Source organism: Amblyomma mixtum, chromosome 1 (genome assembly GCF_055824585.1).
Source record: "Amblyomma mixtum isolate Tamu chromosome 1, ASM5582458v1, whole genome shotgun sequence".
In the NCBI taxonomy this organism is placed as follows: Eukaryota; Metazoa; Arthropoda; class Arachnida; order Ixodida; family Ixodidae; genus Amblyomma; species Amblyomma mixtum.
The window spans coordinates 91989997-92278354 of NC_143012.1; the positions used below are offsets into that span (position 1 = coordinate 91989997).

The window sequence follows — 288358 nt, forward strand, 5'->3', positions numbered from 1 at the left end:
ACGGCACAGCAGTACCCTACGTAAAGAGCCATGGGTTTCTGAGAGTAATCATCGACCGAAATCTATCATGGACTCCACATATCTCATACATGAAAAAGAGGCTGAAAGCGATTTCTCACGTTCTCGCCTTTCTTGGGGGAGAGTCGTGGGGAGCGTCGGTGCGGTCGATGATGCAGCTCTATAACGCCTTATTCATGGGATTTCTTCGCTACTCCTGCCTGCACTTGGAAGCATTCGAAAAACATACATGCCAAGTCTGCAAAGCATTCAAGCTCAAGCACTCCGGACCTGCCTAGGATTGCCGAAATGTGCCTCTACGGCCGCATCTGTACTCATCGCCCAGGAGCATCCAATCCCTACCTACCTAACAGTTGACGCACTGAGGGCACATTTCTGACACATATCCCGGGTTCCCTCTTATCATCTTGCTAGGCCGCGCACATCGTTTACAGACATCACTGATGCGCATCGCGCCATTTTGCCGTACCAGTTTACACCCGCCTCTAGACCATCCTCGCCACTTTGGAGCCCGCACAATACCCGTGTGCTTCTTTCGATACCTGGCATCAGGAAGAAGATCGACTTATCGCCGATAGAACTAAAACAAGTCACTCTTGAATATTTCCAAGAGCACCATGCCAACCGGGTGCACGTCTACATCGACGGCTCAGTGAACCCTATCAGTTATTCGGGCTCCGTGGTCATCCCCGCTAGTACTACAGAAATTAGAGTTAAGATAGCTCAGCAGACTTCTTCGACGGGTGCAGAACTCGCCGCCCTTCGTGTCGCCATTGAGCACATTAATCAGCAGCGCCCTCAGCAGTTGTCTATTTTCACCGATTCCAAAGCTGCCCTCCAAAGCTTACAAGCTGCTCTTCGCCGTGGAGCCCATGAATGACTGGTCGCGGAAATTCGACAACTGCATCACTCTGCCATCAACAAAAGGACATTACATTATCTACCAATGGCTACCGGGGCTCAGTGGCATAGCAGGCAATCACCGCGCGGATGAGGTCGCACGAATTACTCACCACGAGGGTGATTTTGTGTCGATCCCCCTTTCGAGATCAGACGCAGCGGGCAGGCTTCGCGCACTTGCGCGGGACATTAGGCTTGCCGCGTGAAATTCCGGCCAATTTTCCAATTCTCGTTTAAAATCTTTGGGCCCAGATCTGAAGCTCCAGCTTCCATCCGGCCTATCTCGACGCGAAGAAACTTTGCTGTGTCGGCTATGACTTCGTGTAGCTTTCACCAACCATTACTCTTGAACACAGCGCATAAGTCTTTGTTATTTGTAACCGGTATGCATTTTGAAACGCGCAGTGGCTTGCCCGGTCAAGGCGCGTAAGATAAACCAGCCCACCATCGGCACCGCACTGATGTCACGGCCCTCGAATAAAATATATATTTATTTTTTAACATCAATTTTTTTCTAGTACATTCTTTCGCTTCACACGGCGCCTAATTTTCTACAGCTCTCTTTTCTGACATGCAGCTTTTTTTTATTTGAGTAACCTCGCGTTTACTGGACTTGTTCGAAATTCCTATGCACAGGCAGGAATACGTTCCCACGAGGGGGGGGGGGGGGGGGGATGAGAAGAAAAAGTAGGAGGCAGGCCTTATTTTTTATCAAGAATGTAACCATACTGCACGCACAGCACAGCGCACATGTGCTGTTGGCATGCATGCCCGTTCAAAAGTGCCGACTTAATGATACAAGCACTTTTCCACTTCGCCTCCATTTGAGCATGCCTCCTTCCTTCGCGATGTCAGAGCTTTGCGAAAGCTGCAACCGAATACTGCCAGGCAAACAACGCTCGCTAGCATCGCGGCGCGATCATCTTCGCTGAGGGCGCGCGAGGAGTTTTCTGGTCTGCCAGAGCAGATAAAACATGTTTGGAACTTTTTCTGGGGCGGTCCATCCCATTTGGGATGCGTGTCATGTGATTTTTTGTATGTTTTTTTCATATATAAGCAGTGTTTTTTGCGCAAAGTGCTGCATGCGCTGCCGGTACCAGCGCTTTGCAAGAGTCGCATCGAGCAGACGCTCCGAACCTGTCCGGTCTCCCGTCTCAAACAAGCGTCACTTCCGGCAGGCGCTATAGGCGCCCGTTTTTCCAGTATCGGTATTGAAACTCTGATTTTTGCGTTCCGTTGGCACCTTAACCGCCTGAAACTGGAACGTAATGTTTTGTGGGTAACATAATCCAGGGGTGTACTATGAAAAAACAACCTTTTTACGGTTTGAAAAATTGCAGACAAGTAGGCATTTAACGCACGCTCGCGTTGCGTGCGCTACTTCCCGAGTTTTGCGTGCGTGATTCTTGCATGCTCTAAAACACGGCTTCCAAAATGATGGCGCCCTTAGAACCCACGTATTGAATCCGTCGTTGTTTCTGCCGTTTTCAGTACGTTCACTGGCCATAAATCGGGCACTGGGCTTTTGTTTCCTCTCATCTCACGTATAATAGAGCCTACGAGCGATAAATTTTCGTTATTTTTATTTAGAGTGATGATACTGCCGCTTTTAAACCTAAAGCAACGTGTCGATTTGGAGATAAAAACGCTTCCTTTTTTCTAACCACCAGATGGCGCCACTACGCTCACCGGATCGCTTTGTCTTCGCTTGAATGCGCTGAACTAAAAGCCCGAATGTGACAAATGGCGTAATGCAATGCAGATTGTTTGCATTTAGCGTACGTAAGCGTGCACAGAGAGATGGCACGTAGACGGCGTTTATTTACACTCTTTGCTAACCATATCAGTCCATTATTCCGCGAGCAGACGACGCGCAGACGGCTAGGCGCAGAGGAACACGTGTAACACGCGCTCCTGACTGGCAGAGCAGGTCTCTGCCTTTGGTAGTGTTGCAAGTTAGCTATGGGAGGGAGATGAGAGGCCTTAATCCAGTTTCAAAGAGAAGGGCACTGCCTCTTGTGTTATCATAGAACGATTGCTTCCTGATCTGCCTTTTATAATTTCATTATAGTTTTACACTATTCTTGTTTTGCATTGAACTAGTCCAGTTTTTACCTTCTGCGTTTTTTAACTGTGTTTTAAAGCTCTTTACTTCTCTGTCCTTGTATCCTGCATACTTACTGGAGACAAGGTAAGGGAAAAGAGGTGCTCGTTAGGACATACATGATGGAAGCCAACACTCACCGAAACGGAGGAGCATAGGGGATGTTTCTTCTTCAATCTGCGATGTTAATTAATTGGAGATTAATGCAGCAAATAATGAACCCGTCAAAGATTATTCATAAGAAACAGAACAAAAACAACTACATGCCGCCGGTGGGATGCAAACTCATGACCTCTGAATGGTTAGTTACCTGCTCCTTTTCCGCTATGATGAGACAACACTGTGTCTCTGTAAGTATTTAACTACCTTAGCTGCCCACCTGTTGTCGTCCTATTTCCCCAGGCGTTCCTCTTATAATATTTCACTCTTAGGTTTTCGTGCTTATGAAGAGACAATGCCTCGTTTGTGGTTTTGTCGTGGGCACCTGGTGCTAAACTTCCAACAGCGCTCTGTTTTATTTCTAATCTCGACTGATTGGTTTATTCGTTTAGTGGGGTTTAACGCCCCAAAGCGACTCAGGCTATGAGGGGACGCCGTAGAGGAGGGCTCCGGAAATTTCGACCATCTGGGGTTATTCAACGTGCACTGACATCGCCTCTAGAATTTCGCCTTCATCGAAATTCGGCCGCCGCGGCCAGGATGGAACCCGCATCTTTCGGGTCAGCAGCCAAGCGCCGTAACCACTGAGCCACCGCGGCGGGTCTAATCTCGACTGAGCTTCTGCCCTTAGACACAAAACCGCATTAACGAAAGTAAGCCCTGGCACCGTTATTAATGCGTAAGCACTACATGGTTCATGCGGGGTGTCCATGCAAAGTATGTACAGAAAATGTAGGCACTTACCAGGGTTACTTGGTAGTAACTCGGGTAAGCTCGGGCAAGTTCGGAGGAGCGCCGCGCAAGCTGCAGCCAATAGGAGGAAGCTCGGGTAAGTTCGGAGCAGCGTCGCGCCAGCTGCGCGAGAGGTTGCTCAGGAGAAGCAACATGGGTGGCACCATCTCAGCGGGTGGCTGTGACAGGAACATGCCAGTGCAATGGCAAATTGCTTAACCGATGCGCCCCGCCATCTATGAATGTTATGTAGTGAATGAGCAATTTATTTATTTTTCAAATATTCAGGCTCCTCTCGGGGCCATGTACGAGTGGATACAAGGTAGAAAACTAACAAGAGCGGATCGAAAAAGGATAACAAGTATAGGCACAAAGAAATACAAAACAACAATTTATCAGCACAGGGTTATCACGGGGGAAGTGGTTATTTCAAGGCGATTAACATGTTCTGAGAAGGAGTCGACTGAGTTGCAGTTCAAACAGCAGACGGCAGTTTGTTACAGTGTGAGATAGCTGAAGGGAGCAAAGAATATTTGTGAACAATAATGTGGCTTATAGGTTGGCGAAGTGCTTTTATATTGCTAGTTCTCGAGGAGTGCAGGAATGGTTCCTCGTGCTTTCTAAAATGGTTCCTAAAGGTATGCTTCTTTTGTTACGTTGAAGTCTCAGGGATAAAGTAGGTACAAAAATTTAAGTGTTTTATTCTACGCTGAGCTGTACTCAGTTTTATACATAGCAGGAAACGCTGCGAAACCTAGCGCGTCTGTTTGCGCAGGGCAAGTTCGCACCCAAAAAGTAGTTCGCTCTGCAGCCAAATAGAACCGAAGCATATTTCGTTGCGACAGATCTTAAGGGGACAGGGTAAGCAAAAAATCTGAAAAATATCAATTTTTAGTTTTTTGCTAAATATGAAATTACATTCTTTTCTGCATCGTTTGATGTATCACACTTTATCCTGGGCAATTTATATCAACCTGAAAAAGCTATCTGAAAGCAAAGCGGTCAGCAACACACCCCTTTACCAGCGATGTGTTTTTTCCGTTTTTACTAAAAACTAAAAAAAAAACTCGAAATGTTACGGAATTTAGCTGCAAGAGAAAGCTCTCTGGCAACCATCCAAGCTCTCTGGCTACCATTCAAGCTCTCTGGCAACCATCCAGAACCCAAACGAGTCCTTCAACAACGTCGTATGGGAGTGTGCTCAAAAAAATGTCTTTGCGGGCCTACAGACAATGAAGATTGCTATATTAGATGCTGTTCTGACCTTCATTGATGGCGCCATCGCAAGAACTAAAGTTCTTGAGGCATGTGGACTACGTCCGGGCAGCAACACTGTCCGCTGGCTGAAGCAAGTCGATCGGCGTCGAGTTTACTTTGCTGACCAAGCTACGCAGCAAGTGACAAAACAGGCACGAGAAGCTAAACGGCAGGAAAAGAAGCACCAAGCTGACCTAGATGATAACTATGCAGCTGGTGCCTACTGAATAAATGGGTCAAAATGAGTTGGCTAATTCGAAATCTTGGGATTTAAGGTGTTGTTTACTTTAAACTCAGTTTTCTCAAAACAAGATTTTTTCTTACGTCGGTACCAATATTTTCAAAATGACAATAGATATCAAGCTGATTTTTTCTTTGTATACAGAACATAAATGTGGCAATGTACTGTACCAAAATGATCAGCGTGGAAATAATATTGTTTGTATTAAAATAAAAATATATACAAAATTTCGTCAAAATTAGGGTGTAGAAAGTAAAAAAAATCACTAATAATTTCATTTCTCGTATACTAAAATAATTTTGGTACACTGGCTAGAAGATGAAATTCTGAACAAAATGACATAAATATCTTGCTGCTATCTTTATTAGTTGCTGAGAAAAGTGTACCACAATATGCCCCAAAATACATGGGAAAGATGGGGCTTACCCTGTCCCCTTAAGTGCCGTGAATGGCGATCTCCTGGACTTCGTTTTACCTCTTGCCACATTTTCGTCCTCCAACTGATCGAGACTTCGAGAAGTAAGGATGACTTTGGCGGTCTTATACATGGCTGGCAGACCGAATCGTCCTTGCTCTATACGCGCCTAAAAAGTAGTTCAAATTGAGAGAAATTTTTAGCCTGACGGTTCGAGTAGTGAGCGGCTCACAGCTACGACCGTGATTTTCAATGCTATCACTTCGTTTTATAACGTTTTATATCGATCTTTGTTTTCGCACACGCACATCACTGAGTGTTTTCGTACACAGTAACATCGCACAGTGTACTGTGCGACGTCACTGCACGTTAAAGAACCCCGTTGTGCATTCTTGCAAGTCAATTTAGTTCAAGTTTCGCCGAATCTGATGGTGTCTTCTAACGTTTCTCAACGTCCGTGTTTGTGGGGCTTAATTCATGAGGTGTATTTGATTGTTCGTTCCTATACTCGTTCGTTTCGCCTCCGAGTTCCTGTTTTCAGTGTCGAGGAAACGGCTGAACAAGGATTTAATCTTCCCCGCTTACTCCCTGTGTATTTCCTTTTACCAAGACATGACGTACTCAGAACTGTACGTAAAATGTCCCTCTCGCTGTCTAAAAAGACTTTTCTATAAGCTCCTTCACGAGGCATTGCCCATTAAAACATGGTCAGAGAAAGAGGGCATTTTTGTGTCTACGGTAAACTGTCGCCTTTGTGATGCTCCGGAAGCAATCAAGCGTTGTTTCATCACTTGCGAAGACGCAATACTCCTCTAGGATACAATGCAACGCACATTGAAATCAGGCCTAGTTAGACACCGTCTTCTGTACGATATCCTACTTAACTGCCGATTGTTGATGAACCCCCAGATATGCTCTTTCCAATCGAACTACACAGCGTCTGGAAAACACGCATGATTTACCGACATTGTGGATTTTGTGTTTCTGCTAAAACCATATCTGTAGAGTTATTGTGCACCTGGAAGGATTGTATGCCCTGACAGGATTTCAACCGGAGTGGCACTCACTCTTAGTGCTGTGCTCTTCATTGCCTTTTAAGGCGGAAGCCTTTAATGCCTCATCGTTGTAAGCAGGAGTTGTCGACAGAAATGTCACGCATTTCAATTGGTCGAAATGGTCGTGACGTCACAGTGCGCGAATTTCAAATGGGGCCACAATTGTAATTTGGCTAGTAACCATGCAATCAATTAAGGGGATGGTATAGTGATGCTCCGAGGTGTACTATTTCAAGTTACTTCTATGGATTCATAAATACAAACTCTATCCAACTTCCTCAGGTAATTCATCTCGCTATTCAATCCGAAACCCTACACTTAGACTACCAGCTATAAGAACAAACTATGGACGACAAACATTAAACTTTCAAACAATTAAGATGTTGAACAGAACCAATTTCAATGTAGATTTCTACAAAAGATTTCCTGTATTCAAAAAAGAGTGTAAAAATGTTTTGGTTTCAAGCGGTTTTTCCTTTGCTTTGTAAATACATTGTGTGTTTTTGCATGCGTATTATCAACTAGAAAGAAGTCAGATAGAAAAAAAAATATTTTGTGCTTTCTCTGTTCCAAAGTTCATTATTTTAGCCTTGCTACTACCCTGTTTTTACGCATTTATTTACATTTCATTATCAGATGTGCAAATGTTTTGTTTGATTCACAAGTGCAGTGCCGCTTGCCGAAATGTATTAATATTTTTTTTTTGTGCTGAATTTGTATTGGGGGGCCGAGGCCCCGTCAGGCGTTGTTACGCCTTTAGCTTCGGCCCCCCCTTAGACACGTTCTAAGAAACAAATAAAGAAAGAAAGAAAGAAAAGTGGGAGTGAGTTTAGTTAATTAACCTATTAGCCTAATTAACCTTTCAAGTCAGACCAGATAAATAAATAAAACAGAGTAGGAAATTGGTCGAGTTGGGGAATCGAACCAGGGTCTCCGGAGTGCGAGACGAGCATGCTAACCACTCTGCCATGCCAGCTTTTTTTTTTCTTTATTGCCTGTCTTTGGCTCATGACATTGCACAACAAAAATACACATAACGCTATATACATACGACACTGTCGTGGTCAGCCAGCACGAGACTGGCTTCGTCAGCTTAAAATTCCCGCAACATACACAACGGCTCTAGTCTTGAGAGCCACTCGGGAGGCTCCGCAGCTGCTTTTTGGATTGCAAGAAACCAGTCCATGCTTTCCCGAAAATAAATTCGGGCCGGTCGTGCGTCTTTGTCACAATGGTAGCCTGCCATTCTGGAGCGCCATATACAGTGGAGGCCCAAGAGCATTATGAGATCAAAAGGTACCCCATCCTCATTATCAGTGCTTAAATAGCGAATTCCGTGCGCGTCAAGTGGTAGCTCTTTCTTTATGGTCCTTTGTAACACGTCCCAAAAATAAACCCCTTCCCAGCAGTGCAAAAAAACATGGTCTATTGTTTCAGGCTGTTTACAAATTAAGCAGTTCGATCCCCACGGTAAAAAGAAATCCTTTCCCTCTAGAAACTTTTTAACTGGTAACGTCCCGGTATGTAACTTAAAAAAGAAAGTCTTTACTCCTGGTGGCACCTGCATTTTCTTCACCCTTTTTAAAACATCCCCTCCCGGGCCTCCACTGTACAAGGCCCTGTACATGGGCTCTGGGAAAACAATATCACAAAGATCATTGTACAACTTCTTCCTTTTGCTTTTCCACAAATAATCGGTGGAAAAACGTGCCGAAAGAAACCGAACGCTTGCTGCAATCTCTTTGTAGTAACCAAAAGTTCCACCAGAGAGCTCTTCTGTGGATACCACAAACTCCGGCAGCAATCGCCGCAGCTTCACTTGGCACACGGTGCGCAAAAACGGGTCTGTGACGTCGCGAAAAAACAAAAAACGGTTCACCAGCTGCCTTAAAAAGAGGTGCCCTAGCCCTAGCCCCCCATCTTTTACCCTCCGGAACAGGTTCGTTCTGCTACAACGTTCCCATTCGGACGCCCATATGAAAACTGCAAAAATCCTGTGTAGCTTCTGAACGTTCACACGCGAGCAATGCAAAACCTGCATCACATACCAGAGTTTGCTAATAAATAAAAGATTGCAGACTGTAGCTCTGGCGAAAATTGAAAGGCTGGTGCCTTTCCATTTCCCAGCTCGGTCACGTGCGTCTTTAATTTGCTCTTTCCAATAGTCCTCGCTATCGCGATAAGCATCGAGCGGAACGCCCAAATACTTGCCCGGGTCGTCGCCCACGGTACGTTGGCGAAATGGTCCGGGTGGGATGGCCACCATCCATGCCAGAGGCCAAGGCACTTGGACCAGTTAACCCCGCTACCTGTGACTTCGCTGAACGCGCGTACACACCCGACAGCTTCACTTATGCTCCCCTGATCAACCGTAAATACTGCAACGTCATCTGCATAGGCCAGCAGCTTAACTTCAGCTGCTTGTAACCTAAAGCCATTAATACTATTGTTTTCTATGATTTTCATGCACAGCGTTTCGATGTAAATACAAAACAAGAGAGGGCTGAGGGGGCAGCCCTGACGCACCAAACGCTGCACGCTAATGGGGGCCCCCAAACTCTTGTTAACAATCAGTCTCGTCGTGCAGTTTCGATACGCCAGGGCTACACCCTTACGGATAACTGAACCGACGTTCACATGGTCTAAAACGGTAAACAAAATTTCATGAGAAACACAATCAAATGCCTTATCAAGGTCAATCTGAAGCATCGCTACTCGCCCATTGATGTCGTCACAGCTTTCAAGCACACTGCGTGCTTTGTGAATGTTGGAAAAAATTGAGCGCCCTTTGATTCCACATGTCTGCCATGCCAGCTAGATGGTTTGGAATGAACAAAGGCGCGTCTAGTGAAATTGGTGTCTTCGTTCACTCCCATCTTCCTCCCTTCCCTTACGGCGAGGTTGAGGTGTCCACCGAGATATGCGAGACAGATACATTTCCTTTCCTCAAAAGCCAATTTACCGTCGAGAAAAGCGTAAAACCGAACGGGCGATGGCGTTCTGTTAACTCCCTGGCAGCGTTGCAAGACGCTGTCGCGTTCTACTCTTAGAGGTGAAGCTTAACATCTTAACCACACATCAGTGGCACAAGCAGCAACACCGCGATTAAGGCTTCCGCCTCACCGCACTTTAGGTAAACAAAGTGCCCCCTGAATTTTTTTCTAGCGCTGGCTTGCTTATATGTGTCGCATTAGGCATCATGTTGGCTTGACAGTTTTTTCCTCGTGGTCTGTCCATAGTTCATGTACACAGATCATTGCATCACTAACAAATACCATGTTGCAACAAAAAAAAAAGCGGTGATGGCACAGTGATCTAATGAGTGGTGGATCTGTTCTCGCCGATCTGAGTTCGATACCCACTTTGAGAGAAATCTAGTTTAAAGAGCAACTGCCTCACTTTCTGAGAATTTCACGATATTCAAGGATTCAAATCTATATAGGCTGTAGGTGAAGCATGCCAAGTGTTATTGGAGTAGCATTGAAAATAGTGACGTAATCGACGAATGAATTTTGCGCTTCTCCTGAAAACACCGGAGGAGTGCTGGGAAGTTCAATGTGACGGCACGGAAGGTATGATTTCAAATTACCGCTGCTGTCAGCCACGCCCTACCGTGTACCGTTGGATGCTGACAAACAAAACTCGGCGGACTTTGCCGTCTATTACGTTGGTTTTTTTCTTTCAAAGCAGGTGTTTATGCGTTCGAAATGTACCGATACCTTCGATGACGTCATCAGGCGCCCCCTACTTGGCGTTGTGCACTGCGGAGAACCTTGAAGGCCGTCGCGATTTTGATCGGCGATTACATCACCATTTCAAAAGCTAGCCCAGAAGGACTTCGCATCCTTTATCTGCAAGTTTCACACATTCGACCATTTTAGGCTCGTCGATTTCTAAAACCTATGCAGTTGCCCTTTAAGCAATCATCTTTTTCTTTCTTTCTGATGACGTCACGTGGGTTTTCGGACAGTCTGGCATCGAAACCGACAACGCCGGATTTGCCTCCTCATAAGCCGTAGAGTGCTTTCGTTTTAAAACACTGACACTACAGTAGGTCCGATCGCGGCGGGTACCGGAATGAAAATGGGTCCCAGAGTGAAAAATGGGAGACGGCCATCATGAGCTTTTCCGGAAAACCATCGCAGGAAAAATTTTGCAAAAGAAAGAACCGACCGCGCTTGAAGTGACTTCGCATAATTGCGATGTGATGCGCACTTCGAAGCAACGATTAAAGTTAATGACAGAAGAAATACCGCGACCCTACGCTGTGCTCTGTGAACGCTTGTGTTGGCTTGGTTTCTTTCTTGAAAGGAGTAGATTAGTTACTACAAGCACCCTTTAAAAACTTAAGCCTCAACCGTTTTAGACCCATGAGCGTTCATTGTGTCCTACTCAGTTCAGCAAACCATATATGCCGCAGGAAGAAAACATCTATTCATAGAATCAGTACGCGACTGCACATAAAGCAGGCGTCGTAACCACACTGGGTCACACGATGACTTCAAGTTTTGTTCACCTGAGCTTCACTTCTCATAAATCTGTCATGATGATCAGCTGCTGTGAGGTTGGTCGTCTGAGAAGCAGATCTTGGCATCTGGCTATGACGTGGGCGGCTGAGAAAGTGCCGTCGCCTGCATGACGATAGAGACAAACGAAACCCTACCTATGAATTGTGTCAGCAAACTCTTGGTGATAGAAAGTACCTCTGAGCTCTCCACTACCGGATTCCACTAATATTCTGAACTTTGCCTCTGACGCGTAATGCTTAATTAGCCGATCGTTTGTTTTTGTTTGTCATCATCATCAGCCTGACTACGCCCACTGCAGGGCAAAGGCCTCTGTCATGTCTCTACAATTAGCCCTGTCCTTCGCCAGTTGCGGCCACCGTATCCGCCCACCTAACTTTCTGCCGCCCCCTGCTACGCTTGCCTTCTCTTGGAATCCACTCCGTTACCCTTAAGGACCAACGGTTATCTTGCCTTCGCATTACATGCCCTGCCCAAGCCCACTTCTTCCTCTTGATTTCGACTGGGATGCCATTAACCCGCGTTTGTTCCCTCACCGACTCTGCCCGCTTCCGGTGTCTTTACGTTACACCTATAATTTATCTTTTTATAGCTCGCTGCGTTGTCTTTAACTTAAGCTTAACCTTCTTTGTTAGCCCCCATGTTTCTGCTCCATAGGTGAGTACCGGTAATATACAGCTGTTGTATACTTTTCTCTTTGAGGGATATTGGTAAACAGATGATGTGAGAGAACCTGCCACATGCGCTCCACCCCATTCTTATTCTTCTAGTTATTTCCCTCTCATGATCCGGATCAGCTGTCACTACCTGCCCTAAATAGAGATATTCTCTTACTACTTCCAGCAGCTCGCCACCAACTGCGAGCTGCTGTTCCCCTGCTGGACTGTTGAATATTATTTTGGTTTTCTGCATGTTAATTTTTAGCCCCATCGTTCTGGTCTGCCTGTCTAACTCATTGATCATACTTTGCAGTTCATGTCCTGAGTGCCTTAGCAAGTGTGATATGACATCCTACCAACTCGTCAAACTCACTCATCTTGTAGTAGCGCTTGTGATACCTTATCAGCAAATGAGATGCTTGCCGTTCATGGCATGGTGAATAATTTGGTGAATAGTGAATAATGAATAGTTTAGGACGTGGCGTATACGCGAGCTCTTCGCAACTAGTTGCTGCTCTTTGACTGGCCGTCGCACCAAGTCGGCGACGCGCAGCTGTCGTCGGGAGAGGAGCCACCGAGCAGAGGAAGATCAGTGACCCGCGACACAGTGTAACTCTACTGTTCTCCGCACAGTGGCCACAGCGTATCTGCGGGTGCTTGAGCTGCACAGAAGTAGCGTTTTCCTCGAGAGGTTTGCTCGCCTCCGTGGGTGAAAGACCTCGCCGCCGAGAAGGCAGGCTGGCCGACGGGCGGCCATCTGCGATAGTGCGGATGCCGCCACCGCGCAAAGGCTTGCGTGCCCGCGCACTTGTCCTCCGCTGTGTCGTCCTTCTTGTTCTCTTCTTGTCTCTCGAGACGGCAGACTGATCTAGACGCACAGGGAAGACGCCGAGCGGCTCTTTCATCTTAAGCCTTGGATCAGTTCTGCGGCGAATGAAGGTGCGACCTCCGCAGCCTCGACTACCGAACTGCAGGCAGGGGCCGAGAAGCCATAGATGTTTCTTGTTACAGGGCAGCTGTGAAAATACCTTCTACAGGTTGTTATGACGTCTTTCGTAGTCAGCGTATACCTTGTCTCGTTGTTCGGCTGGCTAAAAAGAATATATTCATTGGAAAGCCGCCCGAATGTCCATTGATCTAAGAGTGACCCGTTTATGATCATGTGATCGAAGTGAGAGTACGGACCATCGCGGAGCTATCGGCGTTATTCCTTCGCGCCAAAAAAAAGAAGACTTTGAGGAGGTTTTCGACTACTGAATTCGGTTTAAGGCGAAAGCCTTTAATGACTCATACTGTCGTCCGTTAGCAGAGGGTGTCACACGCGTTGAACTCGAGAACTAGAAAAGGTAGAAGGAAACCGATGGTTGCTTCAGATAGAGGAGGATAAAATAAACCTAGAAGCCAAGTTTGATGACTGTAGGTTAATTAGTTAATTAATTATAGGCACAAGTGTCGAAATTGTGTCGAAATAGCGCGGCCGTCGATATGGCCACGGGAACGGTGTGACGTCACATCCATCGGAAGTCGTCATGGCGTAGAGAAAATTGCCGCAGAATGGTCGGAAAAACATCGGATTTGGGTCAAATTAGATGAAGAAATGCATAATTATGCGCAATTAACACTTAAGATCCCCGAAAGATATACAATTTTGGTATCGATATAGCTGCGGGAACGTTGTGACGTCACATCCACCGGAAGTCGTCTCGGCGTAGAGTTCTCGGATTTCGCCTTTCAACACTTTAGTTGCCAAAGTGTCTATGCAATTTTTTTTTGTTACAGGGACAGCTGTGAAAATACCCTCTACAGGTTTTACGACGTCTTCGTAGTCAGCGCATACCTTGTCTCGTTATTCGGCAGGCAAAAAGAATATATCCATGGCAAAACCGCCCGACTGTCCATTCATCTAAGAGTGACCCGCTTATGATCATGTGATCGAAGTCGCATTGGTTCGTGTGAGAGGACGGACCATCGCGGAACTATGGGTGTTATACCTTCGCTCCAAAAAAGAAAGATTTTGTAGATGTTTTTGACTTTTGAATGCGTGATACGTAACTGCCAGGGGCAGCTTTCGTTACTGAAGCAGGTGGCTGAGATAAGTCAAGCAGGTGAACTACCGCTGGGTTGGAGATACTAGAAAATTATGTGATGGTTAACTCTCCGGCAGGTTTCGATCGATGATCTTAAGCCTTGTGATTTCGCTAAGCAGTTCTCACGGCACGTTAATACATAGGTTTAAGTCAAGTAATGTTATATTGTAAGTTATTGGGCCAGAAGGACACAAAGGGGGACTGCAATTGTTTGCCCGCGTGATATGCAATGATTATACAAACTGTCCCCTCTTAGAAAGTCGGAACACACCTTAGCGGTCCGTACAGGTACGGTACATTGATGTATTTATTTATTTATAAACTTGAACGTCTAATTACTCGTGCACCTGCAAATTTTGTACATGAAATGAGTTCTTTGTTGCGCATATGACTAACACCTTCGTGGTCTAGCAAACAAGGATAAGAATTTGAGGCGTTCGTTAAAACACACGTACGAAGGATGCCAATAGTTCCCGAAACCGGCAAAAGCATAGGGTAATGTTTCTATTTTTTTTTTAGTTTTGTGGTGGCGATCAAGGAGAAGTTAAAATAATCTTCTTTACTTGACTGATAATTTATTCTAAAACTGAAGGACAACCACACACTAGTGCACTGCACGGGCTCGGGCCGGGCCGGGCCGAACCGGGCCAGGACATGATTTGTTTTGCCGGGCCTGGGCCGGCCCGGACCTGAAGTTGCGAGCCCGAGTCGGGCTCGGGCTTAAAGCTGTGGACCCGAGCCGGCCAGAGACGGCTGTTGTCCGACTATTCATTCACTATTGCAGAGTGAAGGACACTACTGCGGCACTGGAGCAGCGAGACGGATGAGCTATGGGTTATAGTACGCGCTGAGAAAAACACTAAGCTTTATTCATTGACTTATTTCCCTATTTCCACGCCGCGGTGGCTTAGTTGTCAAGTTTATTGACAACTGAGATGGGGAGCCAGGGATTGCTCCTATAGCCTCGGCGGCCGCATTTCTCTTTCGACGGCACGCATGGCAGCCATGTAGTTTGTAGTATCATTGCTCGTTGAAGAAACCGAGGCGGTCGGAATGATCCGGAGCCCTATGCTTCGATGTCTCTCACAGCCTGACTCCCCTTGGGCCCTCAAGCCCCCAAAACATAGCTTATATTTTATAGCCATATTTTTCTCATGAGAAAATTCAGAAACTAAAGCGCGTTTGGTTTTCTTTTTGATCAGCTGACCGGAACATCTCGTAAATGAAATAGCCACAAAAGTTCCCGAGAGTTTGTAAATCTCATCTCATAACTACATCTATCTCCCCTCGCTTCTTTAGCTTGGTTGCCATGACAAGTGTTCGTGGTTCGCGCGTTATCTTCTGCTCCAACAGTAAGAGTAAAATTCAACCAGCCTTAATTGGCCATTGATCGTTCGTCATCCCAAAACATACCTATACACTATTAGAAATGCATTCGGGAAGAACATATAAGTTTAGGACGCTTATAGCCTTCAAACACACATCGTGAAATGCACAAGCCTTTTAGCTTTTCGTTTCTGCTGAAAGGCGACCAGTTCGGCTATCAGTTCACCCTGAGAGGTCGCGTTCACTAAAAAAAATGTCATCCGACTGCTTGCTAGGCATCTTTAATGTTTATAATTCGCGGGTGGCAAAATATAATTATTAAAATCATGGGGGATTGAAGAGTAGTCTATTACGCTCGTATGCAGCGCTTTTTATTAGGCTCTCGGAACTTCCGAATTTATCTTTGCGCACCTACACGAGATCGCTGTCCAAAAGACGGGCCTGGCGAGCACTACTCTTAATCACTTCCTTCTGGGTTAAAAAGAACCAACTTTCTGCAAGCCAAACTGTGGTTTCAGAACCTTTGTCGGCCAGTTCCTTATCGGTCTAGCAGCAGTCTACTTGCTCAGAGTGAGCAGTATACCACAAGCGTTACTGTGAAACGGGCCGGGCCGGGCCTGGGCCGGGCTTCACTACGGGATTCACAGGCCGGGCCGGGCTGGCTAAAGCGATAATTTAGCGGGCCTGGGACGGGCCCGGGCTTGCAGCCGCGGGCCTGAGCCGGGTTCGGGCTTCAGGTATCGGGCCCGGGCCGGGCTTGGGCCTCAGATTTAGGCCCGTGCAGTGCTCTACCACACACCACCAATGAGAGTCGAACCAACAAACTTGGCGTGTGACGTGCGGTGCCTAAAGCGCCACCGTCGGAAAATTGGACAGCCACCGTTGCAGCTCAGTAGGTGGAGCACCGCACGCGACCTGTGAAGGTCCTGGGCACGGCTCCCTTGGTCGGCGTGCGGTTGTTTTTTTCTCTTTGTAATCAGCTACCATTCATGTAAAAAGTGGCTGCGCTACTCTTTTCACATTGATCAACACTAATAATAAAAAAAAATATCCGCCAACACTGCCTCAGTGTTCAACCTAAGAGGGTTAGCTACAGCAGCTTCAAGTGTTTGCATCGGTGTGCGCAATAAAAATCGAGAGACCCGATTCAAACAACCGCAAATGTTTCCTTTCCGGAAAGATCCCTTTCTAAGACAAAGCAGCGCCATCTACCTCGTGGATTTTACACTGATATTGCTATTCACTGCCACCTTCGGGATAACCAGTATATTCCTGCGTTATATCAGTTAATTATATTTATAAACGTGTGCATCACAACACGCCGAATCGTTTGACACCACTCGGAACCCCCTGCAGCAAGCGGTTCTACCGCAATGGCCGTTTGAAGGTCCTCGGAATGCACGGTTTGGGGGCGGAAAGGTCATCGGTGCGAACCTCACACATATCTTGAATTTATATCAATTAGTAATTTCATCCCCAGGAACATGCCAAGCCATTTGACGCCACTTCGACCATTTTGCTTCAAACGGGTTATATAGGGCCAACGGGCACATATATAACGGATCGAAAGTATACATACCAATTAAGGCGCTACGTGCCCACTGTTGCTATGTGGTATAGTGTGGTCACGTGGTAACTGTTTTGGTTATTTTGACCTTCATTGCAGACAGACGCGTCCTCGCTAACGCTCTTAAAATAGAAACAATCCGCTATGCGTTTCTCGCTTTCGGTGAATGTAGGCTTGTTTATATGGCTGGTTTTTATGCCGTAGAAAATATACGCCGTGAAAAGAAAAAATATAGGCGTAAAAATACTATGCAGTAATATAGAAGAAAAGGTCCACATGACTGCCATATTCGCCTGAAATTTATACATTTTAACACACTAGAAATCTTGTGCCGACAAACGAGAATGTATTTTTCTTTTGTTTTTTGCTCTCTCAGTGCCCTTACGTGGATGCCCCCGGAAATGTTGCAGCAAGACTGAACAAGTACGTACTTGAAACATGAGTCAACAAGACAAGATCAAGGTAGAGGCGACACTCCGGCTACAGCAAGAGACAGCGAAAGAACGAGAAGTAGGAAGTGCAAGGAAGCGAACGAACAACGTGTCAACAACAGCAGCTTTTTCTTGCAAGGCCCCGTTCGTCGCAGCAACTACGTTCGCGGTGATTTCTTAAGCAAACTTTGAGCCCTGGAACCGTTTTAAAGAGCGCAGCTTCCTGTCTGCTCTCAAGCCACCACGCCTCCTAATCAGACCCGGCAGTGATAGCTGCAATACCGGACAAGGCGACGTTCACAAATCTGGACGCTGAGAAGCGATAAACACGTGACACCGCCAAGGCGAGTCGCGCTGCCGCCTCGCCGACAACAGAGTGCAGATGCACAGCCACTCTTCTGGCGCTGTCCAGGGGGAAGATTATTCTCTTAGCGTTAAAGAAAGGCGCTTCTCTCATGTCACCTAAGCATGCTTTCCCTTATTTAAGCATGCTTTCCCTTGTGCTTAAAAACAATGCAGAACAATGCAGAACATTATTATGTCCTATCCTTGTGTTAACGAACAGATCTGGCACTCCTACAACAAAAACCGCCGGAGACGAACTAAGAATATGCCAATCGCCATTAAAGGTTAATCACACCACGTCAAATACAAACACAAAGTAAGCTGCTTAAAGGCATATAACGTCATGAGAGTTACCAGAACCTAATCTTAGTTTGTAAGGCTCCACTGGGACGAATTATTGATGGAAAATTCATCCCCTTGTTGGCTTCGACAGCGGCCTTCATTTTTCCACTGTTTCTTTATTTGATTTAAGCTTTTCACCACTTCCGTGAGAACGTGGTTCTGTTCAGACTAAAGCAGCTTAACATTCTTTTTGCTGTTCTTTCACGCATAACCAAAAGAACATTATTCTTCACATTCGCTTCTTCCCTTGGTTGACGCCACGTTTATTTTTAGCCCGTTGCTCTTCCTTATTTATGTCGTAAAAATGAACAAAATACTATATTTCCCGATTCTGCGTAGTACATGTTTACGCTATTACCCCCCAGATCTCCAAACCCTAAATTAAATTTGATAAAGAAGGTAAACGACACTCAGTCTAGATAACACAAAACTGATCGGACGGCAGGAAAAAAGCCTCAGAATCCTAAGTTAACGTTTCAGGGAGAGAACTTCTCTTTGCCTGAAAAGTGCTACACAATCATTTTCAAATAACTCGCATACCATTTACGTGCTCTGCTCATAAAATTTTGTCATTTGACCTAAATTTTAACACCTGAGGTGACTTATAGCCGTATACATTTACCTTGGATTTGAGTTCACTTGTTTACGTGGTATCATCACAACGATCTCTCAGCTCTCTTAGTTAACAGATCCTTTAGTAATGTGCCCCTAAAGCAAGCCCCGTCAGATTTAAAACTGCAAGCTTACTGAGCTGCTTTCAGGCCTCATATTGAGTGCCTGCTGAATGCATGGCATCGTGTACCCTCATTGCCATCGTATAATGTCTGCTCAGCAAGCACCAGTTAATGGCAGTTCAGTTGGAGCGGCAGTGCTTGCAGTACAAAGTTCAAACGGGCAGCCCGCACTGAGAGGGCAGCATTATTTGAGATGTTTTCCTTATCTAGCGCCTTACTGTTTCAGAGCGACACAAACATGTTGTAAATGTCATGCTGATCAGCTGGCTAAAGGTATAGTTTTCACTGTGCTCTTAGAATGTCGAGGTGTGTCTGAAGAATAGTCATAGGGATTTGAAATATATACAGAATGATGGTTAAGGTTGTCTGCGAGCGGTGTCTTGCTCCATTCACGGCATTTGTGTTTAAAAAATTGAGGGGGGGGGGGGGGGGGGCACTTTGTTGACCTAAAGTGCGGTGAGTCGGAAGCCTTAAGCGTGCTGCTTGTGTCACTGATGTGTGGTTAAGATGCTAAGCTTCGCCTATAAGAGTGGAACGCCACATCGTCTTGCAACGCTGCCAGGGAGTCCACAGAACGCCATCGCCCGTTCGTCTCTACGCCTTGTTCGTCGGTATATTGGTTTTTGAGGAAAGGATATATATATATATGTCTCGCATATCTCGGTGGACAGCTGAACCTCGCCGTAAGAGAAGGGAGGAAGATGGGAGTGAGCGAAGACACCGTATTCACAGACGCGCCTATGTCCATTCCAAACCATCGAATTGGCATGGCGGAGTGGTTAGCGTGCTCGTCACGCACTCCAGATACCCTGGTTCGAATCCCCGACTCAACCAATTTCCTACTCGCTTTTATTTGTTTCTGGTCTGACTATAGAGGTTAATTAAACTAGATGTTTAATTAACTAATGAACTAAACTCAATCCCACTTACCTGGAGCATCACTATACCATCCATTTAATTGGTTGCATGGATACTAGCCAAAAAACAATTGGCCCCTTTGAAATTCGCGCAATGTGGCGTCACGACCATTTCGACCAATTTAAAAGCGTGGCATTTCTGTCGACAACTACTGCTTACAACAATGAGGCATTAAAGGCTTCCGCCTTAATAATATCTGAAAGGGAGCTCTTATTTTTACGACTGAAAATAGTGTTACTTGCTTTCCATGCAGCATATGGGTGCTGTCGAGCGCAGACTGAAAATACCTGCTATAGTGGTTTCTTTGTCCTTTTCGTTTGCGTGATTGTTGGCAACGGGAAATGTTTAGCCCAGATGCACGCAAAACGGCTGATGAATTCGTCATTCCCATTCTTATTGTTTAGCATGGGAGACCAGTTTTAACTGTATATTTCATGTTTGAATAAGTTTAACCTTTCTTGCGTAATACGCTGCGCAATAAAATGTGTTTTTTTTCCTGTTCTTACCCGCTAATCAATGCGATATGTTAAAAAAAGTAGGACAAGGAACACTGATGTCGGAAGAAACTGTACCGACATTGTAGATGTCAATATCAAGATTGGTAACGACAAGATATAGCGTGGATGATGTAGAACATGCAATTCAGGTCGGTGTTGTGATTACATTTATAAAACCGGATGCGACCAGCATGGTGTTAAATTCGAGAACGCGGTTTGTGGCCTGCAACAAGTTTATGTTAAAATCTCTACCACTAATAAGACTAAAATCGTTTCATAAACAAATTCCAGAAAGTTTTCATAACATTCTAAAACCTCCTGAACAGTGGATTTATTAGTGGGTCACGGCGACCAACGCACGCAGCGGTCAGGTCTTAGCAAGATGGCAGAACCAGCCGAAGGAAGCAGCTCCAGCACGAGCCTCGCGCCGGGACCACCAGCGATGTCGACGAAGTGCGGAACCGCGGAGACGTCCTCTTCTTCTTCTTACAATGGCCCCGGCGAGAAGGAATAGCCATCCTGGCGACTTACGGCGAAGAGACGACAGGCGGGTTGTAATACGGTTTGAGGCGACTAACGTGGACGACCTCGCGACCACGACGGCGGTGGTCCGAGGAAGGTGTAACTGGCTCAACGAGGTAGTTGACAGGAGACGTGCGTTGAATGACGCGATAAGGGCCATGGTACTTGATGGAGAACTTGCTGTCGGCAGGAACCCAAAGCCAAACGAGAGAGTCAGTGGAGAACGTCGGAGCAGGCCTGGAATTGTCGTGCACATCTTTGCGGTATCCTTGTGTGTCGGAAGTAAAGGTGCGGGCCAGTTGACGGCACTCTTCAGCCTTGTGAGCAAGATCGGAGATAGTTGTGTATTCAGCCGGATCTGGTCGGTAGGGTAAAATGGTGTCGATGGTACGGGATGGTTCACGGCCGTATAAGAGGAAGAGAGGGGAGAAACCTGTCGTCGCTTGATGGGCGGTATTATAGGCAAAAGTCACAAACGGAAGTACCTGATCCCAGTTGGAATTGTCAGACGAAACGTACATTGCGAGCATGTTGCCCAGAGTGCTATTGAAACGCTCTATGAGGCAGTTTGTTTGCGGATGGTATGCAGTAGTCGCACGGTGTATGATTTGACATGCTGAGAGGAGCTCTTGAACTACCTCTGACAAAAATACGCGGCCCCTGTCACTGAGGAGCTCCCGAGGTGCGCCGTGACGGAGGACGAAGCGGTGTAGAATAAAATAAGCGACGTCACGAGCCGTGGCCGCGGGGAGGGCGGATGTCTCGGCATAACGGGTCAGGTGATCGACGGCTACGATCACTCATGGGTGATCGTAGCCGTCGCCGTCGCCGTCGCCGTGATCGTAGCCGTCGCACCGGCCGGAGTGCAGGGAAGTGGGCCATAAAGGTCGATGTCGATGCGGTTAAAGGGGCATGGTAAAGGCTGCAGGGGACCGGCCGAGCGACAAGGTGAATCCTTTCGTTGCTGACAGGCATCGCACGATCGGATGTAGCGGCGGACAAAATTGTACATTCCACGCCAGTAGTAGCGCTGACGAAGCAGGTGATATGTTTTGAGGACACCACCGTGAGCACTTTGCCGGTTAGTGTGATGATGGGCACAAACGTCGGAGCGGAGATGGCGTGGGATAACCAGTAACCATTTTCTGCCGTCAGGGTTGTAGTTTCGGCGAGAAAGGAGACCATCCCGGACGGAGAAATGAGAAGCTTGGCGGCGGAGAGCTCGCGGATATGCAGCCATGGTAGGGGCATTGATGACATTGAACAGGGCAGAAATCCATGGATCTCGGCGCTGCTCGGAAGGCATATCTGAGACTGTGACAGCGGTCTGGGGAGGGTCTGGTGTGGGAACGGCAGGCAGGGACACCGGCGACCGAGAGAGAGCGTCGGCGTCAGAATGCTTGCGGCTCGAGCGGTGCACAACACGGATATCATATTCCTGAAGGCGCAAAGCCCAGCGTCCGAGACGGCCCGACGGATCTTTGAGCGTAGCGAGCCAACAGAGGGCGTGGTGGTCTGTTATAACGTCGAACGTGCGTCCGTACAGGTAAGGACGGAACTTGGTGATCGCCCAGATGATCGCCAAACACTCTTTTTCGGTAACGGAGTAGTTTGACTCTGCTGTCGTGAGGGCGCGGCTGGCATAAGCGACGACGTATTCAGAAAAACCATGCTTGCGCTGGGCGAGTACCGCACCGAGGCCGACACCACTGGCATCAGTGTGGAGTTCCGTTGGAGCATCGGGATCGTAATGACGAAGTATGGGCGGTGATGTCAAAACTTTGCGGAGCTTCGCGAAGGCCTCGTCGCAGGTCGGTGTCCAAGAGGACAAGTTAGCGGGTCCATTCATGAGCTTTGTTAGTGGGGCGATGATTGTAGCAAAATTACGTACAAAACGACGAAAGTAGGAACATAGGCCCACGAAGCTGCGCAGCTCTTTGAGAGAGGCCGGTTTCGGGAAATCAGCAACGGCGCGCAGCTTCTCAGGATCGGGACGCCAATCGGGATGTCAGTGCACATTAAAGAACCCCCGGTGGTCGAAATCTCCGGAGCCCTTCACCACGGCGTGCCTCATAGCCTGAGTCGCTTTGGGATGTTAAGCCCCCCCCCCCCCCCCCCCCCCAACCGTAAACTATAAAACATCCCCAACACACCTTACCGTCGTACACACCACAACGCGTTCACTTCATGCCCCTCTAACAGGGGTGAATCAACGGTCCTTCGTGGCGTATAGCTCGTGGCATGTGTGTATAGGTCTCTCCTGCGTATAAACGCGTGTCATAGATACCACGCTGAAAAGATAAAAAAACCCTTCGTGCCACGTCTTAGACTACCAAGACATACCTCATCTTTGCTCGTCATTCCGGTGGTGGTACAGCAAGCCCTGCATACTGAAAACATTCTGACGTAAAAAAAGAAACTAGTAGGGATTTAACGCAGGTAAGCAGAGTACACGTGGCAAAGTTAGTGTTCATTCTTCAATTGGAGGAATTACTTGAGCTCCGGCTTAAGGGTATGCCGCGATATCTTAGTGAGCCAATGACAATATATGCGGAATTGGTCATGTTCAACTTAACAATCATAGATGACCGCTTGTTCTTATACCGGTGCCAGCGCAGTGACGCAGCGGTTAAGCAATGCGCCACCTGATCCGAACTTACCAAAGCTTACCCGACCCCAGCTTACCCGAGTAACTCGGGTAAGTGCGGGTAGTAAGTAGGGTTGCTAGGCAACGGCGCGGTGTCATACGTACGTAAGGTGACAAGATTCTTGGTCGATGTCGGTAAGCGTACGCGTACTTTCGCACTAATAATTGATGGTCGATTTGCGTAGTTGTGTCAACTGCGACTTAGGTGCGCTAGCAGTTCGGTTTACACTTTGGTACCAGTGTTCAGATCCAGTGCTGACGGATGACATCCATTTATAGATCCGCGGCAGTCTTCTATACCACTCCTGCCGCAGTGGTCCTGCGCTCAAGCAATGCGCCACTGTCCTTCTGTGGCAGCTGCTGCCACCGGTGGGACTTACGTTGCTTGGGTTGGGTTGCGATCCATGTTGCTCTTCCCCAGCAGCTTTTCACGATAAATTCAGGAGGCAGCCAGGCAGCCTGGCTGCCTGCAGCGGCTGAATGTGGGGAATGACCGCGTTAAGTACTACAAAAAAAAAGCATGTCAGTCGATTTGGGTTATTAGGCCAAATGTGGGCATATGCGCTAGCACGACGTGAATTGTCGGTTGGAGCTATGGCCTACTAGGGGGTCAAGGCTACCACCTAATTACTACCCTAACTTAGTCTTCCGTACAGCTACAGTGCAAGAATCATTCAAATCACGTTGTTCTCCTAACCGCTGCTGTTCATTCCGCTTAGCTCGGAGCGCCTAATTAGCGCCCAGGTTCTCGCCTGATTACCACCGGCTACACCTTGACAAGTGAGCCACCCGGTGGGCAGGTGAGAAGCGACAAAAAAAAAAGGTGCTATGGCAGGTGTTGTTATCGGTGGGACTTGGGTTGCTTGGGCTGGGTTCCGAGCAAGGTTGCTCTTCCCGAACAGCCTGACACGGTGGGCAGGTTGTCCTTGACCCAGTGGGCATGTGAGCAGCCTGCCAGAAAACCGGCATGAGACAGACAGACAGACAGACAGACAGACAGACAGACAGACAGACAGAGAGACAGACAGACAGACAGACAGACAGACAGACAGACAGACGGACGGACAGACGGACGGACGGACGGACGGACGGACGGACGGACGGACAGACGGACGGACAGACGGACGGACGGACGGACGGACGGACGGACGGACAGACAGATGGACAGACGGACAGACGGACAGACGGACAGACAGACAGACAGACAGACGGACGGACGGACGGACGGACGGACAGACAGACAGACGGACGGACGGACGGACGGACGGACAGAGAGAGAGAGAGACAGACAGACAGACCCACACAGAGAGAGGCAGACAGGCAGAGAGAGAGGTACAGAGAGAGAGAGGCAGAACGGCAGAGAGAGAGAGGTACAGAGAGAGAGAGGCAGACAGAGAGAGAGAGAGACAGACAAAGAGACAGACAGAGAGACAGAAAGAGAGTGAGGGAGAGACAGAGAGAGAGAGAGGCAGACAGACAGACAGACAACGCCGAAATGCAGAGAATGGCCACTGCAAGTGCTAGCGCAATACCATTGAAAGAGACACTTAAGCTCCGCCTTAAGGGTATGACGCCATAGTTAGGTCCCACATATGCTGAAGGTCATTGTCTACTTTACATTCATAGGCCCTTAATACACCTCCTGGCGCAGTGATGCAGCGGTCAAGCGCTGAGCGATTGCCCTGCGATGGCAGGCGGCCCAGGTTGCTCTTCCCGAGTGACCAATCATTCATTCTATAGACGCTTTACAGCGCGGGGGCATGGGCGCCGCCATGTTTGGTCACGTGACCATTCCGCCAACGCTGGCCTTCCGGCCTTCTCGTTTCGACGGCTGCCGGCGCGCTGGTGCCCGGCTGCAAGACTTTTCTTCGGCTCTCGCTGTGGATAATGAGCTGCCGGACGGCACAAAAACTTCGTGTGAGTGCGCATAGAACGAGTTGGTGCTGAAAAATGTTTGCTTGAATCAGCTCATTTACTCGTCTCTTTCAGACTGCCCGCATCGGCTCGAATGTGTCAACAGGCTGCGGTCGGCTATCTGCGCGTTCATATTTATTGAGGCAATTCACCTTCTAACGCTATTGGTGGACTGCACAGCTTGTTGAACTGCGAGCCAATGCCTGAAAGCTTGCTTTTTAGAGCTCGATATTTTTGCCGCATGGAGGAATATGTATTCACAGCTATCAAGAACGTTCGCTGCTCAGTACTGTGCACGCGACTTACAACCGAACGTACGCGTGCGTGTGATCGCCGGCCGATTGTCCAGATATTTATTTTATCCTCCGTTAACATTCCGGCTTCCAAAGAGAGAGTATGGATGTCCTTCGAGGGCTCCTTCAGAAGCTCGGCGACCTTCGACTGTGCTATCTTCCTAAGTAAAACTGAAAACTGTTCCGGAGTTCAGCCCCTGCAGATGTAGCCAGCCGGAATAATATCGGGAATATGCAAAGTCCTGTCATGATAAATTTCACCGCTATCCCATGCATCAGCGCACTTCTGTAGAGCTTTGCACTGGACGACAGAATTGCATACCGAAGTGATTCCTTTGAGGACTTTTGCAAAAGCTCAGTTGCCGCTTCCACCGTGCTAGCTTTAAGTACGCACGACAGTTTAGTGAACATTGTGCCGACGCCGAGGAAGCAGTTATTGCAAGGGTCTAAAAAAGCTCCGATCATTGGATGTATTGGATCAGTGTTTGTCGAAGGTGAGAAAGGCGACAGGCATGTACGCTCGCTCTGCCATTCCCGCAGCTACTGCTTGCGCTGAAATAAACTGGCGCGTGGCGTTTGTGATTTGCTTATTTTCTCGTGGAACAACACTTTAACGTTCTTTTCTGTTTGGGAGCAGCCTGAACTCGCCAGACAGCTCCTCCAAAAACGGCGACAATTGTGTAGCGGTTTGAAACAAGCGCGTCTATTTTTCCGACGCTACATCACAGGAATATTAGATCTAGATATTAATTCAACAAACAGCTACATTCATTCACAGCTAAATTAATTCAACAATTTGCATGACATCCGTATCACAGATGGGTTGTTTAAGAGTCACGTTCGTACACAAGCTGCGCATCAGCGTTTCGCACTGCGCGCCGATGCTGCTAACCCCGGCTTCGAAGGCCAGAAGTGGCGGACCTCCTAGTGGCGCCATCTGTCGTGGACAGAGCAAAGTGCTCCCTGTAAACGGTCTTTATGGACTATCCGGTGGGCAGGTTGTGATGACGCCGCAAGGTCACGTGACCTAGGTGGGCCACCTACCTCTTAAGTTACTTTCTGGGCACCACCTGCCAGAGCGACGCTCGTGATTTTTCGTTCACAACGACGACGCCGACAGCGGATTTTCTGGTGAACAGGCCTCTAACGTTACCGCGTTAAAAATCTCATAATCTCCCGAAACACTGACCAAACTTCTGCCATCACGTACTGCTTCCTGCCACTTCTCGCACTGCCCATCATAGATTCCTTCGATATACCTTTATTAGGCAACACAGAGAGAGGTCGTAGATCACACATAGCCCCTGAGCGGGCAATCGTTCCCTGCGTACATCTGCTAGGTATTTCTCGGAAGAACATTGAGGGTGGGAAGTGTAAGCAAAGAACCATTCCCAGCTTCGCTCTGCTTCGAAATCTCAGTGCGCGGTCCTCTTCTTGGACAAGATTTTATCGCGCCTTCGTCGAACTGTCGAGAAGGATGACGCTGCTTTCCTGAGCCTTGCAAAATAACAGAGCGATGCGCCCTTGCATTTTGGTCCGCATCTAGCCGTTCCTTGGAACATGCATAAACGACTCACTCTGCCCGAGGATAATCAGTTTACCTTCCTGGTCCGCTACCAAGAAGAGGCCACCGCATCTGTCTGCTCTTCTGTTCCTGCCGCACTTTTGCACGAAGCAATCTGTCTGTGCCTCTCACTTTGTACTTGAGGCGTATTGGCATTGCCAAACCATCACTGATAAGCCGAATGATCGAAGTGGCTCCGAACGGATTTCCATGCTCGTGTTTCTCGAGCAGCAAGGAGCTTGTTTTTACGCGGCGCGGTAAGGAGCTTTTTCTGCGGAAACCAGGCATCGTCGTCCGTCGTCCTGTGTCAATCGAAAAAAAACCCAGAAGTTTCAAATCAAGCTAACGAAATGGGTGAGGGTTCGAATGGGGAAGTGCGCGCGCGGCTTTTCCGCAGCTCGTCCGCTGTGACACTGTCACGAAGGAAACTTCCGCGTTTGCGCCTTTATTTGTCACCAATTTTGAGTGCTCTGATTATACCTTTCGCTACGAGTTGTTTTCCGAATACAAAAGTAACCGCTTACTAGTATTCCATCACTGAACAGAATAATTGTATTACTGATAATGTTACCCATTATACAGAGTAACCAGTCCATTTCGCCCGTCGCGGTGGCTCAGTGGTTACTGCGTTTGGCTGCTGGCCCGAAAGACGTGGGTTCGATCCCGGCCGCGGCGGCTGAATTTCGATGGAGGCGAAATTCTAGAGGCCCGTGTACCGTGCGATGTGAGTGCAAGTTAAAGAAAGCCAGGTGGTCTAAATTTCCGGAGCCCTTCACTACGGCGTTCCTCATAGCCTGAGTCGCTTTGGGACGTTAAACCCCATTAAACCATCCTAAGCATTACATTTCAAAATTCGAAGAAAATATATTTTATTGTATAGATAAATCATTGAGACGCAATACGTAGAACTCTGTCTTATACGCGTCCACCTAGACCAGCCATGCAGAAGTGTTCAGGCAGGTTTAAGACTGTGTCTTGACATCTGGTCTCGGAAGTCATGGCTCATCTGTAGCTGTTGCCCCTCTCATCAAGTGGTCGTCTTCAATAGTACTTGATAACTGCCCGATAATTATGACATTACGGCCATTAAAAATGTAGTGAGTTCGTGTTGTGTACTCCTAAAAAGGATCAGTCTACAGGGAATCGCGCTAAACTGGTTACAGGACGAAAGACGAAAAACACACTAACAACCAACTATGCTTCATCTTTGCCTTTTTGGAGATTACTGTTACATCTTACGACATCTGTTGTAGTAAATCTGTACGGTATATAGCGCCGTACAGCAGCGCCGGAGATAGTACTTAGCTGTCCCGGACTATTATTCGTTTTGTGCCAATATACGTGCAGGCAGCGAGTATTTGTTTGCATATTCGATTCGTTTGCGATTCGGTTCATCCTTATTCGTGCTCGATTCAGTAGCAAATCTACTGCAGTCGTAGATGGAAAATTCGAGCTATAGTTTGTGCTGGCCTACACGCTCTGCGGTCGTCGTCTTTCTGTGCTCAGAACATGTGCACTCTTTGTATTCGACTCGGTTTTGAAGAATGGCTGTTCGCATACCCCCGGCGCCGAAGTCCACCAAATGGTCACGAAAACTTCCTTGGACGTCCCAAGGACGTCCACAACATCCACAAGACATCCAAAGTTGTTTTATTGTCCACTGGGATGCATTTCCAGCGCGCTTACGTTGGCAGAGTCTCTTAATTTCTTCGCAAATCACAAAACCAAAAATGATACCCTGATCAACCGCATTAAGGAGAAAGCGTAATGGTAGAGGTAATTATTAGCGCACGCTTCCTTCCATCTGAACGCACGGTGGGCTGACGAATTGACGACTTCAGTTGACTGCCGCATCCTACGAGTACCGTTATGGTGGCAGCGACATAATGCCTGTGGCTCCTTACGCGGAAGATATTGTGACGAAGACGACGAAGCTGGCAGTGGCGCGGGACGGAGCGCTCGCGCTAGGCCAGCGGCCATTAAATCATCTCTCATCCATCGTTCACCACGCCTCATTCTTCGGCTGGCCGCCACGTTACATTTGGTGTGAGGTGCTAGGGTCCCTTCATCGCATCCTGGTCCCGGAGTTTCGGTGTCCTGCGCCTGTCGTGGACGACGGCCGTGAGTACCTGGTCAGCGCCGCACGGCCGTGCCCCAGCCCGCACGACCTGAACCGACCTCGCCGCTCACCCCAGCCCCGTCCCCCGCCCGCACCACAAGACACGACGACCCAAGACCCGACCGACCTGAGACCCGACCGACCTGAGACCCGACCGACCCGAGACCCGACCGACCCAAGACTCACACGTGAAGACACCGCCCCCCTGCCCCTGCCGTCCAGTGCGTCCAAGGCTTCGTGGACCGGGACTCATTCTCTCATCTTTCTCATCGTGGCGGCCAGCACTGCGCACCATCTTCTTCATGCTGTTCAACCCTCCACTCAAGACCATCGCCATTTCGCCGTCTGTTCGTCACCGATCGGGACGATCGCTCGGAGGCCCCGGGAAGTGTGACGAAGACGACGAAGCTGGCAGTGGCGCGGGACGGAGCGCTCGCGCTAGGCCAGCGGCCATTAAATCATGTCTCGTTCATGGTTCACCACGTCTCATTCTTCGGCTGGCCGCCACGTTACAATATATTCGTCCAAGGAGAGGTTACGTGCTGCAAAGCATAACGCTATGCACACGATGCCTTCACTGCCTCGAATAATTTACGGGATTGCGGACTGAATGCCCGAATGATGCTACTGTAAGCCATTTTTCGCTTGACCTCTTCTCCTGGCTAACTTTTGTCTGAGTAGCATTGCCAAGATGTTCTCATCTGCGCTGTTGAATGCGCTGAGCGTTTACTACGAACGGTGAACGGTCTAAAATTTGTGGAGAAGATATTTTATCGCATTACGCAGCAAAGCAGTTCAAAGGAGATAGGCCGTTCTGGGAAAAATTTCGTAGCTATGCTCGATGGCATTTCTAGCACAGTGTTAGCCGCCATTGAAACTGAATTGTACTGGCTAAGGCAGTGGGAAATCAACTTGGTGCATCATGTGCTACAGGCCTGGCTTCCCTGAACGGTACACTTAAATCTTTTATATAGGCGTGAAATAAAAAGAAAAGACTGGCTTCTGGTACGTAGTGGATTCCGCGTACCCAGAAATCGCCCGCGTCACTATCCGAAACGGCAAACCAACCTAGGTTGAAGAGGTATCTGTGGCTGTAGCAGTGGCTGTAGCGGTAGCCATCGGCAACGCACGGGCAGAGTCTCTGACTGTCATCATCGACTCGCAGCAAGCTTGCAGGAATTATCACAGCGGATGACTAGGGAAGACAGCCATGCGACTCATTCGTCAACGTGGGGGCCAAAAAAAAACGGAATAAAACATGAGATAACATGGGCACCAGGATACGCAGGGCTCTCTCGGAACCACGTGGCTGACGTCATCGCTCGAAGCCATAGTTACCGACCGGGGGCTGAAGCGTGGCTCCTGGAGCTTGTACCCCAACGGTACTGCGTAACACTGGAGCACACAAGGGGCAGTAGGAGACTCTCCGCCTCATCCGAAGCTCAGCGAAGAAGAGTCAGCACTCTGGTCCCAGCTTCAGACAGGCAACTTTCGGTGCTGTTGTGACCGTACTTCTAGCCACGTGGGCCAGACCAGCAGCAATCGTGAACAATCGACGAGGCCGACAACCTCGCGACGGCGGTGCTGAAATGGGGTGCTTGGAATGTCAGCAGCAGGAATGTCAAGGGCCATTGTCAGCAGTAACCCCAGCGAAATTCCTTGAGCGGAGGCGACCACGGCAGTAGCGGCGAAGGCCGGAGACGCGCCGGAGGTATTGTCCGAGCAACCACAGCGGAGGCGACGTGCTGGCGCCAGTCACGCTGGCAGTTAATTGAAGACTTCTGTGTCCCCGACTCGCGTTCTGGACAATCGGCGGGGAAGCAAGTTCATTCACCTGCTGGAAGACTTCGGGAGATTCCTTTCCAGCCGGGCTGGATGAGTCAGCATCTCCCCCTCTCATCGACCCAGCTGCGAGAGAGTGGAAAAGCCCGCACCTGCCCTGCCGTGGGTGGTAACAAGAACGTCCCCTTCGGTCCATCCGATTGGACAGTGCTCTCCGAACATTATTCCCCAGCCAGGGATCTGGGGAAACCGAACGATATTTAACTCGGCTGTGAGTGTGGCCGAGAGAAGCCTGCTAGCTCCAGTCGACTACGGTTGACGAAGACGTTCCCCTTCCACTGAGAGTCATTCTCAGTCCTGCTTTGTAAATAATGTAAATAAGTGTATAAAGTTTTTTCGTTACCTTTCCTCGTTGAACCCAGTCTCCCATACTCCTCGTCCAATCACCGGTCCCCGGCCATGATACCCGGGTCGCAACAACTGGTGGCAGCGGTGGGATCCTCTGCGTGGTGTCCGTGCTCCGGTTTTGGTGAGTGTACTGCCTTCTCTCCTTGAGTATTGCCAGGCTTAGCATTTGTGCTGCTCTTCCTGGTAGTGTAAGTTGGTTGCAGTAGCCTGTTCGGATTTGAGCCTTGCGCTGCACCAACACCATCCTTGAGAGACTTGCGATCACATTGTTGCCGAGCATTTAAGGGCGGTCATGGATTGGCGAAAGCTGCGTAAGATGGACCTGATCTCCTTATCTGGGGAATTAGGGATTCATTGTGGGATAACTATGAAAAAATTGCAGGTTGTCAAAGCGATAGAGGCCCTCGGTTTTGAGGATGAGGAGATAGTGGAGCACTGTGAGGAAATCAAAACAAGAGAGGAATTGGAGGAACAAAAGCGAAAAGAAGAGTTGGAGGAACAGAAAAGAAAAGAGCAACTCGCGGAACGAAAAAGAAAAGAGGAACTGGAATTGCAGGAACCAAAAGGAAAAGAGCAACTAGAGGAACAAAGAAGAAAAGAGGAATTAGAATTAGCGGAACGAAAGAGGAAAGATGAGGTGGCGCGAGAAATGAAGCAACTAGAGGCGAAGCTAGCTGAAGTTCAGGCAGAAGCAGCAAAGGCGGAGCGAGAAACGCGAAGGCTTCTCATATGGCGAAGGGCCCGAGATAGGTTGAGGACTTTTCGAAGAGGCGAGAGCTTCAGAACTTTCCTCGGGAATTTTGAACAGGTATGTACGGAAGAGGAGCTAGATCAGGGCGAATGGTCATTTATGTTGCTGGCTGTCCTCCCTTGTGATGTCGCCGCCGTATTAGCGCGGCTGTCTGATGAGGATGCCGACAACTACGACAAAGCAAAAAGTGCCCTCTTCCGATACTTCAGAATTCGTGTAGAGACCGAGTCAAAAGGCCGAAGTGATGGCAGCGAGCAGCGCTCCCATCAGTGCGTCAGCGACCAGTCAACGAGCCCCGCTTGGTTAGCTACGCACAAAAAGGTTGCTCAGAAGAGCAGTGACAGGGCAGGTTCAAGCCCAGGAAGAACTGCCAGTTCAGCACAAACTGCGACAGATGATTTAAAGGCAGAGGTTCCGCGCCAGATAGGCTGCAGGGAGGTTTTATGTCAGCGAAATGACAAAACCAGAGAAGGTCCTCCGCCGGTGCAGTTAGCAAACAGTGGAAGTCAGGAAGTGGAGGCGATAATCTGCGGCACAGTGCGTGGCTGCCTTGGGTCACCTGACAGCGGCGCTGAAGCGCCAGGCCACAGCACAGCGTTAGCGGAAAAGTGCGTTGCCAAACAGATCGCCATTGCAACCCAGATAGGTGTAGGCGCGGCGCCGAAATGTATCCCCCCAGAAAGCAGTCGCGCACTAAAAGCGACAGGTGAAAGATCGATCGTAAGCGAGGAATGCGCATCGGCGCTGCACCATAACAAAGGCACTAGTGATGATTTGCTTGAACACGCTGGAAACAAAGAGATGTGTCACAAGGCAATATCAAACCCTCAGAGCCATGCCGATTTGAAAGGGAAGGACGAGGCAAAGGCAGCTTAGGGTCAGATAGACTGCGAAAGATCTCATCCGAATACAGCTGGTGAGACACCCGAGAAAGGTCCTTTGAAGGATGACGACAGAGTGGCAGCGGCCAGCGACAGAGTGCCAGACAGTAAAGCACCTAGCTCAGACAAGATCACTGAGGCGTGCGAGTTTTCAGAGAGGTCGTTACCTAGCACTGATTGTAGGGCTCAGGTAGTTCTGCTATGCGAGGAAAATTCCGCACGCGACGCGCCTCCGGGAATTACTGTGTTGGCTTCTGACGCTGCGGCGAGGGCCGGCCCCTTAGCACGTGACGGCACCGCAATGCCAGAAAACAGTCATGCGGTGAAAGCGACAGCTGAAAGATCGATTGTAAGCCAGGAATGCGCATCAGCGCTGCATCAAAGCAAAGGTCATCTCAAAGATGAGGGAACGACAGCCGCAAGCAACCGAATACCCGACAAAGAGCAGCTCAGCGTAAGCAATATCGCAGCGGCTAGGTGCATACCGCAGGAGAGCGAACCATCGTGTTCACCGGATATCACGGCAGCGAGCGGTTGTTCAGATGAGCCGTTGCCTGACACTCTGAGCAAGGCTCAAGTGGCTTTGCTGCGCGAGAAAAATGGCGGAAACTATGAGCCTTTGGGAATTGATGGCTCGACTAAGGCGAGAGCCGGCAGCTTAGCATTTGTTTGCAACACGGGAAATTTTGACAGAAAAAGAAAGTCGACCGGCGAAATTTCCGGAAAACGGCTACGCGTGAAGGCATGTAACGCGGGTGGCGTGCTGGGGAGAAGGGTGCAAGGTCGCCCCACGAAAGAGCGCCACAGAAGACCCGCGAGTCGGAGGGGGCCGCAACATGCAGGGCGTGTGGCCCGGGGAAAGACGGGTGCGCCACGGACTTTCGTCGAGCGACGCGTGCGCTGACTGCGGCGCAGTAGAGACATTGGAGCACATGCTCCTTCGCTGTACCGCTTCTGCAGTGCCGCGTCGCGAGATGCTCGCGGCCTACAGGGCGCTGGGAATCATCCCGGACAGTCTCGAAGCGCTCCTGTGGCCGCGCGGCAGTGCGCGCACCCGTGACAGAACAATGGTGAGCCTCTGTGCGTTCATCGATCAGGCGGATTTGACTTCCCGCTTGCTCTACGCCTGGTAGTTCACGCGTGACACAAACGCTCCGTGGGTGCTACCTCGGACGGTATACGCGGTCGGGCGCCCCACCCCGGCCGCTAGTGCAGTGTGCCGCGCGCGCGATTAGTCCGAGACAGGACGCTACGTGCGCGCGGCTATGTACATACAGTTTACTTCTTGTGTAAGTGATTGTGCGCAGTGGCCGCTCGCGCGCACTTATTTTCGGACAATGCTTGGACATTAGCGCGCGAGCGGCGCGAATTGTATTTTGTAAATAGTGTACAAAGCTCTCCCCTGTCCTTTCTTGCTGTCGCTCCCCTCTATACTTCTCCTCACTATCCTCTCTCTTTCCCTTTCGTTTCCGCCGGCTGCAGCTCGGGTGCTTAAGATATTAGATAGCAATTGCCGCGGCCGGAAACACTCTTTTGCTTCACTTTTTTATTTATTTATTTTTTAAATAAACCACTACCACCACCAGACAAAAGGAGGCCGTAGAGCGCGCGTGGGTCAGACAGAGAGGAGACATGCAGGGAACCGGGAGAGGGGAAAGCGCTTCTCTCGTGTAAAGCTTTTTCAGCGCTGCCCGGGCTTTGCATGCCAGTCGCACAGAGACGGAACTAATCAGCCCCGCAGCTTTTTGGAAAGCGTAGCTGGTAGAACGGCAGCCCGACCATGCCGGGCGCGACTGAAGTAGGTGTATTCCAAGAATACATGCGTCTTGTATTTGATGTTTGTTTTTTTATTCATGTACGGCAGAAAAACGGAAACGAAGTGTTGAGCTTTTATGCCTGTGCGGGATTTTGTACTTCGTGTTTTCTAGCCGTAATGATGTAAAAGAAGCTTGCTAATTCTCTGCGTAAAAGAGTTTTTTGTATGACAGCCTTGGAGGTTTTGTAAGGGAGAGTTGCAGTGTGTAGGTTATGTATCTTGTTTGTTAGGCATAGATTAGCGCTTGAGAATACGTGAATAGTAGTGGAGCTCTACTGTCTCCTCGTCTAATCTATCGAGGGCCATTGGTCTGTGAATCGCAACGGCAGCTGTAATTTCTCCAGAACAAAACCTGTTTCAAAATTGAAAAAAATGCGGTGGCATTAAATCGCCCGCATAGGTCACGTTCATCGCCCGCAGCTCACCCAAACAGACCGCCTTAGGGGGGGGAGCCAAAAAGGGGAGTTAATTGAGCAGCACAGCTTGAGGCCTTGTTCTTTGTTTTGCCTGGCACGACTCGGGAGAAGGGTGGTGCTCTTGCCTTGCCGGGGTGGGGGCATTGTTCGGATTTGACCACTAATGCTCTACCTGACCCTTGGCCTGTAGACATCTACCCTTGAATCGCCCAGGAAACAGAGGACCTGCCTGGCTGATGCGGCCTCTTCAGAGGACAGCGAGGAGCTGTAGCCCCTTTCGAGGCCTCTACCTGGCGGCGGACGAGCTGTTGTGACCGTACTTCTAGCCACGTGGGCCAGACCAGCAGCAATCGTGAACAATCGACGAGGCCGACAACCTCGCGACAGCGGTGCTGAAATGGGGTGCTTGGAATGTCAGCAGCAGGAATGTCAAGGGCCATTGTCAGCAGTAACCCCAGCGAAATTCCTTGAGCGGAGGTGACCACGGCAGTAGCAACCACAGCGGAGGCGACGTGCCTGCTAGCTCCAGTCGACTACGGTTGACGAAGACGTTCCCCTTCCACTGAGAGTCATTCTCAGTCCTGCTTTGTAAATAATGTAAATAAGTGTATAAAGTTTTTTCGTTACCTTTCCTCGTTGAACCCAGTCTCCCATACTCCTCGTCCAATCGCCGGTCCCCGGCCATGCTACCCGGGTCGCGGCGAAGGCCGGAGACGCGCCGGAGGTATTGTCCGAGCAACCACAGCGGAGGCGACGTGCCGGCGCCAGTCACGCTGGCAGTTAATTGAAGAATTCTGTGTCCCCGACTCGCGTTCTGGACAATCGGCGGGGAAGCAAGTTCATTCACCTGCTGGAAGACTTCGGGAGATTCCTTTCCAGCCGGGCTGGATGAGTCAGCATCTCCCCCTCTCATCGACCCAGCTGCGAGAGAGTGGAAAAGCCCGCACCTGCCCTGCCGTGGGTGGTAACAAGAATGTCCCCTTCGGTCCATCCGATTGGACAGTGCTCTCCGAACATTATTCCCCAGCCAGGGATCTGGGGAAACCGAACGATATTTAACTCGGCTGTGAGTGTGGCCGAGAGAAGCCTGCTAGCTCCAGTCGACTACGGTTGACGAAGATGTTCCCCTTCCACTGAGAGTCATTCTCAGTCCTGCTTTGTAAATAATGTAAATAAGTGTATAAAGTTTTTTCGTTACCTTTCCTCGTTGAACCCAGTCTCCCATAATCCTCGTCCAATCGCCGGTCCCCGGCCATGCTACCCGGGTCGCAACAGTGCCTGTCCATACTCAGCAGATTTCAACCCCCGCTCATGAGGATAGATGTCTACATTGCGGAGATAAGGCTACATTATCCACGCCACCTGGGCCTGCTAATGTAACTCGGAAGTGCCTTCTCACCAAAGTCGCATATTGGAGAAGTAGGAGGCAGCCTTGACCCGCACGGTCCTGGGTCACCAGCTCGCCTTTATAGAACGACCTGTGCGGCGGCTTTCTCGTGGTGCCCTAGAAAACATGAAAGAAGCCCTAAGCGGCCCACACTGCTCCTACCGAGGAGGGAGGTAAATAGGGGCGTAGCGAGGGGGTGTTTCGGTGTCAGAACACCCCCGAAATTTTCTGAGCGCTGCAGCCCCCTCCTCCTGTTCTCCATTGTTTATTATTTAAAAAAATTGATGTCAGTTGTTGAGGCCCTATAATAGGAAGCGGAAGCTATGGCAGAAAAGAGTCACTCTTCTGCGCCATCGCACGACGTATGGCGCTACTTTTAATTGTAGGCACATCTTGAACCACATATTTTTCACGTCTCATCTTTTCACGTCAGTCAACTATTCCATCGTTTGCATTGCCCTCAAATGATCATTAACTATCGCGAAAATAAAAAGTGCTCTTGGTCAAATGTATAGGGGAATCCCCCAAGGTGGAGTAGATTTGTAATAAGGGAGTAAATACTCTTTGACATCGACCCGAGCGTGGCCATACGGCTACAAAGGAAAGTTATACAGCTTACATACCTACCCTTACTAAAGCTATACTCTCATTAAAAAGGGCTTTTTGTTTTTTAAAGCGCTTCTGTGGCCGGGCACATGTTCTCATTAGTTAGGTAGAAGTTTTAACAAATTTCATTCGCTCGCAGTTGCTGTTTTATGCATGTTATATGAAAACATTTGCAAGGAGTGTTTTTTTATGTGGAAATAAATGTACTTTACGAATCAAGCCCTAGTACTGCTGTGTTCACTGGTATTTTTATGTACATATTGCAGTAGACGAAACAATCAACCCTTCGGCTTTAATAAAGCAGTACAATGGCTAACACATTGTTTAGGCGCTGGCTGTCTCTCTCCCTCTTTCTTTTTTTTACCGGCGGCGTGTAAACGCCCTGGAAAAGATTTCTGGCTACGACACTGTGGGTCAGCGCCGCTGTCGTGACATAAACGAGGTTGCAAACGTGTGGAAATATATATGTTTATGTGAGCCAGCGGCTTCTCGAAACAAGTTTCATCAAACGTTCTGCCTTAGGTGCTAGAGGTGAACCATGATCACCAGGAATTCAGGACAGCGTTCAGCCTGTGTCGCTGAGCCTTATGCCATATGGAGCGTTGATGGGAGGTTACTCGGTCATTCTCCTTTCGTCTAACGGCACGGATGATTTCGAGACGCTCTTTTTGGATGTTCAAAGCAATGCACCACGTGTTAGCAGCCAAAGAAACAGGGAGGGCTTGTCCTGAATTCTGGTAATGAGCGTGTTGAGAGTTGTGGATAAACAAGACATCTGACTCATGGTTTGTGCTCCTTGCAAGTTATCGCAACGCCATCAGCGCATGATGGATGGTGAATCAGCGGACATATATATGCACAACCAAATACTAGAAGCAGTACGTCTCCTGCGCCACGGAAGTCTTTTAAAAGCCCTCTAACTTATGGCTGAGTTTGCGTAGGACAGAGCAGACAGCTCTCCCAAAAGAAGGGCTCCAATGAAAGCACCCAATTGCGAGCAATGCAAGTGCTGCTACAAACTCAAGAATGCCGTTATAATCTCCAGCAGGAAGACAAGACTTGATTCTGACATCTTGGAAACTGCAGCAATTCAAAACATTTGGTGCGGCTCATGCATAGATCTGCCCTTGGTGACTATTCAAAGTTCTTCTCATGACACTTCTAGAGACTGTCACCACCACATGATAGCCAAGTGACACATTTTTCTACGTTTATTAATGCGTAAGAACTACTTGGCTAATGCGTGGCACCCACGGAATGTGTGTGCAGAAAGTGCGCACATTACCCGTGCTTAGCCGAATTACTCGGTAACGCGGTTACCCGGAGAAAGCTCGAGTAAGTTCGGAGGAGCGTTGCGCCAGGAGCGCTGCGCCTTCTGCGCGACAAGTTGCTCGAGAACAACCTGGGTCGCACTATCCCTACGCGTGGCTGTGACAGGAACTAATCACTGTGGGGCGCCTGACGGTATGGAAGTTAACTTAAAATCGGCTCCATTTTTAGTTGAAAACTGAGATCTTGAATATTCCGTTCTCTACCTGTCTCCGCCTGTCCGGGCTTTGCGCCTGTCGAGCTTGATGCGCCATCTCTCGGAGACCAGGAGAACTAACCAACTTGGTTTAAAAATGATAGAGCATCACTGGCACACACATACAGGGGATGAGAAGCACAGGAAAATGGCAACTTTCGTCTGGCCTTATTTGTTTCACAGGCCAGCACTTATCTAAAATAAATTACGGTTGCTTGCCGTATCCTGCAAAGAGCAGGACAGTCGATGCGCTGCATGATCTAGAGTAAAGAGACTCTGCGTAGACACCGCCATAACGGATCGTCCAGCAAAATTCCAAATTTATTACCTCTGCTCAAATAAATGATATTTCTTCAAGACGAGTTGCGCACACATAAAAGACAGACACAGGAAGAACACAGGAAGACGGAAAGCGCGCAACTGTCTTCCTGTGTCTTTTATGTGTGTGCAACTCGTTTTAAGAACGACCATGCACTAACTAACCCAGCAAGAAGTTCTTAACTATCAAATAAATGAATTCCTGTCCCTTCCTGTCCCAACTGCCCCTGTATCTATGCGGACCTTGCCCATTGCCTCTTCTATTGCCCGGCTGCTCAGTAGTCGGGTTCCTACCCCCCACCTTTTTTATCCATCACCACCTGGCTCGACTGGCTTGGCGGTGAAGGGGAGGAAGTACAGCGACTTCTGGTCGCCCAGGCGGTCGACATGCTCGGCCTGCAAATTTTGGCCGAATAAAGATCTTCTACTACTACTACTATGATAACCGCAGTGTGTCGCTCAATTTTTACAGTAAAGAAGGTTCTTTTATTGACTCAAGAAGAGGGCTTAGTCGGGCTGGTTAGAGCATGTTGAAGCAGACGACAGAACAGCGCTAGCAGACAGTACGGAAGAGAACACAGACTCACGCGCTGACTAGAACTCGAATGATTTATTGCTACAGGGAAGGCAGTAGTACAAAGGAAATATGGCAAGCTAAGCACAAAGCAACAAACATATCGGGGAAAGTCCGCAATCGGGTGCTATCAAAAGGTGTCACTGACTAAAGTAGGCATGGTCTTGCGAAATCACAGCCACCGACGGCTGGCTAATTCGCACGCGTCAGCGTAGTTATGTATGTCGTGTGCCTCGCAGATGACCCGTGAGGTCTGATCTTTATATTTCCAGATGAAGATGGTCTTGCAAAGAGATGCTCCACAGTCTTTGCAGTCCGTACAATGTATGACCACGTTATTTTTGCGTGATTGCTTTTCTGTATCTTTCGTATGCTCTTGTAGATGGTCACTGATACAGCGGCCTGTCTCACCGATATAGAATCGCCCACATGAAAAAGGCATCATGTCAAAAACACCACAGCAACTGTTAACAAACTTTTCATGAATATTATGGAAGGAAGGCCGACCAAAAGGTTGTCGTTAATTAACAACAACCTTTTGGTCGGCGTTCCTTCCATTATATTGATGAACCTTCTACCCGACCAGACGAGGTTTCGTCGAACGTTAGATTTCGTAACAAACTTTTTTCCAGTGCTGTTTTTCGCATGCTTTCTTCCTTTTTTCTGGGTGGACTCGCTTTCACACCCCTCTTAGTTCGTTCCTGGCGGAGAAAAGCCAGCTTTGCTCACAATCTTATTCAGGTTGTGCGACACGTTGTGTATGTACATATGAAACACACGCGATCATTTTCTTTGCCGATTGACCTGCGTTGATGCACACATTATTCTGAATTTTCCCTTGCGCGATCAATGACTCTGCTACGTTCGATATACTTCAAAGGGCATCCGGCAATGGTTAGCCTTTATACTTGTGCTTCAAAGCTTGCCTGGGTTTGATGCACGCAAATCCTGTACAATGCGGCTCTCATGCACGCTTCGGCAGGTCCGCGCTTAACTACCTTGGAGTATACTGATCAATTCGCGCTAAAAGGCACAGACACACGAAAACACAAACGGAACGCGCTTCGTCCGTTTGTGTTTTCGTGTGTCTGTGCCTTTTAGCGCGAATTGATCAGCATGAGGCACCAACTAGCCCCCGCTCTTGCATTGTTACCTTGGAGTGAGCCGTCCGCACGATCTCGCCAATGAAATTCAATGCCTGTTCGCAGGAGGTATTCCGAGGTTTGAATTGGGGACAGTTGGGGATAAAGTTAGCGGAGAATCCCTAAGTAATTTGTGATTCGCTGAAGAGATTGCCTTGCCACTCAGGAGATGAGCTGCAAAGCATGATCAATGAGCTAGACATGCAGAGCTGAATGGTGGGGCTAAAAATTAACATATAGAAAACCAAAGTACTGTTCAACTGTCTCGCAAGAGAACAACAGCTCGCAATTAGTCGTGAGGTGCTGGAAGTGATAAGGGAATACGTCTACTTAGGGCAGGTAGTGACCGCAGATCCGGATCATGAGGGGGAAATAACTAGAAGAATAAGAATGGGGTGTAGCGTATATGGCAGGTTCTCTCGGATCATTCAATTCCATTTAGTTTGTTTATTTTCCGAGCGGCTACCGACGACTCTGAAGGTCCCCTGGGTTAAAAGTTGCACTGAGCAACTTTACGATGCCCCGGGGCCATAGTTAAAAACAGCAGTCAACGCGAGTTATTGAACGATAAAAACTACACGCTCATCAAAGTTGAAAGAACATGCGCAAATATATTATTATAAAACACGCACACCATGAAAAGGAAGCTATTATAATACGGAAGAACATAATACAGGACAACTGAATTCATTTCACAAATTATAATAAAAAATTATAAACCAATGTTTTTTTGTAAGTTATTTTTTAACCCTGTATTTCCGTCACTTTTTATATCGTAACACGTACAGTTGTCGACAAAAGTAAATGAAGCACACTTTTGACATCTAACGTTTTCGTGCCTTGCGTGTTTGATACTGACCACTGTGACATGTGCTTGTTGGTAGAAGGCGCCGGTGCGTTTTCTCATGGACAAGCAATGCTTATTAATTTTCTGGTAGGGAAGGCGTGATCGACGTTGGAACGGATTCTTGAAGTGTCTTGGATGAAGTGTCTTGATTTGTTTATCGTTTGTTCATTATCTGGTGCTGTCTAGACGCTGCCTTATGTATGGGGCTGCGGACTAGTCAAGCCGCCAAATGGCAGCTTTTTTTCCGTTGCCCTCCATCCGTAGTGTACAGGATGGAAATAAAGATTTGATTTCATTTGATTTGCTCCGTTTACATATAGCCGCGCCTGTACGTTTAAACATCGCCCCCTTTGATGTTCTTAAACGTGAATCCCTTTCTCTCCGGATCCTCAAGCATAATGGCAACCCGCCTTTAAGTAATCAACTCAATGGCGTGATTGTGTATTCGAAAGACATATCACCGAGCATGCCGGTTTCAAAGAGTGATGATGAATGGCGGCTGCAGTCTGAGCGGCGCCCCTTCATAAATATTGTGAGTGCACGAAATTTGCTCCGTCAGCGGCAGGTCAAAAGTTCACAGCGCTGTTCAGCCACCGGATGTTTTCCCGCAGCTGATACAGAACTTTTGTTATCGTTAACTAGCCCACATAGCACCTCGAGAAGGCTTCAAGACAAACTTACTCGGGCTTTCCGAGAAAACAAAACGACATCCCGTAATCAATGCCTGGAAGATAAACATGTGTGACATCGCCTTCCTCGTCCTAGACCCAGAGATTAGGGGATTAGTGGAGTGATCACGCCTTCTAACCTCATTTATCTGTCACCCTTATCTCCGGGCGTATCAGTAGTGTTCTACTGACGCCTCCATTGGGATAGCTGACGTTGTGTATTGTAGGGGCCCTGAACAAAAGTGGCTAACCGGAGTGTTTATTTGTGTAGCTGCTTTCGAACACACTCATTCTTGCAAAACAAAGGAAGGTAACGGAATGCTGATATAACTCTTATCTAAAGACAGCATTATATATATGTTCTCTTCACTGGAGTACCACTGGCATGAATTTTAACCAGGGGCATCATGGCGATTGTCCCATCTTTCTGAACGTTGGTGATTGTACTAAGGTTGGGAATGGTGTTCAACATTTTTGAGATTAAAGTGACAAGAAAAATGGTTTTTCAGCGATGTTTTGAATCGAACAGCGAGAGTCTTTGGCAGAAATTATTCGTTCGTTCCGCAAGGCTACCCTATTCAGACTCCTTCAATAAAGCTACCTTATCAGAATTTTTACCTCACCCATATCTAACATCCTATTCAAGCCATGTGATGACTCGTAAACCTGATTTCACAGTTCTTTACAGGGTTAAATTGTATAGAAGCTGAGAGTCCTTTACAGGCTCACAAAACGGACAGTTGTTCTAGTTGGATTGAACTATACATCATAGCGCTAAATAACGAAGACAAAGGAGAATAGGACAAGAAAGGCGCGATCTTTTAACTGAAGGTTTATTCTTTCAAAAAAAGAAATATATACAAAAAGGAATACAGGAGAAAGGAACAAAGGCAAGCTCACAGAGAGCGAAATTGCAATATTAGATTGTCTCATGTGAGCTTGCCTTTTGTTTCTTTTTCCTGTATTTCTTGCTGTTTATGTTCCCTTTTTCGCGTGGATAAACCTGCAGTTGCAAAATAGCGCATTTCTTGTCGTATTCTCCTTGTCTTCTTTGTTTAGCGCTACGATGCATAGTATGCTCACATGTCGACTATCGTAGACTACAACGAGCGATCGTAGCACATTTTAATATAGCCCTATAGAAGTAGTATACGCAGAGAAGTTTAATTATACTGCTTTTAACCGCATTTAAGACTGTTTTGTTATCATCTCATGAGCCACGCAGTTCGTCACAAGATCGGTCGCTACACTTCAGCCAGCAGTTGCAAAATATTTCCTAACACCCGAAAGCAAATTGCGTCATAATTTGAAAAATTATTGCCAGTTAGGAGCTATCGTGGAGAAAGAGGGCCTTTGGAAGTGATGCCGCTAGTACCGAGAGGACAGTGCTATAAAAGGTACAGTAAAAAGGCTTTCGTCGCAATACAAAGCAGAAACCTAGATGCTACGATCCCTTTCTTAGAGACACTAAAGGGGAATACTAAGCCAGTTTACCTAATAGGTTAGCTTCACGTGATAGATTACATGTCATATTTAGCGGAAACGATGCTTAAAAGCGAAGTACCCGTGGCACCGCCACACATGAACCCATACCACTGCGGCTGTGACGTGTCTACGGCGCTTTCTCACAGCAAGGTGTTTTGTCGTCGTGAGCAATCACCGTCGAAATACTAGGAAAACAGCGCGGCGAGCGTAGCCCGCGTGAAAAAATAAAATTCAGCCATGCTCACCCGGCTCATCCAGAAAGTCCCTCGCTGACTTTATCGTTCGTTTCGCAACCCATTTGATCGAACTTGGCACGCGTATGGGGCAACGGACAGCTTCGCGCGATACCATATACCCTCTGTCGCGCTCACAGTGTTATTTTTCATCCAAACGCGGAAAGCAAGTTAATATTATGTGAAGCATATTACTAGAGCTACACTACAGCCCGTTGAGCGCGGCGGTGGAGCAACCATTGACCTTTAGCGTGACCACGTGACACCACGTGACAACATGACGTCACAGCAGAGGAGAGATGGGCTGCCGGCTCGCGCGGTCGGCCGCGGCGGTGGAGGCTCCACATCAGAGGCGCTGCAGCTGCAAGCTGTGTCAAGCTTGCAGCTGCAAGCTGCACGCTGCAAGCTGCAAGCAGCGTCCGCTCCGGCGGACGCAGTTGTTGCTGCGACGCGCGTCTTTCCTTTCCTTTCCTCTCTCTCCTTCCTCTGATCTTTTAACTCTCCTCTATCTGCACGTGGCAGCGGTGGTGGCTTGGCTCGAGCCAGTAGCAGGCCCGTGCAATTTCCTTTTCATCCTTCTCTCAGTCACAACAACAACACAACAACTCCGGGCAGAGAGTCCGGTTGGTGTATCTGTTCTCGCTTCGGCGAGCGCGGCTTCGGAGGCTTATCTGTTTTTTGAGCAGCGTCCGCTCCGGCGGACGCAGTTGTTGCTGCGACGCGCGTCTTTTCTATCCTTTTTCTCTTTCCACTGATCTCTTAACTCTCCTCTATCTGCACGTGGCAGCGGTGGTGGCTTGGCTCGAGCCAGTAGCAGGCCCGTGCAATTTCCTTTTCATCCTCCTCTCAGTCACAACAACAACAACACTCCGGGCAGGTCAGAGTAGGGAGCGCGGCTTCGGCCTCGAGGAGCATCTGTTCTCGCTTCGGCGAGCGCGGCTTCGGCCGCTTCTTTTTGAGCAGCGTCCGCCGGAGTTGTTGCTGCGACGCGCGTCTTTTCTTTCCTTTTTCTCTTTCCTCTGATCTCTTAACTCTCCTCTATCTGCACGTGGCAGCGGTGGTGGCTTGGCTAGAGCCAGTAGCAGGCCCGTGCAATTTCCTCTTCATCCTTCTCTCAGTCACAACAACAACAACACACTCCGGGCACTTACGAGGCGGCCAGGTGTTGGGATGCCGCCTAGAAGCAGGGCTGATTTGAACGAGAAGCGAAAGCTTCAGCGTGCCACAGAGACCGATGAAGAGCGGGATGAACGTCTGGCTAAGCGGCGTGCTCAATATGCGGCTCGGCGACAACGTTCTACTACAACTGAAGAAAAAAGCGAGGAACTTTACCAAGCCTAGCCATCAATATGCTTCGCATCTGACTAGGCTTAACCTTAGCTAAGCCTCAGCCATTTTTTTTTATTGAGTACGAATGCTTATCTCTTAAGATTTCGCGAAAAAATACCTTCGTATGGGCTCACCTTACAATACAATACAATTTATTCACCCCTTTTTCATACACATAAGTCTGCTGGTAAGCGTAGAGCGCTTGTTGGCTGACCTGGCAGTTGATGGATACATCTTCAGTAAATTTTCTATCCAAAGAAGTGATTAGATAGCACGATTCTGTCCTACTCGTCACAAAAAAAAAGAGAAAAATGAGAAACAAAAAGGGAAAAGGCCAACAATACATGATAAGCACATCTAAGAAGGCAAGACACATGAGGTATGCAAATAAGAACTGTTCGCACGTGCAAAGCCATAAAAAATGTAATTCTTGCATTGTTGCTAAGGGCCAGTTCCTAATGTTTTTCACCATTGTTTTCCTTGTTTCAATATTGCCCAGGTCGTCATTTAGTTCGTTAAATAGCGCGGGGACATAATAATTTCTAGTTTTTTTTTCCGTAGTTTGTGAAAACTCTTGGCTTAATGTATCTTTCTATTTTCCTGAGAGTGACTTCTTTGTGTACAAGCACTTTGAAATAACTTGCGAAATAATGCCTCGTAACTACCTAAAACCTAAACATTTCGCGTTCTTTGAGTATGCCTAGTTTGGAGTACTTCTCTTTTGTGTAGGCCGTGTGTAAGTTTGTGCCGTAGCTGATACTATTTACTTTTCTATTTGTTAGCGTATCAATCTTTTGCATTTTGTATTCTGAGCATGTGCCATATAAAGAGACTCCATAGCATAAAACAGACTCCACTAATGCTTTATATATTGTAATTCTTAAATTAAGAGGACATGTGCTGTACCGATCGTGAATAAGATGGAGATTTCACTGGAGTGGTCAATAGTTGATTTAACAGCGAAAACCTTTTACAGGTACTGGCGGAACCTGCCATATGCGCTCCGCCCTATTCTCATTCTTCTAGTTATTTCCCTCTGGTGATCCGGATCTGCGGTCACTACCTGCCCTAAGTAGACATATTCTCTCTTACTAATTCCAGCACCTGGCTACCAATTGGGAACTGCTGTTCCCTTGCAGGGCTGTTTAACATTACTTTGGTTTTCTGCATGTTAATTCTTAGACTCACCGTTCTGCTCTGCCTGTCTAACTGATTGATCATGCTTTGCTTTGATTGATCATGCTAACGACAGTATGAGGCATTAAAGGCTTTCGCCTTAATATGTTCTCTCGTCCGCTTCCTCACCTTCCATCCTTTCAGCGCCAGCAGCGCTCCACCTGTCGCCGTGCAACTCAGCTGGTTGAGTACAGAAATAGAAAGATACTACTATGTCGCGAATGGCAGCTTTAGGTAGCCGCGCTTGAGTGAGAGAGGGTGGCTAAAGCCCTTTTCACATACATGCGATTTGCGCCTGCAACGCTGCGAATTCTGGCGGTCGGTCTAGCGGCAGACGGCTCGCGACCGAGTTCCGCCCGGTTGGAATTCAGTCGCAGCGTCGGTGTGTTCGCTCTGCGACTGACCAATGGGGAGCACTGAGACGGCGAGCGACGTGGTGTAACGTGGATGCTGTTGGCGACGGAAGCAAAACTGTTTATTCTAATGAAAACATACGAAATATTGCCTTATATCTAAAAGTACGCTGGGGCATAACCTTATATCTAAAAGTACGCTGGGGCATAACATCATCAATACATTCTGTGTAGCTTTTCTGCCGCATTTCATCATGAATTGCATATGCGAATATAAAGCAACCTTGCGTGTCCCTCCGACCGAATTTGGTGGGCACGCGTTGCATGTGAAAGGACGGACCGAGATTCTCACTGCGGCGTCGCCAACTACGCAGAAACCAAAGCGCCTCAGCCAAAAAGCCCTTGCATATGCCAAAGCGGGTGGCTACCGCCATCTATGAGCCGTCGTACGCTTTTCTTACAACACATTTCACGCTTACTCCTGCTCTCCACAACGATACCGACTACATTTGTTTGTTGTTTTAATTTAGAGAGGGTGGGTCTATTTAACCACTAACTTGCTGCTTCGTTCAGTTCGTCTCGGTCGAAGCTGCCGGAACTTGAACATAGGTGAAAAATAAATCGCTCCAAGGGTTAAAGGCAACATTTGCAACAAACTCTTGATTTCTGAAGTACCGCTGTCCTTTGAACTTCGCGGTCGGTGCGCCGACCCCGGCACCATAGCCCGGCACTTTCTCCTCGTCCGCCTCCGTAGTCCGTGATTTTGTGAGCGATCATTGGCTCCGCCGGTCGGCGCCCGCTTTGGTTGTTTTTTTAAAGCGAGAGCACTACTCCTCGGGATACAACTTCAGTTTTCGATGTGGTTAAGGCAAAGAACTTCAACGCCTCACAGTGTCAAATTAAACTAAACTGTGTGGTAGTATTGCCCAATCTATGTTTGGGTTATTGGTTTATTGGGGTTTAACGTCCCGAAGCAACTTAGGATATGAGGGACACCGTAGTGGAGGGCTCCGGAAATTTCGACCACCTGGGGTTCTTTAACGTGCACTGACATCGCACAGTACACGGGCCTCTAGAATTTCTCCTCCAAAGAAATTCAGCCGCCGCGGCCGGGCTCGAACCCGCGTCTTTCGGGTCAGCAGCCGAGCACCATAGCCACTGAGCCACCGCGGCGGGGCCAATCTATGTTGGTACGGCCGCGTGATCATAGACGATGTCCAGTAGGTACTTTGACATTCACCTTGACATTCGATTTGAGGCATTGAGCACATCGGCAATGACCTTCAGTGCCTCACAGGGTCAAACGAAAAGCGTGGTGGTATGGGCCAAACTGTCGTAGTATGACGATGCGATCATATGACTATGACCATTGGGTACCTGACCTGTACATTTGATTTGAGACAGTGGAGACGATGCTTAAAGTGCACTGAAGAGGAATCTGAACTCGTCTTTTCCGCGGGAACTCGATCTACACGTACCGAGCATTCTTAGAAACCTCAACTTACTGCCCTGTGTGGCCAATTTTCCTAATTAAATCGAATTAACGTCCGGCTCCCGCCTTTATTTATTTAATTCTCCCCGTACGGTGGGCGGAGTCGACCATCGCGTGGAGTGCTTTCAGCCAGCTCCGTCGAGGCATTGCTTTCGCTTTATTTTCTTTTTAGGTTTCCGTGAATAAATACTTTCATTCGCAGATGATATAGCCGCAAAATAAGCCCGCAGAAATAAAAATACGCGCCGACTATTTGCTACTACGGATTACTACGTATTACTCCGCCGATGGCAGTGCGGCAAGCCGCCAAGGGAATGGGTGAAAGGCGCTCCACGCGTTGGTCGACTCCGCCCACTGTACGGGGAGAATTAAAAAAAAAAAGCGGAAGCCGGACGTTAATTCGATTTAATTTTGGGAAATTGGCCACACAGGGCAATAAATCGAGGTTTCTAAGAATGCTCGGAACGTGTAGATTGAGTACCGGAGGCAAAAAGACGAGTTCAGATTCCTCTTCACTGCACCTTTAACAGAGCTTTCGCTCGTATAACTATGTTCAAGCCCCCTTGAACACCCGCTTTTTTTTTCTTTTTTTGCACGGCGCCATATGCAGGCCGGCTGGCAGTCTGCCGCTGCTATCACTGCTGCGAGTCGAGCTTCTGTGCGCTTTGGATATTCGCTTTCACCACGCGGACCGAGCTTTTATGTCAAACGTCACGTCTCTCCCTCGAGTCTGGTTGCAGCCGGTACTGTCAGCACTGATTATTATTTCCACTACTCGCTCAGATAGAGTGAATCGGTTCAACTCAGTCTGTTGCGTCACCACCAGACGGAGATTTAACAAAATCTGTACCTAACCGTGCACGTGCTGTCAGAGGTTTGGTTTGAAGGTTTGAAGGTTTATTAAAACGAAATACAAATGAGTTGTAAGTTTCATAAAAAAGTTAGTACAGTAGGAGGTCCCAAAGTGAAAACTGTCTGGGGGACCTCCCATCAGGAATACATAAGGAAAGTGCATAAGTTTGGCAGAGGAGCTATAAAAGTATACAATCAAGTTAAAACCTATTAGTGTAATTTGCTGCAATGAATAAGTTATACAATAGTTAGCGGGCATAATTTAACAAAAAAGGCATAAAATAGCAAAACATAAGAGCAATAGAAAGAACACAAAAAGACATCAGATCACAATGGGCATTGAATAAATGCAGATATAATACACAGGCGGAGAAAGAAAAAAAAAAGAGGTTCCAGAAGATTAACAATATGACCGTTTGCTGTCAGAGTGGGGAACATAAAATAAGATGAAGGCAACCTTAAGCATGGCATGAAGCTGAATGGGTTGATAGGAGATGTTTTTTAGTAAAGTGTAGAAAGCGGGCTGCGAACGTGCGGATTTGATTGCTAGTGGTAATGAATTCCAGGTTTTGATGGCGGAGAAAAAGGCAGTTTGTTTTCCATAATTTGTGTTCACTTTTGGTAGAAGCATATTATTTTGTTCAGAGAATCTAGTGTTATTGCTATTAGAAAGGAAAGATACGGAAAAACAGAGAAGTTGATTGTTATTATTGCGAGCGCGGTAGATTAGAAGACCTAACCTAAGATTAAGGAGGCATTTCAATGGCAGAATGTTTAGGTCAGAGTAAAGAGGTGAAGCAGTGGCTGTGTATGGGCTGAAAGATAAAATTCGAAGCGCTTGATTTTGAAGATGAGAAATACATGACATATGGCATGAAAAGGTTGACAAATAAAATGTCAGTCGATTTGGGTAATTAGGCCAAATGCGGGTATGTGCGCTAGCATTATGTGTTCCGGGGCTGCGCTGCTCTGCTAGGTTAAGGTGGTTGTTGGTGTGTGTGTTATGACATGTAAAAGTGAAAGGGGGACATGAAAACAAGGCAGGTGCTATGACAAGTGTTGCCACTGGGAGGAAAGGGGTTGCTTCGTTTGGGTTGCGTCACAGGTTGCTCTTCCCGAGGAGCCCCTCACGATTTAATGGGCTGCCGCCTGAGACGGTAGGCAAGTTGCCCACCAAACGGCGGGCAGGTGAGCAGCCTACCACAAAACTGGCTTCAGACAGACAGACAGACAGACAGACAGACAGACAGACAGACAGACAGACAGACAGACAGACAGACAGACAGACAGACAGACAGACAGACGGACAGACGGACGGACAGACAGACAGACAGACGGACGGACGGACGGACGGACGGACGGACGGACGGACGGACGGATGGACGGACGGACGGACGGACGGACGGACGGACAGGGACGGACGGACGGACAGGGACGGACAGACGGACAGGGACGGACGGACGGACAGGGACGAACAGACAGGGACGGACAGACAGGGACGGACAGACAGGGACGGACAGACGGACAGGGACGGACAGACGGAAAGGGACAGACAGACAGACAGACAGACAGGGACGGACAGGGACAGACAGGGACGGACGGACAGACAGAGACAGACGGACAGACAGAGACAGACAGGGACAGACAGAGACGGACAGGGGCAGACAGAGACAGACAAACGGACAGACAGGGACAGACAGACGGACAGACAGACGGACAGACAGGGACAGACAGACGGACAGACAGGGACAGAGGGACAGACGGACAGACAGGGACAGACAGACAGAGGGACAGATGGACAGACAGGGACAGACAGACAGAGACAGACAGACAGAGGGACAGACGGACAGAGGGACAGACGGACAGACAGGGACAGACAGACGGACAGACGGACAGAGGGACAGACGGACAGACGGACAGACAGGGACAGACAGACAGAGGGACAGATGGACAGACAGGGACAGACAGACAGAGACAGACAGACAGGGACAGACAGACGGACAGACAGACAGACAGGGACAGACAGACGGACAGACGGACAGAGGGACAGAGGGACAGACGGACAGACAGGGACAGACGGACAGAGGGACACACGGACAGACAGGGACAGACAGACGGCCAGACAGACAGGGACAGACAGACGGACAGACAGACAGACAGACAGACAGGCAGGGACAGACAGACAGACGGAGATAGACAGACAGACGGACAGGCAGGGACAGACAGACAGACAGGGACAGGCAGACAGACGGACAGACAGACCGAGAGAGACAGACAGACAGACCGAGAGAGGCAGACAGACAAGCAGACAGACAGACAGATGGACGGATGGACGGACGGACGAACTCAGAGTGCTCAAATGGCACACATGCCTTTGTTACCTGAACGACGTTGTCATCTTTTCTCTGGATTTTCCATCTCATCTCTTTGGACGGATGGACGGTCAACACCCAGTTGCGGGGAATGGCCGCTATAACTGCTAGCGCACTAAATAAGTAAACGGATCACGGTACTGCGTTCAACATTTTGTGGGGCGTTATTTACCGAAAATAACTGTTGTTCGATACTTATGCTAGATGATTTACGCTTGCGTACTACCACATAAATGCAGCAAATGTCCATATGTCTGTTGCGCAGTGCTAGGGATGTTAGAATGCCAAAGCGCGGTTATTATTACTCTCTCTGTGACTGTGAAATACGTGCATCTGTACCAGTGTTGTAGACGTTACCGGAAAAAAAGTAACTAAATACGTTACTCGTTACGCTAAGAAAAAAGAACGCGTTACCGCCCTACGTTACCTACAAAAAAAAGGTAACGTGTTACCGTTACCGTTACCGAAAAATATTATCGCACGTTACTTTGCCGTTACTACGTGGCCATAAATTTTAATCAGTGCGTCTTCGCTGTTACTGTAACCTATAACTCGTCTTCTCTGCAAGGCTTGTTTTCCAACCAAAAGATCTCAAACTCAGACGACACACTCATATTCTTCAAGTGAATGGAAACTCCGGATGGTCGCACTCTGCTTGCAACAGAGTCTAGGCAGGAAACGGAGGGAGGCCGTCCTTAGTCACAGTGCTGTGGGCAGTGCGTTGTTCCTTGTTCTGGCTAGGGGAGAAAAGGGGGGGGGGGGGGGGGGTATGACTAGGGCGGGAGAAAGTTGGAGCGACAGTGTTGTTCAGCAGAAAATTTTTAGAAAGTTTAGTGTGAGGTAGCTCACTACCGCCGGAATTAACAAAGGCCCATTTCCTTTTTTCCTCTACTTCGGTGCTACACCAGTTGTCTGCGATCCCCTTTTCCGTGCTGTACCATTGTACTCTTTCGACGGCTCTCTTGGGGCCATCTTGAAGTAAAGTTGCGACATTCCTGAGTTTACTCAGAATAGGGAACTGCTTCCACAAAGAATGCGAGAGTGTCGCCTCGGAACGAGACCTTTTGGCTGGAAAACAAGCTTACGGAGAAACTGACTTACAGATTTCTGCAAATGGTCCATTGGTGGCTCGGCAAGCGTCCACTCTTTAGAGAGTTGTGTGTGTGAGGGGTTTGGAGGTGAAGACAAGTGTGTGAATGCGTGTTCGTGCTTTTTATTTTTTTTTAGTTGAGTGCGTCGTCAAGGACAGGTGTTTTCTGGCATGCATGCGAGCCGCAACAAGGGTCGTGGAGAGCACCCCTAGGTTTTGTTTATTTGCAACATCAGTTTCGGCGTTTTTTTTTCTCAAAAAGAGGCCGAGGGGGACAACTGCAATAAAAAGTAACTAGTAACGTGACACCTCACGTTACCGGAAAATGTTAACGCAAATACGTTACCCGTTACCGTTCTGAAATGGTAACGAGTTACCAGTTACTAAGTTACCGAAAAAAGTAACGCATTACCGGTAACCCCGTTACTTGTAACGCGTTACCGACAACACTGATCTGTACACAACGATGAAAAGCGTCGTTAGGCCCTTGGTGAAGGAAAACGCTGCGCAGCGTGGACTCAATTTGTATCGCAGGCGTCAGAATTGATGCGCACGGACGGAATCTAAGTACAGTAATCGTTTGAGTCCCTGTCATTGATCTTTGATTCGCTAGAGCTAAAACAAGTAATAAGGTAGGTCGGAATGCGTCTGGTGAATAACTAGCACGTTCATGAAGTCGTTAGTTTAGCAGATAGCAGCGATTGGTTCCCTGCGGTTTACCTTGTCGGAAAGTTACCCTTTTGCATGCCCTGATCTCCGGACTAAGGACCGCACCCAGTTTACTCTTTTACAGGGCGTGATGAGACGTTCTTAGTATTTTGTTATTCATTAGTCGCACGAACGATATTATCCGATATCAAGGTACCAGTAAGTGCCTGTAAACAGTTGTAAAACAAGTCCACTGTGCAACGGCGACGGAAGCACTGTGCATGTAGGACTGCAGAAGCATCGTAAGAGTTGAAAGTTTGCGCTTGTCGTCCTGTACTGTCCTTTCTGTAATATCGTTTGCGCACCCATAGGTCTTTCTTGTATCGATAATTTCCTTGACTGCCTGCAGGGAGTTGAGTGACTGGACCTCCGCTTCCCTTACCCGCAGGTGCCGATGGCAGAAGCCGATCACCCGAAAACCACTTTCATCACAACCGTTGGGCTCTCTGAATCTACTGTCTTGCCTTTCTGCATCTGCAACGCACCCGCCACCTTTGAGCGCATAATGGGCAACCTACTCAGAGTGCTCAAATGGCACACATGCCTTTGTCACCTGGACGAGGTTTTCATCTTTTCTCCGGATTTTCCATCTCACTTCGCGTGCCTTGAGACTGTTCTTCGATGCAGGGCCGACGCTGGCCTCCAACTCAATTTAAAGAAGTGCCGCTTCGGAGCTCGCCAACTCACCATTCTCTGCCATGTCACCTTAAAGAATGGTATTCTCCAGGACCCGTGAAAATTGCGAGCTGTGGCGGAACTTCCAAACCCCAGTTTTATGAAAGAACTCCGCAGCTTCATAGGCCTTTGCTCATAATTTCGCCGCTTCCTCCGCAGTTTCGCCACTATCACCGCCCCCATGATCAAGCCGAAAGGTCGAAATGACATGGCTGAAGAGAACTCCACCCACGACCTTTAGGCCTGGTCGCTAGTTTGTGATGAAGCCTTTACGACACTCCGCCAACTTTTGACAACTACGCCCATCCTACGCTATATATACCCTCGTTCTCCAACGGAAATCCACACCGATGCCAGCGGCATTGGCCTTGGCGCATTTCTCGCTCAGCGCAAGCCTGGCTTTCACGAGTACGTTGTCACTTTTGTCAGCCGGACGCTAACAAAGGCTTAAACCAACATTCTCTTTCACCGAGATGGGGTGTTTAACTTTCGTTTGGGCAAATAAACTTTCGCCCCTACTTGTACGGGCACCCTTTTGACGGTGTAACCGAACCCCACGCCCTCTGCTGGCTGTCTTCTTTGAAAGATCCCTCTGGCCGACTGGCAGGTTGGGCTGTGCGACTCTAAGAGTACGATATTAACGCTGTCTATCAGTCTGGCCGTGACCGTGCAGATGCTGATGCCTCTCACGTCGTCCCTCTCCGCCGTCTAACGCAGCTTCTTCTCTATCCTCCCCGCATAATTTTTCGTTCGAGCCCACCGATATGGCTCCTGAGCGACGCAGAGGTCCTAGATCGCTTCCCTCTTGGATATATTATCTGTACGATTGTCACGACTAGAGTTACTGTATATGCTACCAAAGGTAGCAGAGTTGCGCGTCTGTTTTCCCTCGCCGCTCCGAACGCCATTCGCCGAGAGGCGGTCACATGATTTTCGTGACGTCGTGTGTTCTACACTCCGCGGAGAAGCTGACTTCACAGGTGCAGCGCCGAGCGAACCCTTTGTCCGCGCTGTCGGCTACATTCATTTGTTTTCCGTGCACACCTGTGGCGTGAGGTTTGGTGTTCTGAAGTGGCAGTGACGGACGCAGTCGTCAGCTATGACTGGGTGCAGTGCGCCGAACTGCAGCAACCGCACGGGAAACGGCAAAACATTTTACGCAGTGCCATGTGGAAGGTCGGCGGCCGAAGTGCGTCGGCGCCTCAAGTGGCTTTTGAGAATTAACCTCTCCTGCTTGCGGCTGTGAAAAGCTTACAGTATTGATAAATAAATAAAAATTTCTTACATGTTCCAAGATCTACCAGTGCCATCACAACCAACATTTGCTTGTTTCGACAGCGAAATCAGAATTGCATTGGTAAAAACATTTTTCATGTGTCGACATTTGTTTACCTTGAACAAATCACTAGTTTTTTTTCTAACTTACACACATTGTCAAATAAGGAACAGGCAACGAAAACCTTGTTTGTCTATATCTTTCACTTAGTGTCCTTTTATGGATACTAGTTTGAGTCTATACCTGTCCCTCGAAGCAGTATTTGTAGCATATCACTGCATTAAAATTGTACAGATTTTACAGTCTGCATCTGCAACTTTTTGGCCCTTCACTAGGGCAGGCTCTGCTTACTCTACTGCTGCTTCGAGCCTTCTGTAGTGATGGTTCGAGGTGAAATATAAGGGACAATGAATGTTCAAGAAGCAAATTCCATGCAAAGTTTTGCTACATTTCGATGCAAGTCTCACCTGCATAAACATTTAATTTGCCTATGCAGCCGCTGCGGTGGCTTAGTGGTTATAGCTCTCGGCTGCTGACCCGAATGACGCGGGTTCGATCCCGGCCGCGGCGGTCGAACTTCGATGGAGCCGAAATTCTAGAGGCCCGTGTACTGTTCCCTGTCATAGCTTGAGTCGCTTTGGTCAGTTAAACCCCCCTAAACCATTTGTCTGCCTATGCTATAAAGTATTGTTCTTAGTAAAAATGACCTTAAGAAACATCTGACAAGGATTAAGTGAGAGATGTGAGGATAGGATAGGCAAAAATCGCATGTAAACAAGTGTCGCAAATCTTGATGCCGCGAATAATTTCAGCTAGAAGACAGCAAATCAGCCTATAACCTCGGCTTTAAAAAAATCCAGGAGTCGCGAAATGTTTTGATACTGCGATCTAACCCGAATCTACGAAGAAGGGGAACGAAAATGCAAAGCGGAACATTAAATTAGTTTTTCGGAACCATGAGGATGAAGCAGGCAGGAAAACCTACCACAGTAATCAACAACTATTGCAATTTAATAACTAAGGTGAAACGATAGTGCTTTTCGATAAAAAATGAGGAAAGTTAAATAATATCTACGTGTAGGAGTACTTTCAAGGTCCTTTAAAGATCCGCCCTATCACTGCATTTAGCAACGGGGTACGTACATTTTGTGAAATGTGTTGGGCAAGCAATTGAGTGTTAATTTTTTTCGTTATGTGAGGCTCGCCTCGTTCAATTCATTGGCGTTGTTTTAGTCTGCTTGCCTACAACAAGTTTCACAATTATTTTAATGTGGTTCTAGAGAGATGCGTTTTCGTATTTTCCGCGCATAACTCGCACAGAACACGCGGCGGTGCTAGTTGTGAAAAAAAGTAATTCATCGCTATACACTTTTTGTTCCTAAGACGGGCACGCAGAAAGACAGGATGGGACAGACGCTGCCTCATCTGGAACGGAACTTCTTGTTCTTCTGAAATTACTGGTTCCAGAAAGAAAAAAAAAAACTCGCAGGCCGTTTCCAGTCTTTTTTCGTCAGTTTGTCCTGATTACGATTTGCTGTTTACCTTTGGCGATTTTTTTTTTTCGTGCTGTATGCACACCCTCGGCAAATCACAGATTAGTTTTCAGCGTTACGTTTAGAAACTTGCAATCAGGTCAATCTATTTAAAGGAGAAAAAAAAAAGCCCAAGCGCCCTACACAGCGTGCTACGCAGCCCCTTTACGTACGAGAAGTGGCTTTCCCGCACAGCTTGGAACATGATGGCGGACCTTCGCGCAACTCTGCTCCCTGCGGGAGCATATACAGGAACTCTAGTCACGACCTCCTTCCTGCGCTCTCTGTCGCCAATCTCACGAGTCTGCCGTAATATACGAGTTTGTTTACCGTCGGAAACACGTCCCGAATGGTTGCAAGTGGCTATTTGTTATTCCAACCTAATTTCCCCCCACTACCTTGATGATCCCCAGTGTGCCAACACCGGCTTATCGGAGACCTTAAGCCGCCTACGACTTATGTACTACTGGCGTGCAGTGTTCCGTTCTGTTCGCCAGTTCGTCCAGTCCTATTCCGAAAGTCAGTGCGGAAAAAATCCACCTCGCCAGTATCGAAGATACATGTACTTTTTTCATTGCCTATGACTACCAATTAAAAAAGGAGAGGAATAGGAAGAGTTATAAGTTCACTAGTCAATACTAATTAACCTGCCTTCTTGTTAACACGTCTTGGCTATATGCTGGTCCGCTACACCGTTCACAATGCTACGCTGGAAAAATCCCTCTTTCTTTAATATTTGGCGCGATAAAGTATTATTATTATTATTATTATTATTATTATTATTATTATTATATTATTATTATTATTATTATTATTATTATTATTATTATTATTATTATTATTATTATTATTATTATTATTATTTATTAAATCAAAAGCCTTTTAAAAACTGCAGAACACCTTAGGTGAAACACCCGGTATGCAAAATAAATAAGATGCATACTCAGGTTGGTCGTTTATTTGGTGTTCTTACAATGTGCATTCGGAGGGTGTTGCAGGGTTTTGTCCACTCCCTGTCGACGTCCAGCGTCTTCACTCGGAGTGTCTTCTCCCTCGGTGGAGGATCAGCTGAAGAGGCTGAGCAACCGGAGCTTCTTCTTGCCAGACTTCTGCTGCTGGGACCTGCCGACAAAAGCGGGGCACATTAGGATTGATTGATTGATTGATTGATTGATTGATTGATTGATTGATTGATTGATTGATTGATTGATTCAATTTTATTTCTCAACATTCATACAAGGCATGCTTGTGAAAACATCTGGATCCCTAGCTAAAAGCTAGTTGGGATCCATGCAATTCAGTTTAAAAGAAAAATTGGAGGCATAACAAAAATTAATTACCTACATATAAAAGCTCATGAAATTAGAAAGACATAAATGGGTACATAGAGAAACAATATTCAGAGCACCACGCCTCTTTTACAAACACATAAAAACACACAAAAATACATGAAAAGAAATAAAAACGCTGGCTTCACTCGCTGTTGATACCTCTGATGTTCGTATTATTCTACTGCAGCTGAGGAAAGATCGCTTTTATCAAAACCAGCGCTTGAAGACACGGACAGAAAGGTGAGGCACACATGCTAGATTCTGTCCGTGTCTTGAAGCGCTGATTTTGATAAATGCATAAATGCCTCACTTTTGCAACAAGCCACTTTGAAAGATCGCTGCTTTTCTCTCTTCTAGTGGTTGCCGAGTATGAAAACTAGAGTGGAGTATACGGCGCCGCCATAGTGGTTAAGAGCACCTGAAAACTGGCCGCTTTAATCAGCTAGCCAATGAAAGGGGGGGGGGGGGGTTAAATATTTAAACATCCGTTTTCATGTCATCCTGATTACACAAGATAATGCGTGCCGAACAGAGGCCGCTCTGATTCAATGAAGGGGAGGTGTGAAGGCAGCTTGAGGACGAAGTTCTAGCAGGTAAAATCTCACAGCACTGTTGATATTTTCTGTTGCTGCGTGCCACCGTGAGGAGCGATGGATCATATTCAGTGCAAGCCCTCCAGCTCTCAATGCACGAGGCCACCACATACATGTAGATCTGAAATGCACTGGGGTTTAGGACAAGTAATGGAATGCTCAACTCTGAAAACAGTAGAAGCTAATAAAAGGGGATTATAAGACTGGTGGATGAAAGGCAAGAGAGTATAGCTTAGAGAGGGTAGGAAAGAAATTATTATTTAACCTCAAGAAATCTAGGTCGCTAGGGAATTAATCCGTAGTTGACAGTTATCAACAATGCTATACAAAGATGATGTTACTAATGATCCGCCATCCGCCCGTCCGCCCGTCCGTCCGTCTGTCCGTTCATTCGTTCGTTCGTTTGTTCGTTCCTTTGTTCGTTTTCATTCATTCATGAAAATACGAAAATGGGAAGATTGTTTGTCTTAAGAAAACACGAGGGTTGTTGACTCATTCAATTAACAGAAAAAAAGTACATTGCTAAGCTTGTCTAATTATCGATAGCAGTTCTTTCAAGGTTTGTGTAAAATTTTCAAAATTTTCTTGATTTTTTCTATGCCCTGCTAACGGCTCTTTTCATGTTACTCATGTGAACATCCGAAGTATTCGTAAGCACTGGGACCATTTAATAACCATCCTTTCCTCAGTTTCATTTTACGTCATCGTACTCATCAAGATAAACATTTCTTAATATCTATTTTCTCGTTTTACACTACTAGGCTATCAGACCAACAGGAAAAGATGACTGTTGGTCCATTTCTTAAAAAAAAAAAAAACATACGGCCAGTTTTCGAACTAAGCTTGCGTTTTAACCATGCTGAAGCTATCCCTCCGTGCTTATCGAATCCCAGACTTTCACAGGTCTTGCTTTGGTGTATAGCCACATTCATATACATAGTGTATTATCAGCAAATAAGTATGAATTTGTAAGGGATTCCCCTAAACATCTGTAAGGGATTTTAAGGGATCTATGGGATTGCAGGGGATTCCCCTAAATATATAACCATAATGAATTTGTGCAGGGCACAGCTACAAAGACAATAATATAATACTTCCCTGATTAATTAAATTCGTCACTAGATCACAGCCTGGCTACATGTTCTGTCATTCTGAATGCTCCTAAGGTGTTTGACAATGTTTTTCATAGGATTCTGTTGCAGAAACTCTCGCTGCTAGGCATTCGCGGCTCATTTTCGAATCTATTAACCAATTTTCTACACGAAGGACGACAATGTATAAAGGTGGGAAATAGTTTGTGTTTTTTCCTCTACTAAATCCGGAGTCCGTCAGGGCCGGACATTGATTTCTTTGCTGTTTAACACCTACGTGAATGATTTGACCAATGTAATAATTGATTATGTATACCAATACACCGATGATACTGTCGTAACCTATGGTACTAATTATTGTGGTGCGGTTATTTCATTACAGAATAAGGTGATTAAAGCGATGGCCTGGTTCGCGGCCGATTAAATCACCATGGAATCTTCAAGACACAATTTGTATGTTTCCACTGCCTCAAGAAAAAAAATTCTGCCTACGAAACCATCTTTCCTACATATATCTGACTGTTTAGCATGCAAGCATAATCTATTAAATACTCCCCAAGGTAATTATCTTGGGTTACATTTTCACAGTGGCCTTTTGAGTGACTCTCATTTGTCCACCCCTGTAATAGGTTGCGTGAGGTTCCCTAAATATTATACATTACGCGATGTATTATGTCGATCTCTGTGCGATTTTATTGCCCATGGATTAGTCTGCAGTGTGCTGTGCTATGCGTTGACTGTATATGTTCATTTTACTTTCAGATGGAGCGCAAGAATTAACTCAACTGTGCGTTCACTATTGTCCACAACGGGATACGATTTGTGTCCAAAGAAGGATGGTGGTGACTTTAAGGTGTTTAATTTGCCGACCTTTAATTCTCTGATTGTCGAAACTGTTGCAAACAAAGAGTTCTGGTTAGTGATTGAAAAACGGGGTATACCCCGGCCCGCTTGCTAAGACTCAAAGAACCTTACGTGATCTCAAAACTGAAAAAAAAAATACGAAAAAGAACAACGCTTTTGTATTGTATTCCAGCCATACTTAATAAATTATCAGCTACTGCGTTAGACACTAACTCAAGTAATGCGACTGAAAGCTGCTTAGATGTACGGAAGTTTCATTAAGATTTTGTGCATCTTTTTAATTCAACTTTCCAGTAATAGTTCTTTGCATTTTCCTGTGACCAGACTGTTAGGCGGTGCCAGTCAATCCTTCTAAGGCTTTGGCAGGCCGGCTTTCTATATTTTTATCCTTTTTGTACTATAAACAGTGTATTTCATTCATTCATTCATTCATTCATTCATTCATTCATTCATTCATTCATTCATTCATTCATTCATTCATTCATTCATTCATTCTGCCTGTCTGTCCGCAAGTCTGACGGTTTGGCTGTTTTACTCTCTGTTTGGCTGCTTCTAAGTGAAAGAGGAAATTGCGGTTGTCTCGTTGTTGCTACCCCGGTCCCGTGAGACGAAATTTGCCAAAAAAAAAAAACCTTGTAGCTTTCCGCGAACATAAAAAGACAGTGAAGGCTAAGGTTGTTTGCAAAAATTTGAGTAAGGATGATTGTTTGAAAAGCGCACCTGAAGTAATGGTGGTCTCCTCGCTGATTTTAAAGGTTGAGCTGAGAAAGTCTTTAACACGTGCAAGAGAGCGGAACAAAAAAATTCTTGCAGAACACGAGTCCTGTTTTTTTTTTCGCCAGCAAATCGTAACGAAGGCAAAACGGTGGGAATGCAGGCCAATTTGGAGGCGGATATAGCTGGAACGCATTAAGCCGACGGAACCTCCATGTCTATGTCCGAGGAAGGGCGCCGGCAACGAGCATTTTGAACAGCACTGACCTGCTAGTTTTGCTTGAGAGCCAATGAATATTGATTTAAACGCCGCCGCGGTGGCTCAGTGGTTACGGCGCTCGGCTGCTGACCCTAAAGACGCGGGTTCGATCCCGGCCGCAGCGGTCGAATTTCGATGGAGGCGAAATTCTAGAGGCCCGTGTACTGTGCGATGTCAGTGCACGTCTAAGAGCCCCAGGTGGTCTAAATTTCCGGAGCCCTTCACTACGGCGTCCCTCATAGCCTGAGTCGCTTTGGGACGAACCCCATAAACCAAACCAACCAACATTGATTTGAACCTGTTCCCTCTCCACCTTGACGGTTTGTGGCCGAAGTTTGCCTGTTTCGGGGGCTCCCAGTAAAGACAGCAAAACGTGCGTTCCATAGACGGCGCAGGCACAGCGAGAGGCAAAACCAGTACGCACTTGTGATGCAGAGCGAGGACTATGGGCAAGAAAGGTGGGACGGAGTCTCGCTGCTGCGACTTGACGTGCTGGATGGCCTTGATTCGCTCGATGGCCTCGATCTGCTGGATGAGCGGCAGGTACTTGGCGATCTGCGCCGCCTCGACAGGCTGCACATCGGGAACCACGCCGCCGGCGGCGGCAGGGCTCGGGGCGACCAGCACCATCAGAAGGAATGCGGCCGCCACCCAAGGAAGGAGGAGAAGGGGACGAGCAAGGCTGCACAGCTGCGAAGGCGAGATACACGGTTATTCGACCCAACGGATGCATGCAGAAAGTGAACAGATGAATGAGCTCATCTCTTGAACGCTTTTTTTATTGCGAAGGCAATACTACTCGCACTTTCAAGCCTTCGCGTGACCCGGCCGCAGTTACGTTTGACCTTTAGCGGAGTGAATATGGGCGACCAACTCGCTCCTTCAGATAGCCCGGCTGCAGTTACGCCGCGCCGCGCACCTGTCGTGCTACTGCCGCTGTGACGTCATACCAGCTGTACATTGTGGGCGACCAACTCGCTCCTTCAGAGAGCCCGGCTGCAGTTACGCCGCGCCGCGCACCTGTCGTGCTACTGCCGCTGTGACGTCATACCAGCTGTACATTGTGGGCGACCAACTCGCTCCTTCAGAGAGCCCGGCTGCAGTTACGCCGCGCCGCGCACCTGTCGTGCTACTGCCGCTGTGACGTCATACCAGCTGTACACTGTGGGCGACCAACTCGCTCCTTCAGATAGCCCGGCTGCAGTTACGCCGCGCCGCGCACCTGTCGTGCTACTGCCGCTGTGACGTCATACCAGCTGTACATTGTGGGCGACCAACTCGCTCCTTCAGATAGCCCGGCTGCAGTTACGCCGCGCCGCGCACCGGTCGTGCTACTGCCGCTGTGACGTCATACCAGCTGTACATTGTGGGCGACCAACTCGCTCCTTCAGAGAGCCCGGCTGCAGTTACGCCGCGCCGCGCACCTGTCGTGCTACTGCCGCTGTGACGTCATACCAGCTGTACATTGTGGGCGACCAACTCGCTCCTTCAGAGAGCCCGGCTGCAGTTACGGTGTGTGTTTGCCGCGCAGCGCACCTGTGGCGCTACTTCCGCTGTGACGTCATACCAGCTGTAGGTTATTTTGTTTTCTTTCTCTCAGTCGCAAGAACATGAAAAACAAAATACAAAAAAATTACCGAAGACACTTTCAGTCGTCGCGCAGCAGTGGAGCAGGAGCAGTGGAGCAACGGTGGACCCACCATGAATGCACGAATGGCTTCTTTCTAGGACAGGTATTTTTTGAAAATCCACCTTCGAAGTCCAGACTTCTCCAACATCCCTTTTATTCATGAGGTAACTTTGCAATAGCGTAAGGCACTGTTATAAAAAAATGGTTGGTTTATGGTAAATCCCATAAACCAACCATAAACCAACCATTTTTTTTGTTAACAGTGCCTTACGCTATTGCAAAGTTACGTCATGAATAAAAGTGATGTTGGAGAAGTCAGGACTTCTAAGCTAGATTTTCAAAAAATACTTGTCCTACACAAGAGGCCATTCGTCATTCGTGGTGGGTGATCAGCTCAACAAAGGCACGAAAAAGACAAGAAGTACTTTGATTTGGGCTAGTTGGTTCATATCTTGAAAGTAGTTCGGACGGCGCGAAAACAACAAAGACAAAGTAGACACGAACACAACAGGACGGGCGCCAACTTGCAACTGAAGTTTATTGCACCACTGTTTATTGCAGTTTATTGCACTTGCTGACTACTGCAAGACTTGCAAAGGGTGTGGTCCGGAATTGAGCAAAACAGTTTTTTTGAAGAGCGGTAAAGACAGATTTGAGCGGGAAGTAGTGGAGGCATTTTTTATTAAGAAAGCGGGAAGCGCATGCGTGAGTAGGCCTTCAATTTGAATTAGTGACGCTGAGGTGGCTTTTCTCGAAGGCTGTCTTTAGATTTTAACGTTTTATCTTTGACGCTGGGAGGTTTTCTCAATGATTTTGACGCTAGTAATAGTTCATTGACGCTGGGAGGTTTCCCCGAAGGTTTAAGTTTTCATGTCCACCAAAAATTTTCCGCGTTTGTTCTTGGTCTTTCTTTCATTATCACAATTTGTGTTAAATCAGGATTGTTGAGTTTGCGCTCTGGTTGCCTTGTTCAAGCGTGTGTATTTCTTTTGAGAATGAATTGCTTTCATGTGGGTTGCGCGCTCTTCTAATCTTGAGACTTATAAAATAAGGAAAATGTTATCATGTGTATAGTGCAAAACGCATATCTGTCTGTAATAGTAGCGCCTACTTCCGGTGTTAGGACTTTTGATGACAATTTCGTTTTGTTGTGTGATAGGCTTGCGAGATATGGCTGGGGTGATGCATAAAATGTAGGGGTCTGGTGCAATAAACTTCAGTTGCAAGTTGGCGCCCGTCCTGTTGTGTTCGTGTCTCCTTTGTCTTTGTTGTTTTCGCGCCGTCCGAACTACTTTCGAGAAAAAGACAAGACAAGCACTTTACTCATTCACACATTCCTACACTCGACCCAAAAGCTATTTCTCTGATACAAAATCGTCAGAGCTACACGATGAACATACACGATTTCCGTATTTTGCTTTCTTTCTTCTTCTCGACTACTGGGCAGAAAAATTTTCAGTTCAGATCTCAAGTCTTACAAACATTTATGCCTACTACATTGCTAACTAGCCCGGAACCTTGATCTTCTGTAGTACTCACGTTTGACATACTCCGAAATTCCGCACAAACTGCGAATTTCAGTCATTAACACAGAACCTCCCACATGTACTCAATCAACATCAATAAATCGTGCTAATTTCATTTAAACAGCTTCAGGTATCCTTTTCCTATCTATAAATAGTAGTCTTGATATATGCGTGCTACACTAATCTATTATTTCTCTCACCTTTACTTTATCTTGGGTTCTGTGATGATTGTACAAATCTGCAGTTTTATTCAAATATGCATGTATATTGTATTCTTGTATTAATTCTAATAATATTGAAAACTAAGCTTGTTTATGTTTTGAAAAAAAAAATACGAAAAGTTATTACGGTACAGTGTCTGCTATTCTCCATCTTTCCATTGTTCCTGTTAACTATTCTTGTCAGTAACTATGTCGGCACTGCCTCGTAGAAGATTTCTGGGTCATGTCAAGCTTTGATTTACAGTAATACACTCTGAGGGGTTATTTGGTGCATGGTTTTGAAAGAAAAAAGATGCACAAAATAGAGTTGAGTTGAGTTGGTGCATGCTACAGGTGGGGTTAGCCTTGCTTATTCTGCCGGCACTTGCTCCACTGTAGCGTCACTTATATGTTAATAATGTTCAAAAACCGGTCAGATCTGCCCCGCTATGCGCACAGTCACTTATAATAGCACATATTCCACTCCCGCAGTCACCATCTGTGCACACATTCACTCTGAACTGAAACTATTCTTGAAAGAGACTTGAGTTCCAGTATTGACCCTGTCGGAAGCTGGCCTGTCAAGCAGGAGATGTTTGACTGGATATGTCGCCCATAAAAACTGCAGCATAAAGTCATTTCCTGGCATTGTCATTGACATTGTCTACCCGAGTGGAAAGCAGACATGCAGAAGGGAGGCTTCACGCTTTTTGTTAACATTCCTGCCGGACACTAATCCTGACTCTAAATGGTGACAGCAGGGACGGTCTATGGTCTTCTGTGATCTCATGTGTACGTAGATGCTGTCTTCTGGAGGGGACTATGTTATTCTGTGAGTGAATGTGTGCATGCATGATGGCACTGCAATGGACTGTGTTCTACTGTGACTGAATGTGTGTATAGATGGTGACTTCCGGAGTGGATTATGTTCTGCACGAAAAAGACAACACAGGAGAAAGACAGACGACAGCTTTTAACTCGGATATCATTCCAAACTTGCGGTAAAACAAACTGAATTGAATTGGCAAGTGCGAAAGCCGTGTGTGAAGCGAGAAGATAGCACAAAGCGAAAACAAAAGAAGGGGACCAACTCACAGACTTCATTTGGCCTCGTAATCCCTCGCGGCTTTCACACACTTGTGACACAAGCCCCGCTGTCCGCGCTCCTTTGCTTAGTGGCTGCCTGCAGCGACGAGCTGGGAAGGCTTCGGCGCCCCGACAGACCTCTTCGGACAAGATCTCCTCTTTGCCGATTCTACGCCGCGTCTGGACCATGGACCACGAGGAAGCGTCGTCTTTATACGCCACCCCTCCTCGCCATTAGCGTGAGTTATCACTGTTGCCGAAAGAGCCGTTTCCGGTGTTCAGTTTCGCACCGTTTACCCCCATTGGCAGAAAAGAGCAAAGAAAGTTTCTCCAGCAAGAAAATGAATGAATCGGCACAGGTGAGGAGCACGAATGGTCTTTCAGCGAATACAGGCCCCGAGAAACGCCGCTGGCCGTGAACTTTAAATGGGGTCAGTGCAGTCTCCTTTAAACGATGTTCGTTTCTTCCCCCCCCCCCCCCCCCCTTGGCTTTGTTGTTTCTCGTTCTTTTTTCGGATCTGCAGTGGTTGGGTCCAGAAAAAGCAGAAAGAAGTATTATTAGAAAAGTTGTTGGCTACGAGTGCGCAAATGCCCAACTGCCCCAACGAGTAACACATCTGCGCGAGGAAACATGGGGCGAATAACGTCCCTCTCCCCGTCTGACCGTTGGATGGTGCCCAAAGCGAGCGAATCCTGTTGCGCGTAAATCGCTGAGATCACGCACACTTTTTATAGTTTCCTTTGTTTTCATTCATCGGTCTTGCGCGCAAAATACTCCCTACCTTGTTTTTGTTCCTTCTGCGCGGGGTACCGCGGCATCGAGAGCAAGATTCGTTCCATTATTCTGTTGTGGTGCGCTACGCTTTCTTTTTTCCAGGCCAGGCTAATGGAGAAAACGAGCTGCGTGCTCGAAGCGAGTGGAGAGAGAAAGCACGTGCGAAATGTAAGCTATTCTTCGACTCCCTTGCTCTGTTTTGGAGGTATTACTCCAGGCATAATACAGACAGGCCGTAGTTCCAGTTCTGAACGCTCGTAGTCTAGGTCACGCACACTCTCGGATCTCTATGCGGTCCGCGCAAGGAAGCAGGAAAATGAAGCCACAAAAAAGAGTGCGTTCACCCAGATAATACGACTACCAGTAATGTTTAAAAAATGCAATTAATTACATAATCCTTTGTATTACCTCTAGCAATCTAACATGAGGCAAGGCAATGGCATCATCGTCGTCATTAGACTGACCACTCTGATGATGGTGCTGATGATTTGGTTTATGGGCTTATTGGGGTTTAACGTCCCAAAGCAGCTCATGCTATGCGGGACACCATAGTGGAGGGCTCCGGAAATTTCGACCACCTGGGGTTCTTTAACGTGCCCTGACTATGCACGGAGTCGAGAACTTCGCCTCCATCGAAATTCTACCGCCGCGGCCGGGATCGAACCCGCGTCTTTCGGGTAAGCAGCCGAGCGCCATGACCCCTGAGCCACCGCGGTGGCATGATGCTGATGAGGCCAGGTATATGGCAGGAACACGTAATAGGTGCGCAACCAAGTAACAAAACGCGGCATGTAACATGACATGCCAGCTGGTGTGCCAACGTAGTGCCCATGTACTCGTCCTGGCTATACGGGACTTTGCTCTATGATTGCTAATGCTTTGCAGTGATGTGAAACCTAACGCTGGACCGACCACTGAAGAATTACTAGCAGAATTACTTGAGGGCCAGAAGATCATTTTTAAACGTTTTGACGAAATTGAATCCAAACTTAAAGTGTTCGAAAAGGCTACAGTCACTGTTCAGGAATTGACGCCAGGGTATGCAAAGTAAAAACAAGTATCCGACGCCTGGATGGAAACCTCACTGAGCTAGAGGACCGTTCTAGAAGAAATAACATTACTATTTCTGGCGTAACTGAGGAAAACGGGGAGATATATTATGATTTGACGGAAGGTGTGGTTGAAGCCGTATTTGGAAACACGCTTCGTGTCCACGCTTCCTCAGCTGAAAGGATACACAGAATTGGTTTAAAAAAAACAGCCCAATAAAAGACGACCAGTGATTGTGAAATTGATCGATGGCCACGAAGAGACGAATATATTAAAAAATTGTCACAAGTTAAAAGGCAGAAAAATTTCTATGCCCGAAGATTTTTCGGCTGCAACCAGACAGAGACGAAACAAGCTGTGGAATAGCATATTAAACAGCCAGGAGCTAAAGTTCATCGTGGTTACGACAAAATTAATGTGGGCGGCAAACTTTTTGAATAGGATGGCAAACAAAATCAAGGAATCCCGATAAAGAAACAGCCCGAGAGTATCACGGCAGTTCAAAGTCGCACAGAATGAACCGACGCAGACGCTGAAAACCGTTTAGATGTCTTAGTCTAAATGTTCGCAGTGATGTAAATAAATCTGACGACATATACGGCCTCTTGTGTGTGTGTCCATTCCTTTTGAACCAAAGACCGCCTTGATCCTCGCCCTTTCACAGAGACCAAGATCCTCGGTCCGTGGCCACAACGGTCGACTGCCATCAAGGCTTACAAGGCACTGTTTTGTTTTTTGAGAGAGACTGCCTTGATTGACAGATTGTGACTGTGTTTCCCCTTCGTTCTCTCTTCGCTCTTAATCACCTCATTCCCTTCCCCTGTGCAGGGTAGCCAACCCGAAACCTTTCAATTTAACATCCCTGCCTTTCCCCCTATCTGCATCTCTCAAACCGCACGTTTTGATAGTCATTGAAACTTGGCTTCACTCAGACATTAGCGATGACGAAATAATGCCACCAGGCTACAAAATTTTCCGTAAAGATAGAAACTCCCAAGGTGGCGGGGTCGCGATAATGGGTCGAGAATCGCTGCAAGTCATAAGGCTGCCTGATATACCGCATGTTGAGTGCGTCATTGTAAAGGTGCGTCTAAACGAGCTTAGCCTGATCATAGGAGGGTTTTACCGCCTGCCGAACACCGATAATGCGTTTTTTTATACGACTAATGAATTATTATTCTACATTAAAAGAACTGACATTTTGCTCGGTGGCGATTTTAATGTTCCGATAATTGAGTGGGACAAGGAACTCCCCAACACGCTGTGTAGTAAGATGAAAGCTTTTGTCGACCTTCTGGTTTTTCACGATTTGACATAATTAGTTACAGAGCCCACTCGAATTCAAAATGGCACTTCGTATATTCTAGACCTTTTCCTGGTTAGTAACACCATTCTTCCTCGCAATTCAAAGATAAATGTTCTTAAATGTGTATCCGACCACAGTATGCTTTATCTGACCGTGCCATTGAAATCTGTTTCAAAAAACAACCCAGAGGAACGCATGGTACCAATGTTTACCCGTGCTGATGATGTTGCAATTTTGGACGCTCTTGACATAACTTTTTCTGATTTACTTGTCCTTTGCCATTCAAGCAAAGACTCTGTTCGTGATTTATGGTGCTTTTTTAAAATCTCGTCTTGAAGTGTGTTACTTAGTGCCCATGAAGCGCGAAATAGTGCGGACCACAAACCCACGGGTGACGACAGAAATTGGGCAGTTGGGACAAAAGATGAAAAACATAAGAAAACACCACCGGAAACTCTCATCCGTGTACAATGCTAGCAAACTTGCTGCGATGCGCCTAGAGCTAAACCAGTCCATGAAGAAAGCCAAGGAGTACTACCATAACGTATGGATGAAAAATTTTCTTCTCTCGTCCCCAGCAAAGTTTTAGCGGCACTTCAGACCAAAAAAGAACCCATTAAGTAATCTTTGGGTCAATAGAATAACTATAACCTACCATTTATTAATCGCAGATTCGTTCAACATGTTTTTTTCTGCACTGTGTTCACGGATGATAACGGTAGGAGGCCAAATTTTGAATTCTATAATGACGTCCCTCCGATCGATTATGTAACTATCAAAAGCCCGAATGATCACACCCAACTGCAGGTAGCCTTATCAACAATATAATCTTGGTGCTCAACGTGGCAGATGAAAATAAATGCGAAAAAGACAGTAGCCATGAGGATAACACGCAAAAAGCAGCCTTCAATTTTTTCATAGAGCCCTGATAGTCAGCATTTATCTTTCGTAGAAACTTATAAATATATAAGCGTCGTATCGCATCCGGAATTAATTGGCATGATCATATTATATATATTCATAAGAAAGCGATATGTAAGCTAGGTTGTTAAGAGGGTTCCTGCCACAATCTACACATGAAATTAAGCTAACAGCCTATAAGACGTTCATTAGGCCAATCCTGGAATACGCAGCAGTCGTTTGAGATCTGTACACCCTAGACATCATAGCCAAACTTGAAAGGGTTCAAAGAAAATCAGATTCATATATAATTTATATCGCTGGAAAACATCACCGAGCCTTCTTTTATCGAGAGCAAACCTAGAAATACTGCAGGAAAGAAAACGACTTAAAAGAATAAAATACATGCACTTAATCTACCATCATGAATTGAAACAAAATTGAGAGCAGTACATCCAAGACGTCTGTCGACGCCCAACGCGATCATATCATTCTAAAAACTAAGGACTTTACTTGCAGGACTGATGGTTTCAAAAATTACTTATTCCCACGAACCGTTCTGAAATGGAATAGTTCGAGCCGCCCTCTCATGGGATGTCCAACACTCGAGTCTTTTTTGAAGATGCTTTGATATGATTTTTAGTAACAAACTTGGTCCTTTCTTGTCATTGCTTGTCAACGTGCATTTTATGTGGCACCCACTCTTGCCAAGGGCCTTTGGTCAAAGGCTGACAGTACTACTAATTAATTTCTTGCAAAACAAAAATTGCTTATGATGCGCAAACCGGTTGGTAGATGTATGTAAGTGGTTTCCCTGGCCTACCTCAAATATTTTATTTTTTAACCCTTCGCTAAAGTTAGCATAGACACCCTGTATATGACGATTGCACGTTCGGTGTAATGCGAATGGTGAACGTCAGCGAGTTTTGCATTGCAGCTTTGCGGTTCGTGCTTTTGAGATTTATGGTTTTCCTAGTCCATCTGGAGCAGTTGTGATATATGCACCGATACCGCAGGCAGATGACGAACTTCAGTATCCTGTCGTCTTCCATCAGTGAATTCTACTAGGTAAGCCCGTACTTAAAGATCTGGCCCCCAACGTGGGTTGTTTATGAAAGCGCTGTTTGCGCCGACACCCTATTGGCCGTAACGCCGGTCGGAATTACAGTGCATGCCTCCGATGAAGCGAAAAGTTCCAAAGAAACCGGACGGTGACGTCAGACACACAACGTACGCTGCTGTAGCGGGTTCTCAAGAAACTGAAGGGGGTAAACGGCCAACATGGCGGCGAGTTCTCAAGTGTAACGTCGTGCTCCGTAATGAAGTCATCGGTGTTACTACGTTCTTCGCCACATCAACGGACTATAAGCTGCGCACAGGGCTTTTTCTTCGTCTTATATTGCCCATTGCAAAGTGGCTAGGTGATAAATTTGTCCGGTTTTCCATTTCGTTCGCGATTCGGAAAAGGAAAACATGTAGGCCTAGCAGGGCGGCACAGTGGAACGCTAATTGGTACCTCTGCAGCCTGATGTAGCCTGGATGCAGAAAGCGAGACAGCGTGCTCGCGACCTGTGCGCTTGTGCCTCGGCGAGCCAAGGCGGTGATACATCCCTGTAGTTCTGACGACCAGCATCCGTTTTTTAGGTAAAAATAGTACGCTATTTGCAAACCAGATTATGGTAATGTACTGCCGACAGCAAAAGTATTCGGGACAAGATTTCTTGGAAAAACGTTTATTGTAGCTTCACCTCGCCACCCAGTCGTCTGATATTGTTTATTATTTATTTGATACCCACAGCGCCTTTCGGCATTACAGTGGGGGCAAAACGAGTCACATACAAGGGATGAGAATAACACAAAAAGTATGCAGCATAATAACAAAAAAAAAACAGATGCGTGGTCATACACACGAAAATGGGAACGCACGCATGTGCTTACATAACAAGAGGGACAAGGCTGTCGTCACATGTAATCGTGACGTATGCCAGGGGAGACACACAAACCACGAAATGAGAACACACACGTAGAGAAGCACAGGAAAATAGTTTTCACATCCAGGTGCAGCCAGCAAACCTTATCTGCAGTGAAATGGATTTAAAAAAAAAGCAGAAATGAGTCATTTCAGGGCCGCTAAACCATTTAGTGCAGATGAAAATGCGCCACTGGCAGTGTACCAGATATTGTTACCAGAGGAAGGATCATGCGGGCCCCGAGTACCTTCACACATTTCAGAAAATCGGCTTGCGTGACAGCGCCGGAATAAATTTTTTTCCGTACACCCACGTCGCGTAAACTTTTGCTGGCGATCGTACCTTAATTGAGTTGAAAGATGTATCTACCTAGTGTCCACAAAATGCTGTAGTTGGAAGTGTTCAAAACGGTACACAGTAAGCAGGGTATGTTAGGAATGACGTGGGCAACAGGCACAGAGCCAAAACAAGAGGGGGACACGCAGAAATGGTTCTGGGGTTGAAATCGCGTTTTCTCTGGGTAAACGAATTGTCTATCATGAGAGGAGAGGTTGTTTTACGAGAGGAAGAAGCGAGATGAACCATAACTATTGCTGCGTGTGCCGCTCGTTTGAGCTCTTCGTACATCTGTAGGATGTGGATTTATAATAATTTTGATCCAATCAGCTAATTAGTCTACTTAAACATATTATGAAAATAAATGGGCCAGCAAATTACACGACAAGCGTCAAATTACAGCATGAATATGCCAGTGGTTTAAACGAGAGAAGAAGTTCTTTGGAGGAGAAATTCTAGAGGCCCGTGTACTGTGCGATGTCAGTGCACGTTCAAGAACCCCGGGTGGTCGAAATTTCCGGAGCCACGCCACTACGGCGTCTCTCATAGCCTTAGTCGCTTTGGGACGTTAAACCCCATAAACCATAAACCAAACCTTTTACAAGCTGCAATTAGGGATGCAAAAACAAGCCAGTTAAATGTTTGGCCCGGCGTACTTCATTCAGAACCATATTTTAGTGAAACATTTAGCGCACATTTTTTCTTCAGTGCTTATGGTGAAATAAACGAAATTCAATTGAACTGAAGGACAACGTTTGTGATAGATTCTGGTGCGGTCGTCGGTATTTCTACGTTCGAGGAATTCCTTCCTGTGTGTCGTCTATAGACGGCTTACAGCGCCATATCATGAGGGCCGCCACTTATGATCACATAATCACGCCGCCACTGCACGCATCCTGACTGCGCATCGCCTGCCTCGTAGCGAAGGCTGCTGCGTCCTAGAGTCCGACTGCCACTGTTTCGGCTGATACGGTTGTGAATAAGTGAGGGCTCGAGACTAGAGTTTGGCCAAATCTTCAAAGGACATGCGAGTACACTATATTTATCACTTATGTCGTGAAAACCTGATCGCGCTTTATGTCGCGGACAGCAGCTCAGCTCTCGACATCCTCAAACCAACGAAGCGATTGCCTTAATGCTTTTATTTGGTCTTTTTATTGTTATGATCTAAAACAGCAAGGTCTATTACTCTTGCTGCGCAGGTTGTTGTAATATTGGGTATATGGATTCAGATATCACTCCAAAGTGTTTACTTCCATACCGAGCACGTTTGCTTACAACCGATTGTGACAGGGTGTTTTTTGCTGCAAGCTGTGCTCCGGAAATCTAAAATATTTTCTCTTGGCCTGTGAAACATTGAAACCGGATGGTTAAATATGCACGTGAATATTAACTACCAGTGTAGTGATAAGTGCATCAAGAAGTATTCTCTAGCTGGAGTGCAAACGTTCGGAAGGACTACCTTTGGATGTCAACGCGCTTATGCTAAACGTACAGTTCACAATTCCGTTAGCATCATGCATAAAATTGCTGCACGCTCCACGCCTGCTGTGCGCACAAGAAATTTCACGCAGTCTCAAGGTGAGTTGGTCGTACGTAATCAACTTACCGTCAGCGCTTACCTGCGAAGTGACTCTGCGAGGTCACTTTTCCACTCAGCTTCCACTGAGAGGAAGGAGGAACCACCCAGCATGGCAACCGTAACGCAAATGCTTTATTTATAATACGGTCTATGAAGACCCCGCTTCTCGGATCGTTAAACAGCAGCACTACGACGGCATGTAACACACAGACCGACGGCGAGCGCTGGCCGCTCGCATGGCTCTACAGCGCATAACCTACAATAAAGATGCGTTGGAGAGGAAGCTGTCTATCTGGAAAGTGCTCATGACAGCCTTCTCAGCTAACTAGCTGGTGAACCTCTGTCGCTTACTGTTCAGTACATAGCAGGCTGCAACAGCAATTACGGCTGGGCGCGAATGGTACAACTGCTCTACAGCAAATAGGACAAAAAACAGGACATCAGGTGCAGGAGGCACACAGAGAATAGTGCTTCTACCAGCGCACTGGTACATGCGTCCAAACTTGCATTTATAGGAGCAGCAGTTCACAACTGCTGCGTGGAGTAAGTCTACTTCGTGCAGGTAGTGGCCGCTGATCCGAAACATGAGACGGAAATAATTAGAAAAATAAGAGTGGGGTGGAGCACATACGGCAGGTTCTCTCAGATGTCTGGCAGTTAACCAACATCTTTCAAGAGGAAAGCACACAACAGCTTTATCTTACCGGTGCTCACCTATGGGGCAGAAACGGGGAGGCTAACAAAGAGGGTTCAGCTTAAGCTAAGGACAGCGCAGCGATCTATGGAAAGAAAAAATGATAGGTGTAACGTTAACAGACCGGAAGCGGGCAGAGTGGTTCAGGGAACAAACGCGGGTTAATGATATTCGAGTCGAAATCAAGAGGAAGAAATTGGATTCGACAGGGCATCTAACGCGAAAGCAAAATAACGGCTTGTTCTTAAGGGTAACGCAGTGTATTCCAAGAGAAGGCAAGCGTAGCAGGGGACGGAAGAAAGTTAGGCGGGCGGATGAGATTTACAAGTTCGCGGGGATAGGGTGGCCGCAGTTGGCAAATAATAGGGTTAGCTGAGGAGACATGGGAGAGGCCTTTACCCTGCAGTGGGCGTACTCAGGATGGTGATGATGATGATTATTGATATAGATTATCGGTTCTACCAGAACCGCGCAATTCCGCATGAAAGGCGGCGGAAGACTACTCGGAACTCATCCCTAGAGTGAGACAGCTGTTGCATCGGGCGTTTGTACCATTTGGGCAGCCGAAACTGCAAGGGAAACAGTTAACACCAGCCTCACCAGTCTCTTCACGACGTCGGCAGAAGTAACGCCGCGTCACGCCCGTAGGAATTTCGCGTCGATCCTCACCGCTTTGCATGCTCGATTGCGCGGATCCAGCTTAAATTTTGGAAGGGAATATCACGGAACCTACGCGTACTACGAGAAATTTACCATATGAAATTGTGCAGGTATGGCACTGTTTTCAGTATAGACTAGCGTACTAACTGCGTCCACTTTAAAGTTCATAATTGATTTTTGTAATTACGCGCCTGAAGATGAGAATTACTTGCAGTCTTCGTATGCCAATGGCCACATAACTTAAGTTCACAGGCGGATTTCACCTACTTCTTAGCGCCTAATTTTAAGGAATATGTAAATTGTGATTCCGGTTTGGTTCATGGTTTATAGGGGTTTAACGTCCCAAAGAGACTCAGTCCATGAGGGACGCCATAGTGACGCTATAAGGGACGCCATCTAGGGTTCTTTAATGTGCACTGACATCGTACAGCACACGGACCTCTAGAATTTCGCCTGCGTCGAAATTCGACATCCTCGGGCGGAATCGGACCACCATCTTTCGGGTTAGCAGCCGAGCGCCATAACCACTGAGCCAAAGCAGCGACCTGTAAACTGCGATTCTGATCACTCTGTTTGCTGGTGTGGTATCATCATCTATTTCCTGTAGCCCACCACTCTGAAACGGCTCTTATTAGCTGTTTAATATTAAATTGAAAACTACTTGGCGGTTCTACTGATATACGAAAAAGGTGGATGAGCCGAGATTTGTTCAGTGCTCAGGCAGAACTAGCCGAAGTCGTTAAAACCGAAAAAGAAAAAAATAAGTGAGAAACTACTTACTATGAAGAGTTTTATGGCCTCAAATGCCGTACATGAACACCTGTATGGCGTTGATCCACTGGGAGAAAAAGTGATTTCAGGAAGCGCAATTTTGCTTACAACTCGTTTTCGACTTTCATGTCCGTAACATGTGCCAGCAGCATCCGGGATCGTGGAGAGCTGAGACTTCTTGCGGTCGAGCAAAATGGCCTGCACCATGCAATGTGCATTGGCTCGAGACTGAATGTCGTATGTACATCCTTTCTCAAAAGTTTATGACACAGATTATTTGCTTCTGGGTCTCATCATTCGTGTCATTTTGTATATACAGTGTCTTGAAGGTGAGAGGAGCTCTCTTCCTCGGCCCTATAAAAGATATCTTTTCCGGATGCTGCGGAAACCGGACTAGACTACATTTCTCGCACCTTTAAGCTGTGAAAACGTTGTTCAAGAGTTACTAAGAGCGCGAGCACCCTTTAGGGCGGTCATAAACACCCTTGTGATGTCCACGAACACCTTTAGGATATCCATGCACCCTAACACCACAAGGGTGTCCTGAACCAACGGTGTTTGCTAGGGGAAATCAGATCCAACGAAGGACATTCCTGTGCACGTTGGGAATAAAACCAAGATTCCCCTGGTCCCAAAGAACATGCACCCCGTGCATCACAAGGAGAGTAGGAAGGGAAGGGTTAAAGCACTTCGGTCAAGACTCGAAGGAAGAAAAGACGTACAGCCTTTGTCAAAAGTTTAGAGCCCAGAGGGTTTGCTTCTAAGCACTATTGTGGCGTTCCTGTAGCACTAATGGAAGTCCTACGCATCGGAGGGAGCAGGACCAAAAATATTCTTACCTTTAGGAGATTTGGGACGCCGAGGACGCATTGCGAGCAAAGCAATGTGGCCCAGAAGCAGACCCCCTGGGCCGTAAAGTTTTGACAAAGGCTGTACCTTATGTTGACGCGGCAGAATACGGAGGAGGAAGGGACAAGGTATCGGTGGCATTCGACGAGAACAAGAAAACACACGCGTGCTGCATGGTCAGGAATAGTTCCATAATGACGGGCAGAGGTGGCCGTAGCACTAGCAACCACCTCGAATCATGCCAAAGTCATGCTAAGCGACTCCAAAGAGCACGCTAATCAACTATAACTGCGGTCGCGTCTCTGCGGGGGCAGCCAAAATCCTCAACAACCAAGTCGAGAGCCAAATTGTCCTTATATAGACCCCCGCGCACCAGGCTTTGGCAAGAAATGAAGGGACAAACGAACTGGTTCGAGGTCACACTTTCCGAGCTGGCTCCCATCCCACTCACATACACACAACTCGGACAAAGACAGGTTGATAGGATGCAAGGATAAAGTTCAACACTGCGGACTAAACTAGAATCTATATCCGGAAGCTGATAACAAGTTTAGCAAAAAGGAGGAAGCAATTTGGATGCGGTTACAGGCGGGCACATACCCGAATCCGCACTTATTAAGCAAATGGTACTCGGGGCGATACGACGGAAAATGCAAACTTTGCAAGGGAAAGGCAAACATGACCCGCAAGATAGGGTCATGTACACAGTTGGAAAACAACTCAGGGACCCTTAAAAATTAAGAAACATGAGAGGCTCTGATGCTGAGCTCGGACCCAGATACGTAGAAAGAAGTTTTCAATCAAACCCACCCAGCCGCCAGGTCTCATGAAATCCTGGCCGACTCTTAGACTTGGAGGTTAAAACCTCCTAGAAATTGATTGAAGACTTAAAGCTTTCTCGATTCATTATATGAATCAGATTGAACAGCGCTGACAGACATGACGCAAGAGAATAACACAGACACAGGCGCTGACTAGCAACCAAATTATTTATTGCGACAGGGAAGGCAGCAATATAAAGGAAACACGGCGATGAAAACACAAAGCATCAAACATAATGGGGAAAGTTCGCAATCGTGTGCTATCAAATGGTGTCGCTAAGATAGGCAAGCTCTTGTGGAATCAGAGCCACGGCTGGCGGACGCACGTGTCATCGTAGTTGGGTATGCTGTGTGCCTCGCTGATGAGCTGTAAGGCCTGGTCTTTATATTTGGCGATGATGATGGCTTTAGGCCTTATTAAGAAATGCTTCACAGTCTTCGCAGTCTGTAAATATACGACCATGTCATTTTTGCGTGCTTGGTTTTCTACATCTTTCGCAGGCTCACGTAGACGGTCACTGATACAGAGGCCAGTCTCGCCGATATAGAACTGGCCATATGACAAAGGTATCTTGAAACAACACCACAGGAGCAGTAAACAAACTTTTTCCAGTGCTTTTTTTACGGCGAAAGCCTTTAATGCCTCATTGTTGTCGATAGGTTATCAGCAGAAGGTTGTCAGCGGAGGTGTCACGCTTTTCTAGTCAGACCAGAAAAAAAATATTTGTGCACGATGGGATTCGAACCACCATCCTTCCGTTCCGCAGCCGAGCGTGCTAATGGCTACGCTACTTCCTGCCAAAGCGTATGTAGTTCTCCTTGTCTAGGACGCTGGAGAGTGTTTTCAGAAAGGCGTCGAATCAGACGGATGCCTCCCAAACGCCCTCCAGTGTCTCCAGCATTTAAGATTTACAAACAATTGTGTACTTAATTAGCATCTTAACCACACATCAGTGACACAAGCAGCAACACTGCGCTAAAGGCTTTCGCATCACTGCACTTTAGGTCAACAAAGTGCCCCCCTGAATTTTTTGCACAGGTGTTCTTCCTTGTTTCTTGGTTGACTCGCCTGCACATCCCTCCTAATTTGTTACCGGGTGGAGAAAAGCAATCTAACGCCAGCTTTGCCCACAATCTTCAGATTGTGCAACACTTTGTGTACATACGGAATACACGTGGTCTTTTTCTTTGCCGATGGGTAAGCGTTGGTGTGCGCACATTATTCTGAATTTTCGTTTCCGCAATCAATGACTCTGCTACGTTCGACAGCAAAAGATATCCTTTCTACCCATTCGTCAAAGCTTCTCTGGCTTTGATGCACGCAAGACCTGTGCAATGCGGCTTTGATGCGCGTTTTGGCGATTCCGCGCTTTGCTATTTGTGAGTGAGTCAACTGAAATGGCAGAAAGCTCTACCGTGAGCGCGGTGAATTAACCCAGCATACATGTTCATCAGATAGCACAAGTTCCAGATCTAAAAACCTTATTCTGTTGTTCGTAGATAACTCATTGGTCCGTTGTAAGTCGTTAAGTCCCGTCCAGAACACGTCAAAATGAGCAGCAGGTTTCTGTGCGTGACCTGTGCGATAAAAAACATGCACCAAGCAGCCCGACTAAGCCCTCTTCGTAAAGTTTTCTCTCTGTCTGTCAGTACTCGAAGATATTCGTGAATCGACGTCCTTTAACATCCCAGGCATCCCGCGACTTTATTAGAGACCCTTTAAGAGCCCCTTTAAGGCCGGCATGAAGCACTCTGTCAACCAGACAATGCCGGAAAACCATGTCGGAAAATAATGTCTGAGGCCATGTCCCGATTCCCATGCAGCGTTACACCGGCGCTATTTACCCTGCCCTCGACTCCCTACTCTGTTAAAATTCTTCGTACCTTTTCAGGTGGCCTGAACGCGTCTTGACAGCGCTGCTTGCTTCTTTTGGTCTGTTCTTTTTTTTTCTTATAGACAGTCGAGCTTCCTCATGCTCTAGCCGCGTGTTACGGCAATTCTCCCTTGCTCCCCAAGCCTGCCCTGCAGATCGACCGGTGCGTGACAGTCTCCGGACATGCCCGCCCATTGAGGACCTAGGATTCCAAGAGAAGGCAAGCGTAATATGGGGTGGCCTAAAAATAAGGTGGGCGGATGAGGTTAAGAAGCTTGCGGGGAATAGGCTGCCGCGACTGGCACAGAACAGGTTTAATGGCAGAGATATGGGAGAGGCCTTTGCCCTACAGTGGTTCTAGTCGGGATGTAATGATGATCACGATCTATGAAAAAGACGCGCGCTACGCAGTTTTACTAGGAACAAGGGGATCTAGCGTTAAACTTCTGTGTTATCGTGTGTGCCTTTGTTGTTTAGCTTTTACCCTTGCCTCCATGTTCGGTGCTGAAAGGTTCGCTGATAAAATGTTGAGACGATTCCCCCAAGGTGGACTAGATTTATAATAAGGGAGTAATTACTCATTGGCATCCACCCCGGTGTAGCCAATGGGCTACAAAGAAAAGCTATAAAGCACGAACAGAAACTTCTTATATAAAAAATGTGCTGAAACGGTGGTTCCACCGCATTTTTATCTACGAAGAAACTACGAAGTTCCTGTGGAAGCCATATAGCTTTCCTCTATAGCCGTATGAATGCTCTTGGGTAGACGCGAATGAGTAATTGCCTTCTTATTACAAAAACATAGCTGCGTACGCTTCACATGCATCTGCTACGTTACACCAAGAGCTTCTTGGGCTGCTCGTGACGCTAAACAGACTGGCACATGCATCGTCGTTCAGGTTACACGGCGTCGCCAACACCATTGTTCGTTCCCCTTAATTTTTTTTTTGCTCCCCCTTTTTCATCCAACCATCCCCTGGCCTCAACGACGTCGTTGAGCTGTCCTCACTGTGAGAGGAAGCTGCTGCGCAGCTTCTTATCTTCCATCAAGAACCGCTAATCATTGCAGCTGGGATGACTTTAGTTGCGACATGAATAAGTCATTATCATATCAAGCGCTGAGCACAGTAAACTCACGGTATCATGCGCACGTACCGGGGTATCTCAGCCGCTGTTGAATTCCTCTTTAAGTGATGCACTTCTGATGACGCCACAGGATAATAGTAAGCATGGCAGAAGACGAATCAGTGATTCAAATGCAAGAAACAAGGCTACCAAAAGCGGAGCTTTAGGCAATTTATTCGTAACATTTCAAGAAATACAAATGCAGGTTCCCACCGCAGCAAACTTATCAGTGTTGGCAAAAGATATAGCACCAGGAATGCGCTCCTTTTTTTGTTTCTTAAAGAAATGCTCAACTGGGGAAAACTGAAGAAAAGGCGTCGCCTAAATGAACAAGGAATGGCACAAACAGCGGCAAAGAGTACCATATTGCCTGGAGCGATGCTTTCGCCAGGAACAGTATATAACCTCATCTAATAGAGAGAATTTACAAGAATAATGAGGGTAACCAAACGAGATATAAGAACTTCAGAGCTTAGGGGATTTCGCGACAGCTTCCGAGCTTTGCCGCTTCACTTTCCGAATGGAGAGGAAGTCGCTTGCCGCCGCGATGTTGCTCTTCGTGGGCTTCAGAAGCTGACGAATAGAGCTCTCATCCAGTTGCTTGCGCTGAGGTGGCGGGGCAACCAACTTTCCCGCGAGGTTCTTCACGTTCAGCGGCTCTATCCATCGAAGCGAAGTGCCCCTTGCACCCGCGCAGCCGGGTTCGGCACTTCTGTCTTTTCCTTGTTCGACACTGGCTTGAGGCGCAGTGGCAATGCCTCCTGGCTGTTGCCTCCGAAGAGCTGTGTGTAAAGCGCTGCCCTGAGCCGTGTTCCACTTGGAGTTGGCTCCTGAGTCTCTCCTGGGGGTGCTTCCTGCGGCAATGGCCGGCTGCCTAGCAGTGTTCCCAGCGCTGATTCCTGAGCGCGTCGGCCTGACTACGCGAGCGGGTCGGTGGAGCGTCTCCTGTATGAGCCGTCGGACGGACTCCTGCTCTTCTTCGCTCGCTTGTACGGCCGCCCCTTCGTCCCAGCGGACTTCATTGCGTGGTACTGCTCCTTCACCCTCGAGCTCCGGCTCCCCGTAAGTGCCGGACTCAGCTCCAGCCGTTTCATCTAGAGGCCACTGTTCGCAGGGATAAGTGTCCGTGATGGAATCCTCGAACATCGCTATTGCCTCCGCTTGCTGTGGACTATACAAATCCCCGTTAAGAGAGTCTTCAATGAGACCGTCTTGTCCGTGAAACGAGGTCACCTCATGTCCACCTGTGCCTGGCAAAGAGCTTTGGTTCTCGTAAAAGCCGCAGATATTGCTTTCCACGCACCCGTTTTCATGCCCTTGGACTTCGTATCGGTCATCTGGTGTTTCAAACCTGGTTGTTTGGCCATTGATGCTGTCGGCGCCGCAGGATCTCTTAAGTGCTACATCCTGTACCTTGTTACCATTCCCGTGAAAAAATTCCTGCTGACGAACTCCTCGTTCAATGCTCTGCCCAAAATCATCCTGCACAGCATTGAATGAGAACTCTTCTTGTTCGTCGGCAGAACGTCCATTCCAAGCATTACACTCCAAATCCCTGTCAAAAGTGATTCTGGAGCCATTTTCTCGAAGACACTTGGCTGCTGTGGAGCTTCCATCGTTCATCGTTTGGTATCTGACAGACTGAGCTTGTGGAAGATCTAATCTAAACCTAGAACTTGCTCCAAGGGGCAGCCTTTTATCCATCCCACCACTGCAAAGCCGCTTACTGCTTGCTCCTTCCGCCTGTATGCTTCTTGCTTGTCTGTCGTCGAGACGTACGCTTTTGCCGCTCACGTTTGTAATAACTGTGCTACGAGATGTGTCGGCCAGTGCCCTTTGGCCGACTTGAAAATGATGAGATGCCTGTTGGAGATTACTCGTTGTCCTGGCCCCGTGGTTACTGACACCAAAGGAGATCGATCTGCCTTGCGCGTTTCCGGGGAACGTGTCTTTACCTTTGAAGGATGCCGCCACGCTTCCACGTGGCAGACCATACCTCCCGGGGTCTGCGGACTGCGGCCAGTCAGCACGTTCAAAAATGCCGGCTTCTGAATGATGTATATTGTTCGTTGATGACGTAAATGGATCGCCTTGAGCATTGCTGCTGTAGCAATCATTCTCTCCTTCCACCTTCGGGGAAGCATCATATGAAGCGCCGCCCATGTTGGCGGTGCGCCTGGAACAGGCCTCCATGCGACTGTAACGAAAACTGTTCAGATCGGGCAGATTACAAGCACCACGTGAAACGTTGTAGCCAGAGCGCACTGGCGACACTTTGTAGGCACATTTCTTGGCGGGAAAGTAACGGGTGATTCGGTTCGTCTGATCGGAAATAGGTCCTAGCTTGCGCTTATTTCGAAACAGTTTGGAAGAATTTAGCACGCAACTGTTCCTCCGTACCTTCTCGCCATTGCCGGCGCTGTTACCCTGGCAAAGGCTGGACCCAGATTGCGCTGGACACTCGAGGTTGCCGCTGCCACCATTGAGGGGCCGGTACCAGTCACTTATTTTCTCTCGTGCCAGCGAGTTTGCGGCACAACTTCGTTCCTTCAGCTTTTCTAGGTTTACCCTCCTACCTGGAGAAGCCTCTTTCGAAAAGTCGTCCGGGACACCGGTGAAGAGACGGAAAGCGTTTTCTTTAGCGGCTGCTTCAGGTGTTGGTGAATACCACCCTGGCATCTGTTGCTCGCCTGTCGTGAACTCGTGTCCCCTGCTTTCGACCTCGGGCTCATCGAATGTTTCCTCGTCTGAGCTCATCCGTAACGTGATGCGGCTCTCATCTATTATCAGTGCATCATTCTCGGGCGTACCAAGACTTATTCTGTTGTGCCCGGTTTGATTCCGTTTCGGCGGGCTCATCTCTGGGCCGCTGTTGTCACTCAACGGAGCCTCGAAAATTTTTGCACTCCAGCCTTGCGAAAGCGGGTCTTGGTTCGGCTTGCAATAAAGTTCAACCTCAGTCGTGACATCGTCTTGCGCACTCTGCAGGTCGAAGGACGGAGGCGACACTGAAGTCAAAATTTGTGCTGTATCCAAAGCTTGCCTTCTGGGAGAATTCTGGCAGGTTTCGAGTGCGCCCCTGTGCACACTACCGGTGTAATGCTTTGAGCTGTGGCCAAGTTCTACGTCACTGCACGCTGTCCCATTAATGCGGCCGGATGGTGTCGGTTGACGGGCACAGTGTTGAGGCGGCAACCTCGCTCGCTTGGAGGGAGGACACCTCGCTGAGTCTTCTGTTTTGCATTTTTGTTTCTCCGCGCCCTCTGCATCCCTGCAGCTTTTCATCGACTCATGCTCACTTGATGATCCATCAAAGATAGAGTGAACAGGCGAATCAAGCTCGGCACTGACGCAGGTGCCAATTACAACATCAGTCCCTGCAGCTTCCGGAAACGCAACCTCCCAGTCTTCGTCGAAGATGGCACCGAAATTCACTGGTTCCGATTCCATCGCCAGCACGGGCTCGGCGTCGGCGGTACGGGGTGTCTCGGCATCTTTCTGACCCACAGTTCTCGGAGCGACCACAGCCACGTTCTCTCTCTTCTTTTCTGTCGGTACGTTTGCCTTCACGACGTTAAGACGGTCTGAACGAGAGTCCTCTCGAGTACGATGATCTTCGGTCTGTATCCCATGTGAGGCTGGTGCATGGCTAAGTTTCACAGTCTCTGTGTCCTTCCTCGTCAAGTCTTCAGCGCTAAAATAGCGTTCTTCGAGTTCCTTTACTACAAGGTCTTTATGCGCGCCGCGGCTGGATTCGCAGCCTGTGGTCTTTTCACATTCAGCAGCTACAGTGGGTTTATTAAAGTCGTGGGGCATCCTGTCGGCTTCCAATGGGGCGAAAACGATACCAGTACCAGCATTAACTGAGTTAACATCTTCCCTCAACGAACAAGCCTCGAGACTAGCAGAACCAGTCAGTGCCGAATTAGATTCACCACGGGCAACAGCCGCGCTAGCGTCTGCCGGCAGACTGCCCTCCCACGTCGCGCCGAAAGTTGATGGCATGGACAATGTATCGTCTTGGCTGTGAGTGACACTCGAGCTACGAGTCTTTGAGGCCGTTCGTTGCTCATGGCCGCTTTGTTCACTTGATGGCGCCGCATTCTTCTCTGGGTCAGCGAGCTTGGGTGGCTTGGTGTCGTCCTCGCTGTCCCGACGTTGCTTCTCGCCCTGAGTGAGAGGCATTCTCGGTGGAGACGCGGATGATTCGACGTCAACTGGTGGCTGATCAGATCCTGACTCTTGAGCAGCGTCGGTGCGTTGTGATGAAGACGGCTGAGTAGTCAAGGGTGCCGCAGCCTCCTCTATGACGGCGCTCGCTACCTGCAAGACCTGCGCGCGGTGTAAAGTGATGAGACAATGAGTGCAGTAAGCAGACACTGAAACTTTTGCTCCAACAAGCAGCTGCCGCGAAGGTGCAGCAACAAGAACTGAATTATGAGCGCTCTTATAGAACACTGAACACTGGTGAACATTCTATACGGTACTTACGTGATTATTTAGCGGTTCTCTAAAGAGTCAAAACTATTTTGGTAAGATTTACATTGAGTACACCCCGTTTAATCGACCGGATTTACTTGGGGATAAGGCAATAGTGCCGTACAAACATTATCTTCATATGGACGTTGCAGTCCTTCCCAACAAACACAAAACCTCCTCAGAAACTCCAAAAAAGGATGGAATGTCCCAGTCCCAGTACAACGTTTATCAAACGTTTCCAGACCATAGAGGCACGACATAGAAACACAAGCAAAAAGGCAGTGCTCCCACTAAAGGTCTAGAAACGTTTTTTCTGGAGTGTTAAGCAGCAACAAAAGCGAGTTAATGCATTTTCGTCCCAGAAATGTAACTGGGCATAACGTTTTGGGACCAATGATTTTCAACAAGAAATAAAAATCGACTGCTCGCGCTCTCTTTTCTCTCTCCTTCGCGCCACAAGCTGCGGGGAAAGAAGGTTTTGTTCTTGCACTCGTCGTTTTGAGAGATGAAACGGCAGTTTCATTCGAACAGCCGAAGGAAGCGGTTAACCCCGCATCTCTCTCGGTGCATGCGTTTCTCGCACGTGGGCCGTCGGCTCCATTGCAGGCAGGCGGCGGCGGTCTGCATTTTCATCGCGCCGCCGGCAGCGGCGGCGGTCTAGCGTTTTCCCAGCTTACGCCCAACTTCAAAATTGTGTGGTGGTCCCTTCAGGCGTCTCCGACTATCGGCACTCCACGCTGCGCCGCTGTCTAGCAGAAGTGCGGTAATGGCCTCCCGTCGCTCGCCCGGCTTCCTCGCTGGACGGACGCCATTTTGCGCACGCTTATTCGCGCTGCCCCAGACGTTCGAGCACAAGCCCCAGCGCGCGGCAGTTCTTGCTCTCGTCACTGCGCCAACTGGGCTGTCGTGGACTTCGTAGCTACGGATTCACGGAAGTTTTCCCGCGCACCTCGGCGTGCCCACACCATTCCTTTTGGAACTGATGCCGCGGCTGCGCATCGCAAGTCCTTTGCGCAGCTCCACGGCCCTACTGATGCCGCTGTTCGAGGCGGCGTTCGTGGCAGCGGAGTTCGTGGCAATAGGTGACTCCTCGCACGCACCCTGCATTCCTCAGCGCCTCCGACGACTGCAGCACGTTGGTGGCGGCAGCGTGGCCGTCTACTACGGTCTGAGGCGGGAAGGACCTTCCGAGACCCACCACTCTCTTTCTGCGAGTGCCCATGGATTAGCCTGCTCTACCAACTTCGCCACCGCGCAGCCATCCTGACGCAGCGGTATAGTTTGTGCAGTGTTCGCGTGATTATATTGACTCTCTCCCACTGGATTAATCGTGCCTTGATCTCGACTCCCACGCTGGACTGTGCCGCATGCGCGGTCTGCCGCACCATGGATGCAGCGCGCCACCGCACGTACCTGAGCACGTTCACCTTACCGCCTGGCTCCAAGCAGTCTTATCCCCACACTTAGTCACAAGAAAATAAAACTCCCAGGATCGTTACGAGGGTGTAACGCGTAGTTTGAGCGCTCGCTGTGCTGTGAGAAGGCGCAGGACAGAAGCCTGCGTTTAATTTATGGTTTCAGCTGTTGCAGCCTTGTATTTCATCCCTGGGTTTCCGTAGGCAACGTCGTCAAGGTATGTTGGTTTATTTTAATTATTAATTTAATTTATTTATTTAAGCATACTGCAGGCCCTTTTCGCATTTTTTTTATTTTCGCCTAGTAGAACTAATATTTTTTTTCTGTTTTGATAACACGTCGCTGAAGCTTGCTCCGAGTCTCTAAGCGTAACGGGGGTTTCAACTTGAAGAAAATCCGTGACCTGAAACTGCGTGTCTGCAGCGTACGCCCATCTCGTCTTTTCTTTTGTCACCGAAGTTGCTCTTTACATACGTTTGCTTTTGCATGTGCATATCTGCTTTTGAAGCCCTTAGAATGCTCGTTTAAGGTGCATCAACTTTCAGCCTGTATTCTGTTTTACTTGCTTCATATTGCAGATTTCTCAGGGCTGGAGAAAAAAGTGGCCATCATATGCATGGCGCCGTAGTGTTATGTACACTGTGTATTAAATGGTGCATACGTTTGCGTCTGCTGTTTGTATTCATTCAGATTTGCGCCGTTGAACGTAAGTTTTTCGGCACGGGCTTTCAATTCGGTCTGTATTGTTTTTCTTTGACTGAAACATGAATGCATTTTGATTGTGGTGGTGTATGGTGCGGTCGCCGGCATGGACGACAGGATGCAATTCGTGCTAAGAGCACACCTAGTAAACTGAAATTACTTCTGTATGGCGCTGCTATTTGCTCTTATATGAGCCAAATCGGGTAACTTTTTGAGTTCATATTTCCTTTGTGTGCAAAATGCTAGGACATTTCATGTAAACGGATAAGTGCAGAACGGCCGAGCCAGGACGCATTCAGACGAGTGGAAAGGTGGATTACACCACCTGTAACGTAAGTATGCACCTGAAATTTGGCACATATGTGCGCTTGGATGCCTGCAGGCTGCACGAAAAATGAGGAGTAATTTTATTGAACCAGAGCCGAGAAATCGAGCATTAACATTTTGGGGCTTTCCATGGGACGCACAACTTTTTGGACATTGCTAGTTGTGGGGACGTTTTTTAGATGTGTTCGGGAAAAATGAGCACCTCCTGGGGAGATTCCAGATGTCCCGATGGGTCATTTTTGGGAGATTTTGAGGAGGTTTTGTGTTTGTTGGGTTCGGCTACTCTAAATACCACCTGGACAAAAGACGGTTATGTGGCCATTATTTTTTAAAATGTTCCGATTAACCACAACTAACCCATATGGCCTTCTGGCTGGCGAACTATGACCAGAGCTGCGGCTACAACAGCGACTGAAAGCTTCTAACTGTAATTATTTTAATCTTGAGTTTTACACGTCCAGCTCCTCGCTTCCACTTGGCATGCACCAGTTAGTTGCATTCTCAAGCATTCATTTTCAAAGAATTAAACCTGGGCTTTTACAGACGAATACTTTGAATTATATTTCTGAATTCAGCAGGTTCATTTCAAATCATCTGTTCTGATGCAGCTGCACTAAATATTTTCACGAAAGGTTAACTTTTTTGTACCTGCAAATCTTGTACTTGTCGCTTTTTGCAACAATTACAACATCGTCAGATATTATTCTTGTTCGCTCCCGCACACATTGCACAAATCCAGGTCGCGGAGTGACTTCAACGCAGGATCACGCTTGAAAACATACACACAAAAAGAGGAAGCTGTTGTCTGATCGGAGGTACCCATACATTGTCCTCTAGTCGCTAAGCCATATTCTATGCGCGAAAAATCGCCTTCGCAGTGTAATTCCAAGTTGTTGCCTTCCCCCACGACTGTATTCAAATCCTTAAATCTTAAAACATGTATGCGTCACATAATATATGCGTTACGGACTAACTAAGAAGGATGCCTCAGTAACCAGATTCGTTTTTCCAAGAACGTTCAAACGAAGTGGCACTTTCTCAATACTAATATTTGCTAATGACAATAACCAAACCAATTCGATTGTTCCGCTAGATTGTTCTATTAGATTGTTTCACTATATTGTTTAATTTGGTACAGTTCCCACGATAATTTTACAGAATGGAGCAATCTACGAACACGGCCGCCTCTAAGTTTTAAATTTAGACATACTCGCTAGTTATAGTCACTAAAGAGTTTGTTATAGGCCCCGATGCCTACGAATCAGCTAAACTGTGACGTGGGAGATTCTGTCTCATATTAGAGGCTATTTGTGCAAAGGGTACCGAGGTAAGGTTGTCAGTTAAGAGTTCTATGTCTGTTACGACACGGCCTGGGAATGAAACCTTGCATCTTGCGGTCCGAGATGAGGAGCCTTTAGACAACAACACCAACAGGACGTGGTGGAAGGGTTCAACGCAATCCGGTGCCGCAGAAAACTACAGGGGCATGCCGACCACATACTGGGGGCGCCACATGTGTAGGGGAAGTATACGTCACTTCCGCTGCTCCGTGGTTCCGCCACTCGAACCCGTGCTTCCTCGTGCAGTGCGCGTTCAGCGGCAAGACGGAGTGTGCAACAGGTTTTTCTAGTGTCCCTTATTGTCAGTGCCTCAATGTCCTGATATGTGTGGTTTCTGGGGGTCTATTTAAAAATCCTCTGAGCCCTTTCATTAATGGCGTAGTGCTCTTTTAGCGCTGTACACTTCCAGGGTGGGATGGTTCATTATCCCAGCCGTTCCCAGATAACATTCGGCGATTGCATATTTCTTATATAAACGCGTTCACGAGGAATTTATGGTGTTTATCATAATGTACACCCTCCCACTTTTTTAACCTGAACGCGCGAGCGTCGACTGCCCGGTGCAGCGGTGAATAGGCGAAGCAGAGCTGAAATGGGGAGAGGGGACGAGCATACGCGCCGATCATGTCGCTGCAGCTATCGTCGTCTGCTTGGCTGTTGTGTTTCGCGCGAAACAACCCCTGCGAAGCAATTTTTATGGCCGAGTTCTGAGAGCGTTTGTTTCGTGTTCTGTCTGATGCGTGTATATGTCTCTGGGATGATGCAAACGCGAAGCGTTCCAGGCACGACTCTAGGCTCCGGTTGCATTTGCGGGTAGCGTCTCGAGAGCATTTGCTTTAAATAGCGAAATTAAAGCGTCAATAGCGAGGGTCCTCTTCAGTCAGTTTTTTGTAAGCAACGAATGCAACTGCTTTCTTGGGCATGCTAGGCTGTTCCCAAATGTATGCTCTTTTCAGAATCGCCCCGCCGCGGTGGCTCAGTGGTTACGGCGCTCGGCTGCTGTCCCGAAAGACGCGGGTTCGATCCCGGCCGCGGCGGCTGAATTTCGATGAAGGCGAAATTGTACAGGCCCGTGCACTGTGCGACGTCAGTGCACGTGAAAGAACGCCAGGAGGTCGACATTTCCGGAGCCCTCCACTACGGCGTCCCTCATAGCCCGAGTCGCTTTGGGACGTTAAACCCCAATAAAGCAAGCAATATTTTCAGAATCACCCACGCTACATGCAGCGGATAAAATCAATTGCTCGCAGTTCGTTGGGGCTCCGATGCATAACAGCCGATGATGGGCAGGGGTTGCTTCGCACTAATCAGAACAGCCTAACAGACGAACCTTACTCCAGCAGCATGATGATGATGATGATGTCCTCAGGCTGAATGGAACATACCCACGGCGGGGGATTGGCCAGGGTGCATAGCGGATACAAACGCACTCATGTACAGGGAATGGAGTAAATTTCAAATTTTGGGACGCAGAGCTAGAATTTGTACAAAACAAAAAATACGGAGAAAGAAAAGTTGTGAATTCACATTCTAGCAGAGGAATCTACCAGATGAAATTATATAATCGTGAATAGAATCGAACACTGGTTTCAGGGCGTATCCCTTGGCGCTTGCCCCGAAGGATAAGGGAATCGGAATAGATAGAGGAAGCCCAAGCCGAGCGAGAGGGATCTCCAAGTAAATTCTACGGAGAGCAGCGAGCCGCCGGAAGGAGAGGAAAAATTGTTCTATAGACCAGCATGCACGAATTGTGGGCGTGCCGTTGCCCTCGCAAGCGTTCTCCTCTCCTTCTTCTTCCGGCGCCGCAGCGCCGGGCAGTCGACGCTCGCGCATTCAGGTTAAAAAATCGAAAGGGTGTACATCACCTGGCTTATACGCAATCTAGAACATTAGAAAGCCACACGCTGTATCAACCATGGCTAGTCAAAAGACACTCGGAAGGCCTGTAAACGCTAAGTATTTTGATCACTTTTCGGTCTTACCACACAGACCGCCTATTTTTACTCTGTGGGAGAAGGGGTGCAGTGAAAATTATGATTAGGTTCTCACAGCATATTTTCTACACGCCTCAATTCCTCTAGGAAAATTTCTGTTCACCAACGTTACGCTGGGATAACATACCTGCAAAAATATATATCCACAACGGGGGCAGAACATCGCTGTTTCAGAATAACGGGTCATATGAGGTTCGTTGATCACCGAGCATGAACTTTCACTACTGTCTTACTACAAGCGTACCGGGTGCTCCAGTGAACCCTTCAAAATTTTCAAAAATAGGCTTTTTGGGGTAAAAACATGCCTTTGCGACATAGTATTACCAGTGCTGGCGGACACCAGAAAACCAGTGAAACGTTTTAAGTAGCAAGCTGGTTCGCTATTTTTTAATAATTAACCTTTTACTAATATGTTTAGACGTCTGGTTTCAATTAGAGATTTGTAGCCAGTCGTTAGTAGTAGCCATATCAGTTTTTAGAATTTCTAGAACGCGATTGCCCTTGGCGCTGTGGTTCGAGAAAACTCGGTTTTTTCGCCTTTGTTACGTCACTGGAGGGGTGGCTTAGCCTGCATGCTTTCGGAAACGCACGTGTTTTCGTACTATGCAGCCAGATTTTGCCGAGCCACAGCGGCGAGGATAATCGCGTTCTCGAAATTCTAAACACTGATGTGGCTATTACTAACGACCGGCTACAAATTTATTTATTTATTCACATACCCTAAAGGCCCTTTTCGGGCATTACATAAGGAGGGTGTACTGTTACAAATAAACAATACTCCACACATAGTTGTATAAGAAACACAAATATAAAACCACTGGCAAAATCTAAAGAAAGTACAGAAAATTCGTAGTTGAGCGTACGCAGGAATGGAGCCTTCCTAATCAGAATTTATTTGCAAAAAAAAATTAGTTTTTGCAAAAAGGCGTGATGATTTAAGGTGAAGACAATATCACCTGGTAACTTGTTCCAATGATCAACGGCAAGTAACAATGGTGAATCACTAATTGAATCTGTAGTTACAATTGGCCAGTTGCCTGAGATAGTAATCAGTAGATAGATAGTAAGAGTTAGTAATCAGAAATTAGTTAACCAACTTACTACTAAAGACAATTCACTGACTTTGCGTTGTCCGTCAGCACTGGTAATGCAATGCTGCAAAAGCCATATTTTTTTTTCCAAATACCTATTTTTGAAGATTTTTGAAAGTCTTCCCTGAAACACCTGGTACATAATTCGGAAGGTCAAAGCCTTCATCCCCGAATACTGGCCAGGTGACCAAGACAGCGGAGCCTGACGCTGAGTGAAAGCCTCTGAACACAGGATAGACATGCCTCGTTCTCCAGGCCAGAGGCATACAAGCTGAATTCGTCGTCACCGACAGCCAGCGATGACCCGTCTCCAGGAAGACTTCCAATGGCAGAGTCTTCCTCCCTGGCGTTGGGAATATACTTCCTGCAAAAAGATATTACCGAACGCGATTAGGCCCGTCACACCGGTTAACCAGAGATATTGGATCACACAAGCTGCTAGACCATATCGGCTCCATGTATCAAAATTCAGCGCTCTGATTGGCGCAAAGGTCGGAGGGTGTAGCTGACCTGAACCGCGTGTGGCCATAAAGTTACACACTGAAGACAAAGTTGGCGTGTATCTAAAGGGTACCGCGTTCGAACGACAAAGACACCACGCTCACAAAAAAAAAAAAAATTGGCAGTGACTTATCTCTGCTATGCCAGGATATACGTAGCGTGAGGTATTGGTACATCTTGGTTAGGCGGGTTGTTGTTATAGCTTGGTTTCCCCCTTGTTAAACCTTGAAGTTCCGGTACGTGTAACTATGACTAAATTAAAGACGAGACACTGTGCAGCATCAGTTGTGAAGCATTTATTTATTTCTTATGCTTTCCCTTCTTGTTCTCCTCGTTCGTGAAGCCATAGGCCATCGGCGTTGTGTTCATTGCCGTTGGCGTTTTTTCTCTATCGAACACGGCGCAGTACCTGTGTATCCCACCTCCTCCTCGCGCATGCGCAGTAGTCCTCAGCGGCGAGCGCGCACGGCAAGGCACGCAGTGACGTCACTTGCTCCTCGCGCATGCGCAGTATGGTCGAGCAAGACAGCACGCGAAACGGAGAGACTGTGGCCAATGTAGCTCACGCTACAAAACGGAGCTTTTATCGGTCAAATCATTAGAGAAATCCCTCAAGGTGGAGTATCTTTGTAATAAGGGAGTAATTACACATTAACATCCACCCAAGCGCCGCCATAAGACCGCAAAGGAAAGCTAGACATAGGCAACTGGTTGCAATTCGAGATTTGTAGCCGGTCGTTAGCAGTTGCCATATCAGTCTTTAGGTTTTCGAAAACGCGATTACCCTTGCCGCTGTTGCCCGACATCATTTGGATGCATCGTGCGAAAATACGTGCGGTTTCGAAAAGCATGCAGGCAAAGCAACCACTCCAGTGCACGTAACTAGTCGGAAAAGCCAAATTTTCTTGAGCCACAGCGCCAAGGGTAATCGCGTTCTCAAAATTATAAACACTCATATAGCTATTACTAATCACTGGCTATATGTCTCTAATTGCAACTAGGCGCCTAACTCTATTAGCTTTAATGTTCATTATTAAAAACTAGCTAACCAGCTAAATACTTAAAACGATTCACCGCTTTGCTGGTGTCCGCCAACACTGGTAGTACCGTGTACAGCAAAAGGAATATTTTTAACCCAAAAAGTTTATTTTTGTTAATTTCTGAAAGCCTTCCCTGAAACACGTGGTATACGCCTTGTTGAAGTTGTCCTTGATACAATTTACACATTGTTGATTTCGATTGTATTGTTGGGTTGTATATTAGCTATTGTTCTCATTGTTTCTAAATGACTTTAACTTTGCAGTACTGTTTTGTATATATTTGTTGCTCATCATCTTGAACGCATATTGCACATTTTTATAATATTGTGTAATCTGTGTTTCGTTTATCCCGTAATCCAGTGCAATATTCTATTCTACACGCGTTAATTATTACTGATAAACCCCGCTCTGCATTGTTCTTATGTAGCATTTTCTAACCGCCCACTCCCCTCTAATGCCCTCAGCATGGGCCATGAGCGAACTTCAAATAGATAAAAAAAAAATTAAAAAGTCGGAAAGCTCGGCTGGTTGGTAAGTTTTTTACAAACAACGAGCGCGAACGAGACGAGCACTGAAAGCGCACGAAAAAGCGCGCATTTGGCAAATGAAAACAAGCCAGTAAATGCGCGGAACTTCATCGATGTGGGCAAGAGTGAACGCATGATGGAGCGAGTGAGAGTGAGTGGTGTGGGTGAGTAAAAGAACGACAGCGAGGAAATGAGTGATGTAGGTGAGTGAGTGTATGAGAGAATGACGTGAGCGAATGAGTGAGTGATGTAAGCAGATGAGTGAGTGATGTGGCTGAGTGATGTGAATCAGTTAGTGATCTAGGTGGGGGAATGAGCGAGCAAAGGAGTAAGTGCTTGATGTGGGTGGTTGGGTGGGTTTGTGAAGGAATGAGTGATATGGATTGTTGGGTGTGTGAGTGAGGTGGGTGAGTGAGTAATGTGGAAGGATGAGTGAGTGTGAGCAGGAGTCAGTGAGCGATTGATGTGAGGTGGGTGGGTGAATGAGCGAATGTGTGAGTGATGTGGGTGGGGGATTGAGTGTGAAGGAATGAGAGAGTGATGTGGATGGTGAGGTGGGTGAGTAAGTATACGAAGGAGTGAGTGATTGATGTGAGGTGGGTGGGTGAATGAGCGAATGTGTTAGTGAGGGATGTGGGTGACTGAGTGATGTCGGTGGATGAGTGGGTGCGTGAAGAAGTGAGTGAGTGACGTGGGTTGATGAATGATGTAGATGGTTGGGGGTGAGTGTGTGAGTGAGTGACATGGCTGGATCAGTGAGTGTGCTTAGGTGTAGGTGAGTGATGTGGGTGGTTTGGTGGGTGGGTGAGTAAGGTGAGTGAGCCATGTGGGTGGTTTGGTGGGTCAGTGAGTGTGTGATCAGTAGTGTGAGCGAGTGAGGGAACGAGTAAGCGATTGATGTGGGTGGTTGGGTGGGTGGTTGAGTGAGTAATGTGGGAGTGATCTAGGGGGATGAATGAGTGACGGGAGTGAGTGAGTGAGTGAGTGAGTGAGTGAGTGAGTGAGTGAGTGATGGCGTTGGTTTGGGTTGACGTTGTTTGAGTGAATGTTGTGGATGGCTGAGTTATACAGGTGCTTGGGTGAGTGTGTGTGTGAGTGAATGATGTGGGTAGGTGAATAAGTTTATGAAGGAATGAGTGAGTGAAGTGGATGGTTAGATGGGTGAGTGTGACTGTGTCATGGAGTGAATGAGTTATGGCGGGTGCGTGAGGTTGGGTGGGTGCGTAATTGTGTGAATGAGTGATGTGGGTGGGTGAATAAGTGAGGGAAGAGGTGAGTGATTGTGTGGGTGGGTGAGTGAGTGAGTGTGTCAGTGAGTAATGTGAGTGAGTGGTCTAGGTGGGTGAATGAGTGCGGAAAGCAGTGAGTCATTGATGTGGCTGGTTTGGTGGGTGAATGACTGACTGTGTGAGTGAGTGATGTAGGTGGGTGAGTGAGTGGGCGAAGGAGGGAGTAATATGGGTGGTTGGCTGGGTAAGTGCGTGAGTAGTATGGGTGGGTGAGTGAGTGTGTGAAGGATTGAGTGAGTGATGTGGGTGGTAGGGTGAATGAAAGAGTAAGCCTGTGAATGAGTAATGTAATGTGTGAATGATGTGGATGGCTGAGTGAATGTGTGAAGGAATGAGTGCGTGATGTGGATGGTCGGGTGGGTAAGCGAGTGTGTGAGTGAGTGAGGTGGGTGGGTGAGTGATGTGGGTGGATGAGTGAGTGTGTGGCGGAGTGAGTGAGTGATATGTGTGGTTCGGTGGGTGAATGAGTGAGTAAGCACGTGAGTGAGTAATGTGAGTGGTCTGGGTGGGTGAGCGAGTGTGTAAGGGAATGAGTGAGTGATGTGGTTGGTTGGGTGCGTGGGTGAGTGAGTGATGTGGATGGTTTAGTAAGTGAGTAATTGAATAATGTGAGCAAGTGATTTGGGTGGGTGAATGAGTGAGGGAAGGAGTGTGATTGATTTGGGTGGTTGGGTGGATGAGTAAGTAGTGTGAGTGAGTGATCTAGGTGAGTGAATGAGTGAGGGAAGGAGTGAGTGAGTGATTTATGTGGGTGGTTAATGGGTGAATGAGTGTGTGAAGGAATGAGTGAGTGATATCGGTGGTTGGGTGAGTGTGTGAGTAATGTCAGTGAGTGATGTGGGTGGGACAGTGTATGCAGGAATGAGTGAGTGATGTGGATGGGTGGGTGTGTGAAGCAGTGAATGATGTGGGTGGGTAAATGAATGAGGGAAGGAGTGAGTGATTGATGTGGTTGGTTGGGTTGGTGGGTGAGTGAGTAATGTGAGGAGTCACCTTGATGAGTGAATGAATGAGTGATTGATGTGGGTTGGGTGGGGGAATGAGTGTGTGTGTGTGATGATGTAGGGGGGTGAGTGTGTGAAGGAGTGTGTGATATGGGTGGTTGGGTAAGTGTGTGAGTGAGTAATGTGAGTGAGTGATCAAGGTGGGAGAATGAGCGAGGGAAGGATTGAATGATTGATATTGATGGTTGGGGGTGAGTGAACTTGTGAGTAAGTGATATCGATGGGTGAGTAATGTAAGTGAATGATCTAGATAAGTGAATGAGTGAGGGAAGGAGTGAGTCATTGATGTGGGTGGTCGGATAGGTGAATGAGTGAGCGTGTGAGTGGATGAATGAGTGAGTGATGGTTGGGTGGGTGGGTGAGTGAGTGAGTAATGTGAGTGAGTGATGTGGGTGGGTGAGTGAGTGTGTGAAGGAATGAGTGAGTGAAATGGACGGTTGGGTGAGTGAGTGTGTGAATGAGTGAGTGAGTGGTGTTAGTGGTTGAGTGGGTGAGTGGGTGTGTGTGTGTGAGTAGGTGATGCGGGTGAGCGAGTGATATGGGTGGCTGAGTGAGTTTGTGAAGAAGAGCGATGTGGGTGGTTGTGTGGGCTTGTGAGTGAGTGGGTGAGTGAGTGAGTGAGTGAGTGAGTGAGTGAGTGAGTGAGTGAGTGAGTGTGTGAGGGAGGGAGTAATGTGACTGAAGGCATAGCGGGTGCTCAGTGTCGCCACACCTGAGGAGCCTGGTGTCGTCCAGGGGCCGGTCGTTGGCCGTGATGTACTCGACCAGGCACTCGACGTCGCACTTCTCCATCAACTGCGCCAACGTACTCTCCACCTCCAGCCTGTCCGGCAGGTGGGCCGGCCAGTGAAGCGGGGGCTCACGAAGCAGCAGCTCGCCCTTCACGAGGCCTGCGGTCGTTGTACATCATTCCCCTGAGCCTACATTCTCCTCCTCCGCCGTTAGTAACCACCTATTAAGGCGGAAGACTTTAATGCCTCATCGTTGTAAGCAGGAGTTGTCGACAGAAATATCACGCTTTTCAATTGGTCGAAATGGTCGTGACGTCACAGCGCGCGAATTTCAAACGGTACCAATTGTACTTTGGCTAGTAACCATGCAACCAATTAAAGGAATGCTATAGTGATGCTCCAAGCAAAATAAATAAATGAATAAAACCGAGCAGGAAATTGGTCGAGTTGGGGAATCAAAACAGGGTCTCCGGAGTGCGAGACGAGCACGCTAACCACTCCGCCATGCCAGCTGGATGGTTTAGAATGAACAAAGGCGCGTCTAGTGAATACGGTGTCTTCGTTCCCTCCCATCTTCCTCTTTCCCCGTTACGGCGAGGTTCAGGTGTCCGCCGAGATATGCGAGACAGATACATTTCCTTTCCTCGAAAACCAATTTACCGACGAGCAAGGCGTTGAGCCTAATGGGCGATGGCGTTCTGTGGACTCTCTGGCAGCGTTGCAAGACGCTGTCGCGTTCCACACTCGGAGGCGAAGCTAAACGTCTTAACCACACATCAGTGACACAAGCGGCAACACCGCGCTAAGGCTTTCGCCTCACTGCACTTTAGGTCATCAAAATGCCCCCTTGATTTTTTATTCTCTCTGAACAAACACTCTGCTATATCAGTTTGCTCGAATAACATGCTGTTAGTGATTCACCGCACATAGAGCGCTTGATTGATCGGCGCCGCGCCCAAGCTGGCGACTATGGCGACTGTTGCAAGCCGTGACTCTTAATTACTCTCAGATTGTTCGTTAGAAATTCATTTCTCGCAGTGCGGCCGCCTCAAAAACGTCTCTCGGAGAAGGAAATCGCTGAGGGCAACCGCAACAACGCAGAAAAATCCTGGCCGAAATTACACGGCAGTTCGTCGACAAGTTGAGTGACCACTTCTGAGCAGGAAACTCAACCATCAGTGAAAATAGTACTACCATGTCCCCGAAACGTAATGGAACTCGAAAGGTTAACGGGAAATTCACATAAGCATGCCACCTTGAAACAGGATGTCTAAATTTCATGCGTACACGGTTGATTTCGGTACTAGTTTCCTGCCTGGAAACTGGTGCGGACTCAGCGCTCTCTGAATATGCTAACGCCCGGTTACAGAAGTAGTAAGGGAGTAATTACTCATTGGCATCTACCCAAGCGCAGCCAAGTGGTGGATGCAGGTGGATGTCAATGAGTAATTACCCCCTTATTACAAACTTACTCCACCTTGGTGGATTCCCCTAAAACATTTGACCGTTATAGAAGTAGGAGGCGCTAGCGGACACCGGAGGTGTCGGTTTTGGAGTCGCGCTGCAATATAGTGTTTTTGTGTCATGTTTACCCATTCATTAGTATTTTTACTGTGATGCGTGCGTTACTCACGATGCATTAGTGGTGCGGGTGAGGTTTCTCCTTTACCTTAACCTATTATCTGTCTTTTATTCGTGTGTACCCCTGATACAGCAGTGGCGCGGGCGCAGTCCAATCTCTGTTTAGGCTTTATCTTACGGTCTCTTAAGCGTGTACTGCGGGAAATAGGAGCTCATAGTATACTTTGTTAACGTTCATAAGTGCTTTCGGGAACTGAATTGTAGCGCCAGCTAAAAGTCTGACTAAGCGCTGTTTTTCGGCTATCAAACCTACGTTTTCTTTGCAATATTTTTTTCAATTCGTTTATACGGTACCGCAGCATTACCTTGAGCTGCCGCTACTCACGCATATGAAAATTATCGCGTGGGTACTTGCTTTGAATGCAGCGTTCCTGGCTCGGTTAATTAGAAGGTAATGATAAGAAGCATCGATAAGAAGCATCGATAATACGAAAATACAAAGTGCGACTGCTTGTTTCAATATTATTTAATAAAATGTTTTATGCACGAACTAATTTTCAAAATTTGAGCAATTCCTGCTGTTGCAAATTTTAAATTAGGTATTACACGGACTACATTGAAAAGTGTTGGAGGGCCCCTTCAAACAAAAGAATTGCGGAGCTACTCAGGAGTAACGTAAAGGAATATATTTTGGTCTTCACATAACGCTCAATTAATATACATGGAACATGTAAGCTGTTCGTGCGTTCAACAATGCTGACCGGAACTGTGCCACCTACGCTACTGCACTTCTTAGCCCGTACAGTCATTTGGCAAGATGTAAAGAACAGAAGTATCGAAGTTATCTTTGTGACCGGCGCGTGTTGTACTCTCGGATGTTCTAAAATGTACTCGAAACCACTCTGGTCGTTTTATTTTAATGCGAAAGCAATACTTCACTAGCAATCTAGAAAAGGCCGGTGGGTCTCTGAAGCCTCTACCTTTGACGTTAGACTCTTGATCTTTGACCTCTGAGATGAAATGACTCGGATGCGGTGTGCCTCTGGGATGGTCACGTGGTACGAAAGTTAAAAAAAATGATCTCGAAGGACGATGTCAGGCTATGTCTATAGGAACGAGTCAAGGCAATTCGACGGAACAGTTACGGGAATGTTTAAGTACATTCAAGCTAACTCGAAACCAAGTGCTTTCACACGTCATCCTAACTTTAACGGCGTTATAACTGTGTCAATGTTTCATTTTTTTTAACTGCTGTCGTCTAATGCTACCGTCAGTTCATGAAGTGAACCCTGGTTTGCCTAATCTTACCTTAACATCGCTGAAACTTCGCCTGAAAAGATTTCATACGCTAGTGAGAAAATTAATGGCCTATTTTCCCGTCATCACGAATATCATCAGCGACATTACACAGGCCTCCTCAGGAGGAAGTCTCCGCACATGCGCAAGAAGTAACTGGATGAATCTCCCTGCCTTTATTGCCACCAACGCAATTACAACCTTTGTCCGTAAAGTTGCGAGTCTGATTTATTTTCTTCCCTACAACAATTTCCCTCAGCCAAATATTGGGGTGTATCGCCATCTTTTAGTGCTAACATTGGCGGCGTTTGGTATCTGCGGTGGTAGCCGCTAGACGTCTCCACATGTAACAAAATTCCGTTATCTCTAGTCATCGCCACATTCTGCTGTGAGTGACTGTGAAGAGATGGACGTCCGTCTTGAACAAAGTACTAACACAAAATTCTACATGAAGCTTGGCAAGACCGCCACACAGAGATATGAGCTCCTTTGTGAGGCTTACTACAACGAGACAATATCGCGGGGACAATCGTTCGAGTGGCACTCGACCTTCATCTGAGGGAGAACGTCGGTGGAAGACGACACAAGGCAGAGGCGCCCTTCAGCCTCATGGAATGAAGACAACGTGGCTTGGATCAGGCAAATCGTGCAGCAAGTCCGCACCGTCACAGTTCGCATGCTATCATGCAGATGCTCTCGACACCAGTAAGACAAAGTGCCGTAAAATTGCGAGGACATTTGACAACTAAAGTGTTGAGAGGCGAAAACAGAGGACACTATGCCGTGACGACTTCCGGTAGATGTGACGTCACACCGTTCCCGTGGCTGTATCGATACCCAAATTATACATATTTCGGGGATCTTAAGTGTTAATTACACTAATTTACACATTTTTCCATCTAATTTGACACAAATCAGGTGTTTTTCCGACCATTCTGTGAAAATTTTCACTATGCCGTGACGTCTTCCGGTGGATGTGACGTCGCACCATTCCCGTGGCCATATCAACATCTGCGTTATTTCGACGCAGTTTTCACATTTATGACTATAAATAATTAACTAATTACTCTACAGTCATCTTATGTGGCTTCTAAGTTCATTTTTTCCTCCTATATCTGAAGCAACCATTCATTTTCTCCTAACTTTTTTAGTTACCGAGTTAACACGCCGTCAAAGGTGTGACACCCTCTACTAACGGACGACAGTATGAGCCATTAATGGCTTTCGCCTTAAAATTTTACACGAGGACTTAGGGAAACGAGAGCTGAATGCCGGACTAGTGCCGCACTCCCTCACACTAGACCAGAAAGACACGCAGGTGTCGGTATGTGTCGATTTGTGCCCAGAGGCGGGCAAGGTTTCTGCATACGTGTACAATATCATTGTTGAAGACGAAACATGGTGCTGCTTTCAGTGCGACCCTCAAACGAAAAGGCAGAGTGCCGAAGGGTGGTCTGTGAGCTCTCCGGCGTCGAGAAAGGGTGAGGCAGGAGAAGACAAAAAAGAAAGACGGTGTTGATTGTTGTTCTCGATGCCAGAGGTGTCATTTCGTCCCGCAAGTGCAGGCAATGAACCAGGAATTTTATATCTTTGTGCTCTAAGACATGTGTGATGCAGTGCGATTCCGCCGCCCATACCTATGGGCATCTGGACAATAGAACCACCATCTTCACGGTAATGCAAAGGCCGCACATTGCTCTCGGATACAAACACGTTTTCGCAAAGCACGGCATGTATTTGTACTTCCACATCACCGATCCTCCACTGACCTCTACCCATGTGATTTTGTCCTGTTTCCGCGTGTGGAGAGAATCCTAAAAGGACGCTCAATAGAAAACGTCACGACCACTTAGCTGGTAATTCTGCCAAAGGAAGCTATATCTATCTACTTCCAAGACCTCAAGAAGAATTGGAAGGTATGCATACACTCGAAGGAAGACTACTTTGAAGGGGCGGTGCACAAATAGCTTCAATGTTGAATGCATTTTTCTATGAACTCAGCTTTAAAACATTACGGACAAAGATTATGTTTAAGTCTCGACAATTCTTTATGGAGTGACCATTCCTTTCTGCAGAACTCTTGCGGTTTGAGTCTAAGAATACATGAACACTGTCGTGACAAAGTGGTTCGCCTTACCGTCGATTAAGTGCTGCTGCTCTTTTTCCAGCTCCCGGCTCGAAAACTGGTCGTTGTCTTCGACAACTTCGCTGACACAGAGGATGTCCGCGGACCACGGTGGAGGCTCCTGTTCATCCACGCGACTGAGGAAGCGTAGGAAAGGAAAAAGGATCGAAAGGCTCGAAATGAATGCAAAAATAAGAACCAATTTCGGCTCATGCGTGACCGCAGACAAAAATACAAATATTGCGTTGGCTCGGTGGACTGAATGTATGGCCAGACATTCTCGACAAGCTCATTTTTTCAACAGGAAGTTGTTTATGAACGCAATCTTTTCGCACGTCGAAAGACTGCTGCATAACAATCAATATATCCGCAGATCCTTCCTGGTGTCTTTAGTAGTTTTCTGCTAATTATTGTCAAACACGCACCCCATTGATCTTCTATGGCAGCCTTAACTACCTTGCCTATTCCCGTGCCCGCCCTATGCCACTTCTACCCATTTATGTGCGGCTTCTTTCTGGCGCCAACTCTGAAGCGGCTGCGAAAAAGGTAAAGGCCGCTCCGACCGATTTAACCCTTCAAATACGACGCTGTCGAAATGCGCACCCCATGAACTTCGCTTCTTTCGAGTACACATTAAACCTACCTTGCAATACGACTTAACCTTAGTTCCTTCACGATCGGAGCAGCGGCTCATTGACCGCGCACTGGGCTTCTCAGGGTACCTCTGTTTTTTTTTTCTTTTTAACAACGTCTCTCCAATTCCATCATTGTGCAGGCAGCCTCACTTGGCTATGCTGAAAAGATCTGTCACACTGCAGGACTGTTTATATAACAGCGAGTCGCATTACGTACAGTCTTTGTCAAAAGTTTAGAGCCCAGCGGGTTTGCTTCTAAGCCTCGCAGTGGGACTCCTGTAACATTCGTGGTAGTCCTACGCATTGGAGGAGGCAGGACCAGAAATCTTATTACCTTCAGCAAATTTGGAGCGCTGGAGATGCATTACGGACTAGGCAGTGTGCTTCAGAAGCGAACCCCCTGGGCTACAAACTTTTGACAAAGGCTGTACCTCTGTAGGCCTATCTAGCCTCTGGCCACGGCTTGCAAAGATGTGTCGTTTATAACATCAATGCTAATGCGCATAAGGAGGAAGTGATAACGGATCTCTTTTCGACAAGCACTCAAGGCTTAATGCCCGCCGACTAGGCAAAGGCACATTTCTTCTGCCGCTGGAGGGTCTGTTAGGGTCCCCTACTGAATTCTTCTCTATGAACCCATTGTTCCTCCACAGCTTTTCCGCCCAGCTCAAGTCTTCTGCTACCGGCGCCTGCGACTAGGTCACATAAACGTTGTGCCCTGCATCCCAAGACACTGTACCCAAACCACCAGAAGACGCTCTTTTCTCCTTCAGATGTCCATTTTGTAAGACAAACGACCACGACATTACTTATTCTCAGTGCCCTCGAAAGAAACACCGTGTGGTGGCAGCGCCTACTGGTACTGGAGTCAAGATCTCGTGCCGTTTTGCTGCTCTCTCGAAGGACACAGATGAGGATGACACTGAAAAGCCGCCAGCGTCATTGCCTTCCCCCGTCCCTCTTAGGCGTCTGTTTTAAAGCCAAGTTCTCGTGCCCAGCGTCAAAAAGATTAATTTACACCGATAATTTCCCCTGTGCCTGATGAGATCCCTTGCCTCAGTGATGCGATCGCCGAAGTTCGCAAACAACTTGACCGGCTTGGCCGACGTCGCTCTGTCTTACTACAACATCCTCATCGATTTCCTGGAGAGCCTGTTCGTCAAGTGCCTTCTCTTTCTAATGTGCACAGCCGTTTAGACTCGTAATATGAGAATTCTGAGCAATATATTGTTTCGCATTCAGCGACATCCCTGATTATTATGTTCAAGCAACTGCCTCAGATGATTGCTTCTGTTCTACAAGCTAAAGGCTACTAACGCTACCTCCTATGGAATACAATAGAACTGTCAGGGTCTTACTAATGAGCTCCTTCACTGAAGCTGCGCATTCAAGAAGGCAAACCCTCTGCCTCATAGCGCCATACTTCCTCTCTCTGGTTAGTGCGCGTATCACTACCCATCAACACCAAACCGCCGCACTGGTCTTGCTCCAGGCAAAACGGCTGTACATGTTCATTGTTCCACCCCTTCATTCTCTTGCCGACTTATCTCGTTGGTGAAAAGCTCGTCAAGAAGTAGCTGCCTTCCTTGTTAGGCCTCAACGTACTCCAGTTCTATTGGTCTGATTTTACGGTTGGCCTCAAACATCTGTGCTCAACTTCAGATGTCAGAGGTCTGTGCTCAACATGATGTCTTCAACGTAAAACTTTCATGCCCCATCAACCATGGGAAGCCGTTTTTGACCTGCAGGACCAATGTGGTCTATCGAATCCCGCTATCTTGCGGAAAATGCTACATCGGCCAAACTGGCCCTTTATCAACGTTCCCCTCATGGAGCACAAGAATCTGGCAGCTGCTATATCAGGATTTCGACACTTGGCGGCACACTGGAAAAGATGTAAACATAATGAAAAAACTTGGACCCCATTTTTTTTTTTTTTTTTGGGGGGGGGGGGGGGGCAGACACATGTGGTATATGTAAATGCAGACCAGAAGGAGCGCGAGGTATTGGAAGCCTTTCTTATACACGTGGAAAGGCCATCTTGCGTGAGCAAACCAATGTTTATCTTTCTACTAAAGAACTGAAGTTCTTGTATCGGGAAGTGCCGACACGCATGCGATTTCAGCGTTGATGTTTGGCACTTGAAAGTTACCTGTAAATGCGTGGTATTTTCGGGATAAAGTTTGTTCATGTCTAACGCCTGTGTTTTCGTCTATCCCGTCGTCCTTGTTTTTTAGCTCTAATATACTATGTCCTCTCAATCTGAACACCAACTAGCCCAGCTTTCTGCCTTAAAACTTCGGCGCACCTCTTTCCCAGATGGACCCTTACTAGTTGCAGAAGATTTTAATCGCTCACAGGCAGCCTGTGGATAACATCAAGGCTCTAAACGTGGACATCGAATCTACGACACGTTTTTCGGCCAACCTTTTACACTTCTCAACAATTGCTCTACAAATATCCGCCCCGGTATAAGTAGAAGATTTCGACTCCGGACCTTACGTGGCGACTTGGTCCCGTGAATGCTCACTGCTCTTGCGAAGCGGACACCTGGAGCATTATAACAGATTTTGCCTCATAACGTAAAATTCGTCGCAAGACTCATGTCACATCTTACGACAGTTTCCTCAGGCCTCAGCCCATCTCAGCCTCAACCCCAGCCTCAGCCCGACTACCTTAATACTTGTCCTAAATCAGAACACAATTTCTTGAAGGCCAGCCAAATCCCGACCTTCACCTCCTTAATCTCTGCGCACGGCGCAAGCAATTGGACGTATACGCCATCCGATTAGATTGTGCGAGTGTAACTTCGCATACTAACCGCTAAAGTCCGTCGGTATTCTAAGAAACTTCTGCCCAAGCGCTGGACAGAGTGGTGTTCTCATCTCACTATTCCTGTCGATAACCGCCATATATGGCGTGCATTTCATTCCATGGAGCACAAGCCATCAGTCAAAGACTACGCCGAGAGCATTCGCCTTGACCTTAGAGTTTCATCATTTCACTTGGCTGCTCAAACGGCCCTTCAGTTCTTTCCGAATTATGACTGTCCACCCGACACAATGCATAAGATCACACGCCGGTTCACCATGGCTCAGTTTATAGCTGAAGACATACGCCCCATGGGTGTCCGGAAGGGGGGGGGGGGGGGGGCAACGGGGGCGGCGCCCCCCCCCCCCCCCTTCCTGGAATTACGGATATTATTTATGCACTAGTAGAAGACAACTACACAGCTTGATTAGCACGCTTAGGTGACATTAACTTATCGGATTTTGCTTATGGAGTTCAATTCTTTGTTCATGAATAAATTCCAATGTATGTTATCCAAGCCTAGCACTAATTTGCTGCTTCTAATTTTTGTTTCCTGTGCGTAGTTTAGACCACAAATAGTTCCTTTTTGGTGCTAACCTGCCGCCTCCCCCACCCCCGCCCATCGGATGCCCATCCCTGGAAAAAGTTCTGCGGATGCCTTTGATCCGCCCTATCACTCCACCTGGCCACGATGGCGCACCTTATACCCTTTTCCGCAGTCTGGACTGTGAGGCACTGACTTCACCTCTCACAGTTTTCAACCAAATCTGGAAGCCCCGTGAAATGCAATGAGACTGGACATTCAGTGGTAACTGAGATACCAAAGCCCCCCAAATGACCCACAACTCTTGGTGCACTACTTCCGCGATCTCCCTCCCAGCTATATTTGTTGTTAACATAACTTATCTCGGAGTAATTCTGGATGAGAACAAATTGAACCTGTTATTAGCATCACTTATCTCGGAGTAATTCTGGACGAGAACTTGCACTGGAGTCCCCATATCCAGGCACTTTGTAAGAAGTTTGGTGCAGCATGTTCACTCTGTATTAATGCCGTCCCTACTTAGTGACTGACACACTTCTGGTTATTTATTTTTCAGTTTTTCAAAGCCAGTTGTCATACTGCACTGAATCCTGGGGAAACACCTGCCAGTCTTATTTAGAGCTCCTTAAGGTTTAGCAAAAAAGTTCACTTCGATTCATTACACAGTCTAACTGCAACGTGAGCACTGCTACTCTTTTTAAACAAATGAATACATTACGACTTAACGCATCAATTCAGCGCAGAACTCGACTAACAGTACATACATGCTTTGAAAACAATTACCCCTACACTCCTCTGTATTCACGCTGCCATCAAGTATCTCTCGTAACGCTACACACATGGCAATTTCCTCCTGCCGAAAACAAAAAAAAAACGTCTACGGCGAAAGGACCATAGGTCATGTAGGGACAAAGCTGTGCAACAACCTTCCAGGCTCAATAAAGCCGAAAAATATTTATGAGTTTAAAAGATATTGCAACGGATATTCACAGAAGACGATGAGAAGGAAGTGCCTGACTGGTGTGCGCGCGCTATTGTTCGGTGCCTCCTGTGTTGTTCGCTCTGCGCTCCGGTCGCCCTTGCTTGTGACTAGCCTTTCGGGCAACGTAACATCTTTGGTGGAGCGTGCCGGGTATCGTTCCCAGTACCACGGAGCTCCGAAGCGGTCGTCAAACCGGTGCTACTACCATCATGGCCCCACCCAGCGAGTCGCCGACAACTTCTGCTGCTCCTTTCGTGGTCATGGCTTCGTCCCGTGACCCCGGTACATTTTCGGGAAACGATGGCACCGATGTCGACGACTGGTTAAGCCTTTAAGAAAGAGTAAGCGCATATAACCGGTGGGATCAAACGTTAATGCTTGCTAACGTAATTTTCTATCTGAATGGAACGGCGAGGGTGTGGTTTGAAACCAACGAAGAAGAACTTACCAGTTGGGATATATTCAAAGAGAAATTGCGAGCACTCTTCGGAAGACCTGACGATAGGCAGATCACTGCGAAAAAACAGCTTGCTTCTCGTGCGCAGTCGTCGACGGAAAGTTACGTGGCCTATATACAGGACGTATTGGCACTTTGCCACAAAGTCGATGCCACCATGAGCGAGTCCGACAAGGTGGGCCACGTGCTGAAAGGCATTGCTGACGATGCCTTTCATCTGCTCGTTTGCAAAGACTGCACAACTGTTGACAGCATTATCAAGGAGTGCCGTCGCTTCGAACAAGTCAAAAGCCGTCGCATTTCTCAGCAGTTTTCCCGACTTCCAAACACGGCCGCTACATCTTCTTGCCAGGACCAACGACTTCAAACTCAAGTGCCCTCAGAGTCTCCTCCTGTCACCGACACTGTGACAAGAATTGTTCGCCGTGAACTCGAAGCCCTAGCCCCTGTGGTAACATCATCGACCACACCTAATGACACACTGCCTTCCGTGTCGCTTATTCAGGCTGTCGCGCGGCAAGAACTCGCCCATCTCAACCTCCCTCCGGCTTTGTGCGCAATCGGAAACTCGTCCCCACAGCCACCACCTCCAGTCCCTTTCCGTCCCACCTATTATTCACCACGGCGTTACCGCGATCCGAATGAGTGGCGCACGCCAGACGACCGCCCAATCTGTTTTCAATGCTCTCGGGTCGGCCACATTGCCCGCCACTGCCGCAGCCCCTGGTCGTCACCCCCGCGAGACACCTCCTACTATCGTCCAAACTACACACGCCGCTTTTCACCCCGCCGCCCATCCGAGACGTCTGAGGCCGCCGATCAACCTCCACGACAGTCCTCCCGTTCGCCTTCGCCGCTGGCCCGCCGCTCACGCTCACCGCAGTCGCCTCGTGTTTCGACTGCTGCGTCCTACCGCCCCTCTCATCGGGAAAACTAAGTGATGCAGCTCCCGGAGGTGACGCTGCATCAACGACCCGGACCTCAAACCCTCTACTGACGACTCGACCCAATCTGCTAGACGTTATAGTTGACGGTGTTCCTGTGCAAGCCCTTATTGACACCGGTGCCCATATTTCCGTGATGAGTGCTGCCCTCCGCCGTCGCCTACGCAAAGTCCTTACGCCTGCAACGTCCTGTGTGCGCGTCGCGGATGGTGCTATGCCTGCTGTCGAGGGACTGTGCACCGCTCGCCTGACAATCGGTGACCACAGTACGCCGGTTCAGTTCACCGTCCTTACCACATGCGCCCATGACCTCATTCTCGGTTTAGACTTTTTGTCGGATCATTCTGCCCTCATTGACTGCTCGCAGGGTGTCCTTCACCTTGGGCTTCCCCAACTCAATCCTGACCCCATCGACTCGTCGCTCCGGTTGACCTGCCCCGACTATGCCCACCTGCCCCCTCAAGCCTTATCTTTCGTTTCCCTCACACCTTCTCGCCCTGTTCCCGATGGTGACTACATCGTTGCGCCAGTCCTTGACCTCGCACTGACCCGCAGTGTTGTCCTGCCCCATACCATCGCCACCGTCACAGCCAACAACCTGTCTCTACCTTTCTTGAACTTCGGCTTCTCCTCACAGCTGCTTCCAGCCGGCATGTGCGTCGCTACGTTGTCCCCACTCGCCCAGTGCCATGTGGCTCCATTAGATGCCTCTCCTAATCGCGACCCACCAGACCCACCGCGGTCCACTCCGCTGTCCTCGGACGCATTCACGACGATGATGCCCACCGATCTCCGCCCCGCCCAAACTTCTCAGCTTCGTGACCTTCTCCAGTCATTCTCCGACATTTTTGACGTCTACAACACCTCACTGGGCCAAACTCTCGCTGTGACGCACCGCATTGACACCGGCGATGCCCCTCCCATTCGCCGCAGGCCCTACCGTGTCTCCCACGCCGAGCGCAAGGTCATAAACAACGAGGTCTCAAAAATGCTTTCCAAGAACATAATCGAACCATCCCACAGTCCCTGGGCCTCTCCAGTGGTACTAGTGAAGAAAAAGGACGGCTCATGGCGGTTTTGCATAGATTATCGACATCTCAATAAGATCACTAAAAAAGACGTCTACCCCCTGCCGCGTATTGACGACGCCCTTGACTGCCTACACGGAGCCAAATTCTTCTCCTCCATAGATCTTCGTTCCGGCTACTGGCAAATTGCCGTCGATGAGAAGGACCGTGAGAAAACCGCTTTTGTGACCCCTGATGGGCTATATCAGTTCAAAGTAATGCCTTTTGGCCTATGCAACGCGCCAGCCACATTTGAGCGCATGATGGACGCCCTTTTGCAGGGATTTAAGTGGACCACTTGTCTGTGTTATCTGGACGACGTCGTTGTATTTTCGCCTACATTTTCATCCCACCTAGAAGACCTTTCCCAGATTCTTTCCCTCTTTCGTCGTGCCGGCCTACAGCTTAACTCCTCGAAGTGCCGTTTCGCGAGACGTCAGATCACTATTTTGGGCCATATCGTTGATTTCCAGGGGGTTCACCCTGATCCCGATAAGATCCGGGCCGTGAAAGACTTTCCCCTTCCCCGATCTTGCCACGACGTCCGAAGCTTCTTGGGGCTCTGCTCGTACTTCCGTCGATTCATTCAGGGCTTCGCCGACCTCGCCCGTCCCCTTACCGACCTATTGAAGAAAGACGCCACCTTCGTCTGGGGACCTGACCAAGAACGAGCCTTCTCCACTTTGATCGCCAAGCTGACCACCACACCAGTTTTGGCGCACTTTGATGTTGCGGCCCCCACCGAAGTCCGTACTGACGCCAGTGGCTACGGCATCGGCGCTGTGCTCTCTCAGCGACAATCCGGTCAGGACCGTGTCATCGCCTACGCCAGCCGCCTTCTTTCTGCGCCCGGGCGCAATTACTCCATAACAGAACGTGAGTGCTTAGCCCTTGTCTGGGCAGTTGGCAAATTCCGTCCTTATTTATACGGCCGCCCTTTTACGGTTAAAACCGACCACCATGCGCTATGCTGGCTCTCCTCTCTGAAGGACCCTACAGGGCGGCTTGGGAGATGGGCATTGCGTCTGCAAGAGTATGATTACACCGTGACTTACAAGTCTGGCAGGTTACACCAAGATGCCGACTGCCTCTCACGTTACCCCATTGGCCAGTGTGACTTGTTTGGCACTGCCACCGAAGCCGACCTGTTTTCTATCTCTGTCCTTGCCAACATGGGCGAAGAACAGCGCCGCGATGACGATTTGAGATCAATTAACGACCGCCTCAATTCCACGCCGTCTGATCCCTCGATGCGGCGCTTTGTGCTCTCTGACGGAATCTTGTATCGCCGCAGCCTCAATCCGGATGGCCCCAACCTTCTACTCGTTGTCCCCAAGCACCTTCGTCCTGCTATCCTTCATGAACTCCATGATCTCCCCACTGCTGGCCACTTGGGTGTATCGCGTACATACGACCGTGCGCGACGTCGCTTCTTTTGGCCCGGCCTGTTCCGCTCCGTACGCCGCTATGTTGCAGCCTGCGATGAGTGTCAGCGCCGGAAACGCCCTGCTACTCTCCCAGCTGGCACACTTCAACCTATTGATGTGCCCCCAGAACCTTTTCATCGCGTCGGCTTGGATCTTCTGGGTCCGTTTCCAGAGTCCACCTCCGGCAACAGATGGGTTGCAGTTGCCACGGACTACGCCACCCGTTATGCGATCACGCGGGCACTGCCGACCAGTACAGCTACAGATGTTGCGGACTTTTTGCTATACGACCTCATATTGCACCATGGTGCTCCCCGCCAGCTTCTTACCGACCGCGGCCGCTGCTTTCTGTCCAAGGTTGTCTACGACATTCTTCAATCCTGCTCTACTAAGCACAAGCTCACCACCGCCTATCACACGCAGACAAACGGACTTACTGAGCGTCTCAACCGCACTCTGACCGATATGCTCGCTATGTACGTTTCCCCCGACCACCGCGACTGGGACCTCGCTCTCCCGTATGTTACCTTCGCATACAACTCCTCCCGCCATGATACAGCCGGTTACTCCCCTTTTTACCTTTTATACGGCCGCGAGCCCCAATTGCCTTTGGACACGCTGCTGCCTACTCCTGCTGCTCCGTCCTCTGAATACGCCCAAGACGCCATTGCCCGTGCTGACTACGCCCGTCAACTTGCACGCTCCCGACTTCTCGCCTCGCAGGCCTCCCAGCAGGAGTTCTACAACCGCCGTCACCGCACAGTCTCTTTCTCTCCTGGCTCCCTCGTCTTGCTTTGGTCCCCATCTCGCCGCGTCGGCCTCTCCGAAAAACTTCTGTCCCGTTATGTTGGCCCGTACCGTGTCCTGCGCCAGGTAACTGCTGTCACTTACGAGATCGCTCCAGCCTTCCAGCCCGCTTCCTCCCGCCACCTTCAACGTGATATCGTCCACGTCTCTCGCCTGAAACCCTACCTCTCGCCCTGCCGCTCGACGTCATCCAGTACACCGTGACGGTGTTTTTCCGGACGGGGGGCCATGCAACGGATATTCACAGAAGACGATGAGAAGGAAGTGCCTGACTGGTGTGCGCGCGCTATTGTTCGGTGCCTCCTGTGTTGTTCGCTCTGCGCTCCGGTCGCCCTTGCTTGTGACTAGCCTTTCGGGCAACGTAACAATATTATAAACCGGACTGATGTGAGTGCCTTTTTTCTATATTAAGATTCTTGCGTTCCCAATTTTTCTTTTTGTTCTTGTCCTTTGTTTCTTGATATTAAGTGCGATTTTAACTGCCTACAAAGAAGCCGCATTGAAAAAATACATTTGAATTGCCTATTGTAACGCATAAGCATTATGCATCGATATGTTTGCAAATGATCTTGCAACGCCTGTGATTGGGAAAATACAGTTATTGCACAGCTGCCGGCCTTTATTTAGGTCTTATAGAATACTAGAAATAAGTAAACTGCACTCATACAAACTATGTCTCGAAATATTACGCCAGTACAAACTAGACAAAATAACCTTCGAAACCACCTATCACACTAAACTTAGCACATATGAATTTCGGAAACAATGTATGGAAACACAAATAAAGTTGTTACCAACCAATCGAATGTATGGAAACACCTCGTGTACGCACAAATTATGGTTTCCAAAGGTTAGGATGGCAAATTCCTCACTTAATTAATCAATACCCTATTATTCTGGATACTGCACGCAGCACGCCCTCTATACGTAAATAAAAATGTTAATTAAAGCAATGCTCATAAATGAAAGTTAAAGATGAAAACTAAACGTGTGCCTATCACTTGTGTGTTTTGTAAATATTGCTATGGTCGAATTGTGGTTAAAGTATGCTGTTTGTTTTTCCGTCAAAAGCCAGTGTTTTCTAAGGATGTCTTAATATATTGTGTAAAAATAATGAATGTATGTTCTATCATGTAATGCTTTTGTTGATTTTTCTAGCCTGTGGTGCCGCCTGTCATCCGGTGTGGCCTCGTCAGGCAATGTATGCCTTTTGCCACGTCGCCCTGGACTTCTCCGTTGTCTGAAATAAATTCTGAATGAATGAATGAATGAATGAATGAATGAATGAATGAATGAATGAATGAATGAATGAATGAATGAATGAATGAATGAATTTACTACTACAGGAACATATTTGCATGAATCTTAACTAGCTTTTAGCTAGGGATCCAGATGTTAGTGCAATCCTGCCTCTGTAATGACTGAAAATAAAAACCCATCATCGTCAAGCTCAGCCTTAGGCGTCGATTCGAAAGAGATCGTTGCACGCGAAGCAAAATCCCGCACTCACCGGAGAAGCGGCACAGGTGGCCTGGAGTACTCCTCGGGGCACGGACGGTCGGCAAGGAACTCGGCGGCGAACTGCGCGGCCTGGCGCAGGAACTCGTTGTCCGGTGGAACTGTGCCAGAGCACGCTACTACTGCACTTTGGTAAAGTTGTTTTTGTCGTAACTGTTACGAAACTGCGAGCAGATGTATTTTCAAAGCAAAGAATGGCATAGTAGCTGTCTCACGTCTCGATGGACACCTCAGCCGTGCCTTGAGGAAAGGACTGGAGCGAAAGAATGAAGACTGCAAGAAGCGTCGTTTTGAAGGGCTCCGGATAAAATAGGCCACCTAGGGTTCTTTCATTATCATCATCATCAGCCTGACTACGCCCACTGCAGGGCAAAGGCCTCTCCCATGTCTCTCCAATTAACCCTGTCCCAATCCAGCTGCGGCCACCGTATTCCCGCAAATTTCTTAATCTCATCCACCCACATAACTTTCTGCCGCCCCCTGCTACGCTTGCCTTCTCTTGGAATCCACCCTTAAGGACCAGCGGCCATCCTGCTTTCGCAAGGTTTTAGCATTAAACTTTGCCAGGTTCAGATTCCAATGGCGGCCAGTCTGGAGCCAGTGATTCTTAGCACACTCCGCTGCGTCACAGGTCTGACCGCCGTCTTGGTCATTTGCACCGCAGCCGATGAGGACTGAGGGTTTCTGAAAGGTGCACTGAAGAGGATTCTGAGCCCGCCTTTTTAGCGCGGGAACTCGATCTACACGCTCCAAGCATTCTTAGAGACTTCGAATTATTATTGTCCCGTGCAGTCGATTTCCCATTTCGATCGGATCAAATGTCTCGGCTCCCGCCATTTTTAACTGACCTCCGAGAGTAGGTGGAGTCATTGGCGGGGGGCGGTGAACTGGCAAAACATTGTCGCCATTGTCGTAACTGCACACCCAGGTTCCGCGACACAATTGTCCTGAAAAAATTACCGACCCAGCTTAGCAGGAAAATTTTTGAAGCCCATTGCATAAAAAAAGACCGTTGCATAAGCACCGCTTCAGTATTCTTATCCAAGAAATAATAGAACTATCTAGATGCTAACTTGTGCCCACGTGCCTGTATAATGTGATGGTGTCTGCTGTCTATCAGGTGTGATTACGAATCTTGTATGAATGTTGGTTGGTTTATTGGGGTTTAACGTCCCAAAGCAACTCAGGCCATGAGGGACGCCGTAGTGAAGGGCTCCGGATTTTTCGACCACCTGGGGTTCTTTAACGTGCACTGACATCGCACAGTACATGGGCCTCAAGAATTTCACCTTCATCGAAAATCGGCCGCCGCGGTCGGGATCGAACCGGCGTCTTTTGGGTCAGCAGCCGAGCGCCATAACCACTGAGCCACTGCGGCGGAGTCTCGTATAAATGTGGTTGTCCTTGTAGTAAGCCTTAGTTGAAGTTCCGCGTTTTGTCCTGTGCTTTCCTCTCTTCGTCCCTCGTCGTTTTGCGCGGTTGCAATATGCACTCCCAGGTAACAAACCTGCCACCTAGGCCACGTGACCTTGTGACGTCATCAAAACCTGCCCACCGTGGCAGATGCCAGTTATATTACTGGCTGGCCGCGAGGTGTTGCTAAGGCAGATCAATCTGGGTCTCACATGCCCCAAAGATGGCTGCTCTCGAAACAACCACCTGCCGCGGCAGTGGCGCACCTCTAAACCGCTGCACCACTGCGCCAGGAGCGGTACACTTTTAGAAAAAAAGTAGTAGTACTTACTGACTGGGGGGTAGTAACTGGTTGTCACATATGTTACTACCCTGTTAGTAACTGCCCTTAGTAACAGTAGTAAAAGTTACTAACCCATTGAGTTAGTAACGGCTGCTACGCGCAGTCAGTAAGGGGAAAATGAATAGAAACTCGCATATGTTGCCACATTTATCATACGGTGCCTTGGCGCGGCTTGTCAAATTTATGCGCACTCGAAAAACAAAACAAAAAGCCTCATAGTCAATTTGACTAATTCCCGAAACCAGACAGAGCTATCAGAGCGCGCTGGCCGTAAATCACACACTTAGGTTTAGGCTTATCGCGCATTACATGTAGAAATTATGGGAGTGTATGGCATCAACAGCCTTACCGTGCGCACACACAGGTTCGGAATGCAGGAAAAGCACAAATCAGAAAGAGTCACACTCGCGCACTGCGCGTGCACATGCTGTTGTTGTTGTTGCGACTGAGAGAAGGATGAAAAGGAAATTGCACGGGCCTGCCAACTGGCTCCAGCCGAGCCACCACCATTGACACGAGCAGACAGAGAAGAGTTAAAAGATCAGGGGAAAGAGAAAAAGGAAAGAAAAGACGCGCGTCGCAGCAACAACCGCGCTCGCCGAAGCGAGGACAGATACAGCAGATCTTTCTCATTCTTATGTACTGCGTAAATCAGACTCTCATTTACGGGCTAGTGGCTCGTACCGGTTGAGCTAAGATACCAGCGTTAATTGTGAAGTTGAGATTGTAGAAACAGCCTAGTCTACCTAACCATACGCCCCTGCAGAAATGTGTAATTAAAAAAACATTTTATTGGCACGACAGTCTGTGTCAGTTCTGTTCTTTGACTTTTTTCTAGGGTTGAAAGAACGGTTACTAAGTTGTAACTAGCGGCCGTAGTAAAAAGGTGTGTTTTACTAAAAAAAACTATACCTTGAAGAGCGTAGTAAATGGATGATAAAAAGTAGCAAAACGAAGTCAGAGTTAGTAACTGCTGCATTTACCTTTCTACTAACTTTTTTTAAGAGTGTATGAGGACTTCCCGCGATCTATAAATGACAAGTAGAGAATGACAAATTCTGCATATTGGGCGCGTATGCAGAACCTAGGTGACAGAGAAGGATTACTTGCGCGGGAGGGATCTCTAGTGCCACCGCAATATACTCTTAAGGGCAGGTTAAGCGTTATGTGATAGTGGAAGAAAGAACAGTATTCGTGTCTTGGAAATGATACTCGAAGAGGACCCCAGACCACTGAAGGGACCGATTAACGTTATTATGTCATACTAAAACGGAGCTTAAGTACCCGCTCATTTTTCCTTTTTTGACAACTACTTATGTGTAACGTGCGGCCACATTTTTCCGATACAAACCTGTAAGGTTCAATGTGCACATCAATAAAACTTCATCCATCCTGATTTTCTAGAGCTTGCCTAAAATGCCAGATTTGATCAGCTGGCTTTCAGGGAGCAGCTCATTCAAGAAATCTTCGGGTATGATGAGGCAAAAGAAGTCCACGCCCCCAATCCTCCCATAGAATCCATTCAACACCCACCGAAAAAAAAATGTAAAAAAGAAGAAACTGCAAACTCGGCTATCAGAGAACAGGACAGGAACAAAGATCAAACATTATGTGAAGCACGTGTCAAGTCTACCTCTGCTTCACATCTTCACCCCTATTTTCTTTTCACAGTGGCGCCGCTGTCATGACCCCTGACTGGACCGGCCATGGAAAGTGCAATAATTTTTCCTTATGGCTGAAAATGGGAAGAATGCAGCTATAAACATGTGCAACAGTTTGCATATTGCGGTTTTCCTTGGCTAAGTGAAGCCGGCAATTTTTGTTTTTGCTGTATACTTTTTTGGTGTTGTTGTCATATTTCACAAATAAATGTTCATGTACTTTTGCACACACGACTCTGCTGTTTATTTCATTCAGAAGTGTAACTAATAATTTACATTCTCATGCATTGCAATATGCGCTGGGTTTGCTACTTCTTGTGAAGAATGCGCTGGGTTTGTTTGAAGAAAATTTTTCTTTCAGTAAACTCCAACTCGTCCATTTTTCCGCCGTAGCGAAAGGGTTAATGAAATCAGTGATCATAGCCTGCGTGTAAAAATCGCTGACATTCTACTCTGCGTGCGGAAGAGAATCGGAAACAGAAAGACGGAAGAATTAGAAGTGCAGAAAATGATGCAGTAAAAAAGTGCCACAATTCGATCACTTACAGAGTTTGATGTTCTTGTCAACTGAAAGCGAATCGGTCCTCAAGGGAGAGCTGGCAGGAGGGCCGTCGACGTAGCTGAACAGATACGCAGACTTTACCTTGTTCTGCCGCTCGAAGCTCAACTGTAAAGCAAAGGGTTCGTTAAATTTTGCGTATTCGATGCTTATCTCTAGCTTCGGTGCTTCGTCGAACCGCACCTTTTGCAAAAAGTCGACGCCGTGGAAATCGAAAAGGCCGCCGAAATCCTCCATGGCTGACCCGCGGACGACAGCCGCGCGTCGTCTGCTCCAGCGGCGTCCTAGCAACGCGCAATCAAGGTCACAGGAACGAAACTGCTGGCGAGAAATACATTCTCGCTGGGATACCCTGAGTAGCCTCCTAAATGAAATTTATTATTCTGTTGTCTTCTGGGCGCTGTTTTAATAAGCGGGAAGTAATCTGCGAATCGGATTTGTTTGCCGTCTCTAGATTCCTTTGCCTAGCAACATGGCGACGAAAGCGTCCCTAGCTTCCTCGTCTCCAACGAGAGCCTAGCTGCAACTAAAATGAAGTGCGCGCTGTAAAAGAGTGCCACATTCCTGGTAGATAGCAGGTTTTAAACAAAATGGTTGCTTAAAGAAACTAAATTAAAAACATTTTAACAATATTATTTGTACTTATGAAGCCCTGAGTAATAAGTAATTGTTTGTACAAAGGCTTTGTGTACCGTTACTATGCAACCAACGTGCGGAGCAGCACGTCGTTTACGCTGTGTTACGGCAGTTGGCAACTGTTGCCCTTGGAGTCAAACGCCATAACTACGGAAGCTGGGAGGACCTAGTAACCTGTCAACAAAAAGGTGAATTTGCTTAGGCATGCTGTATCGTGGTCGGCACAGCCGACGTTCGTGTCCGTTTCGGCTGCCGGGCTGGTCGGGTCGCAGTCTTGCGGCTCGAATCGCCGGCGGCGGCTTGTGGCAAAGCGAAAAATGGCGAGATTTGCCAGAGGCGTGCTCGCCCGGCCCCCCTTCCCCACAGCGCCCGCCTTCGCGACAAGCGCACAGTCGTCCTAAACTGCGCGTATCTTTCGTCGCCGACGTGTTTCTGCCTTCTGTCCCGCGGGGGACGGTTCAGGACGATGACTGCCCCTGTCGCGGCACTATGAGCCTTTCCGAAAGGCGACCACATTGCGTCGACCGTCTTTCCTTCAGCCGAGGTGTGGACAGGTCGACGGGAAGCTATGCACGCTCGCTTCGAGCGATCGGCGTCGGTTCATTGAGATATTTAGTCCGATTCATTTCCGAGCTGCGATGCTCGTACCTCCGCGAGCCGGGCGTCAGTGCGTCGCTTGAGGTGCGCGTGGGCTGTTTACCGAAGGCTTAGTCACGGCAGTCCCTTTAACTGCGGCCTGCGCCGGTCAGCCGATAACGGTTCGCCGTGCGTGTCTGGAGGGCCGGTGCGAGACCGTTAGACGGAGCGCGCCCAGCGGTGTGTGACGATGCCGCCCAAGCGCCGAAAACACGGCACCCGTTGTCTCTGCGGCAAAGCTCGGAGGCTCCGGACGACTCCTGCTTTGGCATTCGTTCCCAATTCATTTCGCCTACAACGCACCCGGCCAGCGAGTGCTGTACTGGCTCGCTCGTGACGTGGCCTCGTAACGCGATTTTTTTTTTTAAATACCTTTCAGCCTTTTTTTACACTTGTAGTTGTTTGCTATACGAACTGCTTTATGCCGTGTCTATCCGATGGTGCGTATTTCCCGAAATCTGGACTAAAGTTCAGGCCCGTTTTTCTGACCTGACCGCGCCGTAGCACGGAGAGCGGTCCCGTGAGTAAGTTCGTCTCGTCTCCTATCGCCGAATGACATAACGATTGCGGTCAGCTCGAATAGTGTGCGGCGCAAAAGTCGATCGACCACACGCATTGTCCGGTGCGGTCAGATCCGCGGTCCGGTCAGCACTTATCTGTCATCGCATTCTTCCGTCCGTGCGGCTGACCGCTCTCGCGGTAGGAAGTTTTTTCCTTGGTGCGTTGCTGTCGCCAAGTTTTTGGCGCGGCTTTCTAGGGAAGTCCGCACTCCACGCTTCCGCCGGAAGTGTACCTGCGCTTGTGCTTCCGCGATGAATCGAAATTTCAAAGCTCAGCCAAAAGAGAGCTAGGCGATTTAATTTTGAAGGACGTCATTGAAGCATGCAACTTAAGTCAGCTGCCTAAGCAGCCGGCTTCAGTGTTTCATTCCTGGATGAAACTGATTGATGCCAACCAAACTCCATCTGACGAGACTCCAGCTGCTAGGTTAAATTAACAACCGTCTATTTCATTTTTCAATGTCAAGTCACATGTCGTTGACTGTGTCACTATGAAGGTTCACTGTCACAATCAACGTGCTTCACACTTGCAAGCTGCTTTGAGTAACGGACATTGGAATGAACAGCCACAATTTCCTTTGTTTAACGTTTTGCACTCAATCTTCCCTGCTTGTCATTTTAAAACATGTCTGTGCCTGGCATCATGTCCATGCTTCAGGGGTCTTCAGCTTGTGTCTTACTCCACTCCTTGGGCAGGGCGTCAAGTTTCACACCAAGGAGAGGACCTATTGTATACATGGTTCTTTGTGAGTTCCAGGTCCTATAAAAGGGCTGTTTATTTATTTATTACAAGTACCTACAGCACCAGTGAGGCATTTTAGTAGGGGGATTAACGACATAATATCACACGGAAAGAAGATATTGGGAACATGTCAGCAGGGTAACACAACATAAGAAAACAAGAAAGAATTAATTCACAACTAGTTAGTATCAATGATAGCATAACATCAGGTACGTCAGGTTATCATTTCAGTAACTGTTTGAAAATTGGATGCGCAAACCACTATCGGAAGACTATTCCAGTCAAGAAGTGTGTTAGGGAAAAACGAATACTTGAATACATAATACGGCATTGATACTTCTTTAGAGTTGTGTCCCCATCTGTTGAGGGTATTGGGATATCAACCTTATGGGTAGGTTTGCGAGTGTGCAAATAAAATTGAAGCTTTGTTGGCATTGATTTAATTCTGAGCAAGTTCCCAATTTATGTTCATTAGAAAGGATCTGAGAAATTCTGACACCAGGTTAATTTCTTGGAAAGATGTATATGCGGAAATATTACTTCTTATTCTGTGATGTATAAATCTGGCAACATCGCGAGTTGCAATGCGGTTAAGATCCATCACAAGATTAGTGCATATGTAAGAACCTATATCATTGGCAAGGGTATTAATATTATCTATATAATCTAGCATGTTACCAAGGCTAAAAAAAAAGATTCTTGTTTCCAGAGGGTAGTCTATATACAGCTACTGTGTATGCTTTTAGACAAATAATGAGGCACTCAGCATCAACATCTACGAAAGTGAATTCCGACAAGACATCATGGACTATCTGTGTTTTCACGTACATGGCTGCTCCTCCAGCTTGACCAGACACTCGCCTGCAACCGTAATATTTACACTTGTGAAAGTGGGGTATATTATTGCCTCATAATCGCGTTACAGTAAAAAAGTAATGCATCAAAAGTTAAATCTAAATGTTCTGAGAACTCAGGCAGTCTATCTTCTTTGTTGCGAATGCTGCTTGCATTCAAATGAAAAAATGAGCCAGTGCTGAGGCAGTGATCAAATATCGAGCGTTAACAGACCTAACATAGGTTGCCAGTTCAAATCTCGGCTGCTAGCTAGACTCTAATTTAACTAGTAAGTTCATGCTGCATGAAACGCAAAATTGGAACACCCTGCGACAAACAATTCAGCCGCAAGGTTCATATGAAAATTCGTAAAGACGTGGAATTGAGTGTGCATAGGTCGCTGGTTCGAATCGCTGTCGTGAACTAGGCTCTAACTTAACTGGTAAGTTTATGCTGCAAGAAATGCTGAATTGTATCACCATTCGGAACATTCTACGGCAAACAGTTGGCCCACATATTTTACACGAATGTCGGGACTAAGTCACCCGACTTTGATGCCTGCGAGACAGGGATATATATACCAAATCGACATAGTTTAGTTTCGAGTTGTAGTGCTTGGACATCACACTGCCTTCTGTTATTAGTTCATTCCATTATATAACCACCTCCGTTACCATGGCGACCACTGGGATACAATGGCGTTGCTATGGAAGCCGCCATCTTGGATTCTATTTGTGGATTCAGCATAACTCGGAGGCTCGAAACACAATGTGTAGAGCTAACACTCTAAAAGGATTGTTACTGATTCAGATTTCAGATGGGGAATATTTTGTTAAAGGAATTGTAATCGTAGCTAGTGGCTGCGCCAGTTCTGGAAGTGAGAACAGTTGCTGTTCAGAACAATACTTAGGTTAGGTGGGAAATACCATGCATGCCATGTTTAGTTTCTCATTTCATGAACGTCATTCATGCTGCCTATGCGGAGGACTGACGATGTCCAGTGTCTTCTGGCAAACGCTTTCTCTCCAGCAGTTCTCACCAACTTCCAGCTAATTTCTTTTTTTCTTCTTGATAGCTGCTCCCAGAAGCTGCTTGTTTTGCCTTGTTAAGTTTTAATTGATGAACACTAGGCAGGACTTCTTCAAAACCTAACTTCTTAATGTTAAATGTTTCCTTTGCTTTTGCTAGAAGGTCACTTCTCTTGTTGCATGGCATAACACGAACTAAATGAAGGTCCAGCATCAACGTCATCTTCATCAACCTCTTCATTGATTGGGTGGCCAACCTTCTTGACCTATATCTGTTGTTCATCATCGTTGGGTATTCCTCTAATTTCAATACTATTACATGGCTGGTGCTGTTGTAGCTCTTCTAGTCGCAAAGTCAGTGTCATGTTTTGAGACCTCAAGCCTATGTTCTCACGTAGTACTTCTTGAAGTTCTTCTCTTGAAGTCTTGAAGCCATCAACAAATTTCCTGATTTCTTCAATAGTATCATCCAGTGCTTCATATATCGCCTCAAGATCTTGTTTCAAGGCACCACACAATTCTTCAATTGCCTCCTTAGTCACTAACTAATCACGACACAAAAGAACAAATAGTAAGCAGTGCGGGCAGTTTGGCTCGGCAGCAGTGCACACTATACAAACATAAGGATACTGAGTGGGTCTCACCTGCAAGAGCAGAAAGATTAGGTGCATTTTGTAGGTACAGTGGTGAGCAGCCTTGTCTAGAGCGCTCGGGCGGTGCACTTCCTTGCAAACAAATCCAGATTTTGTGGCAGCCTCTAGGGTCCAGCTGCAACGCTTGCACGGAAGTAGCGCCAGATAGCCTCGTAAACAAAGCAGGCACGAAAACTTTGCCCTGTAATGAGGGGCTGCTCTCTAATTTCGGTTTTTGTTACCAAGTGCGCACTGGTCAAGCACTCTAGACAAGGCTGCTCACCACTGTACATATTGTAGGCACCTACTGCACTGTGCAATCTCATACAACCTGGTGCTGGAGGTAGTTTTGTCCCCTTGTAGAACTCAGCGGTTTGGCAGTCTTGAAGATCTTGCAACTTGTAACTGGAGTGGCAACTATGGGCACACGGCCGAGGACTGCACCCCCGTGAAAGTCATCACCTCGCGCTCATGTGTAAAACTTTTTTTGCCAAAACAGCTTTTGGACATGTCTTTTTATAGCTGTGCGGGCTTTGTTAAAGCATTGCTTTTATTGGCTGCTTTTTCTGATTTACAAGCATGGCATGAAATGTATTGATCGATGACATCGAAAGTGGAGAGGGAGATAGCCGCCAGTGCCACTTAGTTGATAGGGTGGCAAGTTGTCTTTTCTCCTTTTCATCAAATTATACTATGTGTGCATCAGTGTCATGCTTATCATTTGTCAAACTGCAAAAAATAGAAGTGCCGAACTAGCTGCCTTTTTATCTTCTTTAACCCCTTCACCGTTTTGCTATATCAACGATTTTCTTAACAAAACTGCTTATTTTTTTTATTCTTGATTTCGAATATTATTGCAATAAAAAGCACGAATTCGATCTTTAAAAATATCTGAAGCAAACATGAAGTCAAATTAGCATATTAAAGTTTATTATTTCTGACATTACGAAAAACCAACTTCCTGCTGGTAATGAGCGATAAATATATTCAAGCAAGTCATCAGGCAAGCTTATAGTGAACATCTTACCGGGAACTGCAAGAAAAGGAAACCGAGGGGGTCATGTAGGGATGTTACTGACGTTGACCTTCATGCACTGACGCGCGCTCGCAAAGTTCGCTTCTGAGCTGTCCACTTCTTCATCGTAAGAACTGATAAGCACAACGTCAGCACTGTCGTCCTTGCTCCCTGAAACAATGTACACTTCGATGTCTCAGTCACCATCGTCTGAAGAAGATTACGACGAAGAAGAGCGTCTTATCCGAGAAGACGGGCCAGCAAAACACGCGTCGCCTCCGCCGGATGCCATTTTTAAAACCCAGGTTGCCATACGAAAAAAAAACATTTATGCGGTAGAAGAAAACGAAATTAACAGGTTAGTGCTGCCATCTGTCGAGCAAAATGTCATCTAAGCCACACACGAGCACTGCTCGTCCGAAACGAGGAAGAGAAGAACCTATTCAGAGAGGACGAGCTACAGTCGTCCAAAACGGTTTGGGGACGGCTTGGCAAGGACGAGCACAGCTCGTCCAAAACGGTTAAGGGGTTAAGCTGCGATGTAGTTATTGTCTAGAGATATTGGTTAGATGGGTCCTTGGGTTGAAGCGTTCCCTTCTGAGTATGCATCTTACCAATTACCATAGGTCGGCGGACTCATTCAAGTGTTGACTCAGAAGAAGGAAAGGTGTTCTTGCTCGTAAGTCAAAACGCACGGAAGTTTCCCAGTCGGCATTGGTGATAGGAAATGTGGATCAGTCTGGTGCAAACTTTATGATGAATACATTTTGATCATTCACCCAATGATGACTTTCCCTCTCTCTCGAATGTTTCACTGTAGGTTTCAACTGGCTATTTCATGATTGCAGGAAGCTTTAATGCGTCTGGTGTTCAATGACGTAATAAGTTACCTATGCTCTCCTACTCATCCCTAGCGCCTTTAAAGAACTTACCTTGGCACATGGTGTTTTCCAGTTTGTGGCAGCAGCTACCGGACGACAGAGCGAGAGTGAGGCAGGCAAGCTCAACTTATGACCTTTTGTTCTCAAACTCCCCTTTCTTGCTCCAGTCTCTCTCGATAGTGTCTGGAATAAGCGAAGTGTTAAGAGAGTGGAAGAGGGCAGAGGGGGGTGGGGGTCAAATAGGGATTGATGACATCCCTGTCGAAATCAGGAGGAAGAAGTGGGCTTGGGCAGGGCATGTGATGCGAAGGCAAGATAACCGCTGGTCCCAAAAGGTAACGGAGTGGATTCCAAGAGAAGGCAAGCGTAGCAGGGGACGGCAGAGAGTTAGGAGGGCAGATGAAATTAAGAAGTTTGAGGGGATAGGGTGGCTGTAGCTGGCACAGGATTAATTGGAAAGATATGGGAAGGGCCTTTGTCCTGCAGGGGGCGTAGTCAGGCTGATGATGATGGTGATGAATAGGTCGCATTCTAAGTCCCTGTGCCGTGGCCTTGCAAAGTCTCTTGAGAGAGGAGACTATGTATTTATTCAGGCTGTGCAATGCGAACTCGACAGGTGTGCACAATAATGCGCTACCCTAAATTTTGATGAACTGTAGTTTGACTCCAAACGTAAGCTTTTGGACTTAATTGCTATTTATCTGCAGTAAAACCTCATTATAACAAGCACAGATATTACCATTTATTGGCTCAGTCTAACTGTTCATAACTATTTTTAACATGGGCATGCAATTCTATATATACTGAACTTTGTTTGCAATAAAACATATGTATCGACCTGCCAAGCGCCAGGCTTAGCCTGCTTGGATAACAGGTGGCAGGCTTTGCCTCACTACACAAGTTACTGGTGGTGGTGCAGCTTGCGTTTGCACCATGTTCATGCTTTATCTGCACTTGCTAACAGTGCCATGGAAGATATAGTCATTGGCATTGCATTTGCACCTCTCGTGCCCGCTGTATATGTACCCCGTAATTAGCGGCATGGTCGTTTGTCATGGAGGAGGTAGTGAAAAGGGCATTAGCTTTCGCCCTGGCGTCCCATTTTTCATGCTATGCCACTGTTATCCGGGAAGCCACATAAGTGTTTCCAAGTGCTGGCATTATCCGATCTGCCAGAAAGTGTAACCCTGCGCAATCACGTTATCTCATTAGTGCTCATTGCCTCATCCAAGTTAACGAAGCTAAATACCTAAGCATCACTTTTTCTTCAGTCTTATCATGGAATTGTAAGATCCAGTGTAACCCTGAAGGCAGGACGCATTGATGACTTTGTCAAGAAAAATTTTAGGCAAGCCCCGCAAAGCATTAATGAAACCCTACGTACAGCCAACATCTGGCCTGTTTTCGAATATGCCTACATTGTGTGGGACGCCAGCACACAGGTTCTCATTAACAACTTAGAAGCTATTCAGAATCGCGCCGCTTACTTCACAACCAGTTGTTACCAGTTTCTGGGCAGCATCTCCGATGTTAAACACTGTAATAGCTGGGCCGACCTGTCTTCGGGTCATGAACAGTTAGGTCTCTAAAACATCATTGGAAAACGATTTAGCCACTTTGATGAGTAAGGTGCTGAAATTTTCTGCTTACTGCACTGAAGAAAAAGTGAAATTACCTTTCTTTTGAAGTTTTCTAAAAACCTGGCAACAAGTCAGTGTCTGCTTTCTTAATCAGATAGAAAGCAGCTGTGCGCTGGTAAGCTTCCCTGATTTTGTGCTTGATAGAAATCGTGACATATTTTTGCACCCATGAGAAGTAACAGACATCATTAGGAAATGCGCATCACATACAGTGTACAGTCAGGGACAAAAGTCTCTGGGACGTGCAAGCCACAAAACTGAGCCGATAGCTCTACGATTAGATGTTGAATCGAGACCACATTTGCGAAAATGCAAGTCAAACTCTCGTTCTTTGAAAAACCTGTGGAAGTGGAACACTGTGGTCACTATAGGCACGAAGCTTCTGGGCTAAATTACTCTCCGAGCGTCCTTAAGGATTTTCTCCGATAGTACATATCACACAGGATGAAATACCGGAGTAAAGCATTGGTGCTGTCGATGAAAATTTATTTTCCTGTTTGGCATGTTCTTGATGGCCTTCCTCTATTTGTCCTCCTGCCCCACCAGGCTACGAACAAACTTTATGTAATACCTATACGAACTTAGTGTGCTACCTCTGTTATAACGAACCCAAGTATGTCACCTCGAATATAACTAACTTTTGTGTCTGGACCTCGGATGTAGCGTACTTAAGTGTGTTGACCTTAAGTGGAATAACGAAGCTAAGCGTACCACCTCAGATATAACGAATTTTAGTGTGTCATTCTCAGATATAACAAATGTTTAGTTGCTAACTCATTCAAGCAATTCACTGAGGGTTGCCTAAGAGTTTTTTTTTTAATTGGCCCGATCACATGTGTAATACACTCCTCTCTTTGCCCTTCTAGTCTGCTAGCAGATGAGGAGGAAAATTTCATGGCTGCCTCCCTAAACACACTGCCTTTTTAAAATGATTCTTGTTGGTCATTGACAATTGCTTTGACTGGCATTTATACATTAGTGAATCCAGGATTATTCTTGTGCAAAAAGGACTAAGGTTGTGATTAAGCATCACCCAACACTGCTCAGAGATATTTTTTCGCATACCGTCAGCCGACGGTCAGAAACTCGCAGTGCCCATTATGAGTGGTAACTATTTGATTTGTGGATTGTTTGTGCAGGATTTTGGTTACTCATTCAGTTAAGATCTTGTCCATTCTTATATGGCAGTCCTTAATGACTCCATGGATTGTTCTCTTCTATGTCCGGAGTGATAACCTCAGATGGGTGCCCTGAATGTTCCTCATCATGAGCGCATGGTCTGAATTCAGTCATCCTTACATAAACTGCCTTCAGCACTGGTGCACTCTTTCCTAGAAATTTGTCCAGCTTGCCTGTGGTGAGCAATGCCATTCACTTCTTTTAATCGGCTGCTGCCCTGAAAGACGTAGGTTTGATCCTGGCCGCGGTGGCTGAGTTTCGATGGAGGCGAAATTCTAGAGGCCCGTGTACTGTGCGATGTCAGTGCAAGAACCCCAGGTGGTGGAAATTTCCGGAGCCCTTCACTACGGCGTCCCTCATAGCCTGAGTTGCTTCGGGACGTTAAACCCCACAAAAACCAAACCAAACCAAACTTCTTTAAATGAACATGTCTTATCATTGCGTGCGCCTCTTCTTTTCATTTTGGGGCCAAGTGATGACGCGCTTTCAAGCATGCGTCAGCATTAACAATGCAGTGCTTTTTACTAGTATCTGATGTGAGCGAGATTGAAAGGCGGTACTTGCTAGGCATGGTATCACCGCACGAGCTGTGGCGCCATCACGCGTGAGTGCCACAATTAATGCCGTCATGAATTCTGGAAGGCTGCATGTGAGCAGCCTGCCACAAAACTGGCTTCAGACAATCAGAAAAACAAACAATGGCCACCATAAATGCTAACACACTAAGAAAAACACAGCCCGCGACCCCATTGAGTATTTTTGTCTCTATTGTTTACTTTTCTTATCTCTATTTACTTTTTGGGGGGCTCTCTCTGTGTAGGCAGGAGAATAGAAGGGAGCCTGAAAGGGATTCACGTGGCACCATCTTCGACTGTTGATGCTTGCCACCTTTGTCTACAAACGTCCTTGCAGTTATAATGGTACAGCGTTAACGCATCCGCTCAGCAGAAAAACCAGCCTTGTTCCGGTAACTTTGGGGTTTCAGAAAACCCACATCACGCCGCCTGAACATCTGGAATGAAAATAATTGAAAAGAGCATTTGTAACGTGAATTAAAGGTGGCGCATATATCAAATGACTTAACTTCATAAATTAATTGATTTTACTTAAAGAGAAATTTCCGCAAACTGTAGTTGGCATTTGAGGCCATGACCCTTGGATCGCCAGCTAGGCACATTGCCGACTAGGCCACATAGAGATTTTTTTCTTTATTACCTGTAAGTAGGTCACATAAGTAGGTTGACTTGGCTAAGGTGCAAGGGGGTTGGTGTATGTGTGATGTTGGCTTTATTTGAAGCTTAGTAATACGGTAACTAGTGGATTTAACTAAATAATTGCTAATTAGTGAGGCACAAATTAGAGTAACATTATATGCGTAAACTGCAGTGTGGAAGAGTTCTAAAAAGAGTGTAGAACCTGCATTGTGATAAATGTGTAAATCTGATCCAAGAATTGTGATTGTGCGGGCGTAGAGGAACTGTTGAATGAATCCGTTAACGGCGTCATGCCCTTAAAGGTGGAGCCTAAGTGTCCCCCTTAATTTTTACGAGCCATTCACAGCACTCTGACGGCTGATGTCATGAAAAGAAATGTCACAAGGCAGGATTCTTGCGAAAGACTGGTACCAGTGGTCTCCACAAGGTGTGGCAACGGGAATTTTTTAAAATTTTGTAAATTATCGGATCGCATTTTAGGACTTGTACATGGCATTCACATTCAATGTCATTTACTGTACATAATGCGCACATTTAATGAGGATATTCAGAACGATTTAACTCTTTCCTTACCGCGCCCATCGAACATTGTTGGCTCGCTAACGATGACTTTGCGAGCCGATTTGGGAACCTTCCACATTTCAAATGAGCACGTTGTGCTTCTTGCTTGTGGTCAGAGAACCAAAGTTTCGTTTCCAATGTAGTTTTCTTTCTTCCTGCAAGGCAGCCCTTTTTTTGCGCACTGCAAAGACTCAAAGACGCGCTACTACGCTTATTGCCTGCCATATTGCCCACTGACGACCACTTCGCCCATTTATGTAGCTTTTTTTGTCAGGCATTGCATTCAGTTTTGAATGCGATAGTCTTTGCTGATAAAAGAACTACTAAAACGTACAGAAACGGTCATTTTCCCTGCAATAAGGAAAGATTTAATAGGCCCTTTAAGTATGAGATACTTGAATAGGTTCAGTGGGGAGTTCGTCGTGCCGTTTTGTTTTCTTGTAGTTGTTGCATATATAAAGTGCAGTAAACTGAGCAGCATCTGGCTTAGCTTCTAGACTCGTTAAAGGTACTGCTGAGGACACAGAGGCTGTTTACTGAAAAAACAGATATTTTTCACTGACATTTTCGGGGGTTGCGTTACCGAGAAGAGCAGAAGAAATTAGAACAAAAGCGTGTACAATTGATAACGTGGCATAACAAGGTCCAAAGAAACACTTCATTTTCTTAAAGAGGCTGGAGTTAAGAAAGTTGACGGGTAAGAAAATGATGGTTAAAAACACCTTAACCCTATGTGTGAGTTATAGTGATGCTGTCAGCACTGGTCGTACCTCGTATATTCATGTTTTTAGTATTTTAATTAGCTCGTAAAAACAAATGGAGCTGTTGGTGTCACCACATAGTGACAGTTTTTACCAGTGAATATGACATCATTGGGTGGGAGCTTGATGATTGAGCAAACAGTAAATATAGTGCTAGTTGTGTTAATAAATGAAGATGCTTTTGTCACGTTTTTGCGTTTTATATTAGATCAACAAAACCAACCTGTTCGCCTTACGTAAAAGCGCTGCAAATTAAGTAAAACAAAAAAACACCATCAGAGGCTCTGGCTATTGTTTTTCATCGAAGGACTTTGCACCTGTCTGTACACATCTCTTACCTAGCATACAGCACTAGCAATCGACACGGTGTCAAGACTAACCTCTGACAGGAGCGTACAACTGTTAGTGCAATGCGTGCGTGAGTCGCTGCTGCACCCAAATCTTGTGTGCTCTTATCCGTTCTCACAGCCTGTCTCCTATTTTCTGGCACTGGCACTTAGATGGATGCTGTGGGGGGGTTCTGCTGAGAGAATGGAATAATGCCGTCAGTTAAGTTAAGGGACACTGAGGAGAAATTGAAGTTGACTTGCATCGACAGAATACCAGCTCCTGATTACAAAAACGCCATTCATACTGACAACAAAGCTCCTGTAACATAGAAAAGAGCAAGAACCAAAATACAGGTATCGCCGCCACAGCCCAAACTCGCAAGTACAAGCTTCATGGCGTCATAGGACAAAACAGTGTTGCTAGAACCAATAGTTCTAGCAACACTAGGACACGAGAAGCTACGAATCACTGAGGCGCAGCAAATGCATGCGCAAATCTCTTTGACGTCGCCAGATGGCGCCACGTACCCGATAGCTATGCGCGCTCCTGCAGCGCCGGGACCAATCAGCGCTTGCTCTCAGCGGTATGGGGGCTCCCGGTATTCCGCTAACGGTAACAAGGTACACGGTATGCTAAAGGCGTCTATTTGCGAGAACTTCGTTGACGACTTCGAGAACGGGGTCCATTGTAACGCTGGCAAAACGCCGGTGCAAATGTAAACGAAGCGACGGCCGCAATAGCCGATAGATGCTTTCAACGTGCGGCCGGCGGTAGCTTTCTTTTCGGCTGCTGCTGCCGCAGTGCTGGCCGCCAGAAATCACGGAGTCTGCGTTACGTAATGTGAATGTCATGTTTCACGTCACTTAGTTCTGTGTCGTCATAGCAGACTCCCAAGTTTGAATCAGAGTGGCGGGAAAAACTATTTCAACTTTGAATACAAATTTCTTAGAAATAAATGCATCTTTCGCTGCCGGCCAAGTGGCAACAAAGCCATGAAATGCCAAACTATCGGATTTTGCTATAAAAAAAATATTAATAGAGCTCTCCTCAGTGTCCCTTTAAGTTACGGATAATGCCTTCATTTAAGTTACGGATAATGCCCTCAATTATGTTAAGGATAATTTGTTCAATTAAGTTACGGAATTCAGCTGCATTGCCAGAGAAACATGGTGCTGCGCACGAAGCGCTGCCTAAGTGGCGACCGTTCTCCTTCCCCGTGCAGGAGGGACAAGAGCAGTGAGCGAGCGGCGGCCCGAGCCGGCCTGATGGAAGCTCAGGGTTTCATTGCGGAGATGCAGCCACTGAGCTCGGGCCACGTGCAGCAGAACTCTCCCCCACAGGCACAGGCGGTCGTCTCCCAGCCGGCCACCACCATGCAGGCGGTGACAGCGACCACCGCGGCCTCCCAGACGCAGGCGGCTGCTGCTGCACAGGTGGCGCAGGCAGCACAAGTGGTGGGTTCGCTTGACCACCTTCTCCATTCCTTCTGGTATAGACTGTCCTTCCCTCTTTGACTTTCTCACTGACTGTCACAGCAGGGGGCTGCCTAGTACCTGTGCTACATGGGCACGTTTAATTGAAATTTGAGTCGAATATCATTCGATTCACACTCAACGGAGCTCCACGGTGCTCCACAACAATTTCATGCTTTTTCACGCTTGGTAGCAAGCCACGGCGGTGGCTCAGTGGTTATGGTGCTCTGCTGCTGACCCCAAAGACGCGGGTTCGATCCCGGCCGCGGCGGTCGAATTTCGATGGAGGAAAAATTCCAGAGGCCCGTGTACTGTGCGATGTCAGTGCACGTTAAAGAACCCCAGGTGGTCGAAATTTCCAGAGCCTTCCACTACGGCGTCCCTCACAGCCTGAGTCGCTCTGGGACGTTAAACTCCATAAACCAACCAACCAACCAACCGTCTTCTCCGTTCCTTCTGGTTTAGACTGTCCTTCCCTCTGTGGCTTTCTCGCTGACCATCACAGCAGGGGGCTGCCTAATACTCGTGCCAAACGTGCATAACAAATGGCAGTAAATGCTTAAGGCTTTAATACCCCTGTCACACTAGCAAATTTAATGTCATTCGAACCTAATGGCATTCGATGCATCGAATGTCATTTGGTCTCTTTCGGTGCTACACGGAAAAAAATAACGTCATTCGAAAATGATGGCATCGACGATCAGTGAAAAAAAAAATAGTCCAACTGAACGAAATCAGCATGCATAAAAGATGTTTGAAATTGTTATGCAGTGTTTCAAAAGCGGGTGAGAACATTTGTGTGCCGTATTATGAGCTTAAAATATTACTTGCGACCATTCTGCACCACTTTAGCCATCAAAAGCCAAGCCAAGTACAAAGTCAACCACAAATCCGATAAATGTAAACAAACAAAATGGCTGACATGGCGGCGAGCAGAGCTTGGAAATGACTTCCAAAAGGTGAACTGCTAAGTTACGTCTTTAAGTACCTTCGAGCTTAATGAACATGGCGCGCCAACCAGCAAGGATCACACATTCCAAAATGACCGACGGTCGCGGGAAAGACGCTGCTTCACGCTCGGCCGCTGCTGTAGGTTGCTGAGACCGAGAGTAATAGCTATCCTTGACAGCCTGTAGTGTGAACAGAGTCACACCAGCAGTAACTTTTTTTTAGCAGAACTAAATAAATGCACTTTCTAAGTTTCGCAGTGTGCATATTATTTTTTCGCATAGCTTGTTCCTTCTGCGTATCTGGTTTCCAGAGTACGCATTTGGTTCGAAATCGAATGTGAATGAGTTCCCCTAACTCATTGTTCCCGTGTAGCAGTCGATTAATGACATTAGGTGCTAATGTCATTCTATTCGAATGACATTAAATTTGTTAGTGTGACAGGGCTATAAGTCTATTAATGCCATTATTTCCGAAGTTGGTGGTACACGGCCGCATTTAATGCCATTATCGAAAGTGACGATGACAATGATGCTTGCAAGGCAGTCGAAAGTTTCATCTGAATATAAACAGTGCTGATGAGCACAGTATATCGGGAGTGTTGTTCAAATGTAATGTAAAAATGATTTTCCAGAAAATATGGCTGTTCCTGCTTTACAAGTCGAAAAAGTAGCCATAAACTCGCATGTCGGCACACAAGTCGAGAGTACCTGTGAAAAAGGCTGGTTAAAATGGCGCTATTCGAATCGAAAATGCGGTGTAGATGCCTCATCTGACTGAAAGTTAAGAAATAACAATTTCTTACTGGTTAGGAAGTTGTTACTAACAAAGCTGCATGCTTTTCTGCGTGTGGAATGGGAACGAGAGTACGCATTGCACGGGTGAATGAGTTGTGACGAACTCGGTAGGTCGCGAATGGCAGTAAGGCTAATGCCATTAAATTTATGCGTGTGGCACCTCACAAATGCCATTAAAACTTAAGGCAGTAAGCACTTAGTGGCATTAAATCTGTCCTTGTGGCACGGGTATAATACCTGTTCTACACAGGCACGTTGAATTGACGTTGGGAGTCGAATGCCATTCGATTCACACTCAGCGGGGTTCCACAGTGCTCCACAACAACTTTCAGAGGCAGTTAGGAGTTGAACGTTCATTCTTCGCGTTTCATTGACGATGCTGCCAGCAATTTTCGTTTGTGCCCATTCACGCTTTTGCGCTCGTTCTGTGCTTGTGTTCTTCTTTTATGCGTTTTTGTTTTAGTGCAATATAACATGGCTTATGTAGACGATCGCCAACTAGCCCGACAACAGCTCTTGTTAATGCTTTTGTGTGTTTTGTCGCATAAGCTGTTTCATGGTTGTAAATTACGGTAAAAGGCTTATCGCCGTTAATTGCATTTAGTTTCCTTGGAGGACAGCTGCTGTTCTGCAGTTGGTCTCTGAAACCGAGAAGGCAAAAACCAAACCGGAAAAGGTTGAAGATGTTTACCGGGACTGCCATGTTGTTGCAGCAATCAAGTGAAACAATGCATGTAATGTGTATAAAAATTTCTGACCTGAAAGCATACATTTCCTCTTAAATTTTTGCTTTCAAAATGATGGCATGAAGATACCACACACAAGAGCACACATTTTCGCATTTCGAAGGCATTTCAAACTCTTAAATTGTCTTTGCAGTACTATGTCAAATCGAATGAAAATCCAACAAAGCCCTGTTGAAATCTTGTAGCAGACTAGGACCAGCAGTTGAGCCGAGTGATGTTCAGTTTGACTGCTTTTGAAACCCCACGTAGATCAGGTATCACTTTCTGCCATGAACCCCAGCTGCATATTGCTAGGGCATTTGGCTCACTTTTCGGAGACGAAGGTTAATAAACTTCCGGGCAAAATGATTATTGTGCTTGCACATCTTCCACTGCTACTGCATTGCACCGGGAGTATTTCACGAAAAAAAGAAAGAAAAATTCAGTGCTCTGCTTTTCCCGTTATACAGGTGGTCGCCACGGCAACAGCCCAGCAAGTGGCGCCCTCTACGTCCCCATCGCAAACAAGTCCGCAGGCGACAGTCGTCCAGGTTTCTACTACCAATGGCACGCCACACTTCATAGCTGTTGCAGGTGATCTTGTTTTCCTTCATCATTATTCTCATGAGCTGGCTTGCATCCCATGCGGGACAAACCCTCCCCCCTCATTGGTTTGGTCGCCAATTAGCCCTTTAGCCCCTCACTGATTTGCCAGCTTCAGCTGCTCTATCCCAGTATGACTTCAAATCTCTCTCTTCATTTGATCCTGCAGCCCTCATCTGTCTGTCCAATTCCTTGAAATTCACTCTATTAATTAACGGGCGATCGGCTGTCTTTAGTCAAAAACCGAAAATTTGGACCTCGTGATTTTTCGAACTTGCTTGATCATCCGGACTTTTTAGCAGCACCGCAGCATGGCCCATAAGGCCAATGTATAAGAGCCCCGGAAATTTCAGACACATCACAACTGACTCCTCGATTTTTCGGTCCTTGTTTGCACTCCCTTTCAATACCCAAGCTGCCATATGACGTTTACACTAGAACCTGTTTGATTCAAGCTCCAAGGGAAATCAAAAATTTGATCAGCCAAAACAGAATTCAAGCTAAAAAGGAGCCTCTTAAATGGTGGGGCTGATATTCTTTCCCGAGTCGGCACAGTGCGCCCACATGGTCCCGAATTCGTACTGTTCTTGAACGCCGCCTGCCACGTCAACTTGGAACTCTAGCCATAATTCGTGGAACTCGTCTATGCCGAGTCTTTCGTCCCGAAAACGGAAAGAGGTAGCAGCGAGGTGCGTGGGAGGCGTACGACTTCACGGAGACTGCGAGTGCAGAAGAAAATGGTGGTGCATCTCAAAGTGACGAGAGCATTGTAAATTTAGATGTGTCATGAATGACAAGTATTAAAAAAGGAAAATTCAGGGGCACTTTGACTGTCTAAAGTGCGTAGAGGCGAAACCGTTTTCCACACCACTTTGACGGCTTCTGTGGCACTGGTGGCGTCACATGTAATTGAGTACTAATTACTAAGTGATGACAAATCACTAATTAATTGGTAATTACTGATTAATGCCTGAATACTAATTAAATGCTAATTAATGACGCTTAAGCTTCGCCTTTAGGAGTGGAACGCGAAACACCACGCTTTTTGAGGAAAGGAATTGGCACAGTAATTCTCTGTCATCTCGGTGGACACCTGAATGGCACTATAGAGGAAGGGAGGAAGGCAACAGCATCTTGCAACAGGCCATTTTGAGGAAAGGAAATGTATCTGTCTCTCATACCTCGGTGGACACCTAAACCTCGCAGCAAGGGAAGGGAGGAGGATGGCAGTGAGCAAAGACATGTATTCACTAGACAGGCCTTTGTTCATTCCAAGCCATCGAGCTGGCATGGCGGAGTGGATAGCATGCTCACACTCCGAAGACCGGGGTTCGATTCCCGAGCTCGACCAATTTCCTACTCGGTTTTATTTGTTTATATGGCCTGACTAGAAAAGTTAATTAGGCTAATTGGGTAATTAAGAAATTAACTAAGCTCAGTCCCACTTGGAGCATCACTATATGATCTCTTCAATTGGTTGCATGGTTACTAGCCAAAGTACAATTGGCCCTGTTTGAAATTCGCGCACTGTGACATCATGACCGTTTCGACCAACTGAAAAGCGTGACATTTCTGTCGACAACTGCTGCTTACAACGATGAGACATTAAAGGCTTTCGCCTTAATAAATCATTAGTTAATGGAAAATGCCACTGTGGCCGCAGCTGGCGAAGGACAGGGTTAATTGGAGAGAGACTTGGGAGAGGCCTATGCCCTGCAGTAGGCGTAGTCAGGCTGATGATGATGATGGAAAGGCAGCAGCTTTGACGGTCTCCACACAACGCTGCAGTTGTAGCTGGACTGTACTGGGACTGGCACAGCTGTTTGAAAAACAGCAGGTGTGGGCCCTGAGTTGTAGGGCCTCAGAACTGAGGGAATATATTTTGTCAAGGGGAAGAATGAACGCACTTCTTTTCAAGCATACTCAAGAACCGAGGTTGTATTTAAACGCCATGGGTAGTTTGCCCTTGCCATGAGTAGTTTGTAGAGGGCTCCGTACATAAAAAAAAGAAGAGTGGGAAGGCTTAGAAAGGCAATTGTTCTTTTTTTTTCTCTCCTGCGTCTCACCAGTGGTACCCACCGCGATTGCTTAGTGGTTATGGCGCTCGTCTACTGAGCTGGAGTACCCGGGTTCGAACCCGACCATGGCAGCCGCGTTTCGATGGAGGCGGAACGCAAAAAGGCGCCCCTGTGCTGTGGGATGTCAGTGCATGTTAAAGATATATCCTCATGTTCCCCACTTCCCCATGTGGTCAAAATTACTCTGGAGGAGGTCTCTGCTACGGCACCTCTTTCTTCCTTTCTTGTTTCACTCTCTCCTTTATCCCTTCCTGGCAGCATGGTTCAGGTGTCCACTGAGATATGCGAGACAGTTACTGTGTCATTTTCTTTCCTCAAAACCAATTTTCATTATTTTTTTTATTTCTCAACAACCGCTGCCGCGGTGGCTCAGTGGTTAAGGCGCTCGGCTGCTGACCCAAAAGACGTGGGCTCGATCCCAGCCGCGGCGGTTGCATTTAGACAGAGGCGAAATTCCAAAGGCCCGTGTACTGTGCGATGTCAGTGCACGTTAAAGAACCCCAGGTGGTCGAAATTATTCCCTCAGGTGGTCCCCAGGTGGTCGAACAATGTCTCTCACAGCCTGAGTCGCTTTGGGACATTAAACCCCATAAACCAAACCAAACCATTTTTTTCTCGACAGTGGCCGAAGCTGACGGACAGACTCCCGGCACTGTAACCCTTCAGCCAACTTCTGCAGTGCACCCAACCTACGTCCAGTACGTCGACAGCACTGGCGATCCGAGCCTCTACACCGCCACTAACGGACAGATGTGAGTACCGCACGTCCGCTCATTGCGCTCGAAATACCAGAGATTTCTTTTGTGCCGGTGTGTTCTTGCCTGGAGAGATTTCCCTGCTGTGAAAAATGAAACTCAGAAAGGTACAGTGCAGTGTGACTAACGAAGTGAAAGGCGTTTTATTTTGTTTTTCATTTTTTTTTCCCCCCACCATCAGTTTCAGTTTCGATCAGCGGCAGTGCATAGCTCCTGCATGGCGTCATATTCCACCCAGTGCGGCAGTGGTGATCACGGAGGTTCGGAAGTCTCCGACGCGGGGAGAAGTCCGTCTGCTCACAGCTCCTCCACCGTGCACCGGCAAGCAGCCCGTCAGGTCCCGCACCACGTTCAACTCAATGCGTGTGCTTGAAGAGCTCGTTGGGTCGCATACCGCCCCTAGCTGAGGAAAGAAATTGCGTGTCCTGTGTTGTCCCTTGAAGTCCTGTGTTGTTCAACATTTAATTTGAAGAGACGAGAGACGCGTGGCTCAGGTCAGTCCGGGTTTGATTGATCGGGCGAATAGGCAAATGGCTAGGAAACACGGTTTCAAGGCACCAAATATGGCGAGGGGCAGTTAGGGCCGCAGACGCCAAAGCCCTACAGGGACTGGAGACAGCGAGCAGCGAACGTAAGGTCATAGTAAACCATTCTGTTTCCTCATTGTTCTCTGCCTTATGTGCGTATGTGGGCATCACGCTGCAACTTTAACTTTGTTACAAGACAGCGTTCCCTTTTGCAAATAATAATAGTTTTATTCATAACGCAGTACTGGTAGTTACAAAAAACAATATAGCAAAGGAGATCCCAGAGTCGGTGACAGTATCGAGGTCTTCTGCTATTTCTAAAAAAGCATTTAGTAGGATGAGCAAGCACTAAGACATTGCAGTCGTATGTAAAGAGACAGGAAAAGAAAAGTTAAAATATCTCAGGTGTACAGAATACATTTGTATAATTTGGAGCGGTGATAAAACCTATGGCAGAAAACATTGGAGAAACTCAGCAGAGCAAATGCCTTCAAACGATATGCACTAAATAAAATTTACAGCTCAACAGATTGAAGGAAAAAGAATGAGAAAATTCAAACACATGAATATACAGCCGACGACCGATTTTTCGGACTCTCTAGGGACCGCGAAAACGACCGAAAAATCGGGCAGTCCGGAAAATCAAATTTCATCGAAAAAATCACGAACTTATTTCCAGTACGCCGGAGGGAGCGGCCAGTTGTATTGCACACATTCTAAAGCTCATCATGACTATATTTCGCTGCGCGACATACCGAATAAACGCATATAAAGGCCACACTTTTTTTTTTTCCACATTTGAGGGCCAATTTTCAGGGTGCGCCCCATGCACGCGATGTGCGAAAAGGAAATTTTTTTTTTAAAGTAAAAGCACACCAACCAGGGATGGGCGACATTTATTCTACGTTCAATCGTCACTCACGGAGTATTTAGACTCCTGAGCTGTTGCTATCCTCTGGTGCACGCTCATGCCAAAAGAAGCCGCGCAGCATGTCCGCTGTCAATGCGTAACCGTTGTTCCACACTTCCATCACACAGAGGAGCAGCTCTTCTTTCAGTTCGGGAAACTCGCACGGCTTGCCTTGGAAAGCGTGCTTTTTGCAGCTTGTGTTTCTCCTTTGGTTGCACCATCATCGGATGCATTCCTCGGCCACTTCGAATTTCCTGTCCGCCGCACGCTTACCGTGTTCAAGAGCTAACTCCCAGCCATGTAGCTTAAGGTGCTAGCCCATCGTGCTAAAACTGCAAAGCTCGGCAGCAGCACGCGAAAGCCACAACCACAACTAATCCGGCGAACGCGCCAACACGCCACAAAAGGCTGGAGCTGGCGATACTGATGCCAATGTGGATAGCGGAAAATCGCGGCGGAGAAAAAAATTGATGATGATGATCAAGCCTCGGGCGCCATCCATGGACGGCACTTGGAAGCTCCTGAGCGCGCGCCATGGCCGCTGCGATCTGCTCCGGCGGCGCGCCAAAAGCACGCTTCAATTGCGGAGGCCACGACGCGCGCGTAGCCTCTGCGATCGTATTTGCGTTCCGTATTCGAGACGAAAAACTCGGCACAGATGAGTTCCGTGAACTCACGGTTCATGTTCGTGCGGTGGAAGACATTCAAGAACAGTACGAATTTGAAACCACGCAAGCGCATTGTGCCGACTCGCGCAGAATTTCAGCATCGCAAGCGGCTCCCTTTAAGCTTGAATTTCGTTTTGTTTGATCAAGTTTTATATCTGTCCTGCAGTTTGAATTAATGAGGTTCTACTGTACACGTTAAATGGTGGCTTGGGTACTGGCGGCGAGTGAGAACGAGGTCCGAAAAATCGAGTGGTCAGTTGCGGTGCGTCCGTAATTTCAAGCTCTCTTATACATTGGCTCTATGGGCCATGTCGTGGTGCTACAAAAAAAGTCCGAATAATCAAGCATGACTGAAAAATCAGGCGTCCGAATTTTCGGTCATCGACTGTATATATATATATATATATATATATATATATATATATATATATATATATATATATATGAGAAAAAAATTCTTTAGACTACATAAAATCATTCATAAACGAAATAACTGCAAGGAAAAGCAAAGTATTCAAAAAAGCAGTAAAAGAGAAAGTAAAGGAGAAAAGTATTACTATGTACTAATTATATTTAGTTACAAGAAAGTGCCTTAGTTGTTTTTTTTTTTGTTTTTTTCATAGGGATGTTGAGCAGGATGTTTTTACGCAGGACGGTAGCATATTCCAGTATGAGAAAGATGAAATCATAGGAAGATGAGAAATCAGTTGATCAGAGGGTAGTGAAGGTTGATATTGAGTGCGTTGCGGAGACACCTTGAGAGGGAGAGGGAAGAGAGACCTTGAAGCCAGGAAGCTGAGGAAAGGGTATGTGCAGCCGAGAAGTGGGGAAAAAAAAACTCGTTGAAGCGGAGTAAAACAGCATGAGAAAATGGAACGAAGAGTGGAACTGCAGTCTGTTGTCAATGTTTTCTGCTTTTGTACTGTCATTCGTGCAGCATTTGTTGTGCTTTTGTTGCGAACATCGGTGCTGTCTTGACGCTCGCATGCCTTGTTGCAGTGTCAAAACCGCTTGGCACAATAGCATTGCGGTACCCCTGCAGCTCTAATGGAGTACCTTGTGGCACAGAGCTTTGTCATATCCATAGGATTCATAAATGGCAACCTTACACTGCGTTTATGCTGCTTTAGTGTTGCAATACACTAGAATCTGGAAAAGTTTTTATGATGTAGTGCTAAAATTGACCTCTTTACCTCCGAATTCTCATCAACTGTAGAAGCGTGGGCTTTGTGATATGTCGTCTTTCAATTAAGCAGCACGCATCCAAGGCTTTTTATACCTGTTTCTACTAGAGTCACTTTGGAAGTAATTGTCTGAATTTATTTCTTTGGGAACTAAAAATTGCAGCACTTGCAAGGAGTCGCAGAACTACAGCACATGAACATACACATGCAGCCCTCCTTTGTTGTGGGCGTTGACCAAGCACAACTGTTCTTCAATTTGGACCCCATCACTGGCTCTGCATTTCCACCAGCAATGATTTGCAGCTTTTATGCTCGACTGGTTAAAGTTCATACCAGTGGAATCAGCCGACTCATTAAAAGCCATATAGACAGCATCATTAAGTCTGTATTTCAAGTGCATTAATATAGTCCAGCTGGGATTGGCGTGTGGCTTGGTGATATACAGCTATACGATAGTCTTCTCATTGCCTGGCCTGACTGGATGGACTTCGGGGGCTTAGGCTTAGGTTTGCAGCTCAGCATTTAGGTTTGACAGCCTCTTTCAGTTCCAAGAAATCCAAGAGTACTACCGTCTTTCGTGCAGGAAAAAACGGTGCAAATCACTTTATGCGTTGTTGATTGGCAATTCGCAAAATGTACAGTGCATTGCAAAGGGTCAATCTAGATCATTCTACAATGATAGCTTGTGGCTGAAGTTGGAACTTTGCTGGTTGCTTGGGATGGAACAGAGCAAGGAATGCCCTGATCGCTAGTATTTCCGAGCTTCCTTTCTTGGATTCTCGGGGCACATGAGTGAAGTAAATGTGATAGAAGCAAGAAAAACACTGCATCTGCACTAGCAGTCGCGGGCCGCTCGCTAGGCGACACTAGGCCTAATTTCTGCGGGAGACGTAAGTAAAAAATGGTTGGAGTATTGGCGGCTTAACAGCAGAAAGCAGGCAATAACCTAAAGATTCAAGTTCAGGATTCAAAATTGGTGTACCTTAAGAGTAATAGAATTTCTGTTAAGAAAATGAAAAGGTAGAGTTTCTAGTTAACACCTTTGAGTTTGACTGATTGGCTGGACAAATACGTATTAACAGAAATAAAGTACCGAGCATGGCACCTGCCACCATCGTGTTTCAAAGAGGATGCTCCTAACATTCATCCATTCATTCACATTGAGACCGCAGAGGGCAGTACTTTGGAAATGGCCACCGTCTGTTATAAGAGCCCTTACGAGTACCACATATATGGAATAATATCATTAAAATTAAGGGGGGACGAGGGTCTTAAAACTGACTTTTTTTATTCATGGCTAGAATCTCATGAAATTTTGCACAGATATGTTTTCCTCTTCTGATTCCAAATATGTAATCATAATTGAGCTGGTTGTCTTAAATCTTACAAAGCCTAGAATGTAATTAGGTAATTTCTTATGCAGCTTTAATGAACTTTCTCATTGCATTTTGTTGCTTTTATTTACATGAATTGATAGCCAGAGAGTTCCCATACCTGGTGACATTCTACGTTTTTCTCTTAAGGCGTGTCATCCTGATATACTACGCCGAGAGTAAAAGGTCACAGTATTTGACACTGCAACTCGTTAAGCTAATTGTAAATAGCTAATTATATGTGGCCTGAACAAAAAAGTAAGAATGTCATCAGGTATGAGAATTCTGTGGCTATCAACTCTTGTAATTGAAAGCAACCAAATGCAATGAGAAAGTTCATTAAAGCTTCACAAGAAATTACCTCATAGCACTCTAGACTTTAAGATGACTTTTGATCTAAGACCACCAGCTCAATTGTGACTACATTTTTGGAATCAGGAGAGAAAAGCATATCTGTGCGCAAACTTTCATGAGATTCTAGCCACAAATAAAAAGGTCAGTTTTAAGACCCTCGTCCTCCCTTAAGGTACAATTTGTCTCCACAGCACCTTCAGCAGCAAAGCGAAAGAAGCAGGCCAGGCAAGGGCTGCCACGGGGCTTCATTCAGCTAGGTTGGCTTCACTGCTTGACAAGCTGCGTGCCTAATGCTGCCTCTTCCTCATTGCAATGGTGTCACATGAAAAAATGAGTGCGAGAGGCCAAAGACAACCCTGAAGCACACCCACGCGTTTGCCTTGTGATGCTATTTTCAAGCACGAGCACTGTGAGCAGGTGTCCACCACCACACACCAGGCCTAGCTAAGCGTGCGGAAAGTGATATTGAAGCGGCGTCCAGGGAAGCACCATTTACAGGGCTGTGGCGCGCTTTGGATATATTGAGTGTTCCCATAAACGCGAGAGCGAAAGTCGGGAGGAACAATGCATAGGATTGCATGGATTTTTAAGGTAATGTTCTGGTTGTTCGCTATAAGCAATAAATCGATATGTCTGACGTCAACTGTAGTATAAAGGAGTGTATGTTACATTGCCACCTATTCCTGAAATTTACATTTCATTAAACACCATAGCTCCATTGTTTCTCTTGTCCTGGAAGGACAGTGTACAGTAGAACCCGATTATATGTATTTCAAGGAACCGCGGGAAACCGTCGTATAATCCGGGTGCTGTGTAATTGGAAATCTCTCTCAATGGACATATTTGCGTCATAAACACACCCACTACTCTAAATCTCAAGCTGATGTATATTTATTTTCCCCATGAGTTACAAAAGTACCGTTGTTTTTGTTCTCTGAGGATTATTCCCGAGAGCACATAGCCAGGAGGCCTTCCAGCATTAGTGAGGTGATGTGTGTGCTCCTGTCATAGCGCATGTTAAACGGGCGAAATGGGTATTTACTGAGGTAAGAAAAGGGCCCAAGCAATTGGTATCTTTTTATTTATTTGTTTGTTTGTTTAATTATTTATTTATCTATGTATTTATTGACACTACATGCTAAAATACTGGCCCAAACAGGAGGGGAAGTACAGTGACAAGGCGTAACAATGCAGAACACAACTATAAAAACTCACAAACACGATGCAAGCTACAGAAATGGGACTAAAACATATAAATCATGGCCTAGCACAATTACCAACCAAAAAAAACTAACACAAAAACACTCTAATGAAATTGTGCACAGTTCTTTGATTGTAACTCCAAAACTGATAGAATTCGATCATTTATAGTGTGCAGAAAGAAACTATTGATGTGAGGTTTTGGTTTTAGAAAATATAGGCATCACCGCACCACAGACATTTTTAAGCGAGTTTCATTGACACTGAAGATATCAGCAGTTAAAAATGATGCTCCTCCTCTCCCCCTCAACTGATACTTGCTGGCATGCCAGAAAAAAATAAAATGAAAACAGGTCGATACTGCAAAACGCCACTCTCCATCTTGCCTACATCAATTAGGCACACTGGATGAGAAGACATCATTGGTGTTTTGGGTGGCTAAGAACACGTAACGAGCTGTCTCCCTAATCTGTTCGAGCAAAAATTTTTAAAATTTTTTTGGAAATTATTGGAGCCACGCAGAGCTTTTAAATTTAACTCAAATACGCGCAAGGACCTTCTGTACAGATTTGTTGCATTAGAATATGGTCCGTCAAAATCCTTGCAGGGTCCCTTTAAGAGGGTGTCACAGGCACCTCGAAAGTGATGGTTTGGATATCACGCCTGAAATACAGCTTCTCCGAATCTGGCAAGAAATTTTGCGACGTGCAGTATAAGCACGCCAGCGTTTCTGTCAAACCTACAACCACAATCAGTCCACCGTGTAGACATCAGTTGCTGCAATATTAGGCATTCACATCATAATGAAAAAAGGGAAGAAATGTCGCTCAGTGTCGTTAAGCCTGATGTGGTCTGTGCCGAAACCGCAGCTGAAAGCACTTTCAAATTAGCCATTGGGGACCATAAAAAGGTCTATTCTTGTTGGCATTTATTGCCAGTACAATAATTCTACGCTGGAATGAGTGTACAATTAATTTTCATGATAGCTTTGTGAGCGAAAAGTGGGCTAGGGGAGGGGGTTGGTTTGCACGGACAGCAGGCAGTCATGCACCGGATCGCATTTTTAAGCATGCATCTTCATCTTAATTTTGAGTCGGAATTCCTTGGGGTGACATGATGTCTGTTAGTGCATTGCTCCATCAGCATCTTTAATTCATTCTGGACAGATCCAACCAGCTGTCATATGAAGCTGGGCATGTATGACTTTGTGGCATAAAATACATATAATGAGGCTTCTAATGCATCATCTGTGGGGAGGGTTCGTCGATCTTGTGCTGAGTGGTCATAAAATGCTTGTTGTCGCATGAATGGAAGATGCATAGTTGGGGTGCACAGTATTAGGTAATATTATAGTAGTGTAAAGCTTAAAGAAAACAGCAGTTAGTAGCACTGGGACATGGTCCACGGCATCCTGTATTATTACTTTGCGAACCATTTACAACAGTGAACAAAATCAGCTTTTTAATGTTTGACTATTTCAAACAAGGCAGGCATCAAAATTCTAGAGCTTATAATTTTGTCTTGTGTTTAGCTTCTTTTAGGTAAGAAGAAAAGTTTTAACAACTGACTACTATTTTTTTGTCGTGGAGGAATTCCTTGAGGGGTCCTGATTGTGGGTGGAGCTCCACTGCAGACTTTAGTTGTATCCAACTATAGCTGACAAATTTTTTGGTGTCTTTTAGCGCAGTTGTGTCGTTTTGTGTCAGTCTGCCACGGTTTAAATACCTGCGTTTACTAAGCCGCCCAACTTTATCCACCATGCTTCGAAGCCCGTTGTGACATGGTGGATTGCTTTCTATCGAGAAAGCTCTGCATGGGTGCAGCTAAACTTGCTTTCCATGCACAGGGTTTTGAATACGTTGCAGAATGCTATCTTCCAAGCCTGTTGCCTCAGAAACCTAATTTTCAAGCTCAGCTTTTTCTAAAGGATGTTCTTTGAACGGAAGTGTTACAAGAGGTTGCATTTTCAAGGCTTTTCTGTTGCCACTCGTTCTTCTTAGATTTGGCGGGAGCCAAAAAAATTATCCGAAATATTGGGGAACTTGAAAGTAACTTTGCTGTGGCAAACTGACTTCAAAAATGGTGAACTTCTTCGTTTTGTAGTTCCGTTCTCGAGCGGTGATATTAGATCGTGTTAGAGCCAGGACCACGTTTTCATGTCCACACCACATCACGCCACCAATACCTGACAGTGCAACACGGCCGCAGACCTTGCCCGAACGGCTTGTGTGAAGCAAGAACAGCCTGTTTTCATTGCCAATGACAGCTGTGAAGACAGAGAGAGAGAACTTACGGGAAGAAGCAAGTGAAAGCGAGTGCCTTTCTTGCAGCGCATCTGACTGCAGACCCGATTCCCCCATCTGCCTCTCAACATGGGGGGGGGGTGTTCGAGCCACGGCAGATGCTACCGCTTTCCGTTTCCAATGCAGTCGTGTGCCCTGGCATGCATGCTGCTCTTTGTAGATCACCTCGATGGGGCCAAAGAACGTGCGGTTAACTGGAGTAGCATTATTGAGGACTAAGTACTCAAGCCTGTCCAAGCCAGTCTAAGCCAATCTCTTCCGTTGACTCCGTCTAAATCCAAGATGGCGCGTTTCATGGCCGCGAAGAACCGGTTCGTTGTCACAGTGGTGCCCGCTCGCATCTATGTTAGGTCAATGAAACGAACTTTCGGTTGAGATTTATTTCTAATATGTGCCGGTGTCTGTTTTAGTTGAACTTTTGGACTCCACAGAGTTCAAAATGTTGGTTGTGAACATATACACATTTCTGTACCTATTAACAGAAGTACGAATTGGTAGAAGTCAGTAATGTCGGTCGGCTACTATATTCTAGACTTTCTTAAAAGTCAGGGGGGCCTCCCTGTGTGCTTTTGTTCTCGTACCGTTTGTGCAAGTGTTTCGTTCCGGCCTAACGGAGAAGCGTTATTGGTTTCCCATCTCTCCTGACTGTGCTCTTTTCTTGTTTCTTGTTTTTTCTCTTGTGTAGGACGGGTTATCCTGTGTACAGCGTCACTGATGCCGGGGCGATGTACACCCCTGGCAATGCTGCCTACTACAGCACCGCCAGCGGTACTGCGGTCACCTATTCGCAGGTGATTACCCCTCTTCATCTTTTCATCTCCATCTTCATCTTTGTTTACCTGACAGTGCGTCTCATGTGTTGATGTCTCATCGTTCGAATGGGACAGAATATTTTTCTCCCTGCCATAATTTTCTCCCCACTGTTGTCACCGCCAAAAGGTGTTTTTTCTAGCCTAAGCAACTGGCGTGAAATAAAAGCAGGCGGTGTAGTTCGTCACGTCACTATAATAGCTGACTAATGATAGCCAGCCAGTTGTCACTGGTGCCATGTGAAAGAAGCAAAATGAAGATGACCACACAGCATCATGGAAACTCTGTGTAGGTTGGGTTGCTTCTATACTCCGTTTCATACATAGCGGGCAGCGCTGCGGAGGTTGCTGAAGTAGTGCGTCTGCGAAACCATATTACTCCGCCACGTATCATTCGTTCTTCTCAAAACTCCGGTCATTGTTTGGACGAATACAAAGAGCTGTATAAAAAGATGTGGTAGCACTGAAAATCACAGTCGAAGCTGTGAGGCGCTCAGTGGTCGGGCTCTCTGGCTATAGTTTTCATGGAGAGTGAACTACTTTTTGGGCACGGATTTAGTAGAAGCGATTCGGCCTACCAACCGCGTATCATACCCCGACGTGTACTGTTTGCTTTTCGAAATCTCGACGAGTCGCAGGACGAAAATGTGGCAAGAGGTAAAACGAAGTCCAGGAGGTGCCGGTCACGGCACTTAAGATCTGTCGCTACGAAATAGGTTTGTGTTCGCTTTGGTTGTATGGTGAACTACTTTTTGCGTACGGACTTAGCCTTTGCGAACAGGTGCGCTAGCTTTGGCAGCGTTGCCTGCTATGTATGAAACGGAGTATAGCAAACAGCCACAAACAATTATTTTTGGGGTTGTACAGGCCATTAACCAACCGTCCTGTGTTGTGGACTTGAGCACTGCTTCTCGCAGCATGGTCCTCTTTCAGTGCCTTTATTGTGCACGTTATGTTATTGTATCGTGTTGCTGTCACTGCACCCTGCAGTGGCAAGTGGGACCCCAGAGTCGTGTTTTTTTATTTATTTTTTGGACATCTTGCTGGTGCCTCGTCACTCATTCCGTACTAGTATCGCATGAAACAAACTCGCAACGACACTTGTCTCGGACAATGCCACCCACACAAAATAAATGCGAAACTATGTGGGTTATACACAAACTTTGCTGTCATGCGAGTGCACTGGCCAGCCCTGATGACGGGAGTCGGGTGCTTTTTGCTGTTTTCACAAATCTTGCATTCTTGCACTTATCCTAACGTTAGTGCAAAAAATGGAACAAAATGCTCTGAGCAGTACGATATTGTTTATAGTGCTCTTGGTGCTTATTATTTTTCTTCGAGAAAAATTGTGAGCCTGACCAAATCAACTTTGTAATCACAAAGATATCACCTCCTGTAGGATGCACCCAGGTTTTGTTGCACTTAGTAGTGTCTTTAATGGTTTGGCTTAGACAGGATGGAAGGTGCCAACGTTCTTGTTTGGTGTGGTATGCATGTCCCATGTGTCAGCCACAGAGCTGCAAAACTTAAAATTCCATCTTTAAAATCGAAACTGAAATGGCATAAAAGACGTTGTCGTTTAGTATTTTGAGTTCTCCAGGTACTAGATGTCCGCATTGTTGCAGTGGTAGCTGGAGTGATCTGTTCTCCTTCAATCTTGAAGGTCTGTAGACACCATTTTTTTGCATTCTTCTTTCAAATGATGCATTATACACTAACACACATGGATTGCCATGTGATATTCATTCACAGCCACTAAATGCCATGTTTCTATGATTGTAAGTCAACTTGAATGTAAATCAATCCCCCCCATATCGCATGTGCTGAAAAAAGAGCACACCGAAAAAACCGAGCACACCGAAAAAATGCAGCCATGCTTTTAGCATCCCTGTTATCTCGTTTGTCTCACCTTTATTTATGGTGCCACGCTATGGTTTCGATTGTAAGTCAACCCTCATTTCGGATTTTTAAATTAAAAAACTAGGTCGACTTACAGTCGTGCAAATACGGTATTATGTTGATGTTTAATTCATCATTTGAAAGAAGGTGCTTTCACAAATTGGCTGCCTGTAGTCCTTGAACTTTGCCTGTGCCTGTTTTTCTAACGAGCAGTTCCAAGCAAGCGGTTGTCGGCTGCTTTTCTGTTTTGTTTAGCAACGTTTCTTTTGACATGTTTGTTTCATGGGTGTTGTGCTGAACGTTTGCTTTGTTGTTTGGTGTTAGGTGTCTGTTTTGTGTGCCTTTGTGGAGAGAATTATGACTAGAGCAAAGACAGTTGTACCGGTGAAATGAATACTCCCTGTGTCATCCCAAGCATCGCTGTGAGTGGTGCTCATGGCAGAGCCTTTTTAAAAATTTTTTTTGGCCGCAACTCTGTGTATGTGATGGTGTGGTGGAATGTTTCGTGTTTTTTTTCTTGCGTTTGCAGGCCATTTGTTTATAGAAGGTCGTCCACAGTCACCTTTGCTGTAGGTCATACATGGGGTTCTTAGAAATGCTACAGTCAAACCTCGTTGATACATTCCCATTTCATAGGCTCTAAAATGAGAGTGCTAAAGATGCTCCATAGATTTAGGCTATTTCTTGTTCTGGTCAACACATTCCAGCAGGATAACGTTATCTTTTGTTAAGTGCATCCATATTCGCACTAAATTCTGATTGTATGATGTGGTTAGTGGCATGTGCACTAAAGACATTAGCAGCCGTGGAACTCGTGACTTGAACAGAAGTGTAGCAGCAGCAGTTTGCTTCTTTAGTGGCTTCCCCACATTGCATAAGCATTAAGGTTGCCTTGCAAGGTGAATCGAGCATGAGGCCTTTTTTTTTTTTTGTATACAAAGCATGAGACATTGCGATGTCTGAACGCCCTCACCAAAATCTCAATATTTAATATCTTAAAGGTGCACTGAAGAGGAATCTGAACTCGTATTTTTACCGCTGGAACTCGATCTACACGTTCCCAGCATTCTTGGAAACTTCGATGTATTGCCCTGTGCGGCCGATTTCCCTAATTAAATCAAATTAATGTCCGGCTCCCGCCTTTTTTTTTTTAAAATTCTCCCTCGTACGGTGGGCGGAGTCGACCAATGCGCGGAGTGCCTTTCACCCAGTCCCGTGGCGGCTTGCCGCTCTGCCATCGGCGGAGGAATACGTAGTAATCTGTAGAAGCAAATATTCCGCGCGTATTTTTATTTCTGCGGGCTTATTTTGTGGCTACATTATCTGCGAATGAAACTATTTATTCACGGAAACCCAAAAAACAACATAAAGAGAAAGCAAAGCCTCCACGGAGCTGGCTGAAAGGCACTCCACGCGTTGGTCGACTCCGCCCACCGTACGAGGGAGAATTCAAAAATAAAGGCGGGAGCCGGACGTTAATTCGATTTAATTAGGGAAATCGGCCACACAGGGCAATAAGTCGCAGTTTCTAAGAATGCTCAGAACGTGTATATCGAGTTCCCACGGCAAAAAGGCGAGTTCAGATTCCTCTTCACTGCACCTTTAAGGGGGGACGAGGGTCTTAAAACTGACCTTTTTATTTGTGGCTTGAACCTGATGAAATTTTGCACACAGATGCGTTTTTCTCTCCTGATTCGAAAAGTGTAGTCATAATTGAGCTGGAAGTTTTAGATCAAACGTTATCTTGAAGTCTAGAGTGTAATTAGGCAATTTCTTATGCAGCTTTAATGAACTTTCTCATTGCATTTTGTCACTTCTAATTACATGAATTGATAGCCAGCAAATTCCTATACCCAGTGACATTCTTACTTTTTTTGTTTGGGCCATGTATATATAGCAATTTACAATTAGCTTGACGAGTTGCAGTGTCAAATACTGTGAGCTTTTACTCTCGACATAGTATGTCAGGATGACATGCCATTAGAGAAAAACGAAGAATGTCACCGGGTATGGGAACTCTCTGGCTATCAGTTCATGTAAATAAAAGCAACAAAGTGCAATGAGAAAGTTCATTAAAGCTGCCTAAGAAATTACCTAATTACACTCTAGACTTTGTAATATTTAAGACCACCAGCTCAATTATGATTACACTTTTGAAATCAGAAGAGAAAAATACATCTGTGTGCAAAATTTCACGATATTATAGCCATAAATAAAAAAACTTAGTTTTAAGACCCCCATTCCCCCTTAATCTGCGCCAGAATGCTTGTTTTGAGCTGATGATGCGAAATGCAGTGGCAGTTTTCGTCAGCTAAAATGGGGTGGCAGCCAGACTGGGCACTACGTTTCTTGTGGTTGGGCATCCAGTTTGAATCTGGTTCCTTTGTACTCCGGTAAAGGATCTGAAATGTAGTAGGATCTCAGTGATACTAATATTACAGGGAGGAATTCTACATGGCTGTGCTGAATGTGGGCGGAGCTTCGCCGCCGACTTGAGTTGTATTCGACTTTAGTAGGTTGTTGCCTTCGGGCATGATAGTTGGTTTTATCTGAGCGGCATCTGTTCTTTGTTATCACAGTTATGCTGCTGCTGCACTGTGTCGGGAAATCAAGGAGGATATTATAGTTTGGAGGGTCATTTGATCTCCGTTCATGCTTACTTAGAGTAGAAATATGCTCCAGAAACCCCACTTCATGTGTTTTTGTTGTTTTTGTTTCCTTTGAAATCAACATGCCTGCTGGCAAGCTCCAAATTCAAAGATGCGTATTGCTGTCCTGTCAGGTGTGCATCACCTAAGCCTAAGCGCATAGTAGTTTCATAAAAAGTAAACAATTGGCGATAAGTGAATTAAGAAAAACGGCCAGGCTTTCACTGCTCTTTCCGTACCCAGAGATGGCGGCTGCTATGACGTCCGTGCAAACTATGCGTTCAAAAACGCCTTCCTCTGTGAAGTCTGGGCTGTGTATTGAAACTGTGCTGTCGGCGTTCGTTAACCATTTTTGTGCAGATGTTGATTGAGCTTAACTGTTTGAGGGGTTCCTTTTGTGGTTGTGGTTTGCAGCTGAAACGGACTCACTTCGTAATTTTTTTCAGTTGGCTTTAGGTTAGTTTTGCATGCTTGACTAATAGCGGAACCAACGAATGTTATTGAAGTTGAACATGCTAAGGTGACTTCTTTGACAGTGTATGTACGCCTGTCAAGAATATGATGAATGATCAACTGGTTGTTCTTGTTTTAAGAATGACCATGCTCATGGCAGAGTACAACATGGTGGGAACTGACTCAATGGAGTGTGAAAGTTGTTCCATTGTATCCGATCTCGTAATTGGAGGTCTCAGGGCACAAAGAACTTGAGGACTGTTCTTTCACTGAGATTTGCGGCGCTGAGCACCTTATTGCAGGATGTCTTGCAATAGATACCCGCAGGTGACTCTCATTTTTGAACGCACCCATTGCGCTTAACAACTGACTGCAGTGTGTCGAGGTTTATGGGTAATTAGTTTTATTGCTGTTACGGGCGTTACATTCGTGGAGGCTCTTAAATCGGCTTTTGTTAAGGTCATGTGGTCATGTGAAACCCCTCGGTTGTCAGGCAAGGCGGGCGTCTGCGGACGCTCGCATTCTCTGGCGACCGCACCTGAAGCTTTTTTTTCTTAAGGTGCTGTATAAGTGATGCTACTGAGTGTTATGTTGTTTTCTTTGTGTTGAGTAAAATTACTGGCTGTTGCCTAATACCACCCGACAGTGTTGGTTGGGCGCACAGATGTTTATGTAAAGAAAAAAAATAGTGTGCTCTGTTCATGTTCTCGATAAGAGGAAGGTTTTTTGTGCTGCTGCTAATGGATGCTCACTGTTGATTTGAGTTTGCGCGGCGAGATTTCAGCCACCAGATGGTGTGCTGGCGGTTACTATGCCATGCAGTTTTCATTGGGTATCAGAGCTGGTGTGGTGACCTCATGCTGTATGGTGAGATTGAAAGTGTTGGTTTCATTCAGTATCATCCACGGCGATATCAAGTGTTCATTGAGTACATATGTGTTCACAGTGAGAGCACGAAGTTTGCATGCATTACAAACTTGGTTTAGAATTTGTTTTTGGATTCATTAGCGTTGTTTGGATTTGCGAGCTTCTGCAGCGCGGTTATAAATTCACAGATTATGAAACGGCTTTACATCTGGAAATTCTTTTTTTTTCTGCTTTCTTATTTTTCTATACATGAAAGTGTTTTTTTTTTTTTTTAGTGAAGGAGGTGATGCTGGAGAGATGCGAAGCATTTACAAATATTAAATGGACGCTTTGAGAACCCCATGTAGTCTAAGTTATCCAGAGCCCTCCACTACAGCGTCCCTCATAGACTGAGTTGCTTCGGGACGTTAAGCCCCATAAAAACCAAAATGGATGTGCTTGTCTTTGTCTCCTTGAGGACTTTTGCTAGTCTGGTGAAATACAAGTACTGCGGGCATAGTGTTGTTTCAATTTGTGGGCTTCTGCAGCATAGTTACAAATTCACAGATTATGAAAAAGTCATTACATCTAGAAATCCTTTTTTTTCTGCTTTCTTATTTTCCTCTACATGAAAGCGTTTTTATTTTTAGTGGAGGAGATGATGCTGGGATCTTACGAAGCATTTACAAATGTGAATGAATGCTTAAAGAACCCCATGTGGTCCAAGTTATCCAGTGCCCTCCACTGCAGCGTCCCTCATAGACTGAGTTGCTTTGGGACGTTAAACCCCATGAAAACAAAATGGATGTGCTTGTCTTTGTCTCCTTGAGGACTTTTGCAAATCTAGTGAAATACAAGGACTGCGGGCTTGGCTGCGGGCTATTCAGGGTTGTTGACTTTGTTCATGTTTGGGTCTCTGAATGCACTACGGAATCATAATCACAGCCTGTCCCCACTGTTTGTGTTTGCTGTGACCATGTGGTGGTGAGAGTGCATCACCCTTTCCCCCCTCCATCTTACCCCGTGCCCTCCCCCACTGGAACTGGGAACTAACACAGGCTTTTTTCTCTCTCTCTCTCTCTCTCTCTTATTCTCCCCCTCTTTTTTTCTCCCCCCAAAATTTTTGTGCTGCGTGCAGGCTCTGGAAGTGGCGGAAGTTTCCTTTCTAAGCTCGAAAACAGTAAGCCATTTACTAACCTCTGCACCTAATTGTTGTTTTGCACCTGTCGTCCAAATGCACCCGACGCACCGGCTGTTGTCACCTACGGAAGGAAATTGCCTCGCATGCCAAGTGCTTGTGAGCTTGGGCGCTTATTAGAGACACATGCTTGCAGCATGCTTTATCTGCATTTGTGTGAGTGTGTGTGCGTGTCTGTTTTTGTGTCGGTTTACACACTCTTCAATTGCCATATATTACCGATTATGAGTCGGCGTTTTTTTGCTGTTTTTTCGAAAAATGACTTTCCATAGTTGGGGGGTCGAGTTATAATCAGAGTAGACCTGTACGGATAGTCATGAAGTAGACCTATCTATCATATTTACTCGCGTAATGAACCTACTCGCATAATGAACCCCCCCCCCCCCCCCACACACACACACACACACATTTGTGGTGAGAATTTACTTTTTTTTTTTTCAAAGCATTTGCTTTTCTTGCCTACCTACTCTTATCTACTCGCGTAATGAACACCTCCCCCCCCCACATTTGTGATAAGAATTTACTTTTTTTTTCAGAGCGTCTGCTTTTCTTAGCACGTTCCTCTCAGTTTCGCGCGTCTACAGTGCAGGCCTTGGCAGTGTTACGAGCTGCTGTGCACCGATAGCATCACGGCGTGTTTATCCCTTGACGGGAGCTCGTGCGGAGGTTGCATGCTCAGGAGCGCCAGCGGTGGTGGCTTGTTTTGTGCGCTGCTGTCACACTGCACTGGTGTATGCTTAGAAAGCCATTGAGCACACGTGAACGTCAGGGGAGGAGCGTTGTGGTTTAAACCAGAACACTGTAAACCATCCTCTGTTCTATGCTGCGGTGGATGCAGGACCTGTAAACATCCTGTAGACATCCTGTAGACATCCTGTAGACATCCTGCAGACATCCTGCAGACATCCTGCAGACGGCCAAGTGATTCGGCAAGTTTGAGGCCAGGACCGAAAGTGCCGATCCCTCTCACACCGCACTTAACGCTTAAACATCTGCCTTCACAGTTGTAACTATCCTGCAGATTTTTTTAATCTGTGTTGACTTACATTCGGAGTAAACTTTTTGCCCAAAGGGAGGTCGACTTATAATCTGAGTCTACTTATAATCGGCAATATACGGTACCTGAACTGGAGCATAGTGGTACTGTGCCAGCCACCTTGTCCGGTTGATTTTGAACACGGAGAGTAAGAATAAAAAGGATAACAGTGAGAATAAGCCCTCGTCACCGTGGTCTCTGATTCTGGGCTTATGTGACAGGGTGTGGACATGAAACTGCAAACATGGAAGCAGGCAGTTATGAATGGCAATGCATGTCGAATGTTTTTATGGCCATTACCATCATCACGCAGCAGCAAGTAGTAGAAATGCTAGCCTTAGCTACACAGTAAGAATAGACCAGTAGAGGCTTGATAGGTCGGACCAGTGCCTCTGGAAAAGCTGAAGGGAGATGTGTCCATTTTCAGAACTCTGCTCTTGTGTGGAGATCTGTGCACAGAACAGACTCTTGTATCAAAACAGCTTCAGGAATGTCCAGCACTGTTGCTAAATGGGAGAGTTGGTTATACATTCTTGAGGGTAACAGAGGGAAGAACACAGAAAGAGGGAGGAGCACAGAACAGTCGTTGTTTGTGTTTGTCCTTCCACAAGCCTGCCAGAGGACAGAGGACGCTTGACCAACCCGTGTATTCTGTTTGTGAAATGGAGGACGTCAAACTGCTGAATACACCTAGGCGTGTTGCGCATGGAGTCTTGTTAAGCTGGCATTGCTGTGAAAATCGAGAGATGGTTAGTGTGAGCATTTTCCAACCGTAACAATAGGAGAATTACTTTGGAGTGCTGGCAATAGAAGAATCATTGCGGGATGATGCTGTAGAGAAGCCTAAAAAAAATGAGACAGGAGAATTTACTCATGTGCGCTGTATTTGTAAATGCTGCTCAGCGTGTAGAACTGTGTAATGGGTAGTCTGCTGGACGCACTTTGCGCTTGCATTCTCTCCAGTACGGTCCCAAGAGCTAGAACCTCCCGCTTGCTTTGAAATTGTACTAACAGCCATGGCCGCTAGTATTCAGGCACCTCTTCCAGCAGTCCAGTGCTGACGTGTTGGCATGATGCAGAACTTCTACTGTATTAATGGGGCCCTTCATTTTCGGGTTTTATTTTTTCTGGAATTTGGGGGCTAAAAACCGGGCGATATTTTTCAAGCTCGAATTTTGGTCTAAATTGGGTTATTCTGAAAACATATTTTTGTAGTTCAGGTTTTTTTAGGTCATTTTCTCCAAGAAAGTTTACTGTAACAGTTAGTTTTTCTGCTGGACATAAGATGCCCAATTTTTCACTCGTTTCGTTGACAACATGGAAATTGCAGGTGCCACTAAACCGTTCACGGAGTAAGATTTTTTTCTTTTTTTTGTAACCTATTACAAATATTCCTTCGCAAACATTACCAATCTCCTACGGAGAACTCCCACGTCTAAGCTAGACCGGCCTGCCTTTACCGTATTTACACGATTGTAAGTCGACTCAAATGTAAGTTGACCCTTCCATATAACATGTCACGAAAAAAAAAGGGGGGGCATGCCTGTGGTTACATTGCAAAATGAAAATGTATTAATTCCTGGACTACTCATCCACACTTTTGTCATCGTCATCACGGCTGTAGTGTCTCGCATCATGTCGTTCTGACATCATCATCTAGCGAAATCCTCCACTTTGCAAACAACCACAGTGCGTCGTCGTCCCTTGAAATCCCGCTTTTTAATCGCACCACAGCATCGCGTGGAACAGTTGAAAAATTTTTCCTCACTGCAGCGGCGACACCTGTATCACCAAAGTGTTGAACTTACAGCTCGGTGCGTAGTTGTTCATTTCTTCGGTGCAAAGAGTGACAGCAGTCTTGACTATAGCCGTGACCGAGCGCTGGACGCTTACCGGACTCCGAGCACAAATGACTATTGAAGAAGCACCACATTAAAAACTGGTAAAACGTAGTCAGCCGTCGTCAAATATGTCAGAGCCAAAGAGAAACTACGCATGAGCAGCGTCGGCTCTTCCGTTAGCTACCGACACTCCCTGGAAGCGCTTCCGTTCCGAGTGGCGGTGCCACCATGATTGGAACAGCACCCCTTCCATCAACTATTGGCACTCCCTTTGAGTGTCGAGTGTGGAGGTAAAAGTATAAAGAATGAAAAATCCTTTCGAAAAAGCACGCAGAATAGCCGAATGCTATTGGGTAAAGCTGTAGAGCAAAATGAAATTGCAATCACGCTGTAGTATCCGATATCTTGTTTGTCTCGCCTTCATATTTGGTGCCAGGCTTTGGTTTCTAATGCAAATCCACACCCACCACTTTGGATTTTTAAATTTAAAAAAATAGGTCGACTTATAATCGTGTAAATACAATATTTGCACCAAGCGGAAACATTCAGTGGGACAAATTACAATCATGTAAATGCAATATTTGCATCGTGCGAAAACATCCAGCAGAACGACTATTTTAAACACTCAAGGTCCTTGGATCAGGGTTTCATTAGTGGGGGCAGTGCTTAATACAGCGACCCCAATGAGACGTTTGGTTGATAGCCGCATTTTGTCCTCTGGCTTCTATATGGCCCTTTCTGAACTTATCTTCAGTTTCATCCACGTCATGAAAACAAGCATTAAAAGAGGTTGCAGATCCCCAATTGAGCAAGGTCACCTATTTGGATAAGCAATAGATATCCACAAATTTTTCTTGCAGTGTCTTCAGCTTTGTGAACTGGAAGAGGAATGCAGTCTAGAAGGCTCTTATTCAGGGAAACATTAGGCATGGCCATCCAGTAGCAGCAATTTTTGCACGCAAACTGCAATGATTCCAATGTGTCTCCTTTTTTTTGTATGCAAATCTCTGGAGCCATCCGCATCCAATCAGCTCATTGTTAGTGGTACAGTGTGGAACTGACAGAAGACAAAGTAGAAGATGACACGGACGTCCGTATCGTCTTCTACTCTGTCTTTTGTCTGTTCCGTGTTGTACCACCCACAGTGAACTAACTACTATTACCAACTCGCTTAGCTGTCCGTCCTTTTTCAGTGCATCCAGTCTGCAGTTACCACACAGTTTGCGGTATTGTCAGTGTCACAATCGTCACAAACTGGAATTTAATGCTAGGAGAAAATTTTCTGTCTTCGACTCCAGATGTCTCTGCAGTGGATGTGTTCTTCACTGTGGAACAGGCATCGTCAGAGCTGCGAATATTTAAGGGCAATCAATTGGAATCAAGTGCAGCAGCATTTTTTCTTTCACTCACCAGTCTGTTCCGGTTCTCATTCTCTTCTTGTTCTGATTGAATATTCATATTCCATTTCTATCCGTAGTTCGTATTTGTAATGCTTCTTTTATTATTTTTGATGAGTCATTCTTAGTCTGGCATCTCCCTCCTTCCCCCACAAGTGGAGAAGGGAATTTTTCTTTCTCCAATTGCCAACCATGACAGGTGTCGGCTTCACAGAGATGCCACCACCACTCAATAGTTTTCGTCTTCTTGACTATCATAATTCTATCATGAGAGGGAACTAACTAGAAGATTTAGAATGGGATGGAACGGATATGGCAGGTTCTCTCAAATCATGAATGGCAGTTTGCCAATATCCCTCAAGAGAAAAGCATACGACGGCTGTACCTTACCGGTACTCACCTATGGGGCAGAAACGTGGAGGCTAACAAAGAGGGTTCAGCTTAAGTTAAGGACAACGCAGCGAGCTATGGAAAGGAAAATGATAGGTGTAACGCTAAGAGACCGGATGCGGGCAGAGTGGGTGAGAGAACAAACGCGGGTTAATGACATCCTAGTCGAATTCGAGAGGAAGAAATGGGCTTGGGCAGGGGATGTAATGTGAAGTCAAGATAACCGCTGGTCCTTAAGGGTAACGGAGTGGATTCCAAGAGAAGGCAAGTGTGGCAGGGGGCGGCAGAAAGTTAGGTGGGCGGATGAGATTAAGAAGTTTGCGGGGATACAGTGGCGGCAACTGGCGAAGGACAGGGTTAATTGGAGAGGCATGGGAGAGGCCTTTGCCCTGCAGTGGGCGTAGTCAGGCTGATGATGATGATGAAAGGACGATAGACACCTAATTGATGCATTAGACATTAGAACACATTGATCACTGCGGGGTATTCACCTGCAACCACTTAATTTATCGTTGAATTTCTTCTCCCATGCTGTTTCGGTTTCATCAACCGAACGATGTCTGTGACGTGTAGTTGTCCTTTGGGTCACGTGAGGCTCACAAGAAACCGCAGTATAAACGCTGATACATAGATTCACTGCAACACTGAAACCAGCCTGCTTAAAGAGCTGGAATGACCACATACTACATATCAGCAGTGTCGCGGTACAGAAAATAACAAATGAAAACATCAAAAACAGCATCATATATACAGATTCACTGAGCGTCCTTACAGCATTAAACTCCAAAAATGCCACAGAACCACTGATTGGAAGCATCATACACAATATAGTAAAGGTCACAGCACAAAAACATGTTATAAAATTCTGCTGGGTTCCCAGTCACATTGGCATTAGGGATAATGAGAGAGCCGACATGTGTGCTGCACAAACCAGAACCATGGAAATAAAACATGTGAATTTGCCTCCTAGGGATTACATGAAGTTACTGTATAGCAGACTAAGAGCCAAGTGGCAAGCTTCTTGGGAAAATGAACGACACAACAAGCTGCATACCATAAAGCCCATTTTAAAAGAATGGAAATCATGCCGCCATAAAGAACGTTTTATCGAAGTAATTTTATGTCGTTTACGCATAGGTCACGCACACATCACCCATAACTTCTTATTAACAAAAAAAGACAAACCTGTGTGTGAAATGTGTGGTGAGGAGCTCACAGTAAATCACATTTTAATTTCTTGTTCACATCTCGAAGAACTTAGAAAAAAATTTTTTACGGTATTTTACAATGAACACATTCCATTTCATCCCGCATTGCTTTTAGGCGAGCAAACACTTGTCGAATTTTCACTTGTTTGTAAGTTTCTAAAGAAAGCCAATGTTTTAAATCTATTATAATGTAACCTCTGTACACTTGACATAACATCATCTAACCTTGTGTTTGGCGCATGATAGCCATAGTTGCTTATGCGCCATAAAACCCCATATAACTAACTAACTAACATATCAGCAGCTATATTGCCTTTTTTTTGCACCTCATACGACCTGAAGGCCAACTACACACGTCACAGCAATTGTTCGGTTGATGAAACCAAAACTGGAACAGCGTCAAGAAGGAATTCAATTATATATTGTTTAGTGGTCGTAGGCGAATATTACGGGGGAATCCATATATATTAATGTCGAACACATATTTAAAAAAATCTCAAGCAATAATTTGATGTGTGTGCGGTCCTTTAAAAGGCAGAATGTCAAATTTCAATAACAGAAACTGAATGGAGCCGCCCTCATGTCCCTTCGACCCTTCAATTATGCAATTATTCAACCCTTCATGTCCCTTTAATTATGCAAGGACTGCATGTATCATACGAAGGGGCTTAGAAGACGCACTCCTTCATGTGCTGGCTTTTAGAGTGCAGCTCTTTGGTGCCCGTTTCTCTGTTTCGCTGTCGCCGTCCCCGTTGTGGTAACGAGCAGTGGACACCTTAGACGCGCTTTAAGCTGTGAAACCAATGGAGCGGGAGCTTGGAAAGCAGAGGGAAGGCGCATGACTGCCCTCTTGGAACAGTGGACACCTCAGTCGTGCTTTAAAGGTGCACTGAAGAGGAATCTGAACTCGTCTTTTTGCCGCGGGAACTCGACCTACGCGTTCCGAGCATTCTTAGAAACTGCGACTTATTGCCCTGTGTGGCCAATTTCCCTCATTAAATCGAATTAACGTCCGGCTCCCGCCTTTTTTTTTTTTAATTCTCCCTCGTATGGTGGGCGGAGTCGACCCAACGCGTGGAGTGCCTTTCAGCCAGTCCCGTGGTGGCTTGCCGCTCTGCCATCGGCGGAGTAATACGTAGTAGTCCGTAGAAGCAAATAGTCCGCGCGTATTTTTATTTCTGCCGGCTTATTTTGTGGCTATATTATCTGCGAATGAAACTATTTATTCACGGAAACCTCAAAAACAAAATAAAGCGAAAGCAAAGCCTCCACGGAGCTGGCTGCAAGGCACTCCACGCGTTGGTCGACTCCGCCCACTGTACGAGGGAGAATTAAAAAAAAAAAGGCGGGAGCCGGACGTTAATTTGATTTAATTAGGAAAATCAGCCACACAGGGCAATAAATCGAAGTTTCTAAGAATGCTCGGAACGTGTAGATCGAGTTCCCGCCGCAAGAAGATGAGTTCAGATTCCTCTTCAGTGCACCTTTAAGCTACGTGGCCGTAGTGACAGATGTGCGCTGCATGCGTTGGCATTGACAACGTTTTGCCAGAAACGCTGCCACCTGCCAGGGTGTCAGGGTGGGTGGGGACTTTAATGTAGATATAAAGACAAGCGGGAATTTCTCAACACTTATGCGGGAGGACATCCTGTTCCTCTCGCTCGTAACGCCTCCCATGGCTGTGTCAACCTCGCGAAATACTTGCGCAGACCCCGTCTTTGAGTACCAGGCATTGGTGCAGCAAGTCGAGGATATATTCATCCATTTCTCCGTCCACAAATCTTCCTTCATGACAATCAAGGACTGTTAGTGGAGTGTTTCTTGAGGAAGGAATATGTGTGAAAAATAACAAGTTGTCTGTAATTGTACACACATGTCTTGCTCGAATTCTTTGCCTCTGTCTATCGAAAAGCTGGAACAGCTGATGAGCTGCGCTCAGATTTCGCATTACGAAGTAACGTAATCGTCGGCAATTTTTTTTCCGCTGGCATCTGCGATGTGGTGTGAATGTACTTTGTGAGAAAGTTGTGCCCATGCATGCTGCATGCTTTGCCTGATTTGTCTACTAGATGGCTTTGCGGTGCGAATTGAGTCATCCCGCAAATGAGTCTCCTGTGGAACAACACTTGTGGCTCGACATTGGCTGTGCACGGTTGTAAAAACACTGCTTGGTGGTGGTCTGCACTGCTTACCTAGTGAGCCTTTTTCGTTCCCGCAAAGTAGTGTGGGTTGCATTTTGCGGCAACGCCTTTTCTCGTGCTGAGCTTTAGTTCGTTTGTGATCGGCAACTAATTGGTCTCCCCTTACCGGTAATTGCATCCTACCAAGTTTTCAGTAAATTCATTAGCCAAATATTTATGTAGCTGTGGTTTTTGTCAGCACAAACACTTGGTGTGTTGAATGCATTTGACCTTTGGTGTGCTAAATTGTGTGAGGGCTAATAAACTGCCCATGCCTTCAAAGTGCCTACTAGTGTAAATGATAGGGAAATGCTTTACTGATGGGGAACAGTAGAAATTGTTTCATATGAAAATAGCTCTGATGTAGCCTTCAAAGTCACAACTATGCTTGTTGCAGTAAATCACCTTTGGTCGCTAGCAACTGACAGGTGATAATGCGCTTAGACAACACTCTGGAGAAAACAAATATACTCCAGAGTTCTGGGGGGCCAGGGAAACTCAAAGGAGGGCCTTGTTGGATTTGTACTATCATTGGTAGTTGAATGCAGTCAGTGTCAGTTATTTCTAGTTTTGTGGGTAAAATGCAATTTTGATTTGGCAAGTGATCCTGAAAAGCATTGTCAAGAGCTCTTTAATATGTCTGCGTTGCTTCAGCCCTCATTGTCTCAAGTGTCTCAAGATAGGCTTTTTTTAGTACCTGATCCAAGCATATTTGCATAATTCCCCATGCCTTCAGAGTACCTGCTAGTGTAAATGACAGGGAAGTGCATTGTTTATCGGTATCAATAGAAATTGTTTTATGTGATAATAGCTGTGGTGTAGCCTAAGATCTAAGCATATTTGCATAATTGCATGCATGATATAGATGGAGCTGATTATGAACTAAACCTTTCTCCATGTTCTTGGCATTTTTGCAGAATGCACAGGCTTACTAGAGCTGATAAGTAGCTTCAGGAGTAATTTACTTCTTTCCAGCACACTAACGCAATTCAAAAATGGTATTATTGAACTAGTAAAGTAAGGTTATTGGATTAGTTGGGTAGGGCAAGGCTAGGTAAGACGGTAAGGGCAGCTTGCTTCCAAACATACGTGCATATAATGTCGGTAATCAGACATAACAAAAATGGGTTTCAAACATAACTTCAGGACTGATTGCACCTAGTTGGCATGCTAGGGCAAGTTGAACATTATATCTAAACATGTTGGCATAAATTTTACCTCTTTGCTGCCAGGACCTTCTCGTTAGAGTTCGAGTCTGGATTAATTAAGACAGAATTGAGGTTTATGCATTCTTTTATTCAATGGAAGTGTTCTCATGTCTTCAAGACTGCTAGCAGAGTGTTTTTTCCAGAAGTCATTTTTCCTGTTCTTCTATACAATGCCAATGTAGTCCAATGCTAATGTAGCCAACGTGATCGAAGCATTAATGAGAGAGGCAGTGGAGCACAGCAATGGGACATCCCGCCAGTAACGAAGGAGGAAGTAAAGAAAGCCTTAGGAGCAATGCAGAGGGGGAAAGCAGCTGGTGAGGATCAGGTAACAGCAGATTTGTTGAAGGATATAGGAGAGATTGTGCTTGAAAAACTAGCCACCCTGTATATGCAATGCCTTGTGACCTCGAGCATATCTAGAGCTTGAAAGAACACTAACATTATCTTATTTCTTAAAAAAGGAGACGTCAAGGACTTGAAGAATCACAGACCGATCAGCTTACTGTCCGTTGCTTACAAGATATTTACTAAGGTAAATGCAAATAGAATCATGACAACCTTAGACTTCAATCAGCCAAATGATCAGGCAGGCTTTCGAAAAGGATACTCGACAGTATACCATATTTACACTGTCAGTCAGGTGATAGAAAAATGCGCAGAATATAACCAACCCCTATATATAGCCTCCATTGATTACGAGAAAGCATTTGACTCAGTGGAAACCCCAGCTGTCATGCAGGCATTGCGGAATGAGGGTACAGAAGAGTCTTATGTAAAAATGTTGGAAGATATTTATAACGATTTCACAGCTACCATAGTCTACTGGAAGATATCTATAATGACTGCACAGCTACCATAGTCCTCCATAAAGTCATCAGGAAGGGTGTCAGGTAGGAAACAATCTCGCCAATGCTATTAATCGCCTGTTTACAGGAGGTATTCCAAGGCCTGGATTGAGAACAGTGGGGATAAGAGTTAGTGGAGAATATCTAAGTAATCTACGATTCGCTGATGACATTGTCTTGCTGAGTCACTCAGGAGATAAACTGCAAAGCATGATCAATAAATTAGACAGGTAGAGCAAAACGGTGAAAACCAAAGTAATGTTCAACAGTCTCGGAAGGGAACAACAGTTCACAGTTGATAGTGAGGTGCTGGAGGGGGTAAGGGAATGCATCTACTTAGCGCTGGTAGTGACCGCTGATCCAGATCATGAGAGGGAAATAACCTGAAGAATAAGAATGGGGTGGAGCGCATATGGCAGGTTCTCTCAGATCATGAATGGCAGTTTGCCAATACCCCTCAAGAGAAAAGTTTACAACAGGTGTATCTTATTGGTACTGACCTATGGGGCAGAAACGTGGAGGCTAACAAAGAGGGTTCAGCTTAAGTTAAGGACAACGCAGCAAGCTCTGGAAAGGAAAATGATAGGTGTAACGTTAATAGATCGGAAGAGGGCGGAGTGGGTGAGGGAACAAACGCGTGTTAATGACATCCTAGTTGAAATCAAGAGGAAGAAATGGGCTTGGGCAGGGCATGTAATGCGAAGGCAAGATAACCGCTGGTCCTTAAGGGTAACGGAGTGGATTCCAAGAGAAGGCAAACATAGCAGGGGACAGCAGAAAGTTAGGTGGGCGGATGAGATTAAGAAATTTGTGGGGATACGGTGGCCGCAACTGACGAAGGACAGGGTTGATTGGAGAGACATGGGAGAGGCCTTTGCCCTGCAGTGGGCGTAGTCAGGCTGATGATGATGATGACCTTTCCTCGTAAAAACAAATTGCACTGGTTGTCCGGGTCGGGAAACCTCGGAACAGTGTGGAGCATCTTTGTCTTGCGGCAGTTGTCAGTCGTGGTCGGGGGGGGCTGTGATGGCAACTGCAGGACGACCAGCGCAAAGTGGTTGAGATGATGTCGGCCTACCCTGGCGACCAGTGCGTGGTGCAGACCCTGCAGGAGGCATCGCCTATGCCGCTGGCAGCAGCTGCTGCCACCACGCCTGCCACCACACCCACCGTGGTGACGGCCACCGCGTCTGTCGGCGGCTCGGCCCAGCACTCACCGTCATCTGGTGGCAGCGGCCAGCACCAGAACATTCGAGACATGGACATTATCCACGTATGTCTTGTCTCTGTCGCTGGCACTGAGCTGTGCACTGCACAGAGTTGCACCATGAAATAGTAATGCACATCGCATATGTTGTAATCGCGATCAACACACCCTTCATACAACTGTAAGGATGTGACTTGGCTGTTATGGGCTGTGCTCTGGTTTATCGCGGCCAAGGTTGAAGTACCAATGGTTCTTGGTGGGGTTCCTGCTGGTGACCCCACTGTGCAACTCCTTTGATGATTAACATAACCAGCGGTCACATGGCTGGTCAAAGCACAAAGCATGTCGAAACCTTGTGAAGGAATCCAGGTCTTTCACAGACTGCCTTTTTTTTTATTTTTGCTCCAGCTAACCTGATATCAGGAAAGGATACCTCCATGTGTGAGAACATAGAGGATGTCATCTGTTGCAGGTGCTTCAGAGTAGTAGGCCTGGTCTGCTATGCCACGCAGTGTGGCTTGCCTATGAAATGGAACTTCTGTGTAAGGGATCACCGGCGATCTTGAGTTTTAAATGACCGCTTAAACTTCTATGACATGGTAGCTCTTCTGACTGTGTGGCAGATGAGGTTGCTTTCTATATTGGATGTTTGGAAGCAGCCTGGCTTGATGTGGAGGTTGTATGAGTAGTAATACTGCCATTGACATTTCACAGGATCATTAGTGCGCATAGCAATAAGGGCGTCTCAAGCCCAACCTCAAATTACTATGTTGCCTTTGGCACAGCTGTCGGTCTGGGGTGTCCAAAAGTCTTTCAGAAGTCACCCACTCCAGGCAAGTGGGGACGGAGGGGCTTAAAAAGAGATGAAAAGGAAAAAAGGAAAAAATAAGAGTGTTACAGCTGACAGCCTTACTTGTGAACTGTGCCAACTGGAGGCAGTGAACACTATTTGTCATTTATGGCTGCTGTTTAATGTGTTGTCTGGTTCATAGCTCTTTTAATGCCTTTTAATGTGTTCGCATTAGAATGTCCAATATTGTAAAAAATGTCTGGCATTGGTGTTGGCACCGTGCAAAGCCTCATTTGGCAGGATGCAGTGTGGAGAGAGGGAAATCCCCTCCCTATTTCGTTTCTCATCTCGTGTGTAATGACATGCAATGTTTCTTATGCGTTGTTTATTAGATAGTACACCTAGTCATTCAAAAGTGCTTCTTTGGCTTCTTTTGTTTGGGACGCCAAGGAATTATAAACTGATATGAATGCACGGTGATGAGCTGTGCGCTCACTTTCTGGGTCTGTTCATTTTTTTTTTGTTTGTGGAATAAAACACCGGGACACCTGCTGAATGCACACTGATTTCCTGCTTTACGTTTCTTGAGCCCTGGTGGCATTATTTTATTTATTTATTTATTTATTTATTTAATACTGCGGAGTCGCTTGACTCCAAGCAGGCGTGAGCACAGATACAAATAAAAAACAAGATATGCACAAGCGTCAGGCAAGAGCAAACGATGATGCGAAAAAAGAAACCAAAGAGACAAGGGTTTCACATAAAAAAGGCTCTCAAATTATCAACAAACGTTTCTACATTTGGGCTGTTCACTACACACTTTGGCAATGCATTCCACTGTGCAATCGATTTGACAAAAAATGAGTGTTTAACTGTCTTATACCCGTGCCACACGTGCACAAGAAATGGCAGTAAATGCTTAAGGCCTTAAGTTTGTTAATGCCATTATTTTCGGAGTTGGTGCTACACGTCCACCTTTAATGCCATTATAGAAAGTGACGATGACGATAACGCTTGCAAGGTAGTCAAAAGTTTCATCGTAATATAAACATTCCTAATGAGCAGAATATATCGGGAATGATGTTCAAATGTAATGTAAAAACGATTTTCCAGAAAATACGGCTGTTCCTGCTTTACAAGTCGAAAAAGTAGCCATAAACTCGCATGTCAGCACATAAGTCGAGAGTACCAGTCAATAAGGCTGGTTAAAATGGCGCTCTTCGCATCGAAAATGCGGTTTAGGTGCCTCATCTGACTGAAAGTTAAGAATTAACCATTTTATAGTGGGCTAGGCAGTTGTAACTGACAAAGCTGCATGCTTTTCTGCGTGTGGAATGGGAACGAGAGAACACATTGCACGGGCGAATGAGTTGTGGCGAACTCAGTAGGTCGCGAATGGCAGTAAGGCTAATGCCATTAAATTTATGCGTGTGGCACCGCACGAATGCCATTAAAACTTAAGGCAGTAAGCACTTAATGGCATTAAATCTGTCCGTGTGGCACGGGTATTAGAGTATGCACAAAATTCTTGGTGCATTTTTCCATGGTCATGACGCGTACTTGCTCGTGAAACAGGAGTAATATAATCATGGGTGTTTATTCTAATCAGATTATTATATATTAGGTACAAAAATTTCAACCTTCCTTCAGTGCGCCTTGTCTGAAGAGATTCTAGACCAGTAGAATTCATCATTACTTCCCCAAACTGGTTGCTCGCCACTGGCGAAAATCCTAGCGCGATGAGTCGAACGCGGAGCAACAGGGCTAGCTGTGGTGCGCACAGGTGCAGTGGCTCATTGACAACTACGAGACGGCGGAGGGGGTGTCGCTGCCGCGGAGCACGCTGTACAACCACTACCTGCGGCACTGCGGGGAACACAAGCTGGAACCCGTCAATGCCGCTTCCTTCGGAAAGCTCATCCGCTCCGTCTTCCTCGGACTGCGCACGCGGCGACTCGGCACCCGGTGAGGACGAGGCAAATCCCTGCACCCTGCACCCAAATCCCTCTGCTTTGCTCACCCCTCCTCGGTTTCAAGTTGAGTGGTGATGTTCTGGCAAGTTTTGGACGTCCAATAACGTCACTGGCAAATTTTGTACTGCTGTTTCCCAGGAAGTGTGGCAGCTGAAGGTGCACTGAAGAGGAATCTGAACTCGTCTTTTTGCTGCGGGAACTCAATCTACACGTTCCGAACATTCTTAGAAACTTTGACTTATTGCCCTGTGTGGCCGATTTCCCTAATTAAATCGAATTAACGTCCGGCTCCCGCCATTCTTTTTAAATTCTCCCCCGTACGGTGGGCAGAGTCGACCAACGCGTGGAGTGCCTTTCACCCAGTCCCGTGGCGGCTTGCCACTCTGCCATCGGCGAAGTAATGCGTAGTAATCCGTAGAAGTAAATAGTCCGCGCGTATTTTTATTTCTGCGGGCTTATTTTGCGGCTATATTATCTGTGAATGAAACTATTTATTCACGGAAGCCTAAAAAACAAAATAAAGCGAAAGCAAAGCCTCTAAGGAGCTGGCTGAAAGGCACTTCACGCGTTGGTCGACTCCGCCCACCGTATGGGGAGAATTCAAAAAGTAAAGGTGGGAGCCGGACGTTAATTCGATTTAATTAGGGAAATCGGCCACACAGGGCAATAAGTCGCAGTTTCTAAGAATGCTCGGAACGTGTAGATCGAGTTCCCATGGCAAAAAGACAAGTTCAGATTCCTCTTCAGTACACCTTTAAGAATTTTCGCATTCGTGAAACACCTTTCCGGAGAATTTACTTGTGTTTTCTTAGTCAGTGAATTCTAGCTATCTTCACAAATAAATTCAACAATATACTTAAATTTTGTTGGGGTAAAATTATCATCGTCGTAATGTAATTGGTCGAAAAGAAGGCAGCTAAGGAAAGCATGCATCCTAGCTCTGTGCACAGCTGCAATCAAGAGGTTACGAAACAAGAGGAAAAAATTTAATTTCAGCAGCATCTTTGTGCACAGCTTGACACCAACTCTGTGACTTACGCAGCGCACCATTAGATCACGAGCAGCGCACGCTGGCTATAAAAGAATTTAAAATTTTTAGTCTAGGTTTCAGCCGCCGTAGAGTGGCTGCGATGTTCTACAAGAGGAGTGGAGAGGATGTGAGGCACAAAAAAAAAATATCGCATAATTTTTTGCACCTCATGGGACCTCCACTTCACTTACACATCTCAGCCACCACTCGGTTGCTGAAACTTAAACGAAACGAAAGAAGAAATCCAATTATAAGTTGTTTAGCAGGCACAGGGGTTTACAAGTGGTGACCCGTATAAACTAATGTCTTGCGCACAATTCCTGAAGAGAAAAAAATTCAAGGGGGCACTTTGTTGACCTAAAGTGCGGTGAGGTGAAAGCCTTTAGCGCGGTGTTGCTGCCTGTGTCACTGATGTGTGGTGTGTAGATGTTAATTAAGTACACAATTGCTTGTGAATCTTAAGTGCTGAAGACACTGGAGGGCGTTTGGGAGGTCTAATTCGACGCCTTTCTGCAAACACTCTCTAGGGTCCTACACAAGGAGAACTGCATACGCATTGGCAGGAAGTAGCTTAGCCATTAGCACGCTCGGCTGCAGAAGGGAAGGATGGTGATTCAAATCCCATCGTGCACAACGTTTTTTTTTTCTGGTCTGACTAGAAAAAGCGTGACACCTCTGCTGACAACCGTCTGTCGACAACGATGAGGCATTAAAGGCTTTCGCCTCAAAACGCACATTCGAAGAATTGGTGTTTGTACTCCTTAAAAAGGTCGACGGGTGAGATGGGCTTGTTTGGCTTCCTGTCCCGTCTCACGATGGCTTGTGGTGCAGGGGCAACTCCAAGTACCACTACTATGGCATCCGGGTGAAGCCCAACTCACCGCTCAACCAGATCTCGGAGGAAGTGACCACCACTGCGCTCCGGCAGCAGTCGTCCACACAAGCCAAGAGGTACACGCACCAGTTCACTTAAAGGCGGATGCGGGTTTTGGAGGCGAAATTTTTTTGTAGCGAAAACTACACTACTATAACTGGGACGCATTTCGCGGCGAGCCTCCGAATAACCTTGAAACGACCTTGAGATAAGCCGTGGCTAGTGTTGCTCTGCAGATATACCTAACCGTGTGTGGTTCCGAATGACCTTGAAACGACCTTGAGATAAACCATGGCCAGTGTTGCTCTGCAGATATACCTAACCATGTGTGGTTCAACTTTCACCTTGACCTTTGACCTTTCAAGTTGTTGGTAGAGGGCGGTAAAAAGCCTCGTGGTTATCGCGTGGTGTAACGTGATTCAATTTACAGTTATGGCGTCAGGGTATGGGGTATATAAACTGGAGCTGTGCACTCTGCTTTCGCTAGTGAAATTCGGTTCGGCAGAGTTGAACCGCTGCCTGACTTTTATTTTTTGGCGTAGAGCTATGAAATTTGGCACACTGAATGAATGTTTGCAAATTTTTACTCCTACATCTTCAGTAGTTTTGGCATTATATATTTTTGTGTGCTTCATCATTATACAGGACTTGCAGAAAGCTTGGCGTGACAACAAAATGTTATAGGAGTTGCTCCTAACTTTTTGCCAAAGAAATGGTTCATGCGGTGATATTCTTAAAATATTTTTATCAGCCTGAGTTTTTTTTTGTGCACGGAACAGTATATCCATGCTTGCATGCATACTCCACTTTTTATACCTTGATGTCAAATTAATGACAGAGTGAAAAAATGTAAAATAATTCAGAAATATACAAACACTGCATAAAGAATTTTTCAAGGAATGCAATGCAACAAACCACATGAAAAAGCATGGCAGTGCAGTCAAGAAAAACTTATGAGAAAACTGGCATTTTCAGAGACCTCAGCCAGGTTTTTGTGACCTACAGTCACAAAAAAACCTTTCGTAAAGTCGCTTCTTGGCTGTTTGTGGGGAAAATTTTTCGGGATATAATTAAGAAGACCTTATTTGATACGAAATCTGGTGTTTTCTAAAAATTCAATTTTTTCCTAGATTTTTCACAATTGGAAAGCCATGTCCCCCTAAAAAGGGGGACGCAGCTTTCTATACCAACTAACTTATTTTGTGACGGATTTAGGTGAAACTTTTTTTTTGCTTGTTAGCAGTGCTTTCAAACTTGAGTGCGCAGAATTTCAGCATTATATCTGGAGATTTTTTTTTGTATACAAATTTTTTTCTACACCTTGTGAAATGCTTGCAGGCTTGAAAAAAAAATGTGGTAGAAGACTTGTTCAGCATTCACTGCATTTCTGAATGTGTGGCACACGTGATGACGTCGTTAGATTTTTTTCCTCCACACAATTTTTTTTTTTGTTTTTCATCCTTTACAAATCAGTTGGCACAGACATGACTAAATTGTAAATAAGCTGTCACACCAAAAATCTGCAATCCGTCAGGGTGAAAATGCAAGAATGTCATCTCTTACAGGGAATTTCTGTGAGTGAAACAAAATAAACGGGGTCAAAATGGACGACACAGTCATGAAGGGCTCTGCTGCACAGTTTGAGCATCTAGTCAGAAAACTGGAACGGCAAAAACCTGCTTTTCTGTTTAGCATTTTCCTGGGATGCGGTGCAGTTCCTGATGGCGCAGAATGATCAAGGGGCGAGGGAGAAGGCTTAGTTGGCTAGTGGACTGTGGCCTTCCTTCTGTCTCTTGTGCCTTTTGCGTAGAAACAGTAAGGACTTCCGAGGAAAATGGCAGCGGTGGAGTTGAGAGCAGAAGCAAACTTCCTGCATCCCGCCACGGTGGCTCGGTGGTTACAGCACTTGGATTCTGACCAGAAAGACGCGGGTTCGATCCCGACCGCGGTGGTCGGATTTCGATGGAGGCGAAATTCTAGAGGCCCGCGTACTGTGCGATGCCAGTGCATGTTGGAGAACCCCAGGTGGTTGAAATTTCCGGAGCCCTTCACCATGGCGTCCCTCATAGCCTGAGGTAAAAATTTGGAACGCGATACCTATTTCTCTGAAAAACTCGCATAATTTTGCTGGTATGTTTAAAAAACAATTGAAATAATTGATTTAACCTGAAATTCTTTTTTCCTCACAGTTTTCTGTTATTATGTACTTTGTATGTAATATGATAGTTTTTACTAACACTCGATGTCTGAAAGTTCTTTTTGCATGTCATGTTTTCAAAGCTATTTTCTTTCTTTCGCCGCACCGAATGTTATCTACTAGTGTTATTTAGACTGCTTTGCTTTTAATCTTGTACTACGCTTACACTTTTCTGTATATGTCCGCCGTTTTTTAATTTGCTTTTACTTATTTTTCTGTACTTGGACCCGAACTAGTCGTTGGCTATGGGTCCAAAAAGTGTTTGTATTTCCTATAAAATAAATTCGAAATAAATTGAAATTGAAATTGCTTCGGGACGTTGAACCCCGATAAACCAAACCAAACCTCCTGCATCCAGATTCCGGTTGAGCGGGACCAAGGCTGGGCTGTCGTCGGACGCGCCGGAGTCCGGAGGTGGCGGAGCGGCGGCCGTCGCGAGCCAGGGCCAGGCGGCCGACTCTGCGGGCGCAGCGAGCAGTGCTACCCCTCCCGTCGCGGCACAGCCCTCCTCCGCGCAGCAGCAGCAGCCGCAACAGCAGCAGCAGCAGCAGCACCACCAGTACCTGGGGGATGCGTCGGCGGCTGTGCCCACCCTGGGCGAGGTGGACTTTGGCAGCAACCCCCTGCCCGAGGGGCTCACCCGGAAGGACGTCGAGGCGTTCCGGCGCCTCTACCGCGACCACTGTGAGGCAAGTGCCCCGCCTGTTCCCACTCGAAGCTGTGGCATTGCCAGCTTGTCGAATGGTAGAATTTTACTTGGTAGTTTCATATCTGAATGAGAAACTTTCTGCAACTTAACAAATGGCCCACTTAATGTAAATCCCCTGTGCCCCTTGGTTTCTGTAGCTGTTGGCCTCTCTTGTATTTATAACGAGCCCCTCACTCCCCTTTCCTTGTCTGCTCAATTGCTTAACGAGGGCCTCGGTTCTGGCAGCCTTGATGCCTTAGGAAGCATAAGAGGGTTCTCACACAGCTTCCACCCTCGCCGTTCGATGACGTTCTACGTCACATCAGCGGCAACTCAGGATGTTCTACGTCCGCCGCTTAAGAGCGTGGGTGGCGCTGGTGAACACTCCCAAGGTTAGGTTATTTGTAAAACATAAATACCCCCGAAAGCAGAAGGTTTGACAGCCGTCGCCGTAGCTCAGTAGTAGAGCACCGGACGCGTAATTCAGAGGTCGTGGGTTCGTTTCCCACCGGCGGCATGTGGTTGTTTTTTCTTCTGCTTTTCCAATCAATTCGCTTTAAGCGATAACATATTTAGTTATATTCTAAATTGATCAACACCACAAAATAAACAAATAAATTAAAAATCCCCTGTGCCCCTTGGTTTCTGTGGCTGTTGGCCTCTCTTGTAAGTACACAGAAAAACAGAGAACACATAGCGCCGTGTGTTGTCTGTCTTTCTGTGTCCTTGTCTCTTTGCACTACGTTTTTACCTTTCAAATACGAACCAACAAGCCCAAGCATATACCTTTCTGTAAAAGAATAGGTTCGTAAAGTATAGAGTAGACTATTGTAAAGATGAACTGATTTTAGACGAATTCTCGGGTAAGATGAAAAATATAGCTGCCGTATTTGGTCATGTACTTTGCGCTCCCCTAATTTATTACCCAGGTGTACAAAAAAAACAAAAAAAACGCACATTTTATGCTCCATACTGCCCCAGACCACCAGCATGCATGCAGGTATGTGCAAGGCAGGCGTTGCAAGATCGGCACACGATTGGCACAGATTGCCGCTTGTTAGCCAGGCTGCACACGAGGATGCTATTTTATCGTGGAACAGCTGAAAATCTTGCCTCGCTACAGCTGCCACACCTGCATCACCCGCTGTGAGATGTTGAACGTGTGGCCCGGCGCGCAGTTGTTCGTTTCTTCGGTGCAAAAAAAAATGACAGTCATCTTGAATGTAGCCATGAACAAGTGCGGGTGCTTAACTGGACCCAGTGAACAAATGATTGACGAAACACTACATTAAAAGCTGGTAAAACGTGGCCAGCAGTCATCAAATGCATCAAACAGAACCAAAGAGAAACTACACCTGAGTGGCATCAGCTCTTCCATCAGCTACTGACACTCCCCAGAACCGCTGCTACCACGATCGGGACAGCGGCCCTTCTATCAGCTGTCGACACTCCCTTGAGAGTGCACAGCTGAAAGTTAAAAAAAGCAAAAATCCTTTCAAACAACTGGACAGAATAGCCGAATGCTACAGGGTAGAGCTGTAGAACAGACATAAAATTGCAACCACGCTGTAGTATCCCTGATATCTCGTTTGTCTTACCTTTATTTATGGTGCCATGCTTCGGTTTTGATTGTAAATTGGCTCCTCCCACTTCAGATTTCCAAATTAAGAAAAATAGGTCGACCTACAATCATGTGAATACGGTAAATGTCTTGGAGTATGAATTACAGCTTGCACCCACCGTGGAAGCTCAGTGGTTAGTGCGCTCAGCTACTGAGCGGTTTCGAACCTGGCCGCGGTGGCAGTGTTTCACACAAAGCACCCGTCTGCGATGTCAGTGCACATAAAAAATCCAGTTCTCTCTCTCTCTCTTTCCTCTTTCACTTCCACTTTCGTCCCCTCCCTCAAGGCGAGGTTGAGGTGTCCACTAGAAGTAAGACAGTTGCTATGCCTTTCCTTTCATCAAAACCAGTTTTCAATTAGAGCTTGCAGCCTTCATTTGTGTCAAGTGCATTATGAAGACAGGGGCAACGGTTTGGAGAACTTCTTTTTTCTTTGCGAAATGTGAGGTGACATTCTGCCCAAATTAACCGTAGGAAACGAGTTGTAAGCGATTTGTGGAAAACACAGAAATGAGGTCCTCGCGAAAAGTAAGTCGTTTACAGTATGCGGAACACATCTGAATCATTTGCAAGTTTTCGTGCTCGCCAAAGCTAGGCACGTGGTGTCGTTGAGGTCATTCTCACGAATAGTGGTTGCCTGGACCTCTGTGCATGCAGGCCTTCCTGGACGCGGTGATGAACCTGAACTTCTCAACGGTTGAGCTCCTCTGGCACGACCTGTGGGGAGATCCTGGCAACGAGAGCGGGTGAGTCGAACGCGGAGCCTACTCTCATCTTCCATGTCTGCGCAGGAGCTTGGACAGTTGTGGCATCTCTGTCCTGAAGTGTACAAGGAAACTGTAGTATAGCTCGCAGTTGGCCACCACCTGCAGAGTGTAGGGCACTTCATGTTTGTTATACCCCTGTCACATGGTACATGTAATGTCATTTCCAGTGAATGGCATTATGTGTTAATGGCGTTTTTTTTTTCGTGCTACATATGTATATAGCAAATGACATTTACAGGCAATGACATTCGCCCAGTGAATGCACTGCCCAAACTCATTCACTGACGACTTGTGTACTCTTGACGAGCGGCTTGCCAAAATTTTGCGAAATCGATAAGAACAAGACATAAAGTAAACATTGTAATTAATTGATAAAATTAACATTTAATTATATTTTCACATACAGCATGATATTTGAGGCAATTTACGCAACTATATTGTTCTTCTTCCCATTCATCGCCGGCTACTGTCAGCCATGTTCTTATACTGTCGGCAGCGTAGCAGCGTGGCCATGAATCACACCCTCCATAAGCATTTTTTGTCATGGAAGATGACTGTTCAGCTTCGACAGCGCAGTGTTAAAAAGCGAAGGCGCACTGGAGTGACAGCGAAATGAAAGGAATCGCAAGCGACTTTGAGCTCGTCTTGCTTTGGATTTTTTAGCAGATTGTTTGTCAATTAATGCTGTCGTATGGAGGAACAGTATATTTTTAAATAGCCTGCGGATGTTTATTACTGTATTGCTGATAATAAACAGTAAGCATGTTAAATTATCATTTTTAACTCGTCTTTTATTATAGCAGTTTGTCGATGGACATCGTCATCAATTACGAATGCTATTCTGTATGGCGATGTAGACTGGACACGCCAAATCGCAATTACATTCAGTGTAAATGTCATTCACTGTGAATGACAGTACATGTACCGTGTGACAGCGGTATTGCTTAGCAGGAAACAGTGCAGCATATAAAATTCATTTCATAGAGAGCAGTTAACGAGTTGTATTCTGATGTCAGTACAAAATGGCAATGACAAGCGCCATTGTCTACCCACCACGATGGCTCAAGTAGCTCTGGCGTTGGGGTTCTGATCCCAAGGTTCGATTCTGCTTGTGGATTTCGATGGAGGCGAAATACATAACGCCCCACTACTGTGTCATGTTAGCGCACATTTAAGGGGGGACACTGGTCTTGAAAAGAAAATTTTATTAATTTAGTCATAGTTATGAAATTTTCATAACTATGACTAAATTAATAAAATTTTCAGGGCACATGTATTTTTGTGCGCTGAATCTAGGTATGTCATTTAATTTCATGTAAAACAATTCCTTGAGCATTTATGCACTTTTTATGCAAGTATTTTGCGGAGAGTTTTGAAGAAAATTTGCTGCGGGAAACTGGCTGAAATGTATGCCATTGGGTTCTCTTGACACCAAGGAATACAATGAGGGTAAAATTATCATCCTGGCTCTCACAGAACTTGAGTAATGGGGCACTGAAGCTGCCACTTCATAAACAGGAATACACACTTTCCTTCTCATTTCTGAAGCAACAACTTCAAAACTCTATAACTTAAGTTCTATGATAGGCAGGAAGACAATTTTACCCTTATTGTATTCCTTGGTGTCAAGAGAACCGAATGGCATGCATTTCAGCCAGTTTCCCGCAGCAAATTTTCTCCAAAACTCTCCGCAAAATACTAGCATAAAAAGTGCATAAGTGCTCAAGGAATTCTTTTACGTGAAATTAAATGGCATATTTAGAATCGGCACACAAAAATACATATTCCCTGAAGATTTCGTAACTGTGACTTCACTAATAAAAATTTTTGTTTCAAGACCCTTAAGAACCCTCAGGTGGTCAAAACTGTCTGGAGCCCTCTACTGCAGTGTTCCCTCATAGCTTACATGTCTACAATGTAGGCACACGGTATGATGTGAATGACAAAGCACAACACCGAAGTGGCGTGTGCACTCTTCACCTTGCTGACTAGGAGACCCCGTGGTGTTCTTCTATAGTTCCTGGGTCCTATAGTGGCGCACTGTTTGCGACGACAGTGGTGTCTGAGCCTGCCGGCGTGCACTGTTTCAATAAGTCCCTCGACCACACACGGTGCAGGGACCAGGAGAAGGGCCTGAGCCAGGCGAAGCTGCTGCTGCTGTGCCAGTTTGAGGCGGTGCAGAAGTTTGTGCAGCGGGCCGACTACCAGTTCTACCAGAACCTGGTCGACGTGCTCATCCCCGACGTCCTGAGGCCCATCCCCAGTGAGTGGCTCTCGACCCCTTGTCCAGTTAGCATCCTCATGATCCACAGTGCTCAGGATCATAACATCCTCTCCGTATCACAGCTTGTTAGATATTCTCTTGGCATTCTCATGTACAAACTTGTCAACAATCTAATCGCTCTTCCTCTCATACCACAGTGCTATCTTGTAAACGCCAACATAACTAGGTTCGCACTCAGTAACAATATTGTTCTACCTAAAGTACGCACCAATTACGGGAAACAGGCGATTCATTTCTCATCAGTTGCTGTTTGGAACACTATACCGATAGAACTAAAAAATGCTCCTTCAATTTTCAACTTTAAAGCACACTTTAAACGATCAATACTTAGCAATGAGCCCTAATTCTGATTAATTTGTTTTCATTTCTTCCTACATGCATTTTGCACTGCTTCATGATCTTCATTATAATTCAGTATGACATCAGCTTGCTTAGTTATGTACAACTTTATATGTTTCGGTGGTCCTTTTTAATAGCTTTTATTTCTCTCCCATGTGTCTGCTTTAATTGTATCTCATACGTGTATATTCTGTTTTGTATATTTATCTGATCTGTCGTATGCTGTTAAATATTTTACTAGATGTATTTAATCAGGAGGTCCCATTACAGTCTCTGACTTCGGGACCTCCTTCTGCATAATATGCTGTACTCTAAAAATGTGTCAAGAAATAAAGACTGATTCTGATTCTGCACTCTGGAGTCACTTGGGGGAAGAAAACAGCGATGTGATTGCTGCTCCACTTTTGTTCCAAACAGTGCGGAAAGAAAAAGCCTGCTACATGCTGCTGCATTATGACAAATGACGAGTAGTCTGTGTCAGGTCTGCGCCAAAAGTTGGCATTTCATTAAGGCCGAAATTCTCATAAATTCCCGGGGTTGCTACGCGCTGTGTCATCGCCGAAATCAAGTCAACTTCTTCTGCATCATCAAATGCACCAACCTCGCCTGTATTTGATGCATAAGAAATGTGAGAGATGCCATTTTATAAATATGCAATGCCGGGAAAGCCAACTCAACAAGCTTTCAATTGCTTATTTTTAATGTTCAGTTTTTCAACACAGATTGACAGTTTAAAAAAAGTTTTAAAATGAAGCTCGCCTTCGATGCTGACAGCCATCAGTTTCCATCAGTTTCGCAGTATAACCTTGCCTCGTAAAATCAAGAATATAAAAGTTTGTTAATTAATTTTGAGTTAATTGTTTTTAATTACTGATCCATCTGACGTACATAATGTCTGCCTTGCTGTGCTGAGTTGTGCTGTGCAGTGGACATCGTCATCTTCATCTAATTCCATCTGTGCGTAAAAGTCACGAAAGGAAACGCTCATAACTGGGTCCCTGGGTCAGTGGACTCCTCAGTCGCGCTTTCACGTAATATCGTGGTGGTGTCCACATGCAAAAACCTATGTTCGCACAATATTTCATACTTAGCAATGCGAAATTGCCACCAGTTTTTTTCGCCACCTCCATAACAGTTGATCGGATCATACTGAATGCATGGTGCAACAGGCAATAAGAAAGGTGGACACAGGTTGAGCGCTGACTCTCATCTAAGGCTTAAATCCCAAAACCTCTAACATATAACAGGAACATTCGAAGATCTGCATGTTATCATAAAGGGTGAAAGAACATAAAGACCTCACACCAGTGCACGCGACATTCAAAGGTTGTTGATAAACACGATCACTTTATCAGACGGAGAGATAGATGGTTTACTAACACAGTTTTGCTGCTTCTTTGCAATGTGCATAAAAGCTTCAACCACTTCCCGTGTGGATTGGTCCTTGTGGGTGTGCAGTGTCTGTGTGTAAGAGGAAGTGAAACATAGCCGAGGGCAGCAGTTGGTTGCTCAGGGAGATAAGATTAGGGAATAGCCAAGGGCAGCAGTTGGTTGCTCGGAGATAAGATTAGGGAATAGAGGAGGGCAGCAGTTGGTTGCTCAGGGAGATAAGATTAGGGAATCTGCTGGGATAGAGCCCAGGACAGCTCTGATATGAGGCAGCATGGGGGAATGGCCTTCGTATACAGCAGGGGGTGTTCTAATCAGGATTCATTGCTTCCATCATTTGCTTGACGGCTTCCTGGGTCCCATTCGGGAGCACTTCGTATGAAGTTATTGAGAGCGCATGAAATCGTTCGCATGATGTGTTTTGCTTGAGAGTTCATCGACGTCGAATGGAAGAGAGAGTGTTGGTGATACTTCTGAACAGAGCACTTGTCTTCCGCTTTTTTTTTTTTTTTCATTAACGGGGCTTTGGGGTCCTGAAAAATGGCCAAGAAATGGTGTAACAGCCCGCTTTCCTTGTCAGGTTGGATTCTGCTCGTTGCAAGGTCGCACTTCATTCTTTCTCTCTCGCTCCCCCCCCCCCCCCCCCCCCCCCGTGTTGTTGTGCAGGTTCTCTGACGCAGGCCATCCGAAACTTTGCCAAGAGCCTTGAGGGCTGGCTGACCTCTGCAATGCAGGGCTGTCCCGAGGACATGGTTAAGGTCAAGGCAAGTGCTGGTCCTCTCTCTCTCTCTCTCACTCTCTCTCTCTGCAGCTTGGTCGTGTCAGCTGATCACGTCTGGGACTGAGCAGTGTAGAAACTGACAGAAGTGGTGTTCAAAACGCAGTTCCTCCTTGTGTGGGCTTGTCACCTGCATTGGCCTCTCTCATCAGTTGAGAGAGATGAGAGAGGCCAATGCAGGTGACAAGCCCACACAAGGAGGAACTGCGTTCTCAACACCACTTCTGTCCGTTTCTACACTGCTCAGTCCCAGACGTGATCAGCTGACACGACCAAGCTGCAGAGAGAGAGAAAATGCTTGCATGGGCCGCATTTTTTTTTTTTCAGATTCGAGGGCCAATTTTTTGGGGTGCGGCCCATACACGCGATGTGCTTTTTTTTTTTTTTTTCAAATAAAGACACACCAATCAGGGAATGAGCGGCATGTATTCTACGTTCAGTCATCACTCGCGGAGTATTTCGACTCTGAGCTGGTGCAGTGCTCTGGTGCACGCTAATCCCAAAAGAAGCCGCGCAGCATGTCCGCTGTCAACGTGTAGATATGGCATGCGTTTGGGGCCCGCCGCTGCCCTTTCCTCCTCCTACCTCGGATTACCCCAAAACGACGACGATGGTGGAGAGGGGGGGCGGGCCTCCTTTCCTACCCCTCTCGGTTTCAGCGGCCGCGCGCACGGGACACAGAGAGAACAGAGAGTGGAGATGAGACGTTGGAGACAGCGGACGCGACACCAGTGGCACCGTACTCGCTACACGCGCAACTCCTCCTCTGCCTCGCCGCAGCTTTTCGCTTCAAGATATCCAGGCTTAACCTTAGCTAAGCCACAGCCAATTTTGTGGTTGCACCATCATCGGGCGCACTCCTCGGCCACATCACATTTCCTGCCCGCCACCCACTTGCCGTCTTTGAGAGCTAACTCCCAACCGTGTAGGTATTAAGGTGCTTGCTCATTGTGCTAAAACTGCAACGCTCGGCGGCAGCACGCGAAAGCCATAACTACGGTGAACTAACATGCTGACATGTCACAGAAAACTGGAGCGTGTGATACTGATGCCGAAGTGGATAGCGGGAGCTCTCAGCGAAGGAAAAAGTTGACTATGATGATGATGACGCATGGCCTAGGGCGCCATCCGTGGCCGGCACCTGGAAGCTTCTGTGCGCGTGCGTGGCCTTCGCGATCGAGCACGCCGTTGCTTGCAGCTGGGGCTGATTGTGGAGGCTACAGTGCGTGTGTTTAGAAGGCTATTCTCACGTGGGCCGTGGAAAGTTCGGGTGTGGCCCTTACACGGATATTTTTTTTTCACATTTCCTTTGGGGAAATGGGGTGTGGCCCATACACGGGTCTGGCCCTTACACGTGTTTATACGGTACTTCCCGTGGAATGATGACATTGCGGCATGCGTGAAGTCTAGGACTGCGAGGCAGCTATCGAATGCGCTCTGTGAGATGGTGTCACCACTAAGTTCGAAAGCCGGTAGGAGAAGCCAACTTTTCGAATACCTTGACGCCGTGAGGCAAACCGCACGACGAGCACGGAAAAAGCAAAGCTGGCTCTGAATGTAGAAAGAAGGGGGCGTGGGTCGCTGATATAGGAAAGCCAGTCAAAGTGAAGTGAGGAGTAGAAAAGGGAAGAAAAGGGCGTGTGGTTGTAGCCTTGCAGCACGAAGCACATGGAAGCAGCAGCAAGAAACGGAGGCACAGCGAAAGTGCGCAGGTGGTTTTGCCGCGCTTCACTTTGTCATGCGCATTTCCTTACTGCTGCCTCTTAAGGGGGGACCCTGGTCTTGAAAAGAAAATTTTATTAATCTAGATGTAGTAATGAAATTTTCAGGCCACATGTATTTTTGTGTGCTGATTTTAGATATGTCATTTAATTTCGTGCAAAACAATTCCTTGAGCACTTATGCAGTTTTTATGCAGGTATATTGGGAAAAGTTTTGCAGAAAATTTGCGGCCAGAAACTCGCTGAAATGCATGCCATTGGGTTCTCTTGACACCATGGAATGCAATAAGGGTAAAATTATCATCCTGGCTATCATAGAACTTGAGTTATAGGGTACTGAAGCTGCCACATCAGAAACAGGAATACACACTTTTCTTCTCATTTCTGAAGCGACAACTTCAAGTTCTATGATAGCCAGCATGATAATTTTACCCTTGTTGCATTCCTTGGTGTCAAGAGAACCCAATGGCATGCATTTCAGCGAGTTTCCCGCAGCAAATTTTCTGCAAAACTTTTCCCAAAACACTTGCATAAAAATTGCACAAGTGCTCAAGGAATTGTTTTACACGAAATTAAAGGACATATCTAGAATTAGCGCACAAAAATACATGTGGCCTGAAAATTTTATAACTGTGACTTCATTAATAAAATTTTTTTTTTCAAGACCACGGTCCCCCCTTAAATGACGCTGAGGCTACAAAAGACAATGCCATGAGCATGAAAAACTTTTTCACATGGAATCAAACTCGCTTTATATTTGTAGCCACATTGTATTCGTGTAAATGTGGTGCTTCCACAAGACGTAAACGATGTCGAAAATGTGATAACATGTGAAATTTGGTAACATAATTATCACATAAAGGAATGATAAGAGAAGGATGTAAGGTATTTCTGAGTGTTTGTTTTATAAACCAACATTTTGTGCTTAGTAAGCAGCTAGAGAGCATAGTCAGAGCCATCACCAACCATTGGTATGGTAAAGATTTTTGCTGATCCAAGCTGCTTTACTATAGAAGGGTTCTACTGCATATTATGTGCGGCCCAGGCAAGCAAAACACCTTTGTTGTTTCTTGTTGAAGTCCTTTGAAACACTAAATGCTTTTTACCAGCAGGTATGATTCCGTTCCCTCAATAGTACTGTCCCACAGCTTCCAGTTAAGCAACGTCGTCTAGCGGCAGATACTGAAAAATTTTATGAAAACAGATAGGAACACAATTAAGAACCATCATTCTCAACAGCTCAGTGGTGCAATGAATTAGCCTTGCGGTTCTGTCTGTGAAAGACAGCAGTTCGAATCCTTATACTGGAAACAAAGTTTTCTTCTCTTCCTTTTCTTTACCCACCGCGGTGGCTCAGTGGTTATGACGCTCGGCTGCTGACCCGAAAGACGGGGGTTCGATCCCGGCCGCGGTGGCCGAATTTCGATGAAGGCGAAATTCCAGAGGCCCGTGTGCTGTGCGATGTCAGTGCACGTTAAAGAACCCCAGGTGGTCGAAATTTCCGGAGCCCTCCACTACGGCGTCCCTCATAGCCTGAGTTGCTTCGGGACGTTAAAGCCCATAAACCAAACCAAACCATCTTTCTTTTCTTTAACCCCTTTAACCATCAACCGTGATCTTTCATCTTGGGAGATTGTACCAATATCGCCGATGACTAGTCATTCTCGTCCGGCCTAATTTTGCAGTGTTTCACTGCCAAAGACAATTTAGGGTCGGCAGTTGTGTTGGTTGCAATTTTCTACACTAGACGGCACCAGTTATCCAGGAAAATGTGTTTTGTGCCTTTAGAGCATATTTTAAGCCCGACAACAATCAGGTGCCTTTGAGTCAAAATCCACATATCAAAAGTTACGAGACAAGCCGGGAGGTGTGACTGGAGGTATTGTTGAGAGAATGGATTGAATGAACGATCACAGACTGTGCCGCTTATATAAACTCAGTTTAATAAAAAATAATGATGCCATCACTAGCCTAGCAAGGCTAGAGAAAAACATCTCTGCTTATAATGTGCGCCATCCTGAGGTGTGGTATGTTCCAAAATGTAGAACCAATTATGGAAATCAAATGATGAAATTTAAATTGCCTACACTTCTGAACCGCATGATAAAGGATGTTAACATTAACATATCAGATATATCACCAAAAGAACTGCGTGTATTGTTTGTATAATGTTGTGATATGATTTTCTAGTTCTTCTTGCCTGTTTTATACTAACTTTTTCAACGATGTTGCCATATCCAACTGTGTTCTCTTGCCGCACGCTTCTGTCCTACCCCGTGTGTTGGGGGGTCAGGGCTTTTCAAGCTGTTCACACAGCTTTTCTCCTGTCCTCCTCGCAGCATCTTTTTGTTGCGGAATAAACTTCAATTTCAATTTCAATGCCACCGGCAGAAGCCAACATTGCAGCCATGGTTACGAAGTTCCCCTCTTGCTCTTTCCGGGGGCAGATTGGCGCCGTGAGTGCGTTCGCGCAAACCCTCCGGCGGTACACCTCCCTGAACCACCTGGCACAAGCGGCACGGGCCGTCCTCCAGAATTCGTCCCAGATCAGCCAGATGCTTGCCGACCTCAACCGCGTCGACTTCCACAACGTCCAGGTGCGTGCCTGTTGTTTGCCTCATTGTGCACCTGCAGATGAGGGGGTAAGCACTGATGAGGGGGTAAGCGCACAGATGAGGGGGTAAGCACTGAAAGGAAAGTTTGAGGTTGTGTGTTTGTGATTCTGTAACGAGGGTTCACGAGGGGCAGTGCATTAGCAGTGTGGGTGTAACCTCCCCCTCCCCCCCCCCCCCCCCCCTGTGTTGGTGAGTGCAGGAGCAGGCGTCGTGGGTGTGCCAGTGTGAGGACGGCCTGGTGCGGCGGCTGGAGCAGGACTTCAAGCGCACCCTGCAGCAGCAGACCTCCCTGGAGCAGTGGGCCGCCTGGCTGGACGGGGTGGTGGGCCAGGTGCTGGAGCCCTTCCGCGGACGCCCCGAGTTCCCCCGGGCGGCCCGGCAGTTCCTGCTCAAGTGGTCCTTCTACAGGTACTACCCTATCTCTCTCCCTTTTCAGCAACTTTAGGCGAAATTCTAGAGGCCCGTGTACTGTGCGATGTCAGTGCACGTCAAAGAACCCCAGGTAGTCGGAATTTCTGGAGCCCTCCACTACGGCGTCCCTCATAGCCTGAGTTGCTTCGGGACGTTAAACCCCAATAAACCAAACCAGAAAACGACAGCAGAGTCTGGGTATCAGACCGTGTACATATCGTCCACGAAAGTTATCCATAATGGTTTGGTTTATGGTCTATGGGGGCTTAACGTCCTAAAGCAACTGAGGCTATGAGGGACGCCATAGTGGAGGGCTCCGGAAATTTCCACCAGCTTCAGAGAATGGCAGCAGAGTCTGGGAACATGCATGCGTATCAGACCATGTACGTATCATCTACGAAAGTTAACCATAATGGTTTGGTTTATGGTTTATGGGGGCGTAACATCCCAAAGTGACTCGGGCTATGAGGGACGCCGTAGTGGAGGGCTCCGGAAATTTCCACCAGCTTCAGAGAATGGCAGCAGAGTCTGGGAACGTGCATGTGTATCAGACCATGTACGTATCATCTACGAAAGTTAACCATAATGGTTTGGTTTATGGTTTATGGGGGCGTAACATCCCAAAGTGACTCGGGCTATGAGGGACGCCGTAGTGGAGGGCTCCGGAAATTTCCACCAGCTTCAGAGAATGGCAGCAGAGTCTGGGAACGTGCATGCGTGTCAGACCATGTACGTATCATCTACGAAAGTTAACCATAATGGTTTGGTTTATGGTTTATGGGGGCATAACATCCAAAGCAACTCAGGCTATGAGGGACGCCGTAGTGGAGGGCTCCGGAAATTTCCACCAGCTTCAGAGAATGGCAGCAGAGTCTGGGAACGTGCATGTGTATCAGACCATGTACGTATCATCTACGAAAGTTAACCATAATGGTTTGGTTTATGGTTTATGGGGGTGTAACATCCCAAAGTGAGTCGGGCTATGAGGGACGCCGTAGTGGAGGGCTCCGGAAATTTCCACCAGCTTCAGAGAATGGCAGCAGAGTCTGGGAACGTGCATGCGTGTCAGACCATGTACGTATCATCTACGAAAGTTAACCATAATGGTTTGGTTTATGGTTTATGGGGGCGTAACATCCCAAAGTGCCTCAGGCTATGAGGGACGCCGTAGTGGAGGGCTCCGGAAATTTCCACCAGCTTCAGAGAATGGCAGCAGAGTCTGGGAACGTGCATGCATATCAGACCATGTACGTATCATCTACGAAAGTTAACCATAATGGTTTGGTTTATGGTTTATGGGGGCGTAACATCCCAAAGCGACTCAGGCTATGAGGGACGCCGTAGTGGAGGGCTCCAGAAATTTCCACCACCTGGGGTTCTTTAGCTGGCATCACACAGTTCATGTGCCTCTAGAATTTCGCCTCCATCGAAATTAACTGCCGCGGCCGGGATCGAACCCGTGTCTTTTGGGTCAGCAGCCGAAAAGATGCAGGTTCGATCCCGGCTGTGCCAGTCAAAGCCACTGGCAAAGTAATTCTCCAGTTAACTGCACTATCGCTCTCATTGCATTGATCACATCCACATAGTCGGACTTGTTCATTGCAACATAAGAACTGTTTTTTTTTTTTCGAACCATTTATTTTTTCCTGGAGCAAAATGGTGGTTTGAGCTAGTTGGTACATCTTTAAAATTTCACCAGCGCTGCGACTAGGAACAAGAAACAGAGAAGGAAGAACAGAGAAGCGCTTGTCCTTGTCTTCCTTCTCTGTTTCTTGTTCCTAGTCGCAGCGCTGGTGAAATTTTAAATTTTATTTTTTCCTGCACCTTGTGAATGGAAACACCTGCCAACTGAAATCGTGCGTAGAGATGGTAACCTGCTTTTCCTGAAGTTCCCCTCCTAACATTCTCTGATCGCAAGAACCATGTTTGTATCATATTTTTCTGCATTATTTTTATTTTCAGTTCACGATGTAAACACAGAGAAGCGATCACATCGAAGTGAGAGGTGATTACTCTGTGTATTGTTCTCTGGCTCTGAGGGTAAATAGATAAATGAGTGAATACATAAACAACTGCACAAAGGTTGTTGCTGCAAATCAGTACCTCTGCTGAAACCCAATACAGTGGAACCTCGATTATACGACGTTCAGGGGACCGCGCGAAACCGTTGTATAATCCGGGTGTCGTATAATCGAAAATCAAGCGTGATATTTTTTAACGTCTGAACTTCATCGTCATCTTTTTTTTTTTTTTCGGAACACAAATGCAGCACATTTTGCCGGCAGAGGGCTAGTCTTCAACAAACAAGATAAAATGGCCGTTGAGGCTGCCGTGAGCAGCGGGGCAGCGGCTCGCGTGGTTTTCTTGATAGGTGGAAAGATTAAGGCGCACCGGTTATCGACTGGCTAAAGTGTGCCTACCGTATTTACTCGATTCTAAGCACCCCCTTTTTTTCACGATCGCGATGCCCAAAGTGAGAAGGGGTGCTTAGATTCGAAAAAATCTAAACTGACCCCCCCCCCCCCCCCCCCCCCTACTGGGCCCCTCATTTCGCGGCGAAATCTCAATGAAACGGGCGCGAGAAAAAACATTTTATTTAGGAAACATTCAAAAGAAAAATAACTGCAGACAGTTCTGTGCCGCCATCTGTCTTGTAGTGTCGGAACGCAGCAACACAAAAAGCACCGTGGACGCCGCTGTCCTCGCTTCGGCGAGCGCGGCCTCGCCCGCTTATCTGTTTTTTCAGCAGCGCCCCCTCCGGCGGACGCATTTGTTGCTGCCACAGGCGTCTTATCTTTTCTCTTTATCTTTCCTCTGATCTTTTAACTCTCCTCTATCTGCACTTGGCAGCGGTGGTGGCTGGGCTCGAGCCAGTAGGCAGGCCCGTGCAATTTCCTTTTCATCCTTCTCTCAGTCACAACAACAACGCGCAGGCCGCGCCTCCTCGGGACTCCGACTGCACAGGCTCGACGAAAAAGAGAGCAAGTGCACTTGGCGGCCTCGGCAACGCTCTCTTCCGCGCAAAAAAGGGGGTGCTTAGATTCGCATGCAAAGTTTTTTTTCGGAAATTTTTTTCCGAAAATAGAAGGGGGTGCTTAGATTCGGGGGGTGCTTAGAATCGCGAAAATACGGTACATCCCGGCCTGCGTTTGCTGACGACCTTTTTTGACGGACGGTACGAGCCAGACGTCGTACGAAGCTGGGTCCTTCTAAAATTTGCATCGTATAACCGAGGTTTTTAATGCATTGTCTCTATGGGGGTTTTGCCGGGACCGCACAAATTCGTCGTAAAATGCGGGTCATCACATGACCGGGGGACGTATAATCGAGGTTCCACTGTACTGCTGCCAATGGAGTGCTGGGTGTTTGGACTCTTGCAGGTGGAGCTCAGCAGCACCATTTCTTAGTCTCTATTTTGCAGTTTATTTTTATCCGTAGTCTTTCTTAGCGCCTTAACCACCATAATAATTCCCCAAAACATGTAAAAAATCACTACATTTTCTGGCAATTTTTGGCAGAAATGACTGCTGTCGATCATTTCATGGACATGTTTTATGGACAACTACTGCCCTCTAGTGTTGAAAATTGCAACCAACGTATTTGCAGATCATGAATAGTCTTTAGGCAGTGGGAGCAACGCAACATCGGACCGGGTGAGTGTGACTTGTTTTAGGCGATATTGGTACTGTCTCCCTTGACGAGTACAGCTCATGGTTGGTGGTTAAGGGGGACGAGGGTCTTAAAACTGACCTTTTCATTTATGGCTCCAATCTCATGAAATTTTGCACACAGATGTGATTTTCTCTTCCAATTCCACAACTGTATTCATAATTGAGCTGGCAGTCCTAGATCAAAAGTTGTCTTAAATTCTAGAGTGTAATTGGGTAATTTATTATGCAGCTTTAATGAACTTTCTCATTGCATTTTGTTACTTTATTCACATGAATTGATAGCCAGAGAGTTCCCATACCCGATGACATTCTTACTTTTTTTGTTTAGGCCACATATAAATAGCAATCTACAATTAGCTTAACGAGCTGCAGTGTCAAATTATGCTACCTTTACTCTCAACGTAATATATCGGGATGGCATACCTTTAGAGAAAAACGAAGAATGTCACCGGGTATGGGAACTCTCTGGCTATCAATTCATGTGATTAAAAGCAGCAAAATGCATTGAGAATATTCATTAAAGCTGCGTGAGAAATTATCTAGTTGCATTCTAGACTTTTTAAGATTTAAGACCACCAGCTCAGTTATGATTACATATTTGAAATCCGAAGTGAAAAATGCATCTGTGTGCAAAATTTCATGAGATTCTAGCCATAAATGAAAAAGTTAGTTTTAAGACTCTCGTCCCCCCTTAAAGGGTTGAGAATCAATATGATATTACGATTACAAATCGAAAGGTAAGACATACGACATTGCTCACGCAGGATTGGCAGGAAAGACACGTGTGCTTACCACTTCCCCATTTCTCGTGCAGTTCGATGGTGATCCGTGACCTGACCCTTCGGAGCGCGGCCAGCTTTGGATCGTTCCACCTGATCCGCCTGCTGTACGACGAGTACATGTTCTACCTGGTGGAGCACAAGGTGTCCAAGGCCACGGGGAAGACCCCCATCGCAGTCATGGGAGAGGTGGGCCGCTTCACTTTGGGCGACCGCGTTTGCGTATCCATTTTTAAAGGGGGGGGGGGGGGGGCAGAATTGTAACAGAGTCATGGAGGGCGTCTGGAATTTCTGTGCTTAGTTTTGGAAGTGACGTTGAGCTTCTTCCCAGGTGTGGCATGTTGACTGCCAACTACTCTTTCTTAACAATCAGTTCATATGTCTGTTTTCATGTCCAGGAAAACCTCGTTAATTCGGAATTCAGGTGAGTGGAAAAAATATCTGAATGCTGAATTATCGAATGGCCCACCAAAACTGCCGAAAACCGTTTGCGTGAAAGCGAAGTTTATTTTGTGGGAACTTGGGCAATTTTTGGCGCCTTTGATGACTAAAACTGGGTGACAATGACGATTTCTGCAATTTCTGCAATTTTGCAATGGTAAGGTTCTTTGCGGCTTCTTTCAGTGTCCAGAACAGTAGTGCTGGAGCTTCTTCATGTGTGCCGTCATGTGAGGAGGCTTCATTGCACAAACGGTGAACAGCATGTGACAAGCGCGGAGTTTCGGCATGATGGAAGAACAGAAATACCAACGCAGATGGAAGCGAGCGAAACATGCATTGGCGCGGAAGCGGCAATATGCCTTCAAACTAAAATAACAAAAAAAACGGAGCAAGGTAACTATTGTACCAAACGGTGTGTGGCTTGGCTGGCTTGCTAATATGCGCCACCGATAGCCACCATCGCCACGGTCTGGCAACGACTGGTGATGAAGCTCCAAAAATGAAACTACGCAGCAGGACTCTCCCTCAGCCTGTTGATGGGGGTGTGGTGAGGAACCAGACGAGGCTACATTGACAGGGTATCGGGAACGCCCCTTTTATTCCGATTGCTTATACAGTAGCCGACCGATATTTCGGACTCCAATAATTCGTCGAACTAGCCCGGTATTTCAGACTTCACTGAGGAACCGTCGCGCACCTCATAGGAACGTGTACATTTTCACGACCGATATTTCGGACTGTGCGGAGCCTAAAGGTTTGAATTTTCGGACTAAAAGAGATGCCAACAATATTGTGGTGATCGCTTTTCAATCGAAAGTTTGTTATTTCGGCCTAATATAGACGCGAGCGGGCATCGCTGTCACTACAAACCCATTTGTCGCCACCGTGAAAGCCGCCATCTTGGATTTAAACGGAATCGGCTCGGCGGGCGCAATCAATCTGGCTTGGATAGACTTGGCTATTTGTTCTCCATCTGTCCATTCGAGATAAATGAGATGCTTTCCATTGCCATCGAGATGGCCTTCATAGGGCGCGCGATCGCATTGAAAACGGTACAGCGGGACAGCAGCAGCGTCCGCTGCGGCTTGGACGACGCGCCCCGCGGTGTTGGGCAGCAAACGCGGTAGACAGGAAGAGGAGGGGATGCATTCGGAGGCGCTCGCTTCCGCTTGTCTTCCCGTGGGTTATCTCTGGGTCTTCGCGAACGTCATTGCCCCATGCAAAGTGACTGTTCTTGCTTCGCGCAGCGACTGCATTCATTCGCGATATGACCGCAGCCGCATCACACTATTTGGTATCATGTGATAGGGTGCGTGCATGAGGAAAGCACCGCTATGACTCAGATGGAGTCTAATATCGCTTGCAGGCGGAACATGGGGAACAGCGATTTTTGCGATTTTAAAAGCCGGTTTTTTGCAGAAAAGTATTTTTTTAAGTTCACGGATTTTTCGGACTGTTCGATTATTCGGACCATTTTTCAGGTCCCGCAGAGTCCGAAAAATCGGTCGGCGACTGTATACAGATGAGATGAATGATTGGTAGCGCCCCCTATGCATACACAAGACTGTAAATGTAATAAATGTGATATGACTGCAAATGTGATGTGCATTAAGTGTAATGTGCAGTTCAGGCCTGTGGACGAATGACTACCTGGACGATCGCCTATCGAGCATGTCATATCTCGACTCGGTGCCCCTTCAGGGGCTCGTCCGAATTTACCGATGTGAGACCCACGGTGTCCAGATAAATAAGATTCTGACACCATAGACTTGCATGGGCGTTTGGCGAAACTCCGGTGGCAGTCCGAATTTCTGGATGAACGGAGGCCGAATAAATGAGTGTTTACTGAAGCAACGTTGCTCCCTCGTTATGTTTTCGGTTTGAGAATGGAGGGTGGTTTTCGGCCTGGCACTGGTTTCCGGATGACGACAGTAGCGATGTGTGTCTCGGAAACTGACTTTAGCACCAATCCTGGCCTGTCTTCAGTCCAAATTAACCTGTGCATGCATGATTTCACTCCAAATTAACGAGTGTGTGGTGCCATTGACTCCTGTACATTTTTTACGAGAGGGAACAGGGAGGCCGAATTATCCGGGTTTCCGAATTAACGGGGGCCGAATTAAAGAGATTTGACTATATAAACAAATTCAGTGAAACCTCGTTCATATGGCCCTCGTTAATTCGGATAATTGGGGCTGCCACCGGAGTCCCGCCAAATGTCCATGCAAGTCTATGGTGTTGGAAGCTCGTTTATTCAGACACAATGGGGCTCACATTGGTTATATTTTGATAGTAGTCCACAGGACTGAATTGCATATCACATGTCCTGTTGCATGAATTGCATGTCCCGTTGATTGCATGCCAAGGCAGGTGTGTTGACAATCGGCAGGTTCCCGTTGATAGGCGCAGTCCGGAGTTTCGTTTTCCGAGCAGTTGCTGTTTTCACGCAGCTTTCATCCTAAAAGGTGATAAAAATTGCCAAGATAAATTGTGCCTTTAAGTGAATGCTTTTTGGCAGTTTGGGGGGGGGACGGGGGGGGGGGGGGAGCATTTGATAATTCGACATTCAGTAATTGTGCCGTTTTTTCCGCTCCCTTGGAGTCCGAATTAACAAGGTTTTGCTGTGCATGAAAGGGCTGAGGAAAAAACCTGACGGAGCATTGTTCAGTCTTGAGGATTTTTTTTCTTGTCTTATGACTTCAGCTAGACCATAGCAGGCATAGAGGAGGCATAAATAGTCAATTGAGAGTAGTATAATGTGTACGATAGGCTTCTCATGTTACTTTTTTTTAGAACTCTATGCCGTCAAGATGTTAGGCCAAAGGTTTTTATTAATGAAGCCACAATTATGAAATATTCAAGGAACACGTATCAGCTGCAGACCCGAAAACCACGGGTTCGATCCCGACCGCCGCAGGTGGGATCGAACCCGCGTCTTTTGGGTTAGCAGCTGAGCTCCATAACCACTGAGCCACCGCGGAGGGCGGTCGAATTTTGATGGAGTCGAAATGCGAGAGGCCTCTGTTCAGTACAGTGTCAGTGCACATTAAAAAACCTCGGGTGGCCGAAATTTCTGGAGCCCTCCACTACGGCGTCCCCCACAGCCTGAGTCGCTTTGGGACGTTAAACCTCCATAAACCGTAAACCTTTAAATTTCACCCACCCCAAACAGTACTTAGCCATTTTTAATATAGAGTAGCATTCATTTTAGTTTCCACACTGAAAGCTATTACGGCACAGTTACGTACACCTTGTTGACGAAAGGTTTAGTGGACTGCAGTTGCAGCTTCATCCTGGAAATGCAAAGCACATTGGCACCATTTGGTGACAAAAGCTAAAAGTACATCTTCGGCGATGCGAAGGGTGTGTTGCTTTTCATCGAAGCACGCACTGGATAGAGCATGAACTTTAATGAAACATCAGGAACACTCCTGAAAGAAAAACACCTTGTACTTTTAAAACAAGTCTATTGTTTTATCAAGATGGCACATGTTGGACTTCACTAATAATGGCAGGGTTTCACCACAAGATGGCACTGCGTGCTATATTTTCAGTTCCGAGTTAAAGTTATTAATCCTCACTTCTTCAATATTGCAGTGATTAATTTGTACAATATGAGGCATGATCTTTTCATTCTCTTGACACGTTTGGGTACCCGGGTTCGAACCCGACCGTGGCGGCCGCGTTTCGATGGAGGCGAAACGCAAGAGGCGCCCGTGTGCTGTGCGATGTCAGTGCACGTTAAAGATCCCCAGGTGGTCGAAAGTGCGACTAAGGTGTCCGCTGACCCAGGTGGCCGGTTGTGTACCTTTCCTTCCCCTTGCTTTATCTGAAGGTTTTATCTGTATTTAGACCTACGTTAGACCTTGAACTTGGAACATGCAGCAATCCAAGTTAAAGAAACTCCTCTTTCTCTCTTTCTTCTTTCACTCCCACCTTCCTCCCTTTCCTTACGGCGCGGTTCAGGTGTCCGCCGGGATATGTGAGACAGATACTGCGCCATTTCCCTTCCTCAAAAACCAATTTACCTATTTACACGTTTGGGTCACTGATCAATCCCTGTAAGAGGCAAGAGTTCTGAGCATAGCTTGGTCTCTCTTATCATCCCCCTCAGTTCCTGGGCATGGGAGCCAAGGCGATGACCTGCGATGCCCTGAGCCCTGACGGAGTCATCGAGAACGGTTCGTCACCATCGTCGTCAACGAGCAACTGCTCGACGCGCGCGGTCCAATCTGCCGCGTACAGCATGGTGCTTGCCAACGGCTGGCCCGCCAACATCGTGAGTCAGACGCAGGCGGCCGACACCGAGCCGGCAACGTCGCCAGCCAAGAAGCTAAAGACAGTCTAGTCACGCGCTGGCAAGCCCCGGAAGGATTGAAGACGAGGGCCTTGCAACCTTTTGCAGAAGTCGAGCCATCTCCCGGACGCCCGCTTACTTGTTGCCGTGGAGATTGAACAGACTCTACGTAATCTTGTTCGCTTGTTCCGGAATCATGAAAAAAGGGCAGCGGTCAGTTGAATGTCCAGCACGGCCCCTTGTGGCAGCAGTCTGTCCTGTTGGTGCAGAACTTTTATCATCTGCTTCTAAGACTTGAAAGCAGACAGTGCACTTTACACATTTTGTGCTTTCTTCATTTTTTTTTCTCCCAAGCCCTCATCAAATGGTAATGAATGGAAACTAGGTGTTCGTTATGGTTCTCATTAGCAAAATGCCTGGTTTCGTGAATGCGTGGTTTGCACGTGGCACTCGCAAAGTCAGCACCTGCCTGAAAGCTTGGGGTAAAGCTTAAAAGTGCCTCCTCTCGTAAGTGACGCAACGTTTTGGAGCACAGTCTAAAACGTGCTAAACAAGTGCTGTGCGGGCGATTGGCAGAAACTCTTCTTTTATGGGTAGTAGGAGATTGGTTCTGTTTCGGATAGTCGGAAGAGAAGGTTGATTAGAGCTCTTGAAAAAAGCTTATCAGTGCAGGGCAGGCAGACAGTACCTACTCTTATCTCTTATTGTGCTGCCTTCAGGTTTCCAAGTTCACAGTTGGAAAAGGCGCGCACTCAGAAAACAGCCCGCTGCCGCTATTCTGGCCTCTCGAAGGCAACATGGAAGATGCTATTGTGACAGTGAAACAACAAACTAAGGTGCCTGACAGAACGTAGTTGTGTCTCTTGTTGGATAGTCTTTGTGTCTGTCTTTTTAAAAAGGTGTTTGTTGCTTGCTGCAGTAGTGCAAAAGTCAGTGAAGTCATATCCTGAGCTCTGGTTGCCTTTCTCCCATTGATCCCGGTTTCACACTGCAACAGAAGCTTCACACTCCGGACGTGTTTCCACGTTCCCTCTCCCTCCTTAAGGGGCGAAGCTGATCTTAGAAAAAAAAATTTTGTCGATGAAGTCACAATAATGGAATCATCAAGAAACGTATATTTCTGCGTGCTGATTCCAAATAAGTAATCTCATTTTTTGTAAAACAAGTCCTTGTGCACTTAATAATATGTTATGTAGCTGTTTGCCGAAAGCTTTCAATAAATTTGGCTGCAAGGAACTTGTTAGATTGCATGCCATTGGCCTGTCTAGACGTCAAACTATGCAATAAGGGCAAAATTATTATCCTCTCTATCATAGATTTGAGTTCGACTGCTTTGAATTTTCCACTTCACAAACTGGAAGAAACTGATGATTTCAAAATCCTGTAACTCACCTTCTATAACAGGCAGGATGATAATTTTACCCTTAGTGCATAGCTTGATGTCACGAGAAACCAATGGTATGCAATCTAACAAGTTCCCTGCAGTAGAATTTCTTTCGATCTCTCGGCAAAAGTTGCCTAACATACTGCATAAGTGCACAAGGACTTGTTATACTTCAAATTAAATTAAATAGGTATTTGGAATGAGCACGCAAAAATGCATGTTCCCTGAAGATTTCATGGTTGTGACTTCATTAATAAAAATTCAATTTTTAGACCCTCTTCCCCCCATAAGAATGAGGAGACCTTGACTTTTTTTATTATTTGAACGCTGTAATTGAGCTTGGTGGGCAGGGCCGGACTCTTCATGGAGGTATCTTCCAGGGGCAAAATTTTTTATATTTATCTCGCAGAAATGGCGTGTGCATTGCTTTTAGTGTCACCCAACTAAACATCATAACATCTTTTTGTACATATATGCCCAAAGAGGGTGCAAAACGTGGTAGATTAATCGTGCGTATTGAGGCCTTCATAGATACACATCTCTCATAGCCTCTTTTTCATAGTGGCTTTTGACATTCAAGGTTTCAAAATGGGATTGCTGGTGTCTGTGCTGTGTGACTGAAGTAGGCACACTGTGTTTTCAGCTTGTGTTTAGCAGCGGGTGTGAATAGTCACGTTGCAGTTTATAATTTAAGAATGTCCATTTTTTTTTGCTGCTGCTTTGTGGTGTAACTTTATTGATGATTGATGTTCATATTAGCCACACAAAGGGCATTGTCATTCAGGTCCTACTCGCACGGAGTATGCAGTCACTCGAGCCCATGGTCACTGCTACGTACTTCACAGCCGCACTGCAGTGAGCAGTACATCAAATCCCGGTATTTTTGTTTTCCTTGCTTACTTACATTGCCGAGCTGATGCGTGCTGTTAGCACATATACATAATGTGATGTCATGGAGAAGAACTTGGGTATTTTTAATGTGCAGAATGTTTTGACGACCGTGCCAATTCCAACTACCTTTGTAAGTATATCTTTTGTTTGTTTCGCCATCTGGAAGTTGCCATATTTGCTGACCTGTGCAGCCTTGTAACTGTGGGCTGTAACCAGGTTGACCCAGTTTTTTTTTTTAAAGCAAACTACCTGTTGTTTGTTGAATATTTTTGTTGCTTGCTTTAACTCATTTGCATTGGATTTTGAGTCCTTTTGTTGCACATTTTTGTGTCGTCAGCTGCTCCGTTATGACAGCAACGTGTGTGGCCAGAAGTTGCGTGCAGTAGGCAGGAATTTTCTGTTACGAGGCTCCTTGCGTACCCCGAGCACTGCATACAATGCGTGAAGGAGCCTTATCCAGATCATCGCTGCAATGAAGTGGTGATCAGTTATTGAACGGAACTATAAATTTGCATGCCTGCCAGTGTGGGTGGCAGCTTTGTTTTGTCGGTGGTAAAAAAACACTAAAAATCGGAGCTTTTAGCACCTTGTTTTGTCAGTGGTGAAAAGACACTAAAAATCTGAGTTCTTAGCGCTTAACCGTATTCACTCTCGTAGTTTGCGCACTTTTTCTTTACTTAAGGCTTCAAAAAGCGGGTGCGCGAATTACATGAAAACTTTGAACATGTCTTAAAAGCTCTGCAATGGTCCTAACATTTAATATACACTGTATATTGCCACCTATACGCCGACCCCCCAAATCGCACCCTTTGCTGGCCAAAACAAAAAAATGACCCCAAATATAAGACGCATACCCCCCCACCTTACGCTATGTAGTTCCCCGTGGTATGTCATGATGGTGTATCCCCAGCAGCAGAGCTAATTGGCTCAATATTGGCAATGTATTGACAAAGGCCAGTCCTGTAAAGAACCAGAGAAAACCAGCCATTTCCAATATTAAGCCAATTACCTGTCCTACTTGGGATGCAAAGCATAAAGCAGTAAACACACAACCATACATTTGTGAAGCCAGCAGTCGGAAGCAAATTGGAGATAACAGGCGATAAAATGGCACCCTCGCGTGCACGTGCAACCCGGCTGACTGTGGCAAACCGAACCGCAAACAGTTTGGTAGTTTCGGATCTCTGTGTGCGCGTAACCTCGTCTGGGAAAGCAGCAGCCAGCGCCAGCGAACCATTTAAATGGCGCACAATTCATTCCCTCGCCAATCGTACCTTTCGCAGCCACACCGATACTCCCAAGTCTGCCTTGTGGGCACCCGCATGCATGCTGATCATCTGGCCCAGCACGGAGAGTAAAATATGCAAGTAACAATTCTTTCAGAGCTTGAGCTCTCTACTGGTCGCGTTTCGAGCCTCCCGAGTTATACTCATTCCACGGATAGAATCCAAGATGGTGGCCCCCATAGCAACGACATTGTATCCCAGTGATTGGCATCAACTCAAAACTAAACTACGTTGTTATTGTGTTGTTGTTGCAACTGAAGGAAAAATGGCCTGAGCTGAGCCACAATCTCTGCCTTGTGCAGACAGAAGAGAAATGAAAGATGTGAGGAAAGATAGAACGTAGCCACATCACCAGGTCTGCCGAAACGACAACCCCGGTTTTAGCAGATACCCTCCCCCAACGGTCTGCATGGAACTATGTCGATCTGGTATATATACATCCCTGTTTGGCAGGCATCAAAGTCGAGCCACTTAGACCCGACATTTATGTAAAATTTGTGGGCCAACAGTTTCCCGCAGAATGATCCGGATGGTGCCGTACGATTCAGCGTTTCGCGCACCATAATCTTACTAGTTAAGTTAAGCCTAACTTGTGTTAAGCCTAGCTCGTGGCAGGGATTCAAACCGGTGACCTATGTAGCCCGAATTCCACGTCGTTACCAATCTTCTCATGAAAATTGCAGCTCAACCGCTTGTCGCAGAGGATTCGGGATGGTGGTACACGATTTCGCTTTTCATGCAGCATAAACTTAGTTAAGTTGAAGTCTAGCTCACGGCAGGGATTCGAACTGGCGACCTGTGTTAGGTGTGTTAGCGCTAGGTATCAGATTGCTGCCTCAGTGTCGGGTCATTTTTTTGCTTATAAACCCAGGTAAAATTAAGGGTGTGGAGATTGTGTGAGGGCGTAAGCAACTCTACTAAATACGATATTTGGGTCAGAGGTGAAAAACGGTAAAAATATGAGTTCTTAGCAGTTCGTTTTGTCAGCGGTAAAAAACGCTAAAAATCCAAGTTCTTGCCACTTTGTTTTTCTACATTAAAGGTACTAGTGAAGTTTCTGATGCTGACGTCTTTAGCGTTGCTGGTCATTGCGTGCATCAATAACTGATGCGCTTATTTCGGGGTTGGAGGACTGGAAGAGCTGATCATCTGATAAAGGAACGAATTTTGTTGGCGCAATGCTTGTAGGAGTAGGCGAAAGATATAAGCACAGACATAGTACCATTGCATGTGGCGACCTCTGCAGAGATTACCACCCTCAGTGCTTGCAGTTGATTAGGTTTTCTGAAGGCTATCTTCCACACTCAAGAAATTTGTTACTGCTGTGGAACATTCCACGTTCTGTACTGTACCTACTTATGGGACCAACTTAACAAAGATTGGAATGAGAGCATTCTGGTTGTCCGTAGCTGATAGACTTAAGCCATAGCGAAATTGTGAGACAGCTGAGTTTCTTCGCCGTTTTTGCAGAACGGTCGAAGGTTTTAAGACCGGGTAGGTTTACATCTGTGATAAGCCTCTTTGCAACATTTACATGCTAATGCTGTGAGCTGCTGTAATTCATTGAGCTTTTTAATGCTGAGCATTTTCTGCATCATACCCCGAAGAAACGGGTGGGCTGTACACACCGGGCTTTTGCCTTTGTCTTTGGTTGTGTGGTATGTTTCTAAACAGCATTTTTTTTTTTTCCTGCGTGGTTAGATTGGATGAGTCATGCCTGTTTTCTGGAAAAGTTTAAAGTAGAACTGGGTTTCTTTATGGGGCTGTTGTATATTGACGTCTATAAGTCCTCTTTGAATCTCCGAACATAAGTTGGCACCTCAACTTGCCGCCCTCGTTGACAAAAATAAAGTTACCGACATGCACACTCCCTTCCCCCCATCCTCCTCCGTGGTATAGCATCGCGTCGCACGTGGAGCTCAAAGCAAAACAGTAGTCAGAGGCAAATGGAAATCAAAAGCAATGAAACAGCGCTCCACGCCGCCTTCTATACTTGCGTGCGGCCACCCGACTAGCGGCAAACCGAACTGTCACCGACCGGTCCTGTAGTTTCGGATTCCGGTGCAGCACACGCTCCGGATGCTCTCTGAGCCGTGTCACAGACGTAGGGGAAGCTCTTGATCTCTAATGGCTGTTCTTGGAAATATAAAAAGAATGTAGACTTGTAGACCTTCTTGTGAGCCTTGGAGCAACTATACTCAGGAGGGGGGGAGGGGGGGGGGGGCATGGTAACTTTAATATGCAGTGAGGTGAGCCTATGCATGCAGTCATCTTGCAACACCTTCTACTTATAAGTTAGATTCGAGTATTTTTCTTTTTCTTTTTTTGGCAGTGCAGCGTCAACATATCTTTGCAAACATTTTAGAGGTTGTCCTGAGCACAGAATCTTAAAAAAAAAAAACTGGTGCAAGTCTCAATTTTCTTTTCTGGGGTTTGCACCTCCCTGGGCCGTGTCACGCACTTCGCATTGATTTATAACATGGTAGCCTGCTCCTACTTTCAGCCTTGTAGCAGCAATTAAAGCAACCTCAGGGGCAACAGAGTCAGTCCAAGGAGCATTAAACCAGTGTGACAATATGGAAGCCTAGATGACCGTAACTGGGTTTCTTTTTCAACATATTTTCTTTAGAGCATCAGCTGGCAAGTAAGACCAGCTGCACAGGAGTATTTATCACCAAGCTAACAAATTTAGCCACCACTTCAAAAGGTGGCAGTTGCTGCGTAATCGATATTAAGGAAGAGAAGGAGGCCTAGTCAGCGCAGTCTCAAATACACCCTTCTGTAAATGCTGTATTCAACCTCCACTACTGCGGTGTGATGTATAGCACCGTGCCTTCACCAAACATGTTAAGGCATCTTAATCGTCCCATAAGCAAGCACTCCGTGTGCTCTGTACAGCCACTAAGGTGAAAGGCAAGCGTCCTGGTTTCCTTGGCGTGTATGTATAGTGTGCATGAACTGAGTCTGGACAACCACTGCTTAATGCACTCAATGTCATCGTCAGCGCCCTCATTGTATCAAAGTGATAAGTGCGGTGTTTGATCTACCACGCGCATTTGCATGCCTGGCACAGCAGTTTTCATCGTCACTTCTCTTTTTCTTTTACGTGGGAGTTCACCCTTAACACATTTCGCTTCATGGGAGAGGGATGCCAAAAGCAGTGCCCTAGAAAAGGAGAGGACAACATTTGCCTCTGAATAGGAGCTCGAGACTGTTATTGGCGGTATGTTTGGGCTTGCATGGTGGCCAATGGCATCTGTGACAATGTAACTGTACAAAATGGCTTTTGTCTACTTGCTGTGGTTATGCAGGGGGGCTTGACTGGAGCACTTTGTCTTGAAAATTGTTGCATGTTGAATCATCACACTGTAGGCACTCAAATGTTGCTGCCTCTTTGAAGGCCACGATGTCATTATGATTTCAAAGAACGCCTGTTATTTGCCGACTTCTTCACTGCCACCGATAAAAAGAAAAGTTGCTGTCCTGCTGTGAACTAACAAAAGCTGCTTGATTCGTTGTCTTGGCAATGTCTAGGTGTTGTCTCATCTTGACGCTCATATTTTTAAATGTTAGATTGATGCAAAACAATGTCACGCATTGTTGGTTTCACTCAATTCACAGCATTGTAAACGCAGGTTTGATATGTTCACGATGCATAAATCAATGATGGTACCATTGTAATGCCATGGCTAGCAAAATACGATCTTGCAAAGTGGAGTTGTCCAGCGTCCTCACTCGCAACGCGTCACTCCTTTAAGCTGTCCATGTGTAGCCACCCGGGGTCCACTTTTCAGGGCATTTGTTCCCAGCATCCCTCCATTGCACACCCAGGACAACCACATGAAAAAAAAAAGTTTTTCTTGATGGCATCATGTGCAGATTTCATGTTTTGGTCCGCTGTGTCGTCTTCAAGAGAACATGAAAACTCTAGTCATTGCTAAGGTATGGATTTCATGTGCCTGCACGAGCGGAGAGTGTCTTTTTTTCCTTCTCTCATGTACAATACAGTGTGACCCACAGGGTCCCCCCGAGGAAATGGAAATGCTTTGCTGTAACGCATTGATGTGCGATGTCCTTGTTACTTTTGAGTGGGAGTGTGCGCATGTCTTCGTATGGAGGTCTTCATTGTTGCTGTGGCTTGTTTCGCTGCCTCTGTCTGCGGAGGGTGTGGTGTTCTTTTACGACTTTCGTTACTTTCTCTGACGGCAGTGCAGCTATTTCGGAGTACTCACTGTCTGTATTGCATCTCGCGTATTGCATCTCTTGGAATGAACCATACACCACACTGCTGGAAGAGTCGTTCATGGCGTGTAATATTGGGTGGTAAATGCGGTCAGATAAGTAAAAACGAACCTTGTAGTGGGGTTCAAGCTAAGGTTAACTTGCTGGTGGCTATCATGAAGTTATCATAGTACGCATCAAAGCTGTTGAAGGAGCTGCATTAGTCGAGGTGAATTACAAAAGAGGGACAAGTATATTGATCAAAAGTTGGTATAAAGTATGATGCTACAGCTCTTTGCTGTGGTTTCTGTTGACTAGGGAAGAACTGCAAAAAGGGGCACAAGCATTCAGGCTTAGGCACAACTGTCGCATAAACTTTTTTGTTCCTTTAAAAATAATTGTTGCACTGCAGTCCCATTCAGTCGCAGTTAACGTATAAACGCTTTTAAGAACTCGCTTGTCTCTAAAGCCCTAGTTGCCAAAGTTAGTTATGACTGCATTCATGTTGAGAAAAACATAATGCATGTTAAGGATCTCCGATCAGTTCAGCATCATGAATTGCACCATCCATTAAAGCAGTGATTCTTCTCTTTCACACTGAATGCCACCACCTGTCTCTTCCCGCACGATTTGACAAGATAGTTATGAAGAGCGGTTAAGACATTTAACAGTGCTCACACGTTTCTTTTGTGGATGATCCTGGCATAACAGCGCCTCTCTGGAGATGAGGAAAAAGTGCGCACGCATATTTTTGCAGAATAAAAATAACACAGATGTGTTTGCGAGGGTTTGCAAGTGGCCAGTAGTTCTTGCCTTGTTAATTACATTACAGTTGAGTGCCTCAGTGTACTGACATTTGTACCACAGCAAAGAAGAGCCCCTACCTTCATTTTCAACGGCCCTGTCCGTCCTATTTTACGAACGAGTTTTCCGTTTTCTATCTACCAGTGAACACGTCTTCATCTTCACGCAGATTACACGTTTGGTGATCGATAACATCAGCCATTGCGCATTGCTTCTATCTCTTTGTTCCTGCCCATGCCTTTCTTTTATCGAAACTTGAGCAGACCCATCCTGAGTGCAATCCGCCCGGTTTTTCATCTTGCTTCATCTCCCTTTTAGACATATCGAAAGTTTGGTGCTGTGGCACAGCTTGCATAAATATGTGGTTGCTTTAGTGTTCAATTTTTATTTTATTTCTGCTTGATTTTCCGACAGACTTAAGCCCAGTCCCGTTGTTATTTATAGCGCTTTATATGTAAGAAAATGTGAATGAAAGCTATGCCTCATCATGGGCTTGTTTGGTGCATGTGTGTGTGTGTGTGAAATAAAGAACATGAAGAAATTTGATGCTGAAATGGGAAACAAACTCGTGTATGTGTCCCAGGCCTGTGTTCTTGAATTTAAGCCCAGTCGGAAGTATATACCGTAGACTGCCTTTAATGGTGCACTGAAGAGGAATCTGAACTCATTTTTTTGCCGCGGGAACTCTATCTACACGTTCCCAGCATTCTTAGAAACATCGATTTATTGCCCTGTGCGGCTGATTTCCATAATTAAATCGGATTAACGTCCGGCTCCCGCCTTTTTCGTTTTAATTCCCCGCAAACGGTTGGAGGAGTCGTCTAATGCATGGAGTGCATTTCAGGTGGTCACGTGGAGACTTTGCTTTCGCTTTTATTTTGTTTCAGGTTTCCGTGAATAAATAGGTCTAGTCAGAGACTACGCAGCGGAAAATTAGGCCACGGAAATAAAAAACGTGTGGACTCTGCTTTCGCCGATCACTACGTATCACTCCGCCGTTGGCAGAGCGACAAGCCGCCACGGGACTGGGTGAAAGGTCGGTCGACTCCTCCCACCGTTTGCGGGATTTTTTTTTTAAAAGGCGGGAGCCTAACGTTAATCCGATTTAAATGAGGAAAATCGGCCGCGCAGGGCAATAACTCGAAGTTTCCGAACGCTCGGAACGTGTAGATCGAGTTCCAGCGGTAAAAATACGAGTTCAGATTCCTCTTCAGTGTACCTTTAAGACGAACTTAGCGGGAGCAGAAAATTTGTTCGTCTTATCAGTTCTTAACAGAACTGCCCCTAAAAAAGATTTCAACTCAGTTTTTTCAGCGCGACGGCACACGGCCAAAGAAAAAACAGGAAGATAAGAAGGATGAACACAGCGCTCTGTTCGTCCTTCTCTTCCTGCTTCTTATTGGCCATGTGTCGTTGCGCTGAAAAACTGAGTTTAAATCAAGTATACCAACTAGCCCAAGAACTAACTACTAAAAAAGATCCGCGCATGCTAGATGTCACATGAAAACTACGAACAAAATATCCTTTCATAGAGAGGATAATTGCAGATAGAGCATTTATCGCACTATGCATGAAGTGAGCTGAAGAAACAAGCTCTCATTACCCTACTTTATATTGACATTGGTCTAGTTTTCATTTTTTGGTCTTTTTTTTTAATTATCCCACATTGGTTGCTATTTTTGTGTTTTTGTTTCCTGATTTTAGCTTTCCATATTACACCGAGCATGTGGAAGTTGCTGAACAGGGTAGCTGTGCATCTCTCTATTTCGCTTCTCCTGCAGCATGGCTGTTACGAACTCCATTAGCAGGCACGCCACGCCCCTCTCCGTACGCCGCAGACAGTGTGCGTAGCGGCAATACCTGGCTATCTGCCCAGCAGAGGTCAGGTGACACCTGCATGATGCAATTTGACGTTCTACTGAGCATTCGCCGCCGACGCGGGATTTTTAAATCGATGACAAGGACTGTACAGCACTAGCAGACGGGATGGTAGAGACTAACACAGAAACAGCTCAGGTGTTGTTCTCTTCCATCCCGTCTGTAAGCACGGTTCCGTCCATTCCATGAACTTGCACAAACCAGCCCTGTTAAGCCCTCTTCATGAATTTTCGAATCAGGCAAGGAATGGTTAAAGTTTGTTGAGCTGCACCACCAACGAAAATCAAGCTTTTTAAATTCTAATAACTGACATGGCTAGCCAGCTACAAGATCTGTAATTGCTACCAGGAGCCCAGCTTTAATAGAAAGTCCACTATTGGAATTTAGTTAGTTTAGTTAAAGCGATTCACCAATTGTCTGGTGTCCGCCAGAATGACATTATAGTATGCCGCAAAAGCCTACTTTATTTATTCAAGACAATTATTGTCTTGGGGGACGTGACTAAAGGCAGGAAACTTGATGAGGTGATGCCTCCCTTTACGAAGAGCGGTCGACACTAAAACATATATAGTTCCAAACAGAACAAGTATCTTTACGGCAGGACCATGATACCTTGACAATCGCTACGAATTGTGCTCGTATAACTACCAACCTGTCGAACATAGAATTGTGTGAAATAAGACAGCGGTTAACACGGTGAAATTACAAAGTACGGGACTACTCGATGCATCGCAGATGAAAAAGCTTTCCAGTTCTACGTCTAAAATCGCATCTTTCCCTGTGAGAGCCGGAAAGCGGACGTTCAGGAAGATGTGCAAAAGCTTTTTTTTTCTTTGGAGGGGGGAGAGGGGGTGGAGTGTGACTACCACCTATGCCCCCCCCCCATCCTTAGGACTGCCACTGCTGCCAGATTTGCTAACTGTAAAATGAAAGCTTGGCGAAAAAAATTGCCAGGGGCTTAGCTCGGCCATGCCAGGATATACGTAGCGAGAGGTGCGCAGTTCTCGGTCGGGGGCAAGCGGCGCGGCGCACCAGCTGCGCGGCTGTGACGTCACTCTGCTCCTCGCGCATGCGCACAAACGGCGAGACTGCGGGTGATGTAGCTCTCGCTACAAAACATGACAGATGATTAGGATAGTCAGTAATGCGAGATTTCAGCGCAGCTCTTCACACGCGCTGGCAAGTGGCATGTTACACTGCTATCCACCCTTCAAGATCTTCCCGCGGCAGTTCATTCCTCCGCTTTCGTCGTGGCACGTGGTGTTGAGCTCTGCCACTACATGTCAACACACCACCTGTTATCTCTTAAGGGTGCAGGTAAACTGCTACTGAGTATACCTGAGAGTACCTGCCAAATCTACCCCACGCTGCTTTTATTCTGCTTGTTATCTCACTGTTTTGTCTGGATCCGCGGTGACTACACATTCTTACTAGATCTTTTTCCTTACCATTGCCAGTGGTTCGCTGCTTATCATAAACGTTTTTTTTTCTCACAGATTGCTGAACACAACATGTGCTTTCTTCGCATTATTTTTCAAGACCCTTATCTGCCTTAGCTCTGTATTTCTGTCCAGTTTCTTTAAGCTACTTAGGAAAGCACTCAAATTAGCGAATCGAAGATTACCCACATATTCATTACCGTAATTTCCGCACTTCAGTCCGCGAACTCTATACATGCTTAAAAGCTGAAATTTTGCGTTATGCGGACTACCTGTGCGTGCGGACTATACGTGATTTTATTTTTCATATTGTTTGCAGAGCCGGAGAAACCTACCGGTGGCTATGAAAAAAAAAAAGTGCCCCGAGTGCGTGCCTACGACATGTTACCGGGCTAAATGACGTTGCGAAATCAGCTCCGATGTGCAATCAGCTTCGATATGCAAGCAAATGCTGTCGCGGTAGCGAAGAGTGGCTGCTTTCGAGTGCTTGTATTTGCGAGCACATGCGCAGAAGTTCATGGATATAAATAAACAATAAATACTGGGACATATAAACGTAGATTTAACATCACCAAAGCTGGCACTGTCAGACCGGTTGCGATGGCTACGAAATGCCGAAGGGCCTTCTCGGCAGCATTCAGTCTGAGTGTAGTTGAGCGTGCGCACCAACAGAGCAACGGTAAAAGAATTTTACATCGACGAAAAATGTGAGCGGATCTGTGCGGTTTCCTTGCAAAATCTAAAGGAAATTCCTGCACAGAAGAAAGCTCGAAGGTGGAAGACACCAGCATAGCCACATCTTGAAGAAAAGCTTGCAGCGTCAATATCGCAACAGAGGAAATTGGAGAATCCGGTGTCGACGGTGGAAATCAGACTCATTGCTCGTACTATGGCTGCTGAAGAAGGCAGCAATGCATTCAAGGGAAGTCTTGCGCAGTGCTCCAGGTTTATGAAAAGGAACCATCTTGGTCTTCGACAGCGCACTACGGTAGGCATAAGTGAGTCGGAGGACGACTGGCGGGAGAGCAAATGGGATTTCTAATATTTTGAGCTGAAGTCTGTGGAGAAGGATGGGATCTCAGAAAATCAGGTAAGTTTAGTTTACAAATGCTTCCTCTTAGAATTCATTTCATGTTAATCGTCTGCGAGTGGCACATTGTTGCATTCGGACTGGCGCACAGCCTTTTTCAACAGGTGTACAACACTGTCGAAGTGCCATTGTCGTTTGACAAGCCACCAAGTCGCACTGTTGACAGCATTGAAACCAGAGCAGTTAGCATTACGACAACTAGCAACGAGCGAAGCTGTTTCAATGTTGTTCCCGCATGAAGCATGATCGGTGAAAACTTACTGTCGCTAGTTATCTTCAAACGCAAAACAATTGCAACGAAGATCTTCTTAGTAACTGTCGTGTGCTTTGCAATGAAAAAGGGTGGGTGAATGAAGAAATCATTCTGCCGCCGCGGTGGCTCAGTGTTTATGGTGCTCGGCTGCTGACCCGAAAGACGCGGGTTCGATCCCGGCCGCGGCGATTGAATTTCTTTGGAGAAGTTCTAGAGGCCCGTGTACTGTGCGATGTCAGTGCACGTTAAAGAACCCCAGGTGGTCGAAATGTCTGGAGCCCTCCACTACGGCGTCTCTCATAGCCTTAGTCGCTTTGGGACGTTAAACCCCATAAACCTAAACCAACCGAAGAAATCATTCTCAAATGGATTGACGAGGCACTCCGAAAACGCAGGGTCACTTTTTAACCCAAATGGCCTTGTGATAATAGATTCCATGCATGCGCACATCGTGGAGGGTGTGAAAGTAAAGCAATAGACAGATAGTGCAATTGCCATAATGCCAGGTGGCTTGACGAAACACGTTCAACATTTGGATATCTCGGTAAACCGGGCCTTCAGGAACAATCTTTGAAAGAACTGGAAAGCCTGGGTGCCAGAAGAGGTCCATACTTACACGAAAAATAACGGATGCGTAGGGCATCTTGTGGGCCGTTGATTCGCGGCACACCATGCCACAACAGCTGGTTGTCAACGGCTTCAGGAAAGCCGGATTAAACATTAACAGGACGCTGACGTTGCGTATGATCGAGCGTTAAATGAAGAGTGCGGCCCTTACATACATCCAACAGGGTAACCTGTGCGCAGCGCCACCTATTTTGAATGTATTCTAAACTATGATCACGTGGTACGTATCCTTCTTCGTTGTATCCGGTATAAATTTTGTTATATCCGGACTTTATATTACAGGCCAAATTTTAATGCAAACGCATACAGCACAAGACGACAAATCGTTTGACATCATCCGGAACGTTCTGCGTCAAAGGGCTCGGCCACAGCAGCCGCTTCAAGAACCACGAAGGTATACGGTTTGGGGTGGCAAAGGTCGCCGGTGCGAATCCCTCGCGTACATTAGGCTCTGACTCTAGTAATTTGGCGCTCCGTAACACGCTGAATCGATTGATACCACTCGGAACCTTCTGCGCCAAAGAGCTGGTCTGCAAATATTTATACGAATGGTGGTGCTAAGTGGTCCGGCACGATGGTTCACAAAAGGCCGATTCACACGACGGACCGTTCGTCCGCGGCCCGCGCAGTACGCGTGCATACGTCAGCACTTTGAGGGGCGCGCTGTCGGCCGCCATCCATCCATGCATCTAGCGCGCCTCTCAAAGTGCTGACGTATGCACACGTACTGCGCGGGCCGCGGACGAACGGTCCGTCGTGTGAATCGGCCTGGGGAGTGTACAGGGCCTGTTGTGAAAAATATTCAGGGGGCACTTTGACTGTCTAAAGTGCATAGAGGCGAAAGCGTTTTCGCAGCACTTTGCCTATGTGACACTGGTGACGTCACCACTGGATGACGTCACACATAATTGATGACGAAGTAATGACCAATTACTAATTATTGACTAATTACTGATTAATCACTCATCACTAATTGACTGCTAATTAATGGCGCTTAAGCTTCAACTTTACAAGTGGAACGCGACAGCGTGTTGTAGCGCTTTCAAGGAGTCCACGGAACGCCACCACCCGTTCGGCGCGATGCCTTGCCCTTTGAACGCAACGCTTTTTGAGGAAAGGAAATGGCGCTGTAATTCTCAGTCATCTCGGTGGACACCTTAACCGCACCGTACAGGAAGGGAGGAAGTGACAGTGAAAGAAGGAAGAGGGGCCGTAATGAAGAAACTGAAAATTGTTTTTGAAGGAAATTACGCAGTAACTGTCTCACATATCTCGGTGGACACCCGTGAAAACGCGGACACATCTGTCAACACGGCTGCCGACACGGACGCAGGCAGCATGAGGCTTTAAAGGCTTTCGCCTTAATAGTAGGACTGGTTTTTTCCTAGGCGAACGGGCGGACGAGAGGCGGTCTGCGCGTGCAGGATCGTTGAAGGGGGATATTGGGAATGCTGGGGAAAATCGGCAGTCGGCTCTCGGTCGTTGAAGAGAGCAGGTCGCTTGCACTGTGAACCCCTGTCGAAACGTCTCGCCACGCAGAATCATAGAGCGTTTACTGGGTCAGTGATACGCGATCAAATTTTGTGTAAATCTTTTAAAACGGGCAAAGAGACTCACGACATTATTAAGAGGGCCTATGGTGACGCTGCCATGGGTAGATCAGGTGTTTTTTGAGTGGCACAAGCTGTTCCGAGAGGGTCAGGAAAGAGTGGAAGACGACGACCGCTCCGGACGTCCTTCGGCCAGCAAGACCAACGAAAATGTGTAGCAAGTGAAACATTTACTGAACAGTGATCGTAGGATGAGTATCAGAAAGATTGCTGATGACTTTAGCATTCCTCAATTCTTTTGCACCAATAATTCTTTTGTACTTCCTTTCTATTTCGTTTCACTTTTCCTGTTTTCTTTATTTTAAACGTTGTAGTCCTTTCCGGCTATTCCCTTCGACCCAGGCTTGCCTTGCCACTTTCATCTTTTCAGTGGTCTTTATACGGGCCTGATCCTGTTCGAAATTTTTTACCCGTTCCTTCTTCCGTGCACCTTTTCTTATCCGTCTGTATTTCTCTTTTCTCCCACCCCAGAGGTCTTTCTTTGCTCACCTGTTTTTTCTTTCTTCCTTTCTCAGCTCCGCACCACCTTATCTGCCGACTACCTCCGAGCCTGTTGTGCCATCACGCTGTAGCTTTGCACGTTGACAACGGAGGCGGAGTTTGTGTACGTCCTCCACCTTCTGTTAGCTCCCGCCACCTGGATGACGTCATCAAAAGTTCCGCCGCCAATACTGCTGTGTCTTTCCGCGCAGACTACGTTCACATCAAACCTTAAAGTAACATGGCACTGGTAGTAGGTGGTCAAATGTTTAGGGGAATCCCCCAAGGCGGAGTAAATTTGTAATAAGGGAGTAATTACTCATTACTCATAGTAGCTATACTCATTACTCATTACTCATAGTAGCTATAGGGTTCCGTACTCGGTCCCCCCCCCCCCCCCCCCGAGAAATTCCTGTTCCGAATTTTATCCATGAAATTTTTTTTTGTTTGTTTGCGTCACACGGAAAGACACAGAGATCAGTGAAATTGTTAAGCACGGCCAGTAATGGTAGCGCATTAAAAATTACATCGCCCATAGCTTAGAAGGGACAGTACTACTTCAAAAGCACCCCTATGCGATAAAGTAGACTCATGCTTTCGCCAAAGGGTGCACTTGTCCATTTCTGCCAGCATGCGTCTCAAGACAGTCTTTTATCACACCGTGTATCTGTTCTGTTCACCTCTGAATACATCCGGTGCACATCTAGCTGGCATTGAAAAGGAGACGAGAAAATCACTCCACATATCGAAAATTTAGAGTGGAAGGCTACGAGTGGAAGGCTACGGTGCCCTCCTTAGCTTGGTCGCGTGACAACAGCGCACACGGGTGAAACCATCACTTTGCTCGAAACAATTCCACTCCACGGCGAACAAGTCGCGATACTGATTTCCATTCAGATAAAGTTCACATTTTTTCTGGTTCTTAAACATGCATATGATTTATATCTTATGCGAATAAAACTCACTCATAAAACTCACAATAACAATGAACAAAAGCAGAACAGTTGCAAAGCTCTTGGCGAGCACAGTTCTCAAAGCAGAATGTCCGGGGTAACCAACGCGCAAGCGTTCATCGCATACGCACAGATGCAACAACGATATCAGTCCGTGCAATAACACCTGCGGATGTCTACAGCGGTGCAGTTTCCTTGCCCGCCTCAGCCCTTATACTCTCTCTTGTTCACAGATATAAACTTCTGTGGTCATTATTGCGTGCCGGACCCTCACTCTCATGCCAGCTCATGGGACATGACGCCAGCGCTGTCAGTCGTGTCGAAGCACGCAGGACACGCTGGCATCCCCACCAGCCTCAAAATTCGGAGCGTGAGAATTTAACAATAGGGCCTTTTCTGGCATTTCAAGCGGAGTAACTGGACAGCGTGTGTCCAGAGTTCTCTGCATACCCGGACACTGCCTGCGCGAATGCGCATACTTCTAAATGGGCGGAGTAAAAACTAAACCGGTTTGTCAAAGGAACACTTACGGACATCGCTCAGACAAGGAAAGTTCGAACATGACGTCAGAACCTGGGCTCATTTTCGATCTCCGGTAACTCGATTACTTTTACGGGAGCAGTTCTATTCACGGGTAGTTATTACTTCGGTTGTCCTTCGAAGACCCTCCAAGAAAATGAAACGTGGCAAAAACGAAAACGACGTGGCAAAACGTGGCAAACAACAACAACAAAAAAAACATGAAGCACATCCAGGATTCTCTGCGCCGCCAGCACGATTAAAAGGAATCATGTTCGAAAGGAAAATATCCCTAAAAGACTTCGTGCTTTCTGTCTTCACAGCCGATGAAATCAACCACAATGTACGCAGCGATGAAAAAACCTGGGTCAGCTGTAAAGCACGCGTTAAAAGACGGTTCACAAAGCTTCGAAGTACGTTTCTCTGAACCATCTCAAATAACAGTGCTCGTTCTCTTAACGAAATATTAGCGGAACCACTTGCGGAAAGAAAAACGCTACCGCTCAACTGGTAGCATTGGTCTATACCTAAGAAAATTAGCAATGAGAACTATCGGTATACCTTTAACTTGTGCGCCGGAAGGAAACTCTCGATAGGCTCATAATTAGTGTACTACGATGAAAATAACCCACGCCCAGCGTTACACACGCGTCAAAAATCTTCAAGCGCCTTCGAGGGAATAGCCTGGTCCTCAAGATAAGGTCTACACGGCCAGTTACTACTCAGTTAATGGAAATAAAGGGGCTCAAACAAAGCGCGCTTCGCGAAAGTCTTAAAATAATACAATGCTGACAAAATTTGGGCAACAATATCTGGCACACGAGAAGCGGGTCGCATCAACGGTACTGCAAAAATGTCTCGTATGCGTCCCACGTGACATCAACGGCCCCGCCCTCACAGGAAGGAGCACTTGTGCTTCGGATTCATGGGCGACCCCAGGGGGCAGCTGAAGGCCTTGGCGAATGGCTCGAAGTTGCGCATGGCTTCGGTGCACTCAGGCGACACGCGGCGGCGGTCGCTTCTCTCCCAACAGGTCACGTGGCAGGCCGTGAGGAAGAAGATCTGCTCTGCGCTGTACTCCTCCAGGCCTCGAAGCCGCAGGTCTCGATCTTCGCTGCGGAAGCGGAGGTAGGCCGCGTGCGCGATCTTCAGCGCCGGAAGGAGGGGGAAGAGCGCCGTGACGTTGCCACCGGAAGTGACGTCAGCCGAGCACCTGCCCAGCTCCCATAGGGCTCGCCCGGGTGAGCCGATGTTGTTGGTGCTCCCTTCGCTAGGGTTGACGGCGGACGAAGCCGGATTCCACGGTGTCTGGGTCATGTCTTCGCTGAGCAGAACCGTGAGCGCGTTGATGGTGCGCGCAAGCTGCGAGAGCCGATGAGGCGGGACAAATGAAATGTCCGGTTTGGGGAGGTTGTCACAAACACTATCGTAGCTTCAAGCTTACAGCTGTGGCACTGAGAGATACACACATACCGTAGAAAATTAAAGGTTGCACCTTCCTTCTATTGGCTATTCGTTCTTCGCGGACCACCGTCAGGAAAACTGTACTGTCCCATTCATTTGCTTATAACTGACAATCCTACGTTTTGGCGAGACTGAACAAGAAAAGACTTAACCGCATTAACCTAAGAACATTGGATACAGCTCATTCGCGCGATTCACTTCCAGTGCATCCAATACAGCCCTAGCAGTGGTCTTGAATGCAGAGATGCTGACTTCTGAGCCCGTTCAGATGCTGCTGCAAAGGCGAGCTGAAGGGATAGGGTCGAAAGCAAGCGGACATATTGACAGCACAAGGGAGGACACTTGGTTATCCTCCCGACCCTGGCTCAACACCCGCCTCGTCATCGGTGTGGTCGACTTCCCCTGCAAGCACCTGCAAACCCGCTGGTTTTGTCAAATGCGTACAAGCCGTACAAGCCATAGTCCGGCTTGGTGCTTGGGAAGGAAGCCTGCGCTTTCAAACCCCGTCCCTGTGGGCTTGAACAAGGGCTCCGGAAAAGGGCCACAATGGGCTTTAAAGCAAAAGGAGGATTTCGGTCCTTCGCGATTAGCGCTTCAAACGAGTGCGAGCGATGCGAACAAAGGCCCTTCTGCAAGTATTTCACCCCAGAAGAGCCGAACACCTGGCCGAGGCAAGTATTGTGAACATTAAAAAATCGGTGGGTATCCTCCGCCGCTGGGGATCCAACCTAGCACCTCCTCAAGGCGAGGGGATGCTCTTCCACAAGGCCACTGCTTCGGTGGACCCCCGCTTCGTTGGTCTTGTGGTAGAGCACCGGTAGAGCAGCAATGGGCTTTACCGCGCCCCCGTCTGTGTGCGATTCCTTCAGCTTACAGTTCCAACACAATGCTGGCGTTAATTAGTCAAGGCCCCCTGTTTCCTCAGCGTAAATATTGGAACCTGGAGAGCCTCCACTTACCTGCATGGCGTACATGAATCCGAGGCCCCCGTAGGCCATGGCATCCGTGCCTTCGTCGGCGTAGTATGGCGCGGCCAGCGCTGCCACGGCAACGGAAATCACGTTCGTCACGGGACTGTACGAAGCGAGGTGGGCGGACTGCAAGCGAAACAACCGTAGGCTCGCCTGGTACTCTTCACTGCCCAGCGACTTCTGCAGCTGCTCGCGACTCATGCGCCAGTGGCCGAAGAAGCTCTGTTCCATTTCGTAGTCGCGTCCGTACAGGATTTCCAGGCTCCGGCTTGTCAGGTACTCTTCCGGGGGCCATATCACGGTGCTGGTGTTCTGGAGCCGCGTGGCGACAGCACGGACCGCTTTGGTGTCCAGTGTGGACCACGAGCCGACCTCCGTTAGCGCCGTCTTGTGCAAAGTGCTCAAGAGATACGAAACGTCCAGTCTGTGCACTCCGGGCATTACGCTGTCGTCGGCGCCCGAAAAAGGTACCGTGTACACGAGGGCAGCGTTTATACCGCAAGCCATCGGATAGAAGAACTCGGACAGCGGGTGTTTCATGAAGAGGTCTCGCACCGAGCTACTAGCGATAGGAGCAAGGAGCAGGATGAACCACCACGCCGTATGGAAGGTCACCTCTCGGGCCGAGTAAGAAGCGAAGAGGGCACGCATGGCATCTAGCAAGTTGCCTTTTGTGGCGATGAGTGTGTCCTCTTCATTCAGGGGCGGTTTCGCGGTGAAGGCGGATTGCAGGGCCTCGACCCAGTCACGAGCTCGGAGTTTTGGCACCAGATGTGGTAATTGACGAATCAGCAGAAAACGAGGCCTGGGGTGTGTGGCGCCGAAAAAGAGCGACAGGTTTCCGAGGATAGAGCGCTGGATGTCATTGCTAGCCTTTGCGAATTCAACAAATGCAGGAAAGGCAGTTCTTTCTCCAAAGGTTCCGGATAAGACAAAGTCGACAACGGTTTTATAGAAGCCTTTGTACTTATTAACCTCGTTATCTATTATGTTCATAATCAATGGCATACCCGATGGGCTTATGGATACCGACCGCTGGTGAGCGGTGCCGTGCCATGGCTCTATGAACTCAACATAGAACCACAATGGCGTGGCCCACAGGGCGGACAGGTTTACCAGAGTCCGCAAAGGTACTGAATAATCGTCGGTGTCTCCAAGCCGAGCATCGGTGGGGTCTAGCAGCCAAGGGAACAACTCTCTGCTCATGAATTCAACGAGGTTTTCCGAGTCGTCGGTGTCTGCAGCGGGGCCTCCCCGGCGAAGGCATGCGTCTATCATCATCGTCACTCTTTTGCTCAGGGGCCGACGAGGGTCCTCGCGAAGCTGTGCTCGTCGCAGCAGCCAGTACAACAGGCGAAAAAGTGGCACGGACTCACTAGGGCGGGTGTCTTCGTGCAGCCAGCCTGAGCACACAAACTGACCGAAATCTTCGCATGCAGATTCTTGCATCTGGTCTCGTTTTAAACCGAGCGCATGCGCGTGTTCCAAGCAAGCTCCTGTGGTGCAAACCGTGGGTAGAACGCGGAGACTGGGCATTGTCCTCGCAATGTAGAATACCACCGAAACAAAGATGGTGATGGCGAAGACAACAAATGCGATAGCTGCTGTCTTGCTCACGGGGTCAAGTTTTCGTCCAGGTAATCGGCGCGGCGATGATGAAAACGGAGACCCGACGCTCATCTGCGGAAAAACCACATTCTGTAAATGAACTCCGTCCAGCCAGTAGTGAAAGTATCTAGAGATCCCAAGACATCCCTAAGAATAGATTACATATATCTACGATGCTGTGAACTTCTAAAAGACTGATCTAAGTGGGGTGAGGAATCACTCGAAGTTGATCTCCACAGCCGATAACGTTTGTTAATTTGCCTTGATATGAGTGATTATGCAAGCCGGTGTATCGGTAAAGCCGCGCCTCTGCTCTTTCCCTGTATTATTTCTCTTATTTCTCTTTAGCATTCTTGGATAACGCGTAGGAATAAGTACTCCAGGCTCCGAATACATTTTTGACTGTTTACACCGACTTTTTCTTCAGCTCGGCAAGGGTGCAGAGATGGTATTGTTTGCACAGACTGACACGAGTTGTGTAACGATGATGAAACCTGGTCTCGTACTTAAATCAGTCACATCACATTTTTGAATCCGTTAAGTATTGTTATGCAACCTATCAGCATTCGAAGAGTCACGTGACCCAATAAACTATTTATTAAGACGGTCATCTTCTTTGCAATGCAGGATCCCAGTGACCCCATTGCTCAACAATACCCCTTCATCCGTACGATTATAGGCCCCATGATTCCGCAACCTGTGACTCTTTGCAAGGATGACTGAAAATCACACGTTATTAGGCACGCGGTCTTTGTCTGAATCATTTAACGATTGCAAAATCGCGCACGGCTCGGTAGCCATGCTTACTGGAGGCTCTGTGTTCTGCCGCACCTCACCCCTACAAAGCTGAGCTTCTCAAAACAATGTGACACTGCACAGCGAGCATTTTCCTGAAGGAAGCCGCCGCATACCATTTCCCGGAGTGCTTTGAGGGCTTCCATCTCTTCAGTAGACCTCCGCTTGATCAGCGTCCTGGGCGCTCCTAGAGAAAAGAGACGACGGCAGAAGATGAGAACACCGCTAACAGGTGTTGCTTCCCAACGGACTCGCTTGATGCAACACTAAAATCATCTGCTGTTATGAATGGGTGAAGTGGCTATTTTGCTTTTAGCTGCAGGAACAGCAGTATACTCTCCACGGTGCACATGAGCACACTGCGTGAAGCTGGAGTACAAAAAATAAAACCTGGTCGACGCCTAACCTAGCCTTAAGAGTGCCATGCGATAGCATTACAGATCCCTCCCTTTCTCCTCTTTCCCTCCTATTTTTGGCGAGGTTCTGCCTACATGCGGAATTATTCGTTCTACTTTACCTTACTTTACCTGCCCCCTGTCACCAACCCAATGGGCAGGTAGCCACCGGCCACTGTAGGCATGCTGCAATGACGTCACAGGGTAACGTAACCTCTCTACACTAATCAAATTTTAACTCTGGTTGCCATGCGTTCGGATTGCTCACAGTCCGGCGCTGATATTGTCATCTGTCACGGAGGGCAGGATTCTGATGTAACAATGTCGGGTGACCTATCTCGACCAGTCAGAGTCGCTAATCAGGGCTGGTAGCGATGACCGCATGAGGTCACGTGAACTCTCTAAACTATCAGCGAATTTCGTCCAAACAGAAGGTGTTTTGGCGATGCTGAACCGGAAGGTGATAGACTGGGGATACTTGGCCAGAAGATGGGAGCGGTGTCCTTCGCGTACACCTTTATGAGCAATCATATTTCGCGCTGCAAGGAATTGCCGGCAGTTAAGGTCTAAAAGGCCGCCGTGTTGGCTCAGTGGTTATGGTACTCGGTGGTTGACCAGAAAGGCGCGGGTTCGATCTCGGCCGTGGCGGTCGAATTTCGATGGAGGCAAAATTCTGGAGCTCGCTCTACTGTGCCATGTCAGCGCGCGTTAAAGAACCCTAGGTGGACGAAATTTCCGGAGCCCTTCACTATGGCATCCCTCATAGCCTGAGTCGCTTGGGGACGTTAAACCCCGTAAACCAAACCAAACTTAGGCCCTAACAACGGGCCGTAGTTGGTGCAGAACCATTGTACAGCAGCCCAGACGCATGTAAGAATGTTCGCCGCATTGAATCAGCAACCACGGGGGTAAGAAGCTGAGTTGCTTTTAAAGCTTTGCTTCAAACACTGCTCGCTTGCTCTGACCTACAGGCCCAAAAGGCACCGGTTGAGCGCGCCCGGGCAGCGGCCGACGCCAGGGGGGCCAAAGTCGGTCCAGTCATACCTCCCTGTACCAATAGCAGTCTTTCATTATCATCTTCATCGCATGCAGCGTGCCCGGGTTGTATTCGCACCTACATCACAATTTTCTTCTGTATTATCTTTATTAACTGAGGCCACCTCAAGGTCATATCTGCGCCGTACATCACCTTCAAGATTTGTACGCAGCACTAGAGCTTTCTCTTCAAAAAGCGAACAAGGTCTTCCTCGCTCAGTGATGAGCAGACCTCGCCATACACTGTTCCCTACACCCCTGGGAACGTTCACGGCTAAGCACATTTCCCTGCAGGTCATTGCTTCCCACAGAAGCAGCACGGCTCTGAAGCCAGAAAGAGCAGGGATGGGCACTACGCGCTGTGATGACGCCGCCAACGTACATTGCAGAACAAAGGCATACCGATAACGCTGTATGAAGAGGAACACTTTAGTCGCATTTGTAACAACCAGTTGCTTCGTTAGAGACGGCACACGAGTTTTCTCTTTACCGGCTCAAGTCCACAGGCAGAATCGTAACGCCAACATCTCACCCACGTGACGACTACGACAACCTTATGAGCAGGCTCCGATGTGAGCAGGCTAAATCAGTGCAATACCTACCGAGCACAACTCACTTTCATTGCTACCTCACTTCCCCGTGTGGTAAAGCGCTATATGGAAAGTACCCCCGCCTCAACCGGCCGCTGTGGCTCAGTGGGTTAGAGCGCTCGGCTCCTGAGCCCTAGTTTTCGGGTTCGAACCAGGCCGCGACGGCCGCGTTTCGATGTAGACGAAACGCAAAGGCGCCCGTGTGCAGTACGATGTCCGGAGCCCTCCACTACGGCACGCCTTACTCTCTTCCTTCTTTCACTCCCACATTCCTCATTAACGGCGGAGTTGAGGTGTCGACCGACAAGTGAGACACTTGCTGCGCCATTTCCTATCCTCTTAAAGTTTCTTAACAGTAATACTAAAAAGTTAAAATTCAATATTAGTTGACCAGACTTCTCGCGAGTACGTCTTAACTGTATTCTTAAAAACTACACTGCTGACAATGCTATGGTGGTAACAGCGGTATTCTAACGGAGAAAGCCCATCTTATAAAATTTCTGACAATTTTATGTAAAACACCCTGTATAGTGGTTGCACAGCGACCACAGCTTTGCGGACGAAAATTGATAAAGTACCTAAGAGGAAAGGTGCCAAAGAGGGAGACATGATATCTTCACTACTATTAATAGCGTGTTTACACGAGATATTCAGATAACTGAATATCTGAAGAAGAGTTGGGGATAAAAGTTATTCGAGAATATTTTAGTAATTCCTAATTTTCTGATGACATAGCATGCCTAAATAACTCAGCGGATCAACTGAAAGGTATGATCCAGGACCTAGACAAGCGAAAAATTATTGTGAAAAGATATACAAAGTAATTTAGTAATGTCAGACAATCCGGAAAGTAAAAACACGAGACTGAAATAACTAGGAGAATAAAAACACGGTGTTGTGACCCTATGAACTATTCTCAGATGATGAATGGCAGTTCACCAATACCTCCAAGAGGAAAGTGAACACCTCTATCTGCAAGTAATGACATATGGGGCAGGAACGTGAAGGCTGACGAAAAGGGTTGAACATAAATTGAGGAGAACGCAGCCATCTATTGAAAGGACAGTGATAGGTGTAACGTTAAGAGATCGGAAGCGGACTGAATGGATGAAGGAACAAACGCGTGTTAGTGACATCCTAGTCGAAATCAAGAGGAAGAAATGGGCTTGGGCAGGGCCTGTATTGCGAAGGCAAGATAACCGCTGGAAGTTAAGGGGAAGCGCATCAGGGAAGAGCGAGTCATGACACAGGGTCAGATAAGGAAGTCGCGGGGCTAAGGTGGTCACAGCTGGCAGAGGACAGCCTCAACTGGAGGGATATGGGCGAGGCATTTGTCCTGCAGCGGACATAGGCTGAGGAAGATGATGATGATACATCGTGCCACACCATATACACCAGCACTCACTGAGACCGCCTTGACCCGTTGGCGACCGTGCGTCGAGCTTCGAGGCATCCTGGAAAGATGCGGCGTTCTCGTCCGGCGCCAACGACGCACACTCCACGGCCTCTGGCGACGACACTGCCACAAGGGAGGCGGCCACGTTGGAAATGGTCTGAGACGGGACGTCGGTGTGGTCCTCCTTGTTTGGACTCGCGCAAGACAGCGTGGACGGTACGTCACTGGTGGGTGGCCTGTCGAGGATGAAAGAGCAGTTGTCATCCGATCGAATACTGCTCTAAAGGCGGAACCAGCAAAACACGCAGGACAAGATAAAGAAGGCACACGCACCACACTGCTGCTTCCACCTTTGCGCATTATGAACCGACCATCCCAGCAATTTACTCTGTGGATCACTGTTCTGCTCTGGAATATAGAATTTTTACCTTTAGATTTTCCGGCCTGCCCATTATTTTTGTTTGCTTTAAGACCAGTTATGCACGTGCGTTAATTCATAATTCATATCCTCGTGTTATTTTCAGTCCCTCTTAAACGACATGTTTTTCTGTGTGGCAGCCTTGTAGACTGCTGTTTCACTAAGAATTTTTTCGAGATCCAGAATTTTAAGCAGCGGCCATGTGGCGACCAGCCGAAAGTCATATCCACTGAGCCACCACGGTGGGTGGGTGATCATTTGTAAATGCGGCGTTACACTCTGTAAGGATCGAACTGATCATCATAGAATAACCTGGCATTTGATTCGATGAGGAGTCAGCTAATTCACTACACATCAACTTCTGCTGAGTCCGCTCAGCCTACATCTCAATATATGATCATTTAGACCTTAGGGCTGTGCTTAGAATTTTACCCTTGACAAATGGTGTCAGTCGCCGTATGGCACTGTAGCAAAAACTTTATAGTTTTCGGTTTCTGAAATATAGAAGAATATTACCCGAGCAGGGTGTCAAGGTGGCACTAAAAAGCATGACCTGTGCACGGAATATGCTTTAGGTGAGCGTGCAGCGCATGGGATATGAAGCGGACGCTTCATACGCCACATATTGTCGTAGCATATTGTTGCGACCCGGTTAGCATGGCCTGACCGGTGATGGGACGAGGAGGATGGGAGACTGGGTTAAGAGGAAGGCAACGAAAACTTTATACAATTACATGGATTATTTACAAAAGAGCGACTGGGAGTGACTATCAGAGGAAGGGAACTTCTTCGACAACCGGAGTCGACGAGTTAACTGGCCTCTCTAGGCCACACTCAAAGCGGAGTTAAATAGGATTCGGATTCCCCATATCCCTGACTGGCGAATAAAGTTCGAAGAACGCTGTACAATCGGATGGACAGATGGGGACGTTGGTGTTACCACCCACGGAAGGAGCGGTGCTGGGCTGTTACCGCTCTTTCGCAGCTCGGTCGATGGGTAAAGGCTGAGTAATCAAACACTGCAGGAAATGAATCTACCGAAGACTACCAGCAGGTGAACGAACGTCCTCGTGCTTCCCCGCCGGATGTCCAAACATGAGACCTGTGTCGAGGACATAGCCGCCTTTCAAATAACAGCAACAGCTTGACATTGCGTAGCCCCACTCCGTTGTCCGGCGACCCGAGGGTAGACTCGCCCAACTGACGCCGCTGCTTCTGCTGCTGTTTCCGCCGCTGCCAATGACCTCGCCAGCCCTCTTCGCAAATTCGGCCTTCGCCGGTCTTCGACCTCGTGGTGATCCCGGTCGAGGGAGTCCGCTGCCCTAATCCACTTAGGCTGGGGGGGGGGGGGGGGGGGCATAACAAGCACTACACTGGTCTGCCGCCATCGCGAGGTTCTTGGCCTTGTCGACCGTTCTCGGTTGCTGCTTCCTCAGGCCCACGTGGCCGGTGTACAATCATAACGTCGTCTAATCAGCTGCGCGTAACTGTTCGCTGAAACCTTTTTTTTTTCGGTTACATTTCCTGCTTTTTCACTAAACGGTTTCTGTCTCTCTCCTCGCTTAGATTTCACCGAACATCGCTGGTATCTCTACACATACGGTATTATTATTTATATTTGTTTTCCTGATTCCATACCTTATGTAACACCCCCCGAGGGGTCCTCAAGGAAATGGAATGAAATGGAACAGGATGGGTAGCGCATGCACTGCATGCATACGTATTCCTCTACCAGGCACCCGCAGTGGTGGCTTAGTGGCTATGGGTTGCGGTTGTAGAGGCTGGGGGCATGGCAGACCAGCTTCGAAGGAGGCGAAATGCAGGAGATACCCGCATGCAGGGCGTTGTTAGTGCACGATAACGAACATCAGGGGGTCGAATTCATTCGGAGACCTACCCGTGGCGTCTGTCGAAGTCTATATGGAGCTTTTGTGAGCTGATCCGGACGTGAAATATCATACAATATGATATAGTACTGCATCAGTTACGAACAGAAAAATTTGGAGTGAATACTTTCTCCGCATTAAGGCTGTGACGCCATAGCGCAATGGGTTAATTCCCATATATGCAGAAGGTCATTCTCTACTTTGCATTCATAGATCCCTGTGAGTTCTCATACCCCTGCTGGTGCAGTGATGCAGCTCTTAAGCGATGCGCCACTGCCCTACGATGGCAGATGCTCCCAGCGGTGTGCCTTGTGCCGCGAAAGTTGCTCTTCCCAAACAACCAATGCTTAATTTTACTTCCCCCTGCCACGGTGGGCAGACAGCTCGCTGCGACAGGCTAATGAAGCCGCAAGGTTATGTGACCTATGTGGGCCAGCAGGATAAGTTGTTGGGCGAGTTGAGTCATAACGAAGGGAAGGTAAGTGCGCAAAAAAGGACGATCACGAAAGATGAGGCAGGATGGGATGAGACGGATCAGGACGAGATGTGGCCCGCCATCAGGCAGCCATCAGGTTTGGTCAATGGGGTTTAAAGTCCCAATGCGACTTAGACTATGAGGGACATCGTAGTGAAGACCTCCGGAAATTTAGACCACCTGGGGTTCTTTAACGTGCACTGACATCGCTCAGTACACGGGCCTCTAGAATTTCGCCTTCATCCAAATTCGATCGCCGCGGCCGGGATCGAACCCGCGTTTTTGGCGTCAGTAGCCGAGCACCATAACCACTGAGCCACCGCGGCGGCCATGCAGCTATTATATATGCTACATAGGTAGAGGGGTTTCTTTCTAACAGGAATTCTTCCTTGGTTAGATCAGATATGTACTGTTCGCGCTGGGCGCTATGGACACTTCATTAACTCACCCAGCACACTATAAGGGGACGCTCACGTGCCGCCGTAAGATGGACTGTCGAGCAATGGTATCTATTATTAAATCGCATCTGTGAAATGAGCAAAGCACTCACACCTTAACGGACTTCCCTTAACCTCCTAACGGACACATGTTAACGCGACAGCGTTAAAGGCCCCGTTCTCCAAGGAATCCGGTGTCGGCGTCGTGAGCGAAATAGCACTGGCATGCTCTGGCAACTGGTCCCCAGAGAGCAACCTAGGAGGCAAGTGAACTATCTAGCTCACGTGACTTTGCGGCTCACCACAACCTGCTCACCGTATAGCGAGCAACCTGGCTGCCGTGGAAGCAGCAATTAAGTCTCACCGCTGGGAGCACTTGCCATTGCACGGCACTGGCGCATAGCTTGACTGCCGCACCACTGCCAGGAGTGAAAGGGGACACCCATGGATCTATGAATGCAAAGCAGAGAATGACCTTCTGAATATAAGGGAATTAACCCATTGCGCTATCCCTTAGGGGGAGCTCAAGTGTCCCCCCTCATCCCCCCCCCCCCCCCCACACACACACACACACAGTTTTTTTTTTGAGACGGGCATCGAAATGGTCATTTAACACTCGGGCGGCTATCTGTTGGGAAGCCAAGAAATGGTTTGGATTACGAGTCCATTGCTTTCTACTTCCGAGTTAAACCGCTGCCAGGGAACACATGACAAGCTGCACTTGTCAAGAGCCAGATATGACCTTCACGTTCTGACGAGCCCGGCTCGTCCTTGCTTCTGCCAGGGGGCTAAGCAGCTGTAAAAACAAGAATCTTTGTGGCTCTGAGGTACGGGACTCGCGTTCCTGCCCTGAATTCGTTACACAATATCCCAGCTTGGTGGATTGTGTAGGATGACCAATCTTTGTGGTTCTGAGGTACGGGACTCGCGTTCCTGCCCTGAATTCGTTACACAACATCCCAGCTTGGTGGATTGTGTAGGATGACCTTGTTAGGGTTGGTTAGGGGTAACTCGAGAGCGGATATCCAAGGCAAAGAGGAACAGCAGCCACCCTCATATAGGCCCTTGTTACGTCACCGTACATACGATAGCCGTGAACCCCTGCGACTGCGAGGCGCTGCAGTCGCTTCCACGAAATGCGACATATTTACCCTTGAAGCGTGGCTGCTGGTGCGGCGACAGGCCTGGACCGCGTCGTGCTGTGGCCCTGGTCGGGTGGCCGGTCCGTGGCCTTCGAAGACTTGCGGCCAACGCGAGTGGAACGGCTTGTGGAGCCGATCGAAGACATGGCGGCTGGAGGAGCTCGTCGGGTGGCGTGCGGCCGGCTCTCGGGTAGAACTTCTTCTGCCTTATTTCTCGCGCGCAGTCCAACCCACGCGCACGGAAATGGCGATCCTTTTCCTTTCTTTATTTAACAGCTCCAGCTTCACGGGGGACTTCCGAAGTAGGCGACTTCAGCTCTAACATCCTAGTTAGTCGCTGTTTAGTAAATTCCTGCATCAGAAGCTTCTCTGGAGATGTTTGAAGCTTGTTAAGGTACCGTGGAGGACCAGTTAGTCATGGTGGGCATTAATAAGCAGCAAAATAAATGAAAAAATGGCGGTTGATTTGCATAGTACCGCCAAATGTGGATTAGGTGCGCTAGCATTGTAGTTTCGCTTCAGCTCCGGTTATCGGATCCATTGTTCACGGTTGGAAGTTGTTCGGATGGCGATATTGAGTTAATGCCCGTACATGCGAACTTGGTCGACCTCAACTTTACATTCATAGATCCCTAGGAGTCCTCGTACCACTTCTGGCGCAATGGTGAAGCGGTTAAGCGATGCGGCTCTTCCATGCACCGACAGTGGCTGCCATCGACGGGACTCTCAAGACCTAGGTTGAACATCCACCGGCTATCATTAACTAAACTTCCACCTGCAAGGGTGAGACAGATTGCCCACAGCCCGATGGGAGGTGGCAGGTGGGCAACGTGCCAGGTAAAACGCGTTTTTGGACAACTTGGTAACATTCTCGATTCATACCGGCAGCGAAGAAGCACAAACATAAAGAGAAGGAACATGCAAAAACATGGACGAACGCTGCAATGAAATGAAAGTTTGTTTACGCGAGTTACTAAGTCTAAAGGTATTGCTATGAATGTTTTCTGTAGGGCGCACAAACCCCGGGTCCCCTTTCGGGCTGTTGTAAGTGAAAAAGGCTCTTGGCTGTTACATGTTAGCCATTTTCTCCAAACATCTTTGAAACAGCTTACTGTTCACGATCCGTTCCTTATTAAAACTTCTAAGTACCTAGGTAAATTTCTCAAGACTGACCACAACATCGATTTGCATTCCCTGTCGATGTAGAGGATCTATTCGATACTATTCCTCGCCAAGAGTGGTTCGCGTCTTTGAGACATTGTATTGACAAGAGTGGTGTTGACCCTTTCCAAAATTCAGCTGGTAGGTCTGTTGACAATTATCTTCTACTCTTTTAGAATTTTACATTAGAGGTACTTTTATCGCTTTTAACAATCACCTCTATTTACAGATGAAAGGCCTTTACATTGGATCTTGCGTCGCACCCATATTAAGCGACATTTTTCTAACCAGCATTGACCAAGTTTTAAGCACAGTTTCTAACTCCGACGAGGTCATCAAAGTGCACCGATATTTTGATGAGTTTTTTAAATTTTTTTTGACAAGCAGAGACCTTTATACTACTGCGATATTGTTAACAGGATTTTAGATGCTCTTACAAAGCATCGAAATGGACTAAAATTCACATATGAGACACCGGATAACGACGAACTTCAGTTTTTAGATATCCGAGTGAAGTTGGGCCGAGATCATGCTTGTTGGATGTACAGCCGTCGTGTTCAGAAGCAACTCTTCCCTTACGACTCAGCTCATTCGAAGGTGATAAAAACCGGCACAGTTAGTATGTGTGTGGATTCGGCGCTTCAGAAATCGTGCATCCATGAAATGCAGTCTAGCTTTGAGAACCAACGACTAGAATTTTCTCAGCTGGCAACAGCTTGTCGGTCGTGACTTCTGTTGCAGTAGCTAGCTTGAAAAAAAAGTGAAGGCACGCAGAGCGAACCCCAACACGAATGAGAGGGACAGAAACCTGCGACCAGAAGTTGCCCCTACCTACACAAAGTGTCGCATAACATGAAGAAGGTTGCGAACAGGTATGGGGTGCCACTCGTTTTTTCGGCTCTGGTGAATCTTTCAAAGCTGTGCCCTAGTATTTCCGGAAATGAGACATGAAGGAGGGGGCGTGGTAAGACGCACACCACGCCCTATGTGCAGTGCGCTTGTGGGGTGGTATACGAGCTGCCACTTTCGTGTGGAAAAGTGTACATCGGTGAAACGGGGCGATGCATCAACGACCGGCTAGGGAAGCACCACAGGAATTTAAAGAAAAAGGAAACTGTGCACTTGGTTAAGCACTGCCAGTCATGCACGACATGTTCGCCACCTTTAGACAGTGGTGGAATTGTAGGCAGCAGCAAGTTTAAAACGGCACGTGAACTCCTGGAGGCCTTTCATATAAAGAAAAGTGCTGATTGCTGTATTTGTGATGCTTCGGTTTTTAAGTACACTTCGAAGTTCAACCTTTTCGTGGCAATATGATAAGATTTTAACAAAAAAAAACAGCGTTCGTCCATGTTCGTCCATCGCCCTCAACCGCAGGAATCCCGCACGGCAGCATGACACTGCAACATGCAAGTTCAGGCTGTTATTTAATCAGTGGTCGGGACAGCGAGTCCATGCACTAGAAGTCGATCCTTCTGCCTTGTCCCGACTTCGCGAAGCTAGTTGCGTTACCGTAGGCTGGGAGTCTGTAGAGGTCCACGAGCACCTCCACGTTCCCCTCTGCGCCATCTGTTAAGTATAGGGCCATTGCCTACCCACATGCCCACAACCGACGGACCCCTCCTGGGCGCGTTGTACTCTGCGCGCGGGGCCGTGCCCTCTCGCGCCGAGCGTCCACCCTAATCAAGACCGGAAGAGGGCGAGTTGGTTCGCCGCGGTTGCCGGCGCTCTCCTTCTTTCGGTGATACATTACAACTTTTCGTTACCTGTTCCTGCGATCGAATTGAGGCATTAGTTGAGCGCCGCAAGCGCCCTGTTGTGGAAGCTCCGAAACCAAATCCTTGGTGGTGGTCACTTCAGCTTCACGCCATGTCGGCGTCTCTCAACGTCGTTTTCAACATTGCCATGACCCTGTCATGCGCCCCATCTACCGCACCCCGTATCAGGCGTCTCTCGGCAGTTACTGCCGCAGGGTCACAGTGGCGAACGACTGCCTATTACATTAGGTCTGTCGGGACACGACCAGCAAAAATGTTTTCGGCGCTCCGTTCCAGCGCGCTTTCGGAAAGCTCCATCGATAACTTTGTTCCTTCCGTAGTCAGAGTGTGCCGGATTACAGACTACTTCCGTGCTCGAGTCTGCGGAACTCCTGCTGCGAACGCAGGTCGGTGTAGATGAGTCCACGACCGACATCCCGCTTCATGTGACCATACGCGTCTCAGTTGCCGCCCTTACATTTTAAAGGAGATTTTTGCCCGCCAAAAAAGACATAAATCTAAAGAACAACACAGGACAACGGCTGTTGTAACGACTGAAATCTTGGTTGAGCATGTATCACTCAATAGCAGCCCCGCATGCGCCAAGCCTGGACAATCAGCAAAGTCATTAAAAATCACATTCCTTAGGTCCAAGGGCCAGAGAGACAGAGAGAGAGAGATAAAGAATAAACTGCTATTGTGTAATAGGAAAACCGGAGTGTTTTATCCGTAGGGTTCTCAGTCCAGGACTCTAGTAGCTTCCGCCGAAGCCTTGGCGATTGCAAGTAGCGCCTCCTGGTGTCCCAGGGTGCCGCTCAAAAGCGTCTCCTGTGACTGCTCCAGGGGCCGCGTTGTGCGGCTTTAAGTGTGCTCAACTGAGCACGTCCATGTAATGTGTGTGGATGTGAGAATATCGCCACAATAAGGACATGTATCTGCGTATAATGTTGGGTGAATGCGTTGTAGGCGGTAGAGATTATGGGAATTGAGTGTTTGGGTGTGTAGTTGGTGGTACGAGTCCGCATGTGTGGCGGGAGTTAGAGACAGCGATTTAGGCGGAGGGTTTCTGGAGGGTTGGAAAAATGGGTTGAGAGGGTGTAAAGGAGATGAGGAACTGATATACAAACATCACCATGTTAGGAGAAGGTAAGTGACGCCAACCAAGTAAAATACAGGAAAAACACGACGTTTCGGGACCGGCTCGGCCCCTTCTTCACGGTGTGACTACGGGCGAGCGCAGCTTGGCTTTTTAAGCCCCTGTGTGGAGGACCTGCGGGTCAATGGCCGCAGCCCATGGACGTAGGATGAGGGGAGAGTCCCCAGGGAACGATTAACATTCTCTCGTGTTTGCTGTATGTGCCACGACTCGAGTAGAAGCCTCCTGCGTGGGTGAGCTTCCGTTTCCAATACAATGGTGCTGTCGAAGTCAATTGGGTGGTCACACCCTTCACAGTGTTCGGCCACGGCGCTGCGTTGACGATTCATGTGACGGACGTCCGCTTTGTGTTGGTTCATCCTTTCCGCGAAGTTCTTCGTTTCCCCTATGTACGACGCCGGGCAGACGGAACACGGAATTTTGTACACGACGCCCTGGGCCTTTTCTCTGGGCTGCCGGTTTTTTGGGCGGGGGAGAAGGCGACCGATAGTGCTGGTCGGTTTGTGCGTTGTCAGCACCCCTTCTTTTCCGAGAATGCGACCGAGCGTCTCGCTCACGCCTCTCACGTAGGGGATGCAAACACGTTTTCGCTTCTGGCATGCGTCTGAGGAAATAATAGACCGGATTTTGTTTTGCCTTTCTTGTTTCCTGATAATGCGCCGGATGAATGAGCTTGGGTAGCCGTTCTTTTGGAGGTCAGAAATGACTCGGTTCTTCTCCTTCCTTTTTTCTTCACTTGAGGAACATATGGAGTCGGCTCTCTTCAGTAATGACGTCACGACAGATGCTTTGTGCGGGATGGGATGGTTCGAATCGAAATGTAGGTACCGTCCTGTGTGGGTTGGCTTCCTGTGCACCGAGGACTGCAGGCCTTTGTCGTGCCTTGTAAGTAGGACATCCAGAAAAGGCAGGCTGCCCTGCTGTTCATGTTCAACAGTAAATTGTATGGCCGGTTCAACTGAATTTAGATGACTCTGGAGGTTTTCTATCTCTGAGGTTTTCACCACACAAAAACAGTCGTCTACATAACGGAGGAATAACTTTGGCTTGGGATTAAAGGAGGAGAGGGCCCGGCTTTCGACGTCTTCCATGGTTAGGTTAGCCACTGTGACTGAAATTGATGCCCCCATAGCAGTTCCGGTTGTTTGCTTGAAAAATTCTCCGTTGTAGGTGAAAAAGGTATTGCGCAGACACACAGGACGGTACCTACATTTCGATTCGAACCATCCCATCCCGCACAAAGCATCTGTCGTGACGTCATTACTGAAGAGAGCCGACTCCATATGTTCCTCAAGTGAAGAAAAAAGGAAGGAGAAGAACCGAGTCATTTCTGACCTCCAAAAGAACGGCTACCCAAGCTCATTCATCCGGCGCATTATCAGGAAACAAGAAAGGCAAAACAAAATCCGGTCTATTATTTCCTCAGACGCATGCCAGAAGCGAAAACGTGTTTGCATCCCCTACGTGAGAGGCGTGAGCGAGACGCTCGGTCGCATTCTCGGAAAAGAAGGGGTGCTGACAACGCACAAACCGACCAGCACTATCGGTCGCCTTCTCCCCCGCCCAAAAAACCGGCAGCCCAGAGAAAAGGCCCAGGGCGTCGTGTACAAAATTCCGTGTTCCGTCTGCCCGGCGTCGTACATAGGGGAAACGAAGAACTTCGCGGAAAGGATGAACCAACACAAAGCGGACGTCCGTCACATGAATCGTCAACGCAGCGCCGTGGCCGAACACTGTGAAGGGTGTGACCACCCAATTGACTTCGACAGCACCATTGTATTGGAAACGGAAGCTCACCCACGCAGGAGGCTTCTACTCGAGTCGTGGCACATACAGCAAACACGAGAGAATGTTAATCGTTCCCTGGGGACTCTCCCCTCATCCTACGTCCATGGGCTGCGGCCATTGACCCGCAGGTCCTCCACACAGGGGCTTAAAAAGCCAAGCTGCGCTCGCCCGTAGTCACACCGTGAAGAAGGGGCCGAGCCGGTCCCGAAACGTCGTGTTTTTCCTGTATTTTACTTGGTTGGCGTCACTTACCTTCTCCTAACATTAAATTTCCCAACCAGACAGACTTCTGTCGAATGTTTTCTTTTGAGTCTATACGCCAAGACTTCGGCATCGAGACCATGCAGCTAGTGAAGCGATACGTCAACATCACCAAGAGTATTGCTGTCTTCCGGACACATCTAAACTTCAACAAGACCTGCAAGGAAAAGGATGTGATACCCGTGAGCCTTCGCCTAAAGCGCCCTGTAACCACCGCAGAAGGCCTACGGCTGGTGTCCAAAACGGAGCAACAGTTATTAAGTGCGCGGATACACGAGTGCCATTCCGTTCTCCGCAAAAAGGAGCTGGACCGGTTCTTCGCGCGCCGCCAACTAGAACACAGGATGCCTGAGCTCTTCCCGCGGGTGGACGCCTTTGCCATGGAAGCGGCCTCCACTGCAGCCAACAAACATCGTGAGTGTCAAAACAAGAAGTTGTTTGCCCTACAGCAGCGGCAGAAGAAACAGCCTGACCCCCATAACTCTGGCTTTGTAAAGAACCTCTCCTCCCGTCGCTTAACACCGCCCGAATCCTCTGTTCTCGCAAAAGGACATGGATTCAACATATCATCTGGTCCCGCCCTCCCAAAACTAGTCGCGGCTGTTGAAGATGCGATCCAGCACCTGGAGCCGCACGTCAGGGAAGAGGTCCGCCTGAAAGCGATTGGTGTCATCGCCAAGGTACCCCCCAAATTTCCGAGCAATCTGTCTCAACTGGAACGAAAAGCCCTACGCGGTCTCAGGGACGACACCGACATCGTCATACTCCCGGCAGACAAGGGCAACTCTACAGTGGTGATGGACCGACGCGACTACGAGAAGAAGGCGTCAGCCCTTTTGAGCAGTGGGGCGTATGAGAAGGTTCGCAAGGATCCGACTTCAAACACTCAGGCAACACTCAACAAAACCCTGGCAGAGATGTTCAAGCGGCATCCTGATTTCAAATGGCTTTACCTCCGCCTCATCTCCAGAAACGGCTCAGCTCCAGGTTTTTACGGGCTACCTAAAACTCACAAACCTGGCGTCCCCCTTCGGCCAATTGTAGACTTCACCCTGTCTCCTCTGCGACGTCTCTCTGACTACCTGCACAAGGTACTGGCGCCGCTCGCCGGCAGAACACCCACGCATGTACAGAATTCGCGGCATTTCGTCCAACTTGTCTCGAACCTTACCGTGGAGGAAGACGAAAGCCTAGTCTCGTTTGACGTGGTGTCGCTATTTACCTGCGTACCGGTTCCCCTTGCTGTGTCCGTTGCTCGCCGCGCACTCGAAAACGACCAAACGCTGCACGAGAGAACTCCACTCAACGTCGATGAGGTATGTCGCCTTCTCGACCTCTGTCTGCGCAATACCTTTTTCACCTACAACGGAGAATTTTTCAAGCAAACAACCGGAACTGCTATGGGGGCATCAATTTCAGTCACAGTGGCTAACCTAACCATGGAAGACGTCGAAAGCCGGGCCCTCTCCTCCTTTAATCCCAAGCCAAAGTTATTCCTCCGTTATGTAGACGACTGTTTTTGTGTGGTGAAAACCTCAGAGATAGAAAACCTCCAGAGTCATCTAAATTCAGTTGAACCGGCCATACAATTTACTGTTGAACATGAACAGCAGGGCAGCCTGCCTTTTCTGGATGTCCTACTTACAAGGCACGACAAAGGCCTGCAGTCCTCGGTGCACAGGAAGCCAACCCACACAGGACGGTACCTACATTTCGATTCGAACCATCCCATCCCGCACAAAGCATCTGTCGTGACGTCATTACTGAAGAGAGCCGACTCCATATGTTCCTCAAGTGAAGAAAAAAGGAAGGAGAAGAACCGAGTCATTTCTGACCTCCAAAAGAACGGCTACCCAAGCTCATTCATCCGGCGCATTATCAGGAAACAAGAAAGGCAAAACAAAATCCGGTCTATTATTTCCTCAGACGCATGCCAGAAGCGAAAACGTGTTTGCATCCCCTACGTGAGAGGCGTGAGCGAGACGCTCGGTCGCATTCTCGGAAAAGAAGGGGTGCTGACAACGCACAAACCGACCAGCACTATCGGTCGCCTTCTCCCCCGCCCAAAAAACCGGCAGCCCAGAGAAAAGGCCCAGGGCGTCGTGTACAAAATTCCGTGTTCCGTCTGCCCGGCGTCGTACATAGGGGAAACGAAGAACTTCGCGGAAAGGATGAACCAACACAAAGCGGACGTCCGTCACATGAATCGTCAACGCAGCGCCGTGGCCGAACACTGTGAAGGGTGTGACCACCCAATTGACTTCGACAGCACCATTGTATTGGAAACGGAAGCTCACCCACGCAGGAGGCTTCTACTCGAGTCGTGGCACATACAGCAAACACGAGAGAATGTTAATCGTTCCCTGGGGACTCTCCCCTCATCCTACGTCCATGGGCTGCGGCCATTGACCCGCAGGTCCTCCTCACAGGGGCTTAAAAAGACAAGCTGCGCTCGCCCGTAGTCACACCGTGAAGAAGGGGCCGAGCCGGTCCCGAAACGTCGTGTTTTTCCTGTATTTTACTTGGTTGGCGTCACTTACCTTCTCCTAACATTAAATTTCCCAACCAGACAGACTTCTGTCGAATGTTTTCTTTTGAAACATCACCATGTTTCGTTATCTGGACGACCTCGAATATTTCATGTGCATTTCGGGCTTTTCCATGTCCTAGAATAGAAACATCCGCAAGACATGAGGAACATTTCATGGGACATCTGCTACAATGCCATGAAAGATTGCCGTCGTCTCCAACTCCGGCGCCAATTATTGCTCGGCGCTTACCTAACCATCGATTTACACAGCCACCCTTTTGCCCTATGTAAAATTTTCCACAGGTCAGCGGAATCATGGGCGGGACAGGTCCACCATTAAGCCATGCTGCCCTTATATTTCTTCTACCCCTCCGGGCCTTCCGTTCACGAGCAACAAGATCCAGTCACCGCGATGGGTTCGCGCACCATTCGTCCTCAAGTCCCTGGCCTCTAGCGTGCCCGCCCTCAGTTATTTCTTTTCCTCTTCAACGCCACCTTACGTCTCGGCCACTTCCCCTCTTTGACCAAATCTTTAGGGGAATCCCCCAAGGTGGAGTGTATTTGTTATAGGGAGTAATTACTCATTGACGTCCACCCGAGCGCAGCCATACGGCTACAAAGGAAAGATATTGATCTCATTCGCTCTCGCCCTACCATAAGCTTGCCGTCCCGGTTAGCTCAATTGGTAGAGCGACTGCTCCGGTGAAGCGGTGGTCCCGGGTTCGAACCCCGGACCAGGACGAATTTTTCTTTAACTACCAAGTTTCTGAGAAAGCCGTATAGCTTTCCTCTGTAGCCGTATGGCTGCGCTCGGGTGGACGTCAATGAGTAATTACTCCCTATTACAAATGTACTCCGCCTTGGGGGATTCCCCTAAACATTTGGTCAACATTGTTCCCACTTCGAGTTATTGATCAATTCGCTCTCGCCCTACCATAAGCTTGCCGTCCCGGTTAGCTCAAATGGTAGAGCGACTGCTCCGGTGAAGCGGTGGTCCCGGGTTCGAACCCCGGACCAGGACGAATTTTTCTTTAACTGCGAAGTTTCTGAGAAAGCTGTATAGCTTTCCTTTGTAGCCGTATGGCTGCGCTTGGGTGGATGCCAATGAGTAATTACTCCCTATTACTTCCCCTCTTTGTGGTGACGGACCTATTGCCTTCATAATTGGTATGACCCCATTTTTATGCACCCTCCACCGTCGCTTGTATTATTACTTTTTGCACACCGGGGTCGCCCCCTTGCTAACCAAATCGTATTTACACATGCCCGCAGTGGCGTGCAAGCGCTCGTATCCCTCCGCTCGGGTTTCCAAATTTTTCCAGCGACCCACACGCCGGCCTAGCTGTTGCCCTCATATCTTCGGATTTTCAGGGTGCCTTCGACAGCATTTGGCGCCAACTAGTCGTTCACATATTCCGTCGCCGCTCACTTCGCCTCTACCACCTGTAGCGCACCCTCCCATCCGACCGCTCGGTTATCTACCGTACCCGTACGGGGGAGTCTGTCTCTCCGAATCTCACACTCAGTAGCCCTCAGGGTTCCCCCATCTCAGCCCTCCTGGGAAATGATGTGAAATACTCGTCTCGTCGACTGCCCAATGCCATCCGGCGTCGTTCTTCAAGCATACGCAGATATCACTTCACTGTCCCCACACGCACAAGGCGCGAACTCTAACCAGCGTGCGCCGACGCCCACACGCGAATGGCTGATAGTGTGCTTCCAACTCGCGTGTCAATGTCTCCTTCGATAAAATGTTTAGTACGTTCTTTCGCACGCCGTAGGCGGCATACAGAAGCACAACCCTACCGGCCACCTCACAGGCCGCTCTCTCTCTCGTCTTTAGATCACAGCTCCGTAATTGTTGTATTTGACCGCCACACTTCGTTCATTGCTCAAACCTCCTTTCTCCGTGATGAAGCCGAGATGCTTACAACCCGTCTTCCTTTCATGTCACTGTTCTTGCCCCCTACTTCTCTCTGCATGCTCGATTTTCAGGCTATTCAACCTTCCCTCACTTTCGCTGCGCCTGCATGGCTGTCATCTAAAGCTGCCTCGAGACTTGGGGGATACTCAGCGCGCAGCGCATCCCTTTTCTGGCGTTAACCCGTGCGTTTCCCACCACGCGTCCAGCTGCCCTCTTCTTCTTTCAGCTCCTGATCTCCCTTCGGAGCTGGACCGGCTCTGCGCCGAGTACCGTAAACTTACCCGGTCTGACCACATTTACTTCGGTCCCCGCATTGACCCATGGTCAGGCCGCCCATCTATGACTTATGCTTTCTCCTTCCAACGTGTACGTCCTGCAGGTTTCCCCATCTATGCTCCTCTCCCCGGCCCTCTCTCTTGGCAAGTGCCGCCATTTCCTACAATGGTACTTCACAGAGAATCGATTTTTTTTTGCCTTTCCTGGGCTATGTTGGGACTGGGGCATCCCACCGCTGCCACCACTGATGGGACTGGGTGTCCGAGCCAAGGAACGGTCGAGGCGACGGTGAGTAAAAGGACGTTTATGTACAGTATGTACAAGGGCTTTTACATGATACAAGAGTCAAGAGCACCACGGGCAGGCACACAGATGAAGGGCGGCCCCGGCGGCGAGCGTAGCTCCGGCGTGATGGCTCTTCTGCTGCCCGTCTGCTGCTCGGGTTCAGCGCGGCTCCGTTTTTATAGCCGCTGGTAACGGTTACGGCAGCCAGCCGTTCAAATCCTCCAATCACTGGCCACCGTTCAAATTAGACCAATGGTTGAGAGCCGGCGAGCGTCGGAGGAATTCGCACCGACGGAGAGGAGGAGAGGAGGAAGGGTCCATGTCGGCGCCGCGGCGGAGGGATGAGTCACGCTGCATGCCGCGACTTGTCCGAGAAAGTCTGGGCCTGCTTTGAGCGCCGGCGGGCGCGCAGCGCTGGTTTAGACAGGCCCGCCAGCGAAATGTGGGCGCCGGCACGACAGCTACCAGCGCAATATGCACTGAAATCTTTTCCTTCCATCAGGCAGTTGTTATTTCGCCCCGTGCACCTTTTCTCCTCTCTCTCAGCATATTTATACTGTCTCTGTTTCTCTCTTTTGTTCTTTTTATTTTGCGGTCACTCAGGACATCCGTATAAGTGATATTAAATGCGTTCTTGCCTTATTCATCCTTCACCGTCCCCCTTTCTTCTACGATGTCAAGGCCCATTGCTGCGTCTCAGGTAATGAGTTTTAGGAGAGCGTCATGCCACTTGCATCGGCTCACAGTTTACCACGACGCTCTCAGGCGGCCCCCTTGTCAATCGCACCTACATGCGTGATAAAGTTCTTAAAATGGGGGTTTCAGACTGGCCCTCCTCAGACAACGCAAAGACGTCCTGAGTATAGCCTCAGGATGCCCGCGTTAGGGTGTTCAACCACCGTCAGGTTGTCTCTCACTGGTCCTCAAGGTGTCCAACTGAGATCCATTTGTCCATCCTTGGCGCATGCTAAGGACGTCCTGAGTATTATTTTCAGGGATATTTTCAGTACTTCACCAGGATTTTGTATCAAGAGCTTTTTTCTCATAGGAGGGCCGTACACAAAGCTAATGTAAGAGAAGCTAACCAGAATAAGCAAGAAAAACCAGCAGAGCACGTGTTTAACATGCACACAGCCGAAGAGAGCTATAGCTCTCTCTGGAGTTGAATTCTGCTGCCTGGCCTGAAAAAAAAGAATTGTCCACAAATCTACACAGTCAAACCTCATCAGAAGCATGCGATACGTAAGACAAGGGGCGAAAGCAAAATATCTTAAGATATCTCCTCAATGCATATATTTTGGGGGCCACAATGGTTTCCTCCATTACATCACGACTGTACAAATGTTTTCTAATAAACCTGCAGTTTTTAATTAATGAGAGCCATGTGCGACAGATAAAGGTGGTACTATGTCTGTTCAATTCCACAATACTATCCTGGGATGGGACGATTGCCGGACATCTGAGGAATGTTTCTTCTACTGTTGTCCAGCAAAGTACAAGCTGAGGACATCCTCACTAGGGCATTTAGCCGTCAATGCTCTCAAAAGGTACTCATAACGTCCTGTTCGAGATGAGGCGGTTCTACCCATGCTGTGGACAGCCTCACGACGTTTGGTGCTGTCTAGGTCAAATCACAGTGACCCTTTACTGCGTGCTTATGTCTGCTCGCTTCTTCGCTTGCCTCCTTCCTTTCCTCACCCTCTAGTCCCTCTTTTCCCTTGACCATGGCCGCTGTCCTTCTTATTAAGGTCGCTTCAACTTACTCTTGTCTCCTTCCTGTCCTTGCGCTGCGGAAGTCGGCGATGCGTGACATTGCCTTTGCGCTTGTCCCCTCACTGCAGACATTGCCGAGCACCCACCGGGCTATCCCGATTTCTTTTCCCTTGACACCTTTCGTTCTCTTTTGTAGCGAGAGCTACACTACGCAAGTCGCTTCGCGACGTGAGCGTGACTGAGCGCTGAGCCGTGGCACCACGCTCCGCCAGCTGTGCGCATGCGCGGAGTGACGTCAGAGCACGCCGCTGGTGTGCGCGCCGCGCGCCTCGCCGCTGCGCCGACGGCGGAGCAGACGCCACCCGCCTCGTCAGTTGTGCGCAAGTGTGACAACTTTACGACCAACAGAGCGCGTGCATTGGTATAAACAATAAAGTTCACGCCGTTACGTAAACCGTGTGTCTTACTTTCAAGAGAAAGCTAAGCTTAGCCAAGGGTATGTACCTCTCGCTACTCTACCAGGTTTAACCAGAGCTAAATCGGAGCCAATTTTTATCCTCACCACGTTCAAGCGCCCTCTTAATTCGCCTCGCCAGTAATGTCTAATTCCTTTCTTGAGCCGCGTCTCTTCATACCCTGGTGGTCCCTAGTACTGCCCCACCCCCCACCCTATTTTCCGGTCACCCCCATGTTTTGCGGGTTCAAAAGCACAATTTAAATGCCAATTTTATTAGATGGGGCTCCACCCTTACCAACCTGCATGGGAGTACAATGGTGGCTTCCCTGCCCCCCACCCAAGTCGACCTGTTTTCTTTTCCCTCGTTTTGTTTTTATTACCAATAATTCTATTAACTTCCCTCTTTATTTCGTTTTACGTATTTCTTTTTCTATCTTCCTCACCTTTCCGTAGGTCTTCCCTTAAGCCTATAGGCTTGCCGGGGCACTTTTCTTCTTTCGACGGTAATTAAACGAATCTTATCCTGTCCAGCATTTGTTTTCTTTTAGGTACCTTTTTCCACCAACTGCTTCCTCCATGCACCTTTTCGTATCCATCTTTATCTATCTCTTTGAATAGCCGGTTTCTTTTCTTCCTTTCTCAGATCCCCGCCAGGTTTTTTTGTCTTCAACAACTGTGTACCAAGAAACGCTCGCACCGGGATATCTCTATCCTGGCCGACGTACCCAGGACGCCAGTTTCTTGTGTCCTCTATTTTTTCAGATTGCCTTCTTTGTTCGCAAATTAACTTTGGTCATATAGCCCGTTTTCATTTATTTTTATTGGCTTATGCATGTAATAACCTTTGGTTGAAAACAGGCTTTAGTCTCACTTTTTGTGCTTTGATGTCAACAATGAGGGCGATGAAAAAACTGTACAATCCATACAATGCTCAGAGCGAGCAACCTAAATGAATGCCGAAGTTTAGTTACTGAGAAACTTTTCAATCACAGCGCATCATCAACTGCGGCTGGCAATTTGAATATTATTGCACTATTTTGATCTGATACCACTGTGACGTAGTTGACCTTAAACAGGAAATAAAAAAAAAACTCGCTGTGGCTATCAGGTTCCGTACCTGCTTCCCACGAGAAATTCCTGGTTTGAAATTCAACCCGTCGACGAACATTTTCTGCGATTTTGTAACGTAAAAAGACCACACACACATCCCTGAAATCGCTCACTGCAGCCAGTAATGCTAGCACTGCTACATGGGAAAGTAGGCTTTGATGTGTTCCTCAGGCAGTGCACTTCTGAAATTCTGCCAGCTTATGTCTGAGGATATGTCTTGTTACCTCCTGTGTCTATTCTGTTCCCCTCTGAATACATCCGGTACGCTTCTAGGTTGCAGTGAAAAGACCAGAAGATCACTGCGCCTGCCAAAAGTTTAGGGTGGAATCTAAGAGTTGAGGGCTACGGCACCCAGGGCTCCTTGGTTGACTCGCGTGAGAACAGCGCACAGGGGTAAACGGTCGTTTCGCGTGAGGGAATTCCATTGCACTGCGAACAAGTCACCAGACAAACTTCCAATCATCTGAACCTTAAAACTTTATAATATGCTCAAACTTGCAAATATGATAAAACTCGTTCTGGTGCACAGCAAACAAAAATAAAAGCGAGACAGTTGTAGCGACCTTGGCGAGCACAGTTCTCACAGCAGAATGTCCGGTGGAACTAGCGCGCAAAAGTTCATCACATGTCTACACATTAAACCACGATATCAATCTGGGGCATAGCGTCTACGGATGTACACAACGCTGCAGTTCTCTTGTCCGCCTGAGTCTTTACTCTCCCTTGTCAACAGATGTAATCTGTTCTTGTAGTTATTGTGTACCGGACCATCACTCTCATGCTAGCTCATAGGACATGAGGCCATCACTGTCAATCACGGGAAAGAATGCAGGAAACGCTGGCATCCAGCTCGCGCAAAATCTGTACCGTCTGAATTTAACAATAAAGTCTTTTCTGGCATTTAACTCCGGGCAACCTAGAAGCATGTTTTCACTGGCTCCATAAATTCGCTTACTCAGAAATGTGCGGAGTAAAGAGTGGACCAGTTTATAAACGAACATTGATAGACGGCGCTCAGTCAACAAAATTACGAACATGATATCAGAACCCGGCTCACTCATTTTCCATGTTTGATAACTTCATTATTTCTATGTGGGCAGTCCAATTCACGGGGAGATAATGGTTTAGTCGTCATTACAAGAGCCTCCAAGAAGGGAAGAACGTGCAGGTAAATTTGGCGAAAGGAAAAGAACAGATGAACCACATCCGGGATTCTTTTCGCCACGATTAAACAAAATCCTATTTCATTAAAACGATTCATATTCGATCACAAAAAAACCTAGCTACTTCGTGCAATCTGTGTCTGTCTTCACAGCCAATGGAATGAACCTCATTCTACGCATCGATGGCAAACCTGGATGAGGGATAGAGTGCGCTTTAAAAGGTGGCTCACAAAGCATCGGCTCACCCTTTCTGAACCAACTAAAACGACAGTGAATGTTCTTCTTCTTGCGCATCTGAAATTGTAGCAGAAAATCTAGCGGCAAAAAAAGAAGGTTCCCGCTGTGTTGGTAGCGTCGTTCATCACCAAAACAAATAAGTAATGAAAAATATCTGCAGCCGTTAACGTCTGCGTAAAAGAGTAAAAACATTATAAACAAAGGATTAACATAAGCACCAGGAAAATCTCCATAGGCAGGCAGTTGAAATACTAGGACATATATAACCTAAGGCCAAAACTCTACACGCATCCACGATGTGCACGCCCCTTCGAACAAATAGTTTCCCCAAAGGTCGCTAGTGGCTTTGGTCATCAGGTTACAGACTTCGGGACTGACTGCCACTTAGCTTGTATAAAAGAAAGGTGCTCTAACAAAGCTGGCTGCACGAAAGTCTCAAAATAATACACTGTCGACAAATAATACACTGTCGACACAGAGTAAAAACATTATAAACAAAGGATTAACATAAGCACCAGGAAAATCTCCATAGGCAGGCAGTTGAAATACTAGGACATATGTAACCTAAGCCCAAAACTCTACACTCATCCACAATGTACACGCCCCTTCGAACAAATAGTTTCCCCAAAGGTCGCTAGTGGCTTTGGCTTTGGTCATCAGGTTACAGACTTCGGGACTGACTGCCACTCAGCTGGTATAAAAGAAAGGTGCTCTAACAAAGCTGGCTGCACGAAAGTCTCAGAATAATACACTGTCGACCAAATATTACGCACACGAGATGCGGGTCGCATCAGCGCTACTGCAAAAATGTCTCACATGCGTCCCAGTTGACATCAACGGCCGCGCCCTCACAAAAAGGCGCATTTGTGCTCCGGGTTCATGGGTGACCCCACGGGGCAGCTGAAGGCCTTGGCGAATGGCTCGAAGTTGCGCATGGCTTCGGTGCATTCGGGCGACACGCGGCGGCGGTCGCTTCTCTCCCAGCAGGTCACGTGACAGGCCGTGAGGAAGAAGACCTGCTCCGCGCTGTACTCCTCCAGGCCTCGAAGCCGCAGGTCCCGATCTTCGCTGCGGAAGCGGAGGTAGGCCGCGTGCGCGATCTTCAGCGCCGGAAGGAGGGGGAACAGCGCCGTCACGTTGCCACCGGAAGTGACGTCGGCCGAGCATCTGCCTAGCTCCCACAGGGCTCGTCCGGGTGAGCCGATGTTGTGGGTGCTCCCTTCGCCAGGGTCGACGACGGACGACGCCGGATTCCACGGTGTCTGTGTCATGTCGTCGCTGAGCAGAACCGTGAGCGCGTTGATGGTGCGCGCAAGCTGCGAGAGCCGATGAAGAGAGAGTGCAATGAAATATCCAGTTAGGGGAGGTTGTTGCGAACACTATCGTAGGTTCAAGCTTAGAGCACTGGCACTAAGAGATGCATGAGTATCACTAGAAAATTAGAGGTAGCACTTTCCTTCTGCTGGCTATTCATTCCTCGCGGACCACCATCATAAAGAAAATACTCTCGCTTTCATTGTTCAAAACCAATAACCATTCAAGAAGCTCAACGCTAACAGAGAATACACTACAGCAGAGAATACAGCATTGCCATTAACACAAGCGCTACAAACACAGACACAAAGGGGTCACGCAGCGCTCATTAGCAATTTAAGGGTTTATTAAGAAGCTTCAGTATACAAACAAACCCTACCAACCCAGAGCACAGACGGGTCACCCAATGGGCAGGACGCTTACCTTGCATACGTTATCGGATATTCTAAAAAATCTATTTCTTCCTGACAGGCTGACTGATGGATCGCTAACGCTAGAAGTCCCGTGTTTTGGTATGAAGAACGCTTCCAACAAAGGGACAAAAGTGAAATGACAAAACGGGCCTACTACTCCAGACCACTCTGCCGCCAATGCGCCGCCAAAGCCAATCAGATTTTGCTGAATAATGCGTTCAGCCCGAAAGCTTAGATCTGTTAATATTAGCAATGTTCAGTTCAGCTTTTGACATCAGAGTAGGTAGGTCTAGTTGCTTTAAGCCTCGATCGTTCGCCTTTCAGGTGGTACATGGCACAAGTATGCAAGAAAACAATGCTTATAGCTGCATGATACAGTGCCTAGCCTCAGAATATGAAGCAACTATGCGTTTAGATACATTAGTCTATGTTTTGACCGGAGACCAATGGATACAGCTCATTCACGCGATTCACTTCGAGTGCATCCACTACTGCCCAAGCAATGGTCTTGCATGCAGAGGTGCTCACTTCTGAGCCCGTTTTCTGAGCCCGTTCTGATGCCGTTGCAAAGGCGAGCTGAAGGAGTGGGGTGGAGAACACACAGACATGGACAGCACACGGGAGGACAGTGGGTCGTCCTCTCAACCCTAGATCTACACCCGCATCGGCTTTGCAAAGTTGTGGGTTCGACTCCTGCTGCTGGCCTCTTACTCACCGGTTTTGTCAAATGGGTACAATCCGTACAAGCCATAGTCTGCCCTTGTGCTCGGCTTACCACTGCTGCATGGCTTGGAAAAGCAGCCTGCGCTTTCGACTCTCTTCAATGTGGGCTTGAACAGGCACTTAGAATAAGGGCCACAGCGATCTTGACCGCAAAAGGAGCATTTCGGTACCTCGCAGTTACCTTTTCAACCGAGTGTATGTGATGTGAACAAAGGCCCTTCTCCTAGAATTTCACCCCAGAGGAGCCGAGCACCGGGCCGAGGGAAATTTTGTGCCCATTAAAATTAGATGAGTACCCGCCACTGTTGAGCATCCAACCTGGAATCTCCTGAACGCGAGGGGGATGGTCTTCCCAAACGCCGCCGCTACGGTGGTCACGTGGTAGAGTACCGGTATAGCAGCAATGGGCTTTACCACACGCCCCTCTGCGTCCCATTACTTCAGCTTACTGTTCCATAACATTTCTGGCGTTAATTAGTCAAGGACCCCTGTTTTCTGAGCGCAGATCTTGGAACCTGCAGCGCCTCCACTTACCTGCATGGCGTACAGGAATCCGAGGCCCCCGTAGGCCATGGCGTCCGTGCCTTCGTCGGCGTAGTACGGTGGGGCGAGCGCAGCCACCGCTACGGAAATCACATTCGTCACGGGGCTGTACGCAGCCAGGTGGGCGGACTGCAAGCGAAACAACCGCAGGCTCGCCTGGTACTCTTCGCTACCGAGTGACTTCTGCAGCTGCTCGCGACTCATGCGCCAATGGCCGAAGAAGCTCTGCTCCATTTTGTAGTCGCGTCCGTACAGGATTTCCAGGCTCGTGCTGGTCATGTACTCTTCAGGAGGCCATATCACTGTGCTGGTGTTCTGCAGCTTGGTGGTAACAGTACGGACCGATTTGGTGTCCAGGGTGGGCCAGGAGCCGATCTCTGTTAGCGCCGTCTTGTGCAAAGTTCTCAGCAGGGTCGAAACGGCGAGCCTCTGACCTTGCGGCATTAGGCTGTCGTCGGCGCCTGAGAAAAGCACCGTGTACACGGGGGCAGCGCTTATACTGCAAACGATCCGGTAGAAGAACTCCGACTCCGCGTGTTTTATGAAGAGGTCTCGCACTGAGCTACTGGTGATAGGGGCGAGGAGCTGGATGAGCCACCATGCCGTATGGAAGGTCACCTCACGGGCCGAGTAAGAAGTGAAGAGGACACGAATGGCATCCAGCAGGTTGCCTTTTGTGGTGATTAATGTGTCCTCTTCATTCAGAGGTGGTTTAGCGTTGAAGGCAGATTGCAGGGCGTCTACCCAGTCACGAGGTAAGATCTTCGGCACCAGAGGTGGTAATTGACGGATCAGCAGAAAACGAGGCCTCGGGTGTGTGGCGCCGAAAAAGATCGACAGATTTCCGAGGATAGAACGCTGGATGTCATTGCTAGTCTTTGCGAATTCAAAAAAATGCCGGCAAGGCGGCTCTTTCTCCAAAGGTTCCGGATAAGATCCAGTCGACGACTGAGTTATAGAAGCCTTTGTACTTATTAACCTCGCCATGTATTATTCCTGTAATGAACGGCATGCCCGATGGACTCACAGATACCGATCGCCGGTGGGCGGTGCCGTGCCATGGCTCTATGAAGTCAACATAGAACCACAATGGCATAGCCCACAGGACGGACAGGTTCACCAGAGTCCGCAACGGTACTGAGTAATCATCCGTATCTCCAAGCCGAGCATCGGTGGGGTCTAGCAGCCAGGGGAACAACTCTTTGCTCATGAAATCGATTAGGCTTTTCGAGTCATCGATGTCTGCAGCGGGGCCTTCCCGGCGAAGGCAGGCGTCCATCATCACCCTCACTCTTTTCCTTAGGGGTCGAAGAGGGTCCTCGCGAAGCTGTGCTTGTCCCAGCAGCCAGTACGCCAAGCGAAATAGTGGCACGGACTCACTAGGCCGGGTGTCGTCGTGCAGCCATCCGGAGCACACAAGCTGGCCGAAATCTTCGCAGGCTTCTGAGCTCCTCCCTGGTTTCAGGCCCAGCGCCCCTGCGTGATCCAGGCAAGCCGGTGTGGTGCAAACCGTGGGTACAACGCGACGACTGGGCATTGTCGATGCAAGGTAGAAGACCACCGCGACGAAGATGGTGACGACGAAGAGCAGAAATACGATAGCTGCCGTCTTCCTCACGGGGTCACGTTTTCGTCCAGTTAATCGGCGCGGCGATAGTGAAAACGGAGACCTGACGCTCATCTGCGGAAGAATGACATTCTACAAATGAATTCCCTCCAGCCAGTAGTGAAGACATCTCAAGATCCCATGACCTTCCTAACAACGGATGACATCATTTTACGATGCTGTGAACTTGGAAAACTTTTCTAAGTGGAGTCAGTAATCACTGGAAGATGATCTTCACAGCCATGAAAATTTCTTCATTTGGCTTTGATATTAGCAATTAACGCGTTGATTACAGCACCACCACTGACAAGTCGTTGTAACGATCAAGCCAAATTCTCGCCTCTGCTCTTTCCCTGCATTCATTCGCTGGGTCATTCTTCGATATGGCTTCGGAATAAGTAGTCGAGGCTCAGAATAAATATTTGACTTCTTGCACCGACTTGCTTACTGTCACGTTGACAGAACTAATAAAACAGCAAAGGCTTAAGGAGCTCAACTGAAAAAAATCGTAACTGTGTAAAGTTAGCGTGAAGGTTGTCAGTTAGAGATGACCCTGGTTCTACTGTGTTACACTTAATTATTTACACCTGTATTCCGAGCTTGGCGGTCAGCACGAAAACAGGAAATCAGCCATTGACTGGATAATGCGGGATAAACAGTTACACTATTAGAAATTCTCGAACCCACTGCGTGTCATAAATGCCATACGCTTCTCTACGAAAAATGAACGTTCACACTGGAAAACATTGCTGAAAGAAAAAAACTTGGCGCCCTCCCTCCTTTACACCACAAGTCGCAAATCCTAGTGTTTCAGACCACACGATAATCACAATTCCCTTTCAGACATACACGACAGCGCAAATTTGATAGGCAACGTCAGGGAAGGCCCAGCCTAAAACGTTTTAACCAGAGGAAAAAGATGTTTATGTTCGCGAGCATGATGTTCAGTCAATTTTTGGATGCTAGGTGATGAATTTTTCAGTTCGTTAAGGAAACTGAAAAAGTTACGCACATATCCATCTTCTGTATGCAAAGTTTCCGTTAAGCATGGCACTTTCCGGTATTGTAGTATAGCTGCTAGCATCGACGCTCATCATTTCCACCGCAGCAACGGTTTTTGAGCCGTTCTGGAACATTGCTGGTTGTTTGGGTTGCTGCCTACTACAAATCGAGCCTAGAGGTTAACCCAGGTACGTTTCTATGTCCAAACCAGGCAGAGCTGCTCACATTTGAAAAAGTGATTTTAACATGTCTCCAGATCCCCGGTAGCGGAGAAAGGACCGAAAGAATACCACACAACTTGAAAACAGAGCATTCTGTCATAGTGAAACAAATTTAATAGTGTAAACCCTAAAGAATAATACCCGTGTCTTTTCGGGGAAAAAAAAATAAACTTTACACGAAAGAAGGCAAGGAATCAGAGAAACTAACCTTTGGTTACAACACTGACTTGACAGAGCGCCCTACTCAGTTCAGTGAGTTTCAGTGTCAATTTTTGCTAAGCTCGGCAAGGGTGCATAAATGGTATTGTTTGCACAGAATGACAAGAGTTGAGTCACGATGACGAAACCTGGCCTCTTATTTAAATCGGTCGCATCACATGTTTGAATCCGCTAAGTATTCTCATGCAGCCTATCAATATTCGAATAGTCACGTGATACAATAACATAATTATTAAGGCAGTCATCCCCTTTTCAATGCAGGATCTCAGTGACCACATTACTCAACAATGACCATTCATGCCAATGATTATAGGCCCCATGACTCCGCAACCTGAGACCCTTCGCAAAAATGACGCAAAATCACACTTTATTCGCCAAACGGCATTTGTCTGAATCATCTGACGATTGCAAATCCGCGCACAGCTCGCAAGCCAGTGTTACTGGAGGCTCTGTGCTTTGCCGCACTGCACCCCGACAAAGCTGAGCTTCTCAAAGCAATCTGACCGTGTACAGCGAGCATTTCTCTGAAGGAAGCCGCCGCATACCATTTCCTCGAGTCCTTTGAGGGCTTCCGCCTCTTCAGCAGACCTCCGCCTGATCAGCGTCTTGGGAGCTCCTAGTTGAAAGAGACGATGGCAGAAGACGAGAACGCCTTAAACAGCTCTTGCTGCCCAACGGACTCACTTTATGTAACACTAAAATTATCTGCTGTTATGAGTGGGTGAACTGGCTATTTTGTTCTTAGCTGCACAAACAACAGTTCGTTGTTTGCGTTCTTCGTCGTGCTCGGGGTGCATGTTCTTAGGGATGGGATGGATGATGAGTTGGGAGCGTAGGACAGGAGGTAGGGGGGCCTCCTTGGTAGGATGGATGACCGGGGCGACGCCCAGCTGACAGAGCAGAGTGCAGCCTGTCGCGGTAGCCATCAGGCGGGTCAGCTGTGCTGTTAGAGTGCCTTCTGCCAGCTCCTCAAATGTGTTGTGGGTACCGAGGTTGAGGAGCCGGGCAGTAGAGGGGGGGGGGGGGGGGGGGGTGGATAGGCGGAGGGCGACCTTCGTGCAGCTCCTGAGGAGAACGTTGATGCGGTCCCGCTCCTTCTGCTTTCGGGGGAGGTAGGGGAATGAGTACGCCATGCGGCTCGTGATGTAGGAGCTGGGGCGGCCGCAGCTGGCAGAAGACAGCCTTAACTGGAGGGATATAGGAGAGGAATTTGTCCTGCAGCGGACATAGGCTGATGATGATGGTGATGATATATCGTGCCACACCATACACAACAGCACAGCACTCACTGAGCCCGCCTTGACCCGTCGGCGTTCGTGCGCTGAGCTTCGAGGGATTCTGGAAAGATGCGGCGTTTCTATCCGGCACCGGCGACGCGCAGACCACCGCCTCTGGCAGCGACAGTGCCGCAGGGGAGGCGGCCACGTTGGAAATGATCTGAGACGGGACGTCGGTGTCGTGCTCCCCGTTCGCGCCGGCGCATGGCAACGTGGACGTTACGTCACTGGTGGGTGGCCTGTGCAGGATGAATGAAACGGCACGTCGTCCGACTGAACACTGTTATGCTGCTGATTATGGAATTTCGGCGCAAGCGACATTTTCTCCCCCTTATAAAAATGAGATTTGAATTTCTGTTGACGCTATGTTGAGCTAACAGAAATTAAATGTAAATTCAGCTTGAGTCGAGTTTACACTGTGTTGAGTTTACACTCGTCTGTTGTGGTTCGCTTCCCAGCAATGCACCCTCAACTTCTCCCGTGTCATTCGCTTCCCCGAAATGCACCCTCTTTAGTTGTGTTACTTTAACAGGGGAGGGCGCTGGCGCCGCACCGACACGAGCGTCACGGATCGCGTGTTTGCTGCACGCGTGCGGGGGACAGACGGTCCTCTTCTGCTCGGGACCGGGCGAAGCGCGCTGACGTTCGGCGCGAGGCTCCGCACTTCTCCGGCTGGCGCGAAGTCTCGTTGGGAGGAACGTTCACCCCGCATCTCGTCCTGCCAGTCCTCGTGGACCGTGGACGAACATTCGCTCGGAACAGTGCTGGTGAGTCGGATGTCCTCGATTCCTCAGCGTATTTTATTGTTAGCTGGCGTTATTGTTGTTGCAGCAATAAATGACTTGATTGTGCAAGCCAGTGTGTCGTTCCTTTCTTCCCTCAGAGCAAGACCCGCCGTGGTCGGCGTGCGCTCAGTAGCGTACGTGACCACGGATTGGGGTCGGGCAGTTTTGAGAACTGTGTCAGCCGCGGTTAAACGGGGAAAATGTATTTCCCGAATAAAAACCCCAAAACACAACACTCACTCATCAGAATTGCTGTCCCCAAAACTCAACACAAATATGGTGCAGAATTTTTGTTGAATTTTTTTTGCTTTTTGTTTGAGCACACACCAGAAAAATGTTCAACACTAAGTGCTTTCCAACGATCCTTGGCACTGTGTGCGACTTATGAGCTGTTGTGACAGAAGAATAATGCTATGTTAGGAATCAGCTGTTACTCGTGATTCGTGCACAAAGAAAACGGTGGGAAATACGGTGTCATGTCGCTGTTTAACGCTCACAACGCCGACTCCGAATTTTCTAGATAATGGGACCTTTAACGCTATCCCATTATTTAAAGGCAGCCATTAGGTTTGGCTTATGGGGTTCAACGTTCCAGAGCGACTCAGGCTATGATGGACGCCGTAATGAAGGGCTCCGTAAATTTCGACCACAGGGGATCTTTAACGTGCACTGACATCGAACACAACACGGGCCTTTAGAATTTCGCCTCCATCGAAATTCGACCATCCCGGCTGGGATCGAACCAGCGTCTTTTTGGTCAGCAGCCGAGCACCTTAACCACTCAGTCACCGCGGGGGCCATGCAACCATTATACATGCTACGTAGGTACAGGGGTTTCTTTCTAACAAGAATTCTTGCTTGGTTAGATCAGATATGTACTGTTCGCGCCGGGCGCTATGGACACTTGATTAATTCACCCGGCACACTGTAAGCGGACGCTCACGCGCCGGCGTCGGAGTGACTGTCGAGGCATGGGATCTATCATTATATCCATCTGTGAAGTGATCAAAGCACTCAAACCTTTGCGGTCTTAGAATATCGCGAAAGCGATCAAACGTCCCTTAACCTCCTAACGGACACATGTTAACGCGATAGCGTTAAAGGCCCCGTTCTCCAAAGAAATCCGGCGTTGGCATCGAGAGCGAATTATCGCGGGCATGCTCTGGCAAGTGGTCCCCAGAGAGGAACCTAGGAGGCTGGTTAACTCATTACGCTATCGCGTCATACCTTTAGGAGAAGCTTAAGTGTCCCCCGCCCCCCATTTTTTTTTAAAAAGGGCATCAAAATAGCTATTTAGCAATCAAGCGGCAATCTGTTGGGAAACCAAGAAATGCTTTGGATTACGAGTCCTATGCTTCCAACTTCTGAGTTACACCGCTGCCAGGAAACACATGACAAGCTGCACTTGTCATGAGCCAGATATGATCATCAGCTTCGGACGAGCCCGGCTCGTCCGTGCTTCCGCCAGTGGGCTAAGCAGCAGTAAAAAACTAGAAGGTTTGTGGTTATGAGGTTCGGAACGCGCGTTTCTGCGCTGAATTGGTTACACACTATCGCAGCTTTGCGAATGGCGCAGGGTGGCCTTGTTAGTGTTGGTTAGGGGTAACTCTAGAACAGGCACCAAGGGAAAGAAGAACAGCGGCCGCCGTCACTTAGCCCGTTGTTACGTCGCCGTACATACGATAGCCGGGAGCCCCTTCGGCTGAGATACGCTGCTGTCCCTTCCACGAAATGAGCCATACTTACCCTCGAAGTGTGGTTGGTGGTGCCGCGACAGGCCTGGACCGCGTCGTCCTGCGGTCCTGGTCGGGTGGCCGGTCCGTGGCCTTCGACGACTTGCGGCCAACGCGAGTGGATCGCCTTCTGGTGCCGATCGAAGACATGGCGGCTGGAGGAGCTCGTCGGGTGGCGTCGTTGTTGTTGTTGTTGTTGTCCTCTAGAAAATGGCGCATACCCACTGCGGGGGATTGGCCAAGACACAAATGTTAAACAAGAAAATAATTGTGGGGAAAAATAAAATAATCATGATAATAATAGCAATTAGGAAATAAATGAAAGGATCTCAAATGTGTAATTGAAATAGGTTAAACAAATGCTGTGAGATCGGTGACTGAAATAGAGAACGGGGCTAAATATTCCACGTTTCAGAAAGCTTTCATTCCAGAGAAATATTGATCATGAGAAAGACCAGAGCTTAAGACGGCAGCCGTTTAGTGTCTGTAAGGAAGTTTTGCATGGCGGAGAGCACATTCCAGTTGCTGTGCCCAAGGGAGGAAGCCCCAAGAGACAGAGCAACCCCAGCTGACAGACTTAGACCAAGCTGTCGTAACGGAAGCTCCAGCAGGCGGCTCCGTAAAGAGGAGAAACGGCGGCAGGTCAACAAGAAATGATCTATCGTTTCGGGTTCTCCGCAGAACGGGCACAATGGGGAGACCGCCAGACCAGATCTATAAAGGTAGAAGTTTAAAAGAGGCACGCGACAACGTAGACGAGTGAAGGAAACCTCAAGCTTGCGTGATCGCCATCCTTTACTGCACCACGGGTAAAGGAGATGCCGGAATTCGGGAGAGGAGGTCAGAGCTGATGCTGCGAATTCTTTCAAGAGCAGATACCTGCGAAACCTGGCCGCGGTAATATATGCGCTGGGTGGAAGCACAGATACGACTGGGCCTTGAAGAGATGCCTTCGCCAGGGTATCAGCAACCTCATTCAAATGGATTCCTCTGTGCCCAGGCACCCAGACCAACCGTAATGAACACACGTGGGGTGGAACCAAGCATTTGAATAACCGAAGTGCCTGAGATGTTGTAGGCGCGGTGAGAGAGGAACACAACGGTAATGAATCTGTCATAATTATGACAGAAGACAAGGAGCTGTTTAATTTGCGCAACGCTAAGACTACTGCTAGAAATTCGGCCAAATAAATAGGTGTGTAATCGGGAAGGCGGAGTGAGAATGACCAGTCAGGGAGATGGAGAAAATGCCAACTCCGGCCTTTTCTTCACACTGTGAGGCGTCTGTCGCTATGAGCACATGAGATTTAAAGCACAGCAGGTAATCCTGCAATAAACCGCTGAGCAAATGAAAAGGCATTAACTTTGCATGTTTTGGAAAGATGTCATCGAAGAAAATCTGAATAGATGAGTTGGCGCATACCGGACGGATGTCCGAAATGCGGACGTTTAAGGGGTCCAGGAGGGATTGCACCAAACATATCTGAGGGGTACGGAAACGAGACCAGGTTTCGTTGAAAAATAGCCTAGGCTGACGAAGGAAGATCAAATTGGAGGCATGGAGCGAAGAATCGCACATTCTTACGAACGTTTTCACCGTTAAGAGCCTAAATCTAGAAGTCAATGATGGAGTACGCGCTTCCAGGTACAAAACGGAATTCGCCACAAATTTTGGAAGGCCCAAACAAAGGCGCAACGCCTCCCGCTCCAAGAGAATCAAGGGGCGAAGTTTATACGCTGGTGCACCAGAGAATAAAACACAGCCGAACTCTAAGACTGGACGGACGTACATTCTATAAATCATAAGAAGTGAGTGCCTTCTCATGCCAGAACGAACACTGCTCAGCCTGCGCAGCATACCGACTGCTCGGACTCCTTTCACAGTGATCTGCTCGATATGGGCCGCCCAGGAAAGAGAAGGATCATAAATTACTCCAAGGTATTTGACACTTTGCACTTGAGGAATTACATGGTTCCGGTAAACAATAGAGATATTAACTGGACGAGAGAGCGGAAAAACCAATAAAGCACATTTATTGACATTAAGGGACAGATTAATGTCTCCTAACCATTGGTCTAGGACATTGAGGTAGGACTGTAAGGACTGGTACAAAGAGGAAATGTCGTTCTCTGAAGCAAAAAAGGCGATGTCATCAGCATACACATAGGTGGCCACCTGAGGACTGCAGGGAATACTGCTGAGTAAGATGTTAAAAAGTACAGGGGAGAGTACCGCCCCTTGGGGCACTCCTCTCGATTGTCGAAATTTGCTTGATGAAACACCGTTCTGAAAGCAGTAAAATTCCCTGTCAGCAAGGAATTCAGCAACCCAAGCCACAAAGTATCTCGGAAGTCCTACTGCCTGCAGTCTTTGCAAGAGCGTCCTGTGCTCAACGCTGTCATAGGCTTTAGATACATCTAAAGTAACAAGCGCTGCGTATTGATTTCGGCGCCGAGCTAACTGTATGCGGCTCTCCAGATCGGTATGGGCACACCATATAGAGCATCCTGGTCTGAAACCAATTTGGCAAGGGTTCAACAACCCAGCCTCTGAAATAACAGACATTATTCTACCATGCAACACCCTCTCAATTAGCTTAACGAGATTCGAAGTTAAAGAAATTGGCCTTATATTGTCTAACACATAACCATCTCCCTGCTTTTTAAGCAACGGGATAATCTTTGCTAAACGCCACTCATTTGGAATCCATGGCCCCTTAAGAGAGTAATTTATAAGCGCCAGTAAGTCGGTGGGAGATTCCTCGAACAATATTTTAATCATAGAAGAAGTCACACCATCAGGGCCAGGGGCCGCGGGTGGAAGGCGGGATACAGTGTTCGAGAGCTCAGTGAGGGTGACCTCCTCGAAATCGTCCAAAGTGGCAAGAAATCTCTGAGGAGAAGGAAGAAGAGCCGTAAACCGGCGCTCAAGACCTCTGCCTATCTCTTCCAAGGACTGTGCAAGTTCAGCCGGTGACTGAACTAGGGAGACAGCGTTCATGGTGGACGAGATTAGTTTCCTGGATTTTAGGTAATTGAATAGAGCACGCCTATTACCAGATTTTGAAAGGAATTCGTAGCGTTCAGTATCGTGCAACTCCTTTGCACGAGATACGGTGCGCTTAAACGTAGCTGCAACGAACTTAGACTCAGTCAGACCTTCTTCTGCCTTATCTCTCGCGCGCAGCCCAAACCACGCGCACGGAAATGGCGATCCTTTTCCTTTCTATTTTTAACAGCTCCAGATACACGGGGGACTTCCGAAGTAGGCGACTTCAGCTCTGACACCTTAGTTTGTGCATGTAGTGAAAATTACTGCTTCAGAAGCTCCTCGGGAGATGTTCGAGGTTTGCTAATGTACTCTTGCAGGACCAGTTAGCACATAGTCGGCGTTAAGGACAGCAAAATGAAACGAAAAAAATGACGGTCGATTTGCGTAGTTCAGACAAATGAAAATTAGGTGCTATGGCATTTTGGTTTCGCTTCAGTCCCGGTTATCGGATCCATTGTTCACGGATGTTGTCCGGATGGCGATATTGAGTTAATGCTCCTATATGCGAACTTCTTCAATCTCTACTTTACATTCATGGATCCCTGCGATTCCTCATACCACTCTTAACTCTGTGCAGCAGTGGCTAAGCGATGTGCAATTCCGCTGCAACGGCAAGGCCGGGCTGCCATCTAGGGTGCTCTTGAGACCAAAGTCGAACTTCCCGAGTGAGCTTTCGCGGCCAATCATTATTTGACCTGCCACCTGCAGCGGTGGGCACTTTGTCCACAACCCTGTGACCAGTGGCAAGTGGACAACCTGTAAGGTGTACCTGGGCAGGTGTAAGGAATGGTGTGCGGGAAAATGAACAGAGTGCGGCCCCATGCAGCAAATGCATCCGCTGGCGCTAAGTTCTCACCGCCTGCCGACAAGAAATTCGATTGACAGATTCTCCAGATTGTGCGCATACTATCGCTGTTTCTTCTTTAAAAACTTATCGCGCATTGCCGAACCTTGATGTGTCTCACAAAGTCATACGTCCCGTTCCTGTAGGAAGTGCCGCTGATAAAGCTTTCAGAGAACTTAAACGCTGTCCGCTAGAGCCAGCAGTCCTGGCCTACTTTTATGAAGACGGCGCCACTGAGGTGCATACCGACGCAAGCTGCTTGGCTGTCGCCCGTGCTTGTCCAAAATAAGAACGACACAGAGCCAGTCATGGTCGGCGCGATCCGCTCTCTGTCAAAGGCAGAGTCCAAGTATTCAACGACTGAAAAAGAATTCCTCGCAATCGTCTGGGTAACATCTAAATTCCGCGCCTACTTCCAGGGCGATCATCAGTGAAAATGGCTCATGGGAGCAGTGTGTTATCCGGTTCCTATTAAAGAAGCTCACGTTGATCAATACAGATGATCCCTTCGAGACAAGGAAATCAGAAAATGTGTCAGATTACCTTTCAGGACAATTGCTAGGTCGGTTACGCATTTTCCGTTGATGTTGAAGTTTTGCTTTATTCCGTCCCTCAAGCAGAACTTTTAGTTGCCATAGCACTCTCGTCCTCTCGCCTTGTGTTCGTCTTTTTGTGGCGCTTACCTATCTTAAAGACTTCTACGTAAGGCTACTAAAAGTTCTAAGCGACCATTTCTCGTTGAGCTGGCTTACTAACCTGAAAGGCCTCTGGGGCCGTCTCACTCTCCGGAGCCTGCGACTCAAAGAACGCATCGTGAAGAAGGAAAGCGACGGTATGTGACGGTGATTTAAAAATCTGGACCACTTCACCTTTGTCTGGACGCGAGCACTCCGACGCCGTCTGCTTGTCTCGAGCCCCCGTAGATGCACCCCCGCCGGACGACGATGACGACGGCTTCCTGGGCCCTATCAGTACCAACACTTCCGCTCAGCATTGACTACAAAAAGCAAGGTGTCCTCAACACCAGTGTGCAGCGAACAATGTTTACGCAAAATACTTCGCGCCGAACAAAAGCGCTTACTTTCCACTCGTACCTGCTAGTCCTTCGGGAAGGTATACAGGCTTCACACAATGAGCCGACAGCTGGGCGCATTGGGTGCTCTCGCACTCTCCGCTGAATTCAAGGCAAATAGCATTGACTCTGCTTACCTATCTATCGCACGCGTTTTGTGTAAACCAATCGAGATAGTCCGCGATGAATGGCGCCACCGCGCCATTCACCGCGCCGTTCATGATCTGAGAGAACCTGCCATATGCGCTCCACCCCATTCTTCTTGTTATTTCCCTCTCAAGATCCGGATCAGCTGTCACTACCTGCCCTAAATAGACATATTCTCTTACTACTTTCAGCACCGTGCCATTAATTGCGAGCTGCTGTTCTCTTGCTGGACTGGTGAATATTACTTTGGTTTTCTACATGTTAATTTTTAGCCCCACCGTTCTGGTCTGCCTGTCTAATTCATTGATCATGCATTGCAGCTCATGTCCTGGGTGATTTAGCAGGGCAATTTCACTGTGCATCGAACCGCACATTGCTTAGGTATTCTCGATTAACTCGTATCCCCAACTGTTCCCATTTAAGGCTGCGGAATACCTCCTGTAAACAGGCGGTGAATAGCATTGGCGAGATCCTGTCTCCCTGCCTTACACCCAGACGAAGACAAGTCCCCTTGTCGAAACGTTGGCTCAAGCAACCTGAGGTTTTCCCCTCCCTTGTTCATTTTGTGATCGGCAAGGACCATCTACCACACCCTCTCTCTACCATGGACCCTTCCTTATAGGAATTTTATTGCTGACTTTATGGAGTACTGTGGTAGCTGTGCAGTCGTTATAGATATATTCCAATATTTGCACATAACGCACTTCTACACCCTGATTCCACAATGCCTGCACGAAAGCTGAGGTTTCCACAGAGTCAAATGCTTTCTCGTAATCAATGACGGCTATATATAGGAGTTGGATATCTTCTGAGCATTTCTCTATCACCTGGTTGATAGCGTAAATATGGTCAATTGTCGAGTATCCTTTACGAAAGCCTCATTGATGATTTGGTTGATTCATGTCCAAGGTTGTCCTGACTCTATTAGCAATGATTACTTTAATAAATACGTTGCAGGCAACGAACAGCAAGCTGATTGGTTTGTGATTTTTTCAAGTCCTTGACATCTCTTTTCTTATGATTTAAGATAATGTTAGCGTTCTTCCAAGCTCGAGGTACACTCGAGGTAACAAGGTATTGCGTATACAGGGTGACAAGTTTTTCTAGCACAATCTCCCCTCCGTCCTTCAACAAATCTGTGGTTACCTGATCCTCAGCAACTGTTTTCCCCGTTACATGGCTCCTAAGACTTTCTTTACTTCCTCGTTCGTTACTGGCGGTATGTCCCATTGCTTTGCACTACATTCTCTCTCAATAACGTTCTGATTGCATTCGCTTCTGTAAAGATTTGTGTAGAACTCTTCGGCTACTTGAACTATCTTATCCAAATTGCTAAAGACATTGCCCTTTTTGGCTCTTCGCGCATACATCTGGTTTTTACCTATGCCTAGTTTTCTCTTCATCACATTTACATTACCTCCGTGCTTTAGAGCATTCTCGATTCTTTCCATTTTAAGCTTTCTTATGTCGATTACCATGAGCTTATTTATTAACTTTAATAGCTCTGCTAGTTCTATCCTGTCTATAGAGTTAGACACCCTCGTGGGTTGGTGTTTCTTAACCAGATCTTTCGTTTCCTGCGATAGCTCGCCGGTATCCTGTCGAACCATCCTGCCGCCTACCTCTACGGCGCACTCCGTAACGATAGCTGTGAGATTATCGTTAATTGTTTTTACATTACGGTTGTCTTCCTCAGTTAAACCGGAATATCACTTCTGCAGCGAAATCCTGAATTCCCCTACTTTGGTTTCATTTATTGGGGTCGAACGTCCCGAAGCGACTCAGGCTACGAGGGACGCCGTAGTGAAGGGCTCCGGAAATTTCGACCACCTGGACCTCTACTGTCCCCCTTACCGCTAACTCATTAATGGGCTTCCGCTTCACTAGCTTCCTTCCTTCCCTTTTCAAATCTAAGCGAATACGAGACCTTACCATTCTGTGGTCGCTACAACGGACCTTTCCGAGGACCTCCGCATCCTCTACGATGCGAGGGTGAGCGCACAGTATGAAGTCTATTTCATTTTTACTCTCACCGTTCGGGCTCTTCCGCGTCCACTTCCTGTTGGCTCGTTTGCGGAAGAAGGTATTCAGCTTCCGCTCTAAGGTATTCATGATCCGTAAATTATTTCTATTATCGAACTCTACTAATAACGTTTCCCTGCTCGCCTGCTGCGCATGTTACTCCAGCCTTGTTGGTAAAAATATGGCAGGTGACAATGAAAACGCGCTTGACTGCGACTTTTGCTTGTTTTGCCGGTCGAAAATTTCTGCGCATAGCTATGCACGTGTTTGAACGTCTTCGAGCAGTGTTTACGATTCCTGCCCCCTCGTTTTGCCGTGTTAATATACGCTAGCTCCATCCAGAAATGGAGCCTTGTCACAGTAAGTGTGTCTTATTTCTTTTCTTCATAATGGTTCTTGTCTGAAACTGAACATGTGGCAGTTTTTTATGGATATTAACATATACATATTTTCAGAATACACTTGTCTGATTACCGGCAGGAAGGCTGAGCAGTACGAGCGAGCCATGCCATTTTCCTAAATATTGCTGTGACAGATGCGCTTGTTCCGTGCAAAATGAGCAAGGGAGAAGCCAATCTGGGAGATTTTGGGGCTGAATGGTTTTTAATTCACGACTGACAACTTTATTTTTGAGCGGACTGTTGCAGCATGGTTTCTTTTTGAGTTGCGGTAATGAGATTTTTGGTGCCGAAAGCGCCTCCCGTGCGAGACACTCTAGCTATTTTCTGAGTTTGAATCTGAATACTTTGACTGACAAATAAATACTAGATGGCCGTTTTTTTTCGGGGGAAATACTGAGTAAAATTTATTTTGAAATGAATTTAAGCGCACAAGAACACGCACACAAGATGAGGAAACACACAGGACAGGCGCTAACTTCATCTGATTTATTCGCAGGCAAGAAGGCAAATATACACATCAAAGTAGAGATGCGCAGTAAAGAAACACATTGTCAGGACACAATACGTGCTCAAGATACCTGTACTCTGCGTGCAAAAGATTAACAGACGTGTCACTCGCACAGTCATGCCCCTCTTCCTGATCAGAAAGGCTTCTAATAGTTCACGTGCCACCCTATCACCGCCTCTGCCAAGTATCTTTATCTGCTTCAGCCGCGGCTCGCACGCTCTGTAGTTCGCACATTGCTCTGCTAAATGTGTCCCTCCGCTCCTTAACGCCCGCAAATGTTCCCCCGCCCGGTCAATGACACACCGCCCGGTCTGGCCTATGTAAGCCCTCCAGCAGGTCAACGGTATCTCGTATACGACACCGGAACAGCAGTCGATATACTTCTTTGAGTGCTTCTTCCTGCAGCCACTCTTCTTTTCCGAGCACGATATGCGTGAGCAAAGTTGGGCGAGTTTCTTCGGTTCGGAGAACACCACAGGAACGCTGTGTCGGCTTGCAACTTTTTTCACATAATGGGCAACCTTGTCAATATACGGTACCACTACTGGTTTAACCGAGTTCCTTTCCAGTGCGTTCGCTTTGGCGAACATGACCTGCTTGGTTTTCCGAAGCAGCGCCTCGGCCACGGAAACAATGACCGCGCAAGGGAACCCGGACGTAAGTAGACGGTGTACTTGCTTATTAAAACTGCATTGCATAGCATGCGGACACGACTTCGAGAGAGCAGATCCCATGTATAAGCCTTAGATAAGTAATAAATAATAGCAAAATAAGCTATGAACCATCTAGACCAAACAGAAGTTTCGTTAAATTAACTGAGTAAAACGGCGATGATATTCCGGCATAAATGGCATGTTCCTAAATTTTAAAAATTATGTATGGTCAAAGGACGGCGTGCAAGAAAACGCCAGTGATTATTCCACATTGCCAAAATTTCCTATTCCATCAAACAGGGAAAGCACTATCGCTAGTATGGCAGGTTAAGGTATCAGGAGTGAATATGTGCATTAGTGGATTCCTTAATGTAACATAGTGAATCAGGCCGATAGAAGGGGCTCCCAATTCCACATAAGTACCGCGGCTTCCTTAATGTTACATTAAAATTTAGCAGCAGCGCGAAGGTTAATCCGACAGCCTCCTTGTTGGCAATTTCAATGCACTGCCTCAAAGCTGAGCGGCGAGCTAAAGGCATATCAAAGCTCGAGACCTCAAAAATTTACCATTTGTCAATGTGTACTGATCAGCAGGGACAATACGGCTAAATGTGCAGAACAGTACTTCTTCAGCGGCCTCTTATGACTGGCTTCTGCGCTCCATCTTCGGGACCTTTTAGGGAAAACGAAAAATCCGGGGCCTTCTGTATCGCGCTGTAGGCGGAGCTCATGACACCCTCTTAGTTCAACTCACTTTTTTTAACAAATCTATCATTCACGTAAAGAAACGCCGTGTGGCGACGCAAACAGGACTGCTTCTCGCGGATGCGCCTCGCACTGCGCCGAGGCGGCCAACGGCCGGAGTACCAAAACTCCCGGAGTGCATCGCGGCGGTGGTGGCGTAGCGCAACTGCTGGTGAAATCAGTCTACTGGAGAAATGTGGGAGAGGTCTTAGTCCTGCAGTAGGCGTAGTCACGCTGATGACGATGATGATGATGATTCTAGTGCGTATGTACGAAACTAAATTAGCATCGCAAAATACCGCCACATACTTCTGTAGGCACGGAGATCCGTAGTACAAGTCACAAAGAAAAAACTACATTTGCTTTGGCCGGAAGATATTTTCTATACGTTCATGGAGGCACCATGGCTTGAGAAATGTACTTTTATTAGAGCTAAAAACTCTAACTTCTGCTCTCATGTGAAGAGATTAAACAGGGCGTTTCATCTCTGAGAAAACAAGATTCCAGCGGCGGCTCAGCTTCCTTCGGAAGTAAAGCACATGGTGCTAGAACTGTTAAAATAAAGAAAGTGGAGGAAAGCATCCCATTTCCGTGCGCGTGGGTTGGACTGCGCGCGACGGAGAAGGCAGAAGAAGAAGACCTCCCCGAGAGTCGGTTGCACGCAACGCGAATAGCTCGTCCAGCCACCATGTCTTCACCGGCGCCGGGCAGCCGTCCTGGCCATTTTCGCCTCAAGTCGCCGAAGGCCAAGGCTCAGCTACCTGACCAGGACCGAGGCACGACGCCTTCCACGACACCGGTCGCGACGGCACCAACCGCTCCTCAAGGGTGAATATTGCGCATTTCGAGAAAGAGGCCGTAGCTGTCGTAGGCACTAAGAGGCTCGGCATGCCACTGTGCCCGGAGAGAGCAGACTTGAGGAGTTTTCAGGGCTTCCAATGGCTAAGTGACCAGCGCGTCTCTGCTCACCTCAACCCTAATCTTGTTACCTAAAAGCACGTGACAAAGCGGATGATTACGCAGCGAATCCAGGTTAGCAACGAGCGCCGCGAATCACCGAGAGAGAAAAGTCTCAGATCTTACGGCGTCAACTTGCACAGGGGGCTTCCGGTGGGTTTCGCGATATTTCTCGTCTGCACAGGTAGACAGACGGTCGTTCAAAAGTTCCCAGGGCACAGGGTTTGCTTTTTAGCAGTATAATCAAGCAGCTAGTAGCCCTATATTCCTTTCTTGCGCTTCCGTCCTCATGTTCGCTCATACGTTCTCTATGCGCACCAAATGGGCAAGCAAGGTTATTCCATATATAGGGGTGCGTGCACTTTTCTGGTGACCTGGCTGAAATCCACACTTTCCATGAAGTGAAATTGAGACGACCAGTGACGCTATTTGAGGAGGGGAAAATATGCACTGCAATTTTCACTAATGGGACTGTCCAAGAGACCCATGAGCGACATCTGAGCAGAGCCAAATAAGTTATTCACTCGTCAGTACTAAACTGATTCGGTACCGAATCCGCTGTGAAATAAAGCGACAGCTGAGTCGGCAGCCATTGATCCGAACCTCATGGAGTGTTGGGCTGTTTACACATAGCAAAGCGATAACTTGACAAGATTTACAGTGGCGGAGACCAAGGATCTTGCTTCACGCCATCTTTTCATGACGCCTCACGTAAACCAGAACGAAGATGGGGAACAGAGCGGCCTATTAGCTGAGTTGGAACTTGGTAGCAGAAAAGGAGATCTAACCAGCCCGATAATCAAGACACTGGGAATAACAGCAAACGATCCCTGGCGCACGCACACCGATCTGGTTTTCCTGGATATGCTCATAAATGTAATGAGCGCTTACTACGTAGCGTATAGGTTCGGGACTCGCAGCTAGGTGACAGATGACGTCCGTATATGGAGGCTATATAATAGTTTGAGTAAAAGGAACATGTGAATTGATGTCTTGAACACCCTACGCTGTGTGCTGAAGAAAAGGGGGGAAACGTATCAGCCAAAATTCTTTTTTTCTCCAGCCAAGTGAACCATTTTAAGAGTGAACAGTTTGCATGTGACCTGTTGTTGCGAGCACAAAGTTTCTTGCGTGCGACTCGAGGTCGGACGAGGGCGGTATCTGAGGTCACACGACATTGGTATTACGATTAAGAAAAGTAAGTTCTACTATAGTGCCTAGAATATACTCTAGGCACTATAGTTCTACTGTGATCTGTTTCATCCTATTAAAGGCCGTATTTTTCAAAGCATATTCGTTTAGCTGCCTACAGCAGAAATCAAGGTGCTATGGTAAGGTTCGCAACTACAGATTAGTATGTTTTTTACTAATCGTGTGTTCAGCATCTGCACAAACAAGGCTGCGAGAACCTTATAAATAGGGGCGAAAAAACCCACCGCCTACGATAGCACAAGGCGCCAAAATTCCGTATTCCAGAGCAGTACAGTGTTTGGTCGGAGAAACCCTGAAAATTCGGTTTGAAAATTGGTTTTGAGGAACGGTAGTAACATATGACATATCTTAGTGGACACCCAACCACTCTGTAAGGGAAACGATAATGAGGGAGTGAAAGAAGAAAGGACGAAAGAGGTGCCGTAATGGAGGTCTCCGAAATAATTTCAACCACTTGATTATATTTAACGAGCATTTACATCTCATAGCACACGGTAAATTGGGAAATTGATTTTTGAGGAAAGGAAATGGCGCTGTCTCACATATCTCGGCGGACACCTGAACCGCGCCGTAAAGAAAGGGAGGAAGGTAGGAGTGAAAGAAGAAAGAGGTGCCGTAGTGGAGGTCTCCGGAATAATTTCAACCACCTGCGGATCTTTAACGTGCACTAACATCGCACAGCACACGGGCGCCTCCTGCGTTTCACCTCCATCGAAAAGCGGCCACCGCGGTCGGGTTCTAACCCATGGACTCCGGGTCAGTAGACGAGTGCCTTAAGCACTAAGCCACCACAGCAGGGTAGAACATCTGTTCATTACTTCTTCCTCGGCAGGGCACCCACCAGCGACGCATCGCACCCCTTGCCGTGTGCCCGTAAGAGCGAGGAGCACGACACCGACGCCCTCCCTCGGGCCATTTCCAGCGAGGCCGTCTCGCCTGCGCCATCGCCAGCACCGCAGGTCGCGGTCACCGTGCCGTCAGTGCCGGATCAGCCCGCTTCCTCCCCGGCTCCCACGAAGCTCAAGGCACGGTCCTCACCAGGTCACGTCAGTCCCAGTGAGTGCTGCCCTGCTGGTTAGCGTATGGCAGGGTATGTGTGGGGTTTATAACGTCCCCAAGGTTTACATGGCCTAGAAGAGGCGGCGCCGTGGAATGCCTCGGGGTGATAGAAGAGTCAGTTGGGCGAGTTGGTATCGGTCCATTAGGAAACAACAGCACTAATAAGGACGGGTAGGAAAGTAAAGACAACACAACTAGCGCTGAGTCTCAAGTAACTTTATTCGGCTTGAAATGAAAGTTTATATGCGCATGACCTTCTGGCAAAAATTCAGGGTGAAGTTTAGCTCTCTAGGTTGGTTGGTTGCGACTGAAAGAAGAATGAAAAATTACGAGGAACTTCAGCGGCTAAAGTGGTAAAAGGCGAAAGCCTGAGTGCTGCATTCTGCTACGCGATTGTTCACTGTACACTTTGTTGGTGGATTAATTAACTGCCAATTAATGATGCTTAAGCTTCGCCTTTAGGAGTGGAACGCGACAGCGTGTTGTAGCACTGCCACGGAGTCCAAGGAACGCCACCACCCGTTCGGCGCGATGCGATTGCCCTTTGAACGCGATGCTTTTTGAGGAAAGGAAATGCGGCTGTAATTCTCTGTCATCTTGGTGGTCACCTGAGCCGCATCGTACAGGAAGGGAGGAAGTGTGAGTGAAAGAAGAAAGAGTGGCCGTAATGAAGAAAATGAAAATTGTATTTGAGGAAAGGAAATCACGCAGTAACTGCTTCAGATATCTCAGTAGACACTAGTCGAAAATTGTATTTGAGGAAAGGAAGTTGCGCAGTAACTGCCTCACCTATTTCGGTGGACACCCGTCAAAATTCGCGCGCGGTGACGTCACGACAATTTGGACCAATCTGAAACGCGGACAAATACGCTTTGCTCGTCGGTAAATTGGTTTTTGAGGAAAGGAAATGTATCTTTCTCTCATATCTCGGTGGACACCTAAACCTCGCCGTAACGGGAAGGGAGGAAGATGGGAGTGAACGAAGACACCATATTCACTAGACGCACCTTTGTTTTTTTCAAGCCATCAAGCTGGCATGGCGGAGTTTTTTTTTTGCAGTGTTTGCAGTGTAACACGATGCATGATCAACTGCAGCAATAGCACAGTGCTCTCGTGCCCAAGACAAGATTCCTGCTCGGGGTTGGTACGGCTGGTGTGGTGCTTTCGGAGAAAAAGGGAGAGAACTCTCGCTATTTCGGGAGTCCTCCTATCCATCAATGCTATGACTGCAATGCAACCAAACACGATGAAGCGAAACAAAAACAGCGATCATACTGGCAAGTAGCCATGCCGAGTGCATAATAGGCGAAGTGTACGCTAGCTGCCCTAGCCCCCGAAACTTAGCGCCGGCTAGTCCCATATTTTCGGGCATCACTCGTTCGCAACGCTAATGCTAGTCTCTGGCGTATCGCAACTTGCCAACGCTGTGTTCGCAAGGAAATAACCTGCCATATGACGCATGACTTAGCTTTAATGCTCTCTTTAGGGCATTGTCATCGTATAAAATGCTTTCATATGTATCGTTCTCTGATATCCGCTTGCGTAACGGCGTCCACAAACTTTTTTCCAAGTGCCTGGAGCTTTCTTCACTAAGTCAGTGAGGCCGACTATGTTTGAAATCCTTGCTGGACAGAAGGTGGGGCCATTTCGGGTCATTAAATACGAATTACTCTAGCAGTCCAAGAAAAAAAACGACTGACATGCATACATCGCTGGCCCTTACAAAAAAGTTTTAGACAGTCTATAGAGTGTCTATAGACTTCTGTCTATAAAGTTTGTAAACTGTCTATAGACAAATATTTGAGAACAGTCTATAGTCAATTCAAATGCAATAGACAGTGTAAAGAGAATCTATAGATTTATGGCCATACACTTTTAGTACACTTTTGTCTATCAACAGTCTATAGGCAATGAACAGACAAAAGGCAGTATCTGTAGGAAGTGAACAGAGTCAATAAGAAGTCTATACACTGTCTATAGACCATTTTTATAGCGGGGAGTCCTCACGACACGCCTGGCGCAGTGGTGCAGCGGTTTAGCGATGCGCCACTGCCCTGCGAAGCCAGGTGCTGCCACCAGTGAGGCTTGCGAGGTCCAGTTTGCTCTTCCCGAACAACCTCTCGCGACCAGTCGTTAACTGAGCTGCCACTGGTCATGGTGGGCTGTTTGCTCGTAATTCGGTGGATAGTTGGTGATTTCGTGAGAAGGTCACGTGACCTATGTTGCTTCAAGGTGAAGCGGGCTTCAGGCAAAGATCACAGAATTCGCTGACTGCGGGCTTCAGTGCTTACGCACGTAGTACCTGCGAACGCACTTTGCATTGTTAGCCGTTAAGACCGCCGGAAAGTTGCCAACAGTGGGCGGTTGGGCCACCTGCCTGAGCCCTTTCGGATGTCGTCCTTTGAATCTCATGGCAAAAAGAAAGCTTGACAGAAATGCTGCGTGCCGTTTTGTACGTCAACGAAGTGGAAAATCCATGAGGCATCGTTCGGTTCCTTAACCACTGCTCGAAGGGAAGGCAGCTTTGGGTGCAAAAGGGCGGATTGACAAGTCAATCATAGCATCGATTGTCGTGTGTTCGCGACATTCTAAGGCTTTCCTCTAGGTAAGGACTCGACGCAGTTATAACATTCTTTGGTGGTAACTGAACGACTAGGGTGATAAGCATAGCTGGTCAGTGTAATTGCTGCCACGATGCAACCGTAATACTCGCAAAATTGTACCACGTTGTAACTCAAGCTGCAATTGAAGCGGCGCCATTCTATTTTTATTCTGTGTTTAAAATTTTTGTATTGGTGTCTGTAATGCCTTCGCATTAGAAGACCTGCTCGCAATGACCATTTCTTCTTGATTTCGAATATGATGTCAGTAACTAATTTTATCATTTTACCTCCCCTTAAATGCTACCGCCGAGGCCGGGACTACAGCCATGAGCTCTAGCACAGCAGCCTACCGCTGTGGCTGCTGGCTGGCCCACAGCGGCCTGAAATGCTCCATGCATCTGGACAGCCGTGTAATGGTTCTGTACTAAACCGTGCAGCTGGCAAGCAGGTATTAGGAACCGCCCCTTTATTAGGACCTGACATTCGGCCAGTCTTTTCATTGCAGTGTACGAAACCTTAGAATACAGTACTCAAGGGAGCCAAAGCCACCCCTAACTTTTTTCATTCACTATAAACCGTGTTTATTTTATTGCATATATCTTGATGCACTGCGGTGACAGGCCACACTGAATGTATAAGGTTGTCCAAAAAGTAATGTCCCTCATTTTTTTCTGGAACAGTCTCAATAAAAACTGCGATAACTCACAAAGAATATGTAAGAGCCGATTGTATGCCTGATCTATATAACATTTCATTGTAATCTCCGTCAACTTGCATGACATTGCGCCATCCGTGAACAAGACCATGAATGCTTTCTTTGTGCCAGCTTTTCCCTTGTGGTGCAGCCATGTTTTCACGTCGTGAATGACGCTCTCGTCGTCCTGAATGCTGGATCCGCCAAACACGTTTTTTAGCGTCCCGAAAAGATGAAAATAAGATGGTGCTTAGTCAGGACTGTGAGTAAGTTGGGGCGGTACAGTCCACAAAAATTTAACAGTCGCTCCTTTTGTTTTCAGGCTGGTGTGAGGGCAGGCGTTGTCGTGGCGGCCTCTTGTTACTTCACTAGTAGCGCCAGTAACGCTGCTTTAGTTTCAGCAGGCTTTTGACGTAAGTGTCCGAATTTACTACTGTCTCGCTCTTCGGCAGCGAATACAAAAGGATAACTCCATCAACGTCCGAAAAACAGTTATCACGAATTTTCTGGCCGACTCAGCCACCTTGAGCTGTCTTATTCTTTGCGAACATGAATGGTGCCAATCCATCGGTTGTGTTCTTGTTTCTGGCTCAAAATGGTGAGCCTATGTTTGATCACCGGTCACTATCCGAGAAAAGAAATGCACCTTTTCAGCATCGAAGCTGTCCAGCAGTTCGGAACAGATGACTTTACCCTCGGAGCTCAGCCGTGAGGCTTCGTGGAACCCACCCAGATCATATCATGGAGATCCAAGGGTCTCAACGATTCTAGCCACACTTCGTGTGCTTCATACTGCTGTGGCACCACAAGGACAAGGACGAAGACGGAGCGACGACAACACAAGACAACACACACGAGCACTTGTGTTGTCGTGGCACTCCATCTTCGCCCTTGTCGTGGCACTCCATCTTCGTCCTTGTCCTTGTGGTGCCACAGCAGTATGAATTCGTACCAACTTGCCCAATTCTCAACGCTTTTGACCTTTATTTCCTGTGCTTACGGTCTGCTCCTCAACACCTGATGAGCCGTAATGCGCCGGTCAGCAGGATGATGTTGTCGCCGCGCTCCAGCCGTCTCGGGACTGGTTGCAGAGACGGGCCGCCTAGATCACGCCCAGTCGTGCAGTTCTGCTTCGGTACCTTCTGAAGCTTTGACTCGCTTGACTGGGCGCCCAACGGTGCTTCTATCGAGTGCACAGCTTCCATAGACAGCGCAGAAACTTTCAAACTTTCATTATACGACGGATACTTTCCTTTGCAGCTACAAGAAATTCAATTACAGTACGCTGTTTACAGCCGACGCAATTTTCTTGACTAACACAGCGGAGCCATCTGTGCGACGGAGCTGAAAGTGGGCATACATATGCGAGAGGTAGCATTTTGGTTGCCTGTAAAATTTGAACGTACTATTTATTTAACAAAGGGGAGTAAAATGCAAGGACATTCTTCACAGCCATATTTCTTTTTTTAAAACAAAAAGAAAAAGTATGCGAGAGTATATTCACCCGTGCAGGACAAAAGGTCTATAACACCTTAATAACGCAAGTCGTTTGAATGAACAGTTACGGCGTTTTCATTTTGTGGCATCATTTACTCCACTAGGATCACTCAAGACGAAGCAGAGTCATGCTGAGGCGGCGGAGGCACTCAACAGACTCCAGGAAATGGTACGGCCTTTTCATTTCTGTAGCCCTCCTGGCTTTCTCGCTGCCAATGCACAGAATGCTCCATGTACGGTGTTTCATTGTTGTAGGAAACACAGCGCTTTCCAGCCGCAAGTGTTGGAAAACTCAGAAAAGAGCTTTCAGCGGCTCGAGCTGCTAAGAAGTATGGGACCTTCCAGCGCGCCGGCAATCTTCAATTTAATCAAGCAAAGAGTTACAAATGCCGTTCATGTAATGATATTTGATTCGTCATCAGCTGTTGGCGTTTTCGCGTTTATTGGGTCACGGGGGTCGTATTCATTCCGAGGAAGGGTGATGTCGAATAATGACGTCATAGTGATTATGTGTCCTTAGGAGATCATGGTACTGCGTAAGTGTGCACGTGGCTATTTGAGCACGCGGCTATTCGCCAATTAATCCGTGGAATGACATTACTTCACCTGTTTAAATAAACCATTTCATAATTATCCTGACTACGCCCACTGCAAGACAAGGGCCTCTCTCATATTTCTCCAATTAACTCTGTCCAGTGCCAGCTGCGGCCACCTTAAGCCCTCAAACTTCGAAAGAGGCCGCCGCGGTGGCTCAGTGGTTATGGTGCTCGGCTGCTGACCCGAAAGACGCGGGTTGGATCCCGGCCGCGACGGTTGAATTTGGATGGAGGCGAAGCTCTAGAAGCCCGTGTACTGTGCGATGGCAGTGCTCGTTAAAGAACCTCAGGTGGTCCAAATTTCCGGAGCCCTACACTACGGCGCCTCTCATAGCCTGAGTCGTTTTGGGACGTTAAACTTCCATAACTCAAACGAAACCATCAAAGTTCAAAAGCTTACACGCCCACCTAACTTTGTGCCGGTCTTGCTGCGCTTGCCTTCTCTTGGTGCCTTGTTCGTTGCCTTTAACGCCCATAGGTTATCTTGCCGGAGATGTGGTGGACTTTCATAAATACGAATGCGAGAGTTGGTCTTCACGTGAGGGTGAAGTCTTTCGTGCAAACAACGTGATTTCCATACAGCAAGCTTTAAACAGTCAGCTAACGAAATGTGACAGCGATAGCCGTAAACACCTTGAATACATCTGTACGGTCTGTCTAGGCAACCCTGAGGCTCATATCTCTGACCCACTGTCTCGTTCCCGTTCGTTAAGAAATTTCTCAAAATAAGTCAAGTCAATATACGACCTCTTTTTGTTAATTGGTATCCTTTGGGTTAGCTTCCTGACCGAAGATATGCAAAAATGAAAAGCTTCAAGGTCAGTGGATGCGCTTAATGCGGGCCTTAAACACGCTCCGGGGACCCGCTCTAGTCTATGATCCGACGGAGTTGCCATTCCTGTAAAAATGGAAAGCTGAGTGTGTTGTGTTGGAAAACTACCGAAATATTCCACACTCGTATACAGACCACTGGCGTAGACGTCAGAGTAGTACGTCGCAGCTGGCAGCTGCTACAATATAATAGTGGGACGCTTCACGGGAACTCGGCATTCCAAATAGCAATTTGAACGTAACGCTTTCAGTCTCCTTAACCTAATGAAAACGTCATTGCCTACTAGGCAAACACTGAACAATGAATGTCTCACCTGTTTATAGAAGGCAAAGGAAGGGCAGAGAAGATGCAATCTGGGCAGCCCTCAATGAACAACGGGTGAAAGAAGGCGCAGACAACGTTTCGGTAAGGGAACTTGTCCTTCTTGTCGAAACGTTTTCTAGCGGTTTAAGGCTTCCTTACGGGTCCCTGTTCGTTTTGGTCAGCAGTGTTTATACAGAGGTGAAGCTGGAATTGCGTGCGCTGCGAAGTGGTAAAACTTGCGACGTACAGGCGCGGGCAAAAGTAAACAAAGCACGCGATTTCACCCGAACGCTTTTCACGCGTTATATAATTTAAACTTGCATCATTGGTATGTGCAGGCTGGTAGTAGACGCTAGTGCGCGATTTGAACAGCAAGTTCAGGTCCTCGTCGAGGCTAGAATAAAGCAGTCCTGTGATCAATGGCTGGCTGAAGTTCGCAATGCAGATAAAGGGTGGCCAAGAAAATTTTTGAACCATAAAAGCTGGTTAGGAAACACGCTGTGAACTACATTACGTCAGTTATAGCTGCCTCATTTAGGAGCGACGATAGGGTAATCTCCCCAAGTGAGGGAGCAACATAGGACAGCACAACTGAGAAGAGCTTAGAACTGACAAGCCTTAACTGGAAAAAGGCGGAAGCAAATATTCCTGAATCCACATCCGCAGGGATAGAAGAAATGCTAATTAAGCTGATTAAAGAACTTGGCCCAAGAAGCAAGGAAACGCTGATAAAAGCATTGGAGAAAGTCATAAGTAAGCGAATTCCACACAGCTGGACGCATAGAAAAATGAATTTGATTGATGAAGAGAAAGCAGATAAATTGAACGTAAAATCGTTCCGACCGATTCAGATAACATCGTATATATATAGGCTGGCAATGTAGGCGGTGAAATTAAAAATCCAGTTACCGGTAGAAAATGATAGGATGCTCGAAGAACATCAGAACGGCTTCAGAAGGAATAGGCGCTTAGATGATAGCTTGTTCATGCTTACCCAATGCATAGCAATAGCTAAGGCGGAAAACAGACCTCTGTATTTAGCTTTTCTGGAAATAAGTGGTGCATACGACAACGTAAAAAGGGAACTCCTGTGGAACATATTAAAAGTTGCAGGTATCGGTCATGAGGCAACTAATTTTATACAGGAAATTTACCGAAATAATAAAGTTGAAATTGCAAGGGAAGGATTAGGGATTAGGGCAAGGTTGTCCTCTATCACCGCTGATGTTCATGCTTTATGTGATAAATATGCAATCAAGGTTATAATCTGTCGCACAGGTTAGGCGGAAATGTCGTTCAGCAACGGCTCCCTGGTTTAATGTATGCGGATGATATTGTACTCTTATCAGATAGCCAGGAAGATCTGCAAACTGGTTAATCTTTGTGGAAACGAAGCAGACGCTCTAGGTTACAGTTTTAGTGCAGCTAAGTCACGTGTGATGATTCTCTACGATACAACAGATCAGGTGCTTACAATAAATACAAGGTCATTTAATACCCAGCGTGGCGGAATAGAAATATCTCGGGATATGGCTAAACGAAGGGCAGATGTACACGGAAAAGCATAAACAGTCTCTTTGAGCAAAAGGACGAAGAGACGCCGGGATAATGCAGTGCACTATAAGGTGCAACAACTATGAAGTACATGGGAGAGGCTTTTGCCTTGCAGTGGGCGTAGTGCGACGGATGATAATGATGATGATGAGTTTCTGCCGATATGCAATCACAGCTGCATGACATCGCCTGTGAGCAATGTCTGCATATCTTCAAGCTCATCCACTACTGGCACTGCGAAGTTCACACATCGAATGTTCTTCCACAGGCCAACGCGGGGTCTCCGTTTTTATCACCGCCCGCCGAATCGTATGGAACAAAAGAAACCCTCAAGAAGACGGCAACTATCATATTTGTGCTCTTCGTAGCCGCCGTCGTCGTCACGGTTGTCCTCCACTTTGTAAACACCACACCCACGCCTGGCATAGAACACGCGGTTTGCACCACACGGGCTTGCCTGGATCACGCGCAGGCGCTGGGCCTGAAACCAGGGAGGAGCTCAGAAGCCTGCGAAGATTTCGGCCAGCAAGTGTGCTCCGGATGGCTGCCCGACAACACCCGGCCTAGCGTGTCCGCGGCACTTGTTCGCCTGGCATACTGGCTGCTGGGACAAGCACAGCTTCGCGAGGACCCTCGTCGGCCCCTGAGCAAAAGAGTGAGGGTGATGATGGACGCCTGCCTTCGCCGGGAAGGCCCCGCTGCAGACATCGATGACTCGAAAAACCTCATCGAATTCATGAGCAAAGAGTTGTTCCCCTGGCTACTAGACCCCACCGATGCTCGGCTTGGAGACACCGACGATTATTTAGTACCCTTGCGGACTCTGGTGAACCTGTCCGTCCTGTGGGCAATGCCGTTGTGGTTCAATGTTGACCTCATAGAGCCATGGCATGGCACCCCTCACCAGCGGTCGGTATCGATGAGCCCATCGGGTGTGGCGTACATTTGGGAAACTGTCAATGCGGAGGTTGTTAAATACAGAGGCATCTATGAAACAGTCGCCGGCTGGTTCTTATCCAGCGTCTTTGGAGAAAGAGCCGCCTTGCCGGCATTTGTTGAATTCGCAAAGGCTAGCAATGACATCCAGCGTTTTATCCTCGGGAACCTGTCGCTCTTTTTCGAAGCCACACACCCGAGTCCCGGTTTTCTGCTGATTCGTCAGTTACCACCTCTGGTGCCTAAACTCCGAGCTCGTAACTGGGTCGAGGCCCTACAATCCGCCTTTAACGCAAAACCGCCTCTGAATGAAGAGGATACACTCATAGCCACAAACAGAAACCTGCTGGATGCTATGCGGGTCATCTTCGCATCTTACTCCGCCCGAGAGGTGACCTTCCATACGGCGTGGTGGTTTATCCAGCTCCTCGCCCCTATCGCCAGTAGCTCGGTGCGAGCACTCTTCATGAAACACCCGCTGTCCGAGTACGCGTACCCGATGGCTTGCGGTATATACGCTGGCCTCGTGTACACGGTTCTTTTTTCAGGCACCGACAGCAGCATAATGACCAAACATCAAAGGCTCATCGTTTCTGGTCTCTTGACCAATGTGCACAAGTTGGCACTGAGAGAGGTCGGCTCCTGGTCCACCCTGGACACCAAAGTGGTTCGCGCTGTCACCACGCGGCTGCAGAACACCAGCACGATGATATGGACCCCGGAAGAGTACACGAAAAACCGCAGCCTGGAAATCCTCTACGGACGCGACTACGAAATGGAGCAGAGCTTCTTCGGCCACTGGCGCATGAGTCGCGAGCAGCTGCAGAAGTCACTCGGCAGTGATGAGTACCAGGCGAGCCTGCGGTTGTTTCGCCTGCAGACCGCCCACCTGGCTGCGTACAGCCCCGTGACGAATGTGATTTCCGTAGGGGTGGCAGCGCTCGCCGCTCCGTACTACGCCGACGAAGGAACGGACGCCATGGCCTACGGGGGCCTCGGATTCATGTACGCCATGCAGGTAAAAAACGTCCTTACGCCATTATCTACACTGAGGAAACGCCATATATTTGACATAAGGCGAGCAAGCATAACTTCCAGCCGAAAGAACTTCATGCCCAGTAATCTCGAAAAAAGTTTTTGTGAAGGTAATGGTTGATACCTCTGATCGGTAGAATAATCTATCTTTTAAACTGTTTCCATCGGTCGCATCGAACAGTTAAGACTGCCAGTGAAATCCAATGGGGAACGCTTTCGATGATAGCAAAATTGTTAGTAAGAAAAAAATGCAAAACTGCCGTCGGGTTATTTCCGGATATATTGATTGCTAAAGAAAAATGTCACTTTGGATGAAAGAGTGCGTTAATAAGCGGTTTCGCGCGAAAAGTTCTTCTGTCCACAATTATTGGGTCTGAGATGGTATGAGTGACAAGACGACTTAACTTCGTCCTCTCCGCTCTTTGTATCCGTCCCAGTTGCAGGCATGTGCCAAGTATCTTGGAAGCAAGAGTTTCTGTAACCGAAGGGCGCTGCGAAGCCAGCAGGAGAAGCTTTCAATCTGAATCACTTTGTGCTCGATCAGTGGTCCTGTTAATGAGGTTACTAAATGCAGCAATTTTCTTTATGACCCCGCCAAGAAAGACGAAAGTCTGCAAACTTCTTGAACTTACTAGTCCAGGAGGGCTCTTCGGTATTTTAGAGCTATATTTTATAACGATAATTTTGTGGGATATTTTTCTGTTTTCACCGTATACCACTGTGAAATACTGCCTCTGAAGTGACTGCATAGAGGTGGCAAACAGTTTGATTTGACGGGTTATTTATAGATTGCAGAACTGCTCTACTGCAAAAAAGGCAAATGAGTGCATCGTAGAAATAACGTGGCCGCTGGTACAGCCTTTGTCAAAAGTTTGGAGCCCAGGGGATTTTCTTTTGTGCCACACTGTGTCCTTCTTAATGAATCTCTAGCGCTCCAAATTTCCTGAACGTGACAAGATTTCTGGTACTGAATCCTGCAGTAGGTAGGACTTCCACGAATGCTCCTGGAGTCCCAATATAAAGCTTAGAAGTGAACCTCCTGGGCTTTAAACTTTTGACAGACCGTACCTCCTATTTCGACTCAAAATGATATAGGCGCGGAAAATTGTGGGCGCTTCTCGTTCACTGCACTAAGTGCATGTCAAGCATCATGCAGTTGAAACTTAGCGCTGTCGTATACGTTCGCGGAGTATTAATACGTATCATCACCTGTGACACCACGTTGGCCTTGATTTCTTCTTGAACCGTGGCGGATGTGGACCGAGTGATGTCCTTCTGTGCCGTTTTGGTTTCTCTACAGCACAGATTATACCGTAAGTAATGATGAACAGGGCGCCCTTTATGAAAGATTAATGAAATCGATTTCTGTCTGCGTAGTTAGCGATTCTTAAACTGATTCTATTCTATATTTTTTTTAATTTCCCGCCTTTGTCAATGCCTTGAGCGCCGTCACTCCTCGCGTTCGCTCTCTCTTACTGGCTGAAGCCAACGGTGTGACGTCACTTTAACCAATAGCGAAAGCCGGGAACTTCAGAAATGGAATTCAGTAAGGAACGAATAGATTTATTTTGCTAACCTTGGTCTCGAGCTACGGACTTTGGCCTATTTGCTTGGATGCATGCAAGAATATCAAATCTAAGACCGTGTGGAGCCCCCTCTGCTTCCTGGTCTCAATGTAGCCAAGGTACGCCCACAGTGTAAGCTACAGATGACGTGACAGTTTTTGCGCTCATGGTGATATGAATATGCGTGTATAGGCATTGGCACATAGTGGGCTTTCATGTCGAACGTATCGAGGTTCCAGTACAGTCACCGACCACGGGACCTTCTGTGTAAATTTGTCCACCTTATATTTGCTTTTTATTACTATGAACTGATTGTGATAAAAACCTTCCTTCAAAAAGGTTCAAGGGGTGCCGCAAGTGCTTCGTTATCTCCAGTGTGTATTGAAACTTGGTTTTCAGCACAACAAAGGCGCAGTACCCGTGTCAACTTCTCTGTGAACAGCTGAATAGCGCTGAGATGGAACGTGAACGAACGAGCAAAAGAAAACAGAGAACGAAGCGCCGCAGTGAAGAGGAGCGGATACATTTCTACCACCCAGAGTTACTTAACGTCCTGTGATATTTCAAAATACATCCGCGTCTTACATTTCGCCTCCATCGAAACGCAGCCGTCGCGACCGGGATTGAAGCAGTGTTGATTCGTATCTGTGCGGAATCGTGTACGCTCTTGTTGGGAGAAGGCTTAAGCAAGGAACTTATTTTCCGTATGCTCGTCGCCGGGCTGCCATGGGCTTCTGAACGACAGCTTATCTCTCTATTATTCTTGCACATGTTGGCCTGCACTGTACTGCTGAATATACATGTATATATTAGCTGCATATTTCCAATCAATGGTTTCTTTTATTCAACAGTGATTGCAAATAACCCTTAAATTCAAGCCTATCCGGTGCAATATGGGATAAAACGGTTCACAACCTTTGTTCCTGGCCATTAGAGAATGAAATTATGTCCGCTTCGTATCGAACGGGCAAAACTGTAATTTGGTTCGCCCCGTGTTTCATTTTTCTTGTTACCGTTCTACACCGAAAATTGTTTAGAGACGACTCCTCCAGAGCGTAGCAACTGCTACTAACAAGATCGACACCCGAGACAGGATATTAACCGCCGCCACTGTGGCTCAGTGGTTATGATGCTAGGCTGCTGATCCGGAACGTGCAGGTTTGATCCCGGCCGCGGCGGTCACATTTCGACTGAGTTGAAATGCTACAGGCTTGTGGACTGAGCAACGTCAGTAGACATTACAGAAGCCCACGTGGGTAAAATTACCCGCAGCCCTCCACTACGGCGTCCTTCGTAGCTTGAGTCGCTTTGGGATGTTAAACCCCACAACACTAAACAATAGGGACCAAAAAATTTATAAAATCAGCCGACAGTGTTTCCTCAATAAGTGCGCAGTGAACATCCGATTTGCTGCGAGCAAAGAGATGGCCAAAGAAGAGAACGATGCAAGATGCAAATTTTTCTACCAAGATGTATCTTACGGTGCCAGAGTTGCAAGCTTGGAGTTGTGTGTATTTCTCAGCGGCATCAGTAACAACACGCTTTTTTTTTACTTCCGCCTCATGGCTTCTCGCAGCTCGCGCGCACCATCAACGCGCTCACGGTTCTGCTCAGCGAGGACATGACACAGACACCGTGGAATCCGGCCTCGTCCGCCGTCGACCCTGGCGAAGGGAGCACCCACAACATCGGCTCACCCGGGCAAGCCCTGTGGGAGCTGGGCCGGTGCTCGGCTGACGTCACTTCCGGTGGCAACGTGACAGCGCTCTTCCCGCTCCTTCCGGCGCTGAAGATAGCGCACGCGGCCTACCTCCGCTTCCGCAGCGCAGATCGGGACCTGCGTCTGCCGGGCCTGGAGGAGTACAGCGCGGAGCAGATCTTCTTCCTCACGGCCTGTCACGTGACCTGCAGGGAGGGAAGCGACCGCCACCGCGTGTCGCCGGAATGCACCGAAGCCATGCGCAACTTCGAGCCGTTCGCAAAGGCTTTCAGCTGCCCCGCGGGGTCACCTATGAATCCGGAGCACAAATGCGCCTTCCTGTGAGGGCGAGGCCGTTGATGTCTCATGGGGCGTGTCACGGATTTGTAGCAAGGGTTTTCATGCGATGTGTAGTTCATGCACCGAATTGATTTTTTTCTGTTTTACCATATTGGTCCACTCGCGGAGCCTCTGTCACTTTACCACTTTTTTATGCTATTTTGAATGCCAGTCAGTCACACTAGGTTACTCGAGGACAATACCGTGACCTCCGGTATACTTTCTCATTAGGAACATGCTTGAAACTCTGCATTTTTTCGTAATGTTTTGTTTCTTTTCTGGCTATGGAACGTTTCTTGCAGCGTGTGCTGCCCTCTTTGTAGGCACCGCAGTCGCTCTCTATGTACACAGCAGTTTCTCTTGGCCGCCGCTCGATGGTGAATCCGTTGTTTCCCCCGATTTTAAAGCGATCGCCTTGATGTTTTTGTGGTAGTGCTATTAATACTTCGGAGGTTAAGCGTGGAGGAACCAAGCAATACTCTATACGCTTATTCAGAACTGATAACTTTTGAAGATTTGTGAATCTCCTCCTAACGGCCCGATGTAATGCTTACCCACGTGTGTGCTCCGGAGATTATTTTGTCGCTGTGGAGAGAGACAAACGGATCTAAGGTATCTTGGTTGGCTGCTTATTGAAGAGAATTTCTTTTAATGATGCTGGCGGCACTACTAACTCGGATGTACTTTGTGAAAAATGTTTTTTTTTTGCGTTTGTTTTCTCGATTAGTTCGGCAGGAGTCAGCTGCAGTATTAGCGCCCTATGCCTAGGACCACACCCAGTGAAATGATCCAGATGGCCGTCATTAGCCCGATGCAATCGTAGCAACGTCGCGTGCGGATTTTTCCTGTCTTTGCTTCAGCGAACTGCAGGCTCTCACACGAAGATTTATGAGCATGTAGCAGTAAGCTTCATAAGGCACTTGTTCTGCGCAGTGCACAGCCGTTCCTTTGTCATGCCTCTTGCGAATGTTTTGCCGTACTGCTGGTATTAGAGGATACTGCATTCCTAGAGCACGTTCCCGTCGATGCAGAGAACGATGTTTTGTACTTACTGCTTTACGACCCGGTGTTACCCCGTTAAATGAGTGCTCCCTACGGCTCTGTGCCGCTGGAGATGGAAATGTGTTCGTGCTACGCAACGCCATAAGAGTTTTGGCTTCGCTGAAAGAAATGGATTCGTGTTCGATGCATCGGCATGACAAAAGAGCCTCAGTGCGCGAATCTCTGCGAAGAACAGCAGACTATGCCTGCAAGGGAGAGATACTGCAAAGGCTGATGCGGAAATTGCTATTCTGTATTCGATCCTTTCAAGTGCACCAAGGACAAATGTGTGTTGGTAGGAATCAGTCAGGTTGCCCCGCCCAGTAAACTATTTGCTGTTAGTCTCCTTGCTTATACTGACACTGTGTGATGCTTACAGTGAACATTCTGAAGTGAATGCAATGGACGAATCTGCTGTGCGAACGACGCTAATCATAGTCGCTGGAGCTTTGTCGCGGCTATTTTTTCTCCATGCTGAAGCTCGTTTGGGTTCTAATAGCATAGCGTGTGTGTTGCTGTTTGCAATGCTAGAAGCGGTTTCTGTTGGCTCACCAAAATCTTTCTAGAGGCAGACAAAGGTTTGATGCGTGCAAAAAGGAGAAATATGTACAAACCACGAGAAAGAGCCGAAAGCTGTGACCACTGAGATGTTGCCTAGCGTAGATTGCATTTCGAGCGCTCGATTTAAACTGGAACAAAAAGTCTCGCTAATAAACGTAATGTGCCGAACATCTTTTTTAAAATACTGTGTTATGAATCCGCTCTTTTGCAAGCCTTTCACTTGGAGTTTCGCGCCCTTGCCGTTGAGGTCATACAGGCTAATAAGGTACGCATATATATTCGGCAACAGTAACTGTTTGGTACATAGCATGCAACGCGGTGAAAACTACGGAGGTAGTCCGCATCAAAAGGTGAGACATTGCTTAACCACGGTTATACCCAAAAGTCCAGAGACAGCATGTTTTCAATTTCCCGGGCCAAACTTTGAGGTCGCCATTGTGTCGAGCGCACTGTCATGGTTGGACAATTATTGTCTAAATCGGCCAAGGTCAAATTTTGGAGTAGGGCCGGGCCAAATGTTGGAATTTTGGGAACTACGGATTGTGTTTACTGCATTCGAGTCGGGGCGAAAGCGTGGGTTTGTGCAGAAGACGACGATAGCGGCCAATGCCGCCTGACGGAGCAGATGAAGTTGATGAAGACTGTGCTCTGGCCCGTCTACCCGGGTTCCAGATTATACGCCAATTTTTGCGGCTGGATGCGATGGGGTCACTATCGGGATGTTGAAGTCTCTTGTACAAGACTTTACCTCTGATATTTTACTTATTGTTAACGTGTCTATTGAGACAGCTTGGCTCCCTCCCGAATGAAAAATTGCGAATATAATCTTACCTCCCAAACATCCTACGAGGAGTTTTGCAATCCATAACATTCGGCTGATTTCCTTGTCTACTTTAGTAAAACTTATTTAACGCATTGTTCACAGCCATCTTACAGGTCACGTTATGACATTACTAGCCTTCAGTGCTTCTCAGATAGTTTCGTCGATGGTGCTCGATCTGGACTGCTTAGATTTGAAAAGAATTCGGGCTCCAATGAAAAAGAAAGAGGTCGCGGCTTTAGTCACTTTGGCTATCGCCGAAGCATATGACAACGTAGAGCATTCAGTACTGTTGAACAAGCTTGAGGAAATTCGGCCGCCTTTTTACATTCTTGCACGGGTACAGGAATTCCTAAGAGATAGACGTTTCTCCTGTTCCGATTGTTCCTTTACTTCCGAAACCTTTTCTCAGATTAGTGCTGTGCTCAGGGATCGGTCCTGTCACCTTTACTCTTGAAGCGAAAAGCTTCACTACCCGCACCACAGCTATAGTGTTACCACAGCCGCGCTTCGCGTGGGCCATCGGAGCCAAGGTTTGCTACAGCTGCGCATGCGGGAAACCGAGTGACGTCACACACGGCAAAAATAAAAAAATAAAAGACATACAGTGCGCCAGGAAGCACTTATATCTAGGTGGACACCCGAAACTCGCCGTAAAAGAAGGAAAATGAAAATTGATTTTAAAGAAAGGAAACGACACCTGTCTCTCTCATATCAGTGGATACTCGAACCGCGCATTAAGGAAACTAAATAAAATGAAAATTGGTTTTAAGGAAAGGAAATGCCTATCTCTCATATCTTGGTGTGCACCCGAAAGGAATGGACACCACAGTACATGTCTCTAAGGCAACCTTCTATGACAGCACCGTATTCACTACACGCGCGTCTCCTCCTCCGCCTTCGTACAGGCAGTGTGTGGACGGCCGAACCGCCTCCACCATTATCGTGGTGCTCCAAGTGCATTGTGCGCCAACTGCGACAGGCATGACGTCAAACCAAGCACAACTGCAGCTTTCCGCTCGTATATCCAGGCTTAACCAGAGCTAAGCCACTGCCTAATTTTTTAACATACTCATGCGGGATATACCTATTCAGGGTGACTTCAAAGTTCATGTGCATGCGGATGATAGCCTTTTTCGCATCTGCAAGAGATATTCATTCACTGCACCAGTTATTGCAAGCCTACCTCAATGTCCTGGAAGTTTGGCGGTGTAAGTTACATTTAACTCTCAGCGTGAACAAATTTCTGGTTGGTCCTATGTAGAGCCTGCCGCATGAAAGCGGAATCTCATAAACTACATTTGAGTTGCATGCAATAAGTGGCTGCTGATGCTTGTTGTTCCACACCGTCTTCTGAGTCGTGTCAGCGTTAACCCGCTTACATAGAGCGGCTAGCTTGTTTGGGTCAGAAAACAGTACTCGTACGTCGACCTGTGTTTTAGTGCGAAGCTCTTTGGTAAAATTGGTAAATTCGTTTTTGAGGAAAGGAAATGGAGCAGTATCTGTCTCACATATTTCGGCGGACACCTGAACCGCGCCGTAAGGAAAGGGAGGAAGGTGGGAGTGAAAGAAGCGAGAGAGAAAGAGGTGCCGTAGCGGAGGTCTCCGGAATAATTTCGACCACCTGGGGATCTTTAATGTGCACTGCATTGCCCAGCACATGGGCGGGCGCCTCTTGCGTTTTTCCGTCGAAACGCGGCCGCTGCGGTCGGGTTCGAACTCGGGCACTCCGGCTCGGTAGACGAGCGCCTTACCACTGAGCCTCCGCGGCGGGTGCTCTTTGGCGCCCTTTTCTGCGTTTCAGTGGTGGTGGTGTAAAACATTTATTTATATTATATACAGAGGTATTGCTTGGACCGTGCCTGAAGGGCCCGGCCCTCACAATCACTAGGAGGGATCCCTAGTCTCGGCGTCGCCGTCTCCGCTGTCCGTTGTAACCAGCAGTGGACACCTTAACCGCACTTTAAGCTGAGAAACCTATGGAACGGGAGCTTGAAAAGCAGAGGGAAGGCTATATATTAGTAAATTGGTTTTTGAGGAAAGGAAGTAATGCCTGCCTCACATATCTTGCTGGACACCTTAACCACACCGTAAGGGAAGCGAGGAGGTGGGAGTGAAAGAAGAAATAGATATATGCTCTCTTGGAACAGTGGACACCTCAATCGTGCTTTAAGTTACGTGACACATGTGCGCTGCATGCGTTCGAACGTTGTGCCAGAAACGCGGCGCTGAAGCCATAGGCCATCGGCGTTCATTGTGTTCATTGGCGTTGACGTTTTATGCTCCGGCCATTTTAAGGAAAGTAAGTGCGCTTAACTGGCTCCCTATGTTACTGGACGCCTGAATCGCGCGTATAGGTACGTGAGGTTGTGAGAGAGAGATGTAGGCTGCATGCGTTAGCGCTGAGAACGGTGAGCCAACTCTCGCAATCAACCATTAACTGCCACCTGCCAGGGTGGCAGGGTGGGTGGGGACTTTAATGTAGATATAAAGACAAACAGGAATTTCTTACCACTTATGAAGGAGAACATCCCGTTCCTCTCGCTCGTAACGCATCCCCCGGCTTTGACAACTTCGCGAAATACTTGCACAGACCTCGTCTTTGAGAACCAGGCATTGGTGCAGCTAGTCGAGCATATATCTATTTCTCCGACCACAAAGCTGCCTTCATGACAAGAACTGTTAGTGAAGTGTTTCTTGAAGAAGGAGTATGTGTGAAAAATAAGTTGTCTGTAATTGTACTACATACATGCCTTGCTCGCATTGTTTGCCTCAATCTAACGAAAAGTCGCAACATTGGTGAGCTACGCTCAAAATTTCGTATTAGGAAGTAACGTAATCGTCGGCAAATTTTTTGTTCATTTTTTATTGCGAAAGCAATACGACTCCTAAGAACGGCCTTTCGCGTAGCGGCGGCCACTTGGCACGCTTGACCTTTAGAATGATCCCTGACGTCATACCATGCCTAGTGACGTCACAGCGTGACTTCATACCAGGAGCGAGAGACGGGCTACCAACTCGGCTCATTGGGTAACGGCGGCCGCTTGGCATGGCGCGCCGCGCTCTTCCCATTAGAGGCGCTGCATATGCAGTATAAAACACCTGCTTTCGCAACCTCCCATGCTTAACCAAAGCTAAGCCCCCGCCAATTTTTTGAACCTACATATAATCCTTTGCTTCTTGGAATAAAATTCCGCCAGTTGTCGGTCAGCCCTTGTGTTGTCCCCCTCTTTTGTCCCGTCTTTCCAGCTGTTTTAAGTATAAAATCAGCTGCGTTGCTTCGACACAAATGAGGAGATGTTTCACCTGTGTTACAACGGAGAGAAGGAAGTGGTCGTGACTATGGCCGTTAAAAGTCCGCGCCCCAAAACCTGGTCGCTTTTGGGAATGCATTTATGCGATGGAGGGTACATTAGGCGCTAGTTTCTATAAAACAGCGTGAAATCGCGATAGTTGATCCCTCGCACTGCGAGACGACAGCAGGTCGCTCTCAGCCCGGTTTACGAGTGCTCGGGCTTGCGTGCGAGCGGCCGTGCTGCCTCGGTGTTCGCTGTGTGCAGGGATCCAGAAGGGAGGGTGATTAAAGCGACTAGGTGGGGGATCATTCTATGATTTTAGCAGCCGGGGAGTGGACTTTGTGATTGGCATAATTACTGATGGCTGTTTTGTAATGTGACAGAATACACTTACAGATATGCTGTTGCTGAGGCAATTGCTGCCTCTTCGGCTTTCAGTGATTCTGTCAAATCTAGAATGGACGCACTGAAAATCGGGTTTTTGAATCTGTCTACGGCAGCTAATGCGAAAGCTGGTTCGTTTGCATATTCGGCCGCGTTTACGTTAACTGCCGGAATATGAGGAGGATTGTTATTGTGCACAGCCTTGGCTCTAGGTTTCCGTCTCTCTCGATCATGGTTTAGTTCGGTGCTTATGCGAAGTGGCGAGGTTGCAGCTGTCCAATGGAGCAGTTCGCCTGGCCGTGGTATGGCCTGGGAGTTTTGTCCTGAGTGTCGCAAGCGTATTTGGCCCCTTTCAGTATGGAGAGCCAATGGTATTGACCTATGATGTGCGCTTCTACCAACTCTTCCGGGGCGCTAGCCCCCTTTGTTGAAGGAGCTTCTCCGTGGATGTTGATTTACAGAGGACAGCAGTATTGTAAGCTGTGCGGATCAGTATTGAGTTGATCGATCTCCGTGGACGTGGCGTAGAGGTAAGGGATGGAGTAGGTGATTCTGCTTAGACAAAAGGCCTGCATGAGACGACGTGTGTCTACTTCCCTCAGGTTGGAGATAGGCTTAATTTTGTTTTGTTTTGGGGGTTTAACGTCCCAAAGCGACTGAGGCTATGAGCGGTGCCGTAGTGGAAGGCCACATAGGGTTCTTTTAATGTCCACTGACAGCCCACACCACACAGGCCTCTAGCATTACGCCTCCATCAAATTGCCACCACCGTGGCTGGGATCAAAGCTGCGCTTTTCGGGTCAGTAGCCGATTACCTTAACCACTGATCCACCACGGCGGCTGATACGGTTACTCAGTGAAGAGGTATTGAGAATCGCAGCATGGAATAATTTGATGGTATCAGCGTTGGAGCCCTTGTTAGAAATACTGAGACCTAGAACTTTGATTTCTCATTGACCCTGCGGATGAGGGTTTATTCTTGTGTGACTGGAATGTTAGGAGGTCCCGTTTTTTTAGTTCCATGATTAAGTGTTCCGATTTAGCCGCCGAGCTGCTTAGACTAATGCTGTTGTTATGCGGAGCAGCAGTGTAAGTATCCACGTGGAGTTTAAATTCGATTTCGCCATGGTTGCCGGTATTGGCCCAGATCCACGGAATAAGGAAGTTCCGAACAACTTCCAAATTCACTTGGAACAAGCTCCGATAACTCGTGTCAGTTCTACAATGTTCCTTGGAGTCATTTTTGAAGAACCTTTACTCTGGACAGAACATGTAAACTACTTCTGCACTAAAATGGCTCGCTCTGTTGGTATGTTAAATAAATTTCGCACAATACTGCCTCGAAAATTCAAACTACAAATTTATTTTTCTCTAGTCTTTTCACATGTACAATATTGTTTGTTGATCTGGGGAACGACTTCCTCAACCAATCTTGTGAAAGTACTGACTTTTCAAAAAAGAGCTGTACGAGCGATTGATAATTTACATTACAGTGAAAGCACGGGTCCTTCCTTTCTCAACCATAGGCTGCTTATCATCACGGCCGCTTACTACAAGAAGCTTGCTGTTTACATCAGAAACCTTATGAAAGGAAACTGGCAGACTTTTGAGAGCACATATTTAATTGCCCAAACAGCATACAGTCTTAGGCACCCTCAATACCATGCATCCAAATCCCGTACAAACTATGGGTTCCAAAAACTAATACCCGTGCCATGCGGACAGATTTAATGCCATTAAGTACTTACTGCCTTAAGTTTTAATGCCATTCGCGTGATGCCACACGCAAAAACCTAATGGCATTAGCCTTACTGCCATTAGCAACCTACTGAGTTCGGTACAACTCATTCGACCATCGAATGTATACTCTCGTCGCTCTCCCATGGTTCTCCTGCCTAGCTATGTTCCCAGCGCTCCTGTTATCAGCAAAATTATTTTAAACAACAGACACTTTTATCAATTAACAAATAGTATATCTGTAACGTGTAGGCAAAATAAGTAGCTTTTCAAGTAATAAACATACAAGTCATAAAAAATTCCGCCTTCATTAGAAAACGTTCTCTAAATTGAAGGCAATCGTATTAAAAGTTAGCAACCATGAACGCGAAGTACGAAGCGTAGTCAACAAGTTGGTCACATCCGTATCCGAACGCGAGCAGCGTCCTGTTTGTCCGTGTGTTCCTCCATGTGTTCGTCGAAGTGAGCAAAGCACCATGGCGGGAAGTGACCGTGCAAACTGGACGGACGACGAGACAGAGGTGTTAATAAAACTCTGGGAAAATAACCTGGACGACTTGCGCGGCCAAAAAAGAAATGGCAAAGTTACGCAGCCATTACGGCGAGATTGGCCGACCATGGCATTTTGAAGACGCGAGCGCAAGTTCACTCCAAGATAGAGAACCTGCGTGGAAAATACAGGTATGTGTTTCACTTCCATTCCGTTATGATTGTAAAGCTGTAGAAATAGAAGGAGAGAACGACTCAATTTGACTTCGTAGTGGAGTGTTGTTTTCTCGATACGGGTAGAGTTTGGCAGCGTGCGTACACAAAGAGGACGAACAGTGCGTGTGCAGCAGCAGATAATGCACGATGTCGGTTCTGCGCACTTCGGTTCGCGAAGCGCGCGCTTAAAGTAGCTGCGGGCATACGTCAGTACATGGTGGTGACAGCTGCACAAACCATGCCTACATTTGTTTGCATGCAGTGCTCAGATAGCCCAGCGCTCAAATACTTGCTGAGCTAGTTTTTGCATCGTGTGCGTTATTAACAACCTTTACAGCCCCGTGTTTTCGGCACACAGCAGAAGTAGATCACATGCACGTAGGCGAATGCTTTTTGATTCCCAGTTCCAGCATGTGAATATAGGTATTAGTACACGGTGTTTGTGTGAGCTTGCCATAAGTTTGCTGTTGGGCACCTCGTGGACTCCGTGAGTGACAAGTATCAGCTGCATTTGCTTATTGCATATCCATATGCAAAAAAAAAGAACGACGGGGTCTGAGGCAGTTTCGTGGAAATATTTCTGGGACATCCATCGTTTCCTGGGCACACTACCAGTGAATGATCCCAGCCTAGTAATTGATAGCAGTTGTGTACCACCAACTGTTGCTCAAGTAAGTATGAATGTCCATTTTGTTGTATCCACACAACATTTCTATGACATGAGTCCATCTCAACATGAAGAGGGTGCTTTAGTGCACATCACAGGACTTTAGTGCTGGTCACTTATGCCCTACGTACTTCATACAGCTGATCCAGGCCATGGAAACAGGAGACGAGGTGGAGGCTGCCTCAGGAACGCCGCAACAGGCTGCCACAGCGGAATGGAGCCGTGCACCCAGTCCCCCATGCAGGCGTGCACCGAGCCCCCCATGCAGCGCCCACAAACCAGGGCTGAGTAGCAGCACTGTGCCGCCAGGGTCAAGTTGGTGTGCCCCTCCAGCTGCCAGTCGGAAAAGAAAGTGTAGCGCAAAAAAAGATGCCGCTCTCACGGAGTTAGTCGAGCAGCACAAAGTGATGTGCAACAAATGGGACGAGGCAAAGAAAAAGGAACTCGAGTTATACGAAAAATTCGTGAAGCTCCAAGAAGAATCTGGAAGAAGAGAGGCGGAGTTGATAGGCGCTTTGAAAGATTTCTTGTCTGGTTGAGGAGTCATGCAGTATACGGGTAGAAGCAATATAAGAGAGAACACATGAGCGCGTGGCCTCCGCACTTCATGAAGCACTGCCGCCGAGAGCTGACAAGAGTAGGAGGCATAGGGTGCATGCGTAGAAAGAGTAGCCGGCCTCGCTTACTGGGCAGATGCCTTTACTGCAAATTCTTGCCGGCTTTCGGTGGGAGTGCTTCACGAAGCACAGTGGCTACACGCTTCCATGTTCCCTCTCATATTGCTCGTACCTGTACTGAAAATAAATAAAGCTATATTATTTGCTACACTGAGTGTTTTTTTTCCACATCCAAACATATGATAGCACAGTTTGGTCGGAGTAAATGAACATTTAACCTGGGCACCTAGGGTGTCCTATCCTCTGAGCACTTGTTGCAACCATTGCATTCAGTATAACGTGCACAGTTGCACACCCTTCCGCATATGTTAATGGACTTCCCCACTTGTTAACAAAGGGAAAGCGAAGGCCGCTCCTGCTGCTGTTGACTCACATTTCAATCGTCAAGGCAGAGTTGGTCTTGAAATGTTCGGTTGAAAATGACTGGTTAGTGTCAATACATCTCAACCATTGTTTCGAACCCAACCAGGCGGAGTTTCGTCTGAGAAGATCCAACTTCATGATGCACTCTCAGCATGAGAGCTAAAGCTACGACCTATGATTGTTATTCTGGCAGCAGTGGGCTGAAATTACTAATGGACTTTGCCAGCCGAGTCCAAAAGGAATTAAGCACATTGATGTCATTGCAGATGAGTTTATTAAAGAGAAAAAAGATTAATGAAATGGAACACTACTGCTTCATGGCCAACGCAATAATAGCAACAGCCTGCCAGGAAGCATTAGTCACAGAAACAACCTTGGCTTGGGCAGTTCGACAATTGGTTGGTTGGTTCATGGGGCTTAACTTCCCAAAGCGGGTCAGGCTATGAGAGACGCCGTAGTGGAGGGCTCCGGAAATTTCGACCACCTGGGGTTCTTTAACGTGCACTGACATCGCACAGTAGAGGCCCGTGTACTGTGCGATGTCAGTGCACGTTAAAGAAACCCGGGTGGTCGAAATTTCCGGAGCCCTTCACTACGGCGTCTCTCATAGCCTGAGCCGCTTTGGGATGTTAAACCCCATAAACCAACCAACCAATTGTCGGACAATTAATTCCAAGTCCTCACATGTAACGAGCAGGCCTTGAAAAAATGCTGCGCCAAGGCATCCCTCACACTGCGCTCATTTGTGGTTCCCTCTTCTGTAGTGTGAATTGGCTGCGGGAAAACAGCGTTCTGTAAAGTGACCTCCTGCTCCCACTGCTGGTGCACATGTTCCCTGAACTCTTCACAAACGTTGTGAAGGACACTTGCAGCCTTAATTGCCAACTTTGCAGTGTTGAGGTCACATTCCATGCGCTTCATGATGAATCTAAACCTTGCTTTTAGGCGACCAAAGGCATTTTCAACTATCCTTCTCGTCTTGGAGAGGTTATAATTGAATGCTCCTTCAGGTGTTCCTAGAGCAGCATTTGGATACGGTTTTTGCAAATTTGCTGTCAGGCCAAACGCCTGATCACACAGGATGATTGGCGGAACATGCACACCTTCTACACATTCCGTCGGCTCTTGAAAGCATGCGCTCTCAACAAATGTCTGGAGGCTGGAGCGGTCATACACATAGGCATCATGGCACCGCCCTGGTGATCCGATGCTCACAAACATGAAGCGATATCTGTGATCAACGAGGGCCAGCATGATAGTGCTATACCTGCAGAGAACAAGATAATCAAAATGAAAGCATATGTTACATGAGTAAAAAAAAATTTACAAAGTAAGAACAGTGCCATAGGAGGTAAATATGTGCAAGCCGTCGGCAGAAAATGAGCCTTCAGTGTATAAATACAATTATGGGCAGACGCAAAAGTGCTAATAATGATAGGAACACTGTACACATAAATGCTATAGTAATCTACAAGCAAAGCTGATCAGGCACAATGAACATTGCTTCTTCTCGTCGCCGTTATTTTAGTGTTCTGAACGGCTTTACTTGGAAATGATACAAGACGGACTGGTCTGTACAGAATATTGCGGAACAGTAACGAAGGAACAAAATTAGTAGGGCAAAATATTACCTACCATCCTTTATAATTGAAGTAGTTTGTAGCGAACTCTTTGGGCGGTGAGACGGGGAAATGGCATCCGTCTAGTGCACCGACGCCTTGCGGAACTCCGGTGACTGCACTAAACTCACGAATGTGTCCGCGGAGGTTGGCAGGCGAAACCATCGTAAGCCAGTGCTGCTCCAGATTGTTCAGCACTGCCCCACAGAACTCTTTGTAAATTTCGTTCACAGTTGAACGTCCGAGAGCAAACAACTCGGCAATGACTCGGTCCTCCGCCGCTGAGGACAGCCGGAAAAGCCCGACAGCGACCCGTTTTTCGACGGAGATGGCTACCGCCATGCAGGTGTCCTGCCGTTGAAGGTCGTTGCTGCAGGTTTCTACGGTGTATCTGTAGGTG

The 288358-nt window shown here is 47.3% G+C and overlaps 9 protein-coding genes and 1 pseudogene across 9 annotated transcripts; 3 read left to right on the forward strand and 7 right to left on the reverse strand.

Annotated features, from left to right (window-relative positions):
• Positions 1–58082: 58082 nt before the first annotated feature.
• Positions 58083–62603, reverse strand: LOC149367205 (uncharacterized). Its single transcript, XM_089566794.1, has 2 exons — positions 62343–62603; positions 58083–58188 (listed from the first exon to the last, which is right to left on the reverse strand). The coding sequence occupies exons 1-2, from the start codon at positions 62546–62548 to the stop codon at positions 58131–58133; spliced, it is 264 nt and encodes an 87-aa protein (XP_089422920.1). The 5' UTR covers positions 62549–62603; the 3' UTR covers positions 58083–58130.
• Positions 62604–81460: 18857 nt separating this feature from the next.
• Positions 81461–97623, reverse strand: LOC149367206 (uncharacterized). The gene is made up of 5 exons (XM_089573171.1): positions 97496–97623; positions 92666–92786; positions 85162–85405; positions 83070–84081; positions 81461–82628 (listed from the first exon to the last, which is right to left on the reverse strand). The coding sequence occupies exons 1-5, from the start codon at positions 97573–97575 to the stop codon at positions 81539–81541; spliced, it is 2547 nt and encodes an 848-aa protein (XP_089429297.1). The 5' UTR covers positions 97576–97623; the 3' UTR covers positions 81461–81538.
• Positions 97624–102484: 4861 nt separating this feature from the next.
• On the reverse strand, positions 102485–117984 carry LOC149367207 (uncharacterized). Its single transcript, XM_089573181.1, has 4 exons — positions 117868–117984; positions 117672–117792; positions 113701–113809; positions 102485–102653 (listed from the first exon to the last, which is right to left on the reverse strand). Exons 1-4 carry the CDS (start codon positions 117919–117921, stop codon positions 102485–102487), a joined length of 453 nt encoding a protein of 150 aa, XP_089429307.1. The 5' UTR covers positions 117922–117984.
• A 443-nt stretch (positions 117985–118427) lies between these two features.
• Positions 118428–195127, forward strand: LOC149367208 (DNA-binding protein RFX2-like). The gene is made up of 18 exons (XM_089554528.1): positions 118428–118508; positions 131556–131787; positions 134746–134869; positions 137579–137708; positions 137893–138048; positions 146916–147021; positions 154024–154065; positions 165231–165464; positions 167972–168153; positions 170023–170142; positions 172621–172951; positions 175229–175317; positions 177456–177601; positions 180017–180114; positions 184297–184446; positions 184664–184872; positions 189361–189514; positions 193881–195127. Exons 2-18 carry the CDS (start codon positions 131599–131601, stop codon positions 194112–194114), a joined length of 2694 nt encoding a protein of 897 aa, XP_089410654.1. The 5' UTR covers positions 118428–118508; positions 131556–131598; the 3' UTR covers positions 194115–195127.
• A 17265-nt stretch (positions 195128–212392) lies between these two features.
• On the reverse strand, positions 212393–224256 carry LOC149367209 (neprilysin-11-like). Its single transcript, XM_089573191.1, has 5 exons — positions 224120–224256; positions 219768–219988; positions 216453–216520; positions 213922–215613; positions 212393–212860 (listed from the first exon to the last, which is right to left on the reverse strand). Exons 1-5 carry the CDS (start codon positions 224254–224256, stop codon positions 212393–212395), a joined length of 2586 nt encoding a protein of 861 aa, XP_089429317.1.
• Positions 224257–239628: 15372 nt separating this feature from the next.
• LOC149367210 (neprilysin-11-like) lies at positions 239629–243365 on the reverse strand. The gene is made up of 2 exons (XM_089573202.1): positions 242913–243365; positions 239629–241244 (listed from the first exon to the last, which is right to left on the reverse strand). The coding sequence occupies exons 1-2, from the start codon at positions 243363–243365 to the stop codon at positions 240777–240779; spliced, it is 921 nt and encodes a 306-aa protein (XP_089429328.1). The 3' UTR covers positions 239629–240776.
• A 442-nt stretch (positions 243366–243807) lies between these two features.
• LOC149367211 (uncharacterized) lies at positions 243808–249914 on the reverse strand. Its single transcript, XM_089573213.1, has 4 exons — positions 249778–249914; positions 247268–247485; positions 246515–246585; positions 243808–244602 (listed from the first exon to the last, which is right to left on the reverse strand). The coding sequence occupies exons 1-4, from the start codon at positions 249912–249914 to the stop codon at positions 243808–243810; spliced, it is 1221 nt and encodes a 406-aa protein (XP_089429339.1).
• Positions 249915–259895: 9981 nt separating this feature from the next.
• LOC149367212 (membrane metallo-endopeptidase-like 1) lies at positions 259896–276094 on the forward strand. The gene is made up of 5 exons (XM_089573223.1): positions 259896–260035; positions 262209–262432; positions 267334–267398; positions 270783–272468; positions 275627–276094. Exons 1-5 carry the CDS (start codon positions 259896–259898, stop codon positions 276092–276094), a joined length of 2583 nt encoding a protein of 860 aa, XP_089429349.1.
• Positions 276095–284184: 8090 nt separating this feature from the next.
• Positions 284185–285937, forward strand: LOC149367213 (uncharacterized; annotated as a pseudogene).
• Positions 285938–287005: 1068 nt separating this feature from the next.
• LOC149367214 (uncharacterized) lies at positions 287006–287654 on the reverse strand. The gene has a single exon (XM_089573248.1). The coding sequence runs from the start codon at positions 287591–287593 to the stop codon at positions 287006–287008; it is 588 nt and encodes a 195-aa protein (XP_089429374.1). The 5' UTR covers positions 287594–287654.
• Between the last annotated feature and the right edge of the window lie 704 nt (positions 287655–288358).

Bases quoted from the DNA above. Each gene is read 5' to 3' on its own strand.
- LOC149367205 (XM_089566794.1), bottom strand. From the start codon at position 62,548: ATGGTGCTGGTCGCCCCGAGCCCTGCCGCCGCCGGCGGCGTGGTTCCC. The intron at 58,189-62,342 runs GTGCGTACTGGT...TTTTGTCGGCAG, and splicing joins GTCCTCGCTCTGCATCACAA to GTCCCAGCAGCAGAAGTCTG.
- LOC149367206 (XM_089573171.1), bottom strand. From the start codon at position 97,575: ATGGAGAAGTGCGACGTCGAGTGCCTGGTCGAGTACATCACGGCCAAC. The intron at 92,787-97,495 runs GTGTGGCGACAC...ATCTTTTTGCAG, and splicing joins GACGACACCAGGCTCCTCAG to GAAGTATATTCCCAACGCCA. The intron at 82,629-83,069 runs GTATGGTCTGCC...CACTTTTGACAG, and splicing joins CAGTCCGCAGACCCCGGGAG to GGATTTGGAGTGTAATGCTT.
- LOC149367207 (XM_089573181.1), bottom strand. From the start codon at position 117,921: ATGGAGGATTTCGGCGGCCTTTTCGATTTCCACGGCGTCGACTTTTTG. The intron at 117,793-117,867 runs GTGCGGTTCGAC...TTTGCTTTACAG, and splicing joins GCGTCGACTTTTTGCAAAAG to TTGAGCTTCGAGCGGCAGAA. The intron at 113,810-117,671 runs GTAAGTGATCGA...GCTCTGGCACAG, and splicing joins TGACAAGAACATCAAACTCT to TTCCACCGGACAACGAGTTC.
- LOC149367208 (XM_089554528.1), top strand. From the start codon at position 131,599: ATGGAAGCTCAGGGTTTCATTGCGGAGATGCAGCCACTGAGCTCGGGC. The intron at 172,952-175,228 runs GCAAGTGCCCCG...CTGTGCATGCAG, and splicing joins TCTACCGCGACCACTGTGAG to GCCTTCCTGGACGCGGTGAT. The intron at 184,447-184,663 runs GTGCGTGCCTGT...TGGTGAGTGCAG, and splicing joins TCGACTTCCACAACGTCCAG to GAGCAGGCGTCGTGGGTGTG.
- LOC149367209 (XM_089573191.1), bottom strand. From the start codon at position 224,256: ATGTCTTCGATCGGCTCCACAAGCCGTTCCACTCGCGTTGGCCGCAAG. The intron at 219,989-224,119 runs GTAAATATGTCG...CATCCTCGACAG, and splicing joins CCAGCAGCCACGCTTCAAGG to GCCACCCACCAGTGACGTAC. The intron at 212,861-213,921 runs GTAAGTGGAGGC...CGGCTCTCGCAG, and splicing joins GATTCATGTACGCCATGCAG to CTTGCGCGCACCATCAACGC.
- LOC149367210 (XM_089573202.1), bottom strand. From the start codon at position 243,365: ATGCCGCAAGGTCAGAGGCTCGCCGTTTCGACCCTGCTGAGAACTTTG. The intron at 241,245-242,912 runs GTAAGTGGAGGC...CGGCTCTCGCAG, and splicing joins GATTCCTGTACGCCATGCAG to CTTGCGCGCACCATCAACGC.
- LOC149367211 (XM_089573213.1), bottom strand. From the start codon at position 249,914: ATGTCTTCGATCGGCACCAGAAGGCGATCCACTCGCGTTGGCCGCAAG. The intron at 247,486-249,777 runs GTAAGTATGGCT...CATCCTGCACAG, and splicing joins CCACCAACCACACTTCGAGG to GCCACCCACCAGTGACGTAA. The intron at 246,586-247,267 runs GCGGGCTCAGTG...TCTTTCAACTAG, and splicing joins ACGAACGCCGACGGGTCAAG to GAGCTCCCAAGACGCTGATC.
- LOC149367212 (XM_089573223.1), top strand. From the start codon at position 259,896: ATGTCTTCACCGGCGCCGGGCAGCCGTCCTGGCCATTTTCGCCTCAAG. The intron at 260,036-262,208 runs GTGAATATTGCG...CTTCCTCGGCAG, and splicing joins GCACCAACCGCTCCTCAAGG to GGCACCCACCAGCGACGCAT. The intron at 267,399-270,782 runs GTACGGCCTTTT...GTTCTTCCACAG, and splicing joins TCAACAGACTCCAGGAAATG to GCCAACGCGGGGTCTCCGTT.
- LOC149367214 (XM_089573248.1), bottom strand. From the start codon at position 287,593: ATGCTGGCCCTCGTTGATCACAGATATCGCTTCATGTTTGTGAGCATC.